Source organism: Microcebus murinus, chromosome 12 (genome assembly GCF_040939455.1).
Source record: "Microcebus murinus isolate Inina chromosome 12, M.murinus_Inina_mat1.0, whole genome shotgun sequence".
Lineage (NCBI taxonomy): Eukaryota > Metazoa > Chordata > Mammalia > Primates > Cheirogaleidae > Microcebus > Microcebus murinus.
The window spans coordinates 25,316,163-25,604,520 of NC_134115.1; the positions used below are offsets into that span (position 1 = coordinate 25,316,163).

The 288,358-nt window shown below is 35.6% G+C and overlaps 3 protein-coding genes across 3 annotated transcripts; 1 reads left to right on the forward strand and 2 right to left on the reverse strand.

Annotated features, from left to right (window-relative positions):
• Positions 1 to 6,167: 6,167 nt before the first annotated feature.
• LOC105874769 (aldehyde dehydrogenase 1A1-like) lies at positions 6,168 to 46,682 on the reverse strand. Its single transcript, XM_076008627.1, has 13 exons — positions 46,552 to 46,682; positions 38,880 to 38,984; positions 33,457 to 33,597; positions 31,456 to 31,585; positions 30,317 to 30,378; positions 27,875 to 28,003; positions 26,493 to 26,606; positions 21,915 to 22,017; positions 18,095 to 18,279; positions 13,689 to 13,853; positions 11,323 to 11,480; positions 10,243 to 10,317; positions 6,168 to 6,762 (listed from the first exon to the last, which is right to left on the reverse strand). The coding sequence occupies exons 1-13, from the start codon at positions 46,612 to 46,614 to the stop codon at positions 6,690 to 6,692; spliced, it is 1,503 nt and encodes a 500-aa protein (XP_075864742.1). The 5' UTR covers positions 46,615 to 46,682; the 3' UTR covers positions 6,168 to 6,689.
• Positions 46,683 to 79,813: 33,131 nt separating this feature from the next.
• LOC105874767 (aldehyde dehydrogenase 1A1) lies at positions 79,814 to 207,491 on the reverse strand. The gene is made up of 14 exons (XM_012770892.3): positions 207,403 to 207,491; positions 126,738 to 126,879; positions 118,339 to 118,443; positions 112,959 to 113,099; positions 110,948 to 111,077; positions 108,602 to 108,663; positions 106,148 to 106,276; positions 104,768 to 104,881; positions 100,042 to 100,144; positions 92,809 to 92,993; positions 87,914 to 88,078; positions 85,511 to 85,668; positions 84,307 to 84,381; positions 79,814 to 80,407 (listed from the first exon to the last, which is right to left on the reverse strand). The coding sequence occupies exons 2-14, from the start codon at positions 126,798 to 126,800 to the stop codon at positions 80,335 to 80,337; spliced, it is 1,503 nt and encodes a 500-aa protein (XP_012626346.2). The 5' UTR covers positions 126,801 to 126,879; positions 207,403 to 207,491; the 3' UTR covers positions 79,814 to 80,334.
• A 116-nt stretch (positions 207,492 to 207,607) lies between these two features.
• On the forward strand, positions 207,608 to 222,632 carry CYP1D1 (cytochrome P450 family 1 subfamily D member 1). Its single transcript, XM_012770891.3, has 7 exons — positions 207,608 to 207,811; positions 210,576 to 211,414; positions 212,725 to 212,848; positions 215,058 to 215,147; positions 215,231 to 215,351; positions 218,347 to 218,433; positions 220,549 to 222,632. Exons 2-7 carry the CDS (start codon positions 210,593 to 210,595, stop codon positions 220,847 to 220,849), a joined length of 1,545 nt encoding a protein of 514 aa, XP_012626345.2. The 5' UTR covers positions 207,608 to 207,811; positions 210,576 to 210,592; the 3' UTR covers positions 220,850 to 222,632.
• Positions 222,633 to 288,358: the final 65,726 nt, after the last annotated feature.

Below are 288,358 nucleotides of genomic sequence, written 5' to 3' on the forward strand. Positions count from 1 at the left end.
TGTGTGCCCCCTCCAAAATTCATATGTTGAAGTCCTAACCCCAGTACCTCAGAATGTGACTTTCTTTGGAAATAGGCCCATTGCAGACATAGCTATTAATGGTTCAGTTTAGATGAGTTATTAGGGTGGGTCCTAATCCAATATGACTTTATCCTCAGATGAAGGCAAATATTGGGGTGATGCTTTTACAAGCCAACGAGCCCATAAGATTGCCAGGAAACCACCAGATGCTATGAGCGGGGCCTGGAACAGGGTTTCCCTCACAGCCCTCAGAAGGCATCAACCCTGCCCACACCTTGATCTTGGACTTCCAGCCTCTGGAACTGTGGGACAGTAAATTTCTGTTGTTTGAGTCACCCAGTTTGTTGTGGGGCGCGGTGTCAACGCCATTACAAGTTGGCGCCTGTTTCCGGCTTTGCCTAGAGCAGCTAACAAGTTCAGCGCACGCATAATTGTCGGTTGCCCTGTGGCGCGAGAATGCAAACAAAGGGTCCTGATATGGGCTAATGCTTTGGTGGCTCGACAGTTGAGCGGCCTATCGCAGCTTAGGGGTTGTACTTCTGGGGTATATAGTGGCCTGCGCGCTGCCGGGCTGGGTCTTCCGCATCATGTAAGTCTAAAGGGAACCCCATTAAAGCACGGTCAGAAGAACTCTGGTTGCCGCGTCTGTTTGTGGCGCTTTGTTGCTGCAGTCCTAGCAAACTATTGCACCATCTATCCCTGGACTGTAGGTTCTTCGAGAACAGGAAACTTGTCATCTGGATCTTTAGAGTCCCATCCCTGAGTAGCTTTCCTTACACATGGTAGGTACTTATTAAAAAGTTTTAGAATAAATGAGTATGTATAATGTTTGGCATTTAGTGGAGATAATAATGACTATAATAGCAACATTATTAATATTGTTGCTATTATAACAATTGTTTGTATAACATTAATAAAACTTCTCTGAAGTCTGATGAAAGGAGCGATGGATTGTTCTGGCTGAGAGTCATTATGGAAGGCTCCATGAAGAAGGTCAAACTTACATAGAGGGTGAAAAGCTTGGTAGTTAAAAATGAATGGCATATGTCTATCAAAGCCATCTTTCCCAACTCCTTCCCTTTAAAGTTATGTTTCTCAACTTTGTTACTATTAAAATTTGGGGGCAGATAATTTTTTGTTGGAGCCTGTTTAGCCCTGGGGAACTCCCAGTTTATCCCTCCCTGACTTGCACGCAATGCCTGGAAGCCTGAAGCTTACTGAGGTAAAGGAAACGGATTTTGGAAAAGTCACAACGCCTTGGCTCTTTAGGTGAGTTCCCCAGTGTGCACACTGAGACCCTTGATTCCACCCATTTGGGGAAGGTTTTGAACCTTCCAGCCCTGTGATGGGGCATTTGTGGTGCCACTGGTGTAGAAGGCACAATTGAACGCGAGGAGGGAACCTGAGGGGTTTGTCCCTTTATAGGGTTAGGAGAACTCATTCTCTATGTGCTGCTCCCATTTGCTTTGTAGACCTTGCCACTGAGATTGTTTGCATTGAGAATTCCGTGTACCATCTACCTGTCAACTTGTGTTTGTTCTTGTTGTTGTCAGTTTTGTTTCAACATGGGAAGCTCCATTTCTATTCCATCTTCTAGTCCCTTGGGGTGAATCCTGGCTGACTGGTCAACTTTTAGCTATAAGCCTATGTCTAAAAAGACAATAATGTTTTATTATAGTACTGCTTGGTCCATGTACATGTGAGAGTGTGAGGAGAAGGGCCTGTTGAATGGGACTTTATATTATTATACTATCTTACAACTGGAATTATTTTTTCTAAGGTCAGGTAAATGGGATGAGATGCCGTTTGTACAATCTTTCATCCAATTTCATAACAAAGAGGCATAAAATGTGTGCTTATTTTAAAATTATATATATATAATTTTGTCTAATTCAGAGGTTATTTAAAAGTTGATTTAAATCATAGATTTAGAAAGAAAATAAAAACAAGATATAAAGTAACTATTGAAGTAAGAGAAAAGAGATATAAAAAGGCTATGAATATAGATATTTAGTTTTGGTAAGAAAGGTTAAACAGAAAGGAGAATAATATTGTATAAGAAGGTGTCTTGTTTGGTAAACTTTTGTCCTAAAATGAAATAACTGGTTATTTAAGAAAAGAGAAATTTAGGACAAAACAGAAAGCAATGGTCTCTGTAAGTTGAGATAAGGCTCATAGAAGAAAATTTAGGAAGGAATTTTGTATGTGATCAAGTTGGCTATAATTAAAAAGGAAAATTTTTGGTTAAAACAACAAAGTTTTTAAAAATATTAATTTGCTCTTAATGAAATGACATGATGTATTAATTTTAATTCTATAACCTTTTTTTTTTAATTAAAAATGTCTCAAACTTTTAGCTTAAATTTCAACTTCTTCTATGTCTTAGTGATTTCAGATTTTTCTCCCTTTAAAAAAGCTAGGATGGTAACTCTCACCTTCAATTATTCATCAGCAGCTATAACTTTTTCCCTTCTAGTTTTAAGTTTGTAATTTTGGATTGAAAATAGAATGTTTTATCTCAAATGTTTAATAAAACAATGTTTTCCTCCCATATAACTTAATAATATACTCTTGACCTTTCTTGATATGTCTAAATTATTTAATATGTTCAGGAAGCATCTCGTGACGTTTCTAAGAGTCATTTCTTCCCATATTCGAGGTACTAGTTTCTTATTCACATTGCTCTATAATATAATTCACACTCATGACCCTGGACACACCCTTGCTGTGTCTGATTAATACAAGTGTCTTTTTCATCAGGTTTAACTTCCAAGTTATCGAAATGGGTTCACCATAAAAAGCAAACAAAAAAACAAAAGCTACATACTACAGAAGGTTTTCCTTTACCTTTTGGGTAAATGTCCTAAAAGAAACAAAGATTTTATTCTTATTAAGATAATTCATGCATTGTCTTTATTTTTGGACTAACTAGAAAAACTAAATTTTAAGGGGTTAAGGTTTACACCCATATAACTTTCTGTATTGCCTTTAAAGCCTTTAGATGACTATCACTCTCGATTAAATCAATGACAATTATTTTACAGTGACTTCTGATTCTATTTTGAAAAAAATGTCTTAAACCATTAGTATTTGAAAGACTTTTTAAAAACAAAATTCTAAATTCAGCCCTTTTAACCTAGAAGTCCTTTTAACTAGAAGTCCTATATTCAGTCCTTTTAACTAGAAGTCCAAGAGAGACATATCAGCCTTATTTGGTATATTAAAACCATACAGAAAGCCTTGTCAAATATGAAATGATATTTAACTTTCTTTAGGTTATATTTGTATAAATATATTATGCAATATATTACACATTTTATGTAAAAAAAATGTAACCTAGTTATTTAGCATGCTCTGAGAAAGCCATCTGAACATACGTGTCTAGTTGATGTTACACATGTCTAATTGCACTTATAAACGTCCAAGTGAAATTAGATACTCAAAGAGTTACATGCATTACTAAGGGAAAAGACCTTTTGAGTTCATCACTCCCTCCCAAATTATGTGAAGAAATGGCTAAAATTCCCTACCTTGAGTTGCCTCTATTTTCAGTTGGTTACAAGAATTTAAGAAAACTCTCTCTCCTCCCTCTCATTTCTTCTGGCTGTTTTAAAATAAGCCAGAAGTATGTATCCTAATAAGAAACTAGAAAAGGAGGAAGGAAAGAGAGAGAAAAAAAAGGAAAAAATCCAGTAGACATTTAGAGAATGCCTATCTGAAATCTCTCATTATCTCTGCCTGACAGTGAATACTAACTTCTGTCACATAGTTTGGTTTTCCTTGACCTCAAAATGCTTCTTGCTATGTGTACATGAGGGCAGTTAGATATTTATCACTGCAAAACTGAATTCTTCATGATACAATTTCTGACCTATATTTCCTATAGTTCATGAGTTAATTAATAAAATACCTTTTAACTTTTCAAGGTTTTAAGAAATATTGCCAACATGGTCTTAATACAAATAATGGAATACAAATAATGTCTAGAGGCTCAGGATGAGCCAATATAAAACAGATATTTTCTATTTAATCCTATAATTTCTTATTTATAAAATGAAGATTTAATTTTCAAATATTTAAACTTGCATCTGGCTTTTGTCTTGTTCTGTGCTCAGCCTTCTTTGTTACACATTTAAAAATGTTCTGGTGGGATGCCATTACAGTATAACTTGTCTAGCTACTAATTTATTTGCACATGGTTTTAAACACATCTTTTAAAAATGTCTTTTAAAAATGGCACTATCTTGTTTTAGGAAAACACAACCCTCCTCTGTATTTGGATATCTTCCCATTTCAATGTCTAAAAACCTTTCAGTTCTCCCCCAAAACTTTGGTTGCTACAGTTTTCAAACAATAATTATGTCCCGCATTTTACAAAGGGGTTCAAATTGCAAATCTTATAAGCCCACACAAGTTTGAGAAACTCTCAAAATTGAGGTTGAAATTATTATAAGTCTAAGAAGCTAATGAGTTTCATTTATTCTTACATCGTTAAACTTGCCTGGGGCAGCTAGTAACACATCTAAACAACAGTGTAGCTGCGGTATCTGTTAATGTAAAATGATAAGCAATTATTTATATAAAATCTGATTATGAAAAAAATATTTCCCTAAATTGCTGAACTAAAAACATTTTAGAAAATGTACAGTGATAAGCAAACATCCACCTGATTTGACTGGGGCCTAAGGCAGTTCCTGCATGGGAGCACACAAAGAAGGATGACAACACAGACAGGCCCCCTTTGTTCTGAGAGCAGCAGTGTGTAAGCATGGTGTAGTTAGGGTTACATGGAGGCCATTTTTCCAGTTGCTTCTCTTTGATCCCAGATCTCTCCTTAGAACACTAAGTGCTCCCTCATTGCAAGAAATAGTATCTTCCTGTCACGCCCGCCTTGCCAGCAAGGAAGACATGGCAACCGGAGTTCTTCTGACAGCGCTTTAATGGGGATTGCTTATCTGGTTACAAGCGGAAGACCCCGAGGAGCTCTCGGAGCGGGCTTATATAGGCACTAGGTACACCAGGCATAATCTGATTGGCCAACCAGTTCTGAGGAGGAGACAACGCTTTGCACATGCGCTGAACACTTGTTTGTCAGACTTACAGCAGGGTGTGACCAGGAAGCGGGCGCCATCTTGGAATGGCGTTACCACCGCGCCCCACATCTTCCGACATGGATTTCTCAATGAAATTGGTGGTAAAAGATGGTAGAGGAAAGGCAAGATCTCTGCTAAAATAAATTTGAAAAAAAAAAAACTGTATTAAAACAAAACTAAATAGGTTGCAAGACCTCTCAGAACCTGGTCCTAGAATATGCTGCCAATGTACAATTTGAAACTTCAAGAGAGGAAAACATGTTGCATAGAATTTCTTCAAATTGTTTTTTAATGAAACATGCCCTGAGAGATTACGTCAGGGGTCCTCAAATTTTTTAAACAGGGGGCCAGTTCACTGTTCCTCAGATCATTGGAAGGCCGGACTACAGTTTAAAAAAAAAACTATGAACAAATTCCTATGCACACTGTACATATCTTATTTTGAAGTAAAAAACAAATGGGCAAAGCAGCATGTGGCCCGTGGGTCGTAGTTTGAGGACGCCTGGTTAGATTGTAGAACTTCTTTCCCTCTCAGTATCTACAAATCTGCTCATCATTAAGGCTCACATCTAACCAAATATTCTTCATGAGGCCATTCCCAATTCTCTCAGTTAGACTTCATCACTACTTATTTGTCACGTTAACTGCACTCTTATGGTTAATAAAATCCCCACTTCTATTTTATGCCCCCTCCTTTATTTGGGGGCAGGGATTATCTTTGTTCTTCATTAAATTAAAGCACCTTGAAATGAGGGCCCATTCGCTACTCACCTATTTTCTACAACATCTAACATAGTGCCCAGCTCAGAACTTTGTAGGAACCCAATAAATGCTTAGTGAAGGACTAATGGCATCTAGCTCAAATGTGTGCCATGGATATCAAGAATTCCTCTGGAAAATAAAATGTTTCTTTACCCATATGAGAATGGGTAGATTAGAGTTTTATTTTAAACGTATCTTTATGCTCAATGTAATGCTGTTTTTGAGTGACAAGGAAAGTAAATCACCATAACCAAAATTTCTACTTAAAAACAATTCAAACTGAACAAGAGCCATGCAAAGTTGTTTTTATTAAGCTTCATATTCAGCTTACAGCTAAGTATTTCAGGCATTACTCCATTCGACAAGCACACATAGATCTAGGAAACATTTCAAGACACTCCAAGGACTTCATAACTACTGGGAACAGAGCAACTTACTCTGCAGTTAACATGGATGTTAAGTACTTCAAGGAGTCCTTAAGGGAAAGAAGCTAAATGACAACTGGTCCTCTTCTATGAAATTATTATCCTGGACAACTAGCTACAAATGAAAGCACATGACAATGCCATAGCTTCAGAGATTTGGCATCCAAATCCATCCTTTTTATTTAGGATAGGACTCGGAGTCACATATCGGAAAGCAAATCATTCAGAATAGGCTACATGTCAAGTTTTTGATGGATAGTATTAACACTCATAATTAGTTTATGTTTGAAGAAAATCATGAAATGAAAAATTTTGTATTGAAGACCCACTCTGTTAGTGACTATAGGAGATGATTTTGAAGAATTGCTCTCCACTACTGCAGGATTTTTTATGAGTTCTTCTGGGAGATATTCACTGTGACTGTCTTGACTTCTGTATATTCATGGAGACCATATTCTCCCCTAGAGAGAGGGAAAAAAATACCCACAAACATCATTTAGCATAGAGTTCAAATGTACTATAGTCCATGATAGGTATAAGTTTATAATTGCTTATCTGGCCAGGAACAATGGAAAATATTTTGTGTACAGAGCATTTTATATAGCAGCTAGCCAACCAAAAGTGTCTGAACTTACATAAATCCATTTGTGAGAAATACATTTTTAACATCTCTTTCATTTTAAATAAACATGTAGGCCCGATGTAGTGCTCCCCCTGTAATCTTAACACTCTGGAAGGCCAAGGCCAGAGGATAGCTTGAGCTCAAGAGTTCAAGACCAGCCTGAACAAGACCAGACCCTGTGTCTACTAAAAATAGAAAAAAGTTAGCTGGACCAAATGGCACATGCCTGTAGTCATAGCTACTTGGGATGTTGGTGCAAGAGAATCTCTTGAGCCCAGCAGTTTGAGGTTGCAGTGGGCTCTAATGCCACTGCATTCTAGCAAGCATGACAGAGCAAGACTCTGCCAAAAAAAAAAAAAAAAATCATGGATTCTTGGTTGATTTTTATAAAGTGTTCATTTTTTTACATTATTCTACTTGATTTTATAAAGCTCTATCTACTCAAAAGACAATTCAGCCCCATAAGAATTTTGTCATTTCTAGTCTAAATTCACTTTAAGACAAATATAGTAAAAGAGGAGAGGTAGTGATAGATAATCACTCCGTAGTAGTACAACAAAACTGTAAACTAAAGCAGAGCTTGAATTTACCAAGTGCACAGAATTGGCACTGAAATGATGAAGGAGTGAAACTTTCATTCTAAGGGGCTTTAATATGGTTTGAAACAAAATGTTTTGCAGCTGTAGTTTTAGCAATTTCTTCTGAATCTCTGCAAAAAACATCTGATTTTTATTAAACTTTTCTGATTTTTCTCTTTTTTCTTGATTGTTTTCTTTTTAAGGAAGAAGACAAGGGTAGATTGGTCTACCTTCAGACTCTTCCCAGTTGTTTCTTTCTCTTATATGACCTCCTCTATCCCCTACCATTTACTTATATAACTCAAGTCCCACCCAAATGATCAGGAATTAATTGAAGTCAGTCCATTTTTACCCACCTATGTTATTATCAGGTTTATGGGGACCTCCTACCAGTTTTAGAAACTGACTGTATTTACCCTTTGTTGAAGAGACAGCTAAAGGGACTGGGGCTCAGTTATACTCTGTATTGTTCTGACAAGAGAATCAAATTACATGTATATAAAAATAGTGTTAAAATGACAACACTGATGCACGTGTAGCTTATGGAAAAATCAGATCTTGATCCTTTTCTACCCCTCCCTTCTTATGATGTAGACAGATATGTAGAAGGCATCATTTTCTCCTGGGTAACCTAATATCCTTACACTGACTATTTTCTTGGGCAAGTAAGCTTCTAAATATACCTTTTAAAAGCTTCAATGAGCATGTTCTTCAAAGTAATTAAAGGGTTTAGCCTCAGTTTTCTGAAACCCATTAAAAGGATAGTATTTTATCTCATACAGTCAGGTAAATCAACCCAGGATTTTAACCAATAGGCTTTCCATTGTATTTTAGGTCACATGGCATCTGAAGCTCTCAAGAGAGTAATAAGTGTGATTATTGTCCTGCTCAGGCTGGGACATAATATATACCTATGTTCCTGACACTTAGAAAATTATTTATGGTTGATTCCTGTTTTTAACCCTTTCTTATTTGATTCCCTTATGTCTTAACCTTAAAGTCTGTATTCAACAGAATTTATGAGTCTGATCTACTTAAGTTGCTTCATCCACTTTGATTATTTTATCTTCACTGTTCCCAAGAAAATGTGTTAGGTAGCTGGGCCAGCAATGAACTAACTGACCTTCAGATTACTCTATCCTTTGTTCCAGCTTTTTGTAAAAAGAAATTAGTTCTCCCAAGGGATTCTCCAGTAATAGATATTATAAAGAGAAGCAACTAGGGGAGCAAGAAACCATTTGTTGAGTTTCCAGTTTGTGACACTTACAAGGCTAGGGATAAGACATTCATTAACCGTTATAACCATCTTAAGAGGAAAGTTAGCATCTCCATTTGCAATATGAGCAATGGAGGCTCAGAAGTTACACAATGAAGCGGACAGCATGGCTAGCAAGTGGTAGAGTGAGGATGTAAATGCAGTTTGGTCAGACTTAAATGATGTCTTCTCAAATATGCCTTAATTTTTCATGGGTTGACCTCCTCAAAACATTCTAAACATATTCTTGGCTCTTCAATACTCTACAAGTAAAATCTCAGACAATTTTCTTGGCTTCAGGACTTCTTAATCTATATCATATTTAACTCTGAATCATACTTCTCACCCCCATAAATCCACTAGCCCTTCAGCACAACACACATAATGTTCCAATCAAGAATGCCCTCCTGCTGCCCTAGATGAAGCCCCATCTCTTTTGTGAGGTCTTCTCTTACTAACCACTAATGAATGCATGTTGACAATGTTGACAGATCATTCTGTCATTCCTCCATTTCACTGTCTCCCCCATAATATTGTTTAATTGTAAATTTGCTGATTTATTAAGACAAACAACAAAATGCATGGCTACCTCACGTATGACCCTTAGAAACTTAGAAAGACTTACTTTTACTTGCTATTTACCAAATGGTCAGGTTTACTACATTTGATATCATGAGGATTGCATATGATTTATCTTTTTTCTTCAAGAATTTTAAACTTATAGGTAAATGTAAGATAATTTAGAGAAATAAAATGGTTAAATTGCTTGAATAAACTTAACCAAACACCTGGCCACTGTTTTCCATGTTAACATATATATGAACATTTTTACAAAAAGTATGTATCTCCCAGTTTCAAAAGCAACTGAAGGCTTATTTGTACATTTATGTATAAATATTCTCAATCTCTTCCCTATCATAAAACATGTTTTCCTTAGTCAAATTTCCCTCCAGGTTTATATTTTAATTTCAAAAATAACTCATTCAGGTAATTCAAAATTTTGGAGTGTACATCAACAATATTTCAACAAATGAGAATCAGTTCCCTTACACTGATGTTTTCTGAGATAAAGCACCTAATTTACTTATTTAGAGGCATATTCAAATAACTGGGGTGTCTTTGTATTTGCACACTTCTTACAATCACCACATTATGTTTTCACCTCCTTTCTGGAGATGTTTCCCACATGGATTTCTTTCATACATACAGCAAACAATTCTAATAGTAAGCAATATTTCAATCATACTTTAAAGTACCTAATATAGACCCTTAGGAATAGCAGGAGCTTATTAAATTCTAATTCCCTTCTTCCAGCACCTTTCTGTACTTATGGGGTACAGCCAACATTTAATAAGCTATTGGGTGGTATAAATTCTACAGGAAAGGACAGAAGCAGTTTTTATTTAAGGTGGCAACTGTGAGTTAATTTCCTAGGAGTAAAAACCATTTTTATGAAATACGTATATGAATAACAAGTTATTCTTACATTTCTCGTCCATTTCCAGACATCTTGAATCCACCAAAGGGGGACTGGACAGCTCCCATGAGATAGCAGTTCACCCTGAAAAGAGGTTATTATAGATGATACTTACTATATAAGTTTTATTTGTAAATTTTAGAAATTTAGAGAGCTGAAGAATTCCATTAATTTCTATATGACATACTCATTGCAACAAAAAAAGTAGTACGATGAATTAGAATGTGGAAGTATATGGATATACACCACCTAGAATCAAAGAAAATGATACACATATCTATGTGTGTATATGTGTATAGCCTTTCTGGCAGTATATCATGTTCCTGAGAAGGCATAGTTAGAATTATAATAGTTAGAGTTATAGAATAGCCTATATGTCATAGAAGATATGATATGGTTTACTGAGAGATGATATGGTTTACTGACAACTGGAATTTGTTGGGTGGGTATTCTTTTATTTCTTACTGCCTATAGTCAATAGGCTTTGCAATTCTCTTGAGATTTGTGTTCTTAATAGGTTAGTTCAATTTTCTATGGCAACTGAAATATGTATCATATTACTCAGTTCATTTTTCACGATTAATTGGTTCAACAAATTACTTAAACAGAGGCCTTGGTAGAGGTTGGACTTAATTATCAATCTGTTTATTCCCTGTCATGTCTCATCAAGTGTTTAAAGATGCTTATAAAAACAAATACAGCAATGATTGGTAATAGTAATTGTCTTTTAAATGCTAGTATACCATTGGTTGAAATATTAACTATTTTACTATACTTAGATATACAGCAATAAAAATATGATGTCCTCTATCTTAATCTTACAGATTTTCCTGACTTATAATTCCTAAAACAGCCAATGAAATGTTATAACAAGCTTCATTATCAATTAGGCATGCAACATCCTGTTTTTTCAAAATCAAAAACCTGAAATTTGTCTTCAGCTATTGTTTTGTTTTATTTTTTAAGGCAGCAACTGCCTTTCTAGCCAGCCATGTATTTCCAAATGAAAAATCCAAGCCTAAAAAGGTGTAAGGAAACCTGTTAATGTGGTTAACACTGAAAAAGATGTATTGCTGAGGTCTGACTTACCACACTGTCCCGGCCTGCAGAGCAGAGGACACTGTGATGGCTTTATCCAGGTCTTTGGTAAAGATTCCTGCTGCTAACCCATAGTGAGTATTGTTTGCTCTCTTGATCACATCATCTAAAGTTTTAAACTTCATGATTTGCTGCACTGGTCCAAATATCTATACCATAAGAAATGGATTAAATAAATCAAAATGATGGGTTAAAACTAAATATTTCAAATGATATTGCAATTTTTTTTACAAGCTATCCTAAATTGATTAAGATTTTGCTTTTATTCCCAAAACTATGTATAAGAATCCAAATAGGTGGCTGCAGAAATTAGGTGACAATAGGTAATACTCATGTGTTAAGTTCTCTTTGGAACAAAATAGGGCACAAATAATTAAGGCAATGTTCATTTTCTAGATGTTGGACCGAAGCTTCTAAGAACTTATAATTGTACATCAAACTATTACCTTCAGAATTTTTTTTCATTTAGGGCCATTTAAAATTCTCTCCCTATTTTCCTCATCTTCCAAGTTACTACATATAACAGTGAGCTGCAGAAAGCAGTGCTTGCTGTTCTGGATAAATGAATTAGGCAATGATTGATAATAGTAATTGTCTTTTAATTACCAGTATACCATTGGTTGAAATATTAACTATTTTACTGTACTTAAATATTTTCATAATTCATCAAGGTAGGTAAAGTAATATGAATTTGTGTTCAGATTCTGTTGTGTAGCCAAATCTTATGCACTTTACATATACTAAACAGAATGGTTCATTACTGCAAGAGCTTAAAGCCTGAAACACCCTGTACCCATCAATCAAAGCTGGAGTTCATTGGCAATGGCTATAGTTTCAAAAAATAACTAAAAATCACAATTTGCTTATTTTAGCCTAAAGTACTCTCACTTTTGCTAGACTGTATAGGGAGAGCAGTCCAAACTCAAGTTATTCTGTATTTCAGTCCCAGGCAAGAGAAAGACAACTGGACTTTTTCTTAAAAATTAAGCACTTACATTATACTTCAATAAGACATTTATTAAAATTAAATAAAAGAGGAGGTTCCTCTGAGTATTACCAGAATTTTCTGGGAAACTTGAATGAGAGGAGGCAAAAATCAGAAATGACAAATGGTTTTCTGGTTTTCACCACTGTTTTAAGTGTTAGAGGGGAGGGACACACAAGTCAATAGAGGCTGAGTGAGTATCCTAAGGTCGTACATCTAATCACAAGATTGTAACCCAAGAGCCAGACATACAGCAGCTGCTGCACTAAATGTTCTCATATTTTACGTAATTTTAATTGAACTTAGCACATGGCTCCAGGCTTCCACTTTGAAGCAGCAAGTTAGTTGTTCTACTATGAATAATGTGTGAACATAATAAATGTTTCTTTGACTGAAGATCTTTTTCCTAATCCTTTCTGTCTTGATTTCTATCTAATCCTTTATATCTAATCAAGATATATAAAACCAACTAACTTTCATCCTAATTTAGTATATCTTAGTTAAATATTCAGAGAGGATATATATACACACACACGCATACATGTATATACATATATATAATTTACATATTATATATACACACATAAACATTCCAAGTATTTAACTACAATATACAAAATTAGGAAGACTAACAGCTGAAGAACAAAAGGCCAAGAGCACATGGATGGTGCAGAGTGATATTGGGATGAATGCTATTTTCAAATATATAGATGGCTGTTATGTAGAAAAAGGCTATAGGGAAAATATGGTACCAACAGGTAAATCATAAGTACTTATTTTTTGTGTATGTTAAGAACACTTAAAATCTACTCTCTTAGCAATTGTGAAGTACGTTAAGATGTTATTAATTATAGTCACCATCATTACAATAGATCTCTTGCATTTATTCCTTCTCACTGAACTTTTATACACTTGACCAACATCTCCCACCCTCACACCCCACTCCCCCAAGACCCTGGAGACCACCCTTCTACTCTCTGCTTCTGTGAATCTCACTTTTTTAGATTCCACATATAAGTGAGATAATGCTGTATTTGTCATTTTGTGCCTGGCACGTGTCACTTAGCACAGTGTCCTCCAGGTTCATTTATGCTGTCACAAATGACAGGATTTTTTTTCCTTTACTTTAAAACTGTGGGAAGGAAGCACCTAGAAATTGCTCAGCGTCTTGATCTGTTTGGCTGAAAATTTTTGGCTGGCCCAATGGATTCCTTACTACCTTTAGTCCTGATCACAAATAAACCTTTATGAGAAATAAAGAGTAACATTTATTTTGAAAGATGTTCAAAGAGGTGAGAAACTTAAAGGGACACTCTATATACAAACATGCAGACAAAAGAAGGCAACCACAGGACAGAATGAACCCATTTACCTCCTCTTTGGCGATGCGCATGTCGTCTGTAACATTAGAGAAAACCGTGGGCTGGATAAAGTAGCCTTTGTTCCCCCATGGGCCTCCGCCACATTCCAGTTTGGCCCCTTCTTTCTTCCCACTCTCAATGAGATCAAGTATTTTGTTATGTTGTTCCTTGTCAATCTGTTTGAAAAATATCACATGACAATGCAAAAAAAAAAGGATGCTTGTAAAGATAACACATTGCTGGGTCCATTAATGAGAGTTTCAAAATGCTAAACTATTGCTATTAAATCACATAGAATTAAAACAGCTAACAGAGGTTCAGAGTCATTCTTTGCAGATTCATTCTTTGGGTATAGTTTCTTCTCATGACATTTTAGGAAAGAGTGCTTAAAGATGGATAACTATATTTAGTATCTGTTTAACACTTATATAAGAAAAGCATGTCAATAGTGCAAACCTTTCACACAATTGGCATTTATTCACTCTAGAAGAAATGCCTGTTAACAATCTAATCCATTAACATAGAAACTGTGTTCCCAATTGAAATATTAATGAAAGGAGTGAACGGAGACAAAGAGAACTTTGATACTGGGTTTAAGAGATATGGCAGCTGGAAAGCACATGCTTTCAGATTTGTCTTAAAAGACTCCTGTGTCTATGTTTGGATCTCCCCACTGTTGAACCATCTCTGCTGGGCTGGTCCATGCTCTTGGATATCACATTCTGAATGCAGTTAAGGCATCCTCCTGGTTTAGGTCCCCTTGGGGCAGTCAATAGGTTCAGTTCCAATTTCTGGCCTCTCCTGATTGTGACCATCCTGCTTCATTAACTGGGCCACGTCTAAATATATGACAAGTATTACAAAACTTAAATGGTCTTTTAAATAATAATTTTATAAGAAAAAAAATGAGTTCAGTGTTCTGGTTGTGAATACCAGAGACACATACTCCTTTCCCCATCCACTGGCATGGGAAGGTTAAATATTGTTTCAATTCCTGCTTTGGTAGGTTGAATGATTGCATAATTCTCAGTCTCCAAATCACTGGTAAAACTGTCCGTCTCAAACAGAGACTAGGTTCACAATTAAAGGCAAAACAGGAGATCCAGGAGTTAAGGTGGAGGGTAGCATCTCTTTCCAGCTTAACTTGTCTCTTCTCATTACTTAGAAAGTGTTCTTTATCCTCTTCTTTGACTCTGCAAATCTTCCAGGCCCCAGCTCTCATATTTAACTATTCATAGATTAAGTGCTATTTGAAACCAGAAACTACCTTCTAAAATTTGGCACAATATTTGATGCAATGTCATTCAATGCTCTTTAGTACACCATATTTAACAGAATATTTCCCAAAGAAAACCTTCCTTCATTTCTCACAGATTAAGGCAGTTGTAGTGTGGGTTTAAGGTATTTAAATTGAATACAGCTAGGCTAAGTGGGTAGTGTTAGAGAGAGACTGCTTGGTTAAGATATTTTAGTTTTTCAGTAAATAGTCAAGGATCCATGTTCCTCCATGAGAAGCTTCTCTGTCTTATTCCAAGATATTGATCTGACTATGCCCTCAACATGATGTTTTGGTTTTTATTTCAAGATACATTTCCCAAGTCATAATGTTTTCCTGTCTGTGAGCACAGTGATACCCAGTGACAATCCAATCCCTGCATATGTACTAGAGAAAGAGGCTGAAAGGATTTGTTTGTTGGAAAACTTAGCTGGTCACTAGCTTCTAAAACTACAGGACTTCATATTTCAGTGCTTGCTACTGATAATGTGGTCCTACAGCCAGCAGCTCTGATCACTTGGTAGCAAAATGTGCTTCTCGGACCCCACCCCACACGTACTGAATCCTTGGATGATTCAGATGCACAGGAAAGACTGAGAACACTGTGCTGGAGCTTGGGGTTAGTGACAAAACATTCCAGCTATATTTAGGGACACACACAGTTTGGTTTGGGTAACTTCCATTCAGCGTAAATATAAACCTTCTTTAGGAGGTGTCAGATTGATCTTATGTGAACTTAACCTTCTTTTGGATCTCAGGAACTGCTCGATGCTAGGAGTAGCAGGACCTCTTCACTGTGTGAGGGGCCTGGGCTCATTGCTAGTCTAGGAAAGGATTGGCATCGATGATATTGTTGTAACAGTCTCAGAGTACACATTTTCATGTGTTTGTGCAAATTCTTTGATTCCTTAGGCTTGATGGGTTGAAGAAAAAGGCAAATTAAGAAAATCCACTGATACATATCTCAAATTATTTAGAAACTACAAATCAACAAGTGCAATTAGAATAAATAAGTCATTGATCTGTATGATAATTATCACCATACTATGAAAATAGAAACATGTAGTATTTAATTAACAGTGACTTGAGCATGTAAACTCAATGCTCTGATGGAAGAATTATGTGGATTATCTCATTTGCCTACAGAATGATCCCACAAGGTTGATCGTGCTATCCCTGTTTTACAGATGAGGAAATACAGTCTCATGAAATTTAGAATTTAAATCCAGCCTGTACTCAAACGCCCACCTTTACACACTCTAACAAGATGGTACTCTGCTGACAATGTTTACACAGTTTACATGGATATCATCACTTCTTTTTCAAATTAAAATACTGATTTTTTCCAAGTTTTTAAGGAAATACACATTTTTGTCTATGAAGTCAAATAGGAAAATCACTTTACAAATAATGAAAAAAAGATATAAACACACACACATAATACAAATAAATAAAATATACATATACGTATATATATATTGCATGTTCCAGCTCCCACATATTTTGTTCAATTGGTTCATTGGTTATGTCTTGCATAACCAATGTTCAATATTAAGCATCCTAGATATTCTCTTCTCTCTTCTTTATAGATCTATACATCCATCAGCTATCTATCAATCAAATGGCAAAGGGTTTTACTTTTAGACAGATAGATACATAGATATTTAGAGAGAGAAATAACCACAAGAGAAAATTTAGAATGCTATTCTTTTATGGTATGAGTGACCAAGTCATATTGAATTAAATATATTTCTTGGAATCCAGTCGAAAAGTTATCACATAAGATCAAAATTGACAACTACTGTTATGTAGTTATGTAGTCATTAAACTCAAAAACAAATGCAAAAAATAATGGGATCAATGTAAAGCAAATTACCTTATTTCCTGATGAAGGTATTCCAGGGCTTTTAAATTTTAATATTTGGCATTGCCCAAGTCCTAAGATTCTTTTACTTGGATGTCCTGGGATGGTAAGAAAAGTCCAAGATACTCTTCTAACTCACTTAGAATGTACGTTCCATGAGGTCAGGGATCATGTCCTCCCTGTTCCTTTTGACATTGCCAGGAAACTATCTCAGGTTTTAGCTGATAGTAGTGTGCATAAATTTTAGTTCACTGAATTTATTTGTGAATAAGTAAAGAATTGTGTTTGGTTTCAAATCAACAACATGGAACAGTGTATGAGCTTTAGCATGAAAGAATATATCCTCCAAAGCTTAATGTCTAGACTCTAGAACAGGATTTCTCAGTAGCAGTCCTATTGGCATTTTGGCCAGTTAATTTTGTTTGGGGACTCTCTTGTACATTGTAAGATATTTAGCAGTATTTCTGGCCTCTACTCACTAGATGCCAGGAGAACAACTCCTCCTCACTCTGAAGTCATGATAACTTGAAATGTCTCCAGATATTGACAATTATCCCCTGAGTGAGGCAAGCAAAGTTGATCCTAGTTGTGAATCAAGGATTTAGAGCATGATCTTTAAGAGCAGGAGGAAATTCATAACCAAAGGTATAGGAGCTTGAATAATAGACAATGAACAGAAAATTGTGCAAAGAATAGGGAAAAGTGACCTTTGCTAAGAGAGACACTTTTATTGATAATGGTTCAAAGAAAATCAGGAGCCCTACAGGAATAATTGAGTTTTGACAACTAAAATGATAAGTTTGCCAAAAACCTGGAAACTCAATACCATTTAGGACACTCATCTACCATTAAAGGGTCTGAGTAAGTGAACTGTGAAGCGGATTTGGGTTGTGCATCTCTATGAGATGGGAGCTGAGATGGAGGATTGATTCTGAGGAAGAAATGATAGGAAAGTATAAGAACTTTGAATTGGACAGATAGGAATCCAGAAGTGTGCCAACTGAGGAAAGCAAGAGCTTTATAGCGTTTATTAATTTCCCTCATATCTTTAATTTCCGGCATGGTTCTTACACTGTTTCTAGGCAGAAAAATGGGGCGATGCAAAAACAGAATAATTTCTTTATCATTGGGAATTGTTTTTTTTTATCATAAAATTGGCACAGTATTTTTACCTAAGAAGACATATAGGTGAGAAATAACCTTAACAAAATCTAAAGCTGAATAGGATACTTTACTCTTGTCCCCTGAAAATGTTATTCCTTCTATTATATACTCACCTGAGGGCCTTGATTTACTCCTGGAGTCAGAGGATTTCCAAAAACATACTTCTTAGCGCGCTCTACACTCCTACGAACAAACTCATCGTAAATTGATTCTTCCACAAAAAGCCTGGATGCGGCTACACAACACTGACCCTGGTGGTAGCATACTCCTTGGTGTGCATATTCAACAGCACTGTCCACTGCAAAGAAGACATTCACATTAAAGAAGAGATAATTTCTACAGCTTATATATTGTTTCTTCACTGTACACAAAACTTAGTTGCCCAGGGTACAAGATTCTAGGTTGGGCATTATTCTGTTAATAAGAGTGAGAATGGGGCCCCAGTCTCTTCCTGCTTGTAAGGTTTCAATTGAGAAGTCTGACGTTATTTGGATGGACTTTCCTTTGTATGTTACTTGTTTCTTTCACCTTACAACTTATAGGAGGGTCTCTTTAGTGGATATTTTGATCAATCTGTTGACTGCATGTTGTGGAATATTCTTCTTTGTGTTGAATCTCCCAGAGGTCTTATAAGCTTCTTGTACCTGGATATCTAGATTTTTTGCAAGGCCTGGGAAATTTTCCTCTATTATATATTCAAATAGCTTATTCAACCCTTGCGTGTTTTCTTCTTCAGACTCACGGCTGTTCATATCTTTCATGTTAGGCTTCTTTGCATAATTCCACATTACTTGTAAGTTTTTCTCTTTTCTCTTATTTCTCTGCTCTATCTCTGTGATTGATTTATTTAATTGGAAGGTGTTAGCTTCAATCCTTGAAATTTTTTCTTCTGTTTGAGCTACCCTGATCTTGAGGCTTTCCACTATGTTTTGTAGTTCCTTGAATAAATTGTTCAATTCCAGGAGTTCAGTTTGATTTTTCAGTAATGTTTCAATTTCTTTCATAAAAGAAATTTCATAAAGAACTTTCTCCATTTTTTGTGTGCCTTCTTTGTGTTGGTTATCCATCTTTTCTTGCATATTATTGCATTTCTTATAATCTATGTTAGAAATTCTTCTTCTGTCATTTTAGTGTTCTGAATTTGGTTAATGTCCATTGCTAGAGAGCTAATGTTCCTCTTTGGGAGTGTGCTTTCTGCAAGACATTCTCAGGTAAGCAAATACTGCGGGAATTCACCAAGACAAGACCAGCCCTCCAAGAAGTACTTAAAACAGAGTTACACACAGATCAGCACAATAAACACTCACGAATGTAAAACCACATCAAAGGTCAGATACCACAATGTCTCAGGAGAGAAAACAAAGTTCAACCCAATAGGATGAACAGAAATTTGCCCCACCTATCAGTTTTCTCAATAAATGTGAATGGCTTGATCTCCCCACTCAAGAGACATAGCTGGCTGAATAGCTAAAAAACATACAAGCCAAGTATCTACTGTCTTCAGGAAACACATCTAATCTGCAAGGATGCATTTAGACTCGAGGAAAAGGGGTGGATATCAATATTTCAAGCAAATGGTAGCCTAAAGAAGGCTGGCATGGAGGTTTTGATTTCAGATAACTTAGTTTTTAAATCAACAAAAGTAATGAAAGACAAAGTGGGTCACTATATAGTGGTGAAGAGTACAGTTCAACTAGAAGACATAACAATTCTAAATATGCACCCAACATAGGTGCACCCAAATACATAAAGCAAACTTTACATGATCTAAACAAATTGAGCAACACCATAATAGCTGGAGACTTCAACACCCTGCTGACAGTACAGGGCAGATCCTCCAAACATAAAGTTAAAAAACAAATAATGGGTTTAAACAGAACTCTAGAACAAATGGGCCTGACAGACATTTACAGGAGATTCTACACAAAACCACTGAATATACATTCTTTTCATTGACTCATGGGACATTGTCTAAGATTGACCATAACCTAGGAAACAAAGCATGTCTCAAAAAATATAAAAAAATAGATACCGTATCATGTATCTTCTCAGACCACAGTGGAATAAAAGTAGAAATCAAGCCTAAGAGAAACTCTGATTTCTACACAAAGTCGTGGAAACTAAACAACCTTCTGCTGAATTACTACTTCATAAATGAGGAAATCAAGATGAAAATCCAAAGATTCTTTGAACTAAATGAAAAAGAGACACAAATTATCAAAATCTGTGGGACACAGCTAAAGCAGTCCTGAGAGGAAAGTTTATTTTCATAAATGCCTATATCCAAAAGACAAAAGATCTCAAATAGACAACCTAATGAATCAACTCAAAGAGCTGGAAAAAGAGGAACAGACCAACCCCATACCCAGCAGAAGTGAAATTAATAACATAAAATTACAACTAAATGAAATAGACAACAAGAAAACTATACAGAGGATTAATGCAACAAAAAGTTGACTATTGGAAAAAATAAACAAAATTGACACTCCTTTGGCTAGACTAATGAAAAGCAGAGAAGAAAAATATCTAATAAGCTCCACCAGGAACAAAAAGGAGACATTACAACAGATGCCACGGAGATAAAGATATAATCTATGAATACTACCAAAACCTTTAAGCACACAAACTGGAAAATGAGGAGGAAATGGACAATATTTTAGAAAAACACAGCCTCCCTAGGCTCAAGCAGGAAGAAGTAGAATTTCTGAATAGACCAATATCAAGTGCCAAAACTGAAACAGCTATAAAAATCCTTCCTAAAAAGAAAATACCCAAACCTGCTGGTTTCACACCAGAATTTTTTCACACTACAAAGAAGAACTAGTGCCTATCCTGCAAAAATTATTCCACAATATTGAGAAGGATGGAATTATCCCCAACACATTTTATGAAGCCAACATAACCCTGGTACCAAAACCAGAAAAGGCTATAACAAAAAAGGAAAACTATATACCAGTATCCTTTATGAATATAGATGCAAAAATTCTCAAAAAAATCCTAGCAAACCAAATGCAGATGCTTATCAAGAAAATAATGCACCACAACCGAGTGGGCTTCATCCCAAAGATTTAGGGATGTTTCAACATACACAAATCAATAAATGTAATTCACCATATAAATAGAAGCAAAAACAAAAGCCATATGATCCTCTCAATAGACCCCAAAAAAGCATTTAACAAAATTCAACACCCTTTTATGATAAGAATGCTTAACAAAATAGGCATAGACACAAGTCATGTATGACAAACCCACAGCCAACATCATAATGAGTCAGAAAAAAATTGAAAGAATTCCTAATTATAACTGGAACCAGGAAAGGTTGCCCACTATCTCCACTTCTATTCAACATAATGCTGGAAGTCCTGCCTATAGCAATCAGAAAAGAGGGTGGAATTAAGGGTCTCCAAAAGAGGACAGAAGAGATCAAACTCTCACTCTTTGCTGATGATATGATATTATATTTAGAATTTATTTAAATAGTAGGTGTGATTTTCCTCTGGACATTTCATTTAATGAGCATTTGTCCAAGAGAGAAGGGGGATAACAAGTGTGAAATTGCTGTCTTCCCTTTATGACTCAGTGCAAATTGTCTCTGGGGTATCTCATTATGCTTAATAAGACATTAATAATTAAAGTTATGGGATTTTATCCATACCATGGCCCCTAAATGCCAAATGATTACATTATTCAGAATTTATGTGAGGAAATTACAATCTATTCCAAGCCAGGAAGAAATTGTGTTTGTATTAAACTTATTTATGATTTATAAGTTTAGGATGATTTAAGAGATATTCAAGAGTAATTCTGAACTCTGATTAATTCCCTATACTTTGATGTTAAAAGCAAACTCTTTTGTAAAATTTAATTTCATTGAATGGCTTTATCAGACCCAGAAAGGACAAAGGGTGAAAAGCGAAAGTGGCTCATACTCACAGTCCGCATCAGCAAACACGATGCAAGGGCTCTTCCCCCCAAGCTCCAGGGTCACCCTCTTCAGATTGCTTTTCCCAGCAGCTTCTTTGATCAATTTGCCAACCTGAAATGGAGCATTACAAAAGAAGAAGGCTTAATCTGCTCTCATGAAGACAGGTTTATTTAGTGTTTTAAATTTATATGATGTATGTGTCATAGTCAAACTTTACTGTAAAATTAAATTTAGGAGAATCCCTGACATTTTTCAAGATTTGGCACCTTTAGATATAAAAGGCACATTTCTCCAAGCATGCAGACACCAAGAAATCAGAAAAATGCTCATCAGTAAGAAAGCAGAGATAGAGAACCTGAGAGTAGATCATGATTGGCTCTACACAAGAGGTTACTTTTCATTTTAATAAGAACTTCATCTCTCCATGGATTGATCAGACACATCATGACCCAATCACAATTTATCTATGACGCCTTTTCGTGCCTCTACTGACACCCAGAGAACTCTACCAACCCAATTGGCATATTCACCACCTCCTGAATCTCGTCTCTCTTCTCATCATATGCCCACCCCAACCTGGGCTACCTCCACGTTCTACCCTTCTTTAGGGTCCAGCTCATATCTTAGCTTCTCCTTGAATCCTGATGATCTAGGTAGAAACAACTCTTTTCTCCTGGCCTCCCAGGAACTTCTTGGAGACTCTTTCAGTGTCTGCATCAGATTGTATTATTTGTATAGACATAAACTCCCCAAACAGATTGTGACCTACATGATAGCAGTGATGATACCCTAACACTGCTTACATCTCCTCAGTAGCATCTATGCACAGTGGGCTCACTTAACTGTTGACTGAATAATAGACTTCTCTCTCTTTCCTCCCCAGTAACACACATACTCTGAACAGTGAAGTAGAAGAAAAAAAATTGGATCTGTGCTCTGTGCTGCTACTTCAGTTGCTGGAATCCTACTATTCTGGTTTCTTCTTTAATGCTAGTTGCCCTCTATTGTCTTCAACTTTTTTCTTTGTGGATCACTTCTCTTCAACATTATTTTCTAACATTGTTCTTGTTTTTGTATCCCTAAAACTTGGCTTGTTTCATAATTATTTATTTTTTATTATTTTTATTGGATACTTAATTCACTAAAATGATGTTTGCTTTTCTTTATTGTAAATATATTTCACTTTACTTTGCTTCTTTTGTTCTCTGGGTTTATTTTTTCCTGATACACATGATAGATTTTAATAAAAAATTTATATTCTAACTGAACAAAAGTAGATGCTTGCTAAGCATATGTAGAAATTTTATGTGGTTACTGAACTGCTACTCTGCATTATAGAATAAAGCATTAATCGATCTAATGTTTTCATTTTAAAGATTTTATGGATCTAAATCAAACCCCTAAGAGTAGATTAATAAAAATAAACTAAAAGTAGACTTTCATTAGTTAACCCAGTCTGGAATGTCTCTTGTGTCTCGTTTTGATTTTACAACATACTCCTAAGGACTATTTTCAAAAGTTGAATTTCCATTTAAGATGATTAAGAATTTTCTTTATTCTAGATAACATTCTTTGCCTTTCCCTCTTTGAGTTCCCCAATTTTATTCTGCATCATTTTTTTTTTCTTTTCCTGTCTTTAAATTTAGGTTTACTGGAGAAACTTTATTGATTTTTTTTAGGGACTTTATTAAAGTAGATAACTTTTATCTTGGGAAAGAGTAAAATCAGAATTATTTTTCTAAACCCTAAGATATCAAGACCAGTGTGAAGAATGGTTAGAAGTAAGGATGAGGAAGAAAGGTTATTCTTTTGCTTAGTGCAAGTTTAAGCAGCCAATAAAAGGCTTACTTGAATTTTCCCAAAAGTCTAAGCCCAAGCAAAGAAACATCCATTTTCTGTCTCATGATTTCTTTCCTTTCCTTGGAAATAAGTAAAGATTCATCGTTTTTCTCAGAGGTTTGCAATGAAGAAAAGATAAGAACCATTAAAACTATGGGTAAATAGTATATTCCGTGATACTGTGGCATTTCCATGTGAGGAAGAAGTAGCAAATGCTCATGAAAAGGGAATAGCCCACTGTATCTTGCACAATGTGAGTAGGGATTATTTTATACAAATGCCATGGGACATTAAAATTCTTACCTTGCTAAAAGTGTTGTGAGAGTGGGAATCTTTGCTACAATGACCACAAAGGATATAACATGTTGTTTGCCTTTTTCATGGCATTTGCCAAGTTCCCTGATATCTGCCCAGCAAAAAACCTGAAGCTAATAGGGAACTCAGAAAGAGATTCCAGGAAACATGGACCTAAGTTCCATGCATTGGAACTAAGATGGGTTTCCCAGTGTGGCTTCTAAAATCATATTATCTACACTTAATTCTTTATACTTATTTAAAATTAGTCACTGTACTGGTTTTGCTAGATAATAATGAACAAGAGCCTTTGTGGATATTCCACAAGGGAGAGAAAGACACATAAAAAGGCCACAGGCACGGGCTCTTATAGTTGCGTATCACGGACAATAGGAACGCAGACGGATGTTGTTAAATTCAGAGAGCTCCTGCGACTGCAGAGGAGAGGAAAAACCAGCCAGGGAATGTGTGGTGGGAGCCAGGTTGGAACAGGTTATGACCACGTGTGAATGAAAAGCATGTGGGAATGAAAAGGTACATGGAATAATCAGGAAGCGATGGGGAGAGTGGCAGAGATGGGGACAATTTATAGGGAAAAGAAGCTCTTCCCTCACACCTTCCAAATTATTGTGAGAAATTAAAGAGTTGTAGAGGAAAGAGAAAAAGGAACAGAGTACAGACACATACAATAGCCATGGCATTTACTGATTGCTGGGTAGTGTGCTACGTGTTTCACTACTCATTAGCTCTCTTAGTTTTATTCTGTGCAACTCAGTAAGGTTGATATTCTTGTCTCCATTTTACAAATGAAGAAACTAAATTAACAAGGATATTTAACTTTTGAAGACACACTGCTAGGAAAGGTAGAGTCAGAATATGAACACAGATGTTTCTTAGTTTTAATATCAGTATTTTGAGGTGTTTGGGGTAGGTGAAGTTTCCACCCCCTCCAAATGCAACAGAGGTTCAGGGACGAGCCAAGACAGACAGGCAGTGATGCTGGAGTTGGGATCAGGGAACAGCATCCTCTGGTCCAGATGAACTGGAGAGTGAGCAGGTGTGGTTCTAGGCCTTGAAAGCTACATGGATTCCCTATTGGGGGAAGTTCTAGAAGTTCAGGCTGAGGCATTTGTTCCTTTTCTTCCCTTACCATCTCTGCTACAATTTCATTCTGTGGTTTCCCCATTTTAAAATTGATTGCCACGTCTTGAACATTCTCATTTGTTTTGTTCACAATAAATCCTGAATGTGGGGTTGGCTTTCCCCTGCCTCAATTAGGGATTTACAGAATGCAAACTTTTACTACTCTATGCCTATGAAAAACAAAGAAAAATATGTATGTATTTATCTCATTTTAAAACTATCAAGAATATTTGATCTTCCAACATTTCTGTCGTCTATATCAATGTTTCTTTATATTGGAGTGGCTCATTGGGATCATAAAGTAATGAAATTACTTTCACCTCCCTATCTGAAATGTTCTTTTTCCTTCTCAATTTCCAGGGAGTTAAGAAAAAAAAAAAGTAACAAATCCTCAAAACTCACAGCAAGTTCTAGCATCCATTTGGACATCATTATTCCTTCCTGTGCACCCCCTCACAGCATTTTTACATATTTTAGTACTTATCACATCCTGCCTTGATTCTTACTTGCCTCAGCAGCTCTCTAAGATGGGGTGATGCTCACTCTTTACCCACTACACTGCACACCGATGAAAGGCATACAGTAGTTGTTGCATCTAACAATGTCACATTATCTAACAGAATGATTCAATGATTTTTTTTTTCTTGGTACAGTATGATCTCACCACTTTCTTTTGTTAGGATACAAAATTATCTCAATAAATGGGAATCCCTTTTCCCAAAGTCTACCTTTCAGAATGTTCTCTCTCCTTCCTGTTTTTCCTGGTGGTGCTCATGGTTGGATTACTGGTCTTTAACCTTTGGATGGCCAAGTTGTAGCCAGACAGAAAAGTTAGGCTAGGCCAAGAGTAACATTGAAGGAATGTGAGTTTCTGGCTCCCTTTCTGAATGCCTAAAGAGGAGAGAGCCCCAGACAAGGAGCTATGGGTGAGGCTCTACTATTTAATTTTAATAATCTACAAACATTACATTCATTCATACAAATCATCTATGGCCTAATTTACATTTTCTACTGTGGACCATACTAATCATAGGACAAGATTTCAACAGCTATATTTCTCATCAGATATAATGAGAACATGTTAAAAATAGTTCACTCTAGTCCAAGTTTGTAATAGGTATTTCATTTCATCCAAACTACATCTGCTTATGTTCTATACACATATTTGAAGGCTAAAATAAGGATGATTAAAAGGAACTTTAGTTTTAAGGAAGTATTGGCTCAAAAATAGTTACATAAAACATGCTTCTGGCTTCTGATAGCTGGAGATGCAGACATTCTTAACTTCTGGGCTGAGTAAGTGACATTACCTCTGTTGATCCTGTGAAGGCCACTTTGTCTACATCCATGTGAGAAGAGATGGCTGCTCCTGCAGTAGGCCCGTAACCAGGGACGATATTCACCACTCCAGGAGGAAACCCTGCCTGAGAGGTAAAAAAGGAAAATTCATCTAAGTGGTTTTATTCTTCACTATTATTGTTATTATTACAGTTATTATATACTACTAACAATATATTACAGTTATTATTAGCCCACATAAAAATAACCTCAGGGGTTGCATTACTGAAGGCCCATTTCTCAAGGTAAGGCTATGGATTATTGCTCCACTGATGACTGTCTCAAATCTCATAATAGTAACTCACGAAGAAAGTATAAGTGTTTGGTAAATTACTTACGTAGAAGGAAATCAATGTGTTTATTATCCCCACCAACAAATCTAAGAAACTAAAGGGATCTCATATTCTTAGTTTCTATTGTTGTCAATTGCTCTGGGCATAACAGCTGAAGCTGAGAGTCCCCAGTTGCATTATTTAATCAGTAAAATGTTAAATAAGTATGGTCAACCCCTATGTGATTGCACTTCAGGATTGATTTCAACCCGAGTTAAAAAATTCAGGTAAAAAGTGTGGAAACTCAGAAGGGCATATTAAAATTTCATGTTAATTGCATCAAAATATTAAAATATTTCATTTTTACATCTGTTTTGCCTGTTATTAATTTGAAATACAGAATATTTTTAAGATATTAGTTCAGATTTCTTAAATTGAATTTTCTAGTGATTAATGCTTGTTTTTTAAGTTTTGGTAGGATATAAAGACAGAAGAACAATGAATTGTTTGCAATAAAGGAAGTATATTAACACAATATAGGTGGTTGATAAAAATAAGTTTCATGTGCTCTTTTACCACTTTTGAAGAAGAAGACAAATGCAGAGAAAACAATAATGGAAAAGTTAATATAAGCATGTCCACTTATGGGTAGATGTGTTTAGAAATAATGTGGCCTAAGAGTACAAACAACCATATTTTCACAGAGGCCTCATCTTCACATATGGTATAATAGTTTGAACAAATCTGCAGAAACCACCAAGCCATTAGTGGCAGTGACTAACCAACTTAATACATCAAAATTTGAAAGAATACTATATCCATTTGAATATGAATTTATGTTCACAACAGTTAGACAAAAGAAACAAAAAAGTGATCACAATGTGACTGACACCAAGCCCTTGCATTGGACTTCCCATCTGCATTTGGGCAGAGACTCCTTTAGGTGAACTGCCAGGAATCCCAGCCAGCAGCCATGCTAAATGCATCCCCACACTGGACAGGAGACTTTTGTAAAGAATGTAGTTGGCAGTGGCACCCAATGAAATGGAGTTCTTGTGCATAGTTTGTTTTTGGAGACTTACCTCTTTTATTAAGGATGCCACATGGAGTGCAGTGAGAGGAGTTTGCTCTGCTGGTTTGACAACTACTGTGTTTCCACAGCTCAGGGCAGGTGCTATCTTCCAAATAAGCATGACCAGTGGGAAATTCCACTAGAAAGCAATATTAACAAGAGAGTCTCTGTATTGCTGAAAAGCACATTTGGTAATCTAAATTCACCTGCAGATATTAAAAAGTAATTATAGTATTGTTGTGTAATCATCTGTCGTGTTCTAATAAATTACATTGCTAAAAGCAACTAGTAAATTATAAAATGCTCTAAATAAACTAGATATGGGAAGGGAGTAGGAGAGAGCTCCAAAATTTAGTCAAGTGCTGTTAATTTGAGTTCCTCTTCTACTAGGAAGATAAAAAACACTGCATGGTTTGGCTTACCTTTAAGCATATATTAATTTATCTGTAAGTGTTTAAAAAATATGAGTATTCCTCCCAACCCACAGATGATTTATTATAATTATTTACTGAATTCTATCCTTAGTCACATTTATTTCTAGCACAAATATCTTGTTAAAGACATAGATATCCTGGGTCAAAAAACTGAGTGCTTTGGTTCAAATCTCAGCTCAATCACTACCAGCCATGTGAAATCACACAAGTTACTTGCTCTGTATGTACAACTGCATCATCTTTAAGTGATGATAATGGCCCTGTCTACCTCAGGCGGTTGTTCTGAGGATTAATCAAGAAAGTGGGCTATGAGCTTAACACAGTGACTGGTTCATCATAGGCACACAGTATATATTAACTGTTATTAGTATTTGCAGTTATGCAGTTTTTATAGATGTTACTGTAATTCTTAGATTAATGAGGAATTTAATTGAAATGTATCCGTATCAACATTTTTAATCTCATTGGAGCAAAAGATAATGACCACTTATTCAACTAAGAACATCAAGATACTTTACCATTTTTTTATTTGGACTTCGGAAGGTTGTCAGCTAAAGAGATATCACTTAGATAGTCTCCTGTTTGTTAAGCTTAAAAAGAAATGTTAACAATTCCACTTTAAAAAATAGTACCTTATTTCATGAACTTGGCCTATCAGAGCCTCTCATCTTAAGACACGATATATTCCATGTAGTGCTCTAAATGCCTCTGGTATTGTTTCTTTCATTTTAACTTAAAAATATCTTTCAGGATTAGAACACTCTGGTTGGTACTATTCTGTGTAATGAGAAGGCTCAATAAAGAGATGAATAGTGTTGGAGACTAATAGAATCTACTACATTTCACTAACTTGGTGACCTGCAGATGTGCCAGTGATGAGCAGTTTGCTATACACATGTAAAACATGGCTCTTAAAGAGAGGACATGATACAACTTTTAAGAAAAAACCCATAGAGTATAAGGTTAAGATCTGTTGTTATTATAGTTCTGAAATACTCTCAAGGACATGCCAGGATATAGATAGGGTTTTGGACTACCTAATTCATATCTAAGAAGTTTAGTCATAGGGAGACTGAGTTCAACAAATACTATATTTACTCCATATTTAACAAATATATAAGAAGACTTATGGCCAACAAACACATGAAAAATGCTCAGGATCTCTCATCATCAGAGAAATACAAATCAAAACCACAATGAGATATCACTTAACTCCAGTGAGTATGGCTTTTATCAAAAAGCCCCAAAACAAATGGTGTGAATGCAAAGAGAGAGGAATACTCATACACTACTGGTGGGACTGCAAACTAGTGCATCCTCTATGGAAAGTAGTATGGAGATACATCAAAGCACTAAAAGTAGAACTACCATTTGATCCCACTACCATTTGATCCCACAATTCCCACTAGTGGGTATTTACCCAAAGGAAAAAAATAATTCTATAAAAAAGACATCTGCATTTAAATGTTTATAGCACCACAATTCACAATTGCAAAGATGTGCAAACAACCCAAGTGTCCATCAATACATGAGTGGATTAATAAAATATGGTACATGTATACTATGGAGTACTACTCAGCCACACACACAAAAAATGGTAAACTAATATCTTTTGTATTAACCTGATTTGAAGTAGAGGTTATTCTTCTAAGTGAAGGATCACAAGAATGGAAAAACAAACACACATGTACTCACCATTATCGACACTTCAGTGCACATACAAAAGTAACATTCATTGGGGATCGGGCAGGTAGGAGGGGGGAGGTGGGGATGGGTAAATTCACACCTAACAGGTGTGGTGCAGTATGTCTGGGGGATGGGCATGCTTATATAGCTCTGACTCCGACAGTGCAAAGGCAATTTATGTTACCAAAGCATTTGTACCCCAGTAATATTCTGAAATTAAAAAATAAATAAATAAATAAAAACCAATATATAGGAATCTATATGTGTTGTAGGAAGCTTCATTATTAATTCTTTTTTTAAAAAATGTAGAGTTATATAGAAGAACAACTTACAGGAATGATTTGGCCACATACACCAATAGGTTCATGCCTTGTATAAGTAAAAATCTTTCCATCTAGAAAGTAAAACACACACACAATTACATATAGACAAATGTACTCATCATTCACAGAATGGTTTGGGGCTGATATGAGAGAATAGTGTAGACAATAATTAAAATATAAAATACATCTCCAACTCTTCGCAAAATGAAAATGGAGCCCTCAAATAGTAATTTGGAATGTCAGGAACCATAAAATTGAGTTAGGTGAAAGGAAAACACAAAATTGGAAACAATATGAAAGATAATTAATTCTATCTCTCATCATCTAAGAGGGCTTATTTTTAAATCATCCTAAAATTTTAACTAAAATAATAAAAAAAAAAGAACGAGAAAGGAAGGAAGAGGTCTTCAGCTAAGGGAAGAACCATTCAGATGTGTTTCTGGCAGCGCAAAGTTCTATCAGTAATAGTAACTTTTTCAAAAATGTAATAATTTAAAAAATAGTAAAATTAAAAACAAGATAATCCTTAATTCAGGCTACAACCACAGTTCTTTATTGCTTTGAAGCTATTTGAAACAAATCAATGTGAATTAGTTTGTTTAATCAGTCTCGTCTAACTGTAGTGAGTTTGACCAGGTACAGCTGATCACAACTGACTCATCCTGGACATGCAAAAAGGCATAAATAATTACATTATAAAAAGGGTAAAAATGTCATTATTGGAATAATATCAAAGAATTTAATTCCAGAGGCCAGCTTTAAAAAGTTTGGGCCCTTAGTTAGACAATTGCCTCAAATCAGTAATTGTGGCCATAAGAATATTCTTACTTTAATATTTTCTAAAATATGCATAGTGTTATCTTCTGCATGATTATCTGAAACAACTTTAAAAGCCATTTGTGGGAGCTCACATCCAAGGTTACTGGGTCTGAGTCTTCTTGGCAGCAAAGAAATAAAAAATAAAAAAGCCATTTGATGAATCTTAACAGAACTTCCAAGTTCAGAGCTGTGTTGTTTCAAAATCTAGGGGAAAAAAATTTTGCCTTATTTGGTTGACATCTTTAAGAGGGAAAGTTTAAAATTATTGAGCTCTATAGTAATCTCCTCACTGTTACTCCCACCTCTAGTGGATTCTCAAAGCTACTTACCAGCTGGTATAGTACGGCCCTGGATCTTGTCAGCCCAGCCTGCACAGTAGCGTAATGCTTTTATGCTGCCTCCCAAATCCATCAGGTATGCATTGGAAAATACTTTTCCACCATTCATTGCCTCCATTGTCTGAAAAACAGATCATGTTCCAAATCTAAAATTCCATAAAAGTTTTACATTAAAAAAACATATGTAATCAATATTTTGAATAATCGTGTGCTAGACAATTTTGAAAATAGAAGAAATCTTAAATCATCGTGTCTAATCTCCTCTTTTAAAAAAAGAGACTAAAAAAAGTTAAAATGACTTGCTTGAGGTCACATAGCAAGATCTGGGTACAAAGGGTTGTGAGATTCTGGTTTCTAAAAACTAGTGCTTTTAATCTCATTTCGAATATCCTCCAGCTAACAAACTTTTTAGGAATCTGTCACAATTTGTTTTATACACAGCAGGTGAGAATGGTACCCAGTTGTAGTCAGATCAGTTTCACCAAGATTTCACCTACCGTGTAATCCAACTCTGTGTGACAGTTTAGTGTCAGTGACTATTAATGATGCCTCCATAATCATTTTTAATTTTTATATGCCATCTAGATATAGGCAATCTATTCACACACACTTAAGTAACACCTGGAGTTTTCATTCGTAATTTTCCTCAGCACAATTTTTAATGGTGAAACTCCCAGTTTTGCCATTATTATCATCATCATCATTTGAATGGTCTATGAAGTTCAAATTTTCTAGTTTAGTGTCCTATTCATTATAGGATGACCTATCTCCTCTTTTCCTTCTCTTGTTAAGCAGAACTTTAAAGAGCTCTTTGGGATATAATGTTCTGCTGGGGTGAGCACCTGGCAGGTACTGGCAGGATATGATTTATCACCATATCCAGGTGATAAACTGTTAAAGTTGTCTTGTCTGTGTCTTAAAATGTCTACCATCACAAAATTTAATCAGACACAATTTTTGTATGACTGTACCTTCTTATGCTGACAGGCAATCAGATCAGATAAATGACAGAAGCCAAGTTTAAGTAAATTATGCTTTCTTCTTACAGGAAATTTTGGTTAATATAGTTTCATTATACATAGCTCCTGGTTCCATATTTTTGCATACTTTGAATTATGCTGTGTCTCCAATTGAGTAATAAATGGTTCTTTCATTAGCTATAATTGCTAATGTTGATTTTTTTTTAAAAGCAGACTTCTCTGCAACTGCCACTTTAAGATTCTAAAAGTAATAAAAATTTCCTGTGGAATCTGATTTTGGTATTGGTTTTGGTTAAATTGGCTTCACTATAATGCCCAATTGAGAAGACAAAAAACAAGGAAATACCCTCCACAAGGATATTACCCACTGACTTATCTGTTAAAATATAAATTAAAAAAACAAAGTAAAAACGATTTTTATAAACACATCAATAATTGGATTTTTTTCTTTAATTTTTGACTTTTTCACCTGTAAAAAGAACATTTAATTATGAGCATTGTGAACACACATTTCAGGGAGGGAAAAATAGCCATTTATTAAATACCTTGGCTATTGGATATGCATTTTTCTAAAAAGAAATAAGGTTTATTTTAGAGAAATATTTTGGGCACCTTTCACAAATCATGAGTTTTCACCTAAAAGTGTTCACTACTCAAGTACTTTAAGAAACCCAGTACATCATTCCATGAGATTCAAACTACATGTGACCTTGTTAAAGGATTTGAGAAGTTGTAAGCTAAAGAAATTTCTTTAATTTGGTTTAACTTGCGATTTGACAATGTTTAGACTATGGAATCTACTATGGGAGTAAAAGTTAACAGAACTGTAGTACAGATGAATATTTGAGAAAAACTCAATGGTCAGAGTCCTACACAAGAGCTGGGAGATAAAGTCTTTTCATTTTGTTTGGAGAGAGCATGTAGTGATCACTAAAACCAAAACAACTTGCCTATTCAAACAATAAATGCTTTTGAGAACTCTATCTCAGTATCCAGTTTGGTTAATACTCACTGCCAGCACGAGACGATCTCTCTCGATTAAATCGGCCAGCTTGTACAACAGTTGTCCCCTCTCTGAAGCATCCATAGTACGCCATGGAGAGCCAATCTGAAAAGCCTGTCTTGCGGCCTTTACGGCTTTGTCAACATCCTCCTGTGGGTCAAAGAGAATTTAATTCAGTAGGCTGAACATACTGGATCAGAAAATCCAATGGCGGTGGCCCAGCGAAATAGACTGAAGCTCGTTACAAGCAGGCACTGTGTCTCCAATAGCCTAAAGTCTAGCACACTGTGCACACTCAGCTACACCATATTGCAGTTACACTTGCTGAGTCATCTTTAGAATGACGAGCTCCACACATCTTGCATATGCTTGATTTCCCAGAATATAAATATCATAGTAATAGTTGCTATCATTTGCATGCTTGCCATGTCTCAAGCAATGTTCTAATAACTGTACACATATTAGCTCATTTAATTCTCAGTCATTTAAAGGGAAAAACAAGTCCCCCATTTTAAAGATGAAGAAACTAAAGCAAAGAGAGAGGAGCTTTATACAACGTCAATAACTAAAAGTGGCTCAAATGAGTTTTTGGCAGAGCTCATCTCACTGTAGAGATTTTGCTTGCTCTCACCACACATTACACTCCCTTGGTGACTGAATTATAGGAGTTGCAGAAGCTCGAGATCCAAAGTATTGAATATTTTCTTTGATCTCTGTTGACTCTATACAGCCTGTCCATTCTCATGAAGGGCCTATTAAAGGGTGAATAAGAACTTTTCTTTGTTGTTGAATAGTAAACATTATAAACATGTGACCATTTTTTTTATTGCAGAGGGAAAAGGCATAGAGGAAGTGGACCTGGGATATTGAAGGGTCTGCAGGGGGCAGCCCCTCCCCCTTTCCCATCTGGGTACAAAGAGATCGTTTTAAACACTAACTAGGTAAAGAAATCATTTTCTTCTTATTAATAATGCACCACTTCAGACTACATTCATTCCAGCAAAAGTCAAATAGTAAAGTGATTCCACACTCAGTCTAGACTCTTTGACTCTACTCTCCTATTGTCTTCATGGAAGCTCTTTCTACTCGTCTGTGTTTTTCTACAGCAGGTATCTCCTCTGGTTCTTTCCTATTCCACCTCAGTTACAAAGGTTGCCCTGGCCACTACGTTCCCCTGCAGATCTTTATTAATACCCTTTTGAGCTCCACAGAATATATTTACTACAGGAATCACTACCTCCCTGTTGATTACTTTATATATCCCTTTTTTTCTCCATCAGGTGAGTTGCAAGCACCTTAAAGGCATAGATCATTTCAAGGTTATTTTGCACATAGGACTGGCCACTGAATGAAACTATGTGTGCTCCATAAATCATGACTGCATCATAGGCCAGTGGGTTGCAAATTTCTGCAGGAGCCATAATTCCCTTTGAGAATTGAGGGAGGGGCAAGTAATCAACCTAACTCTTTTAAATTGTACAAAATGAAGCTAAATCCTATCCAAGCATGACATCTCCCCCTTGAGAAGCATGGACCTCAAAATGTTATCCCCTTCCTTAGGCTGTATTCAATCAAGAAACCCCAATCATACAACTCTACAAATTAAATATAATTTTGTAGTATTTATCACCAAACTAAGATGATTGGGTTAAGTGGGATGTTTTAGAAGTGCAATATGGTATGATCAAACGATGATACTTACTGACTACAAGTAAAGAGACTTTTACGATAACAGATCACACACTGGTATATCTCAGTGTCTAACTTTTGAGAGAATGATGAGCATATACAATAAAATACATGCATTCATTTATTGCCTTTCCCAAGAAATATATATATATATATATATGTGTGTGTGTGTGTATAAATATGTACTGTGTGTATAAATATACACACACACAGTATATATTGGAGCATTCAATTAATCACAGTACATATTTGGAACACTCAATTAATCACATTGATTGCTTATATTTGGACACTGTCTCATGCCATAGGGTCTAACTTTTTCCAGGCTAAATCCAGAAAGCAATGTTAAAAAAAAATAAAGAAAAGTAAGACATAAGAATCTGAGATTGCCAGTATGATCTGTGGATACCATGGGCTATAAAATATACGCTGCTCTGTGTTTAAACAGTTCTGTGTGACACAGCTTCCATTTGGATCTTCCGCTCAGTGTCCTGCCATCAGCGTTTGCTGAATATGGGACATTCTAGGAATTCTGACCTCCCAAAGGGATATGGAGAAACTGGCTTCAAGACAAGTAACTCTGTCATATGGAAAACACATCCCTAGAGAATTCTGCTTTAAAGAAAGATGTCCTTGTGCTTATGTTCTTTGGATCATGCCCTTCCTTTACTTATATATTTATTGTGCAGGAGCAGAAATAGAATAATGGTGGTTAATATATAGTTTTGGAACAAAACAATCCAGATTTGAATTCTGGTTTCTCCTTATTAGCTATGTAAGCTTTGAGCCATTTGACTACACATCCATTCATCTAAAGATTTAATGAACATGCCACTTTGTAGTATTCTTAGCATCAGGGTTCTAATGACAGAAAAATAAAGTAAGGAGACTGCCCTTTTGGAATAATCAAATGAAAGAGACATACAACCAAATCATCACCCAAAAATATTATTATAAACCGTAAAAAATTTTCTGAAGATCTTATGTTGTAGCATGATCTCTCTAAGGTTCAGAGTTCTTATCTTTAAAATAGAGACATGGTTACCTCACAGGGTTCTGTTGAAGACTAAATAAGGTGACACTTGAAACACATTTTCTATATGACAGATGTTAAGTGATAGCAATTTTTATTGTAGTCCTAGCAGTCAGATCAACCTGTATCAATAACTGTTAGTAGTTCTAGTATATTCTAATCCTTCTTTCTGTGTTCACTGTCCTGTACAAATATTAGGACAATGAAGCACAGTTAGGCCCTTCTTATTTCATATTGTCAATAGCCTTCCCAAGTTCATTCTCTTTTCTCCCTAAACTGTCGGGCCTATTGTTACCAGGCTAGCCTTCAAGTACTTTTGTCTTATCACTCGCCCTTTCAAATGTACACAGCTGTTCCCTTTTATCTACAGTCTGAAGGCCAAACTCCTCTGACTGATTCTCAAGGCCCAACATTATTGGGCTTCACCTCACCCACGCAAACTTAGTGTTCACATTTGTTCTACCCTATCTGATCCAACTCCTTCTCACCTTTGCTCCTATAACTCTCCTTGCCTAGAATGTTCTACCAGTACACTATCTTACACCACTTTACTTTCAAAACCTTACATATTTTTTAACAGCCAGTTCAAATATCAATCTACCTAAACCATCTCCAGACCAATCTAGCTACCAGTCAAGAACCTATGAAGCTCCAGGCACAAGATAAGTTATTTACAATCCAACCAGTACTGTTATAGTTGAGCATCACTGACTTTGGTTTTCAGGTGAGTAGACTATGGCTCATAGACATGAAATCTAGCAGGTAGTAGAATGAAAATTTAATCCCATATCTGACTTTAAAATCTAGTTCTTATAGCTCTTCAAGGCTGCCCTAATAATGAAATCCTTTGAAAATTTACTACTATCTGTATTATAAGCTATGATATTTCTTACTATTCAGGGCCTACAATAGGCAGTCAATAAATATTTAATAATTTGGTTACCTATCTTACAAACTTCTCATGTTACACTAATTTTATATAAGGATGCATTTCTATGACATTTATATAATAAACCATATTTCAATAGATTTCATTATATAACAAAAATTCTTACATTATTCAAAACTATTAGGCATCAGGATTCTTTTCGTTTTTAATTCTAAGACTACGATTTCTTGGATTTTTATTACAGGACTTTCATTTTCAGAGATATATTTTTTGAATTAACCAGAAAACAATTTGGTACATAAACTCAGATTGGCCAACATTAATAACACTTTTGCTTATGGCATTTACAATATTCATTTTTTGAGGAAAGGGCCACAAGCTGAATGCATGAAGACAGTTCAACCGTTGCTGAGATATCAAAAGGCAGCTAAGCACAGTTAAGGAAGAACCGAACTCTTCAATCACTCCCACGTGGTGCTTCTCCACACCAAATTCATTCAAAGATGCAGAAAATAGTCATCAGATCAGTTCTACTTTTACACCTGTCACAGGCACTTACTTTAATGGACATTTACTTTTATCCCACCAATTATTTGTTAGGTCACGCGTTAGTATTAAAAGCAGTTTTCAGGATTAGCCAATATAGTCTAAAAGAGCCACTGAAGTGAAAAGAAAACAGTTCCCACCCACATCTGTGCTTTGCTTTGTAACCTCCATTTGTTCTGGCCCCTCCTTCTTTCTGTATAATACCATTGAAAGGAGATATACAGCCCATTGTGAGCACCATTCTACTTCTAAATTAAATCCCTTAAACCTCTTGGCTCATTATCTAATAAAGAATCAGTTCCAGAATATCAGGTTGACTGTGACTATGTAATTTACTTGATTTGTACCTTTCATTAAGCAATGTTATCATAGTTAACTATACATTTGCCAATAAAATTGCAAGAACATCAATAATTATTTAAAAACAAAAGTTTTGAATAATTCCAAAGAGAATAGGCAAGTGCTGGTTGTTAAGCAAAAAGCAGCTCACCATGAACAGTTTGTAACATAAACAGTTCAGTTTCAGTGATCAAATGTCCAGATACCTCAATCAGCATCCTGACCTGGTGTGAAATTTTGCTGGATGTTACCGAGTGTCCCTGATTGCTTGTCTGAGCAGTAGTAATTGTCAATAGCATGGAGCAACTCAGTGGCAAAGATTTCCAAGGCTTCTAGTATGATCATCAGCTTTCCCTTACTACATGTTAGAAAGAAGGTAAACCCTGTGAACTGTGCCAAGGAAAGTCCTCAGACTACCTGACAAAGTCTCATATGGAACTTCAGGAGCAGAGATTTATTTTACCTATAAAACTAATTTCAGTGGCAAAGCTAAAGGTTCAAGGCTTCAGAGCTAAAATATTAAAAATATTGTGTAATATAAACTCAATGATTTTTAATGAAATAACTTGGTAATATACTGTCCTTTAAGTTCTATGTTAACTTCTTAGTTTCCTCTAACAATTTAGAATAAACAATGTTATTAAGGATTAATAAAGAATTTCTCTGCTTTTCAAACCTATGAGTAATCCCTTCTTAGGCAGCCTATATAATAAACTTAGACCTTATTTTAGTTTAAAATAAACAGGCTTATCATCATCACCAAATGACTACTGAGTGTCTTTATGGACCAAGAACAACTTAGAAAAGTTCCCCAGACTGCATCAGAACCCATATTTTCATGACATGTCTCTTGAATTTGCAATGGGGTTGGGTAGCTCAGAATGGCAAGAAACCAAGAAACCTGGTATAAAATGGAACTAGTGTTTAAAAACTCACCTTATCTCCTTCTTCTACATGGCAGATGACCTCCTCAGTTGCAGGATTAATGACAGGAAATTTCTTGCCACTCACTGAAGCATGCCATTCATTGTTTATGAAGATCTGTACGGATGGAAAGTAGGTACAAAGATATTTAAATATGCAGCAAAGTTTGGAAATTTTTATAAACTTAAAGCATTATGCAATGCCTAAATGATGTATATCCCGTCATCCTTCAAAATTTATTGGCTGTTTAAGTCAAATTGTGCATGAACACACACTCTCTAAAATAAAGTACATATTGCTTTTAAGTTTCACGAAGATATGCACTCATTTCTACCCTACAAAATACAGATTGGAGGAGACAATCTCAAAAAGAAAGATTTTACCTGAAATAGCCATGAAATTGAGGCAAGAGTGGAGGCTTTACTTGGCCTAATCTTTAAAAACTATTGCTTCTATTTTCCACTTCAATTTCTCAACATCTTCATTTTTGGCTACTGGTGATTTGATATCATAAGTGACTACTTTCTAATCCTTTGTCTTACTGTTTTAACACTAGTAAAATAATTATGCTGAAATAAAGGACTTTAAAAGAAGTTTGCTCAGAAAAATTTAGCTAGTGACATGACTTCACTGGCTGTTTGAAAGCATAGGAGTTTCATTCTCCTTTTCAAAAAATTTCCTGATAATTTATTTTTCTCAAATGAAATCAGGAACTACATTTCTTTAGGAAAGCTAAGTAAGACATGCATCTATAGAAACAGAGAGCTCTAGTAAATATGGGATTTTGTTCTATGTGTAGTATAAAAGAATAGAAATATTAAAAGCATCGGTATGTCATTTAAAATGTCTCAGTTTCCAATTTTACATCACTGAATTTGCATTTCATTAGACAGCTAGCTTGGATATCTCATTCAGTTTCTAGTAGACAACAAAATTTGGTGTCATATTAAGAAATACCTCTTTTGTGATGAATAAACCTATGTTCTGTTTCTGACAAAAGCTAGTGTTTCTTCTGTCTCTTTTCATCCCTTTATTTCTTGTGTATTCCATTTTTTCTTATTATTTGAAATATGAAAATAAGTAAGCACATAAGTATATAATATGTAGTCAATAGTACAGTATTTGTTGTTACATATTACAACTTTCTGTTGGACTTATGACAAGATAAACTACTTTATTTAATTTGAAATCATGTGTAATTGATACATGGAGTTGTAAAAGAAGGGTGACATATGCACTGGGTTTACACATTATCTTAATTCTGATACCCCTCCTTACTTGATATTTAAAGATCAGTAATTACTGATAGCTCAACCTTGAGGGAGAGCATATTGAAATACCCCTTCCAGGTTTTAATAACTTGCTATGCTAAATGCAAGTTAGTACTTAAAAATTTCCATTGATCATGATCAAGATTATACATTGCTAGATCTGTTACTTATATTGTGTATATTTGACATAAATGTAATCTTTGAAATCAACCTATGAGCATTCACTAATTTAGATATTCTATCATATAGTGTCAATGACATAGTTTAACATTCTTTAACATTAATGAAATATATGTTACTATGTATACCTAAAGGCTTGAGTGCCTTGCATTTCATACATTCATTGTGAAATTTGTCACTTTTTAAATAGTCATTTTGACATGTCTGCCTTCCTTCCAATGTGTAGGCTCCATAATATCAAGGACTGTGTTTGTTTAGTTTTCTGGTTTATCCTCAGTGTCCAACACAATTCCAGCCCTCAAGCAACATTAGCCTCAGTAAAGAGTTCTTAAGTACAATTGAATCAAATAACTTACACTCCATCGGCTACTCCTAGCTATGACCCATAGCATTCTGCACATGGGTACACTGTGATACTTGTGATTTGCTATAAAATGGGTAGGAGGATAAGCCTCCTTGTTTGCCTGTTCAGACAAAAACAATTATCCATAGATAATCATTTTAGATGCAACAGCATCCTATATATTTGGAGGAGTTCAAAAGAATTATAGTCTAGCCTGGAATTGACATGAAAGAGGCAGGGGCATGCATAAAGAAAGGGGGAAGGAATCTGAAGCAGTTCAAATGAGGAGGCAAGAGGTGCAAAGATACACATATGGGGCATAAGAAAGATGGAAGTATCAAGAAAATCCTTGTTTCTCTGATAGAGTAACTGAACACAGATGAAGACCATAAAATTCATCATATTATCCCTTGAGGAAAAGGTTGGCGTCTTAGTTCAACTCAAAGAAATATAAATTCAGATTAAAGTGATTTTCCCAATGTCTCTGAGAATGAGCCAGCACTCTAGCAATCAGAAACACATTTTACAGACTTATATTTGAGTTACTCTTAGAGTATTTTCTTTTACACATTCTTAGCCTCAAACGTCTAGTATTTTCATTCCCAAGGGGTGACTGGGAAAGACCTTAATCAACGTGTCCCAAACTCAGCTCACTGCCATTTCTAGCTTTGTGCTGCTCCCACCCCAAATTTCTAGTTTGCTCATCCAATCCTCATTCTCTCTCCCACACACTCTTTCCTTTTCTCTTAACAACATACACAGTTCCTTTTGTATCAGTTTGTTCTACGCTATTATAAAAAAAACCTTTCCCTGATCTCCCGGCCCAATACCTCTGCCTAATAAAAATTGAATTTTCACCTTGTTGTCATAATCTTCCTCAGGCAACCCAGTTTAGATTTTGTCTACACTCCTCCCCTCCCTAGAACACTGGCGATTCTCCATTGTCAAACTCCTCAGCATGGCACTCAAGGAGGTTAGAGATTTTGCCCCAATATACTATTCCAACCTTTTGTCCTACCAGTCCCTCAGTTTACTCTTTATTTCAGACTCATTCTACTGCCTCAAACACCAAGCTGTTCTTTGCTCCACACCCCTCTTTACTCATGCTGTCCTTCACACTGGAGTTGCACTATTATTTTCTTCTACTTACACTTCAAACTCCAGCTTAATATATCATCTCCTCATGAAGATTTCACCAGTTGCTCCAACTGGATTTAAACTCTTTTTTCTCTTATCCCACATAACATGTTATTATCCTACTATTAGATTCCACATTATGTTCTGTTAATGTTAGATATCTACAAATCAGTCTATGAGGAGGGGATGGGTATATTCACACCTAATGGGTGCTGTGCCCATCATCTGGAGGGTGGACAGGCTTGAAACTCTGATTCAGGTGGGGCAAAGGCAATTTATGTAACCTAAATGTTTGTACTCCCATAATATGATGAAATTAAAAAAATAAATAAATAAAAAGTTCAAATAAAAAAATAAAAATAAAAAACTAAAGATATCTCAGTATTTATCCCAGATTTTTTAATGTGCCTTTCAAAACTTGTATTAGATTTACTCTCACTTGCTACTCCTACCTTCTCTCTGCCCTGAAGGTTGCATTAAGGGAACACAATATCATTCTGTCCAAGATCTACCCAGAATAGCACCCTTCTACAGTACGATTACACTAAAAAATATAATAAAAACAACATACAGAATCGATTATATTCTGTTAGGCCTGTGCTGAAACTTTCCAGCTCTTCCCTGAGTCTCTTATCTTTAGATCTGTGATAATTTGTGGTTTCAAGTTCTCAATATATTCTCAATACATTAGCACTTATTTCTCTCTGCATAATCTCTTTTGGTGAAAGACTCATTACAGTATGTATGTACCATCTAGTTTCATCATCAAAATCATATATCTAAATAGTACATAAAACTCCCCCTTCAGATTAAAGTGTTTTAAATGAGCATTAATCTAAAGTCAAAGCACAAGTTTATCTGGCAGCCTGCAGGAAATAGAAGATATTAGTTATAGCAGGTCCCAAATTACCAGCAACTGCTCTCTATTATTCAGTTTTAACATTTAATGTAAGAGCACACGATGGACCCAATCTTTGCTTGAACTTGAGCTTATATTTATGTAACCTTGGCTAGTCCCTGTTGCATCAGAAAAGGGTTTGTGAAATAATGAGTAAAGACTTGAAACATACTCTGGATGGTACTGTGGGAAAATGTGAGACAAGTTAGCATCACCATTGCTTTCCAGAGTTCTATAACCTTGGAGGAGACTGTATTTTTAGCAAGATCAGCCAGGGAAGAATTAAAGTTAGTGGAGTAAGGTGGCCAAAGCAGTAGTTTAGTCAATAAATGGTAGAGAGGGACACAGCCTGGAAGAGAGTATCCTTGAAGGATGGGATTGGATTGGTGGAAAGAAAAACAATGAGCAAAGGAGGAACAACCTTGGGAAGTTCTGTAACACAGTTAGGAGATCAGCTCCTAACAGAACAGAGAGTTCCAGCAAAAACAAATTATAGATAAAGTCTGATGATGAAAATAATGTGTGTTTGTGGTGGAGCTTGATCTCAGTGTAAAAAGTTTGTATTCTATTCTGGATATGTATGATAAAGGAATAACTGCATCAAATGCATGTATTATGAATACTGATTTTAAAGTACCTCAAATTGATTTGAAGTAGAGCAACCAAAGTCCAGGAGATTAGCCCAGAGACCACTTTAATAATACAATCATTGGAGTCATAAAGTTTTGGAGAAGAATAATGCAATAATAGAGTTTGCAAATTATGAATTGTGTACATTCTCCTACAGAGGTCTTTCAGCATATAAAAAGAACTCAGAACCCATAGCCTCAAGGCCACATGTGATGCTCCAGACCCCCAAGTGTGGCCCCTCAACCGAATCCAAACTTCACAGAACAAATTGCTATGTTGGAAAATTTGTGTTCAGTCAAAAAGCCACATTTAAGGATCCCGAAGGCCACAGGTAGCCCCAAGACCACAAGCCCTGTGGGTTGTTAGGCCAGGTATTGCACCCTACTTTTCTTTCCCTAGCTAGGAGAATTTATTGGTAGGAATTACCTTAATTACCTTTTTTCTGTCTTATCTTTATTAGCTTTACATTTGGCATTTGCCTTCTAGGCTAATGAATGTTTGTTACAATAATTATAAAATCTATTTTAGGCCTGTAGAAATATTCTATCTTGGAAGCAATGTCATTTTCCATTTGTTGTTTGCCTTTAGCAAGTTTAGGGGAAAAGGGATGATACTATAAAAGTAAAATATTCTTGGGTTCTATTTAATCATTAAATTACTTATATTCTAATTATGAATTTTGGACTAAGGTTACTTTTGAATGATATGTATATATAGTAGATGTCAATTTTAGGTTCCCAATACTGATTGGAAATTATAGATGCCTATGCATACTCTTGGACTTCAAGTACTTTTTTTTTTTATGTAAACTTTATCAAAGTATTTATCTCTCAAAAACTTCAAATACTTTTTATATGGGGAATTAATCAATGGGAATGTTGACGCAAATTAAGAACTGATTTTTACTCTTTCAATTTTAGACATGTCAGGTTTTAAGAGATGTATCCTATTACCTTTGATAAATAAGTGACTGTTTCCTGGATGCAGTTTTGTGGCCAAATATAAGTCATTATTTTGAAAAACATTTGCCTTTCCAGGGTAAAAGCTATTATATCTTAATGCATTTGGTATAATGCTATAATTCTAAATAAATTAGCAATTTTTTCAAAATATTTCTGGCTTGGATTAAGCTGGATTTCACTACTGGGCAAAATAAAGATCTATTCTCCTTATCTGTTGATATGAGATTTTGAAGCCAGTTGACTAAAGTGGAGAGCCCCTGACTCCCCCCAGAAAACACCAGGTGCCCTAAACTCATACTCTCTCTGCAAGGCAGCCATGGGCCGGCAGCTCTAGATCCAGTAAGAGAAGCCAATACTTTCTAGGTGGCAGAGACATTTTTAACAGATCACACTTTCAATGCAGGAAGGATTTCAGCACATTCCAAGGGAGAGAGAGGGTAGTAAGAGTGACCCTTTTATATCTCCTGTATGGATTTCAAAATCTGAGATCTTGAGTCACAGCATGAGGAGTGATGGGTGGTGGTGTCATTGTGCAGGGAGTCATGTGTGTTGTGTGTGAACTTTTTCCTCAGCCTTAGGACCGTTAAAAAATTGCCAAAGGCAGTGGAGAATGGAGACACAAAGGACAAGACAGCAGGTGAATAATGAGGGAGAGAGACTGAACAGAAGTCAGGTGGGGTCTTAACATTTAAAAAATAAAGGTTTGATCTCTCACAACTACTTTCAACCCAAACCCCGAGGCACGAAAGCAAAACTTTGGGACTCAGAGTCAAAAAATGTAAAAAGAAATTAAGGAGGAAATAATAGATGGGAGGAAAATTTTTTAAGTGCAATCAATGGAATGAAAACAAAACAACAGAGTGACCAAAACAAAAATAGGAGAAATAAAAATTTATTAAGCATATAAAAAAGTGATACTATTTCAGTATACTGTTTCTTCTTTTTTGTTTTCTGTAATTGCCTTTTGTTTGATTCTTACCAGTAAATTTTTCTAGTGAGTATCTACTTTGAATATAAATTTCTTGTGAATAACAAACGTGGAATAAGAAAGTGAGGGAGACTGGAGTCTTGGGATCTTTTGGGCGTACCTTTGCCAAATGCCAACTGTATGAGGGTATGGATTCACCACATTTTTCATGTTCTCATTTGAAATGAAATTAAATGGAAAATATTTTACCCTTTAATAAAACGCTATGGAAATAACACCTCAATACACTTCATAGCTGTTGGTGAACCATGTTAAAGGCACAGTCTGATCTCTGCTGACACTTTCCTAAGGAAAAGAGCCAATGAGCTGAACACTTTCTTATGCGTCGTAGGTCTGAAAATGAAAATGCAACAGACCTTAGGATTGCGAAACCATTCATGGTTACAAGTATGGAAATGCAAAAGAGCAGGAATTTTTACTGCATCATTAAATTACAAGGCCCTCTGTTTTTCATTGTTTAATTCAGAAAGCAAAAGGGTTTTCCCCCGAGTTGCAGTAGTTCATTTCTTACTTTATTTTCCGCATCACATGATAAAGATAATCGTAAGTGATTAGATTTGTTAGACTGCGTTTTGCTTGTTTATTTTGCTTGTTTGAAGTTCTGGGCTCTAACAGGGAGGCAGGCCTTTAGACTTGGCAGCAGTGTGAAACAGGCTAAGTTCAGTCATGCTCTCAGAAATGCACAAGCAGAATCCTTGTCCTCCTTCTCCCGAGCTGCAGATTGTGAAGTCTAGACCTGGCTCCTGCTCTTGTTTTCTCTAAATATTTATCTGTTAATGATCATACATCTGTCCCAGTGGCAACAATTCTGGCTGAAGACATAAATAAGAATGCTTACATTCCCCAAATATGCAAAATAATGCAGGTCCACTTGAAGCTTTTTGAAACAGGACCTTTCTCATCTAATAATCAGACTTAAGTCCTCCTATATAAACACTCATTTTAATGAAAACAAAAAGAGAGATTGAACAAAACAAATGTAGAAGAAATAAAAATATATTAAGCATATGGAAAAGTGATGCTATTTCAGTATGCTCTGTTTCTCCTTTCTTGTTTTCTATTATTCCCCACTGGTTTGGTTCTTTCCAGTAAGTTTTTCTAGTATTTGCTTCTCTTATTCCTTATGGTTATACTGAAGTTAATAGAACTGCTTAGTAAAGCCCACTGATTCCAAAAGGCTCCTTAAACAAGTTTACCTAAATTGACCTTTCATGCTTTAAACGAATGTAGCTTTTACAAACCCAAGTCGAAGCAGCAAATGCAAATTGTACTTACCTTAGTATATTGAATCTTCAAATTAGTGAGTGGGGCAGGTATGTCTGGCATGCCTGAGGACATTTCTGGTTCAGCTTCTGAAACACAGGTGACAGGCAGTCCGGTTCTGATAGAGCACTTGGTTTCATTTGGTCCTTTTATCTGCAAGGGCTAAAGTCTATTTGCATACTGGGATGGGATTGGATGAACAAACTTAGAGCAAAAAAAAAAAAAAAAAAAAAAAAAGGAGAAAAGAAAGGACACAGGACACTACTTATTTGTAACACCCAGGGCAGGAAGCCTTTCACTTTAAACTTAAATCCTTAAGAAACCAGCCCTCTAGCATTGAAGTTGCATCTAGAGACACTGCATTATTTGCAAATGAATTAATTTACAAAGCTGAAACCTGTTATGAGAGTGTGCAGCGCAGCTGTTCTGGCCACTAAGTCCAGATATTATTTTTTTAACTTTTCATACTTTGTATGCTACTATGTAACTTTCTGTTCTCTAATGGATTTAGAGAATTTGAGGATTGAAAATGTGTCTAAAATGACCCATGTTCTCAGTAGAAGCTGATGAGGAGAGAACCCTGGCCAGGTGTCTTCAGGACAAGGCTATCAGGAAAACAGTCCACCTTCCAGAAAAGTCAGAGTGCTGTTTGGGAAAGAAAGGTGCTCTATCCAGACTTTAACCTGGGTTAGCTTTAAAATATTATATCAAGTGTATTTTGAGTGCTAGGTAAGTAGACCTACTGTGCTTTCAGAAGCCCTAAATTATTTTTATTTTCTATACGTGAACAGAAAAGTCAGCAGGACTTTTAGGGAACTCACAGTTTAGTGTCATACCCAGGCACCACAATTAGCAATAGGGAAATATCATTTGTTAAAACACATTTAAAATGAAAATAACCTTTGGTTTTGGAAACTATTTGTATTAATCCACATAGGCACTTGTTACAAAAAATAAATTTAAGCAGGACTCCTAAATAATTCAAATTCTTAATGTTTCAAGCTGGGAACATTCAAAGTGGACAATTTTTAATTGTTCTACTCTCATTTAAGTATAATACTTCACTGTAATGTAATGCTAGCAAAAGTTACAATAGGAACAAGATAGAATACTGTGGATGCTCTGATTATTAAGAACTAACCACAATTTTTTTCCACTCAAATTTGCCAGCTCCCCTGAATATGAGATTTAGATAAAGAAACTAAGAATTGTTGGATAGTTTATCCAAATCAAGTACAGGAGCCTTAGTTTCTCTATCTTTACTTTTATTATATATTTCATAGATATAAAGAGGATGATTGGCATGTGTATGGTCACAGATCTAATAAGTGCAAGGCCAGAAATACATTCCAGGCCAGTCTGACTCCAAAACCTGGGCTCTTATTCCTGTTGACTCTCTCTGCCCTGTTCTCCACAAAAGGATTACTGGATGGGTTCAAAGATCAACTGCTTCTGTAAGTGCATAGTCATCCTGACAAGCACTTTAGCACAACTTTTTATTCACCTATGACAGGGGTTGGCAAACTTTCTCTGCAAGGAAACAGATAATAAATTTTTTCAGCTTCCTGAGCCACGTGGATTTTCTTGTAACTTACTGAACTTTACATAGAAGAAACTATAGAAAACAGTTAAATTAATGGGTGTAGGTGTTTTCCAATGAAATTTCATTCACAGAAACAAGGGGCAGGCCAGATTTGGAGCACGGGCCAACCCCCTAGATGCTAAGGCAATACCACCCCCAAAGTCCTTGACTCACCTCACCTTGCACTTGAGGACCAAAGAGAACCTCTGTGCTCCTTCGACATTTCTCTTTCTCTTTCTCAATTTCTTTCTTTTTGGAAAATCATTGTTTACTCTTTCAAAAATGTGTTTTTTAGTTAAATGCACAATTACACCACAGCTGTTACATAACTTGGAGAGTAGGGCTTGGCCATGCCCAGACAGCTGGGTTTTGCTGCTTTCTTGTGTTCTCAGTTTGCAGTTTTTATGGATTCAAACACTGGATTATTGTATGCCCAAACAGTGAAAGATCTGGGTTTGTGACACACTTGCCATGTCATCTCACTCCTTTCATGTTCGGCTTTCATTGTACTTTATTGCTTAATTATATGGGAATAGTCCATTTATATCAGTCATTACTGAATGTAGACAAAGGAGCAGCTTTATAGATAGGTGACCACATGTGCCCGTTTAATCTCAATGAATATTTACTTAGTATCATTTATGCACCAGTAATTTTCCAACCTAATCTTCCTTGAAGGCCAGATTTTTTTCCTGCCCGTAAACTGCAGGACCCGAGATCTACATTTTTGAAGTAAGCATCACCCTGCCCTGAGAACTTATCTGGTAGAATAGGATATTACTGGGAATGTTTACGTGGGTACAAGGCTTTATCAAAACACTTTTCTCGGTACAGAGGGAAAAATGGCCTTGGTGAGAACATGGAGGCCAAGGAGGCACACTTCCGGGCTGCACCCAGGGTCGTGTATTTTTGTTCTTTGCCAATAAAAATTGGGAAATTTTATTCTGTTATGCAGCAGAAGAGAGGCAGGTACTTTATCTTCAGGGAAATAGATGAAGGATGTTTAATCTTCTCTTCTTAGGGACAAGCTGAATAACAAACACACACACACAGAAAGAGAGAGAGAGAGAGAGAGAGAGAGAGAGATAAGAAATATAATAGTTTATTCACTTCTTGAATATGACTTCTTCCAGGCCTTTGTGAAAGCTGGCATCACACCACAAAACGTATACACTGTGACTTCCACCGTTACTGAAACTACTCTCTTATTTTCAGTGAGACGCTCCAGAAGTCCATTCAAGTTTCAGCCACTGAAATGATAAAAAGACCCTGAACATTCCATCCACATAAGTAATTAAAATGAAAAAAAAATCAAATTCATTAACAAAAGTTAACTTAGTGGTGCAATAAAGAATAGCTGCAATGGGCTGAATGTTTATGTCCCCTCAAGATGAGCATGTTCCAACCCTGCCCCCCAGTGTGATGCTGTTAGTGGGTGGGGTTTAGGGAGGTAATTTGGTCAAAAGGGTAGAGCCCTCAGGAATGGAATTAGTGCCCTTGTTAAGGAGACCCCAAGCAGGTCTGTTGCTGTGATTTTCCATGTTAGGAGACAACATGAAGTCACCAATCCGTGACCCCACAGAAGTCTCTCACCAGAATCTGTCCACGCTGGAACCCTGATCTCAAACTCCTAGCCTCTAGAACTGTGAAAAATAAATGCCTGTTGTTTATGTGTCCCCTAGTCTATGGAATGTTTTACAGAAGCCTGAATGAACTAATATAGCCTCTTTTCATATTTCCTGATTTCAGAGTCCTAGGTCCATTTATGGAAGCTAAACATGTCCTGCTCTAGTCAGGACAGCCCTCCCTGGCCATCCACTCTTGCCTTCAGCATGGCTGGATGAGTCTGCCTGTTGGTAAAGCCAGCCATAGATCTGTCTCTATGCTTTGGATCACTGCAATTTTAGCAGATACTGCATCACTCTTATGCCTATTTGGGTTTTAATAATTTGGAAAAAGTGGATCTTGTATGTGGCTAGAGAATCTGTGCTTGGTTGGCACGTTGGCATTCAAAATGGAAATGGAAGGCAGAATTCGAGTATGTGAACATGTAAGTTTGTGTGCTAATTTCTGTTCATCTGGCATTAGCAAAATTTCCTCACCTCTGATTTCTTCTGCTCCTCATATGTCCTTGCATTGTTTTCTCTGTCTTGTTTTACTGAGATATGGTAGATGTCCCTTTTATGTGAGGAACACTGCCTGGTAAGGTCACTAAAATAAACTGTAGATTAAAAGCCTGTAAGATAATTATTTTAAACAGATGTCTGCTAAATCTATGGGTCAAGGCCATTTTTTGGTACTAGGTCTGCTGCTTGGAATGTGAAATAATTTTGCATAAATGGTGCTCATGTCATGTTGTCTACAGCTGCCGTCCCCAACCCCTAGGCCATGGCCTGGTACCATTCTGTGGCCTGTTAGGAAAGCAGCCACACATGACAGCCTGAACGCTGCACCGCCACCCTGCCAAACCACCGGTTCATGGAAAAATTGTCTTCTATGAAAGCAGTCCTTGGTACCAAAAAGTTTGGGGACCACTGGTCTACAGTTTTTGGTTGGTTTCCTTAAAGTAGTGAGAAATTAAAGTCACTAAAAACATCAAAGTGACAATTTAAAATGCAGACTATTTTGAGATTTTTACACTTTTTCCCTTTTTTTTTTTTTTTAACAATTATCTTATGCACAGATTATCCAACAATGTGCAAGTGAATCATCAGGTTTTGGAGAAAAGAGATCTCACTATTGGTAAGCAGAGTAGACTGTGCCCTAATCTGAACATTCATAGACATGAGTGTCAGCACTAACATTTTTTGTCTTAGCTTTTTAAATATTTTTGCTTTTCAAGCTTTTAAAAAGTTTGTATAAAAAAACTATAAAAATCATAAGTGTACATCTTACTAATCATACGATGAAAAAAACAAAATAACCACTACTTGGTTCAAGAAATAAAACAATATCGGCACTTCATAGGCTAATTTCTATGTTCTTCTAATCACTTTTTCCCTCTCTCAAATTACCAGTATGCATTATTATCGTCACTACTGATGTCTCACATCATTTTTTTTCTGTTTTTGAACTTGATATAAGCAAATTATACAGTCAGAATATTTTTACAAATATGGATGAAAATGTATTCTGGAAGAGGCAGGCAATGGATTCTTCCCTAAACCCTTGTAGGGAGCAGGCTCTACTCATCTCTTTGGAATTGACCAGTGCAACTGATTTCAGATCTCTGGCCTCTAAAATTACCAGACAAAAAATTTGTGTTGTTTTATACCACCAAGTTTGTAGCAATTTTTAACAGCAGCTATATGAATCTAACCAATGATAGTTCAAGTTCAAGGACGCCAAAAAGTACAAGCTATCATTGATCGTGCACCAGTCATCCTGTCTGTGGTTCAGGATTATTGTTACTGTCTAAATATTCTTACTCCAATTAAGGGAAGCTTCCTATCTGTACCCTGCAATGAAAAATTCCTCTGGTGTTTTGTGTCTTGAAGATCTTTCAGTCGCAGTATATTTACTATGTTGCAAAGGTAGAATGTGATAAATAATGACATTTTTGAAAGTGAGTCTTGTTTTAAAGTAATCACTTTATTTGAACAATATTAAACTTTAGTTAGCATTGGATTGATTGCAATTGTTCCCACGTTTTATGTTATACACACACCCCTAGATCTATAATCACAATCCAAATTTATCTCCAGGCCCTGGCTTTATCCAAGTGCTTGTCGGGTACCTAAGCTAAATGTCACACCTGTCATGTAGCTGGAGTTACAAACTTTAGAGCCTGCATATTTGTTTCATGTAGACTGTACAGTGTTATACAAATAAGAGCCATTTATATAAAACCACAGATTTTCACTTTTTAAACATCAGAGGACCTGAAGAGTGTGGTTTTTGGCTGTCTTCCGCCCATTGGAATCGCCTGGAGGAATTAAAAACCAAACAAAACAGAATCGGACTCATTAGGAGTGGTTTAAGCCAAGATGCATTTAAAGTGCCTCAGGTAATGCTAATGTGTGCTCAGCTGTCAAATCCACTGAAGCAGATCTGGGCTTCATTGCCTCATCATGCAACCAGCTGAAGCTGAGCAGTAGAGGTTCTCAAAGTTTGAGCAACATCCACATCACCTGGAAACCTTTTAGAAATATAGTTTTAGGCCCCATCTTAGACTTACAGCATCAGAAACTCTGGGGTGGGGACCAGCAACCTGTAATATAGCAATCCCTATAGAGGATTCTGTTCAAGCTCAAGTTTGAGAACTCCTGCACTACAACATAGACCTCCACCTAAATCAATTCTTCATCCTACCCTGCTTCCACTCCAAGTTTTCTACCTCGTCCTTTGGTTTCCATTTTAAGACCCCTAAATGACCTCATTATCATTTTCCCAAACCTAATCTTTTTCTTGTATTTCTGTTTCTGATAATTACAAAACATTACCAACCAAATTTCAGGCATTGGTGATTTTCTTGCCTCTCCTATAAAATTTTTAATTTTATTTAATGAAATAATTGATCCTTTTAAACTTCCAGTGTCCCGACATTTCAGGTCTAGATTTTAAAGAATATGTATTAATAGCTGAAGTGCTTTGTAATCCAATCTGAGAGTTTCCGCCTTCACTGTGTATTTATGTTTAATGTTTAATTTATGTTTAATATGTATTTAGTGTGTTTGTATGTTTAGTCTTTTTTTATAGCTATTGTGATTACTGATGTAGTTTGTATTTTTTGTTTGGCCTTAGACCATTTTAGATTAGATTTTGCAGCACATGATGGAAAACCCCAAATAAATACTCAAGACGGAAATTGATTTCTCTTTCACATAAACAGAGAATATAAGAAGGTCATCCAGGGAAACCATGGTGACAGAGTGGAAAGACAGGGGCTCCTTCCAGCTCACTGCTCCAGCTTCCCTAAAGCATGACTCTTGGCCTCCTGACAAGAGAAGGCTGCTAGAACTCCAACCATTACATTCAAATTCCAGGTTCAGAATGGGGAAAGGAGAAGAAATGTGAGAAAGGTCTAGCGTTTTTCAGGGAGTTTCTCTGGAGCGTGGAGCTCATTGACCAGAGCTTAATCAATGTCCACATGTAACTGTAGGGAAAGTAAAGATTGTTAGCTTTTTGTAGACAGCCAGGCTCACAGTGAAAAATCACTGGTTGTGTTTTTAAGGAGGGAGGGAAGGATAAGTATCGCAGAGGTAACAAATGTTTCTGCCCCACACTCTTCTTTTTGCCTATCTTCTGATGTATTGATTACAATTTCTTTATTCCTCCTTTTCACCTCTATTCTTGTTGAAAAATACTTTCTATTTTGACTTATTAACCTACAAATTTTAACATACTTCTAAATATGTATAAATTATAAATGCCATCACCATTTCTATTTCTTACAAAGAATTCAAGGATTTTTTGAACCCTTCATCATCTGTATGTTACAGTTGTCTGTTATAAATTTTTGTTCCACTTTGATTAATATCCCCCAAATTAGTCACAATTATATCATTATTATTTGATTCAGTCAATTCCTATTTATTAAAATATTTCTTTGCTTATTATTCTTTAATCTCAGTCATTCCTTTTGGATTTAATTTTTTTCTTTGAGAGACTCACATTCTTGATCAGTCTGGTAGGAGATTGTTAATTTTTTAATTTTTAAAAGAACTTTAGGCTTTGTTGACTCTCTTTCCTATGTGTTCTTTGTTTCTCATTAATTTCTGTTCTTATTAGTTCATTCATTCTATGAAGGAAACTTTGCTGTTTCCTCTCTAATTTCTTGATACTTAGACTATTTGATTTTCAACTTTTCTTCTCATCAAAAGCTCTAAATTTCTTCCTAAGAATCTCTTTAGCAGCATCCACCAGCTGGGATATAGTATTTTCTTTTCTACTCAATTCAAAATACTTTCTGATTTCCATTCTGATATCTTTCTTGGTTCATGGATTATTTTGATTAAATTTTAATTTTTCTATTGACCAGCAATAATCAACTTCCAAATATTTATAGCTTACAGTTGTAGGGCTCTTTTAATGTGCTTGCAAATTTAGAATAAACATGTATACATTAATGTGGCATATGTAGATCCCACTTATTTCTTCTCTGATTTTTCTCAATAATATTTTTTGTATTTTTATATTTAGTATAAGTAATATACTTGATTTGAATCTTTCTTTTTCCCAGAGTTATTGAAATATGCTTGACAAATAAAAATTATATATATTTAAGGTATATAAAATTATATATTGATATATGCATACATTGAAAACTGATTACTACTACAATCTAACTAAATGTGTATATCACAATCTAACTAAATGTGTATGATGTTCATTCATTCTTCCATTACCTTGAAAATTATATATTGTATGTACTGTTATTTTAATGGCTATTCTAGAATTTACATGAATTACTTTACTTATCAAAATCTAACATTAATTAGTATTTTTACTTTTTGCCTCAGCAAATCCAAATACATTAGAACATTTACATCCCTCCCAACATACATGTCACTTTTATTTGGTATTTACTTAAATATTTGAGTGCATATTGATATTATTGGCTATTCTGTTTTTCACTCCAGATACATTTCACCTCTTTTTTGTGATGACTTAAAACCAACTCTATTGGCAAATCTCAAGTATACAATATGGTATTATTAACTATAGCTACTGTGCTGTACATTAGATTTCCAGAACTTATTCATCCCATATAACTAAATCTTTCTAACTTTTGACCAATATGTCCCCATATCCCCCACTTCCCAGCACCTAGTGACCAACATTCTTCTCTCTGTTTTTATGAGTTCCACTTTTTTAGATTCTACATATAAATGAGATCAAGCAGTATTTGTCTTTTTGTGTCTGGCTTTATTTCACTAAGATGGATCCAAGTTGTCACAATTGGAAGGATTTTCTTCTTTATAAAGGTTACATAATATTCTGTTGTATATATATCCACATTGTCGTTATCCATTCATTCATCTATGGACACTTTAGGTTTTTACCATATCATTGTGAATGATGCTGCAATAAACAGGTATACAGAGATGTCTTCAAGATACTGATTTTATTTCCTTTGGATATACAGTAAGTCCTCAATTAATGCCATCTATAGGTTCTTGGAAACAGTGACTTTAAACAAAAAAAATGTATAATGAAACCAATTTTACCATAGGCTAATTGATAGAAATAGTTATGCTATGTTATGTTCCTATAGCATATTTCTGGACACAAAAGCATCACCAAATTTATAAATAAAGACCAGAACAAACACATCTAATATTAAACATAGTGACAAATGTGAGCCTCACATATGTTTAAGAAAGATGAATACAAACAAGTAAGATGATTATTTACCACTTATTGCAGTTCAGGATTGCCAGTGGTGGGAGTTTATCCCACAGGCTCAGGATGAAAAGCCCCTGGACCGGAAGCCTTCCATGGCAGGGTGCACTCACACAGACTCCCTCACTCGCTCACACTGGGACTGTGCAAACACGCAGCTTCACCTAAGGTGCACAGCTTTGGGATGTGGGAGGAAACCCATGTAGACTTAGGGATTGTGCAAAGTGTACACACAGAGTGGCCCTGGACAGAAATCAATTTTTTTTCTTGTTAATGTTATAATGAACCCACGTTGAATGAAACCCTGTAATTGGAGGATCTTCTGTACATCCAGAAGTACGATTGCTGGATCATGTGGTAATTCTAAGTAACACTTCGTAGCTTTCACTGTACAGGTCTTGCACCTGTTCTTTTGTCAGATCTGTACCTAAGTATTTCATAGTTTTTATGCTATTGTGAATGGAATATTCAATTTTAATTTTCTAATATTTGTTGCTAACATGTATAAGGCAACTGATTACATTGCCAAACTCACTTACTTGTTCTTTATTCCGGCATCTTCAAATTTATACCTGAGATAATTTTACCTCTATCTTAAAAATACTCTTTAGTGACTTATTTCTCTGTTTCTTTTAGTAAAAGTTTGCTGGTGATGAGTTATATCAAAAAATTTTTTGATCTAAATATATATTTATTTTATCTTCATTCTTTTGGTTTATTTCACACAGATAAGGAATTTTAGATTGGCAGTTATTTTAGCACTTTGAATATACATCTCAGTGCCATCGCATTTCCTTTGCTTCTGTTGTGCCTTCAATTGTGGTTCTTTTGAAGGAAATTTGGCTTTTTTGTTGTTGTCCTTTTGCTAAAAGTATTTTATTCTCCTTCTCTTTTTCTTTTTTCTTCACCTTTACTGAGATATCCCTGAGGTTGGGTTTCTTTTGATTTATCATGCTTCAAGTTTGTAGGATCATATGGTTTCTTGAATCTGAGTCTTTACGCCATTCATACGTTTGGGAAAGTTCTCAGATATGACTTCTATTCTTTTCTTTCTCTCCTTACCGTTGGGGACTCAAGTTATGTTTTAATAGATAATATCACTACATCCTTTGGTCATTCATCCTTTCTTCTCTATTTTTTATTTTTTTATCTCTCTACATTTCACTAAGGGAATTTTCTTCTACCTTAACCAAATTTATTAATTCTTCCTTCAACTGTGTCAAGTTCCTATTAAACAATTTATCCAGTGGATTCTTGATATAAGTCACTTTAGTTCAAGAATTATTTCCTTGTTAGTCTTTTTTAGTTTCCAGATCTCTTCTGAATTATAGAATTTTATTTTAAAGTCTGTGTCATGATTCCAATATCCTAAGCCTCTCAGTTTCTCTTCCTGTTATTTCAGGATTTAATTCAATATTTCTTTTCTTCTGATTCTGCTAGATATTATGTGTTAGGTATTAAACTTATAAATTTCTTTGTAGAAATAATCAGAGAACTATGACAATGTTACCTTTTCCTAAAAGGTATGTGCTTTTGCTACCACTAAACACCTGGTATCTCCAGGTCTTCCAAAAAACAATGGGCCCTAGTAGTCTGGCATCAATGTAAGAAGCTTTCATCAAGACTGTCCCCACGCTTTCTTTGCATGCTCTGGGCAGGTACCATGTGGCTGTCTGTTAATTGTGTAGCACAGCTTCTGGGATATTCAGGTATACTTTCTGCAATTAGAAAATGTCCCTGAGGTAAAGGTAGCCCAAACATTGGGATTCCTTTCTAGAACCTCCATCCTGCCTCAGAATCTGACCTAAGAGTGCTTGACTATGGAGTTACAAATTTTATAGCTTTAAGAGATTAGTTTATATCCACATTTTATGCAGATATGCTAGTTGTTCTTCAATGGAGGCTTCAGTCTGAATTATTTGCTTTGCCATTACTATTAATAGGACCAGACATTGAGAAATTTGCCTTTTTTTTAACGTACATTTTCTTGATTACAAATTTGGGTTAAATGATAATTGAATGTAGTCAGGTGTCCTTTTTATCTTTTATGCTATTTTTTACAATAATATATCTAAATGTATTCTTTATTTTTATTCTATTTGGGATTCATTTGGATCCCTAGGTCTAGGTTTCAGAGCCTTCATTACTTATGGAGATTTCTTAGCCTTTATTTTTATTAGACATATACTGGACCTCCTCACTCTAACCTCAGTGTTCTTGAATCTATTTTAAAATTCTCATATCATGATCTACCTCTTCTGCATACTAGAGAAATTCCTCAAATTTATACTCTAGTTTACTTATTCTTTTTTTGGTAGTTTTTAATTCAAAATGTTTAAAATTAAATTTCAATAAAGGGGAACATTACCATAAATTAAAATGAAACAGGAAGTACGCATGGAGTCTACCAGCAGCAACTGAGAAAAAAGGGTCAGGGTATTTTTTTGTTTTAATTTTAGAATATTACGGAGGTACACACGTTTTTGGTTACATGAATTGCTTTTATACAGTTTGAGTCAAACTTATAAGTATGTTCATCACACATATAGTGTGTATTGTACCCCTTAGGTGTGAGTTTACCCTTCCTCTTCTCCCTGCTCTCCAACCTGCTTGATTTGTGTTGAATTTTACTATTATATGTGTACATGAGTGTTGGTCTATAAGTTTCAATATAGTAGTGAGTATATGTGGTTTTCATTCTTCCATTCTGTGATACTTCACTTAAAAGGAGGGTCTCCAGTTCCATCCAGGTTGTTACAAAAGGTATTAAGTTCACCTTTATTGTGGCTGAGTAGTACTCCATGGTATACATATACTACATTTTATTGATCTACTCCTGTATTGGTGGGCACATGGGTTATTTCCACATCTTTGCAATTGTGAATTGTGCTGCTGTAAATATTTGAGTGCAAGTGTCCTTCTTATAAAACATCTTTTGTTCCTTTGGGTTAAGTACCCAGCAGTGGGATTGCTGGATCAAATAGTGATCTACTTTTACTTCTTTGAGGAATCTCCTTATTACTCCCCATAGAGACTGTACTGCTTATTTTCTATTCAGCTTTCAACTGTTTTTAATCTGCTGTTTAGATCATCTAATCAGTTTTTAATTTCAATGACTTTTTTTAAGAACTTTATTTGATCTTTTAAAAAACTTATGCTCTCTCTGGCATTAGGTTGTACTGACTTAAATAGTCTCAAATCATAGTTTAAATAAAGTAACGGAATTTGGGGATGTATTATATTTTATGCATAAATGGTAAAGAAGAAAGTCTAAAGTACTTCTTCTAGATGAACAATAAAAATCTCAAAATAACTTACCGATTTGAATATTATTACTTGAGCAAAACGCAAGTTCATTTGGAGGAGGACACATTTTGCAAAACACAGCAACAATCTTCAAAGTCTGAATGTCTTAGAAGGCCTTATTTGTTGAAATAACACTTTAAGAAAGTGTTAGGGAATAGACCAGGAGGATATACTTTTATACAAATCTCTTTAAGGGAAAGAAGAATTATATTGAGATGATTTTGTAAATGTTCTCAATTTATCATGTTATCACAACTAAGTGTAAGACATGAAATTATATCTGTTCCTTTGTTACTGTGGAGGAAGAAGAAACATTTTATTCTTATCTTTAGGGTATTCCTTGCATTGTCATTTGAGAGGGGCTGCAGTTTTAAGTCTCAGTGCTGGAACACTGACAATGAGTCTTTGTTTATGAAAAATCAAGAAAGGATAAATTGTTCCCCCACTCACAGCTGAAGTTGAGGATTTATCACCATAATGCCTTCCCATCCCGTTTCATAGAACATATTTTCTATTACATTCTTTAGTGAGTATAAGCCATTCAAAGATGTGACGTCAGAATTCCTACCTCCTCTTCCTGCAATCTCTACTCAGCTGCTCTCCTTATTTGCCTATGGGCCTTTCAGCTGTCAAGGCTGAAAAGTTTCAAGGGTAAGAACAGTTTGTTTACTTCCCAATTCTTAGTTTCCTCTTTGCTCTTTTGACTTCTGGAGATTTCTCTTCCATACTCTTGGGCCGAGTATGCATGTGATAGCTACTTATTTAACATTTTTCTCTTGCATTTTTAGTTGTGTTGTAGAAGGAGAATTTCCACATTATCCAACCTGCTAGAATGAGTGAAATGGAAATCATTTTCTCAATCAGAAAAGAATGAGCAAAGAAAGTCATTTAAATAAAACCCGTTGATTCATAAAACTGCTAGATTTTTAACACTGTTCTGTTTTAGTTTGTGTATATTTTTGTGAAACTTTTTTCTATGAATAGCGATCCATATAAAAAGATGTTATTAGTCTCTTATAGAGTTTATTTTACCTAATTATTGTTACTCTTACACACAGACATGCATGTGCATTGATCCATCTTTCCTAATTTTGTGCTGACCCTTTCACCTTTTTCCTTTTACAGAGACTCATGGTTAATTCACTGTTATAAGTTATAAAATCATGTGTTTGTTATTGTTCCACTATAAAGATTTACTTGTTTTTAGAGAGAGCTCCAGGTTGAATCTATGTGTGTCTGGAGAAGTAATTATACATGGCCTATTAGGAGTACTTTTAAAGACCCTCTTGGGAATAACAGTCTTTGAATGAAAATAGCAGCAGACAAGTAAGTTTGGTTTTCATTTCTGAAAAACAATACTTTGGTTTTCATTTCTGAAAACCAATACTTTGGTTTTCAGGAATGAAGATTGAATCAGATCACAGCTGGCCATTTGCTCTTGATATTTGCTTCTGACCTAGTGCCCTCTCCCGAAGATGGTCTCTCATCATTATGATAGAGACTGAGGAGGCTGAATTAATTAATAATTATGTTATTAATTAATGAAAATGTATCCTCCCATATAAGCAGAGAAATTCCAGGGGTACTTTATTTGTCTCTGTTACCCATAGGATTAAGAAAAATGGAAAAGGGAAGAGACAGACATATTCCACTTACAGTGGCTTAGGGGCATGGATGAATCCAGACAATACATTATCACTGGCATTTTTGAAGACTCCTATATATTGCTCTTGGCAGCAGAGATGCAGGGGTCAGAACAATGCCCAGGAGATAGGGCAGCCAGGGAGATAAGATAGCAGCAAGGCAACAGAGGGATATTGGCAGCTTAGTAATCACTGACAGAGAGAGAGAGAGAGAGGGTGAGAGATAAAGAGAGAGAGATTGTATCCTTGGCTCTAGTATCAGCTTTCTTAAGTTGTAAATGGCAGTAGTGAGGTATCCTTAGATGACTTTATGGACAGCAAAAGCCTTGGTTAGGATCTTTGCTAAAAAGAATGGATCAAGAAAGGGGAAGCAGATGAGACATAATTAGACTGGTAGTTACCACATGCTGTAGAGAGGGGGAATTGAGAAAAATTGCTTGAAGGATAAGAAGTTTTACTTGGGGTGATGGAAATGTTTTGAAATCAGATAAGAGTGGTGATTACACCATATTGTGAATGTTCCAAGTGCCACTGAACTGCTCACTTTAAAATGGTTAATTTATATGAATTTCATCTCAATAAATTATTTTTAAAATATAAAAGGGAAGCAGAGAGATGTTCATTCATGACCATGTGTAACCCTACCTCAAATAATGGATGATTTCTTGATGGGGGCCAGAGACCTTTCAACACTGTGAATATTATTAGTAAAGCCTGAGAAACAGTTTTCATTACTTTCAAACTGACCCAGGAATGGATGCCCTTTGGGAAATATAAATTTCACACCATTTTAAATATTTTGTTCCCATGTCCCATTGTTTCAATTGCAATAGATATTGGGACAACATAAATTATGATTAGCATGTACTGGATAGCACTTCTAGGATATTCTAAAAGGGAAATTTTTGCATATTTTTCTTTTTATTTTTGATCACATTCTGAAGGATGAAGGATTATTTCTCTCATGTTCTCCCACTTTCAAAGACAAAGACAAAGGAAGATATTATTAATCTATAGTCTTTGGTAAGTAGTCCTTGTTAGTTTTGAAAAGGGTCTAGACAACATTCTGAGAGTGAGGAATTCATTTTTCTCTAAAGTCAGATAGTATAGCTTTAGAGGAGCTATTCCTTTATGGGAATGTGGAATTTACACATTTTAAAAACAAATGGTGTGTGAACACAGGAAATGGTTTCCCTCAGACAATAGTAGCATGGTTTGTACTGGACCCAGATTTCAAAGTCTCCCTAAACCATTGGGAAATAGTTATCCTAAGACATAACTTTCCTGGCCAAAAGAGCCCTGCCATGATATTTTCCTCATATGCCTCTATGGAGACTGACTTCTTAAGTAGATGGGTCATAAACTCTATAAACACATATAATCTCCTAAAATTATCTATAGGCAATCCAAACTGTTTCTTTAAGAAAATAGACTTCAACAGTTCAAAGTTCTGGAAGGACTCTGGGAAAGTTCATTTAGCATTAACTAGTTGATTTTCCATGAACATTTATTATTAGAAATATGCAGTTAGGTCTCTAATTCAATCCCTCCAAGCTACAAAATTCTAAGCAGCGCCCAGCTAATGCCAAAATATACTTTTGGTGTTTTTTGTTTTTGATTTTAAGAAGCACCCATGTGCATAGCTTCCATGGTACTCTACAAAAATGCAAATTATTCATCCCTCACCACTGGACTCAGGGGAATTGAAATTGACATTGTATGGATTCTTAGAGGAAACCTGAGGACTGATCCCATAGAAATATTTTTTATGTGCCTCCATATCTGGGCTGTCACTGACACATGGATTAATTCTTTTACCTTAGTCAACAGATAGAAAGTGGTTGGTGGAGTTCTGCCTCCTGAGTGTAAAATAGGAAATTCATTCAATTTGGCAAATAAAATGATTATTTTTACATATAGAAGCAAGATCAAAAAAATCTTGGTGCCTAAGAGTCCCTCTCCGGCATCTGGCTTAGAAAAGGTATTTCGCTTAGTCAATCTACACTAAATCCTGTTGCATTCTGGATTCCTACCAATGACGTACCCAGCAGTTAAGGATTCTGTGCCATCTGCCTGGCAGCCTACACTCCAGTGTTTTCAATTGCTAGGATCTTGTCCATCATTCACAATGAAACTTTCAAGGAATGATGGCAACAAAAACAGCAACAATGACGATGACAGTCATTGATGAAACAAAATGATGAAACAAAAACAGCAACAATGACAATGACAGTCATTTCTAGCTGTTATGAACATAATTCTGCTCTAAGTACTTTGTAAATCAAGACTGAAAGTACTGCTATTTTCCTCATTGTACAGACAAGGTCACTAAAGTTGGGTGAGGTGGATAGCATCTTCGGAGTCCTACTGCCTGCCTTCCTAACCATTCCAAATCATTCAAACCCTACCACCTTTGACTGGTCACCATCTATGGAAATTTGATAATACTATCTCCATATATCTCTTCATCTCACTCCCACACATTCCTTTCCTCATGTTTCCAGCAACCTGAGGGACTGAGGGACTCAACTATCTCACTCAGCTCTCTACCAAATATGGCGCAGAAGGAAGTGCCTTGCATATGAAAGAATCTTTGTTAATTATTTTTATATCATTTCAGTTGAGTCAAGTATATCTATGTCCACATAATTTAGGGCTTCGTCAATTCATAAGAAATATTTACCATTCTATTCTAGCTTTTCCACTATGCTTACTAAGTATCCAAAAGTCTGCTGTATTTAGTCATACTTTCCTATCAGTTTGGCAACACACTGGCTTTACCACACTCTGGACCATGTTATCTCCCAGTTTAGCTCCAATTTAGCATAAATGAAGTCTATATTCCTGTTCATGATAATGGTAAGAATGTTTTCATTGTTTGATATATATTTTTTAACTTCACCAAGACTTATGTTTTTTTTTTTTTTTTTACTTTCCCTAATCTTTTGGCAAACTGTTTCTGTTAGGGTAAGGTAAATATTTTAAACTTTATGGTCCACGTAGTCTCTACTTTAGCTGCTCAACTCTGTTGTTTAGAGCTAAAGGTACAATAGATCATAGATAGGTAAGTGAATGAATAGATGTGGTTGTGTTTCAATGTGAGCTGGATTTGGTTCACAGGTTGTACTTTGTTGACCTATGTCTTAGACTCTGTACTAACATGAGTACCATGGATAATGCTTTCCACTTCACTTGTACTTGTACTCTCAATTTTCTAGCCTTCCTGAAATTTAACTTCATCCATTGTGACAAGTTTTTCTTTTCTTAATCCTGTATTAATCTGCTTTCTTCATTTTTATTGCCAGCGTCTAAGTACATCTGGAAAATATTATGTTCATTTGTGTCATTTCACATTTTTATTTTAAATATCACTGGGCATTTAACACTGATCACTTTTGTGTTCAGTAGTCAACACTCTTTCTCATTCCTTTCTAAGCCTCCATTTAATCATAATAGATAATGACAAACTTTTCTCCGAAGTGGTTGAACCAGTTTACACTTCAGTAAGCAGTGCCTGAGATTCTCATTCATTCGAATCCTTGCTGATACTCAATATTGCAGACTTAAGTCTGCCAGTTTGGTGGTGGCGAAACAGGGCCAATCCATTGCACATTGCATGCAGGGGGCTGCCACTCATACTAAGTGCATACAAATGCTGCTCCCTGAAATTGAACAGTATACAACCAATATAGCTAAAGGTATCAAACCTGATATTAATATAAAACATACTTCAGTGTAGCTTTCATTTAAAATTGCTTGATTAATGAATTTAAGAATATTTTCATTTGTTTAATAGCTATTGGCATTTCTTCATCTGTAAAGTATATGTTCATGACTTTTGCCCATTTTTCAGTTCTCTGTATAGTTTGCATGCTAATTTTGCTAGTTTTATATATTACGAATGTCTACCTTTATTTTGTGGCTTGTATCTTTACTCTTCTTAGGGTATCTTTTGATGAACAGCAGTTTCTCATTTTTGTGCTGTCAATTATATCACTTTTCTTTTATGATAAATGATTTTTATATAAAAGACTTGTTTCCTTCCAAAAGACCAGAAAAACTTACTTCTAGGTTATTAAAAATATTTAACAGTTTTAACTTTCACATTTAAGTTTTTTAATTACCTGGAACTTATTTTTCTTTTTGTTGTCCTAACACTATTGATTGACTAGTTCCTCCTCTGTTCCTCCCTCTTTCATTCTCAGTTGTGAATTAATTTTCAATACATACATTACTTTGTTTTTGTTTTCTTTATTTGCTTCAACTCAGTCTTTGTTCAAATGTATATGTATTCACATGATATGTATACAATTTTGGCTATTTCAAAAGTTATCATAACTACTTTCCATATGTTTACAGTGTTATAACTATAAAAATTATGCCTGTATACATTTTTGCATCATTTTTGTTATCTGTCAGCCTATTGTTTGTCAGCTAAACTTTTCCCAATAGATTTGATATTCAAGAGAATGCTATAATGATTATTTTGTATGTATACCTTTCTCTTCTGATGACTAATATCTTTAGGATATAATCTTAGGAAGAAGAATATTGGATAAGAAAAAGGATATTTTATAGTTTTAAATATCATGAATTAGATATTGCCATACTTCATTCCAAAATGAAAATTTCACTTTAACGTTGTAATTTCCTGCCTCCAGGTTATTAGTAATGAAATGATACATTAGCTTAGTTTTAATTTATATATCTTCATTGCCTGTGAGGCTAAACGAGTTTCCTCGAGACTGTTTACTATACAAGCCTCTTCATGAGTGGGCCTCTCACATCTTCCCTTTATCATGAAATCTTGGTGTTTATGTGCATATTTGAATATGCTCTTTATAGGTTAAACATTTATGCCATTAATACATAATATGTAATTTGATTTATTTTAAGAACTGATATTTATTTTAAACCCCTGCCTCGCCTGGTTTTTCATTTCCTCATTAGGGACAAATCACCCAAGATTAATCTTGAGCTTTTGAATAGAGACAATGGAGCCCTTTTCTAGTTGCTTTTTGGCACAGAAATGGCATCATCTCCCTGAAACCACTATCACTTATACCTCTGGGAACTGGAGATTGAATCGCTGCTGTTCTTGGTGTTACCTGCAAAGACTGGCTTCAAAGATGAGGGGTTTAAGTTTTTATCCCATTCACAGCAGTGGTGGGCATGGACACAGAGGACAATGAGTCATCTCATCCTTTCTGGGCACCCAGCATTGCTGGCACTTCACATCTGACAGTGCTCAGCTCTTAGGTGAAGGAACATCAAGTGCTACGTTAGTAAATTACATGGAGCTTGGAATCAGACTCCTGTAGTGCCTGGGAGGAGATGCACACAGAGCCTCTACTTCTTCCCATTGCACATTCACTAGGTGGATGAAGGTTTCCTTGGACTGAATCCCAAGGAGAACTAGAGAATATCCTGTTCTCTACTCACTTATGCTAGTTAAGAATGTGGCCCCTTCACTTATCTAGTCTAAGTGTTTTGGTGGGAAGTATATTATAGACGACAGCTGTTTCTTCATGCTCCTCTCCTCTTTCCTCACACATCTAAGAAGACTTGCTTATTCAGGATTCATACATTTTGGACATCTCCTCTCTTTTTTAGTGCCATTACTGTCACTCATCCAGATTACCTTCATTCCTCTGAGCACAGCTTGATTCTTACCTGACTTTGACTCTCATTATTAGTGAGAATATTTTCAACTACAAATACAGAGACTCAAAATATGTTAAAAAAATTAAACAGAGAGAATTTATTGAATCAAAAAATAGTACTAAGATCAGAGTTGGCTCTGAGCACAGGGGTTCAAATTATGCCATAAGGATTCTGTCTCTATCTCCATCCTCAGCTCTGCTTTCTTCAGCATTGGCCTGGCAATCTTGCTTTAATCTTAAGCATACCATTATATGATTCTGACTATGTGTCCATTATCATCCTAGACTTTGAGCAAAATGAGGACAGAAATCATTTCTTAATTGTCTTTACTTTCTCCACTACACCCTGTACTGAAGTCCCTAGCTAATGCCTGAATAAACACATGTTGACTGGGTGAATGCATGCATGAAATGAGATCTCAGATTTTTGTGTTAAAAGGTTATTGAAAGTATGATGTTTCCAACCAAATGAATCTAGTTTCTAAAATAATTATTTGTGCTGAGGGACCTCATCTAATAATATGGCTGAACAGGGTGGCAGAAATCTGTTGGCACAGTAACTTACTTGCAATGCTGAAGACATTCTGTGGTTTGGAAGCATTTCCAAATAGTGGAGTGAAATGTTATAATGATCCAAAGGATTATAGGCCTGAATAATGCAGTAAATTCAGAGTATTTCCTTCTGGGACTTGGACCCCCTGGCTCCCATCCAGTATTCTGTATTCCTATGTAAGTGTATGTGAACAGTTGCTTTAAGACTTGCACATTTTAGATAAACTAGGGTGTATTATATGTTCATGAAATGATATGCTTGAAACAACATTCTAATCTCTTTCATGATATTTCCCTCCTATGAATATCCACACAATGGGTATTAGAGAACATGAGACAACCATTTTAGCAAGACTATATCTGTCATCACCAAGCACATCCAAACACTTTTTATTATATGGCCTCTTTCTCAGAGCAAGGCCCCCACTGACCCCTCAAGGCCTTACCGAAGAGAAGATTATATTCACCAAGATCAGGGCACAAGAGATGCAGGATTCTAGGAAACACTAGTCACATGCAACACAATGTAATCACATGGAACTCGCTCGTGTTTCCTAGGTTCTGTAAGTCAAACTTGATTTAGAGTTTGGGGGCAAACAGTAAAACATACTACACAAATGCTCTTCTAGGCACCACCACACTAAATATAAACAAGATTTGAGGTGTATACACAAGGCGTGTACCCTGTTGCAAAAGAGCACACAGAGAGCCTTTTGTGCTGTAATGAGGTATGAAGTTATGAGAATGCCATGGGAGGAGATAAAGCTGTAGATTTCATTTTTATGGGTTATATAACAAAGAATATTGAAATTAGCTTATATTCTTTATCAATAAATAATGCTGATTCACTGGGTGAGAAATTAAAAGTCAAATCCTCACATGTAGATTTGACCCAGGGAAAACTGCATTTATTCACAGAGTAAAGACATGGTCTTTATGAATAGATGCTGTATGAAGACACATGTCCATCTGTGACTTTTATTTAATGTATTGAATTATCCATCAAGATGGTAGTAGTATTCGGAGCTCCATGAGGTTCACCTAGTGGTGTCATCTATCAGAAATGTCACAGTTCAGGAATGCTCTTTGCTGACAGAATCATTCCTTTTCATATATATACATATATATGTGTGTGTATAGGTATGTGTGTGTATATGTATGTGTGTATACATACACACACACACACACACATATATATATATTCTAATAATTCAGTTTACATTTCCCAAAGGTTTTATTGTGTAAGGCCTTAAGACTGGGAAGTAACTTATGGATCATTTAATTTTACTGTGTCATTTTGCAAGTAGTAGTAAAGAAATGTTCATTAGTTATTACAAGCTACCTATAAAAATTCTGTATACCAATTATTTGGACCAATTGGGAGCCCATTAATCATTTCTCATTGAACCCAGTCCCTCTGCAGGGATAACTTACCAGAATTATGGAATGGTTTCCAGAAATTCCGTGTTTTTCATATAGAACTTTACATTTTCTATAGTGGTTTTATAATTTTCAGAAATGTGGGACAAATAATTAGCAATTTAGTGGTGGGAGGGAGTGATGAAAAAGTCTATAAGTATCCAAATAAACATGATATTTTAGGGCCCCACATTTCAGGGGTCTACTTGGAACTATAGATTACTGCCTTCTTTCCTTTTTTCTTCTTCATTTCATTGGAAAGATATTATGCTCATTTTCTTCTGCTTCATACCCTGAGTTTAAATGAAAGAAGATTCTGATCTACATTTTTGTCTCTTTATTGCCTAGATTTCTTGATATAATCTCGAGTGTTATTTCTTTGATCTTCTACCGAAACCTGCTACTCACAGAGGAGTTATTGTGTTTGCTGTGGTTTGGGAGAAAAGCGTGCTTTGAATAACCTACTTCTTTCTATGCTACTGCTCAGATCTTTATCTCATGTCCCTTAGTATATTTTGTATACCCATTTTACCTGTTGCCAGAATTGTTCACTGATACATGAAGGGAAATGTATTTATGAATGGAGAGAGTCTTTCATTCATCTTTGGGTGATAAACAACTGATTTTCTTAATAGTTAATCTGTTTTGAAAAGAACTATAAAAAAGATTATAAGGAAGGATTAAGGAAATGACACTTCTCTGAGACAAAAAGGCAGAACCTTGAAAGATTTATCACTGGAAGCACAGATTCAACAGAGGAGTTCATGTTGAACAAAGTGACTCCAGATTTCTTCTCTCAAGTTTCCCTTTTCCCCTGGTGCTGGTGGTAGGAGAGAGTTCTTCCCCTCCCAACCACCTTGACACTAGTACAACTAAACCAGGCTACATTTTTAGAAACTTTTACATATGAAGAACAAAAACAAAATAAGCACAGAAAACACATGATGTATTTTCTTTCAGGGAAACGTGTGGATCTTCTTCAAGGACAAGAATTAGACTTATTTCTTTAAATCCTTGACACTTAACACAGTCTTGACACATAGTAACTGTTTTATATATCTTGAATAAATAAATATTCAAGTGACTAAAATACCTGGGTCACTTATACATGGCTAACATGAAAATAGACTCTTTAAAATTTCTAAAAGGCAACCCCCAAACACAGAACTAATTTTGTTACCCTCTGGCTTTCCTTTCTTGTTTCCAGGTCTGACCTCTGCTGAAGTGGAGATCACCATCCTAAAACCCTGGGGCTTCAGTTGCCTCCAGACATGTAGGCAAGTCATGATAAGGAGAGCCCCATCCCACCCTGCTGCTCAAGGAGGGTCCATGCTCTTGAACAGATGGCTGACTCCAAGGACTGACCCCTCTATGTCTTCCAAGCCATGCTGTATGGTGCAGGCAAAATAGTCTTTCAAAACATCAAAAAGATCTACTTACTCCTTTGCTTAACCACTTCGGTACCAGTGCCCACTATAGTCAATAGCCACAGATGAACCAAGCATCGACTTTAACCAACATCCATGATATGACTTTTCTAATTTTTCATTTATCAAAATAAAATTGTGAACACTTAAAAATAACATAATACAAACATATATATATATATATATATATATATATTACCTATTCTGATTTACATTACAAGTAAAGCTGCCTGTAAAGTAAAACAAGTTTTCAGTGCTTTACAGCTTTCCTCATCACACAAGAGCAAAATGGACTAGTCGTCAATGCACAGCACAAACTATCGTGCGGACTATGAGTGCCGGCTGTGGGCAAGGTTTTGAGGCCAGTGAGCACTGTAACGAAGTGGTTAAAAAACAAAATAAAATACAATGTATTAGAATATTTACATTAAATTTACATAAAATATTAAAATATTTTATTGCAGTAAAATACATGTATTAGATGGACTCTATGTAGAATCAGTATCATTTCTCAAAGTTTCTTTAAATTATGCTTACAGGATAACATGATATAGGCTATAGGACATTGGAAGTCTACACTGTATTAAATATGACATGATAAATATCATATCACATCAGACATCAGCTCAGTAAGTACTTGCTAGAAATTAGGAAAGGCACTGAATATAATTATCCCTGAGAAATAAGTGCTATGAGAATCAGCATCCTAAGCAGAATTTTGAGAGAGAAGCAGCATGACACATGCAAAGGAACAGGCTTCTAAGGAGGAATGACAGGCCTCTGTGATCAGCAGGGCACTCAGCCCAGGTGTCTTTTTAATCTGGCTGTGGTGGTCATGGCTGGATAATGATCCATTTGGCCACCAGTATTAAAGTGATAGCACTCACTGCAGAGAATTCTTACCAGTATTGGGCTGTCTTAGGAATAGTCTCAGCTTCAAACCACAAGCCCTTTTTAATTCTTCACCCCACATACTCTAAGAAGCCCCATTTTGATGTTGTAGAGGATCTGCCTTTATATATCTTTTCCCTGAGTTCCTCTATGATGTCAAAAAATCTACATTTTGCTCTGTATTTTAGGAGACTGTGAAATGAAGTATTTTTTCCAGAGCCTTTTGTGAACAAGTCAGTCTATTAAAAAATAAAAAAAAAAGCTTTGAGAGAAAAAAAAGTCATTCCTAATTTAGATGTCTTCTATTGGTTAGAAAGTGGTTTAATTGAAAACATTGATTAATATATTACGAGAGTTACTAATCAAATAATGTGTCCTTTGAAAGTTAGTCAATGATTAACAATTATCCTCAAAACTATTCCAAAAGAGTTGACTTGAGTTCATGTACCTACTAGGGAACACACAATTAGATGTAAAATTCATTCAAGCTAACTACTGGCAGTCGGAAGCATAGAGTGGGCCTAACTAAAATAAGCTCCATAGAAATTAATGACTGCAAGAGATATAAAAATCACTACAAAATGTAAAGATATACATTGTGAGTAATTTTTTATAAATCTATTAATAGCTCCAATTTGGAAAACTCTTAACATAAAATTAAGATTCTGGACCAAGCAGACAGAGACCTGATTTGAGTCAGGAGTCAGGGTCCCAGTTTCAGCCCCACAAAAGTCAGCCAGGTGAACCCAGACAAGGGGCGGCACTCTGACCCCCAGTCCTTGTGTTCCCAGTGGGGAAAGGATGCTGTGGCCTAGCTGGGCCTGCCTGCCAAGCTTCGCCCTGCGTGATCCAGTTGCACTGTATATTCTCAAGCTGCTCGCTATGTTACTGATTTGCCACTGATGATAATGAACTGGCTCAAATTATATATGTAGAGAGAGCAAATTAAAAATGAGCATAGGGTTTTTCTGCCACAAAAAAATTAAATTATTTTGCCTGCAAGTAGCTAAGGAATAACTGACTTGAGTGTTGTCTATTAAATATAATACAAATAGATAAATAGACCTCATCCCCACACTGGGTTGCAGATGAAATCATTGATGGTCAGCTTGTGTTGATAAAAGCAGTTGGAGTAAAGCAGCTTTCAGCTTCCCCAGAAGAAATCTATGTCAAAGTCATGATTCAGATAGTCGCTTGATTTTTACACGTTGGATATGTGGGCAGTAAATCTGCAAACAAATATCTTTGCAATTATTCATCACGTTAATGACACTGCATTTTGAGAGAAGTTGGGAGGAGGACTGATTACGTAAAGGTAGTAATGTAAGATAAGAGATAGCTGCTTACTAGTAAAAAACATTCACCTTTGTATCATTGAGAAAAGCCATGCACAAAGTGCTAAGTCATTGTTTAAAGATTGGGGTTATATTAATTTGATGCTAAAGTTCATAGATAAGATCAAAGTTATTCATTAAAAAACTCTCTCCTCCACCCTAATTTAATGCTTGGTGACAGTGTATTACTGAGATGGTTGACTTACCTAACTAAAGCTATTTAGCATTAAAAGAAAGCGAACAATATTTCTCTTTCTAGAAGGATTTCTACTTTATTTTTATATCCATACTAGACTGTATAGTATAAGAGGAAATTATTTCAAATAATATTTCATCAGATATTTATTGAACATCTACATGTTCCAGGCACTGTGCTTTAGAATTACTTACAAGGACAAGAAAATGCTGGAATAGATCACTAAGTATCCTACCAATCATGCTCTTGGCCCTTCTAATCTTTTTTCGAGATAGTTAGACCAATCCTTGTGTAACAAAAATCTAAATGTTACCTCACTACTAATGCTCAAGCCTACTCAGTGTCTCCCTGTTGTGCTTGGATGATAAGGCGTTCATGAATCTGTCATACTGTCACGTCCACTTGCATGTGATGGAACTATGTCACATTAGCACCATATCCCCAGATACTAACATAGCACATGGCTTAGAGTAGGTGTATTCAATAATTATTAAATATATAAATAAGACCCATCGTGTTCCTAGGATGTGATGCCACAGAACAAACTCTTGGTGTACTAGGTTTATAACAGGGTTTTAAAAATTTGTTATGAAGACAGAACATACTACATGATTAATTACCAGGATGCAGAAACCTAAAGTTTGTTCCAAGGGCGATCTGGGCAGAAAAATACAGAATGATTCTAAAACTCTCTGGCTATAGATTTGGAGGAGGTTGTTTAATATAACTATGTAGAGTAAGTCCCCAGTAGGGACATGACTATTAAGTAACTGTGTTTCCATTTTTAGGCACCTCACTTTGGTTGAGCTTAGTGCCAGGTATCTGCTGTCTCTTGTTTTGCAGTGCAGAGGGACAGATTTACACCCTCTGCATTGCATTTCATTCTCTTGGTTATTTACATAATCCCTCTGGCTGTGCCTATCATTTTAAAGACCAAAAGGAATCCCATTATGAGTACACTAAAGTCATATGCTTGGCTGCTTCATACAAATGTGTTTTACTTGGATTATGTCTGGCAGGTAAAGCCCCAAAGTGATTATAATTTCATTGTATTTAGCACAAAATCTCTCTGGAGATTGTGGGCAATTATAGGGGATACCTGAAGTGTAGGGAAATCAAGGCTGTTGAGCATGATTACTCTTGAAAACTTGTCTTCTTTCAACAATTTGTGACTTTAGACTTGCATTCTCATACAGGGTATTTAAAACTTACCTATTGCAATGAAATATTTCCAGTCACAGCCACCTTTGAACACTTCACATTCATGACAAACTATCCTTGTGCACTTTTATGAAATACTGAATTTTATAGGAAAAATGATTCATTTTTTTTTTCAAAATGATGGAATTTGTTAGCTCTCTAAATATCTTTAAGGATGAGGGAGGCCATCATGTTAACTTTTAAAAAATGAATCAAATGAAAATTGTGGCCCCTCCAAAATTCATATGTTGAAGTCCTAACCCCAGTACCTCAGAATGTGACTTTCTTTGGAAATAGGCCCATTGTAGATATAGTTATTAATGGTTCAGTTTAAATGAGGTATTAGGGTGGGTCGTAATCCAATATGACTTTGTCCTCAGATGAAGGCAAATATTGGGTTGATGCTTCTACAAGCCAAGGAGCCCATAAGATTGCCAGGAAACCACCAGATACTAAGAGCAGGGCCTGGAACAGGTTTTCCATTACAGCCCTCAGAAGGCATCAATCCTGCCCATAACTTGTTCTTGGACTTCCAGCCTCTGGAACTGTGGGACAGTAAATTTCTGTTGTTTGAGTCACCCAGTTGGTGGCAATTTGTTGCTGCAGTCCTAGCAAACTATTGGACCATCTATCCATGGACTGCAGGTTCTCTGAGAACAGGAAACTTGTCATCTGGATCTCTGTGGTCCTGTCTCTGAGTACTTTTCCTTACACATGGTAGTTATTTATTTAAAAATTTTAGAATAAATGAGTATGCAAAATGTTTGGCGTTCAGTGGAGATAATAATGGTTATAACAGCAACGTTATTAATATTGTTGCCATTATAACAAGTGTTGCTATGACATTAATAGAACTTCTCTGAAGTCTGATGAAAGGAGCCGATGGATTGTTCTGGCTGAGATTCATTATGAAAGGCTCCATGAAGAAGGTCAAACTTACATAGAGGGTGAAAAACTTGGTAGTTAAAGTAAAAATGAATGGCATATGTCTATCAATGCCATCTTTCCCAACTTCTTCCCTTTAAAGCAATGTTTCTTTACTTTGGTAATATGGAAATTTGGGGGCAGATAATTCTTTGTTGGAGCCTGTTTAGCCATGGGGAACTCTTGTTTATCCCTCCCTGACTTGCACGCAATGCCTGGAAGCCTGAAGCTTACTGAGGTAAAGGAAACGGATTTTGGAAAAGTCACAACGCCTTGGCTCTTTAGGTGAGTTCCCCAGTGTGCACACTGAGACTCTTGAATCCACCCATTTGGGGAAGGTTTTGAACCTTCCAGCCCTGTGATGGGGCATTTGTGGTGTCACTGGTGTAGAAGGCACCACTGAATGCGATGAGGGAACCCGAGGGTTTTGTCCCTTTATAGGGTTAGGAGAACTCATTCTCTTTTGTGCTGCTCCCATTTTGTAGGCCTTGCCACTGAGATTGTTTGCATTGGGAATTCCCTGTACCATCTACCTGTCAACTCCTGTTTGTTCTCATTGTTTGTGAGTTTTGTTTCAACATGGGAGGCTCCATTTCTATTCCATCCACTAGTCGCTTGGGATGAATGTTGGCTGAATGGTCAACTTTTAGCGATAAGCCTATGTCTAAAAAGAGAATAATATTTTATTATAATACTGCTGGGTCCATGTACATGCTAGAGTGTGAGGAGAAGTGGCCGTTGAATGGACCTTTATATTATTATACTATCTTACAACTGGAATTATTTTGTCTAAGCTCAGGTAAATGGGACGAGATGCCGTATGTACAATTTTTCATACAATTACATAACAAAGAGGTATAAAATGTGTGCTTATTTTAAAATCATATATATATATATTTAATTTTGTCTAATTCAGAGGTTATTTAAAAGTTGATTCAAAACATAGATTTAGAAAGAAAATAAAAACAAGATATAAAATAACTATTGAAGTAAGACAAAAGAGATGTAAAAAGGCTATGAATGTAGAAATATATTTTTGGTAAGAAAGGTTAGACAGAAAGGAGAATAATATTGTATAAGAAGGTATATGGTTTGGTAAACTTTTGTCCTAAAATAAAATAACTAGTTATTTAAGAAAAGGGGAATTTAGGACAAAACAGAAAGCAACGGTCTGGGCAAGTTGAGATAAGGCTCATAGAAGGAAGGAATTTAAGAAGGAATTTTGTATGTGATCAAGTTGGCTATAATTAAAAAGGAAAATTTTTGGTTACAACAACAAAGTTTTCTAAAAATATTAATTTGCTCTTAATGAAATAACATGATGTATTGATTTTAATTCTATAACCTGTTTTTAATTAAAAATTTATCTTAAAAGTTCAACTTCTTCTATGTCTTACTGATTTCATATTTTTCTCTCTTTAAAAAGGCTAGATGGTAACTCTCACCTTCAATTATTCATCAGAAGCTATAATTTTTTCCCTTCTAGTTCTAAGTTTGTAGTTATGGATTAAAAATGGAATGTTTTATCTCAAATGTTTAATAAAACAATGTTTTCCTCCAATATAACTTAATAATACACTCTTGATCTTTTTTGATATGTCTAAATTATTTAATATGGTCAGGAAGCTTCTTATGGTGTTTCTAAGAGTCATTTGTTCCCATATTCAAGGTACTACCATGTTTCCCCGGAAGTAAGACAGGGACTTATATTTATTTTTCCTCAAGAAGACACCCTAGGGATTATTTTCAGGGGATGTGTTATTTTTTTAAGTACAGTACAACAATCTACATTTATTCAAATATAGTTAAGTCGTCGTCTTCTGGAACATCATCCTAACTCTCCAAATCCTAAATTCCATCCTGAATTTCTTGCAACTCTATTTCCTTTAGAACCATTGGCCCAAATCTGTCATGTCAAGCAATAGAGCTCTCATGGGGCAAATGAGAAGGGCTGTCGTCCTCTATACCACTCTTCTACGAAATGGATGAGTTGTGCAGATAGGCTGCGTAGCCACGTCCATCACTAGGTCTTATTTTCGGGGTAGGGCTTATATTGTGCAAATGCTTAGAAATCCTTCTAGAGCTTATTTTATGGGTAGGTCTCACTTTTGGGGAAACACAGTAGTTTCTCTTATTCACATTGCTCTATAATATACTGCACAGTCATGATCCTGGACACACCCTTGCTGTGTCTGATTAATTCAAGTGCCTTTTTCTTCAGGTTTAACTTCCAAGTTATCTAAATGGGTTCGCCATAAAAAGCAATCAAAAAAACAATGCTCCATACTACAGAAGGTTTTCCTTTACCCTTTGGGTAAATGGGCTAAAAGATTTTATTCTTATTAAGATAATCTATGCATTGTCTTTATTTTATGACTAATTAGAAAAACAACTTTAAAGGGATTAAGGTTTACACCCATATAACTCCTTCTATTGCCTGTAAAGCCTTTAGATGACTATCACTCTTGGTTAAATCAATGACCATTATTTTACAGTGATTTCTGATTCTATTTTGAAAAAATGTCTTAAACCATTAGTATTTGACAGACTTTGTAAAAACAAAATTGTAAATTCAGCCCTTTTTAACCTAGAAGTCCTTTAAACTAGAAGTCCTATATTCAGTCCTTTTAACTAGAAGTCCAAGAGAGACATATCAGCCTTATTTGATATATTATAACCATACAGAAAGCCTTGTCAAATATAAAATGGTATTTAACTTTCTTTGGGTTATATTTGTGTAAATATATTATACAATATATTATACATTTTATGTAAAAATGTAACTTGGTTATTTAGCATGCTCTGAGAAGCCGCCTGAACAAATATGTCTAGTTGATATTACACATGTCCAATTGCACTTTTAAACATTCAAGTGAAATTAGATACTCAAAGAGTTACATGCATCACTAAGGGAAAAGACCTTTTGAGTTCATCACTCCCTCCCAAAGTATGTGAAGAAATGGCTAAAATTCCCACCTTGAGTTGCCTCTATTTTGAGTTGGTTACAAGAATTTAAGAAAACACTCTCCCCTCCCCCCCATTTCTTCTTGGCTGTTTCAAAAAAATCCAGAAGTATGTATCCTAATAAGAAACTAAAAAAGGAGGAAGGAAACAGAAAAAAAAAAAAAAAAAAAAAAAAAAAGGAAAAATCCCAGTAGACATTTAGGGAATGCCTATCTGAAATCTGACATTATCTCTGCCTGAACAGTGAATTCCAACTTCTGTCACATAGTTTGGTTTTCCTGGAGCTCGAAATACTTCTTGCCATGTGGATATGAGGACAGTTAGATATTTAAAACTGTAAAATGGAATTCTTCATGATAAAATTTCTGACCTGTATTTCCTATAGTACATGGGTTAATTAATAAGATACCCTTTAACTTTTCAAGGTTTTAAGAATTATTGCCAACATGGTCTTAATACAAATAATGGAATACAAATAATGTCTAGAGGCTCAGGAGGAGCCAATATAAAAGAGATATTTTCTGTTTAATCCTGTAATGTCTTTTTATAAAATGAAGATTTAATTTTCAAATATTTAAACTTGCTTCTGGCTTTTGTCTCATTCTGCGCTTAGCCCTTTTTGTTATAAAATTAAAAAATGTTCTGGTTGGATGTCATTACAATATTAACTTGTTGTCTAGCTATTAATTTATTTGTACATGGTTTTAAACACAACTTTTAGAAATATCTTTTTAAAATGGCACTGTCTGAGTCCTTCTCCCCACCCACTACTGCCCACAATGGAATATTACACAATGGAATATTACTCAGTCCTTCTCCCCACCCACTACTGCCCACAATGGAATATTACTCCCCTAAGAAACGATAGTGAACTAGCACCGTTTATGCTATCGTGGATTAAGCTTAAGCCTGTAATGCAAAGTGAGACACACAAGACCTGGAAAATGGGCTACACATCTACTCGCCATCAAATTGGTACTGACAGCCTAAAACTATGGTGTTCAAATAATTGTAGTGTTCAACAGGGATCTGAGGGGGGGGAGACTCACATCTTAAGGATGTAATGAGCATTGTGGAGGGAGGGAGGATTACCTCTATCCCTTTTTAGGGAGAGGCAAAAAAAACACACTGTAACCAAAATGTCTAAAAAAAAAATTTTGTTAATAGGAGGTGAACAGGTGGAAGGGGGAGAAGGGGAAGGGTACGCACTTTCATGGTGGGTGCAGAGCGCACCACTTGATGACTAGACACGCTTGAAGCTCTGGCAGAGCGGGGTGGGGAGGGGGGCAGGGGCAAGATATGTAACCCTAACAATATTTGTACCCACAGAATTTGGGAAAAAATAAATAAATAAATATTAAAAAATAAAATAAAATAAATAAAAATTTAAAAAATAGGCACTATCTTATTTTAGGAAAACACAACCCTTCTCTGTATTTGGATATTTTCCCATTTCAATTCCTCAAATCCTTCCATTCTGCTCAACACTTTGGTTGCTACAGTTTTCAAACAATAATTATGTCCCACATTTTACAAAGGGGTTCAACTTGTAAATCTTATAGGCCCACACAAGTCTGAGAAACTCTCAAGATCGAAGTTGAAATTATTATAAGTCTAAGAAGCTAATGAGTTTCATTTATTCTTACATTGTTAAACTTGCCTGTGGCAGCTAGTAACATGTCTAAACAACAGTGTAGCTGCAGGATCTGTTAATGTAAAATGATGAACAATTATTTATATAAAATCTGAATCTGAAAAAAATGTTTCCCTAAATTGCTAAACTCAAAACATTTTAGAACATGTACAGTAATACGCAAACATTCACTTGACTTGGGCCTAAGGCAGTTCCTATATGGGAAAGATGACAACACAAACAGCCACTCTTTGTTCTGAGAGCAGCAGTGTGTAATCATGGTGTAGTTTTACATGGAGGTCATTTTTCCAGCTGTTCCCTTTTGATATCAGATCTCTCCTTAAAACCCTAAGTGCTCCCTCATTGCAGGAAACAGCATCTTCCAACATGGATTTCTCAGTGATAATTGGTGGTAATAAAGGATAGGAGGTAGGGGGAAGGTAATGTCTCTGCTAAAATAAACTTGGGGAAAAAAAAAACTGTATTAAAACAAAACTAAATAGGTTGCAGGACTTCTCAGAACCTGGTCCTAGAATATGCTGCCAATATGCAATTTGAAACTTCAAGAGAGGAAAACATATTGCATAGAATTTCTTCAAATTATTTTTCAATGGACCATGCCCTGAGAGATTAAGTTGTAGAACCTCTTTCCCTTTTACTGACGGCAAATCTGCTCATCATTAAGGTTCACATCTATCTGCTCATCATTAAGGTTCACATCTAACCAAATTTTCAAAATGAGGCCATTCCCAATTCTCTCAGACTTCATCACTACGCATTTGTCATGTTACGGCACTCTTATGGTTTCCAGAATCCTCACTTCTATTTTATGTCCTCTCCTTTATTTGGGGCAGGGATTATCTTTGTTCTTCATTAAATTAAAGCACCTTGACATGAGGGCCCATTCACCATTCACCTATTTTCTACAACATCTAACATAGTGCCCAGCTCAGAACTTTGTAGGATCTCAATAAATGCTTAGTGAAGGATTGATGCCATCTACCTCAAATGTGTGCCATTGATATCAAGAATTATTCTGGAAAACAAAATACTTCTTTACCCATTTGAGAATGAGTGGGTTAGACTTTTATTTTAAATGTATCTTTATGCTCCATTGAATGCTGTTTTTGAGTGACAAGAAGAATAAATCACCATAACCAAAACTTCTACTTAAAAAAATTCAAACTGAACAAGAGTCATGCAAAATTGTTTTTATTAAGCTTCATATTCAGCTTACAGCTAAGTATTTCAGGCATTACTCCATTAGACAAACAGACATACATCAAGGAAACATTTCAAGACACTCCAATGACTTCATAACTACTGGGAACAGAGCAACTTGCTCTGCAGTTAACATAGATGCTGAGTACTTCAAGGAGTCTTTAAGGGAAAGAAGCTAAATGACAACTGGTCCTCTTCTATGAAATCATTATTCTGGACAAATAGCTACAAAATAAAGCACATGACTATGACAGAGCTTCAGAGATTTGGCATCCAAATCCATCTTTTTTATTTAGGATAGGACTTGGGGTCACATATCATAAAGCTAATCATTCAGAATAGGCTACATGTCAAGTATTCTATGGATAGTATTAACACCATGATTAGTTTACATTTTAAGAAAATCACGAAAAGAACAATTTTGTATTGGAAACCCACTGTGTTAGTGACTATAGGAGATGCTTTTGAAGAATTGCTGTCCACTATGGCAGATTTTTTATGAGTTCTTCTGAGAGATATTCACCGTGACTGTCTTGACCTCTGTATATTCATGGAGACCATATTCTCCCCTAGAGAGAGGGAAAAAAAAATTACCCACAAACATCATTTAGCATAGAGTTCAAATGTACTATAGTCTATGATTGGTATAAGTTTGTACTTGCTTATTTGGCCAGGAACAATGGGAAATATTTTCTGTGTACAGAGCATTCTATATAGTAGCTAGCCAGCCAAAAGTGTCTGGACTACATAAATCTATTTGTCAGAAATATGTTTTTAAGATCTCTTTCATTTGAAATAACCATGTAGGCCAGGCACAGTGCTCACCCTATAATCCTAGCACTCTGGGAGGCCAAGGCTAGAGGATAGCTTGAGCTCAAGTGTTCAAGACCAGCCTGAACAAGACCAGACGCTGTGTCTACTAAAAATAGAAAAAGTTAGCTGGACCCAATGGTGCATGCCTGTAGTCATAGCTACTCAGGATGTTGGGCAAGATGATCACTTGAGCCCAGTAGTTTGATGTTTCAGTGAGCTTTAATGCCTCTGCATTCTAGCAAGGATGACAGAGCAAGACTCTGACAAAAAAAGAACAAAAAAAAAACTAAAAAAAATCATGTACTCATGGTTGATTTTTGTAGAAATTGTTCATTTTTTTTTACATTACCCTACTTGATTTTGAAAAGCTCTATCTACTCAAAAGACAATTCAGCCTAATAAGAATTTTGTCATTTCTAGTCTAAATTTCACTTTAAGATAAATATAGTAAAAGAAGAGAGGTAGTGATATATAATTGCTCCATAGTAGTACAACAAAACTGTAAACTAAATCAGAGCTTGAATTTACCAAGTGCACAGAATTGGCACCGAAATGATGAAGGAGTGAAACTTTCATTCTAAGGGGCTTTAATATGGTTTGAAACAAAATGTTTTGCAGCTGTTGTTTTAGCAATTTCTTTTGATTCTCTGCAAATATCATCTGACCTTTGCTACTAAAGTTTTCTGATTTTTTTCTGTTTTCTTGATTGTTTTCTTTTTAAGGAAGAAGACAGGGTAGATTGGCCTACCTTCAGGCTCTTGGGGTTTCACAGTTGTTGGTTTTTTCCCTTTTATGACCTCCTCTCTCCCCTACCATTTGCTCATATAACTCAAGTCCAACCCAAATGATTAGGAATTAATCCAAGTCAGTCCATTTTGACCCTCCTACCTTGTTATCCGGTTTATGGAGACCTACCAGTTTTAGAAGCTGACTGTGATTTACCCTTTGTTGAAGAGATAGCTAAAGGGACTGGGCCTCAGTTATACTCTGTATTGTTCTTACAAGAAAATCAAATTACATGTATATAAAAAAATATTCTTAAAATGACAACACTCATGCATGTGTAGCTTACAGAAAAATAAGATTTTGATCCTTTTCTACCCCTCCCTTCTTGTGATGTAGACAGATATGTAGAAGGCATCATTTTGTCCTGGGTAACCTAATATTCTTACACTGATTATTTTGGGGGCAAGTAAGCTTTTAAAATACTTTTTAAAAGCTTCAATGAACATGTTCTTCGAAGTAATTAAAGGGTTTAGCCTTAGTTATCTGAACCCATTAAAAGCAAAGTATTTTATCTCATACAGTTAGATAAGTCAACCCATGATTTTTAACCAATATCCTTTCCATTGTATTTTAAATCACATGGCACCTGAAACTCTCAGGAGAGTAATAAGTGTGATTATTGTCCTGCTCAGGCTGGGACATTATATATATCTATGTTCCTGACACTTAAGAAATTATTGATGGTTGATTCCTGTTTTCAATCCTTCTAATATTTGATTGCCTTATGTCTTAACCTTAAAGTCTGTATTCAACAGAATTTATGAGTCTTATCTATTTAAGTTGTTTCATCCATTTTGATTATTTTATCTTAACTGTTTTCAAGAAAATGTGTTAGGTAGCTGGGCCAGCAATGAACTAACTGACCTTCTGAGTACTCTATCATTTGTTCCAGTTTTTGTATAAAGAAATTAGTTCTCCCAAGGGATTATCCAGTAATAGATATATATTATAAAGAGAAGAAACTAGGGGAGGAAGAAACCATTTATTGAGTTTCCAGTTTGTGGCAGTTACAAAGCTAAGGATTGGACATTCATTATGTTATAACCATCTTAAGAGGAAAGTTAGCATCTCTATTTGCAATATGAGGAATGGAGACTCAGAAGTTGGACAACCTGAAGCAGGTAGCATAGCTAGCAAGTGGTGGCGTCAGGATTTAAATGCAGGTTGGTCAGACTGTAATGATGTCTTCTCAGATATGCCTTCTACTTTTTTCATGGGTTGATCTTTTGCTGCTATCTCCTCAAATCATTCTAAACATATCCATGGCTCCTCATTACTCTACAAGTAAAATCTCAGACAATTGTCTTGGCTTCAGGACTTCTTAAGCTATATCATATTTAACTCTGAATCATCTTCTCACCCCCATAAATCCACTAGCCCTTCAGCACAACACACATAATGTTCTATTCAAGAATGCCCTTTTGCTGCTCCAGATGAAGCCCCATGTCTTTTGTAAGGTCTTCTCTTACTCTGTCAAGTGCTATTAAATTTTTTATCCACTGAATTTCCAATGGAGTTAGAATCTTGGGAAGGAACTTAAAAGACCTTCTATTTCCTCTGCCCACTCCTATCTTCACCACAATCCTTGACCTTGTGTGACAGATCAAAATTGTGACAGCGACATGGCATCCTAAATGCTAAAGTCTGGTTCTGTCCAGATTTCTTGTCCTTCAATACTTTTCTCTGCTCTTAAAGTGCTTCTCTGCCCTGGTGAGGTATAGAGTTTTGATCTAGTGTGTGTATGTTATTTTGTATATATTTTTACATATTCCTCCTTCCACCACAGCTATGTAGAAGGTGGAACATAGTGTCATGTCCCTAGGACCTTATTTGTAGTAAGTACTAATGAATGCATGTTGAGAATATTGACAGATCATTCTATCATTCCTCCATTTCACTGCCTCCCCGCAAATATTGTTTAATTGTAATTTTGCTGATTTATTAAGACAAACAACTAACTGCATGGCTACTTCATGCATGACCCTTAGAAACTGAGAAAGACTTATTTTTACTTGCTATTTACCAAATAGGCAGCTTTACTATGTTTGATTCCACAAGGATTGTATATGATTTATCTTTTTTTTTCAAGAATTTTAAACTTATGGGTAAATGTAAGAGAATTTAGTTAAATAAAATGGTTGAATTACTTGAATAAACTTAACAGAACATCTTGCCACTATTTTCTGTGTTTACAGATGTATGTGAACATTTTTACAAAAAGTCTATATCTCCCAGTTTCAAAAACAACTGAAGGCTCATAAATACATTTATGTATAAATATTCTCAATCTATTCACTACTATAAAACATTTTTTCCTTAATCAAATTTCCCTTCAGGTTTATATTTTAATTTAAAAAATAACTTATTCGGGTAATTTAAAATTTTAGAACCTACATCAATCATATTTCAACATATGAGAATAATTCCGCTTACACTGGTGTTTTCTAAGATAAAGCATCTAATTTACTTATTTAGGGGCATATTCAAATAACTGGAGTGTTCTTATATTTGCACACTTTTTACAATCACCATGTTTTGGTTTTCACCTCCTTTCTAGAGATGTTTCCCACATGGATTTCGTTCATATAAGCAGCAAAGAATTCCAAAAATAAGCAATATTTAAATCATATTTTAAAGTGCTTAATACAGACCCTGATGAATAGCAGGAGCTTAATAAATTGTATTTCCCTTCTGCCAGCACCTTTCTGCACTTATGGGGTGCAGCCAACATTTAATAAGCTATTGGGTGGTATAAATTCTCCAGGAAAGAACAGAAGAAGGTTTTATTTAAGGTGCAACTGTGAATTAATTTCTTAGTAGTAAAAACCATTTTTATGAAATAAGTATATGAATAAAAAGTTATTCTTACAGTTCTCGTCCATTTCCAGACATCTTGAAGCCACCAAAGGGGCACTGGGCACACACCACGCTATAGCAATTCACCCTGAAAAGAAGTTATTATAGATGATACTATAATAATGAAATAATTTGTATTTGGCAATTTTAGAAATTTAGAAAGCTGAAGAACTCCATTAATTTCTAAATGACATACTCTTTGGAACAAAAAAGTAGCACTATGAATTAGAATGTGGAAGTATATGGATATATGCCACAAAATAATGGATATATGGATATATGAAACAGAATAATGGATATATGACAAAATAATGGATATATAACAAAATAATGGATATATAAAAATAATGGATATATAACAAAATAATGGATATATAACAAAATATGGATATATGAAACAAAATAATGATACACATATGTATATGTGTATATGTGCATAGCATTTTTGGTAGTATGTCATGTCCCTGAGAAGGCATAGTTAGAATTATAAAAGTTAGAGTTAGAGAATACCTAATATACCATCGAAAAGATGATATGGTTTGCTGAAGACAGGAATTTGTTGGGTGGGTATTCTGTTACTCCTCATTGCCTATATTCAATAAGCTTTGCAGTTCTCTTGAGGTTTGTGTACTTAATAGGTTAGATTCAATTTTCTTTTGCAACTGCAATATATATCATATTACTCAGTTCATTTTTTTTCCGATTCATTGGTTAAATAAATTACTTAAACAGGGGCCTTGGTAGAAGTTGGACTTAATGATCAATCTGTTTATTCCCTGTCATGTCTCATCAAGTGTTTAAAGATGCTTATAAAAACAAATGTACCACTGATCAATAATATAATTGTCTTTTAAATACCAGTATACCATTGGTTGAAATATTAACTATTTTACTGTACTTAGATATATAGCAATAAAAATATGGTTCCCCCTGTCTGAATCGTACAGATTTTCCTGCCTGGGAATTCCAAAGACACCCAGGGAAATGTTATAACAAGCTTCTTCATCAATTAGGCATGTAACATTCTGTTTTTCCAAAATCAAAAGCCTGAAATTTGTCTTTGTCTTTTGTTTTGTTTTGTTTTGTTTTTTAAGGCAGCAACTGCTTTTGTAGCAACCTGTGTATTTCCAAATGAAAACTCCAAGTCTAAAAAGGTGTAAGGTAGCCTGTTAATGTGGTTAACACTGAAAAAGCTACATTGCTGAGGTCTGACTTACCACACTGACCCAGCCTGCAGAGCAGAGGACACTGTGATGGCTTTATCCAGGTCTTTGGTAAAGATTCCTGCTGCTAACCCATAGTGAGTATTGTTTGCTCTCTTGATCAGGTCATCTAAAGATTTAAACTTCATGATTTGCTGCACTGGTCCAAATATCTATATCACAAGAAATTGATTAAATAAATCAAAATAATGGGTTAAAACTAAATTATTTCACATGATACTATAATCTTTTTTTTTTTTTTACAAACTATCTTAAATTGATTAAGACTTTGCTTCTATTCTCAAACCTATATATAAAAATCCAAATAGGTAGCTGCAGAAATAGTAGGTGACAATAGGTAATGCTCATGTTTTAAGTTCTCTTTGGAACAAGACACAGCACAAATAATTAAGGAAATGTTCATTTTCTATATGTTGGAATGAAGCTTCGAAGAACTTATAATTGTGCATCAAATCATTGACTTCAGAATTTCTTTTTCATTTAGGGCCATTTAAAATTCTCTCCTGAGTTTTCCTCATCTTCCAAGTTACTACATATAACAGTGAGCTCCAGAAAGCAATGCTTGCTCTTCTGGATAAATGAATAGGCAATGATTGATAATAGTAATTGTCTTTTAAATACCAGTATATCATTGGTTAAAATATTATCTATTTTACTGTACTTAGATATTTTCATAATTCATCAAGGTAGGTAAAAAAACATGAATTTTTGTTCAGATTCTGTTTTGTCGCCTAATCTTATGCACTTTACATACACTAAACAGAATGGTTCATTACTGCAAGAGCTTAAATCCTGAAACACCCTGTACACATCAAAGCTTGAGTTCACTGGCAATGGCTATAGTTTCAGAAAATAACTAAAAATCACAATTTGTTTATTTTAGCCTAAAGTACTCTCAGTTTTGCTAGACTCTCTAGGTAGTGCAAACTACCTAGAGAGTAGGTAGTTAGGTACCTACTAGGTAGTGCAGCCCAAACTCAAGATATTCTGTATCTCAGTCCCAGTCAGGAGAAAGATAACTGGACTTTTTCTTAAAAATGAAGGACTTACATTATACTTCAATAAGATATTTATTAAAATTAAATAAAAGAGGGAATTTTTCTGAGTGTTACCAGAATTTTGAATGAGAGGAGGCAAAAATCAGAAATGACAAATTTCTGGTTTTCACCACTGTTTTAAGTGTTAGAGGGGAGGGAGCTACCAGTCAATAGAGGCTGAGTGCATATGCTAAGGTTGTAAATCTAATCACCAGATTGTAACCCAAGAGCCAGACATACAGCGGCTGCTGCACTAAATGTTCTCATATTTTACATAATTTTAATTGAACTTAGCACATGGCTCCAGGCTTCCAGTTTGAATTAGCAAGTTAGCTGTTCTACTATGAATAATGTGTGAACATAATAAATGTTTCTTTGACTGAAGATCTTTTTCCTAATCTTTTCTATCTGGATTACTATCTAATCCTTTATATCTAATCAAGATATACAGAAATAACAGTACTAAACTTTTATCTTAATTTAGTATATCTTAGTTAAATATTTGGTGAGCACATATATATACACACATACATGTATATATGTATATATCATTTACATATTATATATACACACATAAACATTCCAAATGTCAACCACAATATACAAAGTTAGGAGGACTAACAGCTGAAAAACAAAGGTCCCAGAGCACAAGGATGGGGGTTAGTGATATCAGGATGAATCCTATTTTTTAATATACAGATGGCTGTTATGTAGTAAAAGTCCAAAGGGCAGATATGGAACCAGAAGGTAGAACATAAGTACTTATTTTTTATGTGTGTTAAGAACTCTGAAAATTTACTCTCTTAGCGATTGTGAAGTACGTTAAGATGTTATTAATTATAGTCACCATCATTACAAAGATCTCTTGCATTTATTCCTTCTCACTGAACTTTTGTACACTTGACCAACATCTCCCACCCTCACATCCCACTCCCCCAAGACCCTGGGGACCACCCTTCCACTCTCTGCTTCTGTGAATCTCACTTTTTTAGATTCCACATATAAGTAAGACCATGCTGTATTTGTCTTTCTGTGCCTGGCACGTGTCACTTAGCACAGTGTCCTCCAGGTTCATTTATGTTGTCACAAATGACAGGATTTTTTTTCCTTTACTTTAAAACTGTGGGAAGGAAGCACCTAGAAATTGCTCAGCGTCCTGATCTGTTTGGCTGAAAATTTTTGGCTGGCCCAATGGATTCCTTACTACCTTTAGTCCTGATCACAAATAAACCTTTATGAGAAATAAAGAGTAACATTTATTTTGAAAGATGTTCAAAGAGGTGAGAAACTTAAAGGGACACTCTGTATACACACATGCAGACAAAAGGCGGCAACCACAGGACAGAATGAACCCATCTACCTCCTCTTTGGCGATGCGCATGTCGTCTGTAACATTAGAGAAAACCGTGGGCTGGATAAAGTAGCCTTTGTTCCCCCATGGGCCTCCGCCACATTCCAGTTTGGCCCCTTCTTTCTTCCCACTCTCAATGAGATCAAGTATTTTGTTATGTTGTTCCTTGTCAATCTGTTTGAAAAATAACACATAAAAAAGCAAAAAAAAAAAAAAAAATGCTTGTAAAGACACATTGCTGGGCCCATTAAGAAGACTTTCAAAATGCTAAAATATTGCTATTAAATCAAACAGAGAATTAAAACAGCTAACAGAGGCTCAGATTCATTCCTTGGGTATATTTTCTTCTCATGACTTTTTAGACAAGAACCCTCAAAGATGGATAATTATATCTACTATTTGTTTAACAGTTATATAAGAAAAGGATGTCAGCACTGCAAACCTTTCGCACAATTGTCATTTATTCACTCTAGAATAAATGCCTGTTAACAATCTAATACATTTACATAGAAATTGTGTTCCCAATTGAAATATTAATAAAAGGAGTGAACGGAGACAAAGAGAAAACTTTGATACTGGGTTTAAGTAGGTTTGGCAGTTGGAAAGCACATGCTTCTAGATTTGTCTTAGAAGACTCCTGTGCCTATGTTTGGATCTCCCCACTGCTGAACTATCTCTGCAGGGCTGGTCCGTGCCCTTGGCTATCACATTCTGACTGCAGTTAAGGCATCCTCCCGGTTCAGGTCCCTGTGGGTCCCTGTTCAGTAGGTTCAATTCCAATTTCTGAACTTTCCTGATTGTGACCATCATGCTTCATTAAATGGGCCACATCTAAATATATGACAATTATTACACAGCTTAAATCATCTTTTAAATAATATTTTTATAAGAAAAAATGAGTCTAAAGTTCTGGTTGAGAATACCAAAAACACACCTCTTCCTCATGACTGGCATGGGAAGGTTACATATTGTTTCAATTCCTGCTTTGAGAGGTTGAATGATTGCATAATTCTCAGTCTCCAAATCACTGATAAAAATACCTGTCTCAGGTGGAGAGGGGGTTAAGGATTAAAGGCAAAACAGGAGATCTAGGAGTTAAGGTGGGGGTAGAATTTCTTCCCAGTTAACTTGTGTTTTCTCATTACTTAGAAAGTGTTCTTTATATTCTTCTTTGACTCTGCAAATCTTCCAGGCCCCAGCTCCCATATTTAACTAATCATAAGTTAAGTGCTATTTGAAACCACAAACTACCTTCTAAAATTTGGCACAATATTTGATATAATGTTGTACAATGCTCTTTAGTTCACCATATTTAATAGGATATTTCAAAAAGAAAACCTTCCTTCAATTCTCAAAGATGAAGGAAGTTGTAGTGTGGGTTTAACAAGAAGACATATTTAAATTGAATACAATCAGACTAAGTAGGTAGTGTTAGAGAGGCTGTGCTTGGTTAAGATACACTAGTGTTTTAGTAAATAGTCAAAGATCCGTGTATCTCCCTGTAAAGCTTTTCTGTCCTATTCCTAGATATTAATCTATGTCCTCAACATGACTTTTTTGTTTTTCTTTCAAGATATGTTTCCCAAGTCATAATGTTTCCCTGTCTGTGAGCAGAGTGGATACCCAGTGACAATCTAATTCCTGCATATGTACTAGAGAAAGAGGCTGAAAGGATTTGTTTGTTGGAAAACTTAGCTGGTCACTAATTTCTAAAACTACAGGACTTCATATTTCAGTGCTTGCTACTGATAATGTGGCCCTACAGCCAGCAGCTCTGATCACTTAGTAGCAAAATGTGGTTCTCAGCCCCCACCCCAGACCTACTGAATCCTTGGATGATTCAGATGCACAGGAATGATTAAAGAACACTCTCCTAGAACTTGGAGTTAGTGACAAATAATTTCAGCTATACTTAGAGACACATGCAGTTTGGTTTGGGGAACTTCCATTCAGCATAAATATAAACCTTCTTCAGGAGGTGTCAGATTGACCTTATGTGAACTTAGCCTTCTTTCTGGACCTCAGGCACTGCTCGATGCTACAAGTAGCAGGGGCTCTCTACTGTGTGAGGGCCTTGGGCTCATGGCTAGCCTATGAAATGATTGGTATCGATGATATTGTTGGTTCAGTCTGAGAATACACATTTTCATGTGTTTGGATATGTAAATTCTTTGATTCCTTAGGCTTGATGGGTTGAAGAAAAAGATAAATTGAGTAAAGCCACTGACACATACCTCAAATTATTTGGAAACCATAGATCAACAAGAGCAATGAGAGTAAAGAATTCATGATCTGTATGCTAATTATCCCATACTATGAAAATAGAAACATGTAATATTTACTTAACAAAGACTTGAGCATATAAACTCAATGCTCTGATGGAAGAATTATGTGGATTATCTCATTTGCCTGCAGAATGATCCCACAAGCTTGGTCATGCTATCACTATTTTACAGATGAGGAAATAGAGTCTCATGAAATTTAGAATTTAAATCCAGCCTGTAACTCAAATGCCCACCTTTCTACACACTAACAAGATGCTATTCAGCTGACAATGTTTATACAGTTTACATGGATATCATCACTTCTTTTTCAAATTAAAATACTGATTTTCCCACGTTTTTAAGGAAATGCACACTTTTGTCTATGAAGTCAAATAGGAAAGATCACTTTACAAGTGATTAAAAAATATATATATATATTAACATACATATAATACAAATATATAAAATATATATGTATATATATTGCATGTTCCAACTCCCAAATATTTTGTTTGTAATCTTCAAAATTAAAAAAAAAAACACACTTCTTTTCCAAAACAAACTTCTGTTGTGATTTTTTCTCTGTAACTGTTTTTTTTTTTTTTTTATTTTTTTACATTTAAGGAGAAAATTTTATAGCTACATTTTAAAAAGCCTCAGTTTACTCAGCCACCAGTGGATGAAGCAACAGGCTAGAGCTCAGTGAGTGAGTGTACCTTCTCCATAAGCTCTTGCTCATAACAACAGATTAATATTTTAAGTGTAAAGAAGCTTTTGGGTTTTCAGTTTTGTTTCTGAAAGTACAAATATACTTTCTTATCCTACATACTCATTGTAACCTGTGATAAAAGTCAATTATTCATTTATATTGCTTAAAGTCTTACATTAGTCAGATCACTGGATTATTTACTATAGAATCCAACCTCTGAAGAAGACTTTATGAAAGTCTATATTAACTCCTTTCTCTTAAAAAAAATAATGAGGTATTCCAACCCAATTTTTGAGACTCTGGTTGAATTGTGCAGAACCCTAATGGAGGAAAATCTTGCCTGACCAATGTTCTATATTAATCTTAGATATTCTCTTCTCTCTTCTTTTCAGATCTATACATCCATCATCTATCAACTATCTGTCAATCAAATGGCAAAGGGTTTTACTTTTAGACAGATAGATACATAGATATTTAGAGACAGAAATAATTCTTTTATGGAATGGGTGACTATGCCATATTGAATTAAATATATTTCTTGGCATCCATTTGAAAAGTTATGAAATATGATAAAAATTGGCAACTACTGCTATGTACTCATTAAACTCACAAACAAGTGCAAAAAATAATGGGATCAATGTAAAGCAAATTACCTTATTTCCTGATGAAGGTATTCCAGGGCTTTTAGGTTTTAATATTTGGCATTGCCTAAGTCCTTATATTCTTCTACTTGGATGTCCTGGGATGGTAAGAAAAGTTCAAGATACTCTTCTATCTTACTTAGAATGTACACTCCATGAAGTTAGGGATCATGTCATCCCTGTTCCTTTTAGTATTGCCAGGAAACTATCTCAGGTTTTAGCTGATAGCAGTGTGCACTAAATTTTAGTTCACTGAATTTATTTTTGGCTTAAAATAAGTCAAAAATTGTGTTTGGTTTCAAATAAACAGCATGGCAAAGTGTATGAGCTTTAGCATGAAAGAATCAAAGCCTCCAAAGCTCAATGTCTAGACTCTAGAGCAGGATTTCTCAGCAGCAGTCCTATTGGCATTTTGGCCAGTTAATTTTGTTTGGGGACTCTCTTGTACATTGTAAGATATTTAGCAGCATTTCTGGCCTCTACTCACTAGATGCCAGTAGAACAACCCCTCCTCACTCTGAAGTCATGATAACTTGAAATGTCTCCAGACATTGACAATTATCCCCTGCGGGAGGAAAGCAAAATTGCTCCTAGTTGAGAATGAAGAATTTATAACATGATCTTTAAGGGCAGGAGGAAATTCAGAACCAAAGGTATAGGAGCTTGAATAACAGACAATGATCAGAGAACTGTGCAAGTAAGAGGGAAAGGTGACCTTTGCTAAGAGAGACACTTATATCGATAATGGCTCAAAGAAAACCAGGAGCCCTAGGGGAATAATTGAGTTTTAACAACTAAAATGAGAAGTTTGCCAAAAACCCGGAAACTCAGGACCATTTAGGACACTCATGTTACCATTAGAGGGTCAGAGTAACTGAACTTTGAAGAGGATTTGGGGTGTGCATCTCTATGGGATGTCAGCTGGGATGGAGGATTGATTCTGAGGAAGAAATGAAAGGAAATTATAAGAACTTTGAATTGGAAAAAGAATGGTATACAGGAATCCAGAAGTGTGCCGACTGAGGAAAGCAAGAGCTTTATAGCATTTGTTAATTTCCCTCATGACTTTATTTTCCAGTATGGTTCTTGCACTGTTTCTAATCAGAAAAATTTGGAAAAGCAAAAACACAATGATTTCTTTATCATTGGAGATTGATTTGTTTTTTAATTACAAAACTGGCACAGTATTTTTACCTAGGAAGATGGGAAATAACAACAATAAAATCTACACCTGAAGAGGATACTTTATTCTTGTTCCCTGAAAATGCTATCCCTTTATTATATACTCACCTGAGGACCTTGATTTACTCCTGGAGTAAGAGGATTTCCAAGAACATACTTCTTAGCTCGCTCTACACTCCTCCGAACAAACTCATCGTATATCGATTCTTCCACAAAAAGCCTGGTTGCAGCCGAACAACACTGACCCTGGTGGTAGAATAATCCTTGGTGTGCACATTCCACAGCACTGTCCACTGCAAGGAAGACATTCAAATTAAAGAAAATATATTTTCTATAGATTATATATTGTTTCTCCTTTTTATACAAAACTTAGTTTTGCAAGGTACAACATTCTAGGCTGGGCATCATTGTGTTTCAGAAGAGTGAGAATGGGGCCCCAGTCTCTTCCTACTTGTAAGGTTTCAGTTGAGAAATTTGGCATTATTCGGATGGGCTTTCCTTTGTATGTTACTTGTTTCTTTTGCCTCACAGGTTGTAGGAGGGCCTCTTTGGTGGATATTTTGGTCAGTCAGATGACTGCATGTTGTGGTGTCTTCCTGATTGCAATGAATCTCCCAGGGGACCTTTGAGCTTCTTGTACCTGGATATCTGGATTTTTAGCAAGGCCTAGGAAATTTTCCTATATTATATCTTCAAATAGCTTATCCAACCTTTGCGTGCTTTCTTCTTCACCCTCACATCTGCTCATAACTTTCATGTTAGGCTTCTTCACATAATCCCACATTTCTTATAAGCTTTGCTATTTTCTCTTATTTCTCTGCTCTATCTCTGTGACTGATTTATTTAATTGGAAGGTGTTATCTTCAATCCCTGAGATTCTTTCTTCTCTTTGGTCTACCTGGTTCTTGAGGCTTTCCGCTGTGTTTTGTAGTTCCTTGAATAAATTGTTCATTCCAAGGAGTTCAGTTTTATGTTTCTTTAAGATTTCAATTTCTTTTGTGAATTTTTCTTCCAAGTCCTGGATTTTGTTTATGATTTCTTTGTGTTGGTTATCCATTTTCCCTGCATATCATTGAGTTTTCTTACAATCTCTGCTGGAAATTCTTCTTCTGTCATTTTAGTGTTCTGAATTTGGTTAATGACCATTGCTAGAGAGCCAGTGTTTCTCTTTGGGGTTGTGCTTTCTGAAAGTCATTCTCAGATAATCAAAGACTGAGGGAATTCCCCAAGACAAGATCATTCCTCCAAGAAATACTTAAAACAGAGTTACACACAGTTCAGCACCATAACACTCATGAATTTAAAATCACTCAAAAGCTAAACATCAAAGGCCAGATGCCACAATGGCTCAAGAGAAAAAACAAAGTTCAACCCAATAGGATGAACAGAAATTTGCCCCGTTAGTTCTCTCAATAAATATGAATGGCTTGATCTCCCCACTCAAGAGACATAAACTGGCCGAATAGCTAAAAAAGTATCTGCTGTCTTCGGGAAATACATCTAATCTGCAAGGATGCATTTGGACTCAAGGTAAAGGAATGGAAATCAATATTTCAAGCAAATGGAATCCAAAAGAAGGCTTCCATGGAGGTTTTGATTTCAGATATCTTAGTTTTTATATCAACAAGTAATGAATGACAAAGAGGGTACTATATAATAGTGAAGGGTACAGTTCATCTAGAAGCCATAACAATTCTAAATATGTATTCACCCAACTTCAGTACATCTAGATTCATAAAGCAAACTGTACCTGATCTAAACAAATTGATAAACAGCAACACCATAATAGCCAGAGACTTCAACAACCCTCTGACAGCACAGGACAGATCCTCCAAAGAGAAAATTAGCAAAGCAATAATGGGTTTAAATAGAACTCCAGAACAAATGGGCCTGACAGACATTTACAGGACATTCTACCCCAAACCACTGAAAATACATTCTTCTCATTAGCTCATGGGACATTCTCTAAGATTGACCACATCCTAGGACACAAACCATGTCTCAAAAAATATAAAAAATTAGAAATCATACTATGTATCTTCTCAGACCACAGTGTGGAATAAAAGTACAAATCAAGACTAACAGAAACCCTCATTTCTACATGAAGTCATGGAAACTAAAGGACCTTCTGCTAAATGACTACTTCATAAATGAGGAAATCAAGATGGAAATCCAAAGATTCTTTCAACTAAATGACAAAGGAGACACAAGTTTACCAAATCTGTGGGGCAAAGCTAAAGCAGTCCTGAGAGGAAAGTTTATTTCCATAAATGTCTATATCCAAGGGGCAAAAGATCACAAATAGACAACCTAATGAATTGACCCAAAGAGATGAAAAACGAGGAACTGTCAAACCCCAAAACCAGCAAAAGAAGTGAAATTAATAAGATCAAATCAGAACGAAATGAAATAGACAATAAAAAAACTATATGAAAGATTAATACAAAAATAAGTTGGTTCCTGGAAAAAATAAACAAAATTGACCCTCCTTTGGCTATACTAACAAAAAGCAGAAAAGAAAAATATCTAATAAGCTCCATCAGGGACAAAAAAGGAGATATTACAACAGATGTCACAGAGATAAAGATATAATCTATGAATACTACAAAACCTTTATGCATACAAACTGAAAAACGTGGAGGAAATAGAAAAATTTTTAGAAAAATGAAGCCTCCCTTGGCTCAACCAGGAAGAAATAGAATTCCTGAACACACCAATATTAAGTGCCAAAATTGTAACAGCAATAAAAAAACTTCCTAAAAAGAAAAGTCCTGAACTTGATGGTTTCACACCTGAATTTTTACACACCTACAAAGAAAAACTGGTTTTTATCCTGCAGAAATTATTCTACAACATCGAGAGGGACCAAACCTCCCCAACACATTTTATGAAGCCAACACAACCCTGGTACCAAAACCAGGAAAGGACACAACAATAAAAGAAAACTATAGACCAATATCCCATATGAATATAGATGCAAAAATTCTCAACGAAATCTTAGCAAATCAAATCCAAGTGCTTATCCAGAAAATAATTCATCCCGACCAAGTGGGCTTTATCCCAGAGATGTAGGGATGGTTTATCATACACAACTCTATAAATGTAATTTACCATATAAATAGAGGCAAAAACAAAGGCCTTATGATCCTCTCAATAGACGCATAAGAAGCATTTGACAAAATTCAACACTCTTTTGTAATAAGAATGCTTAACAAAATAGACATAGACAGGGCTTACCTAAAAATGATACAAGCCATATATGACAACCCACAGCCAACATAATACTGAATGGAGAAAAATTGAAAGCAGTCCCATTTAGAACTATAACTAGGCAAGGTTATCCACTATCTCAACTTCTATTCAACATAAACTAGAAGTCCTTGCTATAGCAATTATGCAAGATAGTGGAATTAAGGGCATTCAAATGGGGGCATAATAGATTAAACTCTCATTCTTTGCTGATGATATGATATTATGTCTAGAAAACCCCAAGGATTCAATCAAGAGACTCCAGGAATTGATAAATGAATTTAGTAGTCTCAGAATACAAAATCAACACACACAAATCTGAGGCATTCTTATACGCCAATAATAGTCAAAGTGAGAACCAAATCAAAAACTCAATACCCTTCACAATAGCAACAAATAAAATAAACTACCTAGTAATATATTTAACTAAGGAGGTAAAAGACCTCTATAGGGAGAACTATGAAACACTGAAGAAGGAAATAGCAGAGGACATAAACAGGTGGAAAAACATACTATGCTAATGGGTTGGCAGAATCAACATTGTTAAAATGTCTTTACTACCCAAAGTGATCTACAGATTCAATGCAATGCCTATTAAAATACCAACATCATTTTTCACAGATATAGAGAAAATAATTTTACGCTTTGTATGCAACCAGAGAAGACCCCATATAGCAAAAGCAATCCTAAGGAAATAAAAACAAAATGAGAAGTATCAATTTACCAGACTTCAAACTATACTTTAAGTCTATAGTAACTAACATAGCTTAGAATTGGACTAGTAACTAACATAGCTTAGAACATAGCATAGCACAGGAACAGGGGTATTGACCTGTGGAACAGAACTGAGAACCCAGATATAATATCATCATCATTGAGCCATTTAATCTTTGACAAAGCAAACAAAAACATACACTGCTGAAAATAATTCTTATTCAAAAAATGTTACTGAGAAAACTGGATAGCCACATGTAGAATATTGAAACAGGATTCACACCTTTCACCTCTCACAAAAATCAGCTGACAGTGGGTAACTGTCTTAAACCGAAGGTGTGAAACTATTAGAATTCTAGAAGAAAATGTTGGAAAAACTCTTTTAGACATTGGCGTAGGCAAAGAATTTGTGAGGAACACCCCGAAGGCAATCACAGCAACAACAAAAATAAATAAATGGGACCTGATCAAATTAAAAATCTTCTGCACAGCCAAATAAACTATCAAGAGAGCAAACAGACAACCTACAGAATGGGAGAAAATTTTCTCATGCTAAAGGGTTGAAACTATAATCTATTTAGAACCAAGGAAAATCAGCAGGGAAAAATCAAACAACCCTATCAAAAAGTGGGCAAAGGACATGAACAGAAATTTTTCACAAGAAGACAGAATAATGGCCAACAAATATATGAAAAAGTGCTCAACATCTCTTAATCATCAGGGAAATGCAAATCAAAACCACAATGAGATATCACTTATCTCTAGTGAGAATGGCCTTTATCAAAAAGTACCAAAATGATAAATGTTGGCATGGATGTGGAGAGATAGGAAAACTCTTACATTGTTGGTGGGACTGAAAACTAGTGCAACCTCTGTAGAAAGCAATATGGAGATATCTTAAAGATTTACAAGTAGATCAACCATTTGATCCAGCAATTCCCTTACTGGGCATCTACCCAAAAGGGCAAAAGACATTCTATAAAAAAGAAACCAGCACTCGAATGTTTATAGCAGCACAATTCATAATCGCAAAGATGTGGAAACAACTGATGTGCCCATCAATACATGAGTGGATTAATAAAATGTGGTATATGTATACCATAGAATACTATTCAACTATAAGAAACAACGGTGATATAGCACATCTTGTATTTTCCTGAATAGAGCTGGAGCCCATTCTACTAAGTGAAGTATCCCAAGAATGGAAAAATAAGCACCACATGTACCCACCAGGAAATTGGTTTTTATGATCAACACCTAAGTGCACATATAGGAATAACATTTATCAGGCATTGGGCAGACTTGGTGGAGGAGAGGATGGGTGTTTACATACATAATGAGAGCGATGTGCACCATCTAAGGGATGGACATGCTTGAATCTCTGACTGGGAGGGGCTTGGAAAGACAATGTAACCTAAATATTTGTAACCCCAAGACGTGCAGAAATTAAAGGAAAAAAGTTTATATATATTGTATGTAGATATAGATACATTTTTTAGAGGCAATATGGTGATAACGAAGAGTTACAAGTTGTGTAGTTAGACATGGGCTCAATACAATCTACTTCTTTTTTTTTTTTTTTTTTTTTTGAGACAGAGTCTCGCTTTGTTGCTCAGGCTAGAGTGAGTGCCGTGGCGTCAGCCTAGCTCACAGCAACCTCAAACTCCTGGGCTCAAGCAATCCTGCTGCCTCAGCCTCCCGAGTAGCTGGGACTACAGGCATGCGCCACCATGCCCGGCTAATTTTTATATATATATTAGTTGGCCAATTAATTTCTTTCTATTTATAGTAGAGATGGGGTCTCGCTCTTGCTCAGGCTGGTTTCGAACTCCTGACCTCGAGCAATCCGCCCGCCTCAGCCTCCCAGAGTGCTAGGATTACAGGTGTGAGCCACTGCGCCCGGCTTTAATCTACTTCTTAATAGCCTGGTAACAAATTAATCTTTCTTATCTTTTATTTACTGTGGAAATAATAGCAAAAAATAGCAGAATCTTAAAAAAATAGTGGTTATTATTATAACTTTAATATAGATATTATCAAGAATGTGGATTTGATCATAGATTAAATCTTATTTTAAATGATATTTATAAATATCTCCATTTTTAATTATATGACTATGAATTTTTTTCAGGTCTCATATTTTTACCAGATAACAAAGAAATTTGAAATGTCTATTACATTAAATAATCTCAAAAGATCATAAATACTAAGATCAAAAGGAAAAGTGATATGTGGGAAAAAAAAAATAAGCCAAAACAACTAAAAAAAAAAATAACAGCAAAAAACCACTAATATTCAGAATCACTCACCTAACTTATGACCTCATTCTAGAAAAGACATTTTCTAAATCTATATTAAGTGTATTATATTATTTCATGTATTATACCTATAAATTCTTATCTATTTATTTTAGAGAGTAGAATGTACCTTAAAAGGAAGATTTTAAACAAGAATAAAATTTTCTTTGCATTTTAATTTTCTACATGCTGAAGATTCAACACAACATTATAGGAACTGGGTGCTGATTTTATTTATTTTGTAAACTAATCACACTTGCTTAAGTTGTAGTAGGAGTAGTTTACAGAAAACCTTAGAAAAATTGGGAATCTTGTCATGTTTATAGAATGTTTAATAAGGTAGTATGTTCAAAAAAACTTCCATTAAGATCACAATAGCAACATAGGCCAATTCCATGCAGCATTTGTGTTTATGGCCTCAAATAAATAATAGAGCTTTGAAAGAAAGAGTTGAATATCTACTTCTGCTAATTAATTTCTATTTAGGAAGTAATTTGGGGATTCTACTTGCAATATAATCAGATGAACCCAGAATACTATATAATAGAGTCTCATCATAATTGTAGATTTTGTATGTAAACTCAACTATACTTGCTAGGGAAAAAAATAAAAGAATTTATTTAAATAGTAGGTGTGATTTTCTGCTGGGCATTTCTCTTATGAGCATTTGTCCAAGAGAGAAGGGGGATGGCAAGTGTGAAACTGCTGTCTCCCCATTTGGTCTCAGGGCAACATGTCTCTGGGGTATCTCATTATGCTTAATATGATATTAATAATTAAAGGTATGGAATTTTATCCATATCATGGCCCCTAAATGCCAAATGATTACATTATCAAGAATTTATGTGAGGAAATTGCGATCTATTCCAAACCAGAAAGAAATTGTGTTTGTATTAAATTTATTTATGATTTATAAGTTTAGGACGATTTAAGAGATGTTCAAGAATAATTCTGAACTCTGCTTAATTCCCTATACTTTGATGTTAAAAGCAAACTGTTTTGTAATATTTAATTTCATTGAATGGCATTATCAGACACCAGAAAGGACGAAGGGTGAGAAGCTAAAGTGACTCATACTCACAGTCCGCATCAGCAAACACGATGCAAGGGCTCTTCCCCCCAAGCTCCAGGGTCACCCTCTTCAGATTGCTTTTCCCAGCAGCTTCTTTGATCAATTTGCCAACCTGAAATGGAGCATTACAGAGGAAGAAGGCTTAATCTGGTCTCATGAAGACAGGTTTATTTAGTGCTTTAAATTTATATGATGTTTGTGCCATAGTTAAACTTCACAGTTATATTAAATTTAGGAGAATCCCTAACATTTTTTCAAGATTTGTCACCTTTAGATATAAAAGGTTCCCTTCTCCAAGCATGCAGACACCAAGAAATCAGAAAAATGCTCATCAGTAAGAAAGCAGAGATACAGAACATGAGAGCGGATCCTGATTGGCTCTACACAGGAGGTTATTTTTCATTTTAATCAGAACTTCATCTATGAACTCAGAACTATCTATGGTGCCTTTTCGTGCCGCTACTGACACCCAGAGAACTCTACCAACCCAACTGGCATATTCACCGCCTCCTGAATCTCGTCTCTCTTCTCATCATATGCCCACCCCAACCTGAGCTGCCTCAGCGTTCTACTCTTCTATAGGATCCAGCTCATATCTTAGCTTCTCCTTGAATCCTTCTGATGATCTAGGTAGAAACAACTCTCTTCTCCTGGCCTTCCAAGAACCTCTTGGAGACTCTTTCAGTGTCTGCATCAGATTGTATTATTCATATAGATATAAATTCTCAAAACAGATTGTGACCTCCATGGTAGCAGTGACAATACCCTAATATTGCTTAAGTCTCCTCAGTAGCATCTATCCACAGTGGGCTCACTTAACTCTTGACTGACTGACAGACCTCTCTCTCCTCCCTGGTAACACACACACACACTGTGAACAGTGAAGTAGAAGAAAGAAATTGCATCTGTGCTCTGTGCTGCTACTTCAGTTAGCTGGAATCCTAATATTCTGGTTTCTTCTTTAATGCTCGTTGCCTCTACTGTCTTCAATTTTTTTTCTTTGTGGATCACTTCCCTTCAAGATTATTTTCTATCATTGTTCTTGTTCCTCTAGCTCTAAAACTTGGATTGTTCATAATTATTTATTTTTCTATCATTTTAATTTGAGACTTAATCCACTAAAATTATCTTTTCTTTTCCTTGTTTTAAATATAATTCAATTTACGTTGCTTCTTTTGTTCTCTGGGTTTATTTTTTCCTGATACACATGACAGATTTTAATAAAAAATTTATATTCCAACTGAACAAAAGTAGATGTTTGCTAAGTGTATGTACAAATTTTATGTGGTTACTGAACTGCTACTTTGGATTATGGAATAAAGCATTAATTAATCTAATGTGTCCATCTTAAATATTTCATGGTTCTAAATCAAACCCCTAAGAGTAGATTAATAAAAATAAACTAAAAGTAGACCTTCAGTGGTTACCCTAGTCTGTAATATCTCGTGTCTCATTTTGCTTCCACAACATACTCCTAAGGACTACTTTCAAAAGTTGAATCTTCACTTAAGATGGTTAAGAATTTTTTTTTATTCTAGATAACATTCTTTGCCTTTCCCTCTTTGAGTTCCCCAATTTCATTCTGCATCATTTTCTTTTTTTTTCCTTTTTTAAACTTAGGTTTACTGGAAAAACTTTATTTTATTTTATTCTTTTTTTTAGAGACTTTATTAAAATAGATAACTTTTATCTTGGGAAAGAGTAAAATCAGAATTATTTTTCTAAAAGCTACAGATATCAAGACTAGTATGAAAAATGGTTAGAAGTAAGGATGAGGAAGAAAGGGGATACCTTTGCTTAGTACAAGTTTAAGCAGCAAATAAAAGGCTTGCTTGAATTTTCCCAAAAGTCTAAGCCCAAGCAAGGAAACATCCATTTTCTGTCTCATGTTTTCTTTATGTGGAAATAAGTAAAGATTCATCAATTTTCTTGGAGGTTTGCAATGAAGAAAAGATAAGCACCATTAAGAATATGGGTAAGTAGTATATACTATCATACTGTGGCATTTCCATGTGAGGCAGAAGTAGTAAATGCTCATGAAAAGGGAGTAGCCCACTGTGTCTTGCATAATGGGAGTAGGGTACCATTTTATACGAATGCCATGGGACATTAAAATTCTTACCTGGCTAAAAGTGTTGTGAGAATGGGAATCTTTGCTACAATGACCACATAGGATATAACATGTTTTCTCCCTTTTTCATGGCATTTGCCAAGTTCCTGGTATCTGCCCAGCAAAAAATCTGAAGCTAAAAGAGAACCCAGAAAGAGATTCCAAGGAGCATGGCCCTAAGTTCCATGCATTGGAACTAAGATGCGTTTTTTCAGTGTGGCTTCTAAAATCATACTATTCACACTTAACTCTTTATACTTATTTAGAATTAGTCACTGTACTGGTTTTGCTAGATAATAGTGAACAAGAGTGTTTGTGGATATTCCACAAGGGAGAGAAAGACACGTAAAGAGGCCACAGGCACGGGCTCTTACAGCTGCGTATCACACCCAATGGGAACAGACGGGCGCTGTTAAATGCAGAGGGTTCCTGCGACTGCAGAGGTGAGGGGAAAGCCAGCCAGGAAATGTGTGGCGGGAGCCAGGTAGGAACACGTTATGACCACGTGTGAACGAAGAGTATGTGGGAATGAAAAGGTACATAGAATAATCAGGAATGGTGGGGCAGAGTGGCAGAGATGGGAAAAATTTATAGGGAGAGGAAGCTCTTCCCTCACACCTTCTCAATTATTGTGAGAAATTAAAGAGTGGGAGAGGAAAAAGAAAAAGGAAATGAGTACAGACACATACAATAACCATATAATTATACTGAGTGCTGGGTAGGGTGCTGTGTGTTTCATTAACCATTACCTCTCTTAGTTTTATTCTGTGCATCTCAGTGAGGTTGATATTATGATCTTCATTTTACAGGTGAAGAAACTAAATTAACAAGGATATTTAACTTTTGAAGACACACTGCTAGGAGGGGTAGAGACAGAATATGAACAAAGATGTTTCCTAGATTTTTATCTCAGGGTTTTGGAGGTGGTTTGGGTAGGTAAAGTTTCCACCACCTGCAAATGCACCAGAGGCTCAGAGACGAGCCAAGACAAACAGGCAGTGATGCAGGAGTTGGGATCAGGGAACAGCACCCCCTGGTCCAGATGAACTGGAGAATGAGCAGGTGTGGTTCTAGGCCTTGAAAGCTACATGTATTCCCTGCTGGGGAAGGTCCAGGCTGGGGAATTTGTTTCTTTCTTCCCTTACCTTCTCTGCTATGATTTCAACCTGTGATATCACCATTTTAAAATTTATTGCCACGTCTTAAACATTCCCATTTGTTTTGTTCACAATATATCCTGAATGTGGGGTTTGTTTTCTCCTGCCTCAGTTAAGGATTTACAGAGTGTAAATTTTTACAACTCTATGTCTATGAAAAACAAAGAAAAATATGTATGAATTTATCTCCTTTTAAACTCACAACTATAGGACAGAGTGTGCATTGTGTGTGTGGGGGGCAGGGGGAAGGGCATGCCTCTAACTTCCGCTAGGTGGAGGCAATGCTATAAAATGTAACCAAAATGTTTGTACCCTCACAATATCCTTAAATTAAAAAAATATATAATAATTAAAAAATAATAATAAAAAGATCAAGAGAATTTGATTTTCCAACATTTCTGTTATCTATATAAATATTTCTTTTTATTGGATTGGCTAATTAGTATCATTAAGTAATCAAATTAGCCTCACCTTTGTATCTGAAATGTTCTTTTTGCTTCTCAATCCCCAGAAAGTTAAGACAAAAAAGTAACAAATCCTCAAAACTCACAGCAAGTTCCAGCACCATTTGGACATCACTATTCCTTCCTGTGAACCTCCTCACAACACTTTGTAAAAATTTTAGTATTTGCTGAATCCTGCCTTGTTTCTTACTTGCCTTGCAGCTTTCTAAGATGGGCTGATGTTCACTCTTCACCCTCTATACTGCATACTAATGAAAGGCATACAGTAGTTATTGCATTGAGCATCTAACAGTGTCACAGTATCTAACAGAATGATGCATTTTTTTTTTTTTGGTACAGTATGATCTCTGTTTCTTTTGTTAGGATATAAAATTATCTCAATAAATGGGAATCCATTTTCCCAAAGTCTACCTTCCAGGACTCTGTCTTTCTCTCTCTCCCTCCTGCTTCTCTGCACTGTGTTCACAGTTGGGGCCCTGTTCTTTAACCTTTGGATGGCCAAGTTTGAGCCGGACAGAAAAGTTAGGCTAGGACAAGAGTAACATTGAAGTAATGTGAGTTTCTGGCTCCCTTTCTGAATATCTAAGGGAGAGAGAGCTCCAAATAAGGAGCTATGGGTGAGGATCTACTATTTAATTTTCATAATCTACAAAATAACATTACATTCATTCATACAAATCATCTATGGCCTAATTTACGTTTTGTGCTATAAACCTTACTAATCATAAGACAAGGTCTCAGCAGCCATATTTCTCATCAGAAATAATGAGAACACATTAAAAATAGTTCGCTCTAGTCCAAATTTGTAATAGGTATTTCATTTTATCCAAATTACATCTGCTTATATTCTATACACATATTTGAAGGCTAAAATAAGGGGGAAAATCATTAAAAAGAACTTTTGTTTTAAGGAAGTATTGGCTCAAAAACAGTTACATAAAACATGCTCCTGATAGCTGGAGATGCAGACACTCTTAACTTCTGGGCTGAGTAAGTGACATTACCTCTGTTGATCCTGTGAAGGCCACTTTGTCTACATCCATGTGAGAAGAGATGGCTGCTCCTGCAGTAGGCCCGTAACCAGGGACAATATTCACCACTCCAGGAGGAAACCCTGCCTGAGAGGAAAAAAAGGAAAATTCATCTAAGTGGTTTTATTCTTCATTGTTATTTTTGTGATTAGTATTATTAACAATATAATACAGTAATTATTAGACCACATAAATATAAGCTCAAGCATTGTATTACCGAATGCCCATTTTCCCTCAGGGTAAGGCTATGGGTTATTATTGCTCCACTGATGTCTGTCTCAAACTTCATCATAGTAACTCACAAAGAAAGTAAAACTGTTTGGTAAATTACTTACCTAGAAGGAAGTCAATGTGTTTATTATCCCCACCAGCAAAACTAAGAAGCTAAAGGGATCTCACATTTTTATTTCTAGCTATTGTCAGTTGCTCAGGGCATAAAGCTGAGGTGAGAGTCCATACTGGCATTATTTAATCAGTGAAATGTTAAATCAGCATAGTCAACCCCTATATGATTGTACTTCAGGATTGATTTCAACCCCGTTAAAGAATTTGGGTAGAAAGTGTGGGAACTGACTAGGGCATCTTAAAATTTTATGTTCATTGCATAAAAATATTAAAATGTTTCATTTTGACATCTCTTTTGCCTATTTGTAATTCAAAATACAGAATATTTTTAAGATATTAGTTCAGATTTCTTAAATTGAATTTTCTAGTGATTGATGCTTGTGTTTTTAAGTTTTGGTAGGATATGAAGACAAAAGAACAATGAATTGTTTGCAAAAAAAGAAGTATATTAACATAATATAGGTAGTTGATAAAAATAAGTTTCATGTGCTCTTTTACCACTTTTGAACAAGAAGACAAATGCAGAGAAGACCATAATAGAAAAGTGAATATAAACATGTCCACTTATGAGTAGATGTGTTTAGAAATAACGTGGCCTAAGAGTACAAATATAAGCATGTTTTCACAGAGGCCTCCAAACTTCACATATCCTATAATAATTTGAACAAATCTGCAGAAACCACCAGGCCATTAGTGGCAGTGACAAACTAACTTATCATTTCACAATTTGAAAGAATACTATATCAATTTCAATATTTATTTATGTTCACGAAAGTTGGACGAAAGACACAAAAAAGTGATCACAAGGTGACTGACACCAAGCCCTTGCATTGGACTTCCTGTCTGTATTTAGGCAGAGACTCCTTTAGGTGAACTGCCAGGAATCCCAGCCAGCAGCCATGCTAAATGCATCCCCACACTCAACAGAAGACTTTTGTAAATAATGTAGTTGGCAGCGGCACCCAATGAAATGGAGTTCTTGTGCATATTTTGTGTTTGGAGACTTACCTCTTTTATTAAGGATGCCACATGCAGTGCAGTGAGAGGAGTTTGCTCTGCTGGTTTGACAACTACTGTGTTTCCACAGCTCAGGGCAGTGCCTATCTTCCAAATGAGCATGACCAATGGGAAATTCCACTAGAAAGCAATATTAACAAGAGGTTCTTTGTATTGCTGAAAATTACATTTGTTAATCTAAATTCACATGATAACCCCCCTGCAGATATTAAAAAGTAATTGTAGTATTGTTGTGTAATCATCTGGTATGTTCTAATTAACTTTGTTGCTAAAAGAAACTAGTAAATGCTAAAATGCACTAAATAAACTAGATTTGGGAAAGGAGTAAGAGAGGGCTCCAAAATTTAATCAAGTGCTGTCAAATAGAGTTCTTCTTCTACACGGAAGATAAAAATCACTGCGTGGTTTGGCTTATCATTAAGCATATATTAAGTTATCTGTAAGTGTTTAAAAAGTATGAGTATTCCTCCAAACCCACAGATGATTTATTATAATTATTTACCTGATTGTATCATTAGTAGCATTTATTTCTAGGACAAATATCTTGCTAAAGACAAAGATATCCTGGGTCCAGAAACTAAGTGCTTGGTTTCAAAGCTCAGCTCAAACACTACCAGCCATGTGAAGTCACACAAGTTACTTGCTCTGTGTGTACAATTGCATCATTTTTAAGTGATGATAATGGTCCTCTCTACCTCAGACAGTTGTCCTGAGGATTAATAAAGAAAATGGGCCAAGAGCTTAACACAGTGACTGATTCATCATAGGCACACAGTATATATTAGTTATTATTAGTATTTGCACTTACATAGTTTTTATAGATGTCACTGTAATTTTTGAATTAATGAGGAATTTCATTAAAATGTTGATACTGATACATTTCAATCTCATTGGAGTAAAAGATAATAGCCACTTATTCATCTAAGAACTTCAAGATACTTCACCATTTTTTTATTTGGCTTTTGGAAGGATGTCAGCTAAAGACACATAGTCATTTGCATCGTCTCCTGTTTGTTAAGCTTAAAAGAAAATCTTGAAAGTTCCTCTTAAAAAATAGTACCTTCTTTAAGAAGAACTTGGAGTTCAGAGCCTCTTATATTAAGACATGATATACTCCATACAGTGCTCTAAATGCCTCTGGTATCATTCCTTTCATTTTAACTTAAAAATATCTTTTGGGATTAGAACACTTTGGTTGGTAGTATTCTCTGTAATGAGAGGCCTCAATGAGGAGATGAAGAGTGTTGGAGACTAATCGAGTCTACTACATTTCACTAAAATGGCGACCTGCAGACGTGCCAGTCATGAGCGCTTTGCCATACACGTGTAAAACATGGTTCTTAAAGAGAAGACATAATATGACTTTTAAAAAACAACCCATAGAGTACGAAATTATAGTATCTGTCGATACTATAGTACCGAAATACTCTCAAGAGACATACCGTGATATAGACAGGTTTTTGGACTACCTAATTCACATCTAGGTTGTTTAGTCACAGAGAGATCCAGTTCAACAAATCTTATATTTACTCTATATTTAACAAATATATAAGAAGACTAATGGCAACAGACACATGAAAAATTCTCAACATCTCTCATCATCAGGGAAATGCAAATGAAAAGCACATGAGATATCACTTAACTCCAGTGAGTATGGCTTTTACCAAAAAGTCCCGAAACAAATGTTGGTGGAATGCAGAGAGATAGGAACATACATTGCTGGTAGGACTGCAAACTAGTGCATCCTCTATGGAAAGTAGTATGGAGATACTTCAAAGAACTAAAAGTAGAATTACCATTTGGTCCTACAATTCTCATTACTGGGTATTTTCTCAAAGGAAGAAAAAAAAAGACATCTGCATTCAAATGTTTATAGCAGGAAAATTCACAATTGCAAAGATGTGGAAACAACCCAAGTGTCCATCAATACATGAGTGGATTAATAAAATATGGTACATGTATACTATGGAGAAGTATTCAGCCATAAAACAATGTAAACTAATACCTTTTGTATTACCCTGGTTGTAACCAGAGACTATTCTTCTAAGTGAAGGATCACAAGAATAGAAAAAAAAACACCATATGTACTCACCATTATATTGGTACTGTTTGATCAAAACCTATGTACACATACGAAAGTAACATTCATTGGGGATCGGGCAGGTAGGAGGGGCAGGTGGGGATGGATAAATTCACACCTAACAGGTGTGGTGCGGGAAACCTGATGGATGGGCATGCTTGTGTAGCTTTGCCTCATAAAATGCAAAGGCAATTTATGTTACCAAAGCATTTGTACCCCTGTAATATTCTGAAATTAAAAATTAAATAAATAAATAAAAACAAATATATAAGAATCTATTTGTGTTGTAGGAAGCTTCATTATTAATCTAATAAAATTAGAATTCTTTTTTCAAAAAATTAGAGTTATATAGAAGAACAACTTACAGGAATGATTTGACCACATACACCAATAGGTTCATGTCTTGTATAAGTAAAAATGTTTCCATCTAGAAAGTGAAAAACACACACAATTATATATAGACAAATGTACTCATCATTCATAGAATGGTGGTTTGGGGCTGATATGAGAGAATAGTGTAGACAAAAATTAAAATACTAAACACATCTCCAACTGTTCACAAATGAAAATGGAGCCCTCACATCATAATTGGAATGACAGGAACCATAAAATTGAGTTAGGTGAAAGCAAAACATAAAATTGGAAATAATATGAAAGATAATTAATTCTGTCTCTCATCATCTAAGAGGGCTGATTGCTAAACCATCCTTCCTCTCAAATTTTAATTTAAAAAAAAAGGGAGGAAGAAAGGAAGAGGTCTCCAGCTAAGAGAAGAACCACATTCAGATGTGTTTATGGCAGCTCTAAGTTCTATCAGTAATAGTAACTTTTTTTCAAAAACATAACAATTTAAAAACTAGTAAAATTAAAAAATAAGATAGTTTTTAAAATTTCTCTATAATTAATAATCCTTTCCTACTCACTTGTTCTAAAATGTTTTCTTTTTGCCTACCAAACAATAAAAGTAAATTCTCTTAATTCGTGGAAACAAAATTCCGAAATAAAAGACATTTCTTTTCAATCTAGATTTGAGTGATTCATGTGCTTCAGAGTTTAATGTGGTCCTTCTGAGAGTCATATTGTGTTTTCTGTTCAGTTCTGTTTTGTTTCTTTTCGGGAGTTGTCCTGGACACGGGAGAGTTAAAGTACGGTTGCTGCCTGGAAAACTGGGGTCTTTGAGACATAGCACCTGGCGCCTTGACTAAGAGCTCTGACATTCTTGGCCTTTCTTCCAGCTCACGGAGGGTGCTGGAGATAGCAGTAGCAGTTATAGAAGGTCACTGAAGTAATCCTGAGCACGTAGCCCTCGTAGCTTATAGCCCCCCTGAAGCCCTGCACATTCCTTTCCCAGGATTGCTAATCACTCTTAGGTGCTCTTTTCCTTGAACTGTCTGAGTAATCATAGTTGAGTATTTGTAGCTTTATTGATATCAGAAGAAAGTTAAGTTGTAGACTAGAAAAACGGCTTAAGCAAGGGAAAAGGCTATCAAAATGACGCATGGTTGAGAAAAAGACAAGAACCGTTTTGTTTTCTGGTTTAACGAAGACATGTATCCATTGAATTTCACCTCTCCTTTGTTCTTATCTGTATAAAAATAGCAACTGAAATAAACGCGGCAGGGCAGTCACCAAGGACTTTGTCCTCCCGTCCCCATCTGTTTGTTGTCTCTTCATTTCTCAGCCTCGCCCCCTAACTCCAGGTGCCACATGTCGCGGGCTGGCTCCGGTAGTTTCCCACAGAAGCCTTAGGCTTGAGCAAGAACTCTTTATCAAGATCTATTTGTGCTTTAAATGGCTTCTACCATTTTGTTCCAGAATAAAGTGAGATAGTCATTGAAACAGTCACATTTCTTGGTACTACCATAGTTTCACTCTCCTCTTCTCACTTTCTGGCTACCACTTCTGACCTAGTGGATGTTCCAAGTAGACTGGAAATGCACATCAGGGCCAGTGGTGGAGGGTGCTGTATTCCTCAAGTCAATATGTTTACATGAATTAAATTCTACCAATACTTTTTCCCAAAGTTAATCTTTTTCATATTTCATATAAAGTGTTTTTCATATTTCTACCCAATTTTGCACATATTCTACTATATACATACATGTTCATGCACATAAATCATTAACTCAGGCTATAAACACAGTTCCTTCTTTCTTTGAAGCTATTTGAAGCAAATCAACGCGAATTAGTTTCTTTAATCAGTCTGGTCTATCTGTAGTGAGTTTGATCAGGCACAGATGATCACAACGAACTCATCCTGGACATGCAAAGAGGCATAAATAATTCCCTTATAGAAGGGTAAAAATGTCATTATTGGAATAAACCCAAAGAAATAATTCCAAAGGCCAGCTTTAAAAAGTTTGGGGCTTAGAGAGACAAGTGCCTCAAATCAGTAACTGTGGCCATAAGCATGTTCTTACTTTAATATTTTCTAAAATATGCATAGTGTTGTGTTCTGTATGATTATGCTGAAACAACTTTAAACTTGGGTCTGAGTCTTCTTGGCAGCAAAGAAATAAAAAATAAAAAAGCCATTTGATGAATCTTAACAGAACTTCCAAGTTCAGAGCTGTGTTGTTTCAAAATCTAGGGGGAAAAAATTTGGCCTTAGTGGGTCGACATCTTTAAAAGGGAGAGTTTAAAATTATTGAGCTCTATAGTAACCTCCTCACTGCTACTCCAACCTCTAGTGGTTTCCCAAAGCTACTTACCAGCTGGTATTGTACGGCCCTGGATCTTGTCAGCCCAGCCTGCATAGTATCGTAATGTTTTTATGCAGGCTCCTAAATCCATCAGGTATGCGTTGGTAAATAGTTTTCCACCATTCATTGCTTCCATTGTCTGAAAGACAAATCAAACTCCAAACCTAAAATTCTGTAAACATTTTAGTTTGAACAAAATATATAGCACGTATTATGAATAATCATGTGCCAGGGAATTTTGCACATAGATAAAATATTATGTCATCTTGTCTAACCTCCTCTTTTTTAAAAAAGACACTAAAAAACAGTTAAAATGGCTTCCTGGAGGTCATATAGCAAGATCTGGGTACAAAGCGTTGTAAGATTCTGGTTTCTAAAGACTAGTGCTTTTTAATCTCATTTTGAATGTCCTCCAGCTAACAAACTTTCTAGGAATCAGTCACAATTTGACATACACACAGCAGGTGAGAATGATGCTCAGTTTTAGTCAGATCAGAGTTTCACCAAGATTTCACTTACTGTGTAATCCAACTCTGTGTGACAATTTAGTGTCAGTGACTATTAATGATGCCTTAATAATCATTTTTAATTTTTATATTCAATTTGGACACACAAACGTAAGTATCACCTGGATTTTTCATTCATAATTTTCTTCAGCACAATTTTTAATGATGAAACTCCCAGTTTTGCCATTATTATCATAATCATCATTTGAATGGTCTATAAAGTTCAACATTTTCTAGTTTAGTGCCCTATTCATTACAGGATGACCTATCTCCTCTTTTCCTTCTCTTCTTAAGCAGAACTTTTAAAGAGCTCTTTGGGATATAATGTTCTGCTGGGGTGAGCACCTGACAGGAATATCCAGGTGATAAACTGTTAAAGCTGTCTTGTCTTTGTATTAAAATGTCTACCATCACAAAATTTAATCAGACACAATTTTTGTATGACTGTACCTTTTCCCCCATAGGATTTTATGCTGACAGGCAGTCAACAGATCACATAAATGAGAGAAGCCAATTTTAAGCAAATTATGCTTTCTTCCTAAAGGAAATTTTGGTTAATATAGTTTTATTGTACATAGCCCCTGGTCCCATATGTTTGCATACTTTGAATTATGCTGAGTTGCCAATTGAGTAATAAATGGTTCTTTCATTAACTATAATTGCTAATGTTGATTTGTTTTTTAGAGCAGACTTCTCTGTAACTGTCACTTTAAGATTCTAAAGGCAATTAACAATTTACAGTGTAATCTGATCTTGCTATTGGTTTGGTACCAAATTGGCTTCATTATAATGTCCAACTGAGAAGACAAAAAACAAGGAAATAACCTCCACAAGGATATTACCCACTGACTTATGTAACTGCTAAAATATAAATTAAAAAACAAAGTAAAAACATTTTTATAAACACATCAACGACTGGATTTTTTTTCCTTTAATCTTTGCCGTTTTCACCTGTAAAAAGAACATCATTTAATTATGACCATTGTGAACACATATTTCAGGGAGGGAAAAATAGCCATTTATTAAATATCTTGGCTATTGGATATACATTTCTCTAAAAAGAAATAAGATTTATTTTAGAGAAATATTTTGGGCACCTTTCACAAATCATGAGTTTTCATCTAAAAGTGTTCACCAGTCAAGTACTTTAAGAAACCCAGTACATCATTCCATGAGATTCAAACTGCATGTGACCTTCTTAAAGGATTTGAGAAGAAGTTATAAGATAAAGGAAAGAAATTTCTTTAATTTTGGTTTAACTTGGGGTTTGACAACATTTAGACAGTGGAATCTATTGTGGGAGCAGAAATTAACATCACCCAGAACTGGAGTACAGATGAATATTTGAGAATAAACTCTATGGTCAGAGTCCTACACAAAAGCTGGGAGATAAAGTCTTTTCATTTTGTTTGGAGAGAGCATGTAGTGATCACTAAAACCAAAGCAACTTGCCAATTCAAACAATAAATGCTTCTGAGAGCTCTATCTCAGTATCCAGTTTGGTTAATACTCACTGCCAGCAAGAGACGATCTCTTTCCATTAAATCAGCCAGCTTGTACAACAGTAGTCCCCTCTCTGAAGCATCCATAGTACGCCATGGAGAGCCGATCTGAAAAGCCTGTCTTGCGGCCTTCACGGCTTTGTCAACATCCTCCTGTGGGTCAAAGGGAATTTAATTCAGTAGGCTGAACATACTGGATCATAGAATCCAATTTCAGTCAGTGAAATAGACTGAAGCTCCTTACAAGCAGGCACTGTGTCTCCAATAGCCTAAAGTCTAGCACACCGTGCACACTCAACTACACCATATTGCAGTTACACTTGCTGAGTAATCTTTAGAATGACGAGCTCCACACATCTTGCATATGCTTGACTTCCTAGGATGCAAATATCATAGTAATAGTCGCTATCATTGGCATGCTTGCCATGTCTCGAGCAATGTTCTAATAACTATACACATAGCTCATTTAACTCATTTAATTCTCAGTCATTTAAAGGGAAAAACATGTCCCCCATTTTACAGATGAAGAAACTAAAGCAAAGACAGAGGAGCTTTACCCAAAGATAGTAACTAAAGGTGGCTGGACTGAGTTTTAAACAGAGCTCATCTCACTGTAGAGCCTTTGCTTGCTCTCACCACACATCACACTCCCTTGGTGACTGAATGATAGGAGTTGCAGGAGAAGCTCAAGATCCAAAGCAGTGAATATCTTCTTTGATCTCTGTTGACTCTATACAGCCTGTCCATTCTCATGAAGGGCCTATTAAAGGGTGAATAAGGACTTTTCTTTGCTGTTGAAGAGTAAACATTATAAACATGTGACCATTTTTTTATTGCAGAGGGAAAAGGCATAGAGGAAGTGGACCTGGGATATGGAACGGTCTGCAGGGGGCAGCCCCTCCCCCTTTCCCATCTGAGTATAAAGAGATCTTTTTAAACACTAAGCAGGTAAAGAAGTCATTTTCTTTTTATTAATAATGCACTATTTTAAACTACATTCATTCCAGCAAAAGTCAAATAGTAAAGTGATTCCACACTCAGTCTAGACTCTTTGACTCCACTCTCCTATTGTCTTCATGCAAGCTCTTTCTACTCATCTGTGTTTTTCTGTACCAGGTATCTCCTCTGGTTCTTTCCTTATCTACCTCAGTCACAAAGATTGCCCTGGCCACTATGTTTCCCTGCAGAACTTTGTTAAGATCCTTTTGAGCTCTGCAGAATATACTTACTACAGGAATCACCACTTTCCTCTTTCATTACTACTTCATATATCCCTTTTTTTCTCTGTCAGGTCAGTTGCAAGCACCTTAAAGGCATAGATCATTTCAAGGTTATTTTGTACATAGAACTGGTCACTGCATGAAACTATGTATGCTCCATAAATCATGACTACACCATAGGCCAGTGGGTTGCAAATTTTTACAGGAGCCATAATTCCCTTTGAGAATTGAGGGAGGGAAGAGTAATTAACCTAACTCTGTTAAGTTGTACACTATTAAGCTAAATCTCATCCAAACATGACATCTCCCCCTTGGAGAAGCATGGATCTCAAAATGATATCCTCCTCCTTAGGCTGTATTCAATCAAGAAACCCCAAACTTACAAGTCTACAAATTAAATATAATTTTTATTGCATTTATCACCAAACTAAGATGATCTGGGGTAAGAGGGAGGTTTTAGAAATGTAATCTGGTCTGATCAAGTGATGATACTTACTGACTACAAGCAAAGATTCTTTCACTATAATAGATCACACACTGGAGAATGATGAGTTTATACAATAAAATATATCCATTTATTGCTTCGTTTTCCTGAGAAATATACATATATGTCTGTGTTGTGTATGTGTATATACACACACACACAGTACATATTTGGAACATTCAGTTAATAACATTGATTGCTTATATTTGGACACTGTCTCATCACATAGGTTCTAACTTTTTTCAAGTTAATTTTAGACAGCAATGTTACAAAAAAAATAGCAAGCATTAGAAAAGCAAGGCATAAGAATCTGAGATTGCCAGTATGATCTGTGGATTCTATGGCCTATATAATATAAACTGCTCTGTGTTTAATCAGTTCTGTGTGACACAGCTTCCATTTGGATCTTCTGCTCAGTGTCCTGTCATCAGCCTTTGCCAAATATGGGATATTTGAGGAATTCTGGCCTCCCAAAGGGATATGGAGAAAGTGGCTTCAGGACAAGTAACTCTGCCATATGGAAAACACAGCCCTAGATAATTCTTCTTTAAAGAAAGATGTCCTTGTGCTTATATACTTTAGATCATGCCCTTCCTTTTCTTATATATTCATTGTGCAGGAGCAGAAATAGAATAATGGTAGTTAATATATAGTTTTGGAACGAAACAATCCAGATTTGAATTCTGATTTCTCCTTATTAGCTATGTAAGCTTTGAGCCATTTGACTACACATCCATCCATCTAAAGCCAGGGTCCTCAAACTTTGTAAACAGGGGGCCAGTTCACTGTCCCTCAGACCATTGGAGGGCTGGACTATAGTTTTTAAAAAACTATGAACAAATTCCTATGCACACTGCACATATCTTATTTTGAAGTAAAAAGACAAACAGACAAAAACACCCACATGTGGCCCGCGGGCCGTAGTTTGAGGTTGCCCGATCTAAAGATTTGATAAACATGCCACTCTATAGTATTCTTAGCATTAGGCTACTAATGACAGAAAAATGAAGTAAGGAGACTACTATTTAGGAATATTCAATCTAATGGGAAAGACATACAACCAAATCATCACCCTAATACATTATTATAAACAGTAAAAAACATTCTGATGAACTTTTGTTGTGGCAGGACTTCTCTAAATTTCAGTTTTCTTATCTTTAAAATAGGGACATGGTTATCTCACAGGGTTGTGTTGAAGACTACATAAAGTGACACTTGAAACACATTTTCTATATGACAGATGTTAAGTGATAACAGTTGTTAGTGTAGTCCTAGCAGTCAAATCAACCTTTAACAATAGCTCTTAGGAATTCTAGTATATTCTAATCCTACTTTCTGTTTTCACTGTCTTGCACTATATAGGCCCTTCTTTGTTCATATCGTCAATAGCCTTCCCAAGTTCATTCTCTTTTCTCCCTGAACTGTCTTGCATATTGCTACCAGGCAACCTTCAAGTACTTTTGTCTTATCACTTTCTCGTTCAACTGTATACAATTATTCCCTTTTATCTACAGTCTGAAGGCCAAACTTCTCTGACTGATTCTCAAGGCCCAACATTACTGGGCTTCACCTCTCCCATGCAAACTTAGTGTTCACATTTGTTCTACCCTATCTGATCCAACTCCTTCTCACGTTTGCTGCTATAACTCTCCTTGCCTAGAATGTTCTACCAGTATACTACTTTACACCACTTTACTTTCAAAATGTTACATATTTTTTAACAGCCAGTTCAAATATCAATCTACCTAAACCATCACCAGACTAATCCAGCTACTAGTCAAGAACCTACGAAGCTCTAGGCACAAGATAAGTCCTTTACAATCCAACCAGTACTGTTATAGTTGAGCATCACTGACTTTGGTTTTCAGGTATGTAGACTATGGCTCATGGACATGAAATCCAGCAGGCAGTAGAACGCAAATTTGATCCTATATCTGACTCCAAAGTCTAGCTCTTATAGCTCTTCAAGGCTGCCCTAATAATGAAACCCTTTGAATATTTACTGCTATCTGTATTATAAGCTATGATAATTTTTACTATTCAGGGCCTACAATAGGCAGTAAATAAATATTTAATAATTTGATTACCTATCTCACAGACTTCTCATGTTACATTGATTTTATATAAGGATGCAAACTCTATGACATTTTATAATAAATCATATTTTAATAGATTTCATTATATAACAAAAATTTTTACATTTGTTTTTTAATTCCAAGACTACGATGTCTTGGAATTTTGGTCCAAGACTGACATTTTGAGAGATATAATTTTTGAATTAACCAGAAAAGAATTGGATACATAAACTCAGATTTGCCGACATTAATAACATTTTTGCTTATGACATTTAGATTGTTCCTTTCTTGAGGAATGGGCCACAAGCTGAATGTAAGAAGAAAGTTCAAATGATGCTGAGATATCAAAAGGTTGCTAAGCACAGTTAAGGAAGAACAGAACTCTTCAATCAGTCCCACATGGTGCATCTCCACACCAAGTTCATTCAGAGATGCAGAAAATAGTCATCAGAGCAGTTCTACTTTTACATCTGTCACAGACACGTACTTTAATGGACATTTACTTTTATCACCACCAATTATTTGTTAGATCATGCGTTAGTATTAAAAGCAGTTTTCAGGATTAGTCAATATAGCCTAAAAGAGCCACTGAAGTGAAAAGAAAACAGTTCCCACCCACATCTTTGCTTTGTAACCTCCATTTGTTCTTGCCCCTCTTCCTTTCTCTATAATACCATTGAAAGGAGGTATACAGCCCATTGTGAGCACCATTTTACTTCTAAATTAAATGTCTCAAACCTCTTGGCTCATTATCTGAAGAGTCAGTTTCAGAATATCAGGTTGACTGTGACTATGTAATTTACTTGATTTGTACCTTTCATTAAGCAATGTTATCAGAGTTTACTATACATTTGACAACAAAATTGCAAGAACATCAATAATAACTGAAAAACAAAAGTTTTGTATAATTCCAAAAAGAATAGACAAGCACTGGTTGTTAAGCACCAATGTTAAGCACAGCAGCTCACCATGAACAGTTTGTATCATAAACAATTGAGTTTCAGTGATCAAATGTCCAACTACCTCAATCAGCATCCTGACCTGGTATGAAGCTTTGATGGATGTTACTGACTGTCCCTGATTGCTTGTCTGAGCAGTAGTAATTGTCAATAAGCAGCGAGCAAGTCAATGGCAAAGATTTCCAAGGCTTCTAGTATGATCATCAGCTTTTCCTTACTACACGCTAGGAAGAAGGTAAACTATGCGAACTGTGCCAGGAAAAGTCCTCAGACTACCTGACAAAATCTCAAATGGAACTTCAGGAGCACAGATTTATTTTACCTATAAAACTAATTCCAGTGGCAAAGCTAAATGATCAAGGCTCCAGAGCTAAAACATCAAAAATCTAGACATTATTTTAGTTTAAAATCAAGCAAGAAAAAAATACTATGAAAACTTCACCAAGACACCCATAAGCACAAGCTCATCATCATCACCAAATGACTACTGAGTGTCTTTATGGACCAAGAACAACTTAGAAAAGTTCCCCAGATTGCATCAGAACCTATATTTTTATGACATGTCTCTTGAATTTGCAATGGAGTTTGGGAGCCCAGAATGGCAAGAAATCGAGAAACCTGGCATAAAAATGGAACTAGTGTTTAAAAACTCACCTTATCTCCTTCTTCTACATGGCAGATGACCTCCTCAGTTGCAGGATTAATGACAGCAAATTTCTTGCCACTCACTGAAGCATGCCATTCATTGTTTATGAAGATCTGTAGGGATGGAAAGTAGGTACAAAGATATTTAAACATACAGCAAAATTCGGAAATTTTTATAAACTTAAAGCATTATGCAATGCCTAAATGATGTATATCTCTTCACCCTTCAAAATTTATTGGCTGTTTTAGTCATTCTTTGCATGAATGCACACACGCACTCTCTCTAAAATAAAGTACAAATTGCTTTTAAGTTTCATGAATATATGCGCTCATTTCCACTCTAGAAAATACAGATTTGGCTGAGCGCAGTGGCTCACGCCTGTAATCCTAGCACTCTGGGAGGCCGAAGCGGGCAGATTGCTTGAGGTCAGGAGTTCGAAATCAGCCTGAGCAAGGGCGAGACCCCGTCTCTACTATAAATAGAAAGAAATTAATTGGCCAACTAATATATATAGAAAAAATGAGCCAGGCATGGTGGCGCATTCCTGTAGTCCCAGCTACTCGGGAGGCTGAGGCAGCAGGATTGCTTGAGCCCAGGAGTGTGAGGTTGCTGTGAGTTAGGCTGACGCCATGGCACTCACTCTAGCCTGGGTAACAAAGGGAGACTCTGTCTCAAAAAAAAAAAAAAGAGAAAATACAGATTGGAAGAGATAATCTGGGAAGGAAAGATTTTATCTGAAATAGCCATGAAATTGAGGCAAGAGTAGAGGCTTCAGTGGGCTTGATCTTTAAAAAACATTATTTTTATTTTCCACTTCAATTTCGCAAAATCTTCATTTTTGGCTACTGGTGACTTGATATCATAAGTGACTACTTTCTAATTCTATATCTTACTGTCTTAATGCTAGTATAATAATTATGCTGAAATAAAGGATTTTAAAAGAAGTTTGCTCAGAAAAATTTAGCTAGTGACATGATTCACTGGCTTTTTAAAAGCACAGGAGTTTCATTCTCCTTTTCAAAAAATTTCCTGATAATTTATTTGTTACCAAATGAAATCAGGCACTACATTTCTTAGGGATACCTAAGACATGCATCTAAAAAAAGAGTTAACCCTAGTAATATGCAATTTTGTTCCATGTATACTGTAATAGAAACATTAAAAAGCATCTGTATGTCTTTTTAAAAGTCTCAGCTTCCAACTTTTACACATTAAATTTGCATTTCATTAAGCAGCCATCTTTGATATCTCATTATTTTTTAGTAGAGAACAATACTTGACAACTTCAAATTAAGAAATACTTTTACGATGAATAAACCTATGTTCTGTTTCTGACAAAAGTTAGTATTTCTTCTCTTTTCCTCCCTTCATTTTTTGTGTTTCATTTTTTTCTTATTATTTGAAACATGAAAATAAGTAAACACATAATTATATAATATGTAGACATAAGTACAATATTTGCTGTTACACATTGCAACTTGCTGTTAGACTTATGACAACATGAACTACATTATTTAATTTGGAATCATGGGTAGTTGATACATGGAGTTTTAAAAGAAGAGTGACATATGCATTGGGTTTATACATTATCTTAATTCTGACACTCCTCTTTACTTGATATTTAAAGATAAATTACTGATAGCTCAACCCTGAGGGAGAATTGAAATACCCCTTCCAGGTTTTAATAACTTGCTATGCTAAATGCAAGTTACTTAGTTATTAAAAATTTCCATTGATCATGATCAAGATTATACATTGCTAGATCTGTTACTTATATTGTGTATATGTGACATAAATGTAATCTTTGAAATCAACCTATGAGTGTTCACCAACTTAGATATTCTATCATATTCTATCAATGACATAGCTTAAAATTCTGTAAAATTAATGAAATATATGTTACTATGTATCCCTAAATTCCTGAGTGCCTTGTCTCCTGTAAATTCATAGTGAAATTTGTCCCTTTTCAAATATTTATTTTTACATGTCTGCCTTCCCTCCTAGGCTGTAGACTCCATAATGTCAAGAACTGACTTTGTTTGGTTTTCTGGTTTATCCTCAGTGTCCAACACAATTCCAGCCCTCAAGTGACTTCAGCCTCAATAAACGGTTCATAAGTACAACTGAGTCAAGTAACCTACAATACGTCAGCTACCCATAGCTATGACCCATAGCATTCTGCACATGGGTACACTGTGATACTTGTGATTTGCTATAAAATGAGGAGGAGGAGAAGCCTCCTTATTTGCCTGTTCGGACAAAAACAATTATCCATAGAACAAAGCAGCAGCATCCTATATATTTGGAGGAGTTCAAAAGAATTATAGTCCAGCCTGGAATTGACATGAAAGAGACATGGCCATGCATGAAGGAAGGGGGAAGGAGTCTGAAGCAGTTCAAATGAGGAGATCAGAGGTCTAAAGATACATATATGGAGGTATGAGAAAGATGGACGTATCAAGAAAATCCTTGTTTCTCTGATAAGGTAACTGAACACAGATGAAGACTATAAAATTCATCATATTATCCCTTGAGAAAAAGGTTGGCATCTTAGTTCAACTCAAAGAAATATAAACTCAGATTACAGTGATTTGCCCAATGTCTGTGAGAGTGAGCCAGCACTCTAGGAATCAGAAACACATTTTACAGACTTACATACTAACTCTTAGAGTATTTTCTTTTCCACATCCTTAGCCTCGGACGTTTAGTATTTTTCTTTCCAAGGGATGACTGGGAAAGACCTTAATCAACTTGTCCCAAACTCAGCTCACTGCCATCTCTAGCTTTATGCTGCTCCCAACACCAAAGTTCTAAAGTTTGCTCAAGCATTTCTCATTCTCTCTCACATACACTATGTCCTTTTCTCTTAACAACATACACAGTTCCTTTTGCATCAGTTTGTTCTACGCTATTATAAAAAACCTTTCCCTGATCACCCTTCCCACTACTTGTGCCTAATTAAAATTGAATTTTCAACTTGTTATAATAGTCTTCCTCAGCCAACACAGTTTAGATTTTGTCTACACTCCTCCCCTCCTTAGAAACTGGTGAGTCTCCATTGTCAAACTCCTCAGCATGGCACTCAAGGAGGTTAGTGATTTTGCCCCAATATGCTATTACAACCTTTTGTCCGACCAGTCCCTCAGTTTACTCTTCATTTCTGACTCATTCTACTGCCTCAAACAATGTGCTCTTCTTCACTCCACACTATTACTCATGCTGTCCTTCGCACAGGAGTTGCACTATTTTCTTCTACTTACACTTCAAACTCCAGCTTGATATACCATCTCCTCAGGAAGATTTCACCAGTTGCTCCAGCTGGGTTTAAACTCTTTTTTCTCTTATCCCACATAATATGTTAATATCCTACTATTAGATTCCACATTATGTTCTGTTAATGTTAGATATCTACATAGCAGCCCATGAGAAGGGGATGGGTATATTCACACCTAATAGGTGTTGTGCCCACCATCTGGGGGATGGTCAGGCTTGAAGCTCTGACTGAGGCTGGGCTGGGGCAATATATGTAACCTAAATGTTTGTACTCCTGTAATATGATGAAATAAAAAAAAATAAAAATTTCAAATAAAAAGAAACAAAAAGCTAAAGATATCTCAGTACTTGGTCCAGATTTTTAATGAGCCTTTCAAAACTTGTATTGGACTTACTCTCACTTTCTAGTCCTACCTTCTCTCTGCCCTGAAGGTTGTATTATCTCCTCATACTTTGTATCTCTAAATTAAGAGAACACAATATCATTCTGGCAGAGGTATACCCAGTATTCTATCCTTCTACAGTATGATTTCACTAAAAAAATAAACTAAGAACAACATACAGAATTGATTACATTCTGTTAGGTCTGTGCTGAAACTTTCCAGCTCTTGCCTGAGTCTCTTATCTTTAGGTCTGTGATAATTTGTGGTTTCAAGTTCTTCTCCATATACTCTCAATACCTAAGAGCTTATTTCACTCTCCAAATATCTTTCGGTGAAAGACTCATTACAGTATGTATGTATGTACCATCTAGTTTCATCATCAAAATGTTATATCTAAACTGTATATAAAACTCTCCCTTCAGCATAAAGTCAGTGCATGTTTTGTAAATGATCATCAACCTAAAGTCAAACACAAGTTTATCTGGCAGCCTGCAGTTAACAGAAGACATCAGCTATAATAGATCCCAAATTACCAGCAACTTCTCTGTGTTATTCAATTTTATTGTTGTTTGTTTGTTTCTTTTTTTTTTTTTGAGACAGAAACTCACTTTGTTTTTGCCTGGGCTAGAGTGCCATGGCATCAGCCTAGCTCACAGCAACCTCAAACTCCTGAGCTCAAGCGATCCTCCTACCCGAGCATCCCAAGTACCTGGGACTACAGGCACGTGCCACAATGCCCGGCTAATTTTTTCTATATATTTTAAGTTGGCTAACTAATTTCTTTCTATTTTTTTAGTAGAGATGGGGTCTCGCTTTTGCTCAGGCTGGTTTCTGGCTCCTGACCTTGAGCATATCCACCTGCCTTGGCTTCGCAGAATGCTAGGATTACAGGCGTGAGCCAAGGTGCCCGCCATATTATTCGGTTTTAACATTTAATGTAGGACCACACAATGGACCCAATCTTTGCTTGAACTTGAGCTTATATTTATGTAACCCTGGCTAGTCTCTGTTTCATCAGAAAAGTGTTTGTGAAATAATGAGTAAAGACTTGCGACATACTCTGGATGGTACTGTGGGAAAATGTGAGACGAGTTACCATCACCACTGCTTTCCAGAGTTCTATAACCTCAGAGGAGAGTGTATTTATACTAAGATCAGCAGTAAAGAATTAAAGGATTGTGGAGTAAAGTGGCCAAAGCAGAAGTTTATTCAATAAACAGCATAGAGGAGCACAGGCTGGAAGAGGGCATCCTTGAAGGATGGGATTAGATTGGTGCAAAGAAAAACAATAAGAAAAGGAAGGACCAACCTTCGAAAATTCTGTAACACAGTAAGGAGATCAGCTCCTAACAGAACAGAGAGTTCCAGCAAAAACCAGTTATAGATAACGTCTGAAGATGAAAATAAAGTGCATTTGTGGTGGAGCTTGATCCTCAGAGTAAGAAGTTTGTATTCCATTCTGAATATGATAAAGGAATGACTGTATCAAATGGATGTGTTATGAATATTGATTTTAAAGTACCCCCAATTGATTTGAAGTAGAGCAACCAAAGTCCAGGAGATTAGCCCAGAGACTACTTTAATAATCCAATCATTGGAGACAAAGTTTTGGAGTAGCATAATGCAATAATACAGTTTGTAAATTATGAATTGTGTACATTCTCCTACAAACAGAGGTCTTTCAGCATGTAAAAAGAACTTGGAATCCATGGCCTTAAGGGCACATGTGACCCTCCAGATCCCCAAGTGTGGCCCCTTGACCAAATCCAAACTTCACAGAACTAATTGCTCTTGTTTTGGAAAATTTGGATTCAGTCAAAGGGCTATATTCAAAGATCCAGAAGGCCACAGGTATTCCCAAGGCCACAAGCCCTGTGGGTTGTTAGGCCAGGTATTGCACCCTACTTTTCTTCCGTTTAGCTATGGAAATTTATTGGTAGGAATTACCTTAATAACATTTTTTCTCTCTTAACTTTATTAGCTTTACCTTTGGCATTTGCCTTCTAGCTATGCGACCAAATGTCTTTGGATACTCACTCTTCCTGTTGTCATATTTAATGGTTATGTGGAGAAAGTCTAGGCTAATGAGTGTTTGTTACAATAATTATAAAATCTATTTTAGGCCTGTAGAAATATTCTATCTTGGCAACTAAGTCATTTTCCATTTGTTGTTTGCCTTTAGCAAGTTTAGGGGAAAAGGGGTGATATCATAAAAGTAAAATATTCATGGATTCTATTTAACCATTAAATTATTTATATTTTAGTTATGAATTTTGGACTAAGAATACTTTTGAATGATATGTGTATATATAGTAGATGTCAATTTAGGTTCCCAATACTGACTGGAAATTATAGATGCCTATGCATACTCCTGGACTTCAAGTGCTTTTTATATGGAGAATTAATCAATGGGAATGTTGATGAAACTTAAAAACTGATTTTTACTCTTACAAGTTTAGACATGTCAGGTTTTAAGAGATGTATCCTATTATCTTTGATAAATAAGTGACTGTTTTCCTGGATGTAGTTTTGTGTCCAAGAATAAGTCATAATCTGGTAAAAACAATTGCCTTTCCAGAGTAAAATCTATTATGTAATGCATTTGGTATAATGCTACAATTTGAAATAAATAAGCAATTTTCTCAAATAATTTCTGGCTTGGATTAAGCTGGATTTCACTACTAGGCAAAATAAAGATCTATTCATCTTATCTGTTGATATGAGATTTTGAAGGTTGTGGACTAAAGTGGAGAGCCCCTGACTCCCCCCAGAACACACCAGATGCCCTAAACTCATACTCTCTCTGCAAGGCAGCCATGGGCCAGCAGCTGTAGATTCAGTAAGAGAAGCCAATACTTCCTAGGTGGCAGAGAGATCTTAATGGATCACACTTTCAATGCAGGAAGGATTTCAGCACATTCCAAGGGAGAGAGAGGGTGGTGAGGGTGAACCTTTTATATCACTTGTGTGGATTTCCAAACCTGATATCCTGGGTCACAGCATGAGGAGTGATGGGTAGTGGTGTCAATATGCAGGGGGTGACGAGTGTTCTATATGAACTTTTCCTCAGCCTTAGGACCCTTAAAAAATTACCAAAGGCAGTGGGTAATAGGGGGACAGAGGACAAGATAGAGGATGAATAATGATGGAGAGAGACTGAACAAAAGTCATGTGCAGTGTTAAAAATTTTTAAAACTCAAGGGTGGATCTCTGACATCTATTTTCAACTCAAACCCTGAGGCAGCAAAGCAAAATGTTGGGACTCAGAGTCAAAAAGTGTAAAAGGAAATTAAAGGAGGAAATAACAGATGGGAGGAAAATTTTTTAGCTGCAATCAAAGGAATGAAAACAAAACAAGAGATTTACCAAAAAAAAAAAAAAAATAGGAGAAATAAAAATTTATTAAGCATAAGGAAAAGTGATGATATTGCATTATACTGTTTCTCCTTTTTTGTTTTCTGTAACAGCCACTTGTTTGACACTTTCCAGTAAGTTTTTCTAGTGAGTACCTACTTTGAATTGAAATTTCTTGTGAATGCCAAACCTGGAATAAGAAAGCGAGGGAGACTAGAGTCCTGAGATCTTTTGGGCGTACCTTTGCCAAATGCCAATTGTATAGATTCACCACATTTTTCATGTTCCCATTTTTAATGAAATTAAATGGAAAACATTTTCCTCTTTACTAAAACCCTATGGAAATAATACCTCAATACACTTCATAGCTGCTGATCAACCACGTTAAAGTCACAATCTGATCTCTGCTGACATTTTCGTAAGGAAAAGAGCCAATGAGCTGAACAATTTCCTCATGCGTTGTACGTTTGAAAATGAAAGTGAAACAAACCTTAGAACTGCAAAACCATTCACGGTTACAAACACGGAAATAAATATAAAAGAGCAGGAACTTTTGCTGTATCATTAAATTATAAGGCTCTCTGTTTTTCATTGGTTAATTCAGAAAGCAGAAGGGCTTTCCTCTGAGTTGCAGTAGTTCCTTTCTTACTATATTTTCCGCATCACACCATAAAGATAATTTTAAGTGATTAGATTTGTTAGACTGCGTTTTGCTTGTTTATTTTGTCTAGTTTGGAGTTCTGTGCTATGAGACGGAGGCAGGCATTTAGACTTGGCAGCAGCGTGAAACAGGCTAAGTTCAGACATGCTCTCAGAAATGCACAAGCAGAATCCTTGTCCCCCTTCTCCCTATCTGCAGATTGTGAAGTCTAGACCTGGCTCCTGCTCTTATTTCTCTAAATATTTATCTGTTAATGATCATACATCTGTCCCAGTGGCAACAATCCTGGCTGAAGACATAAATAAGAATGTTTTCTTTCCCCAAATATGCAAAACAATGAAAGTCCATTTCTAAGTTTTTTGAAACAGGAGCTCTCTAATCTAATTATCAGACTTAAACCTTCCTATTAAACATGCATCTTAATGAAAACAAAACAAAATAGGAGAAATAAAAATTTATTAAGCATATGGAAACGTGATGCTCTTTCAGTATGCTCTCTTTCGCCTTTCTTGATTTCTATCATTTCCCACTGGTTTGGCTCTTTCCAGTAAGTTTTTCCAGTATCTGCTTCTCTAATCATTCCTTCCAGTTGTAATGAAGTTAAAAGAACTGCTTAGTAAAGTTCACTGGTTCCAAAGGGCTCTTTACACAAGTTTACATAAATTGTCCTTTCATACTTTAATGAATATAGTTTTTAGGAACCCAAGTCAAAGAAGCAAATATAAATTGTACTTACCTTAGTATATTGAGTCTTCAAATTGGTGAGTGGGGCAGGTATGTCTGGCATGCCTGAGGACATTTCTGGTTCAGCTCCTGGAACACAGGTGACAGGCGGTCCAGTTCTGATAGAGCACTTGACTTAATTTGTTCCTTTTTATCTGCAAGGGCCAAAATGTATTTGCATACTGGGATATGATTGGATGAACAAACTCAGAGCAAAAAAAAAAAAAAAAAAGACCAGAAAAAGAAAGGACACAGGACACTACTTATTTGTAACACCCAGGGCAGGAAGCCTTTGACTTTAAACTTAAATCCTTAAGAAACCAGCCCTCTAGCATTGAATTTGCATCTGGAGACACTGCATTATTTGCAGATGAATTAATTTACAAAGCTGAAACCTGTGATGAGAGTATTCAGTGCAGCTGCTTGGGCCACTAAGTCCAGTTATTCTTTTTTTTAACTTTTCATACTTTGTATGCTACTATGTAACTTTCTGTTCTCTAATGGATTTAGAGAATTTGAGGATTGGAACAGAGTCTAAAATTACACATGTTCTCAGTAGAAGCTGATGATGAGAGAATCCTGGCCAGGTGTCTTCAGGACAGGCTATCAGGAAAACAGTCCATCTTCCAGAAAGTCAGAGTGCTGTTTGGGAAAGAAAGGCGCTCTAGCCAGACTGTAACCTGGGTTAGGTTTAAAATATCGTATCAAGTGTATTTTGAGTGCTAGGTAAGTAGACCTACTGTGCTTTCAGAAGCCCTAAATTATTTTTATTTTCTATATGTGTACAGAAAAGTCAGCAGGACTTTTAGGGAACTAAAAGAGTTTATTGTCACACACAGGCACCACAATTATAATAGGGCGATATCATGTTAAAACTCACTTAAAAGGCCGGGTGCTGTGGCTCACGCCTGTAATCCTAGCTCTTGGGAGGCCGAGGCGGGTGGATTGCTCAAGGTCAGGAGTTCAAAACCAGCCTGAGCAAGAGCGAGACCCCGTCTCTACTATAAATAGAAAGAAATTAATTGGCCAACTGATATATATATATATATAAAAAAAATTAGCCGGGCATGGTGGCTCATGCCTGTAGTCCCAGCTACTCGGGAGGCTGAGGCAGAAGGATCACTCGAGCCCAGGAATTTGAGGTTGCTGTGAGCTAGGCTGACACCACAGCACTCACTCTAGCCTGGACAACAAAGCGAGACTCTGTCTCAAAAACAAACAAACAAACAAAAAAAAAAAACTCACTTAAAATTAAAATAACCTTTGGTTTTGGAAGTTATCTGTACTTATCAATATAAGCAGTTGTACAAAGAATAAATTGAAGCAGGACTCCCAAATAGTTCAAATTCTTAAATTAATGTTTCAAGCTGGGAACATTCAAACTGGACAATTTTTAATTGTTCTGCTCTCAGTTTAAGTACAATACTTCATTGTAATGTAGCTCTAGCAATAGTTACAGTAGGAACAAGATAGAATACTTCAGATGCTCTGATTATTAAGAACTAACAACAATTTTGTTTCACGGAAATTTGCCAGATCTCTCCAACATGGGATTTAGACAGAGAAACTAAGAATTGTTGGATAGTTTGTCCAAATCAGGTGCAGAAGCCTTAGTTTCTCTAGCTTAGCTTCATTATATACTTCATAGACATAGAGAGGGTGATTGGTGTGCTTATGGTCACAGTTCTAATAAGAGCAAGGCCAGAAATTCATTCCAGGCCAGTCTGACTCCAAAACCTGGGCTCTCATTCCTGTTGACTCTCTCTGCCCTGTTCTCCACAAGAGGATTCCCAGCTGGGTCAAAGATCAACTGCTTCTGTAAGTGCATAGTCATCCTGACAAGCACTTTAGGACAACTTTCTATCACCTATGACAGGGGTTGGCAAACTTTTTCTGCAAAGGAACAGACAATAAATATTTTCAGCTTCCTGAACCAGGTGGATTTTATTGTCACTTACTTGACTCCACTTAGAAGAAACTATAGACAACAGTTAAATTAATGGCTGTAGGTGTTTTCCAATGAAATTTCATTTACAAAACCAAGGGGCAGGCCAGATTTGGAGCACGGGCCAACCCTCTAGATACTAAGGCAATACCAGCCCCAAAGTCCTTGACTCCCCTCACCTTGTACTTGAGGACCAGAGAGAAACCTCTGTGTTCCTTCAACATTTCTCTTTCTCTTTCTCAATTTCTTTCTTTTTGGAAAATCATTCTTTGCTCTTTCAAAAATGTGTTTTGAGTTAAATGCACAATTATACAACAGCTGTTACATAACTTGCAGAGTGGGGCTCTGGCCATGCCCAGACAGCTGGGTTTTGCTGCTTTCTTGTGCTCTCAGTTTTGCAGTTTTTTATGGTTTCAAACACTGGATTATTGCATGCCCAAACAGTGAAAGCTCAAGGTTTGTGACACACTTGCCATGTCATCTCACTCCTTACATGTTCAGCTTTCATTGTACTTTGTTGCATAATTATACGGGAATAGTCCATTTATACCAGTCATTACTGAATGTAGGCAAAGGAGCAGCTTTAGAGATAGGTGACCATAACTGCCCATTTAATTTCAACATATATTTACTTAGTATCATTTATACATCGGTAATTCTCCAACCTAATCTCCATGGAGGGCCAGATTTTTTTCCTGCCCGTAAACTGCAGGACCTGAGATCTGCATTTTTGAGGTAGGCATCACCCTGCCCTGAGAACTTACCTTGTAGAATAGGGTATTACTTAGAATGGTTGCATGGGTACAAGGCTTTATCAAAATACTTCTCTCTGTTACAGAGGGAAAAATGGCCTTGGTGAGAACATGGAGGCCAAGGAGCACACTTCCAGTTTAGACCCAAGGTCATGTATTTTTATTGTTTGCCAGTAAAAATTGGCAAAGTTTATTCTGTTATGCAGCAGAAGAGAGGCAGGTCCTTTCCCTCGAAGGAAATAGATGAAGGATGTTTAATCTTTTTCTTCTTAGGGACAAGCTAAATTTACAAACACACACACAAACACACAAACACACACACACACACACGGAAAGAGAGAGAGAGATAAGAAATATAATAGTTTATTCACTTCTTGAATATGACTTCTTCCAGGCCTTTGTGAAAGCTGGCATTACACCACGAAACACATACACTATGACTTCCACCATTCGTGAAACTACTCTCTCATTTTACAACAAGCCACTCCAGAAGTCCATTCAAGTCTCAGCCACTGAAAGGATAAAAGAGAGCCTAACATTCCACCTGCCTAAGTAATTAAAATGAAAAAAAAATCAAATTCATTAACAAAATTTAATTTTGTGGTGCAATAAAAAATAGCTGCAGTGGCTGAAAGTTTATGTCCCTCAAGTACGCATGTTCCAACCCTGCCCCCAGTGTGATGCTGTTAGTGGGTGAGGTTTGGGGAGGGAATTTGGTCAAAAGGATGGAGCCCTCAGGAATGAAATTAGTGCCCTTGTGAAAGAGACCCCAGGGAGGCCTCTGGCTGTGTTCCTCCATGTGAGGAGATAAGAAGAAATCACCAATCTGTGATGCCAAAGAGGTCTCTCACCAGAATCTATCTACACTGGAACCCTGATTTCAAACTCCCAGTCTCTAGAACTGTAAGAAATAAATGCCTGTTGTTTATGTGACCCCAGTCTATGGTGTTTTTTTTTTTTTTCTAGAAGCCTCAATGAACTAATACAGCTTCTTTTGATATTTCCTGATTTCAGAGTCCTAGATCCATTTATAGAAGCTAAACTTGTCCTGCTCCAGTCAGGACAGCCCTCCCTGACCATCCACTCTTGCCTTCAGCATGGCTGGATGAGTCTGCCTGTTGGTAAAGCCAGCCATAGATCTGTCTCTATGCTTTGGATCACTGCAATTTTAGCAGATACCGCATCACTCTTATGCCTATTTGGGTTTTTTTTTTTGTTGTTGTTTTGTTTTTTTTGTTTTTTTTTTTTGAGACAGAGTCTCACTTTGTTGTCCAGGCTAGAGTGAGTGCCGTGGCGTCAGCCTAGCTCACAGCAACCTCAAACTCCTGGGCTCGAGTAATCCTTCTGCCTCAGCCTCCCGGGTAGCTGGGACTACAGGCATGCGCCACCATGCCCGGCTAATTTTTTTTTTTTATATATATATATCAGTTGGCCAATTAATTTCTTTCTGTTTATAGTAGAGACGGGGTCTCGCTCTTGCTCAGGCTGGTTTTGAACTCCTGACCTTGAGCAATCCGCCCGCCTCGGCCTCCCAAGAGCTAGGATTACAGGCGTGAGCCACCGCGCCCGGCCCTGGGTTTTAATAATTTGGAAAAAGTGGATCTTGTATGTGGCTAGAGAATCTGTGCTTGGTTGGCACGTTGGCGTTCAAAATGGAAATGGAAGGCAGAATTCAAGTATGTGAACATGTGTGTTTATGTGCTAATTTCTGTTCATCTGCCATTCTTCTCCCATCAGGAAAATTTCCTCACCTCTGATTTCTCCTGCTCCTCAAATGTCCTGTCCTTGCATTGTTTTCTCTGTCTTGTTTTACTGAGATATGGTAGATGCCCCTTTTATGTGATACAATTAGGAACACTGACTGGTAAGGTCACTAAAAGAAACCATAGATTAAAAGCCTATGTAAGATAATTATTTTAAACAGATTTCTGCTAAAGCTATGGGTCAAGGCATTTCTTGGAACTGGGTCTGCTGCTTTGAATGTGAAATAATCTTGCATAAATGGTGCTCATGTCATGTTGTTTACAGCTGCGGTCCCCAACCCCTAGGCCATGGCCCGGTACCTTTCTGTGGCCTGTTAGGAGAGCAGCCACACATGACAGCCTGAACTCCGCACTGCCACCCCATCAAACCACTGGTTCATGGAAAAATTGTCTTCCATGAAACCGGTCCCTGGTACCAAAAATGTTGGGGACCACTGGTCTACAGTTTTCAGTTTGTTTCCTTAAAGTAGTGAGAAATTAAAGTCACTAAAAACATCAAATAGACAATCTAAAATGTAGACTATTTTGATATTTCTACATTTTTTCCCTTTTTCTAACCGTTGTCTTATGCACATATTATTCAACAATGTGTTTAGCAACTTGATGGAGTGTTTGTAAAATATTCAGTTTAGCTTTCATAGATATAACTCTCCTAACCCCAATAAATCAATAATTAAAATAACATTCAATTCAATTTTATAATTGAAATAATAGGTACAAGTGAATGATCAGATTTTGGAGAAAAGAGATCTCACTATTGGTAAGCAGAGTAGATTGTGCCCTAATCTGGCCATTCATAAACATGAGTGTCAGCACCAACATTTTTTGTCTTTGCCTTTTAAGTAATTTTGTTTTTTCAAACTTTTAAAAAGTTTGCATAAAAATCTACAAAAATTATAAGTGTACATCTTAATAAATAGTTATAAAATGAATAAAACAAAATAACTATCACTTGAGTCAAGAAATAAAGCAACATCCAAACTTAATAGTGTACTTTCTATATTCTTCTAATCACTACCACTTTCTCCCCCTCTCTCAAACATCCAGTATCCTCATTTCTAATGTGTCACATCCTTTTTTTCTGATTTTGAAATTGATAAGCAAATTATACAGTCAGAATATTTTTTTATTTCAGCATATTATGGGGGTGCAAATGTTTACATTACATGTGTTGCTTTCCACTCTTTCCCCCCTAGAGTCAGAGCTTCAAGCGTGCCCATCCCTCAGATGGTGTGCATGGCACTCATTATGTATGTATAAGCCCATCCCCTCCCACCCCTCCTGTCTGCCTGACGCCCGATAAATGTTATTCCTATATGTTCCACTTAGGTGTTGATCAGTTAATACCAATTTGCTGGGGAGTACATGTGGTGCTTATTTTTCCATTCTTGGGATACTTCACTTAGTAGAATGGGTTCCTGCTCCATCCAGGAATATACAAGAGGTGCTATATTACCATTGATTCTTATAGCTGAATAATACTCCATGATATACATACATCACATTTTATCAATCCACTCATGAATTGATGGGCACTTGGGTTATTTCCACACCTTTGCAATTGTGAATTGTGCTGCTATAAACATTTGAGGGCAGGTGTCTTTTTCATTAAGTGACTTTTGATCTTTTGGGTAGATGCCCAGTAGTGGAATTGCTGGATCAAATGGTAGATCCACTTGTATCACTTTAAATTATCTCCATATTGCTTTCCACAGAGGTTGAGCTAGTTTTCAGTCTCACCAGCAATGTACGAGGGTTTCTATCTCTTCGCATCCACACCCGCATTTATTGTTTTGGGACTTTTGAATATAGTCAGAATATTTTTACAAAGGAAATTCAAAGGTGTAAGTTAATTTAACAATGGTTATATGAACAAACATTTCTCAAGAGCTACTTCTCACTCCAATATACCCACATAGATGATTTATTGCCCACCAATAAACATAAAATAACAAATATAAAATAAGCATCAATAATATAATAACATTTTTATAACTTAGGATCACTTTTTCATTCCAATTACAGTTCCTGTGAGAGTGCAGAGAAGTGGCCATTTTCCTATACCATCTTTTGATGAGTAATAATAGCACTTGGAAGATTGTGCCAAAATATTAAAAAACACTTGATCAAGTTATTCTACCTCTAGAAATTTACTTTAAGGAAATAATCAAAGATATGTAAATTATGAACAAGTATCACAAAAAAATAGAAAAATACCAAATGGTTAGAAATCATGGATTAGCAAAAAGATGACCAGAAAAAAGTAGAAAAATACTTAAGGAAGGCCCTGGTAACTTTTGTGATATATTGTTACTTAATTAAAAGCAGAATATAAACCCATGTGCTATGTGTAGGCATGCCAAGAAATTGTGTTTGTTCCTTCATATTTGGCCAAAATCTGCAATTTGCCTCTGACGCCAGCCCTAGCATTTGGAAAGCTAAATAGCTGAATTTCTACTTCAGTGTCATATTTGGCACCATAAATTTATGCATGATCAAAAATACTATGATTGCCATGATTATATATTATATAATTGTTCTTGGCTGAATAATGGTCTTGAAAGGTATCTCAGCAACCTGTGAATGTTATCATATCTGGCAAAAGAAAGTTTGTAGATGTGATTAAATGAAGACTCTTGAGATTATCCTGGATTATCAGGGTGGGACCTATGTGAAATCACAAGAGCTTTTATGAGAGAAAGGAAAAGGAGATTTGTAGAAGGTGATGTGACCACTGAACTTTATGCTCTGCTTGATGCTGGATTTGAAGCTGGTGGAAGGGGCCAGAAGCCAAGGAATGCAAGGAATGAAGCTCTGTAATCTGGAAGAGGCAGGAAATGGATTTTCCCCTATAACCTTGTAGACAGCATGCCCTGTTCCCATCCTTGGTGTTGACCAGTGCAACTGATTTCAGATCTCTGGCCTCTAAAATTACTAGAGAATAAATGTGTGTTGTTTCATACCACCAAGTTTGTACAATTGTTAAAAGCAGATATAGGAAACTAACCAATAAAGGCTCAAGTTCGAGGATGCCAAACAATACATGATGTCATTGATGTTGCACAAGTCATCCTGTCTGTGGTTCAGGATTATTGTTATTCTCTAAATATTCTTATTCCAATAAAGGGAAGCTTCCTATCTGTACCCTGCAATGAAAAATATCTTGGCTGTTTTATGTCTTGAAGATCTTTCAGTTGCAGTATATTTAGTGTGTTGCAAAGGTAAAATGTGATAAATAATGACATTTTTGAAAATGAGTCTTGTTTTAAAATAATCACTTCATTTGGACAACAACAAACTTTAGTTTGCATTGGATTGATTGCATTTGTTCCCACATTTTTACATTATAAACACACCCCCAGATCTATGACCGTAATCCAAATTTATCTTCCAGACCCTGGCTTTAAACTTCAAGTGCTTGTTAGATACCTAAGCTAAATGTCACACCTGTCATGAAGTTGGGTTTGCAAACTGTAGAGCCTGCATATTTGTTTTATGTGGACTGTGCAATATTACATAAAACCATGTAAAGCCATTTACATAAAACCTCAGATTTTTACTTCTTAAACATCAAATGAACTGAAGAGTGTGGTTTTTGGATGTCTGCTGCCCATTGGAATAACCGGGAAATTAAAAACAAAACAGAGATTCTGATTCATTAGGAGTGGTTTGAGCCCAGGTGCATTTAAAGTGCCTCAGGTAGTGCTAAATTGTCCTCAGCTGTCAAATCCACTGAAGTAGCTAGCTCCTGGCTTCATGGCCTCATGATGCAACCAGCTGCAGCTGAGCAGAAGTTCTCGAAGTTTGAGCAACATCCGCATCACCTGGAAACCTTTTAGAAATGCAGTTTTAGGCCCCATCTTAGACTTACAGCATCAGAAACTCTGGGGTGGGGCCTAGCAACCTGTGGTATAGCAAGCCACGAAGAGAATTCTGGTTCAACGTCAAGTTTGAGAACTCTTGCACTACAACATAGACATCCACCTCGATCGATTATTCATCCTAGCCTGCTTCCACTCCAAGTTACCTACCTTGTCCTTTGGTTTCCATTTTAAGACCCCTAAATGAACTCATTATGATTTCCCCAAACTTAATCTTTTTCTTGAATGTGCTGTTTCTCGTGATGACAAAATAACACCAACCAAACTTCAGGCATTGGTGATTTCTTTGCCTTTTTCCTATAAAACTTTTAATTTTATTTAATGAAACAATTGATCCTTTCAACCTTTCAGTGTCCTGACATTTCAGGTCTAAATTTTAAAGGGCATGTAGCTGGAGTGCTTTGTAATCCAATCTGAGAGTTTCTGCCTTCACTGTGTATTTATGTTTAATGTTTAATTTATGTTTAATATGTATTTAGTGTGTATGTAGATTAGTCCTTTTTATAGCTATTGTGATTACTTATGTAGTTTGTAATTTCTGTTTGTCCTTAGACCATCCAGATTAGATTTTGCTGCCCATGATGGAAAACCCAAAATAAATACACAAGACGGAAATTGATTTCTCTTTCACATAAACAGAGAATGTAAGGAGGTCGTCTAGGGCAACCATGGTGGCAGAGTGGAAAGGCACAGAGGCTCCTTCCAGCTCACTGCTCCAGCTTCCCTAAAGCATGACTCTTGGCCTCCTGACAAGAGAAGGCTGCTAGAACTCCAACCATTACATTCAAATTCCAGGTTCAGAATGGGGAAAGGAGAAGAAATGTGAGAAAGGTCTAGGGTTTTTCAGGGGATTTCTCTGGAGTTTGCAGCTCATTGACCAGAGCTTAGTCAATGTCCACACCTAACTGTAGGGAAAGTAAAGATTGTTAGCTTTTTGTAAGCAGCCAGGCTCATAGTGAAAAATCACTGGTGTGCTTTTAAGGAAGGAGGAAATTTTTTTATTTATCAAAGTCTAACATTAATTAGTAGTTTTACTTTTTTCCTCAGCAAATCAAAATATATTAGAACATTTACACCCCTCCCAACATACATGTCACTTTTGTTGTGTATTTACTTAAACATTTGAGTGCGTATTGGTATTATGGGATATTCTGTTTTCCATTCCAGATATATTTCACTTGTTTTTTGTGATGAGAACAGTTAAAAACAACTCTATTGGAAATTTTCAAGTATGCAATACAGTATTATTAAGTATAGCTTCTGTGCTGTGCATTAGATTTCCAGAACTTATTAATCCCATATAATTAAATCTGTGTACCTTTGGACCAACATGTCCCCATATCCCCCACTTCCCAGCACCTAGTGACCAGCATTCTTCTCTCTGTTTTTAAGAGTTCCACTTTTTAAGATACCACATATAGATGAGATCGTGCAGCATTTGTCTTTTTGTGTCTGGCTTTATTTCACTCAGAATCATCCATGTTGTCACAATTGGAAGGATTTTTTTCTTTATGAAGGCTGCATAATATTCCATTGTGTATATATCCACATTGTCGTTATCCACTCATCCATCTATGGACACTCTAGATTGTTACCATATCATAGTTATTGTGAATGATGCTGCAATAAACAGGGGTGCAGATATCTCTTCAAGATGCTGATTATATTTCCTTTGGCTGTACAGTAAGTCCTCAATTAATGTCATCTATAGGTTCTTGGAAACAGTGACTTTAAACAAAAAAAAAATGCATAATGAAACCAATTTTACCATAGGCTAATTGATGGAAATAGTTATGCTATGTTATGTTCCTATAGCATATTTCTGGACACAAAAGCATCACCAAATTTATAAATAAAGACCAAAACAAACACTTCTAATATTAAACATAGTGACAAATGTGAGCCTCACATACATTTAAGAAAGATTAATACAAACAAGCAAGGTGATCATTTACCCGCTTATTGCAGTTCAGGATTGCCAGTGGCAGAAGGCTATCCCAAAGGTTCAGGCTGAAAAACCCCTGGACCATGGAAGACCAAGTCTTCCATGGCAGGGTGCACTCACACAGACGCCCTCACTCGCTCACACTGGGACCTTGCAAACACGCGGCTTCACCTAAGGTGCACAGCTTTGGGATGTGGGAAGAAACCCATGCAGACATGGGGATTGTGCAAAGTGTAGACAGAGAGTGGCCCTGGACAGGAATCAACCTTTTTCTTGTTAATGATATAATGAACCCACATTGAACGAAACCATGTAATTGGAGGATCTTCTGCACATCCAGAAGTAGGATTGCTGGATCATGTGGTGATTATAAGTAACACTTCGTAGTTTTCACTGTACAGGTCTTGCACCTGTTCTTTTGTCAGATCTGTACCTACATATTTCATAGTTTTTTTGCTATTGTGAATGGAGTACTCAATTTTAATTTTCTAATATTTGTTGCTAGTATGTATAAGGCAACTGATTTTTGTTTATTGATCTTATATCCTGAAACATTGCCAAACTCACTTGCTAGTCCTATTATCTTTTTTTTTTTTTTTCGGTAGATTCTGATTTTCTACATGGATGAACATGTCATTTGCAAATGAAGAATATTTTACTTCTTCCTTTTCAATCTGAGTGCTCTTTTATTTCTTTTTCTTGCCTGGTCACATTATCTAGACTGCAGTAAAATGTTGAATAGAAGCGGTGAGAGGCAAACATCCCTATTTTCTTTTTTACCCTAGGAAAAAGCCTTCAGTCTTTCATTATTGTAATTTACCTACAGATTTTTCTTGAATACACTTTATGAGGTAGAGAATGTCCATATTCTAAGTTTGTTGAGAGTTCTTTTATTTCAATCAGGAATGGAAGGTGAATTTTGCCAAATGGCTTTTCTTCACGTATTGAGATGATCATATGATGAGTTGCATTGATTGATTTTTAAGTTAAATCAACTTTCCATTCCTGGAATTAATCCTATCTGGTTACAAAGTCATACCATTTTTTTTTTTTTTTTTTTTGAGACAGTCTCACTTTGTTGCCCAGGCTAGAGTGAGTGCCGTGGCGTCAGCCTAGCTCACAGCAACCTCAAACTCCTGGGCTCAAGCAATCCTCCTGCCTCAGCCTCCCAAGTAGCTGGGACTACAGGCATGCGCCACCATGCCCGGCTAATTTTTTCTATTGGCCAATTAATTTCTTTCTATTTATAGTAGAGACTGGGGTCTGGCTCTTGCTCAGGTTGGTTTTGAACTCCTGAGCTCAAACGATCTGCCCGCCTCGGCCTCTCAGAGAGCTAGGATTACAGGCGTGAGCCACCGCGCCCGGCCAGTCATACCATTTTATATACATTTTGAATTTGATTGCTAAAATTTTAAGAATTTTTTCATTTCTTTTTCAAAAGGATATAAATCTGCAGTTTTCTTTTTCTATAATGTCTTTGTCTAGTTTTTTCTTTTTAATCAGGATAATTCTGGATCATTGAATGAGTTCAAAGTATTTCTTTCTCTTCAATTTTATGCAAGAATTGGTATAGATTTTGTTGTTATAGGTTGGAAGCCAAATCCAGATTTTTTTTTTTAATTCTGCCTTGGCTAGAAGTAGATACCTGCTCATTTATTTTCTTTTACGTAGTTTTCTAAAACTTTATGCATATATTAATACATAACCTACAAATTAAAATAGACCTTAAAAAGGTTCTTGAACTACAATCAGACATTATCATTATTTTTTTATACAATTACTCAAATATATTTGGTTAGATATATTGACATATTGACATATTATTCCTCTCTCTTGTTCTTTATTCCTGTGTCTTGAAACTTATACCCGAGATAATATTACCTCTATCTTAAAAATACCCTTTAGTGATTTATTTCTCTGTTTCTTTTAGTAAGAGTTGTCTGGTGATGAGTTATATCAAAAAAATGTTTTTGATCTAAACATATCTTTATTTTACCTATATTCTTGTGGTTTATTTTATATAGATAAGTAATTCTAGGTTGACAGTTATTTTAGCACTTTGAAGATACATCCCAGTGCCATCTCAATTTCCTTGCTTGTGTTGTGTCTTCAATTGTCAATCTCATGTTGGTTCTTTTGAAGGAAATTTGTCTTTTTTGTTGTTGTTCTTTTGCTAATAAGTATAAATAATATTTATTTAATAAAAAGTATTTTATTCTCCTTCTATTTTTTTTGTTTTCTTCAGCTTTATTGAGATGTCCCTGAGGTTGGATTTCTTTTGATTTATCCTGCTTCAAGTTTATAGGGTCATAGGGTTTCTTGAATCTTAGTCATTATGCCATTCATACATTTGGGAAAGTTCTCAGATATGACTCCTATTCTTTCTCTCCTTACCTTTGGGGACTCAAGTTTTGTTTTAATAGATCATGTCCCTACATCCTTTGGGCATTCATCCTTTCTTCTCTATTTTTTTTTTCTCTATATATATTTCACTAAGGCAATTTTATTCTACCTTAACCAAATTTATTAATTCTTCCTTCAGCTGTGTCCCGTTCTTATTAAACAATTTATCCAGTGAATTCTTGATATAGGTCACTTTAGTTCAAGAATTACTTCCTTGTTAGTCTTTTTAAGTTTCCAGATCTCTTCTGAATTATTCAATTTTGTCTTTTAAACAGAGATATTTTAAAGTCTGTGTCTGATAATTCCAATATTCTAAGACTCTCAGTTTCTCACCTTGTTTTTTCAGGATTTTATTCAACATTTCTTTTTTTCTGATTCTCCTAGATATTTATGTGTTAGATATTAAACTTACATATTTCTTTGTAGAAATAATCAGAGAACTATGACAATGTTACCTTTTCTTAAGGGTATGTGTATTTGCCATTGCTAAGCTCCTAGTATCTCCAGCTCTTCCAAAACAGCTATGGACCCTGGTAGTCTGGGATCAATGTAAGAAGATTTCATCAAGACTGTCCCCACCCTTTCTTTGCATGCTCTGGGCAAGTACCACGTGGTTGTCTGTCAGTTGTGTGGCACAGCCTGTGGGATATTCAGGTATACTTTCTGCAATTAGAAAATGTCCCTGAGGTAAAGGTAGCCCAAACATTGGGATTCCTTTCTAGAACCTCCATCTTGCCTCAGAATCTGACCTAAGAGTGCTTCTCTATGTGGTTAGAAATTTTATAACTTTAAGAAATTAGTTTATATCCACATTTTATACAATTATTCTGGTTGTTCTCCAATGGAGCCTTCAGTTCGAACTATTTGTTTTGCCAGAAATAGACATTGAGATATTTTCCTTTTTTTAAACTGAAATTTTCTTGATTACAAATTTGAGTTAAATGATAATTGAATATAACCAGGTATCCTTTTTGCCTTTTATGGTGTTCTTATTTTGACAATGATATGTCTAAATGTATGCTTTATTTTTATTCTACAGGGGATTTGGATCCCTAGGTCTGAGTTTCAAAGCCTTCATTACTTATGGAGATTTCTTAGCCTTTATTTTTATTAGACATATGCTGGACCTCTTCACTCTATCCTCAGTGTTCTTGAATCTATTTTAAAATTCCCACATTTTGATCTTCCTTTTCTGCATACTAGAAAAATTCCTCAAATTTATACTCTAGTTTACTTATTCTCTTTTTTGTAGTTTTTAATTCAAAATGTTTAAAACTAAATTTCAATGACGGGGAATGTTGCCATAAATGAAAATGAAACAGAAAGTACAAATGGAGTCTACCAAGAGCAACTGAGAAAAAACTATCAGGGTATTTTTTGTTTTAATTTTATAATATTATGGAGGCACAAACGTTTTGGTTACATGAATTGCTTTTATACAGTTTGAATCAAAGTTATAAGTATGTCCATCACCCATATAGTGTGCATTGTACCCGTTAGTATGCATTATACCCATTAGGTGTGAATTTATCTCTCCTCTTCTCCATGCCCTCCAACCTGCTTGATTTCTGTTGAATTTTACAACTCTATGTGTACATGAGTTTTGTTCAATACGTTTCAATGTAGTAGTGAGTATATGTGGTTTTCATTCTTCCATTCTCTGATACTTCACTTAAAAGGATGGTCTCCAGTTCCATCCAGGTTGTTACAAAATGTATTAGTTCACTTTATTATGGCTGAGTAGTACTCTATGGTATACATATACCACATTTTATTGATCCACTCCTGTATTGATGGGCACGTGGGTTGTTTCCACATCTTTGCAATTGTGAATTGTGCTACTATAAATATTTGAGTGCAGGTGTCGTTTTTATAAAATGTCTTTTGTTCCTTTGAGTAAGTACCCAGTAGTGGGATTGCTGGATCAATAGTGATCTACTTTTACTTCTTTGAGGAATTTCCTTATTACTTTCCATAGAGGTTGTATTGTTTATTCTCTATTCAGGTTTCGGCTGTTTTTAATCTGCTGTTCAGATCATCTATTCAGTTTTTAATTTCAATGACTTTTTTCAAGAACTTTATTTGATCCTTTAAAAAACTATTGTGCTCTTTTGGTTGTACTGACTATTATGTTGTACTGATTTAAATAGTCTCAAATGATAGTTTAAATAAAGTAACAGAATTTGGGGATGTATTATATTTTATGCATAAATGATAAAGAAGAAAGTCTAATGTTTTTCTTCTAGACGAACAATAAAAATCTCAAAATAACTTATCGATTTGAATATTATTACTTGAGCAAAACACAACTTCATTTGGAGGAGGACACATTTCGCAAAACACAGCAACAATCTTCAAAGTCTGAATGTCTTAGAAGGCCTGATTTGTTGAAATAACACTTTAAGAAAGTGTTAGGGAATAGACCAGGAGGATATACTTTTATACAAATCTCTTTAAGGGAAAGAAGAATTATATTGAGATAATTTTGTGAATGTTCTCAATTTATCATGTTATCACAACTAAGTGTAAGACATGAAATTATATCTGTTCCTTTGTTACTGTGGAGGAAGAAGGAATATTTTATTCTTATCTTTAGGATATTCCTTGCATTGTCATTTGAGAGGGGCTGCAGTTTTAAGTCTCAGTGCTGGAACACTGGCAATGAGTCTTTGTTTATGAAAAATCAAGAAAGGAAGATTTTTTTCCCCCACCCACAGCTGAGGTTAAGGAGCTATCACCACATTGCTTCCCATCCCCTTCCAGAGAATATATTTTCTATTACATTCTTTTTTTTTCTCTCTTATTTTATCATATTATGGGGGTACAAATATTGTTAGGGTTACATATATTGCCCCTGCCATTTTCCTCCCCCCCTGCCTTGCCAAAACATCAAGCGTGTCCAACCCCAGGTGGTGCGCATCGTACCTATTTTGTAAGTACATATCCTTCCCCTCCTTACATTCTTTAGAGAGCATAAGCCATTCAAAGATGTGACATCGGAATTCCTACCTCCTCTTCCTTCAATCTCTACTCAGCTGCTCTCCTTACTTGCCTATGAGACCATTTGGCTGTTAAGGCTGAAAATTTTCAAGGGTAACAACAGTTTGTTTACCTCCCAATTCTTAGTTTCCTCTTTGCTCTTTTGACTTCTGGAGATTTCTCTTTGTTTCTTCTTGTGCAAAGTATGCATTTGATAGCTACTTATTTAAAACTTTTACCTTGCATTTTTAGTTGTGTTGTAGAAGGAGAATTTTCACATTATCTAGCCTGCTAGCATGAGTGAAATGGAAACTGTTTCCTCAATCAGGAAAGAAAGAGAACAGTCATTTAAAAAAAATCTGATGATTCATAAAACTGCTAGAGTTTTAACCCTTTGCACTCACTTGCTTTTTTCTCATTATCCACTCGATATTATCCACAATCGACATCCGAGTGCAAAGGGTTAAGGCTATTTCTTTTTAGTTTATGCATATTTTTCTGAAGCTTTTTCTTATGTTTCTCAATCCATATACAAAAAATGTTCTTAGTCTCTTAAAGAGTTTATTTTTCTTAATTGTTATCACGCTTACAGAGATGCATGTGCATCGACACATCTTTCCTAATTTGGTGCTGACCCCTTTTCAGCTTTTTCCTTTTACAGATACTGTTGGTTAGTTCACTGTTATAAGTAACAAAATTATCTGTTTGTCATTGTTCCAATATAAAGTTTTTCACTTGTTTTTAGATCTGTGTCTGGAGGAGTAATTCTACGTGGCTTATTAGGAGTACTTTTAAAGATTTTCTTGGGAATAACATTCTTTAAATGAAAATAGCAACAGACAAGTAAGTTTGGGTCTGAAGATAGAAAACTGTTATTCTGTGTGAGGGAGAGAATGCTATTTTCTCACTCAAATCCACTACCCTCATCTTCCACAGCAATAATATTGAAGCTGGCACATGACTACTCAGCATGTTTCCAGAAGTTTAGTCTGCCACTACTGTACCCTGTCCATGTTCTCTCTCTTTGTTTTCCCCCACCAGCAGTAAGCTAGAGGAGGTGGAAATTCACTTCTGAATATACAAATTGAGACAATGTCTAAGGGATGGCAGTTTAAAGACATAGGAGGAATCTGGTCTATGAATGATCCCAAAGAGTCGAGCTTCCCTGCAAATCTGAAGCAAACTCTAAGGGACTTTTATAGGACAAAGACATGGATTGCTGTTATCATTTGGCCACTGGGTTTTTGGACATCATTTACAGTAGCTTAACCTTATCCTAAAAAATGTACCTGGTGTTTGAGTAAATACCCTGTTGTAGACTATTGTCATAACTACAGTAATCATAAAAGGCAGTATAATGACCCAGGGAATCCATAATCAAAACTGAACTTCCTGTCATTTAATTTTTAAGTCATTTTAGTTGAGTCAATTATATCTATGTCCACATAATGTAGGGCTTTGTCAATTCATAAGAAATATTTAGTCTTCTATTGTAGCTTTTCCACTATGCTTACTAAGTATCCCAAAGTCTGCTATATTTAGTCACATTTTTTGTATCAGTTTGGCAACCCACAGGGTTTACCACACTCTGGACCATGTTAACTCCCAGTTTAGCCCCAATTTAGCATAAATAAAGTCCATATTGCTTTTCATTATGGTGGTAAGAATCTTTTCTTTGTTTCATATATTTTTTTGACTTCACCAAGACTTCTGATTTTTTTTTAACTTTCTCTAATCTTTTGGCAAACTGTTTCTATTAGGGTAAGGTAAATATCTCAGACTTTGTGGCCCATGTGGTCTCTGTTGCAGTTGCTCAACTCTGCTGTTTAGAGCTAAAGCTGCAATAGATCATAGTAAATGAATGAATAGATGTGGTTGTGTTCCAATGTGGGCTGGATTTAGTCCACAGGTTGTAATTTGCTGACCCATGTCTTAGTCTCTGTACTAACGTGCATACGATGGATAATTCTTTCCATTCACTTATACTGGTACTCTCAATTTTCTAGCCTTCCTGAATTTTAACCTTACCCATATGACAGGTTTTTTTTAAAATCCTGTATTAATCTGCTTTATTCATTTTTATTGCCAGCTTCTAAGTACGTCTGGTAAAAATTATGTTCGTTGGTGCCATTTCACATTTTTATTTTTAATATCATTGGGAATTCAACACTGGTCATTTTTTGTGTTCAGTAGTCAACACTCTTTCTCATTCCTTTTTAAGCCTGCCATTTAGTCATAATAGATAATGACAAACAGTTCTTCAAAGTGGTTGAACCAATTTACACTTCAGTAAGCAGTGCCTGAGATGCTCATTCATCCAAATCCTTGCTCATACTTGATATTGCAGACTTCAGTCTACCAGTTTGGAGGTGGTGAGACAGGGCCAATCCATTGCACATTGCATGCAGGGAGCTGCTACTCATACTAAATGCGTACAATTGGTGCTCCCTGGAGTTGAGCAGTATACAAGCAATGCAGCTATATGTATCAATCCTGCTATTAATATAAAACATATCTCAGTGTAGCTTTCATTTAAAATTGCTTGATTAATGAGTTTAAGAATTTTTTCACTTCCTTAATGGCTACTTGTATTTCTTCATCCACAAAGTATATGTTCATGATTTTTGCCCATTTTTCAGTTCTTTGTATAGTTTGCATGCTAATCTTGCTAGTTTTATATGTTACAAATATCTACTTTTAATTTGTGGCTTGTATCTTTACTCTTCTTGGGGAATCTTTCGATGAACAGCAGTTTCTCAGTTTCTTTTGTGGTGTCAATTATATCACTTTTATTTTATGATAAATTCTTTTTTTGAGACAGAGTCTAGCTTTGTTGCCCAGGCTAGAGTGAGTGCCGTGGTATCAGCCTAGCTCACAGCAACCTCAAACTCCTGGCTCAAGCAATCCTCCTGCCTCAGCCTCCCAAGTAGCTGGGACTACAGGCATGAGCCACCATGCCCAGCTAATTTTTTGTATATATTAGTTGGCCAATTAATTTCTTTCTATTTATAGCAGAGACGGGGTCTCGCTCTTGCTCAGGCTGGTCTCGAACTCCTGACCTTGAGCAATCCGCCCACCTCGGCCTCCCAGAGAGCTAGGATTACAGGCGTGAGCCACCGCGCCCGGCCTATTTTATGATAAATTATTTTATATAAAAGACTTGTTTCTTGCCCCAAGACCAGAAAAACTTACTCCTACGTTATTTCAAAATATTTAACAGTTTTGCCTTTCACATTTAAGTCTTTTATTTACCTGGAATTAATTTTTCTTTTTGTTCTCCTAACACTATTGATTGAATAGTTCCTCCTCTGTCCCTCCCTCTTTCATCCTTACTTGTAAATTAATTTTCAATACATACATTACTTTGTTTTTGTTTTCTTTATTTGGTTCAAGTCAGTCTTTGTTCAAATGTATATGTATTCACATGGTTTATATACAACTTTGGTTATTTCAAAAGTTATCATAACTACTTTCCATATTTCTACAGTTTTATGACCATAAAATTTATGCCTGTATACATTTTTTAGCATGTTTGTTATCCATCAGCCTATTGTTTGTCAGCTAAACTTTTCCCAATAGATTTGATATTCAAGAGAATGCTATAATGATTATTTTGTATGTATACGTTTCTGTTCTGATGACTAATATCTTTAGGATAGAATCTCAGGAAGAAGAATATTAGATAAGAATAAGGATATTTTATGGCTTTAAATGTAATGAATTAAATATCACCATACTTCATGCCAAAATGGAAACTTCACTTTAATATTGTAATTTCTTGCCTCCAGGTTATTAGCAATGAAATGGTACATTAGCTTAGTTTTAATTTAAATGTCTTCAATTGCCTATGAGGATAAACAAGTTTCCTCAAGACTGTTTACTATACATGCCTCTTCATGAGTGGGCCTCCCTCATCTTCCCTTTATACTGAAATCTTATGTTTTTGTGCATATTTGAATACGCTCTTTATAGGTTACACATTGATACTATTAATAGATAATATGTCACTTGATTTAAGAACTAATATTTATTTTAAGCCCCCACCTAGCCTGCTTTTTCATTTAACCATAAGGGACAAACCACCCAAGATTAATCTTGAGCTTTTGAATAGAGACAATGGAGCCCTTTTCTAGCTGCATTTTGGCACAGAAATGACATCATCTCCCTGAAACCACTATCACTTATACCTCTGGGAACTGGAGACTGAATTACAGACTTGCTTGGTGTTACCTGCAAAGACTGGCTTCAAAGATGAGGGTTTAAGTTTTTATCCCACTCACAGCAGTGGTGGGCATGGACACAGAGGACAGTGAGTCATCCTCATCCTTTTCTGGGGACCCATCATAGTTGGCACTTCACATCTGACAGTGCTCAGCTTTTAGATAAAGGAACATCAAGTGCTATGTTAGTAAATTACACGGAGCTTGAAACCAGATGCCTGTAGTACCTGGGAGGAGATACACACAGAGCCTCTACTTCCCATTGCACATTCACTAGGTGCATGAAGGTTTCCTTGGACTGAACCCCAAAGAGAACTAGAGGATATCCTGTTCTCTACTCACTCATGTTAGTTAAGAATGTGGCCCTTTCACTTGTCTAGTCTAGGTGTTACGGTGGGACATATATTATAGATGACACCTGTTTCTTCATGCTCCTCTCTTCCTTCCTCACACATCTAAGGAGCCTTGCTTATTCAGGATTCATACATCTTGCACATATCCTCTTTTCTTTAGTGCCATTACTGTCACTCATCCAGATTACCTTCATTCCTCTTAGCACAGCTCGCTGCCTCCATTCTTATCTGACCTTGACTCTCATTATTAGACAGAATATTTTCAACTATAAATACAGGAACTTAAAATATGTTAACAAAACAAAATTAAACAGAGAGAATTTATTGAATCAAAAACTGGTAGTAAGAACAGAGTTGGCTCTGAGCACAGCTGGATACAGGGGATCGAATTATGCCATCAGCTTTCTGTCTCTATCTCCATCCTCAGCTCTGACTTCTTCAGCATTGGCCTGGCAATCTTGCTTATACTCTTAAGCATACCATTATATGATTCTGACTATGTGTCCATTATCATCCTAGACTTTGAGCAATATGAGGACAGAAATCATTTCTTAATTGTCTTTATTTTCTCTACTACACCCTGTACTGAAGGCCCTAGCTAATGCCTGAATAAGCACATGTTGACTGGCTGAATGCATGCATGAAATGAGATCTCAGACTTTTGTGTTAAAAGGTTATTGAAAGTATGATGTTTCCAACCAAATGAATCTATTTCTCAAAAAATGATTTGTGCTGAGGGACCTCATCTAATAATATGTTTGAACAGGGTGGCAGAAACCTGTTGGCACAGTAACTTACTTGCAATGCTGAAGACATTCTGTGGTTTGGAAGCATTTCCAAATAGTGGAGTGAAATGTTATAATAATCTAAAGGATTAGAGGCCTGAATAAGGCAGTATATTAAAAGTATTTCTTTTTGGGACTTGGATGCCCTGGCTTCCATCCAGTATTCTGTATTTCTACCTAAGTGTATGTGAGTGGTTGCTTTAAGACTTGCACATTTTAGATAAACTAGGGTGTGTAATATGTTCATGAAATGATATGTTTGAAACAACATTCTAATCTCTTTCATATTTCCCTCTTATGAATATCCACATAATGAGTATTAGAGAACTTGAGACAACCATTTTAGCAAGACTTTATCTGTCATGACCAAGCATATCCAAACAATTTTTACTATATGGCCTCTTTCTCAAGGCCCCCACTGACCCCTCAAGGCCTTACTGAAGAGAAGATTATCTTCACCAAGACCAGGATGCATGAGATGCAGAAGTCTAGGAGATACTAGTCACATACAACACAATGTAATCACATGGAACTCACTTTTGTTTATTAGGTTCTGGTGTCTATAAGTCAAACTTGATTTAGAGTTTGGGGGCAAACAGCAAAACGCACTACACAAACGCTCTTGTAGGCACCACCACACCAAATATAAATAAGATTTGAGGTGTATACACAAGGTGTGTGCCCTGTTGCAAAAGAGCACACAGAGAGTCTTTTGTGTTGTAATGAGATATGAAGTTATGAGAATGCCATGGGAAGCAATAAAGGTGTAGATTTCATTATTATGGGTTATATAACAAAGAGTATGGAAATTAGCTTATATTCTTTATCAGCAAATAATGCTGATTCACTCAGCAAGAAATTGAAGGTCAAATCCCCACATGTAGATTTGACCCAGGGAAAACTGCATTTTTTCTCAGAGTAAAGACATGGTCTTTGTGAACAGATGCTGTATGAAGACACATGCCCATCTGAGACTTTTACTTAACATATTGAATTATCCATCAAAATGGTAGTAGTATTCAGAGCTCCATGAGATTCACCTAGTGGCGTCATCTACCAGAAATGTCACAGTTCAGGAATGCTCTTTTCTGACAGAATCATTCCTTTTCATATATATATATATATATATATATATGGGTTTACATTTAGGGTTTTACAATAGGGTTTACATTTCTTAAAGGTTTTACTGTGTAAGGTCTTAAGACTGGAAAGTACCTTAGAGATCATTTAATTTTGCTGTGTCGTTTTGCAAGTTAAAGCAGTAGTAAAGAAATGTGCATTAGTTATTACAAGCTACCTATAAAACTTCTGTATACCAATTATTTGGACCAATTGGGAGCCCATTAATCATTTCTCATTGAACCCAGTCCCTCTGCAGGGCTAACTTACCAGAATTATTGAATGGTTTCCAGAAATTCTGTGTTTTTCATTTAGCCCTTTATATTTTCTATAGTGGTTTTGTAATTTTCAGAAACGTGGGACAAATAATTAGCAATTTAGTGAAGTTGGAGGGGAGTGATGAAAAAGTCTGCAGGTATCCAAATTGAAACAATATTTTAGGGCCCCACATTTCAGGAGTCCACTTGGAACTATAGATTATTGCGTTCTTCTCTTTTTTCTTCTTCACTACACTAGAAAGATATTATGCTCATTTTCTTCTGTTTCATATCCTGAGTTTATCTGAAGGAAGATTCTGATCTACATTTTGTCTCTTTATTGACTACATTTCTCGATATAACCTCAAGTGTTATTTCTTTGATCTTCTACGGAAGCCTGCTACTCACAGAGGGAGTTATTGTGTATGCCTGGGTTTGGGAGAAAAGTGTGCTTTGAATACCCTACTTCTGTTCTATGTTACTACTCATATCTTAATCTTATGTCCCTTAGTATATTTTGTAAACTCGTTTCAGCTGTTGCCAGCATTGTTCCCTGATACATGAAGGGAAATGTGTTTATGAATGGAGAGTGTCTTTCATTCATCTTTGGATTCTTCATGATAAACAACTGATTTTCATGATAGTTAACCTAACGTGCTTTAGAAAAGTGTATAAAAAGATTATAAGGAAGGATCAAGGAAATGCCAACTCTCTAAAACAAAATCCAGAACCTTGAAAGATTTATCACTGGAAGCACAGACTCAACAGAGAAGTTAACTCTGAACAAAGTGACTCCAGATTTCTTCTCTCAAGTTTCCCTTTTCCCCTGGTGCTGGTGGTAGGAGAGAGTTCGTCCCCTCCCCACCACCTTGACACTAGTACAACCAAACCAGGCTACACTTTCAGAAACTTTTATATATGAAGAACAAAAATGAAATAAACAGAGAAAACACATGATGTATTTTCTTTCAGGGAGAGATGTGTGGATCTTCTTCAAGGACAAGAATTAGACTTATTTGTTTAAATCTCTGACACTTACCACAATCTTGACAGATGGTAATTGTTTTGTTTTATATATCTTAAATAAATAAATATTCAAGTGACTAAAATACATGGATCATTTAGACATGGCTAACATGCAAGTAGGCTCTTCAAAATTTCTAAACTGCAACCCCAAAACACAGAACTAATTTAATTACCTTCTGGCTTTCCTTTCTTGTTTCCAGGTCTTGTTTCCTCTGCTGAAGTGGAGATCACCATCCTAAAACCCTGGGGCTTCAGTTGCCTCCAGACATGTAGGCAAGTCATGATAAGGAGAGCCCCATCCCACCCTGCTGCTCAAGGAGGGTCCATGCTCTTGAACAGGTGGCTGACTCCAAGGACCCCTCTATGTCTTCCAAGCCATGCTCTATGGTGCAAGCAGAATAGTCTTTCTCAACACCAAAAAGATCTACTTATTCCTTTGCTTAAAATTCTTCAACAACTTCCTTGTACTTGTAGGAAACAGTCCAAAACCCTTAACAAGGCTGACAGATTTTTTTAACATGGCTTTTATAAACAAGTGGTTTCAATATGGCTTAAAAGAGTATTTTTTCAATCAAAAAATCAAATAATCAGTCAAGTTAATTGTCAAAGTAAAGTGTAAAATCAATTTAGTGTGTGGAAACCAGCTTTTTGAAAAATAAAATGCAGTAGAATACAATGTATTAGATGGACTGCATGTAGAATCAGTATCATTTCTTGGAGTTTCTTTCAATTATGCTTACAGGATAACATGATGTAGGCTATAGGATACTGTTAGTATACACTGTATTAAATATGACATGATAAATATCGTATCACATCATACATTAGCTCAGTATGTACTTGCTAGAAATTAGGAAAGGCACTGAAAGTAATTATCCCTGAGAAATAAGTGCTATGCGGATCAGCATCCTAAGCAGATTTTTGAGAGAGAAACAGCATGACCCGTGCAAAGGAACAGGCTTCTAAGGAGGAATGACAGGCCTCTGTGATCAGCAGGGCACTCAGCCCAGGTGTCTTTTCAATCTGGCTGTGGTGGCCATGGCTGATTAATGATCCATTTGGCCACCAGTCTTAAAGTGATAGCACTCACTGCAGAGAATTCTTACCAGTATTGGGCTGTCTTAGGAATAGTCTCAGCTTCAAACCACAAGCCCTTTTTAATTCTTCACCCCACATACTCTAAGAAGCCCCATCTTGATGTTGTAGAGGATCTGCCTTTATATATCTTTTCTCTGAGTTCCTCTATAATGTCAAAAAATCTACATATTGCTCTGTATTTTAGGAGACTGTGAAACAAACTATTTTTTCCAGAGCCTTTTGTGAACAAGTCAGTCTATTAAAAAAAAAAAAAAAAGCTTTGAGAGGAAAAAAGTCATCCCTAATTTAGATGTCTTCTATGGGTTAGAAAGTGGTTTAATTGAAAACATTGATTAATATATCACAAGAGTTACTCACTAATCGAATAATGCATCCTTTCAAAGTTAGTCAATGATTAACAATTATCCTCAAAACTGTTCCAAAAGAATTGACTTGAGTTCATGTACCTACTAGGGAACACACAATTAGATGTAAAATTCACAAGCATTTGTGAATTTCAAGCCAACTACTGGCAGTTGGAAGCAAAGAGTGGGACTAAACTAAAATATGGTTCATAGAGATCAATGACCACAATAGATATAAAAATCAGCACAAAATGTAAAGATATCCCTTATGAGTGATTTTTTTATAAATCTATTAATAGCTCCAATTTGGAAAACCCTAACATAAAATTAAGATACTGGACCAAGCAGACAGAGACCTGATTTGAGTCAGGAGTCAGGGTCCCAGTTTCAGCCCCACAAAAGTCAGCCAGGTGAACCCAGACAAGGGGCGGCACTCTGACCCCCAGTCCTTGTGTTCCCAGTGGGGAAAGGATGCTGTGGCCTAGCTGGGCCTGCCTGCCAAGCTTCGCCCTGCGTGATCCAGTGCACTGTATATTCTCAAGCTGCTCGCTATGTTACTGATTTGCCACTGATGATAATGATCTGACTCAAATATATATGTAGAGAGAGCACATTAAAAATGAGCATAGGGTTTTTCTGCCACAAAAAATTGAATTATTTTGCCTGCAAGTATTTAAGGAATAACTGACTTGAGTGTTCTCTATTAAATATAATATGAATAGATAAATAGACCTCATCCCCTCACTGGGTTGCAGATCAAATCATTGATGGTCAGCTTGTGTTGATAAAAGCAGTTGGAGTAAAGCAGCTTTCAGCTTCCCCAGAAGAAACCTATGTCAAAGTCATGATTCAGATAGTCGCTTGATTTTTACATGTTGGATATGTGGGCAGTAAATCTGCAAACAAGTATCTTTGCAATTAGTCATCACGTTAATGACACTGCATTTTGAGAGAAGTTGGGAGGAGGACTGATTACATAAAGGTAGTAATGTAAGATAAGAGATAGCTGCTTACTGGTGAAAAACTTTCACCTTTCTATCATTGAGAAAGGCCATGCACAAAGTGCTAAGTCATTGTTTAAAGATTGGGGTTATATTAATTTGATGCTAAAGTTCATAGATAAGATCAAAGTTATTCATTAAAAACTCCCTCCTCCACCCCAATTTAATTCTTAGTGACAATATACTATTGATATGATTGAGTTACCTAACTAGAGCTTTTTAGCATTAAAAGAAAGCAAGCAATATTTCTCTTTCTAGAAGGATTTCTACTGTTTTTTTATATTCATACTAGACTGTATAGTATAAGAGGAAATTATTTTAAATAATATTTCATCACATATTTCTGAGCATCTACATGTTCCAGGTACTGTGCTTTAGAATTACTTACAAGGGCAAGAAAATGCTGGAATAGATCACTAAGTATCCTGCCAATCTTGGCCCTTCTAATCTTTTCTCAACACAGTCAGACCAATCCTCGTGTAACACAAATCTAGCTGTCACCTCACTACTAATGCTAAAGCCTACTCAGTGTCTCCCTATTGCACTTGGATGATGAGGTGTTCATGAATCTGTCATACTGTCATATCCATTTTCCTGTGACAGAATTGTGTCCCATTAGCACCATATCCCCAGATACTAACATAGCACATGGCTTAGAGTAGGTGTATTCAATAAATAATTATTAAATATATAAATTATACCTATCGTGGTCCTAGGAGCTGATGCCAGAAAAAAACCTCTTAGTGTACTAGGTTCATAACAGGTTTTTAAAAATTTGTTATGAAGACAGAACATACTACATGATTAATTGCCAGGATGCAGAAACCTAAAGTTTCTTCCAAGGGAGGTCTGGCAGAAAAATACAGAATGATTCTAAAACTCTCTAGCTGTAGATTTGGAGGAGGTTGGTTAATATGACTATGTAGAATAAGTCCCCAATAGGAGCATGACTATTTAAAGTAACTGTGTTTCCATTTTTAGGCACCTCACTTTGGTTGAGCTTAGTGCCAGGTACCTGCTGTCTCTTGTTTTGCAGAGTAGAGGGATAGATTAACACCCTCTGCATTGCATTTCATTCTCTTGGTTATTTATATAATCCCTCTGGTTGTGCCTACCAATTTATAGACCAAAAGGAATCCCATTATGAGTACACTAAAGTCATATGCTTGGCTACCTCATACAAATGTGTTTTACCTGGATTATGTCTGGCAGGTAAAGCCCCAAAGCGATGATAATTTCATTGTATTTAGCACAAAATCTCTCTGGAGATAGTGGGGGATTGAAGGGGATACCTGAAGTGTAGGGAAATCAAGCCTGTTGAGCTTAATTACTCTTGAAAACTTGTCTTCTTTCAATAACTTTTGACTTTAGACTTGCATTCACATACAGAGCATTTGAAACTTATCTATTAGAATGAAATATTTCCAGTCCCAGCCACCTTTGAAAACTTCACATTCATGACAAACTATCCCTGTGAACATTTGTGATATACTGACTTTTAAAGGAAGAATGATTCATTTTTTTCAAAATGATGGAGTTTGTTAGCTCTCTAAATATCTTTAAGGATGAGAGAGACCATCATGGTAACTTTTAAAAAATGTATCAAATGAAAATATATGGAAATTGCCAGAAAGTAAATTGAGAAAGAAGTTATGCTCTCAGTAGAGACATACAATGTAAATATTGGCTCCAAACAATAAAACAATTATGATGGTGTCCATAGTTCATTTATGTTTGAACAAAATTATAGGCCAATAAAAAATAGAGTACATTACAATGTCTGAAGTTGCCAAGAGAACTGAATACCATTCCACTGTGTGCTTTCAAAGACTTTTTGAACCAAGAAGAAGAAAAGTAACATTAGCTATACTAATTACATAAATATAGTTTAGTAAATCAATATTGTCCTACAAGAAAGTTTTTACTTCTCAAATAGAAGTGTTGAAGCTGACTTCACAAAGGTTTTGTTGAACACTTTTAGACATTTAGACTTTCCATTTGTAGAAGCCTGTTTCTAGAAATGGAAATTACTAAATATAACCTATTGTCCCAATAAGAAGTAAGTGCTTAGGGGTGAACAACTTTTTTCTTTATATCATTGAGAAAGGCCATGCCCAAAGTGCTAAGTCATTGTTTAACCATTGGGATTAAAATAGTCTGATGCTAAAGTTCATAGATAAGATCAAAGTTATTCTTTAAAAAACTCCTTAAGTATTGCTTAGTATTACTAAGTATAAACCATTAGTGCCAGTTTGATCTTCAAAGCCAATAAATATTAATGAATATTATTCATTACTCCTTATATAGTCTCATTTGTTTATTACATTATTAACATATGACTATCCTATCTATGGTGTTATTCATTTCTTCAAGTTAAGTCAAATCCTGGAGAAGTTCTGTTTCAAGTATTACCCAAATAAGCCTTAAATACAGATACAAGAGGAGCCTGATGTTCACACAAATGTAGGGTCTCAGGCAATTAACTCTGAGCTGAGGGTCTGGGCACATTCGTTCCAGGGTGGTTCTACCTCTGACTACATAACTTTAAGCAATTCTGCATTGCCTTCCACTATGCTAATGATTCTTAAACTCACAATCTTCTGGAGAACTTGTTAAACTATAAATTGCTGCCTGTTATGCTCAGAGTTTCTAATTTAGTAGATTGGGGGGGGGTCCCAAAAATGTGGATTTCATATTTTAGGAACCAACGCAATACACACATCTCCCAATGTGCCCAATTTACTGATGAGGAAAACAGAAAGTTTACAGTGGGATGCAATAGGATGCCACAATGTGTTATGGTCTTTAGATGACAACGTGGGAGCAAGTGCGCTTTTATGGGGATGGAATCAGGAAAGGGGGGAGGAAGAGACACCCATTTGGACTCAACTCCCAATATTCTCAGTTTGTTTCAGCAAAAAAAAAAAAAAAAGATGGGAAATGAATTATAATGTCAGTTAAACAAATAAATAAATAAATAAGACTCAAGTAGTCTAGGGAAGAATGAAAAATGTTCCAGAAAATTCCAATGACATGTTCTAGCTCTGTCCTTGCCCATAGTATATCCTGAAGCTCAAAATCCAAAATTATACATAAATGTAAAGGGGCAAAGTTTACCTGCATTTATCCTGGTGGTAGAAATATGAAGGTCTTTCCTTACATAAAAACTGACTATTCTCATCAGCTTTGTGTTCAGAGAATAACAACAAGGGTGGAAAAGTTTTACAAATAAGAGTATGAAGAATTATTGTGCTTTAACCAGAATATGTTTAAATTTTAACAGGAGTGGACATAGTTCTTTGTGATACATATAAATAAATATTCACATTTATGTGGGTAAATATGGCTTTATACATTTATGAAGAACACATTTTACAGTAGGAACACTAGCATATGAAACAGATTTAGTTAGCACATAACTTTGTAAGGAACACCAAGACGAGCTCCCTTTTTAGATTCTGGAGTGCAAATCCCACTCTAACTATTGCCGTTCTGTAAAAATATGTGAAACATAATGTTTTCCTACAACTTAGCTGGTGTATTATTTATGACAGGCAGCACTCTACACAATAAAATGCCCATATAAACATTGGCAGGTTTATTAACAGACTTGCTGCAATGGCATTTGTCTTGCAAAAGCTATTCTTTTAAAGAAATGAGGCTGCCTACTTTTCCTATTTGCACATCATTTGCTACATAGAACACTGCTTTGCCACTGCAATTCACAGTCTCTCATGGAGTTCCCAGACAGTTCAGCATATTTAAAGTGGCATGAATTACATTGCTGAAATAAATATTACAACACCTCCCTATTCAGTGGACATCATGAACAGAGACATAACAAGACATCTGCTTTCTCTGAAGGGAATTGCGTGAGCACTCTGATTTTCAATGGGAAAGAGAACAGTTTGCTAACCTAGAACCAGTTTGTGTCATTCACCCATAAAAGTCATTCAAGTTCATGCTGAATCAAGTCCAAACATAAAATTGTCTGTATACTTTTCCATACAGATTTTGCAAACTGAAAGATTTGGTAAGGAAAGACTTGCAATTTTATTTTATTTTTTTAATTTTTTTTTTATTTCGGCATATTATGGGGGTACAGATTTTAAGGTTTCAATAAATGCCCATTTCCCCCCTCCCCCCACAAGTCTGAGTCTCCATCATGACCATCCCCCAGATGGTGCACAATTTTAATGATTAATTGGCTCTTAGTAATTTTAGACATTTTCTCACTTCTGTTGGATAGCAAAATGTTACACAGAATCCAGACAACAAAGGCTTGTAGTCTGAATTTTTCAGTACATACTTTCAAAACAATAAGATTTTTAAAGAAAATAATTTCATATGATTTTCTGCTATAAAAATTGTTTTTTTCAATCTCATCAGAGTGTCACATGGGGAAGTTACTTCAAGATATATTAGAAAATATAAGTAATCATCCCAATCAATAAAATCATGAATGATGAAAATATTTAACTTCTGAAATAGGTGCATGGATTTAACATATATTTTACATATGAAATTTATACAAACTAAGTTCATTTAAGCAAAAGCACATAAAGAATTTGAATGATATGTATCCATTAACTTGGAGAGGAAAGGTTATTATAATATATTCTATGTTGTCTTTTACTTAATGGTGACTAAGGTAGTATATAATAATATAATAGAACAAATCTCCAAGGTTTTTTCTTCCATCAAAATAATACAGCTTATCTCTAGAGAGTGAACATTTTTCAGAACATAGGAGCGGGATATAAAAGTAGAGAAAATAGTGTAATATAACTTGTAATAAACATTGATTTTTTTTTAATGCTTGGTATATCTTTGTGACTCTTCTATTGTTCCAGGGTCTAGGAGAGTGAGTGGTGGTGTGAATATTTAGAATTGTGTTCATAATTTTATATGGCAAGTTGCAACTAAAAAAATAATATCAAGCATCAAACTTTTCCTCTCCAAACATTTCCTCTGCATAAAAAAGCCACTCTTACTATCAAAGAAACAAATTGTGTTTTCTGCTGCTTTCCTTGAAAATAAAAACATACAAAGTTCAATCAAGTTAAATGTGTAGAAGACACATTTTTTTTACTGAGGCAACATTTGAGTTATTAATATTTTAAACAGAAAATTATTAATGTGACTATTATAGATATCAAAGTCATTCCATGACCAAAGATGCCAATCAGCAGAATAAGTTAATAAGCAAATACAGGAAACTGATATTTCAAGGAGGTAGTCATCTATTACTGTACAAAATCTTTTATATAAACTCATATATTTTGTTGAGATATTATTTCTCTGTACTTGATTAATAACTTCTTTATCTGAATATAATTTTTAAAGATTTATTATATTTTTGAGTGACATACCTTTAAAAAATCCAAAAGCACATCTGATAGTTCATAAATACATCCTTGAAAGTTTGTATAGTAGCTATACAATATAACCATGCTGTCCATCAGAGCGGCTACTGAACACATGAAATATGGAAAGTATGGCTAAATAACTGATTTTTTAATTTTAACTTTTAAAAAATACTTGGAACAACTTTCTCAAATCTAAATTTTATGAAATATAAATAACGATGAAGCATTTCTGATAAAATTTGGTCTTTGGATTGAGATTTGCTTTATGTGTAAGAAACACACTGGATAAAGATAAGATAAAATCTTAGTTATGAAAAACAAAGGGAAACAGTATTAGTTTTTTTATATTGTTTACTTGTTGGATTAATAATATTTTAGATATATGAGATTAAATAAAATGTTACTGAAATTTTAAAGATTTGCTTATTTTAATTTTTTTAAATGGGTGCTAGAAAATTTGAAATTACATACATGGCTTTACATTATAGTTCCTTCCTTCCTTCCTTCCTTCCTTCCTTCCTTCCTTCCTTCCTTCCTTCCTTCCTTCCTTCCTTCCTTCCTTCCTTCCTTCCTTCCCTCCCTCCCTCCTTCCTTCCTTCCTTCCTCTCTCTCTCTTTCTCTCTCTCTTTCTTCTTTTTCTTTCTTTCTTTCTCAGGGTCTCACTCTGTTGCCCAGGCTAGACTGTGGTGGCATCATTGTAGCTTAGTGCAATCTTAAATTCCCAGGTTCCAGCTATCCTCCTGATCCAGCCTCCCAAGTAGCTGGGGCTACAGGCACATGCCACCACACCTGGCTAATTTTTTCTACTCTTTTTTATAGAGATGGGGTCTTGCTATACTGTCAGGCAAGTCTTGAACTCCTGACCTGAAGTGATCCTCCAACCTTGACCTCCCAAAATGATAAGATTATAGATCTGAGCAGGTGTGAGCCTTACATTGTATTTTCAATTGGATGATAATGATATGCATAGTAAATAGCAATTAAGAATAATCAATCTTGGCAATTTATAAGATCTGTGGCCAGTTAGCATTATATGTTTTTGAGCATATTTATTAAAACCTACCAAAAGTCAGGATTTTGTATAGCCACAACTAATCTTACCACATGGGGTATACGTTTTTACTTATTTGTGAAATCATTTTAATTTTTAGTAAAGTGTTCAGAGCTCATATTTGGTTAATTTCTTAGTGAAAACCTGACTAATAATCAAGCATCTTTGCAGGGCCACAGTGTACACTTGTAAAGACTGTTTATTATACAAGAGCTCCTTACTAAAAGACCCAGCTTGTACTATACTCATCAAGCCCTGGCCCTGGCAAGAGCTGCCTTTTTCTGTAGTAAAGGATCTTCTTTCTCTAAGTGACACAAAGACACAGTATAAGTTAGCAAGCTCTGCATATTTTCATCAACATATAATATTGCAACATGCAATATTATTAAAAAAAAACCTCAGAATATTGTTTTCTGCCCAAATCATCAAGGTAAAGTATATTACTCTAAGTGACATGCTGTGAAAATTCTGGTGTCAACTTATATTTGCCAAAGATTCTATTATTCTCCCAACTTTCCCATACATTTGATTGATGTTCTCATAGTAATACTAGATGATAAGTAAAGCAGGTATTGTCTTTATTTTACAGTCAAGAAACATATTGAATTTCCTTTTTGGATTGCTATAAAATTCAGAATTATCACATTTGCCCCTTGCAAATAAAAATATAACTCCTGGAACTTGTGAGACAGTCCCATAGAAATAAACATTGTAATTAAAAATGAATATAACATTTACAGGCTAAGAACTGACCCAGCCATATGCCTCATTGAATTTTGGTTTCCAATAAAAAACAATCATGTTTTATTATTTATGTCTTAAAAGAGCCAAGAAATTAATGGCAATGTAGTGTCTCCCCAAATCTAATTAACTTTTTATAATTAGTACTTCTGTTTAACTTATCTAAGTGGGACTATGGAAAAAAAAACAAAAAACAAAAAAACTCCCTTAAAAATGTTCCTAAAAGTAACAGGTACTTTTGAGAAGCAACTTTGCATTATAGTAAATTAATAGATATTTTTGGTTAATAATGAACAACATGTTCAGGCTATATATTTTATTTAAAGAGAAGGGAAAACAACTTAGTGAATGCTGTGTGAAGCTAGAAGGCTCTGAGGAGAATATCTTTAAGATAATTCCTTAATATCCCTTTTGGAAGAGTATTAGTAGTTTCTTATTCAATGTAGATTTCTTAAGTAGCTGACATTTATTTTGTTTCCTACCCCTGATCTTGGTACCTTAAATTCTGGTTTTCATTTGTTTTACATTTATTCATGTTCTAATGGCTCCCAGTGATTTTCAATTAGAATTTATTTTTAAGGAATGGGTTTTAAGATCTTTCTTCATATACAATGAGTATTATTGCTATCTATGTATTTAAGAAACTTCTATTTGTTAGACATTAATGACTCATTCATATTGATTATATTGTTAACAATTAACTAATTTTAAATCATTAAATTGGAGGCTTATAGTTCACTTGAACACAGTAAATAGCATGTATATTTCCTTATATTAAATACTATGCCTCCTTTGATGGTTTTATAGTTAATATATTTGTGCACTGAAATTCAGATCAGGCCTAAATCACATACATTTTTAACAATGCACCGTGTTACCTTTATAACAAAAGTTGGCTTCCCAAATCTATAGTCAAAATGAATGTTTCCTTTTAGGGTATCAAACCATACTACAACTGCCAGATCGGTCAAGGTTTTGAATGCAATGAATTCACAAGGCTTTATACTTATTTAATTCTCACGTTTATCACACCATTGTGGTCTTCAAAAGAGATTATTCAGGCACACGCTTCATCCATATTGATTTGAAGCAGAATTTTTTTTTTTAAAAAAAAGCATGACAAAAAAGGGAATTTATTTTAAATGTAAAAACATGAATCCACTCACAACTGTCACACATGCTACTCATTCTGTAAATCATGTAACAGACTTTGTCATTTTGACATGTAGAACATGTCTCTTCTTCCATCACCTTTGAATTAATCGGATTGTAAAGAGGGCGATGGAAAGAGGGGTGGAACTTGAAATCCCCAATTGGCTCCCATTGCCATTTGTATCCCTGGAGCATTTTTGAAGTCAGGTAGATGTTAACCTAATAAGGGAAGCCCCACTGGCTCTCTGTCTCCTCCAGACAATAAAATGGCATAATTGTGTCTGTGCCTCTCTTTTCAGTTGTTCTACCATAACACAGGTTGAGAACTAACTGCAGATTCTAATTAACTCAAATTAGACTCATAAGAGAGATGCTAAGTACTACAACATGATTAAGAAATTAAGATTAAGAAATTAATCCTAAATTTAAACCTGAAGGTGTTGAGTACAAAGAAAATAAATGTTAAAATAATAAATTGGGCCATTGTTTCATAGATGGAGAAAAGAGGGTTAATCAGTCAGTGGCTCTGCCCCATTTGAGTGAATGTTCTTGACTTCCTACAAGGAAGAATTTCAGTACCTGAAAGAGAGCAGCTGGAGTTTCATAATGGCATTAAGCCTTTTCTTGTACTTGATTTTGTATTTATCATTAGCTTGGAGACAGGAATAGTGGGCATGAAATAAAATAAATAAAAAAGTAAATCTGTGACCAAGTGTCATTAAATATATTTTTGAACATATTCCTAAAAACCTACCAATTTTTATTGATTTAAAAACCTATGCTCAGCAAGTTTTTTTAAAACTATAGAAAATTTAGAAAAGCTAACATATAATATTACAACATATTATTAAAGATGTTATGTAAAAGGTATATAATGAGAAATTTTATTCTAACTTTTCTTTTTGAGGAAACTATCAATTATAAATGGGCATTAATGAAATTCCTTATTAAAATGTCACACTTTCTATTTTCCTATAATTTATAGCTCATTAAAAGTTGTTACTCTATTGTGCTACAGAATACTAGACCTTAAGCATTCTCTTAATAAATCTAGTTTTGTACCCATTAACCATCCCTACTTTATCCCCTTGCTACTATTGTTAACAATAATTTACTGTATATTTTCAAATGATTAAAAGTGTGGAATTATAATATTCCTATAACAAGGAAATGATAAACTTTTGAGGTGTTGGATACCCCAATTACCCTGATTTGATCATTACACATTGCATACCTGTATTAAAATATCACATGTACTGCACATATACTATTATGTATCCATAAGAATTAAAAATAAAATTTTTTTTAAAAAAGTTGTTACTTTTACAACAAACTCTCAACCTTTAACTGTTGTTTCTAACATTCACTAATTTCTCTCTAAATTCTCAATTAGTTACTATGAAAATAAGCTGGTAGAAAAATGACAATCTTCCTTAGTTTCACAAAATTCTCCTGGTTGTTTACAATTCATATTATAGGGTAAGTTTATTTGTAAGTATATGTTTGTATTTCTAATCCTTGTGGTTACATAAAGTATTTAACATAACAAATTACATAATACAAATTTGTTATGATAATAAAATATAGAGCAATTTGACTAAAATTAAAAAACCAAAAAACTATGTAAAGAAGAAAATTAAAATGAAAGCTATTTGGATCAGCCCAGAGAACATAATCAAACATCAAACTTAACACAGGGTATTCTGAAAGCCAAAGTGAAAAGGGAGATAAAATAGGCTGTATGACCCTCATGATTTAAAAAGTTAGAATTCGTTTAGTTCCTCAAAGAAAGCAATGCTTTCAAGAAATACATTCTTTGAAGACTTTCGAATAGCAACTCACATATGGCATATTAAGTAATAATCTCTTCAATATCTGCAGCTCATAGTAGATGTTTGGTACATTTACAAGGAAAATTTGCATTGATATTTCTTTCTTTTTTTTTGAGACAGAGTCTCACTCTGTTGCCTAGGCTAGAGTGCCGTGGTGTCAGCCTCGCTCACAGCAACCTCAAACTCCTGGGCTCAAGTGATCCTCCTGCTTCAGCCTCCTGAGTAGCTGGGACTACAGGCATGCACCACAATGCCTGGCTCATTTAGTTGGCCAATTAATTTTCTTTCTATTTTTAGTAGAGACAGGGTCTCGCTCTTGCTCAGGCTGGTTTCGAACTCCCCACCTTGAGCAATCCTCCCTCCTCAGCCTCCCAGAGTGCTAGGATTACAGCCGAGAGTCACCGCGCCTGGCCGATATTTCAAATAATACTAAAAAGACAATTTTAGTGAAGTGGCTTTAGGCAATATGTCCAGTCACAATTAATAGGTTCTTTTGGTTAATTTCTAGTACCCACCCTTCTCTCCCAGTCTCCTCACATTAGAGTTAGCTGTAAATTCTAGGTTCCCTCTCCAACACACCAAGTGGGATATCACATGAGAGAACGTTTCAGATACAATCCAGCCTACACAGATTTATTACCAAGTAGGTACAAAAATATAACAACCTGTTCTTTAAACTAGGTGAAATTGCAGCTGTCCATCCTTCAGACACTGACCGGTATCTTGCGCAAAATGTTCTCTGGAGGCTGGAATAGCCTTGACAGTAGCCTCGAGGAAGGATCAGCTCGTCACCTAGTTATGATAGAGAGTCATTTATTATGCCCATGGGCCATGGGCAGGAACAGATGTCCTAGCATTAGAGCAGAGACTTGATGGAGGTTAGGGTGCTGGCTCATCACGTTCTCCTACCACCTTTGCGATGGGAAAATGTATTTCAAACATCTCTTCTGTTCTACTGCAGGTGGAGGTAGTGATGTTAGAAGTCATTGTTATGTAAGTCATTTTACTAAGAATAACTACTTTTAAGTTATGGACTACTGATTAGAGTCTTTCAAATGCTCTAACCGCCCCTGGGGACAGGATTTCCAAGTAAGATATTTTCACCACTAATAATCCACTCTAGCATGCATAGTTAATTTGTTCTCCATATCCAAGCAGATCTCTATTTCATATACTCCTCTTTATTATGCTTCCTAGATACAGTGTTTCTTACAAATTTAAGGTTTGTGGCAATCCTGCATCGAGGAAGTCTAGAAACACCACATTTCCAACAGCACGTTCTCACTTTGTGTGTGTCTCTGTCACATTTTGGTAATTCTCACAAAGTTTCAAACTTTTCATTATTATTATATTTGTTACGGTGGTCTGTGATCAGCGATCTTTGATGTTATTATTGTAATTGTTTTGGGGTAGCACAAACTGTGCCCATATAAGACCATTTAAGATGGCAAAATTCATCAATAAAAGTATGTGTTCTGACTGCTCCACCAGCTGGCCGTTCCTTCATCTGCCTCCCTCTCCTCGAGCCTCCCTATTCTCTAAGACACAACAATATTGAAATTAGTTCAATTAATAAACCTACAATGGTCTGTAAGTGTTCAAGGGAAAGGGAAAATCACATGTCTCCCACTTTCAATCAAAAGCTAGAAATGATTAAAATTAACGAGGAAACCCTGTCTAAAAGCCAAGACAGGCAGAAAGCTAGGCCTCTTGTGGGTTAGCCAAGTTGAGAATGCAAAGCAAAAGTTCTTAAAAGAAGTTGAAAGTGATGCTCCAGTGAACACCTGAAGTATAAGAACGAAAAACAGCCTTATTGCTGATATGGAGAAAGTTTGATAGGAGATCAAACCAGCCACAAACATTCCCTTAAGCTAAAGCCTAATCCAGAGCAAGGTCCTAACTATCTTCAGTTCTATTCTATGAAGACTGAGAGACATGAGGAAAGTGCAAAAGAAAAGTTGGAAGCTAGCAGAGACTGGTTCATAAGGGTAAAGAAAAGAAACCATCTCCAAAACACAAAAGTGCAAGTTGAAGCACCAAGTGCTGATGTAGAAGCTGCAGCAAGTTATCAAGAAGATCGAGCCAAGATCATTGATGAATTTCACTACATTAAACAACATATTTTCAAGGCAGATAAAACTATTTTCTACTGGAAAAAGATGCCACATGGACTTTCATAGCTACACAGGAGAAGTCAATGCCTGGCTTCAAAGCTTCAAAGTAAAAGCTGACTCTTTACTTAGGAGACAATGCAGTTTCCAGTTTTAAGTTGAAGCCAATATTCATTTACCACTCCAAAAATCCTAGAGCACTTAAGAATCTTGCTAAATCTGCTCTCCCTGTGCTCTAGAAATGAGACAACAAAGCCTGGATGACAGCCCATTTGTTATAGTATGGCTCACTGAATATTTTACACCTACGCCCACTATTGAGAATTACTACTCAGAAAAAATATGCCTTTCACAATATTACTGCTCATCGGCAATGTACTTGGTCACCCAAGAGCTCTGATGGAGGTGTACAGGGAGCTTAGTGTTGTCGTTATGCCTACTAACACAACAGCAACTCTGCCGCCCACGGATCATGGAGTAATTTCAACTTTCAAGTCTTATTATTTTAGAAATACATTTTACAAAATTGTAGCTGCAATAGATTCCCCTGATGGATCTTGCAAAGGAAATTGAAAAACTTCTGGAAAGTATTCACCATTCTAGATGTCAATTAGAACATTTGTGATTCATGGGAGGAGGTGGAAGTATCAACAGTAACAGGAGTTTGGAAGAAGTTGATTCCAACCCTCATGGATGACTTTGAGGGGTTCAAGACTTCAGTGGAGGAAGTAAGAGCAAATGTGGAGGAAATAGCAAGAAAATCAGAATTAAAAGCCTGAAGATGTGAACAAACTACTGCAAACTAATGATCAAACTTTAATGGATTAGTAGCTGTTTCTTATATATGAATAAAGAAAGTGGTTTCCATTCCATAGATGGAATCTATTCATGGTGAAGATGATGTGAACATCATTGAAATGACAAAACGGGATTTAGAATATTACACACACTTAGTTGATAAAGCAGCAGCAGGGCTTGAGAGGATTGACTTCAAATTTGAAAGAAGTTCTACTGTGGGTAAAATGTTATCAAACAGCATTTCATATTACTGCGAAATCTTTCGTGAAAGGAAGAGTAAATCCATATGCCAAAGTTCATTGTTGTCTTTTTTAAAGAAATTGTCACAGCAACCCCCAACCCTCAACAACCACCACCCTGATCAGTCAGTATCCATCGACATTTAGGCAAGACCCTCCACCAGCAAAATAGTAATGATTCACTGAAAATTCTGATGACCCTGAGCATTTTTTAACAATAAAGTATTTTAAAGGTATATAATAGTATATTGTTTTTGTAGACATAATGCTATTTCCCACTTAATAGACTACAATATGGTATAAACATAAGTTTTATTTGCACTGAGAAACAACAAAAAATTTATTAACTCGCTTTATTGCAATATTCACTTTATTGTGATGGTCAGAAACCAATATCTGCAAGGTATGCCTATATCCCTGTAGCATACAATCCATGCTGAAGTATTTAAAATAAATTGCAGGTAACAGAACAAGAGCTATTATAATCTATCTAAAAGAAAACTTGAGGTTTTACAAAGATGTCTATATAATTTCTTTCCCTCAAATATCTGCTATTGAAGATGTTCTTGTTTATTGATTCACACAAGATATTTAATGGACAATAATGAGTGCAGAATTCTTTTTAGTACTTATTATACATAGTACCTTATGTTTCCAATTACTTCTTATACATCATTTAATTTATCCACTGAAATCTTGCAAATTAGAATACAATCGTGATCATCAACTTCTGTTATACAAAAGAAATGAGCCTTTGTTATATAAAAGGCTCACTCTGCAAAAGTGAAGTGTGTGTCTAGAGCCATACAGCAAATCTTGGTAGAGCTGACATTTTAGTCTCATGGTTTTGCAATGAGCAACCAGTAATCTTTCTTAGTGATTTTTCTATTTCTCCAGGAAAACTACAAGAGGAATTCATTCATATTCTTTTACCTGCTTTACTTCCTGTAATTATTCAATGGAATGAGTTTAAAACACTTTCTTTGGCTGGATAAAAGCATGCTTTAAAGTTCTCTAATGATTCCTGAAAAAAAACTGCTCTTCAATATGGAATTTAACTGTAAATTGAGCACTGTTTTTATTTAGTAAAATTCAGGGGGTAGCCTGTACTTCACAAAAATCAGAAAATATTCAACACATCAAAAGCCAAATTTAAAATATAAGAGGAAAATCTTGTCTACTTTTGTTCTCTGGAAGAATATTAAGTTAAAGTTATCTCAATTTAGACTTCATTTCTTCCCCATCTTCAATTATTTTCTTTAAAACAGAAATAGATCCTTTAAGGAAGTGAAAGTGACTCATGAAAACAACACTAACCATGAGTCAGATAAAATGAGTTTGTTTTGTCCTGTGTCTGCCAGTTACTTGCTAATTGACTGCCCAGTCCTTATTACTGCATTAAACTTGGTCTGAAACATCTAAAAAGAGGCACTAATATGAATGAGAATCTGATAGGGTATATGGAAGTACTAAATAGGGGCAAAATATGGCAGGGTCTTTTGTCTTTTGTTTTCCTTGCAAAATCTTATTTCTCCAGATTTCAACTCAGGCATCACGTCCTCTTAGCATCCGTCCCTTACATGTACCCTGTTATCCCAGTTTACCCATCCTTATCCTATTTTTGCTGATCTCTGTCATTGCATTTATTACATACAGACAGTATTTGCCTAATTCTGTGCTTCTCCCATAAGACCAGAAGTCCACAGAGAATAAGAACAATATGTATTAGTCTTTGTAGCTCCACTCCCAATGCAGTGCTAGATACATAATAGATTCTCAAAAAATTTTTGTTAAACTCATGGATGGAATTCAATGGAATGGGAGAAATATTTACCTGTCTATCTTGCAGGGTCGTTGTGAAGGTCAAAACTAGTGATGTATGATAAGTTAAATTAAAACTTTTAAACTTAAGGGCCATGTACAGTTTCCCTTCACTTGCATAGCTTTAGTAAAAAATTGGGGATTTGAATTAAACTAAAACTTAAAAACATTATCGTGAATCTGGGCCCAAGGATATGCAGTTTGCAAATGCTGACCTTGAGCAGACTAAATCTAACAGCCCTTGCATGAAGTCATGTACCCCAGCCATTCACCCTCCTTGGCGTGGCCCTCGCTGAGGTTAATAAGGACTGCGGATGTCTCAGGCTGCCAGAACATAAGGAGATATGACAGGAAGCCAAACGGGAAACTGCTGGCTGCCTTGGGCTCCCTGAGATCCGTGTCTAATAAGGCAGACTTGTCGCTGGGCTCTTTGGAGGTGAAATGAAGCGATGGACTAATGCTGGGCACAGGAGGCGCCGCCAGGTCCTGACAGGCTAAGGTGTGACCCGCTGAATCCTAACCGCCCCAGACATGTGTGGAAGAACAGTGAGCTGGGCGATGGCCAGGGGCAGGCGAGGCTGCAGGGGAAGGAGGTGTATGCAAAGCCCACAGAGAGGAGGAAAAGAAAGGGCAAGTGAGATTACTGGTCATCTGGTGTCTCAGATCACACGCAAAGCAAACGTCAAGCACAACAGCAAACACAGCCTTTGAGCATCACTGTCTCCAAAGAGTATTTACCAAGTGCTGTCTGGCTTGATCTCCCAGACTTGGTTAAATATGCATTTAGTTAATGTTGTTTCTGACTTTCTTTCCTTTGCTTTTTTGTTGTTGTTATTATGTCTATTTAAAATTTTGTTAGTACCTCACTTGCTTTGATGCTATAACTCTGAGACCGAGGTAAGGGAGAAATAAAAGAAGAATGAAAAGAGAGGAAAAAATTCCACAGAGCAGTTTTTAAAAGCTTTTTCAATATAAAAAATGTAATTAGACATTTGTAATTATACTATTCAATATATTAAGGATAATATATTATTAAATGTAATATTTAGATAATTATTTAATTATATCATTAAATATAACATATGCATATAATTATACATGTTATTCTCCATTATAAAATATCAATATTTAGGAATTAACCAGAAATTCATTTAATTCATGTCATTTTTATAAACTACCTTTTTCCGAAAATTAAAAACAATATCAGAAGTGACATTAAATTACATTTTATTTGGTGCCTAAAGGCATACATACACATCATAATGTTTAAATACATTTTGTACTTGATTTTATTAAGGGGAATTGAAAAAATGAGAAGGTATAAATGAAGTAAAAATTTTTATATGCCTTTATTATAGCCACTTCATCACATTTTATCACATTTCTTTGTTTATATGAACATTATTCCAACTGAATCCATGATCTAGGGAAATAGGCATGATATTTTGTTACCCTTGGATTTTCAGCTGCTAGCAAAATGTTTGGGGAATAATAGGTTCTTAATTAAAAATGTATAATGAATTTTATAATGAATAAAATGAAAACCTCATATATATCACACTATTTTAACATTATAGATTTAGAATGGTAGTTATTTTTTTAATATAAAATACACCTCTTGTTTTTCACACACTAAAGCTACTCATAGAAGTACAAAATATTAAAAAGACAATTTTTAATACAGAATTAACTTTATTTTAAAAAAGCAATTTTAGGTTTATAGCAAAATTGAATGGAAAATACAGAGAATTTGCATGTGCCCTCTTGCTACACAAAGGCACAACTTCCCAACTATCAACATGCCACACCACAGTGTTATATTTGTTACAACTGGTGAACCTGACACATCATTTTTAAAAATTATCACCCAAAGTCCATAGTTTACACTAGAGTTCACTGTCAGTGTCAGACGTTCTATGGGTTTGGACAAATATATAATAACATGCATCCACCATTGTCATAACATACAGAACAGTTTCGCTGCTCTAAAAATCCTAAAAATCTGTGCTATGATCATTCTTCTTTTCCTTTACCCATCCCCTGGAAACCATGAATCATTTTACTGTGTCCACAATTTTGCCTTTTCTAGAATACTCTATAATTGGAATCATATTATGCAGCCTTTTCAGATTGACTTCTTTCACTTAGTAATAGGCATTTAAGTTTCCTCCATGTCTTTTTACAACTCATTTCTCTTTAGCTCTCCATAGTATTCTACAGTCTGAATGTACTACATTTCTCTATTCACCTACTGAGGACATCTTGGTTGCTTCCAAGTGTTGAGAATTATGAATAAATTGCTGTAAACATCCATATGCAGATTTCAGTATGGACATGTTTTTGATTCATTTGGGTAAATACCATAGAGCTCAATTGCATAATTGTATGGTAAGAGAACATTTAGTTTTGTAAGAAACTGCCAAACTATCTTCCAAAGTGGCTGTACGATTTTGCGTTCCCACTAGCAATAAATGAGAATGCCTATTATTCCACATCCTTGCCAGCATTTGGTGGTGTCAGTGTTTTGGATTTTGGCTATTCTACTAGGCATGTAGTAGTATTTTGTTGTTTTGATTCACAATTCCCTACTGACATACGATATTGAACATACTTTCCTATGCTTATTATCATCTGTATATTTTATTTGGTGAGATGTCTGTCCAGGTTTTTCTCCATATTTTAATCAATTTGTTCATTGCTTTATTGTTGAGGTTTTTTTTTTGTTTTTTTTTGTTTTTTTTTTGAGACAGAGTCTCGCTTTGTTGCCCAGGCTAGAGTGAGTGCTGTGGTGTCAGCCTAGCTCACAGCAACCTCAAACTTCTGGGCTCAAGCAATCCTGCTGCCTCAGCCTCCCGAGTAGCTGGGACTACAGGTATGCGCCACCATACCCAGCTAATTTTTTCTATATATAATAGTTGGCCAATTAATTCCTTTTTTTATTTATAGTAGAGACAGGGTCTTGCTCTTGCTCAGGCTGGTTTCGAACTCCTGACCTCGAGCAATCCGCCCTCCTCGGCCTCCCAGAGTGCTAGGATACAGGCGTGAGCCACCATACCCAGCCTTATTGTTGAGTTTTAAGAGTTCTTGGTATACTTTGAATAATAATCCTCTATCAGATGTATCTTTTGCAAATATTTTATCCAAAGCTATAAGTCTATAGCTTATTATCTTATTCTGTTGACATTCTCTTTCACAGAATAGAAGTTTTCAATTTTAATGAAGTTCAGCTTATTAATTATTTATTCATTGTTCATGTCGTTTGTGTTGTACCTAAAACATCATTGCTATACCTGATATCATCTAGATTTTCTCCTCTGCTAAATCTTAGGAGTTTTATAGTTTTGCATTTGTACAGTATGGCTCAATGATCCATATTGAGTTAATTTTTGTGGAGGCTGTAAGTTCTGTGTCTAGATTCATGTTTTTGTATATGGATGTCCAGTTGTTCCAGCACCATTCATTGAAAAAAACTCTATTTGCTCCACTGTCATGCCTTTGCTTCTTTGTCAAAGATCAGTTAAATGTATTTGTGTGGGTCTATGTCTTGGCTCTCTATTCTGTTCCATTAATGTATTTGTCTATTTTTTGGCCAATACAACACTATCTTGATTGTTGTAGCATTATATTATAGTAAGTCGGGAAGTCAGGTAGCCTCAGTCTTCCTATTTTGTTCCTCCCCTTCAATATAGAGTTAGCTATTTTGGATCTTTTGCCTTTACATATTAATTTTTGAATTTAACTTGTCAATATCCACAAACTAACTTGCTGGAATTTTGATGGAGATTGCAATCAATAGATAAGTCAATTGAGGAAGAACTTATATCTTGACAATATTGAGTCTTCCTATCTATTAACATGGAGTATCTCTCAATATTTTCAGTTCTTCTTTGATACTTTTCATAAGAGTTTTGTAGTTTTCCTCCTATCTTGTATATTTGTTTTAGATTTATACTAAGTATTTTTAGGTGCTAATACAATTACTAATGTGTTTTTAATCTTAATTCCACTTGTTCATTGCTAGTATATAAGAAAGCAATTGATTTTTGTATATTAACCTTGTGCCCTGCAACCTTAATTTAGGATTATTATTTTTTCAAATATTTCTTCTGCTTCTTTCTTTTATCCTTTTCTTTCTGATTTTCTCATTAAGTGTATATTATGCCTTTTAATGTAGTCCCTCAGTTCTTGGATAATCTGTTCTGTTTTTTCCAATCTTTATTTTCTTTGCTTTTCAGTTTGGAAGTTTCTACTATCATATTCTCAATCTCAGAGATTCTTTAGCTATGCCCGATTTACTAATGAGCCCATGAAATACATTCTTCATTTCTTTTACATTGTTTTCGATCTCAGACATTTCTTTTTGATTCTTTCTTAGACTATTCGCCTCTGTGCTTCCCTGTCTATCTGGTTTTAAATCTTATCTACTTTTGCATTAAAGCCCTTTTATTTATAAATTACCCAGTTTTAAATATTCTGTTATAAGCAACAGAAAAGAAAACACTACAAGTTCTTAACATAATTGCCATTTTTTTTCAAATTCCTAGTCTGATATTTCAACATTCTTGCTATGCCCAACTCTTGTTCAATTTCTTCAAACTATGATTTTAGCCTTCAGTATGCCTTGTAACTTTTTGTTGAAAAATGGACATGATATACTAGGTAAAAAGAACTGTGATAAATAGGGCTTAAGTAATGTATCGATAAGTTGTAGGGGGGAAAGGAAGCATTCCATAGTTCTATGATTAGGTCTCAGTCTTTTGGTGAGCCTGTGATCCTGACTGTGGACTTCAGGGTTGAAGCCTTCTTATGTTTTTTTTTTTTCATTTTTTCCCTCCCTTTAAGTAAAACAGGATGATTAGAGGACGTTGAAGTTGGGTATCGCTCCTCCCCCTAAATAGAACAGGCTCTGATAAAACCCCAGTAGTTTAGGCTCTAGTAAAATGGTTTCTTCTAAGGACAGACCTTATTAAGAAGAACAGAATGCTCTGGGTATTTCAGAATGATTCCTGTCCCTCTGTCTTTGCCAAGGCATAAGGGATTTTTCTCCAATATTCACTGTGAAGGCTTGGTAGAGTTCCTGGAGGTAAAACTAAAAAAAAAAAAAAACAAAAAAAACAAAAACCTGTCCTCCATGATTTGTTCTCCCTGAATCTTTTAACTCTCAGTCTTGTCCACACTGGGCCTCCAGGAATTTGTTAATTACAGTTTAGGATTTTTCTATCCTGGTACTGGTTCCCAGGCATGTTTCTGCTCTAGTAAGTTGTGATTCTCTGTTTCTGCCTGTGTAGCTCTAAAATTTTAGAGTCTGTTGACCATCAGGTTGAAGAACATCTAATCAAGTCCAGGCAAATTTACAGATCGAAACCTCATGCTCAGAAAAGAGAAGGAGCTGGGACCACATAAATCATTAATGTTAGAGCAACTACCACATACTGGATCTCAGCAGTTCCATTTTTACCACATCATGCCCTTGATTTGGTAGGGCTTAGCAATTTTGAAAAACAGTGCCCAATATTGAGTTAAACACACCCTTTCCCTATGGGGTTTTTACATTATTCATTAGTTTGAAGTTTTTATTTCCAGTGTAGCAAAGTTAATCTTCAATCCCAGCCATTCTCCAAAGTATCGTAGTTTGTCAGACTAAAAATTAACAAAAGTATTCCAAGTTCAATGCCTTTAAAAAACAAATAAAAAATATTGCTTATATCATTGTCTATTCCCCTCATCAATTATGTAGGCAATATGCACTCTGAAAAATTTCCAAGAGTATGTCAAATTATAGAGAAGGATTAAAAAATCCTCTGAAATCCTGCTATCCTTATATTACACATCATAGTATTATGGTTAAATTTATTTATGCATCCCTATGTAAATTACCATAAATGGAATAATATACATTTTAAAATGCATATTTAATCAATAGAGTTGTTTTTCTGAACTGACATCTTCTTTCTCTAGAATCCACATGCCCCTTTCCAGCGTGGCCCCCACTCAACAGCTGTGCAACCAAAAGTTAACTACCTGGTATATGTCTTTTGATACCTTTCCCCATTAGTATAGATTCATATACACACACATGCAAATACTCACAGTACCTATGCAATACATTTTGTCACTTTGTTTTCTGCATCTTCCTTTTTCCCTTAGGTGCATATCATGAATGTATACATCCCAGGAAATATCTTCATGATATACAGCTAAAAGACAAAAGACACACATACATGCTCACACACACACATAGAGATAGAGAGAAAGAGAACGAGAGAGCACACATTTCTTTTAATGACTAAGTAATAATGTAGTAAATTATGACAATATAATAAATTTTCCCTCTATAATTAGACATTCACTTCGTTTTGAACTTGTCCTATGGTTCCTACTCACTATATCCTTCGGCAATGAAACTTTAATTTTTATGGGATAAAATACCACATGTGGGATTACTGAATACAAAGATATGTGGATTACTAAGTTTAACCTGTTATGCCAGAATGTTTTCTTAAAAGGCTATAACTGTTTAAACTTCCACCAGTGATGTTTCCCTTCCTCCCTTGTTACCATGCTCAAGTTTGCCAGGTCTGAAGGTGTGAGGTGATATTCTTTGTTTACGTTAATTTACATGCTCTTAGTGCAATGGAGCATTTTTTAAATGATATTACCCATTCATTCTTTTTCTGTGAAATGCACCACCTCCTCCCTTTGTTTAGTCCAGGATTACAGCCCCTCCTCTTTGTAAAGTATCAGAGATTAACATGGCAGTACCATCAAAAATTAAAGTGCTGTCTGTGTGACAGCCTTCTGGGGAAAATACAAGAACACAAAGACAGAATAGTGGTTCATGTAGAAAAATCTAGACCATTCTCTCAACTGATTTTAGGCTTTTTAAGAAAGATAAAATACCTATTTTCCCAGAGTAAAACCTAAAGAGTTAATCATCTCTATATTTCATTATTTGATTTTAATGACAATTTTTGGAATTTTTTTCTTGACATAAAATTTACATACCATAAAATCCACCCTTTTAAAGTGTCAAATTCAATGGTTTTTGGTATGTTCACAGAGTTGTGCCACCATCATCTAGTATTAGAAGATTTTCATCACTCTTCCAAGAAACCCAACAATTATTAGCAGTCACTCCCCATTTCTACTCTCTCATGCCCGAATCTGTTTTCTGTCTCTATAGAATTGCCTATTCTGGACATTTCATATAAATGAAAACATATAATATGTTGCTTTTTGTGTCTGGTTTCTTTCACATAATAATTTCAAGATTTATCCATGCTAGAGTATGTATAAATATTTCATTATTTTTTGTTGCTATATATATAGAATATTATGTGGAAAGGCCACATTTGTTTATCCATTTACCAGTTGATAGGCTTTGGGATCAATCTGCTCCAGGTTCAAATCTAGGTTCTGACATTGATTTCCTTTGTGACTATGGGTAAAGTAAGAGAAAAAAGCTTAAATTCGGTTTCCTGAATTTCCTATATATATGTATATATATACCTGCATGCACATATATATAATATTGAATACACAATATCCAATGCAGTGGATTTTATAGATATGTAAATTTTACACACACACACACACACACACACACACACACACACACACTATAGACCTGACAGGGTCTTGTGAGGATTCAGTAAAAACAATATGGGTCAAATACAGCATCTGGTCTGTGCAATAAGTACTTGTATCAGTCAGAGTCTGATCAGAAAATAAAAAGCTGTACTAATTGTCCTAACAGAAAGAATTTCCTAGGGGGAATAACTAAAGAGGTAAAAAAGAAACATTAAGGGAAGAGAGAACTTAACCTCAGGAAGCGGCTACAATAGCAGGGAGAGAGAAAACAGGAAGGAGCTGGGTGGGTTCTGGGAGCCCAGACACCAGGAAGCTGGGTCCCCAGAGCTGAGCCCAGGCTGCTCAGGGTGGGAGTCTGCTCCTCTTGCCCATTTGTCTCTTAAGGGTTTTCTGCTGCCCCGCCAGGGAAAAGGGCCATTGCTAGGGAGATGCTGAAGGAACAGTAAGCAAATGGCTGGAGCCTGTCCTTCCTCCCTCACCCTGCCTTCCATTCTCCCTCTAGAGCCTCCTGCTGACAGAACCTAGAGAGACACAATCTGGCAAAGGGGAAATGTAGATTTCAAAGTCTCAGCTGAGCATTCTATGAGGAGTTTGGAGTTGAAGGAAAAAAAGTTTAATATATTGCAATAGTCCTCTATTCTGCATCTATACCCACCCTTCTACACATTGTTGAACTTTCATAAAGCAAGAGCTCTGTTATTGCCTAGGAAGATGATGCAACTACCCTTTGCTCTCCTCTCTCTGGAAAGAGGGAGACATAGAGTCCCAACAGTAGTAATATTCCAGAAAGGGTCACAGTGTCCATTTCTGGCTGATGTTGATTCTCCCCAGATCCTGTCACATTCCCACCTGGGGATTTGTAATATGAAGTCTACATTGTAAAAGAGCATCATCTAATACACCTTATGTAAAAGAATAAGAGGAAACAAGAAAAGAGAGGAAAATACGTTAGCAAATATATATTAATGCAAATATACACAGGGCAACAAGCGAGGAGGAAAGCATGCACAGCTGCTATAATTCTATTTTTCTGAAACTAATCATGAGGTCATGATTAATATTTGTAACTTTCTTCCTCTATACCCATTCCATGTTCCCTTTGTCCTCAGTGGACAGGGTTTCTTCACTGCTGGGTTGATCTAAATTTTCATTTCTGACAGGCCTGAATCCTCAGTAGCCTATCTGTTTCTGGCTGCTGTAGTTTTCTACTATCATTTATTATTGGACATGGAAGTATTATTAAGTGCTTAGAGGACTCAGTGTGTTTCCTGCCTCTCTTTTTGTTTTGAAGCTACTCAAGTCACCTTCGATAATCAGTATAAATTGCCCCAGTTCATATAGCAACCTCCTTCAGTACGATAAGAAGCCCTAAGCGGCCAGCCAACAGTTTTAACTTCCAGTTTGCTGAAACTTTTGGTTCCTGTGCACACATTCCCTCCTAGGGATCTTAGCATCTGTAAGCCAAGCTCAAGGTTTACTTCCTTAGTCATAAAGAGCTCCCTTGGATTGAGTGAGAAGAGACAATGAAGATAGTGCAAAGATCAAAGGAAGACATTGAAGGACAAAACACACACACACACACACACACACACACACACACACACGCACGCCCGCGCGGGCGCGCACACACACGGATCCTCATATTTCCCCCCCCAAAATGGGGGTCCTATTCTACAGGGAATTTTTATAACCAATTTTTATATTTAATAACCTAATATACTGGTAATATCTTTACTTGTCATTACAAAATTCACAACATTAATGTTCATGTCCATATAAGATGTGGACATTACTAATATGATATATTAATATATTTCATATATTAAGTAATATATATCACTATAACATATGTTAATATAATAATAGTATACATATATACTGATATATTATTAATCATACTATTATATTGGAATGATTTAAATAACTGATTTAATAAACAATACTGTGATAAGTATCTTTGTTGAAAATTCTTTGCAAAATCTTGTTGATATGCTGAATTGTGAAGAAATGTCCACTATACATTTATTACATTGTGTCTGAATCTTAAGAGATATCTGCTCTTTATATGAATCCTTTTGAAAATAGTATTTACCACATAATAGAAAGCAGTTCCTTGAATGGCAGTTTAGATGCAACTTCCTCCTTCATTTCCTTCCCTTCCTTCCTTCTTTCTTTCTTCCTTTCCTTCCCTTCCTTTCCCTATTCCTTCCTTTCCCTATTCCTTCCTTCCTTTCTTTCTTTCTTTCTTTCTTTCTTTCTTTCTTTCTTTCTTTCTTTCTCTCTCTCTCTCTCTCTCTCTCTCTCTCTCTCTCTCTCTCTTTCTTTCTTTCTTTCTTTCTTCCTTTCCTTTCCTTTTCTTTCTTTTTCTTTCATTTTTTTTCATCATGCCATGGTGTTAAGCTCAGGGCATTACCTGGATTAATGAACATGTCTTTCTGGAGCAGAAATCATGACTAAAGTGCATCTAGGGAAAGAGTCTCTGAGTGTGGGTAATGATCAGAATATCTGGGATGGAGAATGAAGGAAATGGCAAGGACATTTAACATAGATATAAATGGAATTTACTTAGCACAAAAACTTAGAATTTCTTGTGCTAGGAGAATAAATTTGAATCAAATGTATTTTTTTCTTTACAAATATAAAATGCTAAATCTTGAAACCATCTGTGCTCTTTCTGAAAGTTTAAAATTTGAATTTAGGTAAGTAAAAATGAGAAAGTCTAGGAATGCTGCTGTGTTGCCAAGCAACCTTGCTAATCTAAGATCTCTCAATCAAATGCCATCAAAAATTTGGCCACAGTAAATGTGTCCCCAATGCAAGTGAGTCAGCATCAGCTATTTATTTTGGGAAGAGTTTGGTGGGAGCCCAAAAAATTCCCCAATGAGCATGAAATTATCTTCAGGCTATTTTGCCTTTCTTTGCAATGCAAGCTCACATAACTTAACTCACTGGTCTCCAACTCAGAGACAGGCAAGGAGATAAAATGCATCCTGTCCCACCCTATGAAGGTGCTCATAGTGAAATGAGAGGATCACCTCAATATATAGAGACTAGGAGGACATACCCTTATTCAGAGGACAGAAGCCCATGGCTAGAGTCGACTCACTGGGAAGCAGGTATCCCATCCGGATCACCGTACCTGACTGAAGAGCAAGAAGAGGATGAGAAGTTGTGCCTGTGCTCTTGTTCCTGGAAATGTTCCATTTAAATTCAAATAGCTCTTTTCCTTCTTGCACAAATGTTAGTTCCACCTATAGTTTTTTTTTGTTTTTTTGTTTTGTTTTGTTTTGTTTTGGTTTTGTTTTTGTTTTTGTTTTTGTTTTTCTTCCCTCTCCTTCCCCAAAGAACTGCTTTGGAATTTGTTAAAGATAAGAATGTATCATTTTCTGTTTAATGAGTCTGGCCAAAATGAAACTTCTGGGAAATTTAAGAAAATGACTCAAAATTATTAGTTGGCCCTCTTCCTTACCTGTGAAGACATATGTTTATTTAAAAGCCAGAGAACCTTAAGCCTTGATTTCCTATGGAGTTAAGAAGGAGGATTGATGGAGACATACGACTAAGAAGAAAGTCCTTCTCCTCTCTGACACAGGCCCTGACAAGAATGGATATTCACATCTACATGTTGATTTATATCTTGTTTTACTTTTTGGAATCCACAAACCTTTCCTAGTTGTTCTTGAATGAAGATATCAGAAACCTGTTCATTGTTGGCCTGGAAAGTTGTGATTGGATTTAGACCCAGTAGAGAAGGTCTTTTACCTACCAAAAACATTTAATTAAATGTGGAAAACACTTCAGGGTTTAGCCTTTAAGAAGGTAGGACCCTCTAATTGTTATTTTTGTTCTCTCATTTGGACATTTATAATTGTTTCTGAGGTAGATAAGTTATATTATTTGGATGAATTATTACAAACATGAGTGTGCAGATTGCTTACATATGTTAAGGCAATTTTGTTAGCCTGTTACTCTTAGTTTTTATTATGTCAATAAAGAAATGATTTGATACTTTAGTAATTTTTAGTGTGCTATGGGAGAACATTATTTGATATAGCTTTTTAAATTTTATAGAAGTATCTTAATAGAGATATTATGAATTTATTATTTATGTTATAAATAATAAATATAAGTGCTAAAACTTATTTAATGCTTAACTGAATACTAAACTTTGAATATAAGAGTTATGGTTTTCAGATTATTTAGGAGATTTGTTACTATTCCAAATTGGCAATCCTCTCAAATAAATTATTATTCCTCCTATTTTATTATTAGTATTATTTTATTTTTGTAGATTTAGGGGGTACAAGTGGTTTTTTGATACATGAATGTATTGTATAGTGGTGAAGTCAGGACTTTTAGTGTACCCATCATCTGAATTTTGTAACCCTTTATAATGATTTAAAAGTAATGATTCTATAAAATAGAGAAACGTCAGAAACACTGAAGAAGAGAATAAAGTCTTTCTGCATTCATAGAATTTAGAGATACAGATATAAATGGTTATTTTCCTTCCAGTTTTACTTGTTTTAACCCTTTTTGTGATTATAAAATATTCTCCTTTTGTCTATTAACATTATTTTATATTATCCTACTCTATGATTATTGATATTTCTGTGTACAAACTATATATTAAAATGTTCCATGTAAAATACTATATATATAATAATACATTTATTCTATACACATATAAATACTATATGTAATACTCTAATATTATATTTATGGATAAGAATACTCCTTTTATTTAAACAAGTAGTGATTCATTTCCTTATGTGAGTCCAATGCCTTATTAATAGATCTTTTTGTGATGATGCAGTAAGTTGCAAATAATAAAACATGTATTTTGATGGCAATTATGTATTTTTGTTTTTTTATGAATGAGCTCATCTATAAAAGGGATCTAAAGATAGCTCTTAGTGATACATATACTTGGTTCAACAGTAGTTTGTAACTGTAGTTATCATTCTTAAACACTGGTTTCTTTTTCTTTGAAATATATTTCTGTTTCATAATGCAGATGCAATCAAGGATGTGGGTAAAATTCCAAGGTTGTTTTTTTTTATCAAATTTGTATATAATCATCTCTTATTTTCTTTTCTTTTGAAATATAGAATAAATACTCAGTAGGAAATATTTTATAATTGGTTTAAAAATGATGTCTCAAGAGGAATCATAATCTTTTTTGATAAAATAGTCATTCCTGGATTGGGAAGTTTTTTTGGCAAGTATGCTTTAAAAATATGAATGCTTCTAAATACATGATTATTTTTACCAATATCCACTATACATTTGGAGGGGAATGGGTAAAGAACAATATTGAATAAGTTCAAAACATTTCTGTGAATCTAAAGAATCACTTAAAATTTAACCTTAAATGATCACTGTTATCTAAGGAGAAATTATATCTTTGAGAATTGTGTGTTTGTACAAATGAATTTTCTAATACATCCAGTATACTTCACTAATAGCTAGACTTTGTTCTCATGTGGTTTGTCCAAAGGTATAAATCTGAGACCTGTATAGATAAACAATTGAAGAAATGCCTAGAATCACATTATATTATGATGAAATATATATGCATATATGGATATATTGATATGTGTATATATGCATATGTGTATGTATATACATGTATATTAACATATATATGTATATATATATATGAATCTTTAATAAATCACAAACACTCTGAATAACCCATCATAATGATTAAAAGCACTTTCTTTGGACCAGATTGATTTTCTTCAAATTCTGCTTTTGCTATTTACAAGCTGTGTAACCTTAGGAAAGTTACTGAATCTCTTTGTGCTTTAATTTCTCATGTATAAAATGGGAATAACAATAGTACTTACTGTCATAAAAATAAAATTGGTTAATATATTTAAAGCACTGAGAACAGTGTCTGGCAATTATTAAGTGCTGTTTAAACATAAGCTACTCTTCTGGTTACTATTAACTTAGCACTCATCTATGTACTATGAAGACTTTGAAAATGCCTGCTTTCATAAAAGCTTAAAATATAAAACAGAAGATAAGAACTACAAATAAGATATACTAGTGAAAAAAAAAACAAATTATTAAGGTAGTATAAATCTTCTACTTTTAAGGTGACATCATTGTACACATTTCTCATCTTAAATATGGGTATAGCCTTCACAGCTTCTGATTTAATACCAACAAATCTTTACTGGCTCTGTGACTTTGGCAAAGTTATTTAACCAATTCATGACTGTAAAATGGAGAAAATATTAATGGTACTCATCATAACATTTTTGTGATTATTGAGTTAATAAATGTGTAGGGCTTGAATCAGCACCTTACATATAATAAATTCTCTATGAGTATTAGCTATCATCATCATCTATATCTTACTTTTTATATAAGGTAATAAATCTTCATAGTTTCAATTTAGTGGGAAGAAATACTGAGTGCCTAAAATGAGTGAGAAGCTACCAGGCAGAGTATAAGTTAAAATGAAAAAAAAAAAAAAATAGCAGCTTCAAATAACAGTTATGATGTTTATTAAGTACCTTCTATTACTCAATGTATACTGTTACAGTCCCGAATTATACCACTGAGTAAGAAAGAAAGAGAGGGAGAGCAAGAGTGAGAGAGAGAGAGAGAGAGAAAGAGAGATGGGGGGCTTTGATATAAAAAACTTATGTTCTAGAGGACAGGAACCAATAAATTATCAAATTAGCAACTGAGAACTTTAGATACTCATCACAATATGGAGAAACTTAAAAGAAATAAACCTTCATGGTATATAAGGTTCCAGCTAGGTTAGACAAGTCATTTCTAAGGAGGTAACATAAAAATTGATACTTAAAGACTAGAAAAAAAATCTTTCAAAATATCAGAAGTACCTCCAAAAATAAGCAAAAGAAATAGATCATATATATGTATATAATAAATATAATAGAAAATGGTAGAACTCAAACTATATCAATTAAAGCAATATGTAAATGAAATTTCTTAACCTACTAAAGGCAAATATTTAGATTGTTCACTAAAACAAAAACTAAACTCCACAATGCACATGTGAGATATAGCTTTTAAAAATGTAAGATATAAATATTAAAATTCAGAAATATTTAAATGAAATAATGGACAATATATTATCAGGAAAATATAGCAAAAAGTCATATTGTTGATACATGATATTGATATATAAAAGGTATAATTTAGTCCCCAAAACATTCAGCAACATTAAGAAGTAAACATTATAATAATGCTAAAGGCTATAATTCATCATGAAGATGAATGGGTACCTCAATAATAACAAACATATCTGATTTTCAAGTGATTATGAAAACATTCACTCAAATTGGTCATTCTATTAGATCTCATTACATTCCAAAAATTAGACATAATGCAGACCATTTCCTGAATACAGGTCAACTAAAAAAAGATCAAATATATTTCCATTTGGAAATAATAAGAATTTCTGTTAAATAATTATTAAGTTAAAGGGGAAATACAAAAAAAATTTCAACTTTGCAAAAAACAATGATAATTAAGACATTATATATCAGAATCTATGCAATGCAGCTAAAACAATGCTTACACTAACCTTAAAGAAAAGATAATACCAATGGCATTTGATCAGCTTCAGAGCATAGAAAAAAGAATTACCAAATTTTTTGTTATGCATCAAGAATAACAATAATTTTCAAAATTAATGATTGAACAGAAAAGGAAATGACAGGACAATAACACACATGAATATTGCTATAAAACATTAAATAAAATATTATCAAATAGAATCTTACACAATTAATAATGTATCACCATTAGATAGGGTTTATTCTTAGAATGCAAGAATGCTCCAATATTAGGACAAATATTAACAAATCTAGGGAGAGAAATCATATAATCATCTCCAAGGACCTCTGACAAAATTAAACATCCATTCCTGACTAAACAGAGACATTCAATAATATACATGTGCATACATATGTGTTATACTTCATGCCAAAAGTCAGTATAATACTGCCTATATTATTTTGTTGCACCTAAATGATTGACTCGAGATCCATTCAAGCCTTTAGCTCTGGCTTCTTGGTCACAAGATGTTATGGACTGAATTTTGTCCCCCCTCAAAAATCATAAACTAAAGGCTTTATCTCTAATGTCACTGTATTCGAAGATAGGGCCTTTCGGGAGTTAATTAAGGTTAAATGAGGTCCTAAGGGTGGAATTCTAATTCCAAAAAACTTCCGTCCTTATAAGAAGAGGAAAAGACACCAAGAGTGAACACACACAGAAAATAGGCAACGTAAGGGCGCAGCAAGAAAGTATCTGTCAGGAGAGAGGCCTGACCAGAAACCAACACTGCTACCACTTTGGTCTTGGACTTCCAGCTTCCTGAAGTGTGAGAAAATAAATTTCTATCGTTTAAGCCACCTCCTCTGTGGTACTCTTTCATGGCAGGCTGAGTGGACTAATACACGAGAAATACAGGTATAAAATCAACAAGTTAAACAGAATCACAAGAAAGTGATCAGATAATCTAGAATTTGGATATTTTACAGGAAAAGTCTTCTGTTTCTTTCTACAGGCATTTGAGACAAAAAAAAAATAATAATAATAATGTAGCTTCAAAGAAAAAAAATGCACAGCCCTCACTAGGATCCTAGTTTGGACAATAAAATGATAAAAGTGTTTTTTAAGATGCTTGAGGAAATTGTAGTATGAACTTGGTATTAGATAATATTAAGAATATGTTATTAACTTTCTTAGGTGTGGAAAAAACTCATGTGTAGGAAATGTTTCCTTACAGTGAATACTGAAGTACTTATGTTTGGTAATTCATGTTACCTAATTTACTTTATTTTTTTTTTTTTGAGAGTATCCAGAAACAGAATAATTTACTTTAAATATTTACATGTACAGAAATCAGGAAAGAGAGCAAAAGAGTAAAAAAGATTCCAGAACTTCTGATGGATCATAAACCTTCTGTGGTATATTTATAGTGGGAGGAAATATTGACACAGCTGGGCCAGTTGGTTCCTCCCCACTACAGGCCTCCCCCCTCCCTGCTGAGTCCTTTTAATCATGTTTTATGACAGAAGAGGCCAGAGGCCCTTGTCAATGCACACTCGGGAATGAGTTTTGGACTTTGGAACTGAAAAGGGAAATCATGTGCCCTACACCTGCAGACTTCAGAAATGTTAATGAACTTCCTCACCCAAGATGACCCGAGATAGGTCAACTGAAATCCACGAGCACTCTCTCACCCCCATGTCCCCTCTTCTCTCTCCACACACAAAGGGACAGAGGAAAATGGAGTGCTGCCTCCAGTAAGGTGGAGGAAACTTTAGGAACCTGAACCTCTTACACGTGACAGCTACACACTCTGGAGCAAGGACAAAAACAATTACCGGAGGGCTCTAGAGAATGAACAAAACCAGGAAGGTTTTGCAGGGGAGTTGAAATGTGGAGGATGCAGTTGCCTTGGGAACTCCCCACGTTTCATGCAGCCTCAGTGGTGCAGGGGTCAGCTCCCTTAAGCAGCCGGCCCTTTCCTTCCTAGAGCAACGAGGAGACCAGATCACCCACGGTTGCCAGACAGTGAGAAGGGAATGCCAGAAAAACAGCCAGAGAAGGAGAGCCCCAATCCTGTACATTTAATCTGCACCAGTCTCTGGCCGATCCCTGAACTCTGTGTACACAGGCCAGACTGAAAGGAGCCTAAAGTGAGATTCCAGCTGCCCCAGCACAGTCAGAACAGGGTTCCTAGTGGGAGCCCAGTCCAGCTACTGTCCTGGTAGAACACAGTGGAAATGTTCTTCAGAGGAACAGAGTAAAATAGAATACACAAGATAGAATAAACTACAATGCAATACAACGCAAATCTGCAATGCTCTTTTTATAAAATCTTTTAAACTATTGGGTTCAAGTCTTCATTTTTCAGACCTTTTATATATTTTCAAAAGAGAAATCCAATATTAGGGTGTCTGGTAAAGTTATATTTTGCTATCTATTTAATAAAATGTTTTGTAAGAGACATTTGATATCTAAGGAATTCTTGTGATCTTTTTTTAAAAATAAGCTTTTGTCGACACTGTTTCCTTGAGGTAGAAAGTTGTTCTTTGCCAAGAAAAACCAGAACACAAATGTAGGCTTCATTCGAGTAGTTCCTAAAGCTTCCATGCTGTGTTCTCTTCTTATTATAGAATTACTCATCTTTAAAGGAAATTGGATTTTATGACTAAGTTCACATATTTTCGTGTCTAATAAGATAAGATCCTAACTGCCAAGTAATTCTCCATAATTAAACACTGCAATAGGTTTTATGTCTGGAAAAACTGGCATACCTAGAAAACAGGCAGTATTTTTTTTAACCATTTTCAATTTCAAGTCAGGTATTGTGTGAATCAATTGACTCGGTAGATTTGAAAGCATAATTTACCTTTATTCTAATAAACTCATGTTTTGTGTGTGTGTGTTATTACTTTGGAAATCTTTATGTCACTTAAGAAATCAAAGTATTATTCAGCTGAATGACTTAAAAACATTTACATTATTTTGTGACAGGCACTGAGAACCTGGAACTTCTGATTTTCAGCCTTGAGCTATTTTGCTATAATCTGTTGCCTTTTCTAACCATCTGTGTAGACACTAAGTAAAAGTTATCTTTTCTCCCTAAACTCAGAAAATCTTTTTTTAAATTTAATTTTCTTTTTATTATTACTTTTGTTTTTTGAGACAGACTCTCACTCTGTTGCCAAGGATAGTGTACAGCAGTGTCAGCCTAGCTAACAGCAACCTTAAACTCCTGGGCTCAAGTGATCCTTCTGCCTCAGCCTCTGGAGTAGCTGGGACTACAGATATGCGCCACCATGTCCAGCTAATTTTTTCTATATATTTTTAGTTGTCCAGCTAATTTCTTTCTATTTTTAGTAGAGATGGGGTCTCGCTCTTGCTCAGGCTCGTCTTGAACTCCTGACCTCAAGAGATCCTCCTGCCTCACCCTCTCAGAATGCTAGGATTACAGGCATCAGCGACCATGCCTGGCCCAGAGAATCTTTTTATTTTTGATGTAAAATAAGTTTAAAATAATAAGGTACAGTATTTACTAAGGCTCCTTGTGTTGTAGCTATAGCTAATGGTAAGTGTCTAGAATCTGGCCATGCATTCTAGACAGGGACAAGTCCCTGATGGAGTGAGTTCTGGCCACTTAAAGAGAAACACAAAATGACTAAGACCTTTCTTTATGTTTACTTTCTAACATGGGAACAACCAGTCCAATCATCATTGCTCATTCATCTATTTTACAAATGTTTGAGGCTCAGGAAGGAGGCGTGAAGTGCTGTTCTAGACTCCAGGTAAATAAATTATATTTTCTGCCTCCAGTGCTTCTGAATTTGGAGCCAAGAGGAATGTGGTGGAATGGGGGTGGGGGAAGGAAAGAAAGGAAGAAAAACAGATATTATTGGGCCATGGATTATTTCCTACCAATATTCTAAAAATCAATAATTTTTTTCCTTATTTGCTTCACTCTAGTTATTTAAATTATCTTAAATTATCTTTGTCTTACATCTCTTTCTTTATGCTCCCTCTGTCCAGCCTCTCATCCCCTTGAAAATTACTAAGAACCGTGGTCCATGTAATTCGGCTTAAATGCGCCAATGTGACTTTTTATACAGTAGCCCCTCCCCCCTTATCCAAGGCAGATATGTTCCCACACCCCAGTGGATGCCTGAAAGCATGGACAGTTCTGAACCTCATGTGCACTGTGCACATGTTTCTTTTTCCTGCCTCACAATGTCATGGATAGAAGAGTCATTTTTACTATAGTTCTTAACAATCTCATCATATAAAGTTTTTATTTTCTTATTAAGACTTTCACCTTTTCACTTTAAAAAAAAAAGCACTTTATGGCTTCTCTTTGGCATATCTAAATTGGCAGCACCACTACTCTTGCACTTTGGGGCCATCATTAAATAAAATAAGAGTGACTCGAGCACCGGAGCTGTGACACTGTGACGGTCAATCTGGTAACAGAGATGGCTGGTCAGACTGAGCAGGTGGGGAGTGTCTACAGCATGGATACTTGCTGCATTCACAATATCCACACAGTGTATCCATCCCGGACAAAGGGGTGATTCACATCCCCAGGAAGACACAGAGGGACAGTATGCAATTTCATTAAGATACTAATGGCATGTAATTTAAAATTTATAAATTGTCAATTTCTGGAATTTTCCATTGAATATTTTCAGACCGTAGCTGAAAAGCATAACTGAAACTGCAGACAAAGGGGGACTATGGTACATGTTTTTCAGCACTGTCCTTGCAATAATTCTCTTTTTCTTACGTAGTGGTTTTACCCAGTGAGCTTCCAGAAAATTGTTTCCTCCCTCCCTCTCAATCTCCTTCTTCCTGACTTTCATTTTATCAGAGGCTGCATTATGAAGAGTGAATCTCTTGGCTTAGGATTTATGGAAGCATTTTTTTTAATTTATTAAAAACCTCATCATGCACCAATGAAATAACCAAATGATTCCAGTGTGTAAATAGAGCTGCAGACTTAACAGTCCAAAGAAAGAAATACAGCATAAACACTTTAGACAACAGCGTAAATGCTACTATTGCCATTACCAACTCCCCCTGGCAAGTATTTAGAGGAATGGAATAAGGTATTTTGTATGGACAGGTAAAAGGATTGAAAGCAGTGCTGAGGGCTAGGGAGCCCCTATATTCCTGAGGTCGCATCTTGAACTCTTATTTCTCAGTGCTTTTCCCTCAGGATCTGCATTTCTGATGTTCTCTCTTCCAGGTAATATGGTCCCTTAATGCTAATATTTACACACCTGTGGCTATATTTATGTAAATAAGCTATAAATAATTGTAATATTAATAAAAACACATTATAAGTGCGTGATACTTCAAATTTAAATCTACTTCAAATTCAACACTGCCTTCCACAGCCAAGAAGTTGTATATCTAATCAACAGCCTAGTGTTTTCCTTCTGCTCAGCCTTGAACTGGTTACCAATCACTGCCTTTGCAATGCCTCAGAGAGGATAAAACTCTTCTCCCAGAAATATGTACTGAACAGAGTCTTCCAGAAACCTTCATAACTTGTGCTTCACTGATCTCAGAGGGATTTTGGTGAATCGGGTGCTTTCTGCTCCTGTTTGCCTTTGCAAGTTTATGCAACTCCTGTATCTCTGACCAATCTAATGCTAGTATGAGACCCCAAGCCACACATAGGAAAAGATCTTTCCTTACCACAGCCCTCAGGCTGCATATATTTGTGGTTTCTTCTTGTAAATCCTTTTAATATGTCTTTTCTAAGGCTACAGCCAATAATTGATACCTGTGGATTGGCTTTTCCAAGATTCAGTTGTTTTTCTTCTTAGCTGGTAATAAATAGCCAATCTTGGCAAAATTACTCAAGAGTTTTTTTTTTTCTTAAAGATTCCTTATTTGGGAGAGATTTTTGAGGGAGAGTGTCCTTTCAATTTTTTATCTGTGATTATAAGAGTGAGCACAGGCCAAAGAATGCCATGTGTTTCTCAGTAAGTAAGGAATTTCATTTATCTAATTTCATAACTTAATGTGACTTTTCAACTAGGAAAAAATAAAAAATGACAAAGTGATCACTCTTGGAATTCTATTATATTCTTGCCTAAATTTGGCGGCCCACACACAGACTAGCAGACACAGAAGCAGGCAGAGAGAGCCTTTGTGGGGACAACTTCTATGCACCCACTCTTCACTAGAAGACTCACTCTGAGAAAAAGGAAAGCAGTTTCTGAAAGCCAGGAGCTATTCGGCCAGTGTAAGGCCTTGGTGCTGCCAGCAGCTGGCCTGCCATTCACAGCCAGGCCAGGGTGCTCACCCACGGACCAATGTCAGAGAATGGCAAAGCCAAACACAGCCACTTCGTGGCTTTGATGGACCAAGGCAAAAACAAGGATCTTGTGTAATCACATCTTAACATACAAAACGAGGACATTGTCCAAACTGCAAAAGAGACCAAATGAGATGCCTTTTTAGTAATTACACTTTTAGCTGTGCTGCATTCTTCCCTACTGCCTAGGGAATCATCATTAAGTTGCCTAATCAAAGAATTATCCTCACTTCCTGACAGCAGCAATCAATCCATTGCAAAAGCCCTGCTTCCTTGCACTCTCTCCCAACTTACCAAACATCGTCGACATAAAAGTCCTTTTTAGTACATTTTTCTCCTAGGATGCCCTCGTGGATTCCCATAGCTCACGGTCTTCCTCACTGCAACAAGTCAATAAAAACAATTGTGTTCTACTACAAGAGTGTTCCTTGTTCCTGGAGATCTTTGGCTGGGAAGATTTGACAAATTCTTGCCATGAACATTTGGAGTCCAAAGGAAAGCAAGAAGAACACTCACCAGAAAAATAGACATTTGCAAAAAACACATAGGTGAGTTAGCTGCCAGTAATAAAAATTCCTCCAAGCACACAAAGGAAGAGTGATATGAAAAGAGTAAGAGAGAAGCATCATCTGAAACAATTTGTAAAAAGAGGAATTAAGAAAACAGTCCCAGGCTACCGTGGGATATAGGGGGCTGGTGGGAGGAGGAAATGGGGATAATCACCCACATATTCATTTATGTATTCAGTGTGTCAACAGGAATTTAGGGTGCCAACTATGTGCTGGGCCCTGGATGCTGGTGAGGCAATGAGAAACAAAAGAAAAACACTACTGCTTCCTTCATGGTCTACAGTTTAATGGTAGCAGATGGAAGGAATGAACATTAATCAAATAATTGCAGAATTAAGAATTCCCACTGTGGCTGGTGGTCTGAAGGAAATGTCCATGAGGCTGCAAGGAATATACTAAGTTAGTAATGAGACAGATGAAGAGCATCTCAGGTAGAGAGAGGAATATTTGTGACGACCCTCCCTATGGTGGGAAAGAATAAGATGAGTAGAAAAGCACACGAAGTAGGACTCATAGCAATGGCATTGGCATTGGCGTTGTTATCAGAATAATGCTGGCTTCACGGAATGGGTTAGGAAGTATTCTCTCCTTTTAAGTTTTTAGAAGAGTTTGAGGAGGATTGGTGTTCATTCTTCTTTAAATGTCTGGTAGAATTCACCTGTGAAACTATGTAGTCCTGGGCTTTTGTTTGTTGGGAGATTTGGATGATTCAATCTCCTTACTAGTTATGTTATAAACCAGCGGATCAAGGGGACTCAGACACCAGAATCCAATCAGCCAAATTAGTTTATTTTTACCTGCACAGGGGCTGTCACCACTCCATGCAAGGAGGGAGAAGCAGCCCCAACAAAGCCTTTGCATTTTTTCTTATACCCTAGAGGCTGGCAGCTATGCAAGCAAGCAATCACCGAAGCAGAACTTTGCAGTTAGCTGTTAATCAAGCGAACAATGGAAAGGTACACTAAGTGATGAGGGACTATCCTGGAACAGGACCTTTCTATTCTTTTTGAGAACAGGCCCCCTCAACTCCCTCCTCCCTCCTCTGGGAACTTTCTCTGGGAACTTTTCTACTTGATTGAGACCTTTTACTAATAGTTGAAGCAAGACTGACTCCATTTTAGATCTACAAGAACTCTATCTACTGCAGTTATAGGTCTGTTCAGGTGTTGTCTTTCTTTATAGATTATATGTGTCTAGGTCTTAATAGGTTGTATGTTTCTAGGAATTTATCAATTTTATCTAGATTATCTAAATTTAGGACATACAAGCCACACATATCCTTTTGCAGAATATTTTCTTTTCAAATTGTGGCTTTTGCTTTTGAAACACTGACTTCTTGGTTGTCCAGTTTCTCGTTGTGCATCATGGCCAGCCCAATGGCTCTTTCCCCTGCCCGGCCCCATGGGATCCACCCCAGCCAGGGGGCCATACCAACAATCCAGGAACCAGCCCACCACCTGAACTACTATGGCCGCCGTCATAAAGATGTTTTAGAATAGGGTTTTGGTGGTAGAGATGGAGAGAAGTGGCTGATTTGAGGTGTTTAGGAGGCAAAATAATAATAAGTGGTGATGAGTTGGATATATGAAATGGAGGAGAAAGGAGATCAAGGAAGATCTTTGGTTTCTGGCTCGTACAACTAGAAACAAGGTAATGACATTCCCTGAGGTGAAGAATACTTGAAGGAGGACTAGAATTTTGCTAATTGTATTTACCCGAGGGAGGAGATTATGGAATACATTTGGATATGTCAATTTTGAGGTCACTTTGAGATGCCTAAGAGAAGATACAAATTAGACAAATGGATGTACAGTTCTTAAGGAAGAATTCTAATTACATACACCTCTTCTATGGATTATAAAAGTCAATAGAACCAATTCTAGGAAATAAATAAAGATCAAAGTCCAGAATCAGCATTATTCTGAAAATATTGGATTTGAGCACCCAGCAGTACCTCCTCTCACTGGGATTTGATGTCCCCAGCCTAAGGTGGACAAACTAGAGAATGGCAAACGCCCTCTACAGGTAGGTACGAAATGGACACAGAAGAGCTGAAAAAGGAAAGTATGTTCCACCTGAGAGGACAGACTACTTCACTAGGAAAATAAATCGATAAAATGCAGGGCCATTTGTGGATAAGAACTTCAACACCAATTATCCCACCCAATAGAGAAACCTAGAACAGGTGAATGCCAGATTCTCACGGAACTTACCGATTAGGTAAGTTATTTCTTCATCTAAAGGAGAAATGTCCAGGCAGAAAGAAGGCCCAGAAGTGTTTGTTCTAATACTTTTCTGTGTTGGGGAGAAGAGATTGAAGTACCATTTCCTTGATAGCAATGTGATGCATGGGGGTACGGTGGGGTGGAGTGGACAAAAGTTCTCCTTTAATAAAATATTCCAAAATCATATAAAGAACAAAGAATAGCTATTTGTGTCCAAAGTCCTTTTGTTACATTCTAATTTTAGAAATGAGAAATGAGCTATGTTTAAATAAAAGAAAATAATTAATATAATTACATTTTAATAAGAAAAGCTGATGGAGAATTAGTGTACATAAGAGAAATTTATAGAAGCTGCCTAGAAGTAGCTTCCTAGGGCTTAGCCATTCTCGTGGGCCAAGTGTTAGTGAAAAGAGAAAACCTTCTGAACTTGCTGAACAAGAAAGTCTAATTGTCTTTATCTCTTCAAGATATTCACTGTTGTGTATAGAAGATTTACTGTAATTAATGTACTAGGAAGTATCCCCTGAGAATTTCTTATTTACTCCTGCAAAACAGGTCCATTCTTTGTTAGCCATTATTGGATATAGAACTACTGTTAGCGCAAATTTTGAGCTTTTATTACTATGGTGATTAACCACTGATTGACTGTATTTTTAGTGTAAAAATAATGGATGTCTTTGTTGTTAGCAAGTTCAATAGCCTTTAAGAAAAGTAATATTTTTCCCAGAGTGATGCTAATGAAGTATTTCTTTTTATAATTTTTATTTTTTTGCTTTTTAAAATGTTTATGAACTAAAAAGTTATGCACATGTTTGTTGTTAAAACTCAAAGGTTATTGAAGCAGGCATAGATAGTATCAAGTGGAAGCCCGTTAGAATGCACTTTATCTGTTCCTTTCTCCCACTCTTCCCAGAGTATCACTGTTAACAATTCCCACTCTATACCTTTACACAACTTTTTCCATGCATTTATACATACAACTTTTGTTTTACATAAAAGGAAATCATACTATGTAGTATTATTATTGTTCTTATATCTATTGTTGTTACTATTATTTAACTTGCTTTCTTCACTCTGAGCCTCCAAATCAGCACAGCTAGATCTATCTGATTAACAACTGCAAGGTAACATGCATACTATGCGTGGATATAAGATGTTTTATAGTATACAGGGCCCAAAGCACTATTTTGATAATAATCCTTAGCATAACATTGACAGACTTGTGAAAGACCTATTTTTGCTGTAGGCTGAAACCATTAGCTAGTTTTTAAACTTAGATCACAAGAAAGACAAGAGAGCTTAATAGTAAGATCACTAGACCAGAATGAGCCCCTGAACTAACTCAGCTAGTCATTTGACCTCCTATTTAGTGTCCTTATTTGCAAACCAGAAGATGTTGGTCCAGATTATTTCTAATATTCCTGCTAGCTCTATATTAAATCTACGTACATATTGGAACTCTTATTTTTCATTGAGAACATTTCCTATTTGGCAAGTATTAAATACCTCTCTGCACTCAACACTATAGGCAAACTGGATAAGACCAGTTATAGGATAAGACCATATGTTACCTGCTGTGCCTGTCAGATATTAGAAAACTAATTTTTTTGTTTCCCCTTAAATTATTACTTTCAATAATAAATATTTTCCAAAAAGTGCTGGTGCCATTTGTGATATCTACTTCTTCAAAAAAAGAGGAAATTAAGAATCTGACTAGAAATTAAATTATTAGTGGTTAGAGAGATGAAATCAAACAAACTAAAATAAATTTTTAATTTTAAAGTAAAGAAGAAATGTTTCTTTAGTTGTGGGAAATATATGCCAAAAAAAAAGATAAGAACAGAAAAATTCTTAGAAACAAGTACGGGGGAGAAGCAAACAATGGAATAGCAATTGCAGAATAAAGCTATGGAGTCATTCTGGTTCCTGAAGACGATCTGCTGCTCCCCCTAGTGGCAAGTGTGAGAAGCTGCCATCCTAGTAAAGAAAAGCATTTCATACCAGCATAAAGTGATAGAAAATCAGCTTGGATTATAGAGACTGCTTTCAAGGGGAGAAATAAAAGGCACATTTGGACAATTCTAATGATGATTCTGTGCCTGGCATAGGCTTAATGTCACCAAGAGAGAAGGGAATATAATGTTAGTTTATGGCTAGACGGAGCCACAAAGGCTGACTGCTTGACTCAAACAATTGGGTAGTCAACACAATTTAGCATACATATTTGTATGTCAATCATTTCGTGAGGTTGAGCAGAGTCTATACTAAGAATAGTAACAAGTAATATAAGACAGTTCTCTTTCAAAAGTGTACCATTCAACGGGAAAGATAAAATATAGCCTCAAAGAGAAGGTTAATTACAAGGTAGTAGATTCTGGGCAATACTGGATGACCTAGAACAGGGAGAGTATTGCAGTTAGAGAAGAAGCCCCAAAGGAGAGGGGCTTTTACACTGGCATCTGCAAGGTATGAGTGTTTCAGATAAGTGTAGATCAATCAATCAATCTTAAAAGCATAAAAACAGAAAGATAATGAATATTGCTAGAGTTTTATGTTTATAGATTAAAGGCAAGAAAAGAATACTTGGGGCCAGATTAAGCAACCCTGAGCTGAGTACTTCATATTTTATCCCATTTATTTTATAGATCAATAATTGTTAAATGCGTTTGAATAAAGAACTGGCAGATGGTAAAATGTTTCAGGAAGTTTAATCTGGAAAACTACATGCAACAAATTCTTCTTAGCTCATGTAAATTTAAATATTGAAAGAGGGGCAATAATGAAAAAAAGAGCTGTACCTTTCTAATCTATAATCCCCTATTCCCTTACTCTGCTTTTTTCATAAAGTTTATTGTATTACTGTATAACTACCTGATTTTATTATATATGTGAGTGTTCATTTGCTTGTATCACTCACTGTTTATAAATCCCATGAGGGTAGGGGCTGTTGCTTTTGTTTACTGCTGTATCCCCAACTCCTAAATCAGGACATTTGATAAATAAATGATGGACATTTGGTAAATATTTGTTAATATTATAAATAAATCTATGTCGAAAGACAAGGGGCTTGAGGTAAAGAAAGTAATTTAGTGTTTATCAAGATGATAGAATTTGACCTTGGGTAGAGGGAGGACAAGAGGATAAAAAAGAGACATTCGGTATTTAAAAAAAATAAATAAACTAGACTTGATAATTCATGGAATGTGTCTGGTGAAAGAGAAGGAGGAATATAAAATTGCTGAGGCTTCAAGATACGTGCCTGGGAGTATCGTGGCAGCGTTAAGAAAGTTGAGCAGTCAGTTGGAAAGTACGTTTTGGGTGGATAACAGATTAGGTTTTTGACACAAAGCCTCAGAGTTGAGGGGCAGTTAGAGATATCTGATTAGAATCCAAGAGGACAGGGAAGAGTTGGATATTTTGCTTTACGATAGACAAGATAGCTAAAACCATGAGGTAAGATAAGATTTCTGTGGGACAAACTCTAGCTGTAGACAGGAAGAGGACAGAGACCCGAACACTATAGCTATTTAAGCCATCTTCGAAACTGACCACAGGCACTTCAAAACTGACCACTGGCCCATTCATAATTTCTGCATTCATCCTACAGTGTATGCTGAGTCCTGAACAAAAAGCATGATGCAGATTATGGGGAACTCACAACCTAATAGGGGCAATTTATAAAAAGAGAATATTTGCACACATGACTCGTCTAAATAAATCAGCCACCCTACCTCCGGCCAACTGTGGACCTGGTGTTGGCAGATTTTATGATCTTTCACGACTGAATTTTTATGAGAGAAGGTCTAAATATAACACATTGACTAAAATGTGTGGGCCAAACAAAACATATTTGTTAAACAGATTTAGTAGACAGCCAGACTTATTGTAATTTCAATCAAGAAGAGATTCTTCTATCCCTCTTTACACCTTAAATTGTACCATCCTGGTGGGGTGGGGGATGCATTTAGTCCTTTGAGAAACAGCTTAAACAATTTGTTAGCAAGGGATGTTTTAGGAAAGTCATTGTATACTGGTAAACAGGATCACTTTTGGTGGTAGGCCCTTCTTACTCATTCATTTATTTAACAAATAATTATAGAGCTTGTACTACAGGGTAGGAACTCAGTATATAACGGTGAGCATATTCAGCAAATCAAGATTTTCTTTCGGGAAATTTCATGAAGTAAGAAAGGACTTAGGATCATTACCAATGGAAAGAAGACTTCCAATAGCTAAAATAAATAGCTGGCATGTTGCCTGAAACTGCTTTAATACTAATGAGAATGTTAGGGGTAGGGGAGATTATTTCGAATAAAGCATTTTCTATAAAGAGGGGAGAATAGAGATGGTGAAAGTGGTCCTAGAAATATCTAGTGTGTATGGACAGAAGAAAAAGAAAGTGAATGAAGAATAAAATATATCACATTTGTTTCCCATAGGAAATAACAGCAAAGAATAATATTAAAACTAAAGCAATTAAACCAGTGGCTTTCAAGTTTTCTTGATTATGTCATAATAAATAAACTAGTTTTCCTTGCCATACTAACACAAAAATAGACGCTTATTCGCACACACATACACACAAAAGTTTCCCATTAATACCTACATTTATTATTACATAAGATACCTTGAGGTGTTTTTCATGGTGTTTAATTTCACTTTTTTAAATCACTGATCAAGACCTACAAATGAGCCAAAACTTCATCTTCAAAAGCAGTGGACAAAATATTAATAAAATGGACAATTGTTATATATCAGTTCTTTTACTTCTTCTTGATGGGCCCCATGAATTTTCCAGGACTTGATTCTGAAAGTGTACAGTGTATAGAGGTGTGGTAAAATTCCTATACTATTAAGTTTATAGTCAGAATGAGATTATTTCATATTTATTTGTTCTTTTTGATGCAATATCACTTTATATAGAGAAGTTCTGCTTATTTTCAAGGGCTTCTTACTTTTACCAATCAAAATCAAGAGAATCATAATTTTTAAAAGGAGTATACAAAATGAAATTTTAAAATAAAGTATATCCAATAGAAATTTATATTTCTATTTGTAAAATTTATGATTTCACTTAAAGACAGTCATAACCAAAAATGAATGAAAATGTACTGTATTGATTATTGCTTTAAGTTTCCATTTAGATGGTGATAATGACATTAAAAAATTAGCCCAAGGTGTGTAAAGTTTGAAAATACGCAAGTTTCTTATTGTTGGTGTTGACTCATGCTAATATTTTCTCAATCTATTCTGCTAATCTGTTGAAGTTTGGAATAAATAGGAGAACACAGTATAAACACAGTATTATATAAAAATTGCCACCTGTGCAAAAAGCTTTCAGGAGTTGAAATTCTATAATTTGATTTAATCATAAGGTTTTATTTTAAGGTCTATGTTATGTTCTATAGGAAATATAAATTGAAGTATTATATAATAAAATTGATATATTCACATTACATGACAAATTTTTAGGGACAAAAAAAGACAGAAGGCACATAAGTAAGTAAAGTGAGGAAACATAAAGTTGATAACTCAAGACATACAAAATAGATATTCATCAATCCAAAATTTTGTATTGCATTTCTTACATAATAGATAATAAATGTGTGCTTTCTACAATAGATCTATACGATTGCCATTTGACTTTTCTGCTTTAACATTCTATTATGTAGCAGAGGTTAGAGTGAATCTTCAGTACTATTTACAGAAACTTTTAACCTTTGTTGAAGATACTTTAGGAGAAATTCGTAATTGTTCATGATGTTATAAATGGAGGTTGAGAATTTAGCCTTTGAATTTCTGCTCAAATTTAAATTTGGGGCCCAACTTTAATTAGTTGTGTAACTTTGTTAGAGCTACATCACACTACCTTCAGACTTTATAGATAAAAATGCATAACCTTAACTTAATCATGAAGAAATATCAGACAAACCCATATATAATGGCAATATAACATAGAACTACCCTCTACTCTTCTGGGCCGGAAGTTAGGAAAGACAAAGGAAAACTGCAGAGTTCTCTAGATTGAAGGAGCTCACAGAAACATGACAATTAAATGCAATGTGTTTTTCTCCTGATACAAAGAAAGGAAGTTTGAAAAAATAATATTATCTTGTCAATCTTAATTTTCTGATTTTGATAACTATTCTATTATTTTATAAAAGAATGTCTCTGTTTTTAGGAAATACACACTGAAATATTTAGAGGTAACAGTGATTTGTCTGCAATTTACTCATAAAAACTTACAGAAAGAGAAGGATAAAGCTAAGGTGATCAAAATGTCACCATTTGGGAAACTGAAGAATACATGGGAGTTCTCCATGCTATTCTTGTAAAACTACCATTGGAGCACAGTCAACTCTTCTAAAATAATGGGCATAATTGGCCAGGCGTGGTGGCTCATGCCTGTAATCCTAGCACTCTGGGAGGCCGAGGAGGACAGATTGCTCAAGATCAGGAGTTCGAAACCAGCCTGAGCAAGAGCGAGACCCCGTCTCTACTAAAAATAGAAAGAAATTAATTGGCTAACTAATATATAGAGAAAAAATTAGCTGGGCATGGTGGCACATGCCTGTAGTCCCAGCTACTCAGGAGGCTGAGGCAGCAGGATTGCTTGAGCCCAGGAGTTTGAGGTTGCTGTGAGCTAGGCTGACACCACGACACTCACTCTAGCCTGGGTAACAAAGCAAGATTTTGTCACAAAAAGAAAAAGAAAAATGAAAAAAAAAAAATGGGCATAATTATACTGAATTCAAAAAGCTTTAAGTAGGGATGAGAAGAGATAATTTATGTAATGCTAAGAATCCTCTTCAAAAAATGGCAGGTGCTAGATGTTTCTGCTATAACACACTGTATCTGTTGCAGAAACTTCTAAATTTCTACAAAAGGGTGCACCAAGAGGGCTTATTGGTGAAAAAAACAAAACAAAACAAAAAAAACAAACAGGGATAGAGGCTGACCACTAAAAACATTCTTCTTAAAATTGCAACCAAAATTCCACACAGTTACATCTCAAGTGGCAGTTCCACTTTTGCAGCCTTTGACCCCAGGTTCATGATTTCTCCTCAAAAGAGAGCCTTCATTTTTAATACAGACAGATTTCATCACAATAAGAATCTGATGCAGGGCATAGACTTCTTTATTATGCCACCTTTTAAATTTTTAAACCACAAGAATAAATGTCTGGGAATATTCCCCGTGTGCCCTCTTAGTTTGACCAAAGAGCTAACTGTGTGGAAAGTACAGCCACTCAGCCAGCCACCAAGGAAGGCTCTTTAAACAGGATTTAAGCTTTTCTTTCCCTTAAAGTTTTCATATATTGGCAATGATTCTCTTTGAGAGAAAGCTTACCTCTGCTTACGTCAAAAATTTAATATGTCTGCGGAAATCATGAATGGAAAGAACCTGACTTTTTAAAAGCACAATGTCCCTCACAGATAGGAGCAAATTTCTTTTATGGAGACATGCCTCACAGGAACAGACTGTACTATTTCCCAAGAAGGAAGGGTAAGAGGGCGTAGACGTTATAAGGGGCGAATGGTTAAGCATGGGCAATTCAAACCAGGAATAGTCTTTTTAAGACACAGAATAGACTCTATCTGATGAAAGTCTTAGAAAAGTGAATGAAATCATAAAGGGCCATCTCCCTGGAAGAAGTGAGTCCTTCTTGGAATGGATGAATTAAATATCTTCTTGAGTTTGTTCCTAGTCCTCTAAACAGATTCACTGTATTTTCAGATTTAGCATAATCACAGTAATTACTTCGGGGGTCAAGTATTCTTTAAAATTGTCTTTATAAATAGGGTGGCTTTTATATTCTTTTAAGAAAATTTCAAATATTCCAACACTGCAAGTTTAAATAAAGGCTAAAAGTAGAGTCCCAGTGTACTCAGCTCTAAAATGTTTAGCAGTAATACATGAATAAAAAATTAAACCAGTAATAAAAAGAAATGTTTTTGCAAACGCCAAGAGGAAAGAGTTGCTTGGAAGAGAACTTTGACCAAAATGTTCATTGTTTCTAGTTACCCCACGGCAGCATCTTCTGAATGAGGAACACATAATAAATAAGTTGGAACTCTATTATGATGTTGTAAACTGAAAAAGAAGCTCAATATATTGAGAATCATAGTTTTTTCAGTTGAGAATTTCAGCTGTGTTTTTATTGTGGTAATGTATACATAACATCAAATTTACCATTTTAACCATTTTTAAGTGTACAGGTCAATGACTTTAAGTACATTTATATTGTGCAACTATCACCACCGCCCATCTCCAGAATTATTTTCATCTTCCTAAATTGAAACTCTGTACCCATTAAACAATAACCTCACATCCTCCCCCAGCCCCAGACCCTGGCACCCAGCATTCTAATTTTTGTCTCTATCAAATTAACTAAGCTAGGTACCTCACATAGGTGGAATCTCACTATATTTGTCCTTTTGGCACTGGCTTTTTCACTTAACATAATGTCTTCAAGGTTCATTCATCTTGTAGTATGTGTGTGAATTTCCCACCTTTTAAAAGTTGAATGGTATTTTATTATATATAGATACAGTATTTTATTTATCAATGGACATTTGTTCATTGATATTTTGTTTATCCTTCAGTGGGTATTTGTGTTGCTTCTACTTTTTGACTATTGTGAATAATGCTGCTATGAACATGAGTATGGAAATGGCTGTTCAAATAGCGCTTTCAATTTTGGGGGCCAGATGCTCAAAAGAGGAACTGCTATATCATTAAAAAGAAAAAAATATTCTGACTTTTGTTAAACTGGTAAGGAAGAGTTTATTCAGGGCTATTGTAACAGGTGTCAAGAATATCACAATAGAATAGAGAGACTACACCAAAGACAACTGGAGATTATAGCCAATCAGCAGACTGAAGGAGTCAGTACCTGTAACATGACTAAGAGGAGACATCAGGGCTGGGAAATTCTTGCTAAACTGACTTAACAAGCTTCTTGCTGAAGGCAGACCAGGGTGATCAAGTATCAAGGGCAGAGGATGAAGAACTTGATCAGGTATCAAAGTGATCAGATATCAAGGGTGGACGATTCTTTCTAAACTGATATAGGAGGATTCTTGATACAACTGGACCAAAGAGGCCTACGATAGGGCCCAAGGATGAGACCTGTTTATAAAGAGGGCTGAGAGGACACTAACTAAAATTTGGTCAGAGGCAAAGTCTGTCAGTCATGTGGCAATTCGATGTTTAATTTGTTAAGGAACCACCATGCATACAGTTTTCTACAGTAGCTCTACCACTTTATATCCCCACCAACAATGTAAAAAATTTTTTAATTTCTCCATATTCTTGCCACACCTTTTATTTTCTGTCTTTTTATTTTGTTTAGTTTTGATTTTTAATAGTCATCCTAATAGGTATGAAGCAATCTCATGGTTGCAATTTTGGAGAATTGTCAATTCATGTTCTTTCTCCCTTTTTATAACAATGTTTTTGTTGTTGTTGTTGTTGTATTGTTGGAGTTCTTTAAGTACTCTGGGTATTAATTTCTTTTTCTTTTTTTTTTTTTTTTTTTTTTTGAGACAAAGTCTCACTCTGTTGCCAGGGCTAGAGTGCTGTGGCATTAGCCTCGCTCACAGCAAACTCAAACTCCTGGCTCAAGCAATCCTTCTGCCTCAGCCTCCTGAGTAGCTGGCACTACAGGTATGTGCCACCATGCCCGGTTAATTTTTTCTATATATTTTTAGTTGGCCAATTAATTTCTTTGTATTTTTAGTAGAGATGGGGTCTTGTTCTTGCTCAGGCTGGTCTTGAACTCCTGACCTTGAGCAATCCACCCGCCTCAGCCTCCCAGAGTGCTAGGATTACAGGTGTGAGCCACCACACCTGGCCATTAATTTCTTATAAGATATATAATTTGCAAATATTTTCTCCCATTATGTGAGTAACCTTTTCTCTCTGTTGCGAATGTCCTTCAACGCACAAAGCATTTTTTTAAAAATTTTGATGAAGTCCAATTGATCTATTTTTTTATTTTGTTCCCTCTCCTTTTTGTGTCATATTTAAGAATTCATTATCAAACCAAGTGTCATGAACGTTTTCCCTTATGAAAGTTATAGTTTTAGCTCTTACATTTAAGTCTTTGATCCACTTTGAATTAATTTTTGTATATGGTATAAGGTAAGGGTCCAAATTCATTTTTTCACATGTGCATATCCGGTTTTCCCAGCACCATTTGTTAAACAGATACTCCTCTCCCCATTGAATGATCTCCGTACTGTTGTTAAAAATCATTTGACCATATTCATGATGGCTTACTTCTGGACTCTCTAAATTTATATCTGTTTTAATGCCAGTATAAAACTATTTTGATTAGTGTAACTTTATGTAAATTTGGAAAGTAGGAAGTATGAGACTTCCAGCTTTGCACTTCTGTTTCAAGATTGTTTTGGCTCTTCAGGGTCCCTTGTAATTCCATATGAATTTTAGGACGGACTTTTCTATTTCTGCAAAAAACAGCATTGGGATTTTCATCCATGAACTTGAGATGCCTTTCCATTTATTTGTTTCTTATTTAATTTCTATTAGTAATGTTATATAATCAAGGCACAAATCTTTCACTTCCTAAGTATTGTATTCTTTTTGATACGATTGTAAATAGAATTGTTGTTTTCTTTGCTATGGACCCATGTATTAGATTTAAACTGCATCACAAGCCAATATATGTGATTATAACTTATTTTGGCAAACCTGAACACATGTATATGAGACATTAAAGAGAAATTCATTAATACTGACTTCATTTTCTGTTTTCTAAGGACATCTTATGTATGTTGTTTATTATTTAAAATGTAAATGGGCATTCAGTGGAACTCACTGTTGTGTTTCTTTTTCTGCCTTCACTCTCAATATGTGCAATGTTCATTAGTAATTTTTCACACTACCAATGTGAAACTTATCAGAATGAAAATTATACGGTATTTGTAAGAAAATATTTGTACTTTGTAGAGATTAAGACTGAGTACATAGTTTAGCACAGTGCAGAATATGCCACAGACCAAATGTTGTTCAAGTGAAGGCAAAATTATTAGTATGATTTCTGCAATAGAAAATTAGATTCTCCAGGAATGAAGTAAATACCGATAAATTAAAATTTATATTGTATTACATTTAAGTAAAATATAGAAGGAAAAGTTTTACTTTTAAACAGACATGTAAAAATTTGGTACTATTTTATGTTTTTAAGAAAAGTAAGAAATGATGAATCCTTCAGTGTAGTGCAAGTTCAAACTTGTATAGTAGAGCTGACTGCAGAAGGTAGTAAGTTTATGAAAATGTTAAACAACCCTAATGGCCAGTATTGGCCCAAAGATTATACTTACTTTGTCATAGATACCAATAGAGCTGCGTTCTACTGGGTTTTTTGGAAACAGATTATGAATGGGAATTTCTATGCAGATATTTTATTCAGGAGGACTATCATATTCGGGTAGAGGATGAACTTGAGCCAGAATGTATATAGATGCAGGTGCAACCAATATCTTCATCCATCCTCTGGGGAGTTATGGAGGTAGAATGAGCCCTCACAGCTGTCTCAAATTGAGTCACAGTATCAGGGCCTTTGTATCTCTGCATCAGCCACCCACTGTCTGCAGGCCACCTGAAAAGGAGGAACGTCTTGAGGGAGGGAGTGCCCTGACACCACGAGCAAAATTTCCCGGGGGATGTAGTTGAGAGCCATCAGCGACAAAAATTCCCAGCAGCTGCCTAGATGTATGTGTTGATCATGAACAGCAGCTCTGGGCAAGACCCCACAGTGTTCACTCTAACAGCCGTGGAAGGGAAAAGGGAGCCAGCAAGAGCAGGCGTCATACAGTCAAATAAGTCTTGAAGGCTGGCATTTTTGAGGTCTATAGTGTGGCATGTTAGGACATGCCAGGAAAGGGGAACTTTGACTACTAAGGCATATGGCAAGGTAGAACTTAAAACTTTGGGGAAAATAATAGGTCTGTACTGACTAAGAGGAAGGAGAGAGAATCAGAGGAGACACGGTACAACATGTAAAGGCATAAATAGCAATAGATGACATTGGGAAGGTAGATGAGAGTTAGTCATATATGATACTGAATTACATGCAGAAAGCACTCTTGCCTGCTGGGGGAAATTAATAAAGCAATATGATCAGATTTGTCTATTTGAAAGCTGCTTAGCCAGCAGAGTGGACTATGACTGGGGGATGGACTAGAGACAAGCCCACTAGAGCTGAAGCACAGAAGGCATGTTACTTACTCCTATTACCCAGCCTACCCCCTCCCCTTTCTTACTAACTGCACCTTCTTTTCTTTGAACTGGAAGTAGTGTGAGCCAAATGCGTTGCCATCTTCTCTGATATAATAAAATGTAAGCAGAAGTCTACTGGTGGTTTTTGGGAAAACTCAAGTTGCTTAAATTATAGTACAGATGTACTATAGTACAGATATGGTACAGATGTGGCTGACATTGTTTCTTCCCCTTGCTATTGTGTGGAACATGGATATTATGGCTGGAGCTACAGCAACCAGACACAGCAACCAAAGGGAAAGACCTAAGGAATGGCAGAGACATTGTTCCAGTTGCCATGGAGCTGCTGAACCAATGGAAGCCATCACCTAACTTCAGGCATTTTGTTGTGTAAGAAACACAAATTGTGTTTACGTAAGGTATTTTAATTTTGTTGCTGTTATTCATAATGGCTGCCAAGTGCAATCGTAACTGATATAGAAAGCTAATAAATTTGATGGGGACCAGGTTTAAGTAATGGCAATTGGGAATAAAGAGGCCAGAACAGTGAGAAATACCGCGTATATAGATGGTTGAATCCACAGGACCAAGTCACTAGCTGTGGCTTATAAGGGAGACAGAAAATTCAGGAATCATTCAGGGGTTCTGGCTTACAAAGACTTTTCAAGGCTCACCTCCTGCATCTCACTTTATTTCTTAACCAGACCCAGCTCTTTGAAACCTTTCTGCTTTTTCAATGCTCCTCTCTGTTAGCATCTCTCCATTCCTACCCATCTAGTAAGTTCCATTTACACTTTACATTTATTTCAAATATCACCTTCTTTGTAGAGCACCCCCCTTAATCTCTAAGAGTAGAATATTCCTCTTCTATGGACAGAAATTAACATTTTTTAAATAATTATAATGGGTCAGATATTGTGCCTTACAGTTATTAAGTAATTTTTATTCTTTTAACTAATCTCTAAGGTAGGTACTGCTAAAAGTCCTCATTTTACAGATAAGGACTATCAAGGTAGAGAAAGGTTTACAAACTTTGAATATTAACATATGAGATATTAATAACAGAGCTCACATTTGATCCCTGGAAATACAGCTTCAAAGAATTTGCTAAACTGCTTCCCACAGGAAAAACAAGAAGAAAAACAGGCAATAATCTGAATGAATTGACTTCAATTCTCCAACCATGGGCCAATGGTTGCAATTGTGGTATCCCACCTGCACAGGTTGAATGTTTGCCTCCAAAAAGATATGACCACAGCCCATACCCAGTGAATGTGGCCTTATTTGAACAAAAGGGTCTTAGCAGATGTAATTAAGTCAAGGATCTTGAGATGAGATCATCCTGGGTTATCTGGATGGGTCCTGACTCTAATAAGAAGAGTACTTGCAAGAGACACACAAAGGAGAAACTGGAGAAGAAGCCACATAAAGCATTGGACAGAGATTGGAGTTATGCAGCCACAGCCAAGGAACACCTGAAACCACCCAAAGCTGAAAGAGGCAAGATAAAATCCATCCTTATAGTCTTTGGAGGGAGTGAAGCCCTGTTAATAACATCTTGATTTCAGACTTCTGGCCTCCAGACTATGAGTTAATAAATTTCTTGTAACTCACCAAATTTGTGGTAATTTGTTATAGCAACGCTAAGAAGCTAATGCACCATCCCTGGTCATTCAGTGCATGAGTAGAGCCCATGATCTATAACCTCATTTGGAGGAGTGGCCCCATGTATCTTATGTGATCATTTCTTATATTTGAAGTCATATAAGTAAGGATGGCTATTGTTAGTAGAAATTTCAGGTTTCTGCTGAAGAATTCTCCACTAGAATGTGATATAATCAGAGGTAGAGGGTACAGGCACTAAACTACTTGATTTTTCAATCTTTTTCTATGATGTACATGCTGTTAGCCTGAGGAAACTTTGTAACTTCTCTGGGCTTCAGATTTCTTCAGAAAAAAAATAGAGAAAAATATAGCAATCCTTTCAAAGTTTGAGTATGAGAAATAACTGAAATATAAAGTACTTTAAAATGCCTAGTCCTTGTAAACACACAATAAATCTTAACCATCACAGTTATGATTGTGGGAAGAATTTCCCTCTTAACCAATGGGAATGCAAGACAATTCTCATCACCCACTCCTAACAAACCTTTCAAATAACACATTGCTTGGCAATTATTATCAATTTTCTATAATAATAAGTATTTGCAAAAATAATTTGATATGGCTACCTAATATCAATCCCAATATTGATTGGATTGGTATTAGAGGTATTAGTTATATTAGAGGAGATACTTCATGGAAAAACTTTAGAAGTAAACATTTTTTTCAGTAGAGAGGTATGACAGGATTAAATGGCAATTAGCAAGATTTCTGCCAGTGGGTCAGAACATTCCTATGAATGTTCTGTAAGCCCTTCTTAGAATTTATTTTGGATGTATGCCTTTTGAAGTTTAGAAGTTTAGAAATCCATGGTACTGTTGAACATGGTATCATAGCTTATGGCCTGATGGTTACCCTTGAGGGAATATATTAGGTTCAGCATTCACTTTGGAGGCTTGCCTTCTTCCATATGTGAGAACATACTGCCTACAAATGGTCATTCTTGGGCAATCTCATTAAATCTGACCTTGACAATCTCAAATATCTATGGAGCCAGACACTCCACAAAGTTTTATTTAAAAAGTCTATTATGTAATAAGTTGCAGATTCCCCAACAGGAAAATGGCTGAAATCCACAAGTCATTTACCTAGTCACGTAGAAAAACTCAATTAGAAAAACTGGCATTTATTCAGATTGGGAAAAGTGCCTTGGCCCAGATAGGAATATTTTCTCAAACCAAAAGCTGTAAATATTATGCACAGAAGTTAACTGTTCCAGTTGTAGAAATACAGATCTGCCTGGTTGGTAAAGAATCCCAGAGAAATTTACCAAACCCACCTGAGAAAGTAGACCCCATCAATTTTCATTTCATTCATCTTCCTGCCCTGCGCTTGCTGACAGCCCAGAGAACAGAGCACATTTTCCTGGTGCCAAAGTTCCGCAGCGCTTTGGCGAGAGGGAATTTGAGACTCACAGCAAAGCAATGTCTCTGCAACACATCTGCCTTTTCTTCTTCCCCTGCTCATTGCTTATATCTTTCGACCTTACCTCTGTTTGTAACCAGCAATTTAAAAATGCTTTTGTCTTTCCATTTACCTTCTGCCGTGCTTTCTTCAAAGATCAATTTCCATCCGACTTCCTCTTCCAGAATGCTTTGCTTCGGCCATCATCTCTCTGGCTCCACTCACAGTGAAATTCCCCAGCTTCCCAGACCCAATCCTGGCCACGGAAACCTCTGCATCCCTCCCTCTTGCTCACAAATGCCAAGTTCCAGCTGCAAACTCCTCCCCACACAGGTCCAAGGTCCACCCAGCCCCTGCCTTCCAAGGCAGGATATTCTTCTCTCTCCAAGCCTTTTTCTGCCAGGGAGGTTCTGGGACCCACTGTTGCCGTGGCAGAGACTGTTTCTGTGTCTGAGACATACCCAGCTTTGCCAAAATCCTTCTCTGTCTTTAGATTCCTCCACCAGATTCCTCGCACTGACCAGTGGGATTTCTGGGCACAGGTGAGCTTTGCAAGCCTCATTGTCATTGGGCTGAGTGGATTCTTTGAGACTGTTGGATGATCACCCTAGCAAGTTATTTTCCCTTAAAAAAGGTCCTCAACCTGAAATGGCTGTTAGTCACACTGAGACGCGTTAGAAAAAATTCATTTTCCCTTAGAGATTTTTATTTCATTCGTCCATGTGGACATTGCTGTTGTTTCATAGCTCCTTCGGAAGGTCTAATGCGTGCGCCCAGGTTTTGAATCAGAACAAAAACCTTCAACCTATATACATTCTTCGGACCAACCTTTTGTCTAAATTGGTTAGGATTCACTTTGAATCCTCAGTGGTGTAGCAGCCTACCCTTAGGGAAACTTATCTCCTCTGTCCTCAGAGTGAGTTCACTCTGAAAACACTAGGAACAGAATGTGCCTTCAGAGTTTTCCAACAAAGTTGCTGGGAAAGTTGACAATGAGTCTCAGCCTGGTAAACTGCCAAAGAGAATTTCATAAAAGAAATGAGAAGGTCCCAGGCTGAAAAAGAATCCAGGGTGATCACACAGTTACTTACATTTGCTGAGGAAGTATTAACTGTTCTGGTGACTCTGGCAAAATAGTAGCATCAGGCAATTAACCATGTACATTACACTTGGCTTCTGCTCTGTTTTTTTCTTCTAGCTATGATTGTTTAAGGCTGGAACTGGACTTAGAAATCTTCTACTCTGATATGACTATTTTACAGATGAGGGAACTGAGGGCAAGAGAGATTGCAAATTAACAGAAGTCTCACAGCTCAGTAGAGGAAGAGGAGGGAGGGAGAGAGTCATCTTTCTGAGTCTTATGTTCTTGTAGCCACATGCACCTTTCGCCTACGCACTGCTTTGCTTTGGAAATGCAGCTGATTATTGTCCATGTGCAAACTGGCAATTTTTTAGTATATGCCCAAGAAATATTGAATTTTATAAAAAAGCAAGCACTAGAGGTAACTAATTGTTGATTCATTATTAAGTTCAAAAATATAGGAAATAAATGGGGGAAAATGACTTTATCTCTCCAAGCCTCTCCACAGCGGGGTGATTTAATCCCTCCCAGAAATGTGAGCTTTGAAAGACAGTGCAGACTTTGCTTGGTGCTGTATCTAGCGGGTGATAGTAATTATTATTAATGGGAGAGATTGTATAAAATCAGCACTCTGCAAAACATGTTTAGAAGCAATCAGATAAGGCAGGTGACAAGGTGTTTACATATTAAGAGTGGGAGCTGTTTATGCTGAGTAAGAGCTTTAAGAGAAACATTCCTTTGACTCTGGGTGCTTTTTATTTGAGAACAAAGTGCAATGGCTTTTACCACCCTGTCATTCTCATTTGAACTAGAAAACAAATTCATTGCTGTTTGTGAGAATGATTTTCAGTTTATTAAGATACATTATTTTTAAAGCTCAGAAGAAATCAAGTGTTATCTTTTCAAAAATCAAAGACAGCTGGACATTTATACTAGCCAAAGAGTATACTGCCAATCAATGTTATTTGTCTCTGTAAGTAATTTGAGAAGTGTGAACAATTTACTTGTATTTTATTTTAAGAGAAATGTTTATATTTCCTCTATAGTTACCAATATATGCAATAGCTCACAAAAATATTCTGTATGTATATAAATGTTTCTTATTTTTTAATTTTTAATTTTTTAGTTAGTATCCTCTTGGTGGCAAGTAATAAAAACCAATTATAACTAGTTTAAGCAAGAAAGACTTCAACTTAATAATAAGAGTTCACCTGGGTCTCCTGAAGATACTAGAAGTAGTGAACATAAGCTCATGACCCCTCACTTTATCTCTTGTTTCTTTTCCTTTCTACTTCATGTACCTCTCAGACTTCTTTTTATGGTTCCTCAGGTCCACCTGATGGATGAAACTCCTCCAAATCATACCTTCAGAACAAAAATTTTATAGATCTAGCCACCCAAAGAGAGGATGATCTTCCACAGTCCCGTTCCCTACTTCCAAGGAAGATTCATCTTGGGCTAGTGGCTCATTCTTGGGTCAATCACACATTCTTAGGGTGACTTTTTAAGCTAAGCAGAAACATAGCTTAGAAAGTCACCATAATAAGAAGCCTGGAAAGTCCAAGGAGAGAGGGGGTAGGCAAAGAGCCAATCAGAGATCCACTAAAAAAGCGTATAATTTACCAAATACTCTTTTTAAATTATGGTCTAATTTGATCCTCAAGCAATGGCAGACCACTCTGCACCCAATTCTCTTATAGCACATTCTATTTTGTAACCTTATTTTTGTGTATTCCTCATTAGTCTGTGAATTTTTGCTTTGTATCTTTAGCACTTGACTTTGCAGGGTACAGTAAATATTTGTTGAAAAGAATGTGTGGCTAGTTCTGTTAGGTAGATCCTTAGATGAGAAAACTAGGAGGCACTGAGGTTAAGTAGAAGCACTAAGGTCACCTAGCTAACGAGTGTGGAGTCAGCTTCTACAGCCTCAATCCTTTTCCAAATCACCACTTTCTACGTTGAATTGTCCTCTCCTTCCTCTATGGTCAGTGAATTATATAGTGGGATTTAGGCCTGGTGGTTAGAAATATGAAAAGAACAGAATTGGGATAAAGATGACATTCGTTTTATAAGAATTTGATTTTGCCCTCTTAGTGCATCAGTTAAGAATAGCTTTTCACTAAGTACAGTCTCTACTTTGTGTCTAAACAATTAAAGGGAGAAAGAATGTTTAGTCAACATTGTGAACTACAAAATAAAGTTTACATTTAATTTTTCTGTTTTAGGTACTTTATTCCTGAAAATGATATTCAACCTGGCAGTCACTCCCAGAGAGCTGGCCATTTCTCTTATAATTTTGATGTCGGTTTTTATTTTTGTAAGAGCACTCAGGAGCAAGGGCAGAAAGCAGGTGTCTCCTCCTGGCCCACCGTCCTTCCCCATCATAGGAAATCTTCTCCAGCTTGGAGATCATCCTTACCTTACATTCATGGAGATGAGGAAGAAATACGGAGATGTCTTTCTCCTCAAACTTGGCATGGTGCCTGTCGTGGTGGTGAATGGCGTGGAAATGGTGAAGCAAGTGCTACTGAAAGATGGAGAGCAGTTTGCAGGCAGACCTAACATGCACACATTTTCTTTCCTGGCAGAAGGAAAGAGTCTTTCATTTTCAGTGAACTATGGAGAGAGTTGGAAGGTTCATAAAAAAATTGCCTCTAATGCTTTACGAACTTTTTCTAAAGCGGAAGCAAAATCCTCCACTTGCTCTTGCTTACTTGAGGAACATGTCACCGAGGAAGCTTCTGAGCTGGTGAAAGTCTTTGTAGACTTGACTTCCAAGAATGGCAGCTTTGAGCCCAGAAGTGCCATCACCTGTGCGGTGGCCAACGTTGTCTGTGCCCTTTGTTTTGGCAAGAGATATGACCACAGTGATGAGGAGTTTCTTAGGATAGTTAAAACAAATGATGACTTACTCAAGGCCTCTAGTATAGCTAATCCTGCCGATTTCATACCATGTTTCCGCTACCTTCCACTGCGGATTATAAATGCTCCCCGGGAGTTTTATCAGGCCCTGAATCAGTTTATTGGAAAACATGTACAAGATCATCTTACCACATATGATAAGGTAAGAATTTAAGTAAATACCAGGACAAAGTTTTGGTGAGAAGCAAACAATAATGATGAGATACGTTGAATACCAAGAAAGTTGTATTGTTCCTTAATTCTAATGAAACTTGCCCAAGCTATTAGTAAATTTGAGGTCCAGATAGTGAGATCATAGGGCAGTATTACTGTTTTCATGTGAAAACCCTAAGAGCTCTGAATTCTTTGATTCTCAGAAACTTTTCCCCAGAAGCAGAAACTTCCTCAGTGTAAATAAGGCACATACCTGAATTATGAATCTATAATTGCCTGATAAAAAATGATCAATATGTGAGTTACTTGAAGAATTCAACCAATTCTTTTGTCTCTCCCATTTCACAACTGATATTATGAAGTCTCAGACTTAAAAGTCCCAAAAGTATCAGCATATTTTTATCAGAGAGTATTTTGATTAATTATAAAGAATATCCTATAAGAAGCGTCCAATTTTCCCTTATTTTTTTTTACGTGGGTTCCTTTGCTATAGAGAAATGAATTTTGAGATCATAATACATGCATTAAGTTTTTCCAGATGGCAGAAGTGGACCTTCCTTGTTAAGCCATTGAATTGTTTTTGGCTCATTCTGATGGTCTACAGAGGAGCAAACTTCTCTCTTGAAATATATATATACTAGAAAAAAAATCTTAGTTGATGATGGAGGGGAGGGATTTGCTGAGATGAGGGCAGCAGGACAAAAATAAATAAAACATGGAGAAGTGGATAATTGAGCAAATGAAGAAGTAGGAGGAGTTGAGTCTCCCCAGTGAAACAATAGGCAGAAGACAATTTGTTTCAAGGTGCCAGATGGGGACTCTAGATCAGGCACAGTAAGTGTTAGAATTTGTAAAGTTCATATAAGCTTTTCTTCCAACTCCCTCAAATACCCTAACCCCATCTCTTTCCCTATGGTGATCACATAAAAGTAATTTTTTTTACAATGACTTTGGACAAACTTATATTCACCTAGCAACCTCTCTATAATAAGTTAATCTTTAATTCTGACATTTTTAATAAATTGTGCTTACAGACATAGGTGCTCTTTATTTCTTTATTGAAAGAAGTTCTAAGTAGAAAATTGAGTTTGGTAACTTAGTTTTTTTATTTTACACTCTCAAGATTGTCAGGCAAAAATAGTTGCAGGGCTTAAAATGGTCTATTTATATTCTTTATATTTCTAAACTCATGGGGTTCATTTCAAGCTACATAGGGACGTGGCCCTTCCTGCACAGGATTTATATGTGATACAAAATGTAAATGGGGATGAATAATCGTGCTAAGGTTTGTTTCCTCAGGACCATATCCGAGACATTACTGATGCTCTGATTAATACATGCCACAACAAATACGCTGCTACCAAAACAGCCACTTTAAATGATGATCAAATCATAAGCACCGTGAGTGACCTCTTTGGAGCTGGTATGTGAGAGTATTTGTCAACATGTAAGGCTAATAAAGATAGGTTGGGGTTTTTTTCCTTATCTACTGTTTACAGTTTAGAATATTTCCCTCTTTCTCTTCCACTTTGTGCAGTTGATCTCACACTGTGTGAATAATTTGATATTCTGCTATCTTCCTATGTCATTCAGAAAACTTTATTTTGATCTCAGGAGCAGAGACTTGAGTGAAGAGTAGCTCCCAATTCATGGTGCATTTCCATGTTGTCCATGCAATGACTGCCCTCGTTTGTTTATTACCTTTTATCCCCACTCTCAGGCCCTCGCCCAACCCATTGACATTTACTCCTAATCTGTTTAAAGTGTTATTGTTTTTATGTATTCTTATGAAACGGAATTTTATTATCATATATTAACATATATTTTTATATTATCAAGTACTTTAATTTATTTAAATATAATTGTTATTTACATCTAAATGTTTCTAACATTTTTCATGAACCCCTATGCTTTTAAAATCCAACCACGGTTGCCAGGTCTCATGTGGACATCCTGATTGTTTGCAACTCCAGGCTTGTATAGAAAATGCAGATGGTGTGCTAATGTTAAGATGATCATCTTTGCACATGAGTTTTGCCTCCTTTGGAAAAACAACCTTATGTTAAGAAGTAGAATTTCTGGGTCAACTATTAAAAGTATTCTTGAGTTTTAATACACATTGCTGAATTCATTTTCAGAAAGACTGGACCAATATATCCTGCTACCATATTACTTTCATTCTTAAATTTCTTGGTTGTTTCTTAAAAATCATTTTTACTCATTAAATTTATTATAGGTACTATAAGATATGAGATTGTAGGAAACAAATTTTCTTAGTATAACAAACAAAAGGTGTTTTAGCAATTTCATTTTAGGTAAAATATTCTTCAAAATTATTTTTTTCCTTTTCTTCTTTAAACCATCTTTATTGGTAATTGGGTTTATTTGTTTCTAGGATCTATAAATTTGTGTTCCTGAATTTTCTTTGCAAACAGAAGTATTTGTTTTGATTTGTATTAATTTTTGATTTTGTATTAATTATACATACACACACATATCAGGGAACGGGAAGAGAGAGAGAACTCCTGGAACAGAGTAAGTGCTCAATAGCTTCTTGTAATTATTGTTATTATTACAAGTCATAGCTATTATTATTATCACATCAATAGTGTTTATTATGAAGTGACATGTTTCCACTTGTCTTAAAATTCACACCTATATATTTTTTACATTTTATATTTAATTGCATTTACAAATATGTAGCATTAAATTTACAGTCATATACATGTTTAACCCTTGCACTCAGATGTCTAGTGTGGTTAATGTCAAGTGGATAATGAGAAAAAAGCGAGCGAGTGAAAAGGGTTAAGTATACAGTTCAGTACTGTTGAGTATGTTCATATTGTTTTGAAACAGATCTCTAGATATTTTCATCTTGAAAAACTGAGATGAAATTCTATGTCCACTAAAGACTAATTTCCCCTATGCCTCACAGCCCTTGGCAGTCTCCTTTCTACTTTCTGTTTCTATGATTCTAATTTAGAAACCTCATATGAGTGGAATCATATAGTATTTGTACTTTAATGATTATCTTATTTCACTTAGCCTAATGTCCTCAAGGCTTATCCATGTTATAGCATGTGACAGGATCTACTTTTTAAAGACTGAATAATATCTCATTGTATATATGTACCACGATTTTATTATGCATCCATCCATCAATGGATATTAGCTTTCACATCTTGGCTATAAGAAATAAAGTTGCAATAACCATGGGTGTACAAATATCTCTTCAAGGTCCTATTTTGAATTCTTTTGGACATATACTCTGAAATAGCATTGCTGTATAATATGGAAATGCTATTTTTAATTTTTGAGGAACCTCCATACTCTTTTCTATAATAGCTGCACTGTTTTACAGTTTCACCAACAGTTTCAATTTCTCCTCATCCTCATCAACACTTATTTTCTGTTCTTTTGAGTAATGGTTATCTTAACGAGTGAGAGGGTATAACTATATTTTGAAATCAACCTTAATATATAGTAATCATTTCATTGTGATTCCACTAATTTTTGGTTGTATTTAGATCCCTTTTTCCTGATTCTTAGCACTCAGATATGAAGTATATTGAGCATACCAATTTTGCGGATAATCCTTTTCCATGAAACTTGGTCTCTTGTTTCTTTTCCAGGGTTTGAAACAGTATCAACGTGTCTCTATTGGAGCTTTCTTTATTTGATACACTATCCAGATATTCAAGCCAAAATTCAAGAAGAAATTGGTAAACGTGTTTTCAAATGAAAAATGTAATTCTTATAATTATTATTATTCTTATTAAATTAAAAAAAAATACTTTTCCTTAAGGTAGAAACATTGGGCTGAGACCACCCAGATTTGAAGACAGGAAATTTTTACCCTACACAGAAGCTTTCATAAATGAAGTATTCAGACATGTCTCCTTTATTCCTTTGACTATTCCACATTGGTAAGCACATGATTCTCCTTTGAAATAGCAACCAATGGTAGGCTGGGGACAGTGAGGTATCTTAGACATTGGAATACTTAAAGTGCCTGAAAAATCTATTGCATGTTGTTATTTTAGTATTACTTTTTATTTTGAAATCCTCTAATAAATTTTTGTGTAGAGCAAAAGCGTATTTTGTGAGCACCTTCCATTACTAAACTATGATGTCATTAATTTTCACCTTATATGGGAGAAAAGGGTATGGAAGCTCTAAACAAATAGATAACCTAACCGTAGTGTAATTCGGCTATGCAATGTCATACAAACTCACTTAACTTCATCTGATGAGCAGCCTTAGCTTCCTGCTGATGTGGCTTCATTTTCAGTAGCCTAGAATTTTGCTGGACAATAAACTAAGGAAGTCAATGCTTTTACAAATAGATTAAACAGAGTGCTCATTTAGAGATATTTGAAAGCTTACTGAAATTTGCTCCATTATCTCCAGCATATGTGCATGCCAGCGTAGGTTAAGAAGATAGCCTTCATTAAATATGTATGTGGAAAACCAAAGTTCTGGTACTTTGATCTGGTTTTGTTTCCCACAATTAAAATTGTCTTAAAAAGTAGAATTCTCAGTGTTTTTTTCTCTCTCCTCCCTTTAAATGGTGAAGGAGTGGGAATTTTTCTCTCTCCCGGGAAACTGACGTAATCATTTAGCAATTGGCACAACAGCAGGCAGTGCCCTCAGGCTGAAGTGTCCCAAAGAGCCAGGCCACTGGCTGAGCAGAGTCAAGGCCAGACAGCCAGTGACGCAGTTCCCAGGGTTTTGTCTCTTCAGTTCTCCTTTTTTTCACACACAAGGCCTATCTTTTCACAATGATCCCTTTTCTTCTAGCTTCTGTGTCAAATCCTCTTTCAGTTAAAGCAGATTTCACCTGCAAGTTTTTGTTTTTTTTTTTAAACAAAAAAAAACTTCTACACTTAAAGAAGCACCTCTTCTGTTCCAATGACTTTCGTAAGGTGACTTTGGGCGCTTCATAAGAGTATGATCTACACCTCTGCTAAGTACTCAGGAACACAGAGGCTCTGCCAAGTTTATGGGCATGGTTTGGAATAAAAGAGATCATCTAAATGAGGGCCCTGAAAACTCATCTGAGGGTCTAATTGATAGGGAGAAATATATATTAGGACAGAGGCATTCATTATATTATTAAAAGTAAAGAAAGAAATTAATATTTAAAACTAAAAGAACAAATGCATTGACCAACAAGAGCACTGTGATGATATAAGCCAAGAATTTCTGTGCACACAAGAAAGTCTTTTTACGTTATTTGGGACTGATCTATTCTACTACACCTGCAAGTTTATTGTTACTGATTTAAAAGGAAAATAGATCAAAACCCACAAAGTATCAAGATGTTAAAATGAGATGAATTGAAATAAACTAAATGAAATAATCTTAAGTAAAAACAGCAAAAGTTTGCTGGTACATATGACATATGTACATACACATAGACACATATGCACAGGACCAAACAGTATCATAATAAATATTTTATATATATATATGTTTCTTAAAAAGTATATAAAAAGCCACTTTTATACACAAAGTTTTAGGAACATATCAGTAGGTAAAGAAAACCTTGAATTTACTCTTATATTTCAATGTTAGTGAAATAAAGTTCTATATACCACATTTGCATAAAATAGCAGCATGTAACTTCTTATCTGAGTAGAATCTGAGCAGCTAAATGCACAGAGTGGGACAGGAATGTATTGAGATAGGCGAGCATCTATGCATGAGAGGAAATAATCCTTCCAGAAAGTAGGCCTATTGCTTGTTTGGCCTTCCCCCTTGTTGGGTTTTGAGGGCATTCAATAATATTCATAGTATTTGCCAAAGTTCAGTACCAGCTACAAAATAGACATAGATCAGATACGGATTAGATTATTAGCTTTTTTAATGATCCGAGCTAGTTTGTACAATGTGGCTTAGAGCTAGCTCAAGTAGACTTGCTAATACTTCTCACTTGAAGTAGCCATACTTCTCCACCTAGTCTCTGGCTGGGTTGGACAACTTCAGGTCTCTCCTGGAAGGACAAAATCTGTTCTGCTAAGTTCAGCTCATTGGTGATTGTAGATGAGATAGATCTTTATTACAGTTCAGCTAATTTGAAGAGAGAGCCCAGAAGTGGCTAAGACAAATGTGCCCACTGCCTTCTCCCAAACTCATCAGATGGGAATGCTCTGCTTCTCCTACTATAAAGGAGTGTGAGGGCAAACTAGTGAGAAAGGGAGTGCTATGTGGGAAACATAACATGATTTATTCTAACCCATGCATAATTATAGGACTATAAAAGTGAAAGGTGGACAGTTTTCAGAAGGAGCTCTAGTCTGAGACTGAGAAAAATAAATCATTAACTCCAGAGATCAACTTAGAGATGAACTTAGAGATCATCCAACATAACCAACACCTTCACTTCACAGCTAGAAAATGGAGAGAAAATTCACAGAGTAAATACAAGATGTACCTGGCATGTCCCTGAAAACAGTGATCAAAGTTTATATTTCCTTGTTTCAATTGCATTTTCTTTTTATCATTTACTATAAGACATGTGACATTTGTTTTCCTAATCTTTGAAAATACACATTAACACATTGAGTCTATAGAAAGTACTTAATAATTTCCTTAATAGTTTCCTGGTGTAATTTGATCTGCTACTTACGCTGTCATAAAAATAATAAGATAATTTTCTAGTGAGAATTTTAGCTCATAGAAATGCCTTGAATATATTAAGTGCATAATATGTTTAACACATATAAGAAAAATGCTAAATTATTAATTTGACGAGAGGTGGAAATTGCTTTAATTAATGAAAGAATTAGGATTTACAAACAGATAATGTTATACTAAGAAGACATAAAGAAATATAGTCTGTGAGTTGTGGGAAGCAGATTAGAGATGGTCTATTTGAATTTACAGGCTGCCCTGTAACTCTGTATTTTGCTTTCCCAGTACTACAGCAGACACTACTTTGAATGGCTATTTCATTCCCAGGAAAACTTGCATCTTTATTAACATGTATCAAGTAAACCATGATGAGTAAGTCACTAAAATTCATCCTGAGATAAAATTTGCTTGTGTGGTTGTTTACAATTTATTGATCTGGGAAAGATTTATATTCTTCTTAATCAATCTCAGTCCTTTTTCTCTTGGAAAAAAGTTGGAACGAAGTTCAGTTTTCTATCCTTGTCTATAATGAGAAAGGTAGTATCTTAATACAAATTTAGGAAAAATTCAATTCAGGGCAAATCCAATGTCATAAGTGGCTCATTAGGAAAGGTGTGTGCCAAGGACTTTGTGGGCTTCCTTTTTGCATGGTTATGACCAGTTGATATTTGAAATGCAGTCTAAAGTCCTCCACTGAAATGTAAACCACAAAGCAGGGATTTTTTTGTTCTTTTTATTGTTGCTTTTTTTTTTCTTTTTCTTCTACTTCAGCATGTAGACTACTGCCTGGCACATAATTGGTCCTCAGTAAATATTTGTTTAAGAAAATGAACTTAGAAGCTCACCTATATCAGCTGTAAAAGGAAGGGCTGAGATGAAGATACCCCATGCAATGAAAGTGAGGATAATGGCAGTGGCGATGGTAATGGAAATAATGACTCCAGCTAATATTTATAGATCCCTACTGTGTGCCAGGCACAAAATCTTGAAGTATCTACCCTGAACCTCCACAGTAACACTGTGCAATGGTGTTATCAGATTCCCATTTTACAGATAAAGAAATTCTCAGCCAGGTGAAACACCCACTGATTGTACTGAATAAAAGTAAGCATTTTTATATGCTCTGTAAGAAGAAATACAGTCAGTGTAAATTGAATGGCATTTGTTCTCAGTGTAATCTTAAGTATTCTAGTATCTTAAGAACTTGTGAACCTATGAATTATTGAGTAATGTTCAAACGACTGAAGTTAACACAGGTGCTACTAAAGTAATACTATTTGTATGGAGGTACTTGTTTAAGCTAAATGAGTGTGTAATTCAAGACTTTGAATTATGGGGAATTATTCATGTTTAATCTAAACCAGAGGCTACAAACTCAGGCACCTACTGAGCAATGGAGAATAACGAATTGCACTTGGTGCAGCATTTAGGACGGGGTCATATGCTGCATCTAACTCAGCCGAATGAACCGTTGGCAAGGACATTGTCCCAATGTTGTCAGCTTTTACAATTATAAAACAGAACTTGGAAATGCAAATTTTCACATGAAATCTGATTTTTAAAGGTTAGCAATAACAAATAATATTTAAAAGATTATGAGAGCAAAGCAAAATGTATTGGAAGACTGTGTGGGTCTGTGACCTAGGGTGTAGAGAGAAACCAATTTTCCTTCTAGAGAGAAGGTGACATCCACACATAAAGAGGCCCAGTTCTTTGTGAAGGCAAGTCAGTCCCTGGCACATGGTTTAAGGTGTATTAGAAAACATGCTAGCATTAGTTTTCACATGGGCAAGCCAAATAAGGTGCCTGTAACAAAAGATGGAGGTAAGAAAGAGAACCGATGCCTAGTAATTTGGGAACTATGGGCAACCCCTCAATCAGAGCTGCTTTGGGGAGACCCAGCTCCTCTCTGTTATATACAAAGAACATTTCCTAATCATATTTGTACCAGAGTAAGAGATATAATTCAAACAGTCTCATCATTCTCATTTATTTTACTTAAAACAAAACAGATAGAACATTTATTGCTTTTTATTTATTTCTCAATTTCAGAATATTCATATGAGAATTTTGTGGACCTCTTAATCTAAAATAATTAAAAATGGAAATAAATTGTCAACTATTTTATTCACTATTTAATGAATCAGAAGCCATTTTAGTGAAAAGGATAATTACAGCTATTAGCTATTTATGATAGCTAAGTTTGTCAAATATTAAAGGAAAAAGTAACATATATATCCGTAATAATTATGTATATAAAATCATATATCACCATAATTATATATACATATCTGTGTATACATACTTTACATATATGTACACCTACTTTATATATAAATGTTTATATATATAAAATTTATAAAGAATATTCCAAACTTAAAATATTTCATGCAAAACAAAATTATTGTGGAAAAGTTAGCAATAAGAGCAAAAACTATGAAATGATAAAATGATTTTTTAAATGTTATTTGCCTCTATTTTATGCAGAACTATTTGGGATACTCCCAACTTATTTAGACCTGAGAGATTTCTAAATGAAAACAGAGAACTGAATAAAAGTCTTGTTGAGAAAGTTTTGATATTTGGAATGGGAATCCGGAAATGTCTGGGAGAAGATGTTGCACGAAATGAGATATTCATTTTCATCACCACTGTTCTGCAGCAGCTCAAGCTGAAAAAGTGCCCCAGCGTTGAGCTTGACCTGACGCCTACGTATGGGTTAACCATGAAGCCAAAACCGTACCAACTCCAGGCAGAACTTCACCCCTTACGTAGTTTGTCTACTTAGATTCTCAGACTGAGAGGAAGGTTTCTTATTTAATTCAAACTCAGTTCTACTATGAGATCTATTGTCTTGTGAGAATATCTTAAAATAATAATGAAGTCTGATATAAATCAAGGGGTTTAAATCCTAATCTCTCAATAGATGGTAGTATCAGAAGAACCAGAATTGAGTGTTTATAATCTGCATTTTTACCAGTATACATATAGTGGATTTTGAAATGTTTTATTCAGACTATATACAAACTTAATTTGTTTTGATAAATAAAGGTGAATGGTTTTCAATATATCAAAAAATAAATAATTAAGAGAAAGAAAGAAACCAAAGAGCCATGCCGTGGTGTCCAGGTGTCACTGTGGGCGTGAGTGCCAGGGCAAGATAAGTGACAGGCTAAGTGAGCAAGCAAGGGGACTGTGTCTGCCTTCCCTTCACACCAGCTTCAAATAGACAGGTGTATTCATCTTTGTTTTAAATATAGGGTTCAGAAAAGAACAAGGTTCTGATGCAAAATGCATTATTTTCAGTGATCTAAGATATAGGTTCTCAAGAGAGCCCGAGAAGAGAGCTAGAGTGACCTAGAACAGCAGAGAGCATTACATGGTGGCAGTAGTTGAGCTGGGCTAGATTTAGAGAGGTAGAGAAAAGGCCATGAGAAAGCATCTCCTCAAAGTCCATTTTCTGTATAGGCTCTTACATTTTCTGCCTTAAGAACTTAATTTCAGGGCAAATTGGTATTTCCACAATGCTACCCATTTATTTTGGTACTTACTAAATACACATGTATATTGGTTTTTTTTAGGACTGCTATAATAACAAAATACCAGAGGCTAGGTGGCACATTCTTTGGGGAACATATATACACATTTCTGTTGACCATATAAACACAGGAGTGAAAATACTGAGTCGCAAACATTTGTTCATTCAACTTTTGAACTGCCAGCTAGATTTTCAGCACGATTGTACTAATTTATACTCCCACCAGCACCAGCAACATAAAAGAGATGTCTGGTGATTTCATATCTTCTTTAACATTTGGCATTTTCTGTCTTTTTCATTTTAGATACTTTGGTGTTGTAAACATACCCTATTAAAGAGACAGACCATGAGAAACACCCCTGACCTATTACCTTAAGTGAACTTGATTTGCGCAGTGTTAGCTAGTTTATTCCCTCTTAATGAAATGCATCTGGGACAGATCGAGTGCATTCATGCACTGAAGTCCTTCAAATGTGAATGATCTCCTGTTCCACGTTCCACCACATACAAATGATCTCAGCTCACAGTTACCATGGCCTCCTGAGAGAGAGAGACTTCTTTTTTCTAATTTCCTTTGGTAGTGATACTACAGAATTTTCTCCATTAATCAGAACAAACTCTACTTTTAAGATACATTTCAGTTATGACCATGTCTACATTTTGTTTATAATTTAGGGGCAGTCTAAAAGTGGTTATTTACATGTGTTTATCCTGCGACATGCCTCTATTATAGTTTTTGGAATTTTATTTTTCATTGCCATGGCTGAGACTGAAAAACAGCATGTTTTCCTCATTGCATCACATTTCTAAAATTCCTTCTTGGTCAAAGTGCAAGTCTGTTGATCCTTATAAACTTCTGTCTTTCTGGTGAGAAAAGAAGATCCAGGAGGGCACATTTTGAGAATGTATTAATTAATTTCCATTGCCTTTGTGTTTCCTTTGCTTTATTAAACTCTTCATCTTTTCCAACGAATACCATTCTGCTTATTATTTACTTATTTTTAAAATAAAGAATTGGAGTGATTTCTCATGCTTTTCTAGAAGTGTCATTTCATTAGAAGGGTATTTCTGGGTAATAAAAGCTTAAATTTTAACTTTGAAACTCTTCTAATAGTTTGATTGATACAGTTAAGATTTCCCTTACTGTTCTTTACACAGTGAGGTGATCCTGTGAATGCCAGGAAGGATTTGCATGCAATGATCAAGAAAAATGAAACCTCCACACTTAACTTCTAGACATATCTTCAAATTTGTTTATGCTACATTTTGCCAGGCAAAAATAAGCAATTTTCAAATAGCCAAATATATCTAACTTTTCCTTAATGGTTTCTGTGATGTCATACTTAAGAAAATCTTCTTCCTTTCTAATTGATACAAATAGCCTCTTAAATTTTCTTCCAATAATTTTCTTTAAAAAAAAAGTAAGGATCCAATTCTCTTTCCTTCTACATGGATAATCAATTGTATTAGCACTATTTATTAAATCATCCACTCTTTCTTACTATGTTATATTAAAACCCCACATATACTGGATCATTCTGTGGATGCTCAGCCATCTATGGCTAATATACTTATATATTCCTGTGCTAATATCATACACTTTTTATTACAGTGACTTTATAATTATCTTTGTGTCTGAGAGTCTTCTACTTTGCCCTCTTCTTTTTATTAAGTATGTATACATTTCTTTGCTATTCTTAGATTTATTTCCCTATATAGATTCTAGAATCATTTTATATAGTGAAACAGAAAAGCCCATTAAGATGAAAATTTGATTTTTATAACATTTAGGTATTAATTTTGGAAGTACTAACCTTTCTATAATAGTTCTTATCATTAAGTTTATTTATGTACTTCATTTAGAGCTTATAAATTAACTTTCATATAAATCTTATACTACTTTTGCTATAGTTAGATCTAAGAATTTTTGTGTTTTAACCCTAATATAAGTGGATTTTTATGTTCTTTTTACTTTAGTCTCAACTTTGTGATTGCTGGTTAAGAGAAAAAGCTTTATACTTCAGTTATTTCTCATAGCCAACCTTTGAAGGGATGGTTATGTTTTTCTCTATTTTACATATGATGAATTCCAAGGCCCAGAGAAGTCACAAAATTTCCTCAGGCTAACAATACATAAGTGATGGAAAAAGGTTTAAAAATTCAAGTAGTAGTTTAGCACTTGTTCCCTGAGCCTCTGATCATACCACCTTCTAGTGAAGAATTCTTCAGCTAAAACCTGAAGCTTCTAGTAACAATAGCCATCCTTACTGAGGTGACTTCGTGTATAAGAAATGAGCATGTAAGATACATGGGGATACCCCTCCAAATTACATGATAGATCATGGGCTCTAGCCAGGCACTAACTGAGCAGGGATGGCGCATTAGCTTCTTGGCGATGCTGTAATAAATTACCACAAATTTGATGAGTTACAACAAGAAATTTATTAACTCACAGTATGGAAGCCAGAAGTCTGAAATCACAGTGTTATTAGCAGGGCCACACTCCCTCCAAAGACTAATAAGAATGGATTTTACCTTGCCTCTTCCAGCTTCGAATGGCTCTAGGTATTCTTTGGCTTGTGGCTGCATAACTCCAATCTATGCCTCAGGCTTTACGTGGCTTCTCCCAGTTTCTCCTCTGTGTGTCTCTTACAAGGAGTACTATTCTCATTAGATTCAGGGCCCACCCGGATAATCCGGGATGATCTCATCTCAACATCTTTGACTTAGTTAATTCTACTAAGATCCTTTTGTTCAAATAAGGCTGCATTCACTGGGTCTGGGCTGTGATCATATCTTTGTGGAGACAAACATTCAATCTGTGCAGGTAAGAAAGCACAGTTGCTACCATTGGCCCATGGTTGGAGGATTGAAGCCAATTCATTCAGATTATTGCCTATTTTTCTTTTTGCTTTTCCTTTGGGAAGCAGTTTAGTGAATTCTCTGAAGCCGTATTTCCTAGGTTCAAATGTGAGCTCTGTTATTAATATTTCATATGTTATTATCCAAAGGCAATAAATCTTTCTCTACCCCTGTAGTCCTTATCAGTAAAATGAGGAATTTTAGCAGTACTTACCTTAGAGATTAGTTAAAAGAATAAAAATTATTTAATAACTGTAAGATACACTATCTGGCATATTATAATTATTAAAAAATGATAACATCTGCAAATAGAAGAGGAATATTTTATTCTTAAGATTAAGAGTGTGTGCTCTACAAAGAAGGTGATATTTGAAATAGATGTAAAGTATAAATGAAGCTTACTGGATGGAGTAGGAATGGAGAGATGCTAGCAGGGATGAGCATTGAAAAGGCAGAGAGGTTTCATAGAGCTGGGATTGGTTAAGGAATAAAGTGAGATACAAGATGCAGGAGGTGAGCCTGGAAAAGCCTTTCTCAGCCAAAACCTCAGAATGATTCCTGAATCTTCCATCTCCCTTATAAGCCACAGCTAGTGATTTGGCCCTGTGGATTCAATCATCTATATATGAGGTATTTCTCACTGTTCTGGCCTCTTTATTCCCAATTGCCATTACTTAAACCCAGTCCCCATCAAATTTATTAGCTTTCTATATTAGTTGAGATTGCACTCAGCAGCCAGTTTGAACAATCACAACAAAATTAAAATGCCTTAAACAAATACAATTTGCATTTCTTACACAACAAAATGCCTGAAGTTAGGTGATGGCTTCCATTGGTTCAGCAGCTCCATGGCAGCTGGAGCAATGTCTCTGCCATTCCTTAGGCCTTTCCCTTTGGTTGCTGTGTATGGCTGCTACAGTTCCAGCTATCACATCTATGTTCCAAACAAGAGTGGGGGAAGAAACAATATCAGCCACATCTGTACCATTCTATAATTTAAGCAACTTGAGTTTTCCCCAAAACCACCAGTAGACTTCTGCTTAAGTTTTATTATATCAGAGAAAATAGCAAAGCATTTGGCTTACGATACTGCCAGTTCAAAGAAAAGAAGGTGCCACATGCCACCAGAAGAAATTATCTATTAATATATAAAATTGTACATGTACCAAACACATACACATACATATATTCATAAAGAGAATGATATCTGGAAGCATGCTCTCATCTCTTTATTAAGGGATTTGTGAAGATATTTACTTTCTTCTTCATACTTTGCTGAATCAATTAATTTTTTACAGTGAACATAAAATCATGGCATTAATAAAAATGGTAATCTCCTTTGATTTTTAAATTATGCTTTTATAAATCATAATTTATTGGTATGTTCATTTCTATTATTTACTATATTTTTTTACTTATTTTCTTGACTATAACATTGCTTGTGCTGTTCTGTTAGTTAATGATACAACCGTCAACATTATTTGAAGATACAAAAGTTAGTCAGAGATGCAAACCTTCTCAGAAATTGAGACTCATGCATTTATTATGGACACTGACATGACCACCCTCTGTAGCAGAGATAGAAGTGTGGTCTCTGTACTTCAGCTGTCAACAAGGGGAAATATAAATGGGACCAGCAAGGCTGTCTGGTCCTGCTTATGTGATAGACATGCTGGTGTCAAAAGGAAATATGGATTTCTAATGCCAAAGGATAAATAAGAGGAAATATAACATGATCCTAGCTGAGTGATTTTGGGGAACTCACCTGTCTTTTCTGAATCTCTGTTTTTTCTTTATTTGCAATTTGATGTGATGACTAGAAAAGTATATGTGAAATACTGACTTAGAGTAGGTTTCTAAATTGACAGTTTTGATTGCTATTATTATTAATATTGTTGCTGCTATTATATCAGGAAATATAATATTGAATATCACATAGTAAATTTTATCGATGTACTCATTCAAAATATATAATTCATGTAAGGAAAAACATATTCTTATTCCACAACACATAAAATGTCTTACTTTTCTTAAAAATGTAAAGCAGTATCAAATTTTTATATCTTTTCTTTATTCTTAAAGAATAAACTTAACCAAGGGGGTGGAAGACTTGTACATTGACTATAAAACACTACTACAAGAAATTAAATAAGAAATAAATTAATGGAAGGACATCTTACATTCATGAATGAAAATCCCAATGGTGATTTTCGCAGAAATAGAAAAGTCCATCCTAAAATCATGTGGAATCACAAGAGACCCTGAAGAGCCAAAACAATCTTGAGACAGAAGTGCAAAATGAGAAGTCTCATACTTCCTGCTTTCAAAACTTAAATGAAGTTACACTAATCCAAACAGTGTGATAATGGCATTAGGACAGACATAAACAATGGAATAGAGAGTCCAGAAATAAACTCTCATGTATATGGTCATATGATTTTTAACAGGGGTGCTGAGAAAGAGAAATCTGTTTAACAAATGATGCTGGGAAAACTGCATATGCATATGCTAAAAGAATGAATTTGGACCCTTACCTTATACCACATATATAGTTTATGTATATATATACACACACATATGTATATATACATATATATACACATATATAGACACAAAAACTAACTCAAAATGGATCAAAGACTTAAACATAAGAGCTAAAACTACAAAACTTTCATAAAATATATAGGGGAAACACTTCATGACATTAGGTTTTATAATGAACTTTTGGATATGACACCAAAGTACAGGGAACAAAGAACAAAATAGATCAATGGGACTTCAACAAAACTTGAAAACTATCCTTTTGTGTAATACATCAAAGGACATTGTCTACAGAGTGAAGAGGTGACTCACACCATGGGAAAAAATATTTGTAAATTATATATCTTATAAGAAATGAGTATCCAAAAAATATAAATAACTCCTACAACTTAACAACAACAACAAAAACTTGGCAATAAAAATGGGACAAAGGACAATTGACAATTCTCCAAAGAAGAAATACAAATGGCCAATAAGCACATGAAAAGATGCTCAACATCATTAATCATCAGGGAAATGCAAATCAAAATTGCAACAATGAGATATTGCTTCACACCTGTTAGGATGACTATTAAAAATCAAAACAAAACAAAAGAAAAACAGAAGTAAAAGTTGTTGTCAAGGATATGGAGAAATTGTAACCTTTATGCATTGCTGGTGGAGATATAAAATGGTACAGCTGCTGTGGAAAACTGTATGGTGGTTTCTCAAAAAATTAAACATTGGATTACCATATGGTTGACAGAGTCTTCCTCTGACCAAATTTTAGTCAGTCTCCTCTCAATCCATTTTACAACTAGATCTCACCCATGGGTCCTGTGATAGGCTTGCCTTATCCAATTGTAGCAATAACCCTACTAAGCTTAGAGACAATTCCCACCCTAGCTTTCTGATTGCTTTTGATACCTGATCAAATTCCTCATCGTCCGCCCTTGATATTTGATCACTGTGGTCTGCCTTCACCAAGAATCCTGTTAGGTCAGTTTAGCAAGAATCCCCTTAGCCTTGAAGTCTCCTCTTGGTAACATTAAATCTACTGACCCAGTCACTCTGCAGATTGGCTATACATCCCCAGCTGTCTTTAGTGTACACTGTCTCTTCTATCATGATAATCTTTACACCCTGAATAAACTCTTCCTTACCATTTTAACAAGTGTTAGAATATTTTTTTCTTTTCCATGATTCAGCAATTCCATGTCTGGGTATACAGCCCAAAGAACTGAAAGTGTAACTTGAACAGAGACTTGCACACCCATATTCATAGCAGCATTATTCACAATAGTCAAAAAAGTAAAAAATCCAAATGTCCATTAAGAGATGAACTGATAAATGAAATATGGCATTTTTATATAATAAAATACTTCTCAGCTTTCAAAAGAAAAGGAAATTCTGACACATACCATAAGATGAATGAACCTTGAAGACATTACGCTAAGTGAAAAAGCCAATCACAAAAGGACAATTATTGTGATTCCACTTATGTGAGGTACCTAGAGTAGTTAAATTGATAGAAACAAAAATTGAATTGATGGTTGCCAAGGTCTTGCAGTTTAATCCTTTACTCATGTATTGCTGCTAGACATTTTACAGCTGAGTAAAGCGTAACTCTTTTAACTTTTATTTCAAATCGCAGTGTTTGAATATTTGAAATTTTCTTAAAAGAATATAAAAGCCATTCTGTTTATAAAGACAATTTTAAAGAATACTTGACCCCAGGAGTAATTACTGTGACCATACTAATAGGTCTGGATTTGGCTTGAAAATACAGTGAATCTGTTTAGAGGACTAGGAACAAACTTAAGAAGATATTTAATTTATCTGTTTCAAGAAGGACTCACTTCTTCCAGGGAGATGGCCTTTTATGATTTCATTCACGTTTCTAAGACTTTGATTAGATAGAGTCTATTCTGTGTCTTAAAAATACTATTCCTGGTTTGAATTGCCCATGCTTAACCATTTGCCCCTTATAACGTCTACGCTCTCTTACCCTTCCTTCTTGGGAAATAGTACAGTCTGTTCCTGTGAGGCATGTCTCCGTAAAAGAAATTTGCTCCTATCTGTGAGGGACATTGTGCTTTTAAAAAGTCAGGTTCTTTCCATTCATGATTTCCACAGACATATTAAATTTTTGACGTAAGCAGAGGTAAGCTTTCTCTCAAAGAGAATCATTGCCAATATATGAAAACTTTAAGGGAAAGAAAAGCTTAAATCCTGTTTAAAGAGCCTTCCTTGGTGGCTGGCTGAGTGGCTGTGCTTTCCACACAGTTAGCTCTTTGGTCAAACTAAGAGGGCACACGAGGAATATTCCCAGACATTTATTCTTGTGGTTTAAAAATTTAAAAGGTGGCATAATAAAGAAGTCTATGCCCTTGCATCAGATTCTTATTATGGTGAAATTTGTCTGTATTAAAAAGGAAGGCCCTCTTTTGAGGAGAAACCATGAATCTGGGGTAAAAGTCTGCAGAAGTGGAACTGCCACTGGAGATGTAACTGTGTGGAAAATTTTATTGCAACTTTAATATTTTTTAGTGCTCTACTTACAAAGAATAATATGTTTTTAGTGGTCTGCCTCTAGCCCTTTTTTCCCCAATAAGCTCAGTTGGTATCTTTTTTGAAGAAATTTAGGAGTTTCTAGAACAGATACAGTGTGTTATAGCAGAAACATCTAGCACCTGCCATTTTTTGAAGAGGATTCTCAGCATTACATAAATTATCTCTTTTCATCCCTACTTAAAGCTTTTTGAGTTCAGTATAATTATGCCCAGTTTTTAAAACAGTTGACTGTGCTCCAATGGTAATTTTATAAGAATAGCACAGAGAACTCCCATATATTCTTCAGTTTCCCAAGGTGACATTGTGATCACCTTAGCTTTATTCTTTTCTTTCTGTAAGCTTTTATGAGTAAGTTTCAGACAAATCACTGTTACATCTAAATATTTCAGAGCATATTTCCTAAAAGCATTCTCTTTTAAAATTATAGTATAATTCTTAAAATCAGAAAATTAACATTGACAAGATAATATTGTTATCTTCAAATTTCCTGGTAACGCTCTTTATACTGGAAGAAAAACACATTGCATTTACTTGTCATGATCCTGTAAACTCCTTCAATCTAGAAGAGTTCTACAGTTTTCCTTTGTCTTTCCTAGTTTTCATACCAGAAGAGTAGAGGCTAATTCTATCTTAGAGTACCATTAAATATGGGTTTGTCCAATGTTTCCTTATGATTAGGTTCAGGTTATGAATTTTTGTCAAGAAAGCCCAAAGGTAGTGTGATGTAGCTCTAACAATGTTACACAACTAATTAAACTTGGGCCCCTAATTTGAATTTGAACAAGAATTTGAAGACTGAATTCTCATTTATAACATCATGAACAATTACAAATTCCTCCTAAAGTATCCTCAAAAAAGGTTAATAATTTCTATAAATATTATTGAAGATTCCCTCTAATCTCTGCTATGTAATGGAATATGAGAGCAGAAAAATCAAATGACAATAGTATAGATCTATTATAGAAAGGACATGTTTATTATCTATTATGTGGGAAATACAGTTAAAATTTTTGGATTAAAGAAAAACTAAGTGAAAATCTATTTTTGTATGTCTTGGTTATCAAATTTATGCTTCCTCACTTCCTCACTTTACTTGTTTGTGTCTTTTCTGTCTTATATTTTGCCCTAAAAAATTATCATGTAATATAAAAATATCAATTTTAATCTATAGTATTTCAACTTATGTTTTCTAAAGAATGTAATATAGATCTTATAATAAGACATTATATTCAAATCAAATTCCAGAAATTCAACCCCTGAAAGCTTTGTGCATAGGTGGCAATTTATCTAATACGACATTCTCCTAATTATTTCAAAATTCAACGGATTAGCAATGTTGATTGAAAAAATATTAGCATGAGTCATCATTAATAATAAGAAACCTGCATCTTTCCAAACTCTATACAGCTTGGGCTAATTTTTCTAATGTCATCATCCCCATGCAAATTGGAACTTAAAGTAATAAGCAAAATTGTAAATGATCATTGATGTTTTGGTCAAGACTATCTTTATTTGCAATCATTAATTCTACAAATGGAAACATAAATTTCTACTGGATGTATATATTTTTTAAAAATTCAGGTTGTATACTCTTTTTAAAAATCATGATTCACTTATTTTGAGTGGCAAAACTAAGAAGTCTCTGAAAATAAGCAGAGCTTCTCCACATAAATGATATTGCGTCAAAAAGAATAAGTAAAATTATGAAATGATTCAATTCTGACTATAAATGTAATAGCATAAAATTTTACCATACCTCAAATATTACTATTCACTTTCAGAATCAAGACCTGAAAACTTCATGGGGCCCATTGAGAAGAAGGACAGATTGACATACAACAAGATGTGTCTGTTTCGTTTAGTCCACTGTTTCCAAAGATGAAGTTTTGTCTCATTTGTAGGTTCTGAGCAGTGATTTTAAAAGGTGAACTAAAATACAATAGAAACTATCTCAGGGAGGCATATATAATAAATATAAACAATAATATTAAATTTGTGTGTGTTTACACATAAGTGAGCGTCTATTTTTGTTTACAATATGGAAAAGAATAATAGTTTATTTACATGACATATGAAAGCATGAAAGCCACTGGTTTAATCTGTTTTAGTTTTAATTTTATTCTTTGCTATTATTTCCTATGGGAAACAAATGTGATATATTGTATCCTTCATTCAAGTTTTTTTTCTGTCCACACATACTAGAGGTATTTCTAGTACCACTTTCACCATCTCTATTCTCCCCTCCTTACAGAAAATGCTTCATTGGAAATAATCTCCCCTACCCCTAACATTCTCATTAGTATTAAAGCAGTTTCAGGCAACATGCCAGCTATTTATTTTAGCTATTGGAAGTCTTCCTTCCATTGGTAATGATCCTAAGTCCTTTCTTACTTGATGAAATTTCCCGAAACAAAATCTTGATTTGCCAAATTTCCCCAATCTTAGATACGTAAATCCTACCCCGTAGGATAAACTCTATAATTATTTGTTAAATAAATGAATAAGGAGGACTTACCACCAAGAGTGATACTATCTACCAGTATACAATGACTTTCCTAAAACATCCCTTGCTAACAAATTGTTTAAGCTGATTCTCAAAGGACTAAATGCATCCCCCACTCCACCGAGATGGTACGATTTAAGGGGTAAGAGGGCTAGAAGAATCTCTTCTTGATTGAAATTACAATAAGTCTGGCTGTCCACTAAATCTGTTGAGCAAATATATTTTGCTTGTCACTCACATTTTAGTCAATGTGTTATATTTAGAACTTCTCTCATAAAAACTCAGTCGTGAAAGATCATAAAATCTGGCAACACCAGGTCCACAGTTGGTTGGAGGTAAGGTGGCTGATTTATTTAGATGGATCATGTGTGTAAAACTTCTCTTGTTATTTTTCATCTCTATTAGCTTGTGAGTTCCCCACAATCCATATATCATGCTTTCTGTTCAGGACTCAGCATATATTGTAGGATGGATACAGAAATTATGAATAGGACAGAGTGCCTATGGTCAATTTTGAAGACGACTTAAATAGTTATAGTGTTCAAGTTCCTGTCCTCTTTCTTCCTGTCTACAGCTAGAGTTTGTCCCACAGAAATCTTATCTTAGTTTGTGGCTTTAGCTACCTTCTCTATCATAAAGCAAAATATCCAACTCTTCCCTGTCTCTTGCATTCTAATCAGATAACTCTAACTGCCCCTCAACTCTGAGTCTTTGTGTCAAAAACCTAATCTGTTACCTATCCAAAATATACTTTCCAACTGCCTGCCCAACTTTCTTAACGCTGCCATGATCCCCCCACTCACATAATCTTGAAGCCTCAGCAATTTTATATTCCTCTTTCTCTTTCACCAGACACATTCAGTGAGTTACCAAGTCCAGTTTATTCATTTTTCAAAATATCGAACGTCTCTTTTTTATCCTCTTCTCCTTCCTTGGCCAAAGGTGAAGTTTCATCATCTTGGTAAACACTAAATTGCTGTCCTTGCCTCAAGTCCCTTGTCTTTCAACATAGATTATTTTTTATAACATTAACAAGTATTTACAAAATATCTATCATTTATTTATCAAATGTCCTACCTTAGGAGTTAGGGATACAGCAGTAAACAGAAGCAAGAGTCCCTAACCTCATGGAATTTGTAGAAGCGTGTCATAGAAGCAAACAAACACGCACATATATAATAAAGCAAAGTCAGGTAGCAATAAATTATATGAAAGAAGGAGAGTAAGAGAATAGGGCATGATGGATTAGAGAGGTACAACTTTTTTAATAATTGCAATTCTTTTAACATTTAAATGTACATGCACTCAAGGAGAATTTATTGCATATAGTTTCCCAGATTAAATTTATGGAAACATTTTACCATATACCATTTCTCTATTGAAAACACATTTAACAATTATTCATCTATAAAATAAATGGGATAAAATCTAGAGCGTTTAGCTCAGGGTTATTTAATCTGGCCCCAACTATTCTTCTTGTCTTTAATCTCTAATTATAAAATTCTAGCAATAGTCATTATCTTTCTGTTTTTATGCTTTTATGATTGATTGATTGATCTACACTTACCTGAAACACCCATGCCTTGCAGGTGCCAGTGCAAAAGCCCCTCTCCTTTGAGGCTTCTTCTCTAATTGCAATACTCTCCCTACTCTAGGGCATCCAATATTGAACAGAATCTACTACCTTGTACTTAACCTTCTCTTTGAGGCTGTATTTTATCTTTCCAGTTGAAGTGTACACTTTTGAAAGGCAACTGTCTTATAGTACTTGTTACTATTCTCACTACCGACTCTACTCAACCTTACAAAATGTTTGACATACAAGCATGTATGTTAAATTGCGTTGACTAACAGTTTTTTGAGTTAACCAGTCAGCCTTTGTGGCTCTACCTACCAACAAACTAACATCATCCGCCTTTTTCTCTTGGTGACATATTAAGCCTATGCCAGGCACAGAGTCATCATTATTTCCTCCCTTGAAAACAGTGTGTCTCTATAATCCAAGCAGATTTTGTATCATTTTGTGCTGGGATGAAATGCTTTCCTTTACTAGGATGTCAACTTTTCAACACTTGCCACAAGGGGGAGCAGTAGCTCCTTTCCAGGAACCAGAATGACTCCATAGTTTTCCTCTCCTACAATTGCTACCCATTGTTTTGTTCTCCCCATACTTGTTTCCAAGAATTTTTTGGTATTTATCTTTTCTTCTGCATGTATTTCCCACAACTAAAGAAACATTCCTTCTGCACTTTTAAAAGAAAATTGTATTTTAGTTTCCTTGATTTCATCTCTCTAACCACTAACAGTTTAATTTCTACTCAGATTCTTAATCTCCTTTTATTTTAAAGAAGTGGATATCTAAAATGGCACCAGTACTTTTTAAAAAATATTTATCATTGGAAATAATAATTAAAAGGAAAACAAGAAAAGTGACTTTTCAATGAATATCTGCCAAACACAGCAAGTACCATCTATTTTTGTCCTTCAGTTTGCCTTTAGTACTGAGTGCTGATAGGTATTTAATACTTGCCAAATAGGAAATGTTCTGGATGAAAAGTAGGAGTTCCAATGCTGTACACACATACAATTTTAGAGCTGGCAGGAATATTATTAATCAAAATAATCTGGGCTACTATCTTCCAGTTTACAAATAAAGACATTAAATCAGAGGTCCAAATGACTAGCTGAGTTAGTTCAGGGGCTCATTCTGGTCCAGTGGTTTTTCTATTAAGCTCCATTATCTCTCCTATGATCTTAATATAAAAACAACCCAATAATTTAAGCCTTTAATTAAAATAGTTGTTTCATAAATATGCCAATATTATGGGAAGGATTAATACATAAATGGTGCTATATCTACTCCCATAACATTTGAGTTTCAACAACAAACATGCATAACTTTTGAGTATACAATTAAAAGGCAAAAAGTTAAAATTGTAAAAGGAAATTTTCCATTAGCATTACTATGGGAAAAAATGTTACTTTTCTGAAAGGCTATTGAACTTGCTAATAACAAAGACATCCATTATTTTTTTTTTTGATGAAAATACGGTCAATCAGCGATTAACCAGCATAGTAATAAAAGCTCAAAATTTGTTCTAATTGTAGTTCTGTATCAAATAATGGCTAACAAAGAATGGACCTGTTTTGTAGGATTAAATTAAAAATTCTCATGAGATACTTCCTTGTCCATCAACTATATTAAAACTTCCATTCACCACAGTAAATATCTTGAAGAGATAAAGGCATTTAGGCTTTATTATCGTTCAGGAAGTTCAGATTCAGAAGGTTTTTTTCATTCTATTAACATTTGGCCCATGAGAATGGCTAAACCCTGGGAAGCTACTTCTAGGCAGCTTATATAAACTGTGCACTAGCACCTCCTTATTTACATTAATTCCTGATCAGTTTGCTCATTAAAATGTAATTATATTAACCATATTAATTATTTTCTTTTATTTAAACAAAGCTCCATAGTTTCCCTTTTCTAAAATTAGACTATAACAAACTAATTTTGCACACAAATAACTGTTCTTTGTTCTTTATATGATTTTGGAATATTTTATTAAAGAACTTTTATCCACTCCACCCCACCTTACCCCCATACCTCACATTGCTATCAAGGAAATAATACTTCAATCTTCTCTCCCCAACCCAGAAAAGTATTAGAGCAAACATTTCTGGTCCTTCTTTCTGCCTGGTCATTTCTTCTTTGGATGAAGAAATAGCTTACCTGGTTAAGCTTACCTGATTGTCTTTAACATAATACTGGAAGTTATAGCCAGATCAATTAGGCATAAAAAAGAAAGAAAAACATCCAAGTTGGAAAAGAAGAAGTAATATTAACTCTATTCACAAAGGATATGATCTTGTAGGTAGCAAACCCTAATGTTTCCACAGCAAAAACAAACAAACAAACAAACAAACAAACAAAACAAAAACCTGTTAGAACTAATAAATGAAATAAGCTCAGTTTCAAGATGCAAAATTAACGTGCAAAAATCAGTTGTATTCCTATACACTAATAAGAAACAACCTGAAAAGAGAATTTCTAAAATATTCCCTTTACAATAGCATTGAAAAGAACAAAATACTTGGGAAAAATCCTAGCTTATTATGTGAAAGACTGATATGCTGATAACCACTAAATGTTTCTGAAAAAAATTAAAGAGGACACAAATAAATGGAAAGACAATCTATGTTCATAGGTTAGATGATTTATTACTAAGTTGTCAATACTACCCAAAGTGATCAACATATTTAAAGCAATCTCTATCAAAATCCTAAAGGCATTATTTACAGAAATATAAAAATCCATCCTGAAATTCATCTGGGATTTGAAGGAACCTAAACAGACAAAGCAATCTTAAAAAAAGAGAACAAAGTAAAAGTTCTCACACTTCTTGCTTTCGCAAACTATTACAAAGGTACAGTAATCAAAATAACGTGATACTGGCATAAGACAGACTGTAGACCAATGGACTAGAGCAGAGATTACAGAAATAAACCCTTGCATATATTTCCAAAATATTTTAGACAAGGGTGCCAAGACCATTCAATGGGGAAGGGGCAGCATTTTCAACACATAGTGCTGGGAAAACTGGATATCCACATATAAAAGAATGACGTCAGATATACTTACTTTACATCGTATACAAAAAAGTAACTCAAAAAGGATCAAATAATCTAAATATAAGAGATAAAACTATAAAATTCTTAGAAGATAATGTAAGGGGAAAACTTCATGAGATAGATTTGACAATGATTTCTTGCATATGACATTAAAATCTCACAGTACAAAAGAAAGGATTCATAATTTGGACTACATCAATGTTAACAATTTCTGTGCATCAAAGGACATTATCAACAGAGTAAAAATACCTAAAAAAAATGGGAGAACATTTTAGCCAGTCATATATCTGATAAGGAGTTAATATCCAAAATATATAAAGAGCTCTACAAATTAACAACAAAAAAACCAACTCAATTAAAAAGGGAGCAAAAGAGTTAAACATACATTTCTCCAAAGATATACAAGTGGCCAATAAGCACATGAAAAATGCTCAACATCACTAATAATTGTGGAAATGCAGATCAAAACCACAATGAGATACCATCTAAAACACCTTGTCTCTCATGTAAACTATGGCTTTATTCCCTCATCATTGGTCTGGACACTGTTGAATGATTTCACCATATTATAGCCAAAAGCATCTTTTCCACACCATTGATGGAATTTCATTACTCTTACAATGAAGACAAAATTCCTAATATAGCCTAAAACAGAGGTCAGCATACATGTTCTCTGAAGATGGTCAATATAATAGGTTTTGTGAGCCATATGGTCTCTTTTGGAACTGTTCAATCCAGCTATGATAATAAAAAAGTAGCCATAGGTAATATGTAAACAAATAAGTGGCTCTGTTCCAATAAAACCTTACAGACAAATATATGTGATGGGCCAGCTTTGACTTATGGGCTGTAGTTTGGTGCCTCCTATCCTATAATATTCTACATGTCATAGCCTCACTTACCTTTCCACACTCTTCTAAAGACTATCCCCACTGCCACAGACAATGCTATTCCTATGACCCCTACTTCATGCTTTTCTATGCACCTTATTTTTTTCTCACCATAGGGTCTTACAAACGTTCTCTCTACCTAGGATGCTCTTCACTTGTCTCATTACTTTATTTCTTGCAGCCTCATGGACATTTCCTTCAGAGCATCGGTCACAGTGGAAATTCTTAACTCTGCAATTATTTGATTAAGGTTCATTCCTTCCACCTGCTACCATTAAACTGTAGCACCATAAAGGAAAAAATAGTGTTTTTCTTTTGTTTCTCATTGCCTCCCCAGCACCCAGTGCCCAGCACATGGTTGGCACCCTAAATTCCTGTTGACACACTGAATACGTAAGTGAATACGTGGGTGATTATCCCCACTCCCACCACCACCAGCCCCTACATCCCACTATGGCCTGGGACTGTTTTCTTAATTCCTCTCTTTATAAATTGTTTCGGATGATGTTTCTCTCTTATTCTTTTCGTATCACTCTTCCTTTGTGTGCTTGGAGGAATTTTTATTACTGATAACTAACTCACTCATTTGTCCTTTGCAAATGTCTGTTTTTTTTTCTGGTGAGTATTCTTCTTGCTTTCCTTTGGATCCCAAATGCTCATGGCATAGATTTGTCAAATCTCTCCAGCCCAAAATCTCCAGGAACAAGGAACACCCTTGTAGTTGAACACAATTGCTTTTATTGACTTGTTGCAGTGAGGGAGACTGTGCACTATGGGAATCCATGAGGGCATCCTATGAGAAAAATGTACAAAAAAGGACTTAGAGCACATAGACTTATGTTTGATGAGTTGGGGGAGAGTTTGAGGAAGCAGGGCATTTGCTCTGGATTGATGAAGTGAGGATAATTCTTTGATTGGGAAACTTAATTATGATTCTCTAGGAAGTAGAGAAGAATGCAGCAGAGTTAAAGGTGTACTTACTAGAAGGCAGTGATTCCTCATCTCACTTGGTCTCTTTTGCGGTATGGCCAATGTCTTTGTTTTTGTATGTTAAGACGTGATTACAGAAGATTCTTGTTTTTGCCTTGGTCCATCAAAGTCACAAAGCGGCTGTGTTTGGTTTTGCCATTCTCTGACACTGGTTGTGCTCTGTAGGTGAGCACCCTGGCACGCCAGCTTTTGGCAGCACCAAGGCCTTATACTGGCCAAATAGCTCCTGGCTTTCAGAAACTGCTTTCCTTTTCTCAGAGTGAGTCTTCCTAGTGAAGAGTGGGTGTATAGAAGTTGTCCCCACAAAGGCTCTCTCTGCCTATTTCTGTGTCTGCTAGTCTGTGTCTGGGCAGGCAAATTTTGGCCAGCATATAATGGAATTCCAAGAGTGATCACTTTGTCATATTTATTTTGTCCTAGTTGAAAAGTCACATTAAGTTATGAAATTCAATAAATAAAATTCCTCACTTATCAAAGAAATGCATGGCATTCTTTGGCTTGTGGTCACTATTATAATCACAGATAAGACTTTGAAAGGACACTCGCTCTCAAAGCTCTCTCCCAAATACATAATCTTAAAAAGACAAAAAACTCTTGATTTAACTTTTCCACTAAGAAGAAAAACAACTGAAACTTGGAAAAACCAATCCACAGGTATCAATTATCAGCTGTAGCCTTAGATGAGACATATAAAAAGGATTTACCAGAAGGAACCACATATACGTGCAGCCTGAGGACTGTGGTAAGGAAAGATCTATACCCTACGTGTGGATTGAGGTCTCATACCAGCATTAGATTGGTTCGGAGATACAGGAGTTTCATAAATTTGCATTGGCAAACAGGAGCAGAAAGCACCTGATTCACCAAAATCCCTCTGGGATCAGTGAAGCACAAGCTATGAAGGTTTCTGGAAGACTCTGTTCCGTACATATTTCTGGGAGAAGAGTTTTGATCCTCGCTGAGGCATTGCAAAGGCAGTGATTCGTAACCAGTTCAAGGCTGAGCAGAAGGAAAACACTAGGCTGTTGATTAGATATACAACTTCTTGGCTGTGGAAGGTGGTGTTGAATTTGAAGTAGATTTTAATTTCAAGTACCATGCACTTATAATGTGTTTTTATTAATATTACAATTATTTATAGCTTACATAAAGATAGCCACAGGTGTGTAAATATTAGCATGAAGAGAGCATATTACCTAGAAGAGAGAACATCAGAAATGCAGATCTTGAGGGAAAAGCACTGAGAAATAAAAGAGTTTAAGATGTGACCTCAGGAATATAGGGGCTCCCTAGCCTCCAGAACTGCTTTTAATCCTTTTACCTGTCCCTACAAAATACCTTATTCCATTCCCCCAAATACTTGCCAGGGGGAGTTGGCAAAGGCAATTGTAGTATTTATTCTGTTGCTTAAAGTTTTTACATTGAATGTCTTTGTTTGGATCACAAGTTTGCAACTCTGTTTACACACTTGGATCATTTTGTTATTTTATGGGTGCATGGAGAGGTTCTTAACAAATCAAATTAATGCCTTAATAAATCCTAAGCCAATGGGATCACTATACTAAAATGAAAGTCAGGATGAGGAAGGGGATTGAGAGGGAGGTAGCAAACAACTTTCTAGAAGCTCACAGGATAAAACCACTACACAAGAAAAAGAGAATTATTGCAACGACAATACTATATAGCATGTGCCATAGTCCTCCTTTGTGGTTTCAGTTACTGTGGATGCAGCACTGTATCCATGCTGCAGACACTACCTGCCTGCTCACCACTTGCTAGCCATCTTTCTTATAACAACGACTGTCACAGCATCACAGCTCTGTTGCTCAAGTCACCCGTATTTAATAATTGCATCAAAGTGCAAGAGTAGTGATACTGGCAATTCATATATGCCAAAGAGAAGGCATAAAGTGCTTCTTTTAAGTGAAAAGGTGAAAGTTCTTAACAAGGAAACAAAATTCTATGATGAAGTTGCTAAGATCTATGCTAAGAATAAATCTTCTATCCATGATATCGCGAGGAAGGAAAAAGAAACCTGTGCCTGGTACGTACGAGGTTCGGAACTGTCCGTGGTTTCAGACAACCACTGGGGTGTGGGAAGGTATCCACCTTGGATAACGAGGGAGGGGCTACTGTATAAAAAGTCATATTGGCACATTTAAGCCCAATTACATGGACCACGATTCTTAGTAATTTTCAAGGAATGAGAGTCTGGACAGAGGGAGCATAAACGGAGAGATATAAGACAAAAGTTCAAGATAATCAAACAACTAAAGTGAAGAAAATAAGGAAAAATTTGTTAAGTTTTAGAATATTGGCAAGAGATAATCCATAGCCTAATAATATCTATTTTTCTTCCTTTCTTCCCTTCCCCTATCCCCATTCCACCATGCTCCTCTTGGTTCCAAATTCAGCTAGATTGGAGACAGAAAACATCACTTATTTACCTGGAGTCTAGAGCAGCACTTCGAGCCTCCTTTTTGAGCCACAACATTTGTAAAATGGATGAATGAGCAATGAAAATTGGAGTGGTTGTTCTCGTGTTGAGAAGCAAACATAAAGGTCTTAGTCATTTTGTGTTTTTCTTTATGTGACCAGAGCACCCTCCATCTGGGCCTTGCCCCCTATCTAGAACGTATAGCCAGACTCTAGACATTTACCATTAGCTGTAGGTATAACACAAGGAGCATTAGTGAATATTGTAACTTATTATTTTCAACTTATTTTCCTTCAAAAATAAAAAGATTCTCTGAATTTAGAGGGGAAAAAAAGGTAACTTTAACTTAGTGCTTACACAGATGGTTAGAAAAGGCAACACACTGCAGTGAAATAGTTCCAAGGCTAGAAATCAGAAGTTCAAGGTTCTCAGCTGTGCCTGCCACAAAATAATCAGTGTAAATGTTGTTAAGTCATTCAGCTGAATAATACTTTGGTTTCTTAAGTGACATAAAGATTTCCAAAGTAAAAACATAAAACAAAACATGAGTTTATTGGAATAAAGGTAAATTATGCTCTCAAATCTAACTAGTCAATTGATTAACACAATACATGACCTGAAATTTATAATGGTTAAAAAATAATACAGCATGTATTCTAGGTATACCAGTTCTTCCAGAGACAAAAATTATTGCAGTGTATTTGCTAGTTAGATTTACTAGAAAAAAAAACATTTCACAACAACTTAGTCATAAAGTTCCATTATTTCCTTTAAAGTTAAGAAATTCTAAGAACAGAACACAGCATGGAAGAGTTATAGACCACTTGAATGAAGCCAACATTTGTGTTCTGGTTTTTCTTGGCATAGCACAACTTTCTACCTCAAGGTATAGTGTTGACAAAAGCTTATTTTTAAAAAAAGGATCATAAGAGTTCCTTAAATATCAAATGTCTCTTACAAAACATATTAGATAGTAAAGTGTAAATTAACCAGATACCCTAATATTAGATTTCTCCTTTGAAAATATATTAATATAAAAGGTCTGAAAAATGAAGACTTGAACTCAATAGGTAAAAAGAGAGCATTGCAGATTTGCATTGTATTGTATTGTAATTTATTCTACCTTATGTTTTCTATTTTATTCTATTCCTCTGAAGAGCATTGCTGGTATGTTCTACCAGGACAGTGGCTTGATTGGATTCCCACTAGGGACCCTGTTCTGACCATGTTGGGGCAGTTGGGATCTCACTTCAGGCTCCTTTCAGTCTGGCTTGTGTACACAGAGTTCAGGGATCCGCCAGAGACTGGTGCAGAGTTTAAATATAGAATTTGGGGCTCTCCTCCTCTGGCTGGTTTTCTGACATTCCCTTCTCACTGTCTGGCAACCCTGGGTGATCTGGTGTCCTTGTTGCTCTGGGAAGGAAAGGCCAGCTGCCTGAGAAAGCTTGAGATGACCCCTGCACCCACTGCTGCCACTGAGGCTGCATGAAACATGGGGAGTTCACCCAAAGCAACTGCATCCCACACGTTTCAACTCCTCTGCAAAACCTTCCTGATTTTGTTCATTCTCTAGAGCCCTCCAGTCATTGTTTTTGTCCTTGCTCCAGAGTGCGTAGTTGTTGGGTGTAAGAGATTCAGTTTCCTAAAGGTTCCTCCACCTTACTGGAGGCAGCACTCCATTTTCCTTTGTCCCTTTGTGTGTGGAGAGAGAAGAGGGGACATGAGAGAAGTGCTTGTGGATTTCAGTTGACCTATCTCAAGTCACCTTGGGTGAGGAGACTCATTAACATTTCTGAAGTCTACAGGTGTAGGCCACATGATTTCCCTTTTCAGCTCCAAAGTCCAAAACTCATTCCTGAGTGTGCATTAACAAGGGCCTCTGGCCTCTTCTGTCATAAAACATGATTAGAGAGGGCTCTAGTGGGAGGAACCAACTAGCCCAGCTATGTGAACATTCCCTCCCAGTATAAATGTGCCACGGAAGAGTTTATGACCGATCAGAGGTTCTAGAATTTCTGCACACTTAAATACTTTAAGTAAATTAGATAACATGAAATATCAAACATAAGTACTTCAGTATTCACTTTACACAAACATATCCTACACACAAATTTTTTCCAGACCTAAGAAAGTTAATAACATATCCTTAATATTACCTAATACCAAGTTCATACTCAAATTGCCTCAAGCATCTTAAAAAAGTCCTTCATAGTTTTATTGTTCTAACCAGGATCCTAGTAAGGGCAACACATTCCTCTACTTTGAATCTATTTTCTGTGTGGCAAATGTATGTAGAAGGAACCAGGGACTCTTACTGTAAAATATCCAAATTCTAGACTAGTCTATCACTTTCTTGTGATTTTGTTTAATTTGTTGATTTTATACCTGTATTTCTTGTGCATTAGTCCACTCAGGCTGCCATGAAAGAATACCAGAGATGAGGTGGTTTAAACAACAGAAATTTATTTTCTTACAATCCAGGAAGCTGGAAGATAAAGGTCCAAGATAAAGGTGGCAGCAGGGTTGGTTTCTGGTCAGGTCTCTCTCCTGACAAACATCTTCTTGCTGTGTCCTTACATAGCCTATTTTCTGTGTGTGTTCACTCTTGGTGTCTTTTCCTCTTTTTAAAGGACACAGTCTTTTTGAATTAGAATTATACTCTTAGGACCTCATTTAACCTTAATTAAATTCTGAAAGGCCCTTTCTTCAAATACAAGTCACATTGGGGATTAAGCCTTCAATTTATGATTTTGGAGCAGGGGAGCACAATTCATTTCAAAACATCTTGTGAATAAGAAGCTAGAGCTAAGGGCTTAATGGATCTTATGTTAGTCATTCAGATGCAATCAAATAATATAGGCAATATTATATTGATTTTTGGTATGAAGTATAACACATATGTATCCACATGTATATTATTAAGGGTCTCTATTTAGTCAGGAATGGGTGTTTAACTTTGTCAAATGCCCTTGGAGATGATTATATGATTTCTCTCCTTAGATTTACTAATATTTATTCTAATATTGAACCATTCTTGTATTCCAAGAATAAACCCCATCTGATTACAATATTGTGTAGGATTGTTTGCTAATATTTTATTTAAGATTTTACATTAATATTCATGTATGTTATTTCCTTGTCATTTCCTTTATTGTTAAATCACTAATTTTGAAAATCATTATTATTCTTGTTGCATGAAAAAAATTTGGTAATTTTTGTTGTTTTTTTTCTATGCTCTGATGTTGTTTAAATGCCATTGGTATTATCTTTTCTTAAAGGTTATGAGATTTTCTTGTAAGAATTGTTTTAGCTGCATCGCATAGATTCTGATACATAATGTCATAATTATCATTGTTTTTAGGAAAGCTACAATTTTGTTTATTTTTCCTGTTCAACTCAATAATTATTTAACACAAATTCTTATTTTTTCCAAGTAGAAATCTATTTGGTGTTTTTTAGTTAGTTGAACTGTATTCAGGGAAGGATGTTTGCATTATGTCTACTTTTTGGAATGTAATGAGGTCTTTCTTTTATATGACTTAATAGAGAGACCAATTTGGATCAATTTCTTCATAAACACTTGAAAATCGTATATATTCATTATTTTTGAGGTACCCATTTCATCTTCATGGTAAATTATAGCCTTTAGCATGACAACGTTTACTTCTTAATCCTGCTGAATGCTTTTTGTACTGAATTATACCTTGTGTATATTAATATTATATATCAACCATATGATTTTTGCTGTATTTGCCTGATAATATAGTGTCCATTCTTTCATTTACATATTTCTGAATTACTTTTCAAAAGTGATACCTCACACGTAAAACGTGTAGTTTCAGACCCTGCAACAGTATATATTGGGTGATAGAAGGTACTTAATAAATATCATAGCTGTTATTGGAAGCTGCTTTTTTTATTTTTTACATTTTAACTTGTACTCTTTCTGGTAGTTTCTCACTCATTTAGTGCATTTAGTAAGTATTTTGTTCCAGTGAATGGAAACTGTGAATGCTAATAACCTTAAATAGAAAGTAAATATAGATGATGATGATGATGATGGCTAATCCTCATGGAGAATATACCATATGCAAGGCACTGCTCCAAGCCCTACATATGTATTAACCCATTTAATCAGAATAATCTATTGTAGGTACCATTAATATTTTCCCCATTTTACAGTCACAGAGTAGCTAAGTAACTTTGCCAAAGTCACAGAGCTAGTAAAGATTTGTTGGTGTTAAATTAGAAGCTGTGAAGACTATAACCATATTTAAGATGGGAAAGATGTACAATGATGTCATCTTAAAAGTAAAACATTAATACTATCTTAATACTTTCTTTTTTTACTATTATATCTAATTTATAATTCTTATCTTCTGTTTTACATTCGAAGTTTTTATGAAAGCAGGCATTTTCAAAGTCCTCACAGTACATAGAAAGGTGCTAAGTTAATAGTAACCAGAAGAGTAGCTTATGTTGAAACAGCACTTAATAAGTGTCAGACATTATTCTTAGTGCCTTCCATATATTAAATAATTTAATTTTTATAACAGTAAGTATTATTATTATTCCCACTTTATAATGAGGAATTAAAACACAAAGAGATTCAATAACTTTCCTAAGGTTGCACAGCTTGTATAATAAATGGCAAAAGCAGAATTTGAAGCAAATCAATCTGGTCCAAGATGAGTACTTTTAACCATTATTACACTGTGCTACTCACTGCGTGTTTGTGATTAAAGACATTATATATATGAAATAATATAAATGTATATATTATTATATGTTAATAATAATATATAAGATATAATGTCTTTTATATATACACACATACACATATACATATATGCTTATATACATACATGGATATATATTATATTATTATAATGTGATTCTAGGCATGGTATCTTGATGTGTTTATCAAGACAGGTCTCAGATTTATATCTTCATAAAACTAATAAGAACAAACTCTAGGTGTTAGTGAATCATGCCGGATGCATTAGAAAGTTCATTTGTGCAAATACACAATTGTCAGAAATATAATTCTTTCTTAGATAACACTGATCATTTATTATAACTAAGGTCAAATGTTAAGTGATTTTTTAGAATCACAGCAATGTTTTGAACTTGTTCAATATTGTTCTTTACCCATTCTTCTCTAATGTATAGTGGATATTAATAAAAATATCCATTAATTTAGAAGCATTCATATTTTTAAAGTATATTTGCCAAAAGAAACTTCTGCACACCAGGAATGACTATTTTATCAAAAAAGTTTATGATTCCTCTTGAGGTATTATTTTTAAACCAATTTAAAATTTTATTTCCTACTCAGTATTAATTCTATATTTCAAAAGAAAATAAGAGATGATTAATTGCAAATTTCAACAAGACAAAACTTGAAATTTTTACCTACATCCTTGACTGCAACTACATTACAAAACAGAAATATATTCCAAAGAAAAAGAAACCAGTGTTTAAGAACAATAACTGCAATTACAAACTGCTGTCGAACCAATTATGTGCATGTATCACTAAGAGATATCTTTAGATCTCTTTTATAGATAAGCCCATTCATAATCAGACAAAAATACACAATTGCCACCAAAATACATGTTTCATTGTTTTCAACTTACTGCATCATCACAAACATATCTATTAATAAGGCATTATAATCACATAAGGAAATGTATCACTACTACTTTAAATTTAAAAAATATTATTCTTATCCATATATAATATCACACTATTATATATAATATTTATATATGTATACAATAAATGTATTATTATAATAGTATTTTACATAGAGTATTTTGATATATAGTAATTTCATAGAAATGTACAATAGAGTAGGGAAATATAATGTCAATGGACATAAAGGAGAATATTTTATAATGATAAAAACAGTTAAAATAAGTTAAACACTGGAAGGAAATTAACCATTTATATCTCTAAATGCTATGAATGCAGAACTTTATTCTTTTCTTCAGTGTTTCTAATGTTTCTCTATATTCTAGAATCAGCTGGTGTTACAAAATTCAGGTGATGGGTACACTAAAAGCCCTGACTTCACCACTATACAATTCATCCATGTATCAAAAAACTACTTTTGCTCCCTAAATCTACTAAAATAAGATAACAATAAAATAATAAAATAAGGGGAATAATTACTTATTTGAGAGAATTACCAATTTGGAATAGTAAACAAATCTCCTAAATAATCTGAAAATTATAACTCTTATATTCCAAGTTTAGCATGTTGTTTAGCATTAAATAAGTTTCAGCACCTTAGTAACATAAATAATAAATTCATAGTACCTCTATTGAGACACTTCTATAAAATTCAAAAGCTATATCAAATAATCTTTAACAATAGCACACTAAATAATTACTAAAATATCAAATCATTTCTCTATTGATATAATAAAAACTAAGAATAACAAGTTAACAAAATTGCCCTAACATATGTAAGCAACACACACACTCATATTTACCATAACTTACCCAAATAACATAAATTATCCACCTCATAAACAACTATAAATGTCCTAACAGGAGAACAAAAATAACAGTTAGAGAGTCCTACCTTCTTAAAGGCTGAAACCCCAAAGTATTTTTCATATTTAATTACATATTTTTGGTAGGTAACAGACCTTCCCTACTGGGTCTAATAAGTCCAGTCACAAATTTCCAGGTCAACAATCAACAGGTTCTGATATCTTCATTCAAGAACAACTAGGAAAGGTTTATGGATTCCAAAAAGTAAAACAAGATATAAATCAACATGTAGATGTGAATATCCATTCTTGTCAGGGCCTGTGTCAGAGAGGAGAAGGACTTTCTTCTTAGTCGTATGTCTCCATCAATCCTCCTTCTTAACCCCATAGGAAATCAAGGCTGAAGGTTCTCTGGCTTTTAAATAAACATATGTCTTCACAGGTAAGGAAGAGGGCCAACTAATAATTTTGAGTCATTTTCTTAAATTTCCCAGAAGTTTCATTTTGGCCAGATTCATTAAATAGAGAATGATGCATTCTTATCTTCAACAAATTCCAAAGCAGTTCTTTGGGGAAAGAGGGAGAAGAAAAAAAAATAAAAAATAAAAAAAAAAAAAACTATAGGTGGAACTAACATTTGTGCAAGAAGGAAAAGAGCTATTTGAATTTAAATGGAACATTTCCAGGAACAAGAGCACAGGCACAACTTCTCATCCTCTTCTTGCTCTTCAGTCAGGTATGGTGATCCGGATGGGACACCTGCTTCCCAGTGAGTCGACTCTAGCCATGGGCTTCTGTCCTCTGAATAAGGGTATGTCCTCCTAGTCTCTATATATTGAGGTGATCCTCTCATTTCAATGTGAGCACCTTCATAGGATGGGACAGGATGCATTTTATCTCCTTGACTGTATCTGAGTTGGCGACCAGTAAGTTGATTTATGTGAGCTTGCATTGCAAAAGAAAAGAAAAATAGCCTGAGGATAATTTCATGCTCATTGGGGAATTTTTTGGGTTCCCTACAAACTCTTCCCAGAATAAATAGCTGATGCTGACTCACTTGCTTTGGGGACACGTTTATTGTGGCCAAATTTTTGATGGCATTTGATTGTGAGATCTTAGATTAGCAAGGTTGCTTGGCAACACAGTGGCATTCCTAGACTTTTTCATACTTACTTACCTAAATTCAAATTTCAAACTTTCAGAAAAAGCACAGATGGTTTCAAGATTTAGCATTTTATATTTGTAAAGAAAAAAATATATTTGATTCAAATTTATTCTCCTAGCACAAGAAATTCTAAGTTTTTGCTCTAAGTAAATTCCATTTATATCTATGTTAAATGTTCTTGCCATTTCCTTCAGTCTCCATCCCAGCTGTTCTGATCACTACCCACACTCAGAGACTCCTTCCCCATATGCACCTTTAGTGATAATTTCTGCTCCGGAAAGGGATGTTTAATAATCCAAGTAATGCCCCTAGCTTAACTCTATAACCATGATGAAAAAAATGGAACAGAGAAGAAAGAAAGAAAGAAAGAAAGAAAGAAAGAAAGAAAGAAAGAAAGAAAGAAAGAAAGAAAGAAAGAAAGAAAGAAAGAAAGAAAGGAAAGAGAGAGAGAGAGAGAGAGAGAGAGAGAGAGAGAGAGAGAGAAGGAAGGAAGGAAGGAAGGAAGGAAGGAAGGAAGGAAGGAAGGAAGGAAGGAAGGAAGGAAGGAAGGAAGGAAGGAAGGAAGGAAGGAAGGAAGGAAAGGAAAGAGAAACTCTACATCTAAACTTCCATTAAGGGTCACTATAGCCTTGTAGTATAGCTTGAAGTCTGGTAAAGTGATGTCTCCCAAATTATTCTTATTGCTTAAGGTCAATTTGGCCTTTCAGGATCTTTTCTGGTTCTGTATGAAGCTGCTATCTAATGTTTGACAAAGCAAGCAAAAACATACACTGGGGGAAAATAATTCCTATTCAATAAATGTTGCTGAGAAAATTGGGTAGCCAAATGCAGAAGACTGAAACAGAATCCACATACCTCTAACCACTCACAAAAATCAATTCATAATGGAAAACGGACTTAAATTAAGGCATAAAACTGCAAGAATTCCAGAAAATGTTGGAAAAACTCATAAATATCAGTCTAGGCAAAGAATTTGTGAAGAAAACCCCAGAGGCAATCACAGCAACAACTAAAATTAACAAATGGGACTTGATTGAATTAAAAAGTTTCTTCACAACTAATGAAAAAATCAATAGAGTGAATAGACAAGCCACAAAATGGGAGAAAATATTTGCATGCTATATATATCCAATCCAAGCTGATAACTAGAATCTATAAAGAGCTCAAGCAAATCAGCAAGAAAAAAACCAAACAACCTCATAAAAAAGTGGGCAAAAGATATGAACAGAAGTTTTTCAAAAATGGCCAATAAACATATGAAAAATGTTCAAAGTCTCTAATCATCAGGAAAACGCAAATCAAAACCACAATTAGATATCACCTGACCCCAGTGCAAATGGCTTTTATCAAAAAGTCCCCAAACAACAGATGCTGGCGTGGATGCAGGGAGAAGAGAACACTTATACAATGCTGGTGGTACAAACCTCCATGGAAAGTAGTATGGAGATAAATCAAAGGACTAAAAGTAGACCTACCATTTGATTCAGCAATCCTCCTCTTGGGTAGCCACCCAAATGAAAAAAAAAGTCATTTTATCAGACATGTTCAGCCAAATGTTTATTGCAGCACAATTCACAATGGCAAAGATGTGAAATCAACTGAAGATCACATCAATTTCATGAGTGGATTAACAGATGTGATATATGTATACTATAGAGTACTACTCAGCCATAAAAAATGATGAACTGATAACTTTTGTAATAACCTGAATGGAACTGGAGACCATTCTTCTAAGCAAAGTATCATAAGCATGGAAAAACAAATCCCACACATGCTTGCTATTAAATTGGAAATAATCAATCAACACCCATGTGCACATGTGGTAGTAAAACTCAACAGAAACCAAGCAGAGGGAGGGGAGAAAAGGGGATGGGTAAATTCACATGCAACAGGTACAATGCACACTATCTTGGGGATGGACACACTTATAACTTTGATTCAAACTGCACAAAAGCAAATCTTATAACCAAAACATCTGTACTCCTATAATATTCTGAAATAATAAATAGGTAAATCTTGTCTTATAAACACTAAGTCTATGTTGTTTAAAAAACATAAATATAGAATTGTTGAGACTTCTTGGTGAATTGACATCTGTATCATTATTAAAGCTTCCTTTTTGTTTCCAAAAAATAAAAATAAAATAAAATAAAAAACTTCCATTCAAGGAATTCCTTTCTTTTATGTGACAAATATTATTTTCAAAAAGATTCATATAAACAGAAGATTTCTCTAAGATTCAAACACAATGTAATAATAGTAGAGTGGACATTTCTTCACAATTCAGTACGTCAACAAGATTTTGCAAAGAATTTCCAACAAAGATATTTATCACAGTATTGTTTACTAACTAAAGTTATTTAAAACATTCCAAAATAATTGACTAATAACATATCAGTATATCTATATACTATTATATATTATTATAATACAACATATTAGTAATGTTCACAAGCTGTATGGACATTAACATTGATGCTGTGAATTACTTAATGAAAAGTAAAGATATTACCAGTATATTAAGTTATTAAATACAAAAACTGGTTATAAAAAGTACATGTGGAATAGGACCCCATTTGGGGGGAAAATATGAGGATATGTATGTGTGTGTGTGTGTGTGTGTGTGTGTATGTGTGTGTTAGAAGCAACAAACTTTAAAAATGGTATGATTATGGGTGGTTTTTATTTTATTGTTTTTCTAAATTTTCTACAATAAATACACGCTAATTCTGCAACATGAAAAATAATCCAGTTCAAGATGTTTTTATAAATGTGAAGGAGAGAAAGTTCATTATCAGTTTCATACTATGCCGATTATGAAAGGATTATACCTCATTGCCTGTCTCATCCTTTTGCACTTTTTTTGTGTGTGTGTAATGCTGAAGTTGCAACTCTGCAAATAATCTTGCTCCTTTCCAACGGGTTTCTTGTTAGAGTCCACCAATAAGAGCACGAGAGGGACACTGAAAGGCAGGAATGGTGTGGAGGAGCACGCTCTCCCTATTGGCTTGTTGTTTCTGTGAATTTCATCCCAGCAGTGGCCTGACCCCAAGCAGCAGCAGGTCCATTCCGTCACCAGCTTCCCTCAGCACGCCCAGCGCGGAGCCTCACCACACCCTGCTGGTAGTACTAGCACAAAGCAGGCAGTATCCTTTCTTCTGAGATCTGATTCCCAGCTACCATCTCCACTTACTAAGTCATCTGTCAAACCGCCAGATCTGAGGGAGGATCAGAGCAAGAAAAGGCTCTGCAGCAAGGCCAGGAGCAGTGCCAGCTCCCATTCCTCCTGCAGATCCACAGCAGCAGTCCCAGGACCCTAAGTGTCTGGGTTGAACAGGAGCACCGCATGGGGGCTCTGGCAAGCTCAATGGATGGGAAGATGACGGCACAGACCCCCAGGGGTTGGGAGCAATCTATATTCTTTTTTAATCCGCATGGAGGTTGAACTCCTGACCATATGACATCACAAAGACCATGCAGGCAGAACTGCCTCTCAGGAACTGTGGGTGCTATGTTGCTAACCTTGCTATCAATTTGGGCAAGGAATTCATCATCAGTGGGCATGCTTTTAAGGATGTATGTGAGAAGGTGGCTCAATGCATTCATTTGTCCTTCAGTGCCCTCCTTTGACATCTGCACCATCTTCATTGTCTCCTCTCACACAATCCAAGGGAGTTCTTTATGACCGAGAAAGTAAACCTTTAGCTTAGTTTACAGATGCTAAGATCCCAAGGAGGGGATGTGTCCACCAGAACCAAAAGTTTCATCAAACTGCAAGTTAAAACTGTTGCCTGGCCACTTACGGCTTCTCATCCCACTGAAGGAGGTTGCTTTATGAACTGGGGCCATTTATACTGATTATCAAAGGTGACTTGAATAGCTTCTAAACAGAGAGAGAGAGGCAGGGAACACACTTCCTGGGTCCTCTAAGCACTTAGTAATACTTACATATCCAATAATAAATGATAATAGAAAACAACAGCAGCCAGAAACAGACAGGCTACTGAGGATTCAGGTCTGTCAGAAATGAAAATTTAGACCACCCCAGCACTGAAAAACCTGGTCCACTGAGGCCAAAGGGAACGTGCAATGGGTATAGAGAAAGAAAGTTACAGATGTTAATATGACCTCATGATTAGTTTCAGAAATAAGGATTATAACAGCTGTGCATGCTTTCCTCCTTGCTTGTTGCCCTGTGTATATTTGCATTAATATATATTTGCTAGTTTATTATCCTTTCTTTTCTCTTTTCTTTCTATTGTTTCATATAGGGTTCATTGGATGATGGCTCTTTCATAATTTAGAATTCATGCTACAAATCCCCAGGTGGGACTGTGACAGGATTTGGGGAGAATCAACATCAGCCAGAAATAGACACTGTGACCCTTTCTGGAAATGGTTACTACTGTTGGGACTCTGTGTCTCCCTCTTTCCAGAGAGAGGAGAGCAAAGGATAGTTGCATCATCTTTCTAGGCAATAGCAGAGCTCTTGGTTTATGAAAGTTCAACAGTGCGTAGAAGGGTGTGTATAGATGCAGAGTAGAGGAACGGATGCACTATGCCAGCTTATTAAACTTTTTTCCCTCAACTCCAAACTCCTCATAGTATGCTCAGCTGAGACTTTGCAATCTCTATTTCCCCTTTGCCAGATTGTGTCTCTCTAAGTTCTGTCAGCAGGAGGCTCTAGAGGGACAATGGAAGGTAGGGAGTGGGAGGAAGGACAGGCTCCAGCCATTTGCTTACTGTTCCTTCAGCATCTCCCTAGCAATGGCCCTTTTCCCTGGCGGGGCAGCAGAAAACCCTCAAGAGACAAATGGGCAAGAGGAGCAGACTCCCACCCTGAGCAGCCTGGGCTCAGCTCTGGGGACCCAGCTTCCTGGTGTCTGGGCTCCCAGAACCCACCCAGCTCCTTCCTGTTTTCTCTCTCCCTGCTGTTGTAGCCACTTCCTGAGGTTAAGTTCTCTCTTCCCTTAATGTTCCTTTTTTACCTCTTTAGTTATTCCCCCTAGGAAATTCTTTCTGTTAGGACAATTAGTGTGGTTTTTTTATTTTCTGATTGGACTCTGACTGATACAAGTACTTATCTCAAAGGCCAGATGCTGTATTTGACCCATATTGTTTTTACTGAATCCTCACAAGACCCTGTCAGGTCTAGTGTGTGTGTGTGTGTGTTAGTGTGTGTGTGTGTACATATATTAATATATGTAAAATTTGTATATATATAAAAAATTCATTGTATTGCATATTATGTATCCAGTATTATACATATGTGTGTGTATATAGATATATATATATATAATACAGTGTATTGGGGCTGAGGAAACTGAATTTCAGCTTTTTTTCCTCTTACCTTACCCATAGTCACAAAGGAAATCAATGTTAGAACCTAGATTTGAACCTGGACCAGATTGACCCAAAAGCTTATCAACTGATAAATGGATAAACAAATGTGGTCTGTCCATATAATATTCTATATATAGCAACAAGAAATGAAATACTAATATTTATACATGCTCTGATATGGTTGAATTTTTAAATTATTATGTGAAAGAAACCAGACACAAAAAATAATGTATTGAATAATTCCGTTTATGTGACATGTCCAGAATAGGCAAGTCTGTAGAGACAGAAAACAGATTAGTGTTTGCCCAAGGCATGAGAGAGTAGAAATCAGGAGTGACTGCTAATGAGTGTGGGGTTTCTTTGAAGAGTGATGAATATCTTCTAATACTAGATAGTGGTAGTGGTGGCAAAACTGTGAATACACCAAAAAAGCACTGAATTTTACACTTTAAAAGGGTGGGCTTTTGGTGTGCAAATTTTATGTTAAGAAAATGTTCCAAAAATTAAAATCAAATAATGAAACATGGAGATGTTTAACACCTTAGTTTTTACTCTGGCAAAATAGGTATTTCATCTTTGTTAATACGCCTAAAATCGGTTCAGAGAATGGTCTAGATTTTTCTACATAAACCACTATTCTTTCTTTGTGTGCTTGTATTTTCCCCAGAAGGCTGTCACACAGACAGCACTTTAATTTTTGATGGTACTGCCATGTTAATCTCTGATATCTTACAAAGAGGAGGGGCTGTAATCCTGGACTAAACAAAGGGAGACAGTGTGCATTTCACAGAAGAGAAATAAATGGGTAATAGCATTTTAAACATGCTCAATTGCACCAACAGTATGTAAATGAACGTAAACATAGAATGTCACCTCACACCTTCAGACTGGCAAACTTGAGAGTGGTAACAAGGGAGGAAGGGATCTCTCATACATCACTGGTGGAAGTTTAAACAGTTATAGCCTTTTAAGAGAGTGTTCTGGCACAATGGGCAAAAATTAATAATCCATATATCTTTGTATTCAGTAATTCCACACCACGTGTTCTATCCTATAAAAATTAAAGTTTCAGTGCATAAAGATATAGTGACAAGAATATATTGGACAATCTTGAAACAAAGTAAATGTCTATCAATTGAGGTATAATTTAATATATTGTGATAATTTAATACATTGTTACTTAGCCTTTAAAAGGGATGAAATAAATATAGTTCACCTACTCATACCATATTCAAACTCCACAAAATCAAAGGTTAAGAAAAAGTCTTGAAAGAAGCCAGGGCAGGTGGGGAAGGAAACATCTTACCTATAAAGGAGCAAGGAGACACCCAGAGATGTCAGGACAGGAAATTCAGCTTCTGGGGACCCAGATTGGCATCTAGAAGGGAGAAGTATATTTCTTTGGTCCCACAGACTCCTTGCCCCTTGATGTACTAATGTAGGGGTCCTTCCTACCTGGATCTAGGGACAGGACTCCTATTAGATCATCTGCCACACACAAACCTCAACAAATGAACCATGCAAGAAGAAAGAAGAGTAAAATACTTAAAGTGTTGAGAGATAATAAAAACCTACCAATGTAGAATTCTGTATCCTATAAAATAATTCTTCAAAAGTGAAGGAGAAATAAAGGCTTTCAAACAAAAATTGAGAAAACGTGTTGCCAGTAGATCTGTCTTACAAGAAATTTCAAAGTTCTTCAGAGAGAAAGAAAATAATACAGGTCAAAAACTTGGATTTCATAGGGAAATAAAGAACATCAGAGAATAATTGAAAGTAAAATAAAAACTTTCTTATTTTTTTTTTTTTTTTTTTTGAGACAGAGTTTCGCTTTGTTGTCCAGGCTAGAGTGAGTGCCGTGGCGTCAGCCTAGCTCACAGCAACCTCAAACTCCTGGGCTCAAGCGATCCTCCTGCCTCAGCCTCCCGAGTAGCTGGGACTACAGGCATGTGCCACCATGCCCGGCTAATTTTTTTATATATATATCAGTTGGCCAATTAATTTCTTTCTATTTATAGTAGAGACGGGGTCTCACTCTTGCTCAGGCTGATTTTGAACTCCTGACCTTGAGCAATCCGCCCGCCTCGGCCTCCCAAGAGCTAGGATTACAGGCGTGAGCCACAGCGCCCGGCCAAAACTTTCTTATTTTTAATTGAGCTAATAGTTAACAGTTTGTTCAAAATAACAATGGCAACAATATAGTTGATTGTATGTGCATATATTTGTGTGTGTGTGTACATATGCTTATGTCTGTTCATGTATAAATGAAATGAATCATGGCAATTATAGAAGCTACTGGAAGAAGGAATAAGGAACATCTTGTTATTGTAAAGTATTTGCACTATCCATGAAGTGGTATAGTGTTATTTGAAAGTAGACTTAGATTAGTTGTAAATATACATTGTAAACTCTAGGGCAACCACTAAAAAAGATTTCAAAAAGATGTATAATTAATATGATAAGAAAGAAGAGAAAATAGAATCACATAAAAGGTTGAATTAAAACCACAAAAAGCAGAAAAGTTCTGGAAGACAAAAATAGAAACAAAAAACAAGTTTAACAAATAGAATACAGTAAAAATTATGATAGATATTGATCCAACTATATTAATGATCACTTTAAAAATTAATGGTCTAAATATAGCAATACACAGAATGTCAGAATAAATAAAGAAATAAGACCTAAAGACATGTCATCCACAAAAAAAACCTATTTTAAGTATAAAGATACATCTAGAGTAAAAGTAAAAAATGTTAATAGATTCAAGTAAATAATAAAGAAGAAATATGTATCATGCTAACACTAATCAAAAGAGAGTGGCTATTTTAATTTCAGGCAGATCACATTCAGAGACAGAAAATTATCATGAGTAAAGAGAGGAATTATATAATTATATAATGATGAAGTCAATACTCCAAAAACATATAATAATCATTAACGTATATGCATCTAACAGAACATCAAAATACATGAGGCAAAAAATGACAGAACTTCACTGAAAAATAGATGAATCCACTAGTACAGTTGGAGACTTTAAGACCTCTCCCTCAGAAATAGACAGATCCAGCAGGCAGAAAATCAGTAAGGATGTAGTTGAATTCAATAGCACCACCAGGCAACTATATATAATTGGCATCTAAAGACTACTTCATCCAACAATGGCAGTTTATACCTTCTTCTGAAGTTAGCATGAAACATTCACCAAGATAGACAACATTTTTGGCCACAAAACGCACCTTACCAAATTTAAAAGAATCAAAGTCATACAATATCTGCTCTCCAAACCACAATAAAATTAAACTAGAAATCAATAACAGAAAAATAGCTAGAAAATAACAAAATACTTAAAGATTAAAAAACACATTTCTAAATAACACATGGGTCCAAAAGGAAATCCCAGGAGAAATATTAAATATATTGAACTAAGTGAAAATGAAAATTGAACTTATCATGCTGTGTGAAATGTTTTAAAGGCAGTGCTTACAGGGAGATATATAAATTGAATGACTATATTAGAAAAGAAAAAAATTTCTAAAATCAATAATCTAAACTTCCACCCTAGAAAACTAGGGTCAAAAAAGGTAAAATTATGTCCAAAGTAGCAGAACAAAAGAAATATTAAAAATTAGAGCAGAAATCAATGAAATTGAAAACAGGAAATCAATAGAGAAAATCTATAAAACCAAAAACTTGTTCTTTGAAAATATAATTAAAATTGATACACCTCTCCAGCAGGCTAACTAAGAAAAAAAAGAGAGAAGGTACAAACTTTTAACATCAAAAATTAAAGATGGAACATCACTATAGAGCATATGAACATTAAAGGATAATAAAGGAATATTAAGAACAACTCTATACCAAAGGATGAAAGGCACAATCTGCCAAAACTCACACAAGAAGAACAGACAATGCTAATAGGCCTATAACTATTAAATAAATTGAATCAATAATTAATAACTTTCCAAAACACAAAATGCCAATCGAGGTGTGTTCACTGATAATTTCTACCAAACACTTAAGGAAGAAATTATGCCAATTTTCTACATTTCTTTTAGAAGACAGAAGCAAAGGGAATACTTTATATACTTTGTATTCTCTTTGGCAAAGAAGCAAAGGCATTACAGTGAAGCAAATAACAGTTTTTTTCAATGAATGGTGCTGGAACAACTGGACATCCACATACAAAAACATGAATCTAGACACAAACTTACAACCTTCACAAAAATTAACTCAATATGGATCATTGATCTAAATGTACAAATGCAAAACTATAAAACTCCTAGAATATAGCAGAAGAGAAAACCTAAATGATCTTGGTTATAGTAATGACTTTTTAGGTACAACATCAAAGGCATGAACTAAGAATAAATAATTAAAAAGCTGCACTTCATTAAAATTGAAAACTTCTGCTCTGTGACAGGGAATGTCGAGAGAATGAGAAGATAAACCACGGACGGAGGGATAATATTTGCAAGGATTATTATCCAGAATATACAAAGAACTCTTAAAACTCAACAATAAGAAAACCAACAAATTGATTGAAATATAGAAAAAGACCTGAACAGACATCTCGCTAAAGAAAATATACAAATGGTAATAAGCACAGGAAAGTGTGTTTGACATCCGATGTCAGTAAGGAATTGTGAATTAGAACAACACAATACTACTACATACCCAGGAGAATAGCTAAAATCCAAAATACTGACACCACCAGATGCTGGCAAGGATGTGGAATAACAAGGACTCTCATTCATTGCTAGTGGGAATGCAAAATGATACAGCCATTTTGGAAGATAGTTTGGCAGTTTCTTACAAAAGTAAACATTCTCTTACCATACACTTATGCAATTGAGCTCTGTGGTATTTACCTAAATGAATCAAAAACATGTCCACACAGAATGTTTACTGCAATTTATTCATAACTCTTAACACTTGGAAGCAACCAAGATGTCCTTCCGTAGACGAATACATAAATGTGGTACTGTGGTACATTCACACAGTGGAATACTATGCAGAGCTAAACGGAAATGAGTTATAAAAAGACATGGAGGAAACTTAAATGCATATTATTAAGTGAAAGAAGTCAATCTGAAAAGGCTGCATGATATGATTCCAATTATAGAGTGTCCTAGAAAAGGCAAAATTGTGGATACAGTAAAATGATTCATGGTTTCCAGGGGTCGGGGTGAAGGAAGAGAAGAATGATCAGAGCACAGATTTTTAAGGCAGTGAAACTGTTCTGTATGTTATGACAATGATGGATACGTGATATTATATATTTGTCCAAACCCATAGAACATCCGACATGGAGAGTGAACTCTACTGTAAACTATGGACTTTGGGAGATAATGATGTGTCAGTGCAGGTTCACCAATTGTAACAAATATAACACTCCGATGTGGCATGCTGATAGTTGGGAAGTTGTACCTTTGTATAGCAAGAGGGCATTTGAAAATTCTCTGTATTTTCCACTCAATTTTGTTATAAACCTATAATTGCTTTTTAAAATAAAGTTAATTTATTATTAAAAATTGTCCTTCCTTTATATTTTATACTGCTATGAGTAGTTTCAGTGTACGAAAAATGAGAGGTGTGTTTTATAATAAAAAAATTACTATCATTCTAACACTATAATGTTAAAACACTGAGATATGTATTAGGTTTTAATTTTATTTATTTATAAAACTTATTATACATCTTTAATTAAGAACCTATTGTTCCCCAAGCATTTTGCCAGGTGCTAAAGAAACAAGGGAGAACAAAATATCATGCCTATTTCCCTAGATCTTGGATTCAGTTGGAGAAACGGTCATATAAACAGAAAACGGTGATAAAATGTGATGAAGTAGCCACAATAAAGGCAGATAAAAACTTTCACCTCATTTAAACCTTCTCAATTTTTCAATCTCCCTTCATATAATCAAATACAATGATGTATTTAAATGTTATGATGTGTTTAAATGTTATGATGTGTTTGTATGCCTTTAATTATACAATTAAAGAATTATCTAAATATTATATTTCAAAATATATTAATATTATACTTAATACATTATATTTGATAGTATAATTACAAATGTCTAATTTCATTTTTTATATTGGAAAAGCTTTTAAAAAATGCTCTGTGGAATTTTCTCCTCTCTCTTCATTCTTCTTTTATTTCTCCCTTACCTCAGTCTCAAGCATCAAAGCAAGTGAGGTATTAAAAAAAATTTTAAATAGACATAATAACAACAACAAAAAAAAAGAAAGGAAAGAAAGTCAGAAACAACATTAACTAAATGCATATTTAACCAAGTCTGGGAGATCAAGCCAGACAGCACTTGGTAAATACTCTTTGGAGACAGTAATGCTCAAAGGCTGTGTTTGCTGTTGTGCTTGACGTTTGCTTTGCGTGTGATCTGAGACACCAGATGACCAGTAATCTCACTTGCCCTTTCTTTTCCTCCTCTCTGTGGGCTTTGCATACACCTCCTTCCCCTGCAACCTCGCCTGCCCCTGGCCATCGCCCAGCTCACTGTTCTTCCACACATGTCTGGGGCGGTTAGGATTCAGCGGGTCACACCTTAGCCTGTCAGGACCTGGCGGCGCCTCCTGTGCCCAGCTTTAGTCCATCGCTTCATTTCACCTCCAAAGAGCCCAGCGACAAGTCTGCCTTATTAGACACGGATCTCAGGGAGCCCAAGGCAGCCAGCAGTTTCCCGTTTGGCTTCCTGTCATATCTCCTTATGTTCTGGCAGCCTGAGACATCCGCAGTCCTTATTAACCTCAGCGAGGGCCACGCCAAGGAGGGTGAATGGCTGGGGTACATGACTTCATGCAAGGGCTGTTAGATTTAGTCTGCTCAAGGTCAGCATTTGCAAACTGCATATCCTTGGGCCCAGATTCATGATAATATTTTTAAGTTTTAGTTTAATTCAAATCCCCAATTTTTTACTAAAGCTATGCAAGTGAAGAGAAACCGTACATGGCCCTTAAGTTTAAAAGTTCTAATTTAACTTATCATACATCACTAGTTTTGACCTTCACAATGACCCTGCAAGATAGACAGGCAAATATTTCTCCCATTCCATTGAATTCCATCCATGTATTTAACAAAAATTTTTGAGAATCTATTATGTATCTAGCACTGCATTGGGAGCGGAGCTACGAAGACTAATACATATTGTTCTTATTCTCTGTGGACTTCTGGTCTTATGGGAGAAGCACAGAATTAGGCAAATACTGTCTGTGTACGGTAAATGCAATGACTGAGATAAGCAAAGAGCCCAGTAAGCGGGGATAAGAGGGTACATGTAGGTGATGAATGCTTAGAGGAGGTGATGCCTGTGTTGAACTCTGGACAATTAAGATTTTGCAAGGAAAACAAAAGACAAAAGACCCTGCAATATTTTGCCCCTATTTAGTACTTCCATATATATCTGTACCTGTCCATGGCCCATGGGCATAATAAAGGACTCTCTTTATTATAACTAGGTGACGAACTGATCCTTCCTCGAGGCTACTGTCAAGGCTATTCCAGCCTCCAGAGAACATTTTGTGCAAGGTACTGGTCAGTGTCTGAAGGATGGACAGCTGCAATTTCACCTGCTTTAAAGAACAGGTTGTTATATTTTTGTACCTACTTGGTAATAAATCTGTGTAGGTTGGTTTGTATCTGAAACTTGCTTTCATGTAACACTCCACTTGGTGTGTTAGAGAGGAAGTCTAGAATTTACAGCCACTTCTTATGTGAGGAGACAGGGAGAAAAAGGTGGGTACCAGAAAATCAACCAAAAGAGCCTAATAATTGTGAATGGACATATTGCCTAAAGACACTTCACTAAAATTTTCTTTGCAGTATTATTTGAAATATCAATCCAAATTTTCCTTATAAAGGTGCCAAGCATGAACTGTAGACGTTGAAGACATTATGACTTAGTATGCCATACATGAGTCGTTATTTTGAAAGACTTCAAAGAACATATTTCTTGAAAGCATTGCTTTCTTTGAGGAACTAGTGAGATTCCACCTTTTTTAATCATGAGGGTCATGTAGCCTACTTTATCTCCTGTTTCACTTCATCTTTCAGGAACCCAGCATTAAGTTTGATATTCAATTATATGTTTTCTGGGCTGATCCAAGCAGCTTTCATATTAGTTTTTTTCCTTTATGTGGTTTTATTTTTTTGATTTTTATCAAGTTGCTCTATATTTTGTTGTTATAATAAATTTGTATTTCATATTTTGCTACATCAAATCCTTTATGTAACCACAGAATTAGAAATACAAACATATACTTACAAATAAGTTAGCATGTAATATGAATTTCAAACAAGAATTTTGTAACACTGAAGATTACCTTTTCTCTACCAGCTTATTTTCATAGTAAATAATTGAGAATTCAGAGAAAGTAGTGAACATTAGAAGCAACAGTTAAAAGTTGAGAACTCATTGTAAAAGTAATAACTTTAAAAATTTTTTATTTTTAATTATTATATGTATATAATAGTTGTATATATTTGTGGGGTACAGGTGATATTTGATACAGATATGTGTAATGATTAAATCAGTGTCATTGTGGCATGCATCATCTCAACTGTTTATCATTTCTTTGTGTTAGAAATATTCCAATTGTGGCTGGGCGCAGTGGCTCACACCTGTAATCCTAGCACTCTGGGAGGCCAAGGTGGGAGGATCACTCAAGGTCAAGAGTCTGAAACCAACCTGAGCAAGAGCAAAACCTTGTCTCTATTATAAATAGAAAGAAATTAATTGGCCAATTAAAAATATATATGGAAAAAATTACCTGAGCATGGTGGTCCTTGCCTATAGTCCCAGCTACTCCGGAGGCTGAGGCAGAAGGATTGCTTGAGTCCAGGGGTTTGAGGTTGTTATGAGCTAGGCTGATCCCAGGGCACTGTAGCGTGAGCAACAGAGTGAGACTCTGACTCAAAAAAAAAAAAAAAGAAAAGAAAAGAAAAGAAATATTCCAATTGCACTCTTTCAGTTATTTCAAAATATATGATAAATTATTATTAACGATAGTATGGATGAGATAAAGCGGGGATGGTTAATAAATACAAAATAGAGTTAGAATGAGTAAAATCTAGTGTTCTGTAGCACAACAGGGTAACAACTTTTAATGAGTCATAAATTATAGGAAAATAGAAAGTGTAACACTCTTAATAAGGAAGTTCATTAATGTATATTTGATTAATAAATAATTTCTTCAAACAATAAAATTAGAATAAAAGTTCTTATTATATATCTTTTACATACCATCTTTAATAACATACTTTAGTTTTTCTAAATTTTCTATACTTTAAAAAAACATGTTGAGCATAGATTTTTAAATCAATAAAAATTGGTAGGTTTTAATGAATATGTTCAAAAATACATTTAGTTACAATTAGCCATAAATTTTTTTTATTCTACTCCCACTCTTTTATCTCCAAGCTAATGGTCAATACAGAATCAACTGCAAGAAAAGGCTTAATGCCATTGTGAAGCTTGAGCTGTTCTCTTTTAGGTGCTGAAATTCTTCCTTATGGAAAGTCAGGAACATTCATTCAAATGAGCTCTGCTTTCTCCATCTATCAAACAATGGCCCAATTTATCCTTTTAACATTTATTTTCTTTGTACTCAACATCTTTGAGGTTTAAATTTAGGATTAATTTCTTAATCTCCATGTTGTATTACCATCTCTCATGAGTCTAATTTGAGTTAATTAGAATCTGCAATTAGTTCTCAACCTGTGTTATAGTAGAACAACTGAAAAGAGAGGCACAGACACAATTATGCCATTTTATTGTCTGGAGGAGACAGAGAGCCAGTGGGGCTTCCTTTATTAGGTTAACATCTACCTGACTTCAAAATGCTCCAGGGACACAAATGGCAATGGGAGCCAATTGGGGATTTCAAGTTCCACCCCTCTTTCCCTCGCCCTCTTTACAATCCGATTAATTCAAAGGCGATGGAAGAAGAGACATGTTCTACATGTCAAAATGACAAAGTCTGTTACATGATTTATAGAATGAGTAGCATGTGTGATAGTTGTGAGTGAATTTAAGTTTTTACATTTAAAATAAATTCCCTTTTGGTCGTGCTTTTTTTTAAAAAAAAAAAATCTGCTTCAAATCAATGTGGATGAAGTGTGCACCTGAATAACCTCCTTTGAAGACCACAATGGTGTGATCAAAGTGAGAATGAAATATTAAATAAATATAAAACCTGTGGATCTCTTATATTAAAAACCTTGACCAATCTGATAGTCACAGTGTGGTTTGATACCCTAAAAGGAAACATTGATTTTGACTATATGTTTGGAAAGCTGACATTTATTATAAAGGTAACATGTTGCATTGTTAAAAATATATGATTTAGGCCTGGTCTGAATTTCAGTGCACAAATATACTAACTATAAAAACATCAAAAGAGGCATAATATTTGATATAAGGAAATATACATGCCATTTACTATATTTAAGTGAACTTTAAGTTTCCAATTTAATGGTTTAAAATTAGTGACTATAAGAATATAATCAATATGAATGAGTCATTAATGTCTATCAAATGGAGGTTTTTTAAACATACAAGTACCAACAAATCTCATTGTATATGAAAAAAAATCTTAAAACTCATTCCTTAAAAATAAATTCTAATTGAAAATCACTGGGAGCCATTAGAACATGAATAAATGTAAAACAAATGAAAACCAGATTTTAAGGTACCAAGATCAGGTGGTAGGAAACAAAATAAATGTCAGCTACTTAAGAAATCTGCATTGAATAAAAAACTACTAATACTCTTCCAAAAGGGATATTAAGGAATTATCTTAAAGATATTCTCCTCAGAGTCCTCTAGCTTCACTACAGCACTACCTAAGTTGTTTTCCCTTATCTTTAAATAAAATATATGGCATGAACACATTGTTCATTATTCATCAAAAATAGCTATTAATTGACTATAATGCAAAGTTGCTTCTCAAAGATAGCTGTTGCTTTCAGGATCATTTCTAAGGGAGTTTTTTTTTTTTTCATAGTCTCAGATAGGTTAAACAGAAGTAATAATTATAAAAAGTAAATTAGATTTGGGGAGAGACTAACTACATTGCCATTAATTTCTTGGCTCTTTTAAGATATAAATTAAATAATAAAATGTGATTAATTGTTTTTTATTGGAAACCAAAATTCAATGATGCATATGGCTGGATCAGTTCTTAGCTTAAAAATGTTACATTCATTTTTAGTTACAATGTTTATGTCTATGGGACTGTCTCACAAGTTATAGGAGTTATACTTTCAATTGCAAGAGGCAAGTGTGATAATTCTGCTTCTATAGCAATTCAAAAAGGAAATTTAATACCAGTTTCTTGGCTGTAAAATGAGGACAATACCTGCTTACTTATCATCTAATATTACTGTGAGAACACTGATAAAATGCTTGGCAAAGTTCGGAGAATAATAAAATCCTTGGCAGATGTAAATTGATACCAAAATTTTCACAGCATATCACTTAGAGTAATATAATTTACCTGCATGATTTGGGCAGAAAACAATATTCTGAGAACCTTTTAATAGTATCACATATTGCAATATTCTATGTTGATGAAAACATGCAGAGTTTACTAGCCTATATTCTTTTTGTCACTTAGAGAAAGAAGCCCCTTACTCCACAAATGATGTGTTCTTGCCATGGCCAAGGCTTACTGAGTACAGCACAAGCTGTGTCTTTTAGTAAGGAGCCCTTGTGTAATAAACAACCTTTGCGACTGTACACCAACGCCCTGCATAGACGCTTGGATATTATGAAGTCAGGTTTTCACTAAAAATATTAACCAAATGTGAACTCTGAACACTTTACTAACAATTAAAATGGTCTCACAAGTAAGGAGAAACGTATGCCCTATGTGGTTAGATTAGTTGTGGCTATATGAAATCCTGATTTCTGTTAGGTTTTAATGAATGTGCTCAAAAATACATATAATGATACTTGGCCACCGATTTTATAAATTGCTGAGATTGATGGGTGTTGATTGCTATTTACTGTGTAGATCAGTGTCATTCAATTGAAAATATAATGCAAGGCTGGGTGTGGTAGCTCACACCTGCTCACACTTGTAATCCTACCACTTTGGGTGGCCAAGGTGGGAGAATCACTTGAGACGAGTTCAAGGCTAGCCTGAGGAACATAGCAAGATGCAATCTCTACAAAAATAGACAAATTAGCCATCCATGGTGGTACGTGCCTGTAGTCCCAGCTACTCAGGAGGATTGCCTGAGCCCAGGAGTTTGAGGTTGCAGTAAGCTACAATGATTCCACTGCATGCTAACTTGGGCAACACAGTGAGACCCTGTTTCGAAAAGAAACAAAAACAAAAAAACAGAAAAGAGGAGAAAGGAAAGAAAAAAAGAAAGAAAATACAATGTAAAGCCATGTATGTCATTTTCAATTTTCTAGCAGCCATTTAAAAAAAATCAATATAGGTGAATTTATTTATAAAAATGTCATAACATGGCCGGGCGCTGTGGCTCACGCCTGTAATCCTAGCTCTTGGGAGGCCGAGGCGGGCGGATTGCTCAAGGTCAGGAGTTCAAAACCAGCCTGAGCAAGAGCGAGACCCCGTCTTTACTATAAATAGAAAGAAATTAATTGGCCAACTGATATATATATAAAAAAATTAGCCGGGCATGGTGGCGCATGCCTGTAGTCCCAGCTACCCGGGAGGCTGAGGCAGAAGGATCACTCGAGCCCAGGAGTTTGAGGTTGCTGTGAGCTAGGCTGACGCCACGGCACTCACTCTAGCCTGGGCAACAAAGCGAGACTCTGTCTCAAAAAAAAAAAAAAAAAAATGTCATAACATAACTTATCTGATCCCACATATCCAAAATATTATTAATCCATCATGTAAATAATATAAAAAGCTAATATTTTTCCTTTTGTTTTTCATTATAAAATTTTAGAAATCCAGTGTTTATCTTACATGTAAAGCAAATCTCAATCCAAAGACTAAATTTTATCAGAAATATTTCATCTGTATTTAGATTTCAGAAAATTTATAGCTGAGAAAGTTGTTATAAGTATTTTTAACATTTTTTAAAAGTGAAATTAGAAAATCAGTTCTTCAGTCATACTTTCCATATTTCGTGTGCTTAGTAGGCACTCTATCGAACAGCAGGAGTACATTATAGAGCTACTATAAAAACTTCCAAGGATGTATTTATTAATCATCAGATGTGTATTTGGATATTTTAACAGTATAGCACCCAAAAATATAATAATCTTTAGAAATGATAGCCAGATAAAGAAGTTATTAATCAAGTACAAAAAGTAACATCTCAACAAAATATATACATTTTGTGGAGTAATGGATGACTACCTTGTTGAAATATTAGTTTCCTGTATTTGGTTATTAACTTAGTCTGCTGATTGGATGTTTTTGTCATAAAATGACTTTGATATCTATAATAGTCACATTAATAATTTTCTGTTTAAAATATTAATAACTCAAATGTTGCCTAAGTAAAAAAGCATGTATCTCTTATACATCTAACTTGATTGAACTTTGTATTTTTTTTTTTTTTTTTTTTTGAGACAGAGTCTCACTCTGTTACCCGGGCTAGAATGCAGTGGCATCAGCCTAGCTCACAGCAAAGCCAAACTCCTGGGCTCAAGCAATCCTTCTGCCTCAGCCTGCCGAATAGCTGGGACTACAGGCATGCACCACCATGCCCGGCTAATTTTTTCTATATATTTTTAGTTGGCCAATTAATTTCTTTCTATTTTTAGTAGAGACTGCTTTCGCTCTTGCTCAGGCTGGTTTCCAACTCCTGACCTTAAGCGATCCTCCCGCCTCGGCCTTCCAGAGTGTGAACTTTGTATGTTTATACTTTCAAGGAAGGAAGGGGAAACTCAGTTTATTTCTTGGATATTAAGAGTGGCTTTTCGATGTAGAGGAAATATTTGGAGAAGACAAGTTTGATTCTTTATATTATTTTTTTTTAGTTGCAATTTGGGAAATAAAATTCTAAACACAGTTTTGAATATTCACACCACCCCCTCACTCTCCTAGCCCCTGGAACAATAGTAGAGTCACAAAGATATACCAAGCATTAAAAAAATCAATTTTTATTACAAGTTATATTACACTATTTTCTATACTTTTATCTCCCACTCTTATGTTCTGAAGAATGTTCACCCTTTAGAGATAAGTTGTATTGTTTTGATGGGAGAAAAAACCTTGGAGATTTGTTCTAAATATTATTTCATATTAAATACTACCTTTGTCTATATTAAGTAAAAGGCAAAATCAAAATAATAACCTTTCCTCTCCAAGTAAATGAATACATATCATTCAAATTCTTATTGTGCTTTTGCTTAACTGAACTTAAAAGTTTGTATTAATTTCATATGTAAAATATATGTTAAATCCTTGCACCTATTTTAGAAATTAAATATTTTCATCTTTCATGATTTTATTCATTGAAATTATCCAGACTTATGTTTTCTAAAAATATCTTATGTAGCTTCTCTGTGTTTGACACCAGAGAAGAGGAAGACGACTGAATTTTTAGCAGAAAGTCATGCAACATTATTTTTCTTAAAATTATGTTTTAAAAGTAGATACTGAAAAAAATCAAACTACAGGTCTTTATATACATTTTCCTACCCAACAAGAGTCAGTGAGGAGGGTCTAAAATACTAAGGGCCAATTAATCATTAAAATTGCAAGTATTTCTTTACCAAATCTTTCAGTTTGCAAAATCTGTATGGAAAAGTGTACAGACAATTTTGTGTTTGGACTTGATTCAGCATGAACTTGAATGACTTTTATGGGTGAATGACACAAACTGGTTCTAGGTTAGCAAACTGTTCTCTTTCCCATTGAAAATCACAGAGTGCTCACGCAATTCCCTTCAGAGAAAGCAGATGTCTTGTTATGTCTCTGTTCATCATGTCCACTGAATAGGGAGGCGTTGTAATATTTATTTCAGCAATGTAATTCATGCCACTATAAATATGCTGAACTGTCTGGGAACTCCATGAGAGACAGTGAATTGCAGTGGCAAAGCAGTGTTTTATGCAGCAAATGATGTGCAAAAAGGAGAAGCAGGCAACCTCATGTCTTTGAAAGAAAATAGCTTTCGCAAGACAAATCCCATTGCAGCGAGTCTGTTAATAAACCTGACAATCTTTATATGGGCATTTTATTGTGTATAATGCTGCCTGTAATAAGTAACACACAAGCTAAGATGAAGGAAAACATTGTGTTTCACATATTTTTACAGAATGGCAGTAGTTACAGTGGGATTTGTACTCCAGAATCTAAAAAGGGAGCTCGTCTTGGTGTTCCTTACAAGGTTATGAGCTAACTAAATCTGTTTCATTAGCTGGTGTTCCTACTGTAAAATGTGATTTTCATAAATATATAAAACCATATTTACCCACATAAATGTGAATATTTATTTGTATGTATCACAAAGAACTATGTCTACTCCTGTTAAAATTTAAACATATTCTGGTTAAAGCACAATTCTTCACACTCTGCTTGTAAAACTTTTCCACCCTTGTTGTTCTCTGAACACAAAGTTGATGAGAATAGTCAGTTTTTATGTAAGGAAAGACCTTCATATTTCTACCACCAGGATAAATGCAGGTCAACTTTGCCCCTTTACATTTATGTTTAATATAATTTTGGAATTTTGAGCTCCAGGATATGATGTGGGCAAGGGCAGAGCTAGAACATGTGCTTGGAGTTTTCTGGCACAATCTTCACTCTTCCCTAGACTATGTTTTTTTGCCTAGGTTTCAATTAATTTCCCATCTTTATTTTGCTGAAGTAAACTGAGAATATTCAGAGTTGAGCCCAAATGGGTGTCTCTTCCTCCCTTCTTTCCTGATTCCATTCCCATAAAAGTGCCCTTACTCTCACATTGTCATCTAAAGACCATAACACATTATGGCATCCCATTGCATCCTGCTGTAACTTTTCTATTTCTCCCATCAGTAAAGTGGGCACATTGGGAGATGTGTGTATCACCTTGGTTCCTAAAATATGTCTCTTAGCAGAAGAATTAGCAATACCTGGGGATTCATTAGGAAATCCAAAGTTTTGGGCCCACTCTAGTTTGGGGCCCACTCCAATCTACTAAAGTAGAAACTCTAAGGATGAGAGGTGAAAATTTGTATTTCAACAAGTTCTCCAAGTGATTCTGGGTTTAAGAATCATTAGCACAGTGGAAGGCAATGCAAAATTGCTTAAAGTCACGCAGGTAGAGATAGAACCAGCCTACAACCCATACACCGAGACTACCAGCTCAGGTCTAATTACCCAAGACCCGATATTTGTGTGAACATCAGGCTTTTCTTGCACCTGTATTTAAGGTTTATTTGGGTAATACTTGAAACAGAACTTCTCCAGGATTGTAGTGAACTTGAAGAAAGAATGGCATAGATAGTCATATTTTAATAATGCAATAAACAAATGAGTCTATAAAGAGTAATGAATAATTTTCATTCAATATTTCTTGACTTTGAAAATCCCATTGGAGTTAATGGGCCACTAATTATACTTAGTAATTTCAATTTCTAGAAAAAGGCTTCTACGAATGGGAACATCTAAATGTCTAAACGTGTTCAACAAAATCTTTGTGAAGTCAGCTTCAGCACTTTTGTTTGAGAAGTAAAAGGTTTCTTGTAGGACATTGATATACTAAATCACACTGATGTACTCAAGTGCTATTGTTACTTTTCTTCATCTTGGTTTAAAAAGTTTACTGAAAGCACACCAATGAAATGGCATTCAGAACTCTTGGCACCTTAAAACATTTTAATGTACTTTGTTTTTTATTAGCCCATAATTTTACATAAGCCTAAATGAACTATTGGCACCATCATAATTGTTTTATTGGTTGGAGCCAAGATTTACTCTGTATCTCTCTACTGAGGGCAGTCACTTCTTTCTCAATTTATTTCTGGTAATTTTAATGTATTTTCATTTGATACATTTTTCTTTAATATTTAACATGGTGGCCTGTCTAATAATTAAAAATATTTAGAGAGCTAATAAGCTCATTCATTTTGAAAAAAAAAATTGAATCATCTTTCCTTTTTAAGTCTATGTTTCACAAGTAATCACAGGGATAGTTTATCATGAGTGTGAAGTTTTCAAAGGTGGCTGCCACTGAAACTATTTTATCGTCATATATGCATTTTATATACCCTGTATGAGAATGCAAGTCCAAAGTCACAAATTGTTGAAAGAAGACAAGTTTTCAAGACGAATGCTCAACAGGCTTGAATTTCCTACACTTCAGGCATCCCCTTCAATCCCCCACTATCTCTAGGGAGATTTTGTGTTAAATACAATGAAATTATCATCACTTTGGGGCTCACACTGCCAGATATAATCCAGATAAAGCACGTTTGCATGATGCAGCCAAATATATGACTTAGTGTACTTATGATGGGATTCCTTTTGGTCTGTAAATTGATAGGCACAGCCAGAGGGATTATAGAAATAACCAAGGGAATGAAATGCAATGCAGAGGGTGTAACTCTATCCTAGGCTGTAAAGCAAGAGACAGCATGTACCTGGCACCAAGCTGAACCTAAGTGAGGTGCCTAAAAATGGAAACACAGTTACTTTATATAGTCATGTTCCTACTGGGGACTTACTCTACATAGTTATATTAAACAATCTCCTCACAATTTGAATTCTACAGCCAGAGAGTTTCTAAATCATTCTGTATTTTGCTGCCCACAGCACACTTGAAAAAACTTTAGGTTTTCTAAATCATGGAGATTAACCATATAGTATGCTCTGTCTTTATAACAAATGTTTTTAAAACTGTTATGAACTTTGTACACCAAGGGACTGTTTTCTGGCATTACCTCCTAGGACCATGATACACGCTTTGTATATATTTAATAGTTATTTACTGAATATACCTACTTTAAGCCATGTGCTACATTAATTTCTGGGGATACAGTGTCTCCCTCTTAGGGAGACATACTCTCCTAAGAGGCGAATGGATATCAAGATTCATGAACACCTTAGTGTGGGCAGTTCCATGATTGGAAGGCATTAGATGCTGTAAGAGCCTGAAGGAAGCACTCTGAACCCAGTCTTAAGGGGCCTGGGAAGGTTTCCTAGAATAAATTCATATCAAGATTGAGATCTGATGTAATAATAATTGACCAAGTGAAGAGAGAGAGGGAAGATGGAAAGAGAGAGAGATGGAGACAGAGGCAGAGAAGTGAAGAGCCTTACAGATACACAAAATAGCATATTCTGATTCCCGGATGCAAGAGGAGGAGTTCTGTTCAGGGAAGTAAAGTAACATGATGAACTCAGCATTTATGGGCAGGGAAGAAGGGAGGTGAGGCAGGGAGGTAAGTAAGCAAGGCCTACATGAGGGGTAGGCACTCGCAGCCTTAAGGCCACATGTGGCCTTCTGGGTCCTTAACTGCAGCCTTTTGACTGAATCCAAATTTTACAGAACATATCCTTTTATTAACAGGGGTGCAGCAAAGAAAGATGAAGCTTTTCTTGCTTCCTTTGGTGCTCAAAAAAAGAACAATCTGGAGACCAGAAGACCAAAGAAAACCTAACAAGTCACAATAAAGAGCTTAAATTTCATCACCCAAAAAGCAATAGGGAACCACTAAACAGCCTGTGGCATTCACAGTGAGGTGACAGCTAGATTTGTGTTACCCAAGGATTGGTCTAACTCTGTGGAGAGAAGATTAGAAGGGTCAAGATTGGCAGGGATACTTAGTGATCTATTCCAGCATTTTCTTACAAGTATAAGTAGTTCTAAAGCACAATGCCTGGAACATGTAGATGCTCAATAAATATCTCATGAAATATTATTCAAAATAATTTCCTTTTATACTGTCTAGTCTACTATGAAGACAAAAAAAACAGTAGAATCCTTCTAAAAAATTTCTATATATATTGTTCACTTTCTCTTAAGGCTAAAAAGCTTTAGCTAGGTAATTCAATTATATCAATAGTATACAGTCACCAAGCATTAAATTGGGGTGGGGGAGGGAGGTTTTTAATTGTTATCATATCTATGAATTTAGCATCAAATTAAATGAACCCCAGTTGTTAAACAATGACTTAGCACTTCGGGCATGGCCTTTCTCAATGATACAAAGAAGAAAGATTTTCACCACTAAGCAGTTATTTCTTACCTTAGATTACTACATTTATGTAATCAGTCCCTCCTGCCTACCTCTCCAAAACTGCAGTGTCATTCGTGGGATGACTGATTTCAAAAATATTTATCTACAGATTTACTGTAGATATATTCAACATGTAACAAGCAAGCAACTGTCTGAATCTTGGCTGCTTTGACATAGATTCCTTCTGGGGAAGGCGCTTGATCCCAACTGCTTTTCCCAATGCAAGCTGGTGAGTAATGACTTTATCTGCAACCCAGGGTGGCGGGGAGGGTCTATTTATCTATTCATATTATATTTAATAAAGAAAACAGAAGTCAATTATTTCTTAAATGCTTGCAAGCAAAATAATTTAATTTTTATGGCAGAAAAATCCTGTTAATGTTTAATTTGCTCTCACCAGTTACATAATTTAAGTCAGATCGTTATCATCAAAGGCAAATCAGTAACATAGCGAGCAGTTTGAGAATATACAGTGCAACTGGATCACGCAGGGCGAAGCTTGGCAGGCAGGCCCAGCTAGTCCACAGCATCCTTTCCCCATTGGGAACACAGCGGACTGGGGTCAGGGTGCCTCCCCTTTTCTGGGTTCACCTGGCTGACTTTTGTGGGGCTGAAACTGGGACCCTGACTCCTGACTCAAATCAAGTCTCTCTCTGCTTGATCCAGTATCTTAATTTTATGTTAGAGTTTTCCAAATCGGAGCTATTAATAGATTATAAAAAATCACTTGTAAGGGATATCTTTACATTTTGTACTGATTTTTATATCTATTGCAGTCATTGATCTCTATGAAGGATATTTTAGTTTAGTCCCACTCTTTGCATCAGACTGCTGGTAGTTAGCTTAAATTTCACAAATGCTTGTAAATTTTACATCTAATTTTGTGTTCCCTAGTAGGTACATGAACTCAAGTCAACTCTTTTGGAACAGTTTTGAGGATAATTCTTAATCATTGACTTACTTTCAAGGAAGCATTATTCGATTAGTTTGGTAAGTTCTGTGAAATATTAATCAAAGTTTTCAATTAAACCATTTTCTAACCCGTAGAAGACATCTAAATTAGGGATGACTTTTTTTCCTCTCAAAGCCTTTTTGTTTTAGTAGACTGACTTGTTCACAAAAGGCTCAGGAAAAAATGTTTCACATGGTCCTAAAATACAGAGCAAAATGTAGATGTTTTGACATCATAGAGGAACTCAGGGAAAAGATACATGAAGGCAGATCCTCTACAACATCAAAATGGGGCTTCCTAGAGTAGGTGGGGTGAAGAATTGAAAAGGGTTTGTGGTACTGAAGCTGGGACTATTTTTAAGACAGCCCAATATTAGAAGGAATTCTCTGCAGTGAGTGCTCTCACTGTAGGACTGGTGGCCAAATGGATCATTATCCAGCCATGGTCACCACAGCCAGATTTGAAAGGACACCTGGGCTGAGTGCCCTTGCTGATCACAGAGGCCTGTCATTCCTCCTTAGAAGCCTGTTCCTTTACATGGGTCATGCTGCTTCTCTCTCAAAAATCTGCTTAGGATGCTAATCCCTTATAACACTTATTTCTCAGGGATAATTACTTTCAGTGACTTTCCTAATTTCTAGCAAGTACTTACTTAGCTAATGTCTGATGTGATATGATATTTACCATGTCATATTTAATACAGTGTATACTTACAATATCCTATATCATATTATCATGTAAGCATAATTGAAAGAAAGTTCAAGAAATGATACTGATTCTGCTTGCATTCCATCTAATACGTTATATTCTACTGCATTTTTTTTATTTTTTTATTTTTTTAAAAAGCTGGTCTCGGCTCACTAAATTGATTTTACACTTTACTTTGACAATTAATTTGACTGATAACTTGATTTGTCAATTGAAAAATACTCTTTTAGGCCACATTAAAAGTACTTTTTTTAAAAAAAAGCCATGTTAAAAAATCTGTAAGCCTGCTTAAGGATTTGGGGCTTTTTCCTACAAGTACTAGGAAGTTGTTGAAGAATTTTAAGCAAAGGAATAAGTAGATCTTTTTGGTGTTTTGAAAGACTATTCTGCCTGCACCATAGAGCATGGCTTGGAAGAGATGGAGGCGTCCTTGGAGTCAGTCACCTGTTCAAGAGCATGGACCCTCCCTGAGCAGCAGGGTGGCATAGGGCTCTCCTCATCATGACTTGCCTACGTGTCCAGGAGGCAACTGAAGCTCCAGGATTTTAGGATGGTGATCTCCACTTCAGCAGAGGTCAGACCTGGAAACAAGAAAGTAAAGCAAGGTGGAAATGAAATTAGTCCTGTCTTTGGGGGATACAGTTTAGAAACTTAAAAATAAAGAGCCTACTTACACGTTAACCGTGTCCAAATGACTCGGGTATTTTAGTCACTCGAATATTTATTTATTCAAGATATATAAAACAGTTACTATGTGTCGAGACCGTGCTAAGGGTCAGGGATTTAGAGAAATAAGGCTAATTCCTGTACCTAAAGGTAATCCATACATCTTTCCCTGAAAGAAAACACATCATATGTTTTTTGGATTCATTTCATGTTGTTCTTTATATGTAAAAGTCTCTGAAGATCGAGCCTGGTTTAGTTGTACTGTGAGGAAGGCCTAGTGTCAGGGGGAAAAAAAAGAAAAAGAAAAGAAGTCTCTCTCCTACCACCAGCACCAGGGGAAAAGGGAAACTTGGGAGAACAAATCTGGAGTCACTTTGTTCAACGTGTACTTCCCCATTGAGACTCTGTTTGCAATGATGAATCTTCCAAGGTTCTGGATTTTGTTTTAGAGAGTTGGCATTTCCTTAGTGCTTCATTATAATCTTTTTTATAGTTCTTTTCAAAACATGTTAGGTTAACTATTAAGAAAAGCAGTTTATCATGAAGAACTCAAAGATGAACGAAAGACATTCTCCATTATTCATAAACACATCTCCCTTAATGTACTTAAGCTATCAATGAGTAATGCTGGCAACAGCTGAAACGGGTTTACAAAATACTAAGGGACATAAGATAAAGATCTGAGCAGTAACATAGAACAGAAGTAGGTTATTCAAAGCACGCTTTCCGCAAACCCCAGCATACACAATACCTCCTCTGTGAGTCGCAGGCTTCGGTAGAAGATCAAAGAACTAACACTTGAGACTGTATCGAGAAATCTAGTAGTTAAAGAGCCAAAAGCATAGATCAGAATCTTCTTTCAGATTAACTCAGGGTATGAAGCAGAAGAAACTGGACCGAATATCATTCCAGTGAAGTGAAGAAGAGAAAAGAAAAAAAAAAAAGAAAGCAGTAATCTATAGTTCACAGTGGACTCCTGAAATGTGGAGCAAGAAAACACTGTGTCTATTTCAATACCTGTAGACTTTTCCATTGCTTCCCCACCACTGCTATATTGCTAATTATTTCCCCCTTATTTCTGACAATTATAAAACCACTATAAAAAAATTTAAAATGAGAAATAAGGAATTTCTGAAAATGGTTCAATAATTCTGGTAAGTTATCCCTGCAGGGGGACTGGGTTCAATGGCAAATGATTAATGGATTCCCACTTGGCCCAAATAATTGGTATGCAGAATTTTTATATGTAGCTTATAATAACTAATGAATATTTCTTTACTACTTCTTTAACCTGCAAAATGAAACAGTAAAATTAGATGATCTCTAAGGTGCTTCCCAGTTTTAAGACCTTATACATTAAACCTTTGGGAAATATAAACCCACTTGTTTAGAATAGATATTATAAATATGTATACACACACATATACACACACGCGAAATAATATGATTCTGTCAGCAAAGAGTGTCCCTAAACTGTGATATTTCAGATAGAGGACATCATTAGGTGAATCCCATAGAGCTCTGAATACTACTACTATCTTGATGGATAATTTAATATATTAAATAAGAGTCACAAATGGGCATGTGCCTTCATACAGCACCTATTCACAAAGACAGTGTGTTTATTCTGAGAGAAATGCAGTTTTCCCTGGGTTAAATCTACATGTGAGAATTTGACCTTTAATTTCTTACACAGTGAGTCAGCATTTTTTTTCCAATAAAGAATATAATTTCCATACTCATTGTTATATAACCAATAAAAATGAAATCTACAGCTTTATCTTTTCCCATGACATTCTCATAACTTTGCACCTCATTACAACACAAAAGGCCCTTATGTGTGGTCTTTTGCAACAGGGCACACCCCTAATGTATGCACACCTGAACTCTTGTTTATATTTGGTGTGGTGGTGGCCACAAGAGCATTTTTGTAGTAGGTGTTGCTGTTTGCCCCAAACTCTAATTCAAGCTTGATTTACCTAGTAAACACAAGCAAGTTCCATGTGATTACATTGTGTTATATGTCATTAGTATCTCCTAGAATTCTGCATCTCTTGTACCCTGGTCTTGGGAAAAATAATCATCTCTTCAGTAAGGTCTTGAGGGGTCAGTGGGGGCCTTGCTCTGAGAAAGAGGGCATACATATAGTAAAAAGTGTTTGGATGTGCTTGGTCATAACAGATAAAGTCTTACTAAAATGGTTGTCTCATGTTCTCTAATAGCCATTCTATGGATATTCATAAAAGGGAAATATCATGAAAGAGATTAGAATGTTATTTCAAGCATATCATTTCATGAACATATAATACACCCTAGTTTATCTAAAATGTGCGAGTCTTGAAGCAACTGCTTACATACACATAGGTAGAAATACAGAGTACTGGATGGGAGCCAGGGCGTCCAAGTCCCAGAAGGAAATACTTTGAATATAGTGCATTATTCAGGCCTCTAATCCTTTGGATTGTTATAACATTTCGCTCCACTACTTGGAAATTCTTCCAAACCACAGAATGTCTTCAGCATTGCAAATAAGTTACTGTGCCAACAGGTTTCTGCCACCCTGTTCAGCCATATTATTAAATGAGGTCCCAAAGCACAAATAATTTTTTGAGGAACTAAATTCATTTGGTTGGAAACATCATACTTTCAATAACCTTTTAACACAAAAGTCTGAGATCTCATTTCATGCATGCATTCAGCCAGTCAACATGTGTTTATTCAGGCATTAGCTAGGGACTTCAGTACAGGGTGTAGTGGAGAAAGTAAAGACAATTAAGAAATGATTTCTGTCCTCGAGTTGCTCGAAATCTAGGATGATAATGGCCACATAATCACAATTACAAAACAGTATGCTTAAGATTATAAGCAAGATTGCCAGACCAATGCTGAAGAAAGCAGAGCTGAGGATGGAGATAGAGACAGAATCCTGATGGCATAATTCGAACCCCTGGATCCAGCTGTGCTCAGAGACAACTCTTCTTCCTACTTTTTTTTTTTTATTTTATTTTTCCTACGGTTTTTTTATTCAATGAATTCTCTCTGTTTAATTTTGTTTTGCTAATACATTTTAAGTTGAGTTTCTGTATTTGTAGTTGAAAATACTCTCACTAATATTGACAGTCAAAGTCAGATAAGAATGGAGGCAGCGAGCTGTGCTCAGAGGAATGAAGGTAATCTGGATAAGTGACATTAATGGCACTAAAGAAGAGAGGGTATGTCCAAAATGTATGAATCCTGAATAAGCAAGTGTCCTTAGATGTGTGAAGAAGGGGGAGAGGAACATGAAGAAACAGAGGTGTCATCTATAATATACGTCCCACCCTAACATCTAGACTAGACGAGTGAAAGGGCCACATCGTTAACTAACTCTAGTGAGTAGAGAACAGGATATTCTCTAGTTCTCCTTGGGGTTCAGTCCAAGGAAACCTTTATACACTTAGTGAATGTGCAATGGGAGGAAGTAGTGCATCTCCTCCCAGGCACTACAGGAGTCAGATTCCAAGCTTGGTGTAATTAACAAACAAAGCACTTGATGTTCCTTCATCTAAAAGCTGAGCACTCTCAGATGTGAAGTGGCAACTACGCTGGGTGCCCAGAAAGGATGAGGATGACTCATTGTCCTCTGCGTCCATGCCCACCACTGCTGTGAATGGGATAAAAACTTAAACCCTCATCTTTGAAGCCAGTCTTTGTGGGTAACACCAAGCAGAGCTGTAATTCAGTCTCCAGTTCCCAGAGGTATAAGTGATAGTGGTTTCAGGGAGATGATGCAATTTATGTGCCAAAATGCAGCTAGAAAAGGGCTCCATTGTCTCTATTCAAAAGCTCAAGATTAATCTTGGGTGATTTGTCCCTTATGATGAAATGAAAACACAATCTAGGCAAGAGTTTAAAATGCATTTTAGTTCTTAAAAACGCAAATTGTGCATTATCTAGTATAAATCTATAACCTATAAGGAGCTCATTCAAAAGTGCACATAAACACTAAGACTTCAACATGAAGGGAAGGCACGGGAGGCCCACTCATGAAGAGGCATGTACGATAAACAGACTTAAGCAAGCTTGTTTATCCTCATAGGCAATCAAAGAAATTTAATTTAAACTAAAGTAATGTATCATTTCATTACTAATAACCTGGAGGCAGGAAATTACAATGCTAAAGTGAAATTACCATTTGGGGATGACATATGACAATATTTAATTTATGATATTTAATATCATAAAATATCCCTAGTCTTACCCAATATTTCTATTCCTAAGATTATATTCTAAAGATATTATTCAGCAGAAGAAAAAGGTACATGTATGACATAATCATTATAACATTATCTTTAATATCAAATCTATTGGGAAAAGTTTAGCTGAGCAACAATAGGCTGATGGATAACAAAAAGGCTGGAAAAATGTATAAAGACATATATATTACAGTTAAAAATGGTGAGGAAATATGGAAAGTAGTTATAATTTTTGAAATAAATAAACAATATACAAAATTGTATATATACTATGTGAATACATATACATTTAAACAAAGACTAACTTGAACCAAATAAAGAAAACATAAAGTAATGCATGTATTAAAATTAATTTATAACTCATAATGAAAGAGGGACAGAGGAGGAACTACTCAATAAACAGTGTTAGGACAACAAAAAGAAAAGCCAATTCCAGTTAAACAAAAAACTTGGGTGTGGGCCCGGCGCAGTGGCTCACGCCTGTAATCCTAGCACTCTGGGAGGCCTAGGCGGGCGGATCATTTGAGCTCAGAAGTTCGAGACCAGCCTGAGGGAGAGGGAGACCCTGTCTCTACTAAAAAATATAAAGAAATTAGCTGTACAACTAAAAATATATATGTACACATATAAAATTAGCCGGGCATGATGGTGCATGCCTGTAGTCCCAGCTACTTGGGAGGCTGAGGCAAGAGGATCACTTGAGCTCAGGAGTTTGAGGTTGCTGTGAGCTAGGCTGATGCCACGGCACTCTAGCCCTGGCAATAGAGTGAGATTCTGTCTCAACAAAAACAAACAAACAAAAAAATACTTGTGTGTGAAAGGTAAAACTATTGAATATTTTGAAATAACCTAGGAGTTTTTCTGGTCTCAGGGAAAGAAATAACTCCTTTAAAATATATATAAAAAAGCATTCATCATAAAAGAAAAGTGACATAATAGACATCATAAAAATGAAAAATTGCTATTTATCAAAAAATACCCCAAGAAGAGTAAAAATACAAGTCACACATTGAAAGCAGACATTCATTTGTAACATATAAAACTGACAAAAGATTAGCATGCAAACTATATAAAGAATCGAACATGGGCAAATGTCATGAGCGTATATTTCATAGATGAAAAAACACAAATAGCCATTAAGCAAGTGAAAAGATTCTTGATTTTGATTTTTTTGAATTTGTTAAGACATGTTTTGTGGCCCAATATATGATTTATCCTGGAGTCTCCCATGTGCTGATGAGAAGAATGAATATTCAGTAGTTTTGGGATAGAATGTTTTGGTCCATTTATTTTAGAGTCCCATTTAAGTCTAGTATTTCTTAATTTATTTTCTATTTTGATGGTTTGTCCAGTTCTGACAGTGGGGTGTTGAAGTCCCCAGAAATTATTTATTTCTTTGTTTAGCTCTAGTAGTATTTGCTTTATATGTGTGAGAGTTCCTGTGTTAGGTGCATATATGTTTATGATTGTTATGTCTTCTTGTTGAATTGCTCCCATTACCTTTATATAATCAACATCTTTTTCTTTCTTTAACATTGTTAATTTAAAGTCAATTTTATCTGATGTAAGAATGGTGACACCTATTCTCTTTTGGTTTCCATTTGCATGGAATATATTTTTCCATCCTTTCACTTTGAGTCTGTGTGTGTCCTTGTGGGTTGGATGTGTTTCCTGGAGACAGCAGATACTTAGGTTGTTTGTGTGTGTGTGTGTATTTATCTATTCAGCCACCCTATGTCTTTTGAGTGAAGCATTCATACTGTTAATGCTGAGTAATAGAGTTGATATGTGAGATGCTATTCTGTTCATCATGTTAGGTAGTACCTTATTGCTTTGTATTTCGTCTTGTGCTGTTGTTTTATAAGAGCTCTAAGACTTATCATTTTTTGGTGATTTTTACCCTGATGAGTAAAATTGTGCTGATTCATTTATAGTGCAGTTCTGAGTATATCCTGCAGGGCAGGTCTGGTCATGACAAATCTCCTAAGTATTTGCTTATCTGGAAAAGACTTTATTTCTCCATCAATTTTGAAAATTAGTTCAGCAGGATACAAAATTCTAGGCTGGTAGTTCTTGTTTAAGCTACAGATAGGGCCCTACTCCCTTCTGACTTGTAAGGTCTCTGTTGAGAAGTCTGCAGTTAGCTTTATGGGTTTTCCTTTGTAGATTATTTGTTGCTTTCATCTTGCTGCTTGTAGAATTTTCTCCCTCATTTTAACTTTGGCCAGGTCAATTACTATGTGTCTTGGAGATGTCCTATTTGCTGTGAATCTTCCTGGTCTTTTATGACCATCTTGTATCCAGATGTCTGAATCTCTGGTGATACCTTATAATTCATGTATTATTTTGCTTTGCATAATACCATATCTCTCTAAGTGATTTCTCAATCTTTTATATTCTGTTTTCTCTGCCTCTTTAAATGACTGGGTTAGTTCTAGAGCTTTGTCTTTAAGCTCTGACATTCTTTTTTCTTCCTGGTTTAGTCTGTTGTTGAATTTTTCTGCTATGTTTTGAAATTCCCTAAATGACTCTTTCATTTCTTTGAGTTCTATGTATCCTTTCTTATGTTGTAAGCTGTTTGGCAATTTTTTCCACTGATTTCCTAAAATATTTTTTTGGCTTCTTTTTGTTGGTTTTCAAATTTCTCTTCAATTCCATTCATCGTATTAGCCATCCATATTCTGAATTCCATTTCTGCAGTTTCCACAATTTCCTTGTGGTCAGAGTCCCCTACTATAACTCCATTGTGATTCCTTAGAGGTGTCAAACTCTTCTGTTTTTTCACATTTCTAGGGTTCTTTTGCTGATTTCTTCTCATGTGAATCCTCTTCTTTCAGCTTAGGGTTAATAGCTTTCCTGGACACCTGATCTCCTTTCTGAGAAAGCTCCTGCTTAGTTAAGAGAAGAGGAGGACCCTAGATGGAGCTTTTGTGTCCTGCTCTGGAATGTTGACCTGACCAGGGATGGGCGTGCACCCTAACAACCTATATAGTGCAGCTATTCTATTTTGTCCTGTTCACCTGTGATTGCCACAGTTCAAGTTGGTGCTGGATAATCTTTGTGTGATGTCATTCATTGTTCCCCAGATTGTTTGTAGGGGGGTTAAAAGATTCTTAAACTCATGAATCAAGCAGTTTTAAATTAAAGCTGTACTGAGATATGTTTTATACCAAGATTGATACATATAGCTGCATTGGTTGTATGCTGTTCAACTCCAAGGAGCACCATTTTTGTGCATTTAGTATGAGTGCCAGCCCCCTGAATGCAATGTGCAATGCATTGACCCTGTTTCACCACCATCAAACTGGCAGAGATTCAAAAGTCTGCAATATCAAGTACCGGTAAGGATTTGGAACAATGAGAATCTCAGGCACTGCTTACTGAAGTGTAAATTGGTTCAACCACTTTGAAGAACAGTTTGTCATTATCTATTATGACTAAATGATAGGTTTAGAGAATGCATGGAAAAGAGTGCTGACTGCTGATGAAAATACAAATGACCAGTGTTGAATGCCCAGTGATATTCAAAATGAAAATGTGAAATGGCACCAATGAACATAATTTTTTCCAAATGTACTCAGAAGCTGGCAATAAAAATGAGGAAATCAGATTAATACAGGATTAAAAAAAAAAAAAGAAGAAACCCTGTCAAGATGAATGGGATTACAATTAACGAAGGCTAGAAAACCGAGAGTACAAGTAGAAGTAAAGTTGAAATAATTATCGGTGATATCCATGTTGGTACATTGACTGAGACATGAGTTAGCAAACTACAACCTGGGAACCAAATCCAGCTCACTACCTGCTTTTGTAAATAAAATTTTATTGGAATATGACCACATCCATTCATTTACCTATGTTCCATGGCTGCTTTTGCTCTAAACAAAAGAGTTGAGCAGTTGCAATAGAAATCATATGGCTCCAAAAGCCTAAAATATTTACCTTACCCTAACAGAAATAGTTTGCTGGGAGATTAGGCAAAGTAAAACAATTAGAAGACTTGATGAAGTTTAAAATGTGTATGTTAATGAAACAATCAAAGGATTCTTATCACTATCATGAAAAGGAATTATAAAATTCATTTATGCTAAATTTGGAGCTAAACTGAAAGATAACATGGTCCAGAGTGTGGTAATGTGAGTGGGTCGCCAAACCGATATGAAAATGTGACTACACATAGCAGACTTTTCAATACCAAGTAAGCATCGAGGAAAAGCTAGAATAGAAGGGCAAATATTTCTTATGAACTGACAAAGCCCTTCATCATGTTCACATACCTATAATTAACTCAACTAAAAATATTTAAAAAAATAGATGATAGGAGGCTGAGTTTTGATACTAGATTTTCCCTGGGTCATTCTACTTTCTTGATTCCTGTAGTTATGACAATAGTCTACAACAGGGGCACCTACTCACAGACCAGGTACATTTTTCAGGATAAGGTTAAGCTACTGTAAATGATGTCCAAAAACCCAGTGGCCAAATGATAACAGTAGTCCATGTCTTTGTCCTATATAGGTTCCTATGAGTTTGCTTCAGATTTGCAGGGAAGCCCGGCTCTTTGGGATCATTCATAGACCAGATTCCTTCTACATCCTTAAATTGCCATCCCTTAGACACTGTCTCAATTCGTATATTCATAATTGAATTTCCACCTCCTCTAGCTTACTAGTGGTGGGGGAAAACAGAGAGAGAGAACATGGAGGAGGTACAGCAGTGGCAGACTAAACTTCTAGAAACGTGCTGAGTAGTCATGTGCCAGCCTCAATATTATTGCTGTGGAAGATGAGGGTAGTAGATGTTGGTGGGAAAATAGCAGTTTCTCCCTCTCACAGAGTAAGAGTTTTCTATCCAGCAGAGGAATGCCCGCCCAGTCCACACCAGACAGACATGCAGAGAGCATGGCTCCCAACGATGCAGAATGATAAAGTAACATATTAATAATATTGGCTTGGGAGAAAAGTCCATAAGAGTTCTTCAGGGCTTTCTACTTTTAAACTAAATTATAAGAAAGAATCTCCAATTTATCTCCTTTTTGCTAGAAGATGAGAGGAGGAAATGTAATATTTTTTCAGTCACCAAAGCGTCTATATATTTAATCATTTGAAATAGGGAGAACAAATTTGGCAGAACCACAATGTGGTCACAGAATAAACTAACCTCAACCTAACAGTAAAACAAACCTCTCCCCCTTCTCCCCACCAAAAAAGAAAAAAAAAAAAAAAACAACTAGTGATGCAAAACTGCCACAAATTAAGAACACTGGCAAAGTGACATGGTTATGGTCTACTTGCCTTACATGGCAAATAAACATAAAGTTTCATGGGAAATACTCTTGGGTATTAGCAAACAAACAAAAAAAAAAGCCCAAAAAAACCCACACAAAAGTCTTTTGTTTTGTTAAGCAGGTTAAGCACAGTTTCATGAATAGAAAACTATGGTGCTAATGACTTTCTTAAAAATTTCTTTGGATTGGGTGTGTTGGTTGAAGATCCTGATTCTTAACTGGAATGCGAGTGTTCTATCCTTGCAAACTCGGGTTGAATCCTTGCTCAGGAACCTAGGAGTGATAAACCATTAGCTATTCATTGAATAGATACTGGGTGGTCTATACTTAAATCTAGGTACCTCTCTCTCATGTCAATGTCAATAACTTTCAAGCTTCAAAAATAATTATGGAAGGTTCTATCATATTCAAGGCACTTCCTTCTACACCACATTTGGTACAGAGCTGAGTGACATGGGTGAATCCCTCAGTGCTTACACTGTTAGCCACAAGAACACGGTATGCATGGGAACTCGGTATACAGAGATAAGATTCTTAAATTTACGTAGAGGGTGGCCAGTCAAAGAAGGTAGGATCTAGAGGATCCTGAATGGTTAGGAAAACAGTAGGATTCCAAAGATGTTTTTGACCTCATGGAACTTTAGTGATCTGGTCTGTACAATGGGGTAAATAGCAGTACTTTCAGCCTTGATTTATAAAGTACTTACAGCAGAATTATGTTCATAATAGCTAGAAATGACTGTCATTGTCATTGTTGCTGTTTTTGTTTCAATTACCATCATTCCTTGAAAGTTTCTTTGTGAATGATGAACAAGATTCCAGCAACTGAAAACGCTGGAGTGTAGACTGCTAGGCAGATGGCACAGACTCATCAACTGCTGGGTACGTCATTGGTAGGAATCCAGAATGCAACAGGATTTAGTGTGCATTGACTAAGCGGAATGCCTATTCTAAGCCAGATGCTTGAGAGGGACTCTTAGGCCGCAAGGTTTGTCTGACTTTGCTTCTATATTTAAAAAGAATTCTTTTATTTACCCAATTTTATGAATTTCCTGTTTTATACTTGAGAGGCAGAACTACACCAGCCACTTTCTATCTGTTGACTAAGGTAAAAGAATTCATCCATGTGTCAGTGACAGCCTAGATATGGAGGCACATAAAAAACATTTCTATAGGATCAGTCCTCAGATTTCCTCAATGGTAGTTGACATAAGAATCCTTACATAATGTCAATTTTAATTCCTCTGAGTCCAATGAAATGGCATTGAATGAATAATTTGCAATTCTGTGGGGTACCGTGGAATCTATGTACATGGGTGCTTCTTAAAATAAAAAAATAAAAAAAAAACAACCACATTTGGGCATTAGATGGGTACTGCTTAGAATTTTGCAGCTTGGAGGGATCAAATTAGAGACCTAACTGCATATTTGAAATAATAAATATTCATGGAAAATCAACCAGTTAATGCTAAATGAACTTTCCCAGAGCCCTTCCAGACCTTTGAACTGTTGAGGTCTATTTTCTTAGAGAAACAGTTTAGATGGCCTATAGATAATTTTAGGAGGTTATATGTGTTTATGGAGTTTATGACCCATCTATTTAAGAAGTCAGTCTCCATAGAGGAATATGGGGGAAATAAGCATGGCAGTGAGTGCTCTTTTGGCCAAGAAAGTTATAGCCTAGGAGAACTATTTTCCAGTGGTTTAGGGAAACTTTGAAATCTGGGTCCAGTACAAACCATGCAACTATTGTTTGAGGTAAACCATTTCCTGTGTTCACACACCATTTGTTTTTAGAATGTGTAAACTCCACATTCCCTTAAAGGAATAGCTCCTCTAAAGTTATAGTAACTGATTTTAGAGAGAAATGAATTTCTAACTCTCAGGATGCTGTCCAGACCCTTTCCAAAACTATCCAGAACTACTTAACAAAAAATTATACATTAATATCTTCCTTTGTCTTTGCCTTTGAAAAGGGAGAACATGAGAGAAATAATCCTTCATCCATCAGAATGTGATCAAAAAGAAAAAGAAAAACATACACAAATTTCCCTTTTAGAATATTCTAGAAGTGCTATCGAATACATGCTAATCAATGTTGATGTTGTCCCAGTATCTAAGAATTGCAATTGAAACAATGGGACATGGGAGCAAAATATTTAAAATGGTGTGAAATTTATATTTCCCCAGGGCATCCATTCCTGGGTCAGTTTGAAAGTAATGAAAACTGTTTCTCAGGCTTTTATTAATAATATCCATGGTGTTGCAAGGTCTCTGGCCCCCATCAAGAAATCATCCATTGTTTGGGGTAGGGTTACACATGGTCATGAATGAACATCTCTCTGCTTCCCTTTTATATTTTTAAATTAATTTATTGAGATGAAATTCATGTAAAAAAATTTAAATTTTAAAGTGAGCAGTTCAGTGGCATTTAGGACATTCACAGTGTGGTGTAACCACCACCCTTATCTGTTTTCAAAACATTTCCATCACTCCAAAGTAAAACTTCTTAACCCTTTAAGCAGTTTCTCTCAATTGCCTCTCTCTGCAACCTGCGTTATGTCTTATCTCCTTCCCCTTTCTTGATCTATTCTTTTTAGTGAAGGTTCTTACCACGGCTTTTGCTGTCCATAAAGTCATCTGACTGTACCTCACTGCTGTCATTTACAACTTAAGAAAGCTGATACTAGAACCAACAATAAAAATCTCTCTCTCTGGGTGATTTCTAAGCTGCCAATATCCCTCTGCTGCCTTGCAGCTATCTTCTCTCTCCTGGGCATTGTTCTGACCCCTGCATCTCTGCTGCCATGAGCAATATATAGAAGTCTTCCAAAATGCCAGGGATAACACATTTTCTGGATTCATCCATGCCCCTAAGCCACTGTAGGTGGAATATGTCTGTCTCTTCCCTTTTCCATTTTCCTTTATCATATGGGTAACAGAGCTAAATCAAGTACTCCTGGAATTTCTCTGATTATGTGAGAGGATGACTTTTCATTAATTAATAACTTTTTCATTAATTATTTTCAGGCTACTCTGCCTCTATCATACTGATGAGAGACCATCTTTGGGAGAGGGCACTAGGTCAGAAGCAAATAATATCAAGAGCAAATGAGGCCGGGCACGGTGACTCACGCCTGTAATACTAGCACTCTGGGAGGTCGAGGTGGGCGGATCGCTGAAGGTCAGGAGTTCAAAACTAGCCTGAGCAAGAGCGAGACCCCGTCTCTACTATAAATAGAAAGAAATTAATTGGCCAACTAATATATAGAGAAAAAATTAGCCGGGCATGGTGGCGCATGCCTGTAGTCCCAGCTACT

Excerpts from the sequence above, each read along its gene's own strand:
- LOC105874769 (XM_076008627.1), bottom strand. The coding sequence starts at position 46,614 with ATGTCCTCAGGCATGCCAGACATACCTGCCCCACTCACTAATTTGAAG. Across the intron at positions 33,598-38,879 it reads ATGTAGAAGAAGGAGATAAG|GAGGATGTTGACAAAGCCGT; the intron begins GTGAGTTTTTAA and ends TTTGACCCACAG. Across the intron at positions 31,586-33,456 it reads GAGATCGTCTCGTGCTGGCA|ACAATGGAGGCAATGAATGG; the intron begins GTGAGTATTAAC and ends TCTGTTTTTCAG.
- LOC105874767 (XM_012770892.3), bottom strand. The coding sequence starts at position 126,800 with ATGTCCTCAGGCATGCCAGACATACCTGCCCCACTCACCAATTTGAAG. Across the intron at positions 113,100-118,338 it reads ATGTAGAAGAAGGAGATAAG|GAGGATGTTGACAAAGCCGT; the intron begins GTGAGTTTTTAA and ends TTTGACCCACAG. Across the intron at positions 100,145-104,767 it reads CCTTCACAGGATCAACAGAG|GTTGGCAAATTGATCAAAGA; the intron begins GTAATGTCACTT and ends GCTCCATTTCAG.
- CYP1D1 (XM_012770891.3), top strand. The coding sequence starts at position 210,593 with ATGATATTCAACCTGGCAGTCACTCCCAGAGAGCTGGCCATTTCTCTT. Across the intron at positions 215,148-215,230 it reads CAAAATTCAAGAAGAAATTG|GTAGAAACATTGGGCTGAGA; the intron begins GTAAACGTGTTT and ends CTTTTCCTTAAG. Across the intron at positions 215,352-218,346 it reads CCTTTGACTATTCCACATTG|TACTACAGCAGACACTACTT; the intron begins GTAAGCACATGA and ends TTGCTTTCCCAG.